General features: G+C 44.1%; 6 protein-coding genes across 18 annotated transcripts in view; 1 reads left to right on the top strand and 5 right to left on the bottom strand.

The window, feature by feature from the left end:
* LOC124037518 (inositol hexakisphosphate and diphosphoinositol-pentakisphosphate kinase 1-like) overlaps positions 1–20,060 on the top strand; it is a 100,233-nt gene extending 80,173 nt beyond the window's left edge. For 4 of the 6 annotated variants that reach the window (XM_046352304.1, XM_046352301.1, XM_046352302.1 and 1 more), the window contains 4 exons: positions 4,040–4,102; positions 12,298–12,435; positions 18,660–18,743; positions 19,807–20,060. In XM_046352304.1, coding sequence (XP_046208260.1) covers positions 4,040–4,102; positions 12,298–12,435; positions 18,660–18,743; positions 19,807–19,889 — 368 coding nt within the window. In that variant the 3' untranslated portion in view covers positions 19,890–20,060. The remainder of the gene's footprint in view (positions 1–4,039; positions 4,103–12,297; positions 12,436–18,659; positions 18,744–19,806) is intronic. The other 2 variants (XM_046352305.1, XM_046352303.1) reach the window with 1 other exon arrangement.
* Positions 20,061–53,389: 33,329 nt separating this feature from the next.
* On the bottom strand, positions 53,390–161,273 carry LOC124037516 (microtubule-associated protein 1B-like). Of its 6 annotated transcripts, none has more exons than XM_046352298.1 (8): positions 161,038–161,273; positions 144,668–144,769; positions 77,996–78,078; positions 77,318–77,455; positions 71,578–77,050; positions 65,383–71,319; positions 60,910–61,142; positions 53,390–55,029 (listed from the first exon to the last, which is right to left on the bottom strand). In XM_046352298.1, the coding sequence occupies exons 1-8, from the start codon at positions 161,243–161,245 to the stop codon at positions 54,874–54,876; spliced, it is 12,330 nt and encodes a 4,109-aa protein (XP_046208254.1). In that variant the 5' UTR covers positions 161,246–161,273; the 3' UTR covers positions 53,390–54,873. The 6 variants fall into 6 exon arrangements, with proteins under 6 accessions (XP_046208254.1, XP_046208251.1, XP_046208253.1 ...); XM_046352295.1 differs by having other exon boundaries at positions 65,383–71,127; positions 71,182–77,050; positions 161,038–161,272; XM_046352297.1 differs by having other exon boundaries at positions 65,383–72,301; positions 72,401–77,050; positions 161,038–161,272.
* A 15,860-nt stretch (positions 161,274–177,133) lies between these two features.
* On the bottom strand, positions 177,134–232,066 carry LOC124037515 (secretory carrier-associated membrane protein 2-like). Its single transcript, XM_046352293.1, has 9 exons — positions 231,924–232,066; positions 228,360–228,437; positions 227,968–228,054; positions 227,430–227,544; positions 222,258–222,380; positions 213,225–213,384; positions 181,407–181,508; positions 179,159–179,276; positions 177,134–177,415 (listed from the first exon to the last, which is right to left on the bottom strand). Exons 1-9 carry the CDS (start codon positions 231,978–231,980, stop codon positions 177,275–177,277), a joined length of 981 nt encoding a protein of 326 aa, XP_046208249.1. The 5' UTR covers positions 231,981–232,066; the 3' UTR covers positions 177,134–177,274.
* LOC124037513 lies at positions 227,996–245,985 on the bottom strand. Of its 3 annotated transcripts, XM_046352290.1 has the most exons (5): positions 245,849–245,985; positions 245,579–245,678; positions 240,456–241,049; positions 228,360–228,437; positions 227,996–228,054 (listed from the first exon to the last, which is right to left on the bottom strand). In XM_046352290.1, the coding sequence occupies exons 2-4, from the start codon at positions 245,661–245,663 to the stop codon at positions 228,391–228,393; spliced, it is 726 nt and encodes a 241-aa protein (XP_046208246.1). In that variant the 5' UTR covers positions 245,664–245,678; positions 245,849–245,985; the 3' UTR covers positions 227,996–228,054; positions 228,360–228,390. The 3 variants fall into 3 exon arrangements, 2 of the variants coding, with proteins under 2 accessions (XP_046208246.1, XP_046208247.1); XR_006839201.1 differs by lacking the exons at positions 227,996–228,054; positions 228,360–228,437; positions 240,456–241,049 and adding an exon at positions 244,162–244,727 and having other exon boundaries at positions 245,849–245,884; XM_046352291.1 differs by lacking the exons at positions 227,996–228,054; positions 228,360–228,437; positions 240,456–241,049; positions 245,579–245,678; positions 245,849–245,985 and adding exons at positions 244,162–244,727; positions 244,891–245,572.
* Positions 245,986–250,374: 4,389 nt separating this feature from the next.
* On the bottom strand, positions 250,375–257,668 carry LOC124037514 (protein PML-like). Its single transcript, XM_046352292.1, has 3 exons — positions 257,106–257,668; positions 256,883–256,943; positions 250,375–251,325 (listed from the first exon to the last, which is right to left on the bottom strand). The coding sequence occupies exons 1-3, from the start codon at positions 257,118–257,120 to the stop codon at positions 250,796–250,798; spliced, it is 606 nt and encodes a 201-aa protein (XP_046208248.1). The 5' UTR covers positions 257,121–257,668; the 3' UTR covers positions 250,375–250,795.
* A 4,139-nt stretch (positions 257,669–261,807) lies between these two features.
* LOC124037512 (unconventional myosin-IXAa-like) overlaps positions 261,808–273,906 on the bottom strand; it is a 342,685-nt gene continuing 330,586 nt past the window's right edge. Inside the window, exons 42-43 of the mRNA XM_046352288.1 lie at positions 265,190–265,332; positions 261,808–263,650 (exon numbers count right to left, since the gene is read on the bottom strand). Of these exons, the coding sequence (XP_046208244.1) occupies positions 263,247–263,650; positions 265,190–265,332 (547 nt within the window). The 3' untranslated portion in view covers positions 261,808–263,246. The remainder of the gene's footprint in view (positions 263,651–265,189; positions 265,333–273,906) is intronic.

Genomic DNA, 273,906 nt, shown 5'->3' with positions numbered 1-273,906 from the left:
TAAGAGCAGCGCTGTCGAACTAATTCGCTCTTCAACCAGTTCCAGGAAGAGCCACACTGAAAATCGGTTGTGACCTCGCCGTCAAAATTTGCCAAAGAAATGTGGGCGAATTTTCTATGCTCCCTGACTGTGCTAGCTTTCATTTCGGGTAATTATTAGCACGTCGGGCACAGTCAAGAAACTGTTTATGAATTTCAGGTCCATTATCAGTTCTACAGTTTTCAATGTGGTTTTAGTCGTTTGACAGGCCTGCTTTAGAGCAATCCTCTGCTTGAGTGATTTTCCCCCCTCTCCCCCAACAGCATGACAGTGACCACATTCGTGATTACATGCTAAGAATTGTTTGTCCATAGCAAATTTGTTAAAAACCCTGGCATAAAGGACAATACAGTATGACCTGCCCCATGCATGTGGAGAGGACAGGTTGTCCCACTGTGGGTTGAACTGAAGTTCCCCACGTTGTCCACTGGGTGGCAGTGTGTACTGTTTCCACTATGCAAGTGATGTCACACTTTTTGAAACGGTTGCTTTAATATTATGCTTTGAGATGTTACTTCACTGTTTGCTTGTATGAGACTACAGAGTGTGGGGTGTTGAAATAACACCAATGTTTTTCTATGATGTATGGGTGGGTGGGGAGGGGGGTTGTCTCGATTGTTTTAAAGTGTGTGTTTTTGCTAACGTCTATTTCTCGTAATGCACTGGTAGGTTACAAAGACGAATAAGCAATAATGATTGTGTTTACAGATACACCTCGCGTAATCCAGATTACAGTATTTTAATATAACAATGTCACTTGCCTTCATCGTACGTTTCATCTCGTTTCATCTCACGTTTCAGAGCATACGTTTCAGATCATTTTGGCATGGAACAGTCGGTCAGTGTTCCAGAAAGATTTAAAACGAGCTAAAGGACATTTTAGGTAACTTCTTCAAAAGCCCAATTCACCAGTGCCTAATGTTGCGCAGGAGGTCTAAGGCACTGCTATCTCGGTGCAAGAGGCGTCACTACAGTCCCTGGTTCGAATCCAGGCTGTATCACATCCGGCCCGTGATTGGGAGTCCCATAGGGCGGTGCACAATTTGGCCCAGCGTCGTCCGGGTTTGGCCCGTGGTAGGCCATCGTTGTAAATAAGAATTTGTTCTTAACTGACTTGCCCTAGTTAAATAAAGGTTAAATAAATCGAAATAATAAATAAATGTCACTCTGTCTGAATTCAGAAGCCGAGTTGTTCATTCACTCATCCACGGAAGACACGTTTCAGTTGTACAACGGACTAGGTATCTCCCTTTTCCCTTCACATTCTCTGTCAAATCCTCTGTTAGCCCTTCCCATACTGCGTATGTCTCACCACTGTCACGAACCGGCTCAAAGCCCGTAACAAAGGGAGACAACGTGGAGATAAGGATTAGCAAAATATATATTTATTAAATAAGTAACTAAGTATAATATACAATGGTGTGTGTAATCAGTAATCAGTAGTGTAAGTGAGTGTTTTGCATGAATGTGATAATGCAGGGTGATGAAAGGTGCCAAAGCAAACAAACGGCCACCAAGAACCACAACACAATCTACAACAGGTGTCTGCATGGAGAGTCTCCTCCATGAATGTGGAAGAGGTCTATTTATCCTGGGAGACACCTGGCCCAGGTGTTTCCCATGTAGCTGACGACCCTCAACTCCGCCCACCGGCATCCTAATAAGGAAACAAGAACAAAGACAGAATACGGCAGACAGAGTGGGAGGGTCGTCACATTCCCCCCCATAAAACCGGGGACCAACAAGGACCCCGGAACAAAATCCCAGCCTCCCGCGTCCCAAATTGACACAGGCCTCCCACAGGCCTCCCAAATTGACACAGGCCTCCCGCGTCCCAAATTGACACAGGCCTCCCAGGCGTCCCAAATTGACACAGGCCTCCCAAATTGACACAGGCCCCAAATTGACACAGGTCCCAAATTGACACAGGCGTCCCAAATTGACACAGGCCTCCCGCGTCCCAAATTGACACAGGCCTCCCAAATTGACACAGGTCCCAAATTGACACAGGCCTCCCGCGTCCCAAATTGGTGATTGACACAGGGTTATGTGTTCACACCTCCACCTGCCCCAACCAACCTCCTCCTCCTCAGACCTCAGCAACCTTTGCGCATAGGAAGCAATATTTAAGAGGAAAGAAGAACACAAGACCAGGAGGGAACAGACAGGAAAGATAGAACATGACAACCCGAAACAATGGTCAGTCATGTAAACATTCAGGAACATGGCACAAAAGACCAACAGCTACAAACTCCAACGAAAAGAACATCAGGGTCCTTCTTAATTTTTACAACTCCCAACGATTCATAGTCACTTCCAACGATTCATAGTCACTTCCAACGATTCATAGTCACTTCCAACGATTCATAGTCACTTCCAACGAAACAGAATTTCACTAATTTCAATCATCTAAGCTTGTAGTGTTCAGCGATCTTCAACAGCTGTTCTTAAGTACATAATTCTAACAGGTCCTCTGATGGAAAGAGAATGAACTTGTATACATGAGACACCATAGTCATAAGTAAGTAATCTTGCTCAACCCCTCTGCTGAGCACATCAGACCACAACCAGAGAAATGACAATCACCCTGAGCACCACAGAAGAGAGATTAGATACAGAGCTTCCCCAAAACCTACAATAACTCAACCCTAGTCTTCGTGCAGATTTGCGGTGGGTATTTACGCACTGTAGCCCGCTGGCAAGGAAAGAGAACTCCCCAGCATGCTGGCAAATTCCACCAAGCCACGGACGTGCCCCGGAGACAACTGCTCAGTCCACAGACACCACACAAAAATAACAAACATTTAACCATGCCCAACATGTCCAAAATTGAAACACGTCGCTAAGCCTATCAGGGGAAAAAGGCTATAGCTCTGGGTAGCAAGTTCCACTACCCTACACAAATCTCCTACCGAGGTACACAGCCGATTTACTCACCTCCTCAGACTGACTTCCCAATAGAAAGTAGAACAAGAGTTCAGGCTAGGCAGGGCCTGGAAACTAACCATTATACTCTCTCCAACGCAGCACACAAACCAAACAACAAAGGCAACCAATACTGGGCCGATCACACTCAAACACCATATTCAAACCAAACACGTACCTCCACGGTCTCCCAAACCAATAGTTCAAAGATCCCGGACGAGCACCCACTTGTCACGAACCGGCTCAAAGCCCGTAACAAAGGGAGACAACGTGGAGATAAGGATTAGCAAAATATATATTTATTAAATAAGTAACTAAGTATAATATACAATGGTGTGTGTAATCAGTAATCAGTAGTGTAAGTGAGTGTTTTGCATGAATGTGATAATGCAGGGTGATGAAAGGTGCCAAAGCAAACAAACGGCCACCAAGAACCACAACACAATCTACAACAGGTGTCTGCATGGAGAGAGTCTCCTCCATGAATGTGGAAGAGGTCTATTTATCCTGGGAGACACCTGGCCCAGGTGTTTCCCATGTAGCTGACGACCCTCAACTCCGCCCACCGGCATCCTAATAAGGAAACAAGAACAAAGACAGAATACGGCAGACAGAGTGGGAGGGTCGTCACACCACCAACAGAGAGACACAGACAAACATGCATAGTGCACACATAATAAGGCTGCAACATTAGAGAGGGGCTCTACTTCGGAGAGTTCGAAGACACACATGGGGTCAGGAAAACACACATGTACGTACACACACACACACACGTACGTACACACACACACACACACACGTACGTATACACACACACACGTACGTACACACACACACACACACACACACACACACACACACACACACACACACACACACACACACACACACACACACACACACACACACACGTACGTATACACACACACACACACACGTACGTATACACACACACACGTACGTATACACACACACACACACACACACGTACGTATGCCCTCAGATACTGGGTACAAGCGTGTTCACAGTTAACCTGCGGGCCCCAGTAACACCATTACCCTTCTTATTTCCTCAGAGCTCTTCTCTATGCCGGCAGTAAAGAGATTTTCTGTGTCGTTTGCCAGGCATCCGACTAATGGTACGTCCGTTTAAATATACCTCGCCACTCAGTTTCCCTTCATCTTGCATGTCTTTTTGGGGAAACAACTCCATTTTGGTTTGATATTGGCTGCATAATGACGTCATTATGCCGGAATCTCAATTTCTCTTGAGTTTTCTACTTCACAAGACTTCCTGTCTTCACCATCTGTTTTGTTTTGGACCCTCACTCTTAACACCCTCCGTGTTCTGCCTTGACACTGATTTCACCTGTTAATACACGTCTCTCTGACCCTACCGTTCTCCCACAGGATGGCTATATGTATGTGGAATAAATCGCCTTGTGTGTGTGGCTGTGTGTACATATCATCACATGCTCCTTCTGTTCATTCAAAACCCCCATTCTCTGGAGAGACGGTTAGCTCCCTCCACCATTCCAGTTTACTTTTTGATGAGGATAACCCATGTGTTGTTTACAGCTATTTTAATAGCCTTTCAAAAAACATCCTTTTATTTCTGAAGTAACTGGCAAAAACCTCTTGTTCAACTCTTGAGCGATGTTTCAATTTGACCCAATGAAATCTGAGTTCATGCTAAACCTACTAATTTAATATGGTGGGTGAGGAATGGAAGGGTTTTAACATGAAACCTGTCCCATCACTCATCACCATGTCAGTGAATCTATTCATTTCATTTGAAGGGATGGTTGGTGTTCAAACGAGAGAGAGGGCATTCACATAGAGAGAGAGGGCATTCACATAGAGAGAGAGGGCATTCACATAGAGAGAGGGGGCATTCACATAGAGAGAGAGGGCACCCACAGAGTGAGGGGGAATCCACAGAGTGAGGGGGCATTCACAGAGTGAGGGGGCATTCACAGAGTGAGGGGGCATTCACAGAGTGAGGGGGCATTCACAGAGTGAGGGGGCATTCACAGAGTGAGGGGGCATTCACAGAGTGAGGGGGCATTCACAGAGTGAGGGGCATTCACAGAGTGAGGGGGCATTCACAGAGTGAGGGGGCATTCACAGAGAGGGGGCATTCACAGAGAGGGGGCATTCACAGAGAGAGAGAGGGGCATTCACAGAGAGAGAGAGGGGCATTCACATAGAGAGAGAGGGGCATTCCGGAGAGAGGGGGCATTCCCGTAGAGAGAGGGGGCATTCCCGTAGAGAGGGGGGCACTCCCGTAGAGAGGGGGCACTCCCGTAGAGAGAGAGGGGGCATTCACGTAGAGAGAGAGGGGCATTCACGTAGAGAGAGAGGGGGCATTCACGTAGAGAGAGAGGGGGCATTCACGTAGAGAGAGGGGGGGCATTCACGTAGAGAGAGAGGGGGCATTCACGTAGAGAGAGAGGGGGCATTCACGTAGAGAGAGAGGGGGCATTCACGTAGAGAGAGAGGGCATGGAGAGAGGGCTGGAGTTGGGTCAGTGTCAATGACAGTGTGTTGGCAGCAGCCACTCAATGTTAGTGGTGGCTGTTTAACAGTCTGATGGCCTTGAGATAGAAGCTGTTTTTCAGTCTCTCGGTCCCAGCTTTGATGCACCTGTACTGACCTCGCCTTCTGGATGATAGCGGGGTGAACAGGCAGTGGCTCGGGTGGTTGATGTCCTTGATGATCTTTATGGCCTTCCTGTAACATCGGGTGGTGTAGGTGTCCTGGAGGGCAGGTAGTTTGCCCCCGGTGATGCGTTGTGCAGACCTCACTACCCTCTGGAGAGCCTTACGGTTGAGGGCGGAGCAGTTGCCGTACCAGGCGGTGATCAACAAAATGGAGTCGTGGTCAGCTTTTCCGAAAGGGGGGCGGGGCAGGGCCTTATACAAACAACGTACAGGACCTGAGCTGCTGTGGTATCTCTCAAACAATGTACAGGACCTGAGCTGCTGTGGTATCTCTCAAACAACGTACAGGACCTGAGCTGCTGTGGTATCTCACAAACAATGTTTTAGGACCTGAGCTGCTGTGGTATCTCTCAAACAATGTTTTAGGACCTGAGCTGCTGTGGTATCTCTCAAACAATGTTTTAGGACCTGAGCTGCTGTGGTATCTCTCAAACAATGTTTTAGGACCTGAGCTGCTGTGGTATCTCTCAAACAATGTTTTAGGACCTGAGCTGCTGTGGTATCTCTCAAACAATGTTTTAGGACCTGAGCTGCTGTGGTATCTCTCAAACAATGTTTTAGGACCTGAGTATCTCTCAAACTGCTGTGGTATCTCTCAAACAATGTACAGGACCTGAGCTGCTGTGGTATCTCAAACAATGTTTTAGGACCTGAGCTGCTGTGGTATCTCACAAACAATGTTTTAGGACCTGAGCTGCTGTGGTATCTCTCAAACAATGTACAGGACCTGAGCTGCTGTGGTATCTCTCAAACAATGTTTTAGGACCTGAGCTGCTGTGGTATCTCTCAAACAATGTACAGGACCTGAGCTGCTGTGGTATCTCTCAAACAACAGGTCCTGAGCTGCTGTGGTATCTCTCAAACAACGTACAGGACCTACAGGACCTGAGCTGCTGCTGTGGTATCTCTCAAACAATGTACAGGACCTGAGCTGCTGTGGTATCTCTCAAACAACGTACAGGACCTGAGCTGCTGTGGTATCTCTCAAACTGTGGTATCTCTCAAACAATGTACAGGACCTGAGCTGCTGTGGTATCTCTCAAACAACGTATTAGGACCTGAGCTGCTTAGGACCTGAGCTGCTGTGGTATCTCTCAAACAATGTATTAGGACCTGAGCTGCTGTGGTATCTCTCAAACAACGTACAGGACCTGAGCTGCTGTGGTATCTCTCAAACAACGTATTAGGACCTGAGCTGCTGTGGTATCTCTCAAACAACGTACAGGACCTGAGCTGCTGTGGTATCTCTCAAACAACGTACAGGACCTGAGCTGCTGTGGTATCTCTCAAACAACGTACAGGACCTGAGCTGCTGTGGTATCTCTCAAACAATGTACAGGACCTGAGCTGCTGTGGTATCTCTCAAACAATGTACAGGACCTGAGCTGCTGTGGTATCTCTCAAACAACGTATCAGGACCTGAGCTGCTGTGGTATCTCTCAAACCGTACAGGAGCTGCTGTGGTATCTCTCAAACAATGTACAGGACCTGAGCTGCTGTGGTATCTCTCAAACAACAGGACCTGAGCTGCTGTGGTATCTCTCAAACAATGTACAGGTCCTGAGCTGCTGTGGTATCTCTCAAACAATGTACAGGACCTGAGCTGCTGTGGTATCTCTCAAACAATGTACAGGTCCTGAGCTGCTGTGGTAAGAAAGTAAATGGTTGAATTGAGAATTTTTGCCCGACACAATGACTTTACTGTACAGATAAAAGTCAATGTTTTGTGAATTGCGCTTGATTGTATTTTCCTGTAGCTTGGAGAATGACGAAGGAGAGGGGACACATTGAAACTGCCGACTCTGGGCCTGGCTCTCACACAGTTAAACTGAGTGAATTTGGCATTGAATTCTAGGTAAATAGCAGTATTAGATGTTATCCAAGTGCCTGGGTCACCTGGCTACTAGGACCGGACGCGTCCCCCCCGTGCTAGGATCGGACGCATCCCCCCCGTGCTAGGACCAGACGCTTCCCCCCCCGTGCTAGGACCGGACACGTCCCCCTGTACTGGGACCGGACCCGGACGTGTCCCGTGCTAGGACCGGAATCCCCCCCAGTCCTAGGGCCGGATGGACCAGACTAATTGCGATATTCGATGCATGGTTTCTGCGTCTGTGTTGACAGAGTTTTGGATGAACTTCTGCTAGCTACTCACTGCAGTGGCTACAGTGATCAGTGGTTTTATATTAGGCCCTAACTTAGGGTCAGTGCTGCCCATGTCGAGAGGTGTGCTGGATTCAGTAACGCCTGGCCCTGCATCAAGTATGAAGTATAAAGAAAGCTGTATAAGTTGGCAGTAGTTACCGAAAAGTGAGGTGGACAAATGGTGTAGTGTCTCCTAACTCCATAGTGTGATACCAGTTCTTGAAACGAGCGTGAACAGGTGTGTGCTCAGATTAGAGGCACGGTAACGCTTCTATCCATACGACTTGTAGTTCTCAACAAGACTTCCTCATCCGTGTAACCAACCTTCTCCGTCTGCTCATGAACAACTGTTGTCTTTGGTTCAGACCTCTATCCAGATGGTTGTTCTGCCATTTTGAAGTTATCCATCCACAGTCAAGGTGTCACAATACTGTGCTGGCATGAAAGATGCATTAGATCAAAGGAAAGCTCTGAGATCGACTAGTCCTTGGCTGAGGCAGATATCTCTGTCTGTGCAGTTGTTTTGTCTTTCTGGGGTGATGTACAGGGCCCTCAGAAAGTATTCAGACCCCTTGGCTTTTTCCACATTTTGTTGTGTTACAGCCTTCTATAAATGGATTAAATATATTTTTTAAATCCTCAATCTACACACAATAACCCTATAATGACATCACAATACCCCATAATGACAAAGAGAAAACAGGTTTTGAGAAATATCTTAATTATTCAGACCCTTTGCTATGACACTTGAAATTGAGCTCCGTTGTATCCTGTTTCCATTGATCCTACAACTTGATTCTAGTCCACCTGTGGTAAATTAAATTGATTTGACATGATTTGGAAAGGCACACACCTGTCTATATAAGGTCCCACAGTTGACAGTGCATGTCAGAGCAAAAACCAAGCCGTGAGGTCGACGGAATTGTCCATAGAGGTCAGAGACATTATTGTGGGGCACAGATCTGGGGAAGGGTACTATTATCTTTCTGCAGCATTGAAGGTCCCCAAGAACACAGTGGCCTCAATCATTCTTCAACGGAAGAAGTTTGGAACCACCTAGACTCTTCCAAGAGCTGGCCGCCCGGCCAAACTGAGAAATCGGGGGAGAAGGGCCTTGGTCAAGGAGGTGACCAAGTACCCTATGGCGACACTGACAGAGCTCCAGAGTTCCTCTGTTGAGGTGGGATACCCTTCCAGAAGGACAACCATCTCTGCTGCACTCCACCAATCAGGTCTTTATGGTAGAGTGGTCGGACGGAAGCCACTCCTCTGTAAAAGGCACATGATAGCCCGCTTGGAATTTGCCAAAAGGTGCCTAAAGTACTCAGATCGTGAGAAACATAATTCTCTGGTATGATGAAACCAAGATTTAACTATTTGGCCTGAATGCCAAGTGTCACATCTGGAGGAAGCCTGGCATCATCCCTACGGTGAAGCATGGTGGTGGCAGCATTATGCTGTGGGGATTTTTTTCAGCAGCAGGGACCGGGAGACTAGTCAGGATTGAGGGAAAAATAAATGGCGCATAGTACAGAGAGATATTAATTTTAGAATAAGGCTGTAGCGTAGCAAAATGTGGATAAAGTCAAGAGGTCAGAATACTTTCTGAATGCACTGTAGATACTACCCATATTACCAATAAGTCTCTCTTTTCCCGTTGTCTGGTATTCTGGTTGACCCTTAATACTTTCCGAATGCACTGTAGATACTACCCATATTACCAATAATTCTCTCTTTTCCCGTTGTCTGGTATTCTGGTTGACCCTTAATACTTTCCGAATGCACTGTAGATACTACCCATAAGCCTCTGTTCCGGTTGTTGACCGTTCTATGAATTCCAGATTTCACCCTGTTTGGATTCTACATGAAAACATTGATGCCTCGTTTTGTAGTTGCAGTTCAGTTTTATGCCTGAAAAGAAAGCATTGTCCTTTCTTTGATGTTGAGAAGCCTTGTTTACTTACTGGTGATCGTGACCAGCAAGGAGGTGTTTTGACTGACATGCCTGTCATCTTTCAAAGTGTATTACCCCACGAACATCAACGATGGAGAGACTGTAGCTCTGGACAGCGGTGAGATGTTTCTCCATCTGTCTTATCGAATGGATGGGAGAGAGCCTGGGACCTGCCGCCTCGTTTCTTTTTGAATGAGAGAGTCACAGCCTCTTTAATATTGTGAACCCGCCTACAGCCTTTCACTACTCTTCCTCAGAGCCCTGAGACTAGCACCATGTAGCCCAGGTGCTGAAGGGGCTCTCCACTGACACGGTCCTCCTGTCTTGTTCCTCTGGACGGGGGCCATGGCCCTCTACCTGCAACAGTGCCCTTACCACCGGCGCCTTCTTCCGGAACCGTCTGATGTTCAGTCAGCCCCCCCCCCTGTAGACCTCCCAGAGTGCCTCTACGGTGCCTCTACTTTTAATCCAAAAGGATGTTTGCCAGCTTTCTCTTCCAGATCTTTACGGTGAAATGAGAAAGAAAAAAAGTCCCTGCCATGTGGAAAAATGTCGATCTGCCCTTGAGAAAAGCACTTAACCCTAATTGGCCCAGGGTCGCCGTCAATATTGGCTGATCCCTGGTCGTGACCCCGCTCTCCGAGGGCCGTGACCCCGCTCTCCGAGGGCCGTGACCCCGCTCTCCGAGGGCCGTGACCCCGCTCTCCGAGGGCCGTGACCCCGCTCTCCGAGGGCCGTGACCCCGCTCTCCGAGGGCCGTGACCCCGCTCTCCGAGGGTGTTGCAGGGGAGTGCGATATGCAACAAAAACACACTTGCATTTCACACCACACACTTTCATATATTTGAAACAGGAAAAATATAAGCACCCCTTATTTGACCTTTTACAGTCCAGTTGGGTATTCTGACTGTCAAGATAGTTGCTCTACATATGGACACTTGATTGGAGTGATGTGGAGACTAGTTGCTCTACATATGGACCCTTGATTGGAGTGATGTGGAGACTGCACTTTTGGAGGCCCTCCTGGCTACCATTGAAAATCCCTTCGCTCTCATGAATGATGTTTTGGTATTTTGACCAAATTTAAGATCTGAGATCTGCGAAGAATATCTAGGTCATCTTGGCTCACCTCATTTTAATTGGCCGAGTAAGCGGTAGTCTGTCCTTAAACCACAGAGTTTTAGGGGAGTATCTGGAGCTTCTGCTTCCCTCTTTTAAGCCTACGCATCCCCACAGGAGAGTACGAGACATCAGCCCCAGAACTCTGTAGCTGGACAGGAAATGACTTGGTAGACTTGGAAGAGGTTGATAGGAATATGACATCTCCATAGGTAATTGACTGGGCACACTTGAATTGTCAAAGCCTGATGGTTTTTTCTTTCTTCTCTCATCTTACTTTATTTTTCCATTTCCCTCCTCTCACTTTTTTTCCCATTACATATCTCAATTCACTACGGCTCTCTCCCTCTCTTGCTCTTCCACTCTGTTTCACGGGTAGTAAATTAATGGCGCAGTGTAGCATCAGTGTCTTCTGCTACATCTGGTGTGTGTGAGCTGAATTAAATATCCTTACGGAGTGGTAGGCTGCAACACGTAGCGAGGGAGGGGTTGAGACAGCGAGGCAAGCAGAGGGAGGAAGGGAATGACAACAGAAAGCTAGCGATCTTATCAGGCCTTCTCCGCAGACGTCTGGGTTGATATTCTTTAGCGACGTTATCAGAGAATTTTAGGCAGGCAAAACGCTCTCATGTTGTACTCTGACCTTGTCTTACCCAGGTGAATAATGATGCTGAAAACTGCTTCTGGTTGAAACTCGGCAAACTCAGACTCCACAAAAGGCTTCACCAATCACAACAACACTCTTTTGGGGGTTGGTGAAAGTCCATCCTGACCAAGTTGACTTGTTATTTGTGACATGAACACGTTGATTCATCTCAGTGAAACTGTCAGTTGGTTGGGGTGGAAACTGCAAAATGCGGGCCTTGGAAGCCATCGAAGTGCTGTTGGGATTTAGGTTACAAAAGTTGGACAGTTCGGGGAGAAGGCTGACAGCATGCATTCTGGGAAATGGATGACTGGATGACTCATTGCTTGACCTCATACATTCCTTGTTTTTGTGTGGTGCTGTCACTTCCATTGTGGTGTTATCTCGGGCTGCACTGTATGTCAAAGGATTGATTGGCTGCACAGGCCTGTTGGTGTGTGAACAGCATGTCGTCACACAACACAAGGCCTCAGGGCAGGACGTGTGTACTGTACGCCATTTCAAGACGCAAAGCCTGTCCTTGGTCGAGCTGCTCTATGGCTTGGTACTTTTGTGTGAATGACTGGCTGGATTTTGGCATGGTCCTTGCAGAATGCCCTGGGGGACGCCCAATGTCTATCTTTCTCCTTTGAGTGATGTCACATTGAAAGGGGGCGGGGCTACGTGCTATATTACTGTATCGCCACGTCTCACAGCTCAGATGGAGGGGTGGTTCCACCGTGTGTTTGTGTGTCTCCTCCCATGCAGGCTTTGAAGGCTGCTCCATGGTGCCCTCTATCTACCCGCTGGAGACATTGCACAACTCGCTGTCCCTCAAGCAGGTGGACAAGTTTCTCAATGCCGTGTGTGAGCATAGCAGCGATGCCCACGCCAAGACCATGAAAGGTAAGCATTCTAGTCAGAGACATGCATTTAGAGAGTTGGGCCATTGAAGTTTCTACATTATGATGCATTTACATGAAACTACAACATTCTATGGCAGCCATGTTGGCTCCCCCATTAACATTACATGGGGAATAGAATATCTAGAATGAGCATTATGATGCATTTACATGAAACTACAACATTCTATGGCAGCCATGTTGGCTCCCCCATTAACATTACATGGGGAATAGAATGTCTAGATTCTAGACTGAGCATTATGATGCATTTACATGAAACTACAACATTAATTCTAGGAACGACATACCTAGCCTCTACAATACAGACCTGATCCAAGATCTGTTTATGCTGTCGTACCAACTCCTATGGCCATTGGCCTGATAATGACCATAAGTGTTGGCAAGATTGGAGAAACAGATCTGGGACCAGGCAAACAAATGAATATATTTGGTGTCAGTCATCACTGTCTCTCTCAGTGGCATATAATACATCCACCTTTTATGATGTTTAGTAGCGAACATGATCGTTTCCCTCCAGCTCTCTCTGCCTTGTTCGACACGTCGTGATCGTTTCCCTCCAGCTCTCTCTGCCTTGTTCGACACGTCGTGATCGTTTCCCTCCAGCTCTCTCTGCCTTGTTCGACACGTCGTGATCGTTTCCCTCCAGATCTCTCTGCCTCGTTCGACACGTCGTGATCGTTTCCCTCCAGATCTCTCTGCCTCGTTCGACACGTCGTGATCGTTTCCCTCCAGCTCTCTCTGCCTCGTTCGACACGTCGTGATCGTTTCCCTCCAGATCTCTCTGCCTCGTTCGACACGTCGTGATCGTTTCCCTCCAGCTCTCTCTGCCTCGTTCGACACGTCGTGATCGTTTCCCTCCAGCTCTCTCTGCCTCGTTCGCCACGTCGTGATCGTTTCCCTCCAGCTCTCTCTGCCTCGTTCGCCACGTCGTGATCGTTTCCCTCCAGCTCTCTCTGCCTCGTTAGACACGTCGTGATCGTTTCCCTCCAGCTCTCTCTGCCTCGTTCGCCACGTCGTGATCGTTTCCCTCCAGCTCTCTCTGCCTCGTTCGCCACGTCGTGATCGTTTCCCTCCAGCTCTCTCTGCCTCGTTAGACACGTCGTGATCGTTTCCCTCCAGCTCTCTCTGCCTTGTTCGCCACGTCGAGTCAGGGGTACAGCCAGACACACATCTACCCCCACCCACCGAAAGCTCTGTCCTCCTCAGAAACTCCTGTCCGGTCCCCCGAATGCCCACTTTGGTGTGAGTATAGGTGTGAGTATAGGTGTGAGTATAGGTGTGAGTATAGGTGTGAGTATAGGTGTGAGTATAGGTGTGAGTATAGGTGTGAGTATAGGTGTGAGTATAGGTGTGAGTATAGGTGTGAGTATAGGTGTGAGTATAGGTGTGAGTATAGGTGTGAGTATAGGTGTGAGTATAGGTGTGAGTATAGGTGTGAGTATAGGTGTGAGTATAGGTGTGAGTATAGCGACGTCCACGTTCTTCAGTCTTCATACATATTTCTTTAAAACATATCTAGCTCTTTTAAATGTGAGAATATTAAACGCTAAACTAAATACTGAGCATTAACATCACCGTACTGTACTTGTACCACAGAGTAATATGCTGTGTTCTTTTGAGTACCAATTAGCTACAGTAGGCCAACCTGGCATCTCTGCTTCTCAAAGTGCTATAGTGAGTTACAGTAGATGCATATGCAAAACTTTACAATCAATGCAGGTTCAGGTGCATGTCAGTCCGACCACAACCCCGTGGGTAGGTTAGTTTGAGATTACACCCACTCAGTCCCTTCAGATGTGAAAACATCAAAGTGATGCTAAGGGCTAGGGAAAAGGGTTCGTTTTAGGACTCAACACTACAGTAGTAATGCACATCTCCATTGGTGTTCAGTGGGGCAACAGAGAATGTTTTAAAACAAAATGAATGTCTTATTAAACAGTCTGTTTGGAGCCTATTGTTGCCTATTGGTTACCAGGCCAACCAGCACCAGAGACGGAGGTTTCCCAGAGCAGGACGTTTAAAAAGCCTAAAACTGTCAGATTAACTAAATAAGAGCGCTGTGTTTTAGTCTTTCTTTGCCAAGAAGAGAGGCGCTATCAATTTAAGACTTCTGTAAAAGTAGGACTCGGGATAATAACCCCCCCCCCCTCCCCTTAGTTTTATCTAGCCATCTCTGCCTCGCCGCTGGGGTCCATTGTTGTCGGTGCCCCCCCCCACCCCCTCCAGCGGGGATTAATTTGGTCCTTCACCAGTCTTTTAGTTTCAACAGCTGCTGTGAGCTTCTTTATCTCTGTCTCTCTCTTTCTGTCTCTCTCCTTTATCTCTGTCTCGCTCTTTCTGTCTCTCTCCTTTGTCTCTGTCTCGCTCTTTCTGTCTCTCTCCTTTGTCTCTGTCTCTCTCTTTCTGTCTCTCTCCTTTGTCTCTGTCTCTCTCCTTTATCTCTGTCTCTCTCTTTCTGTCTCTCCTTTATCTCTGTCTCTCTCTTTCTGTCTCTCTCCTTTATCCCTGTCTCTCTCTTTCTGTCTCTCCTTTATCTCTGTCTCGCCCTTTCTGTCTCTCTCCTTTATCACTGTCTCACCCTTTCTGTCTCTCCTTTATCTCTGTCTCTCTCTCGGTCTCTCTCTTTCTGTCTCTCTCCTTTATCTCTGTCTCTCTCCTTTATCTCTGTCTCGCCCTTTCTGTCTCTCCTTTATCCCTGTCTCTCTCTTTGTCTCTCTCCTTTATCTCTCTCTCTCTTTCTGTCTCTCTCCTTTATCTCTGTCTCGCCCTTTCTGTCTCTCCTTTATCCCTGTCTCTCTCCTTTATCTCTGTCTCTCTCCTTTATCTCTGTCTCTCTCTTTCTGTCTCTCTCCTTTATCTCTGTCTCTCTCCTTTATCTCTGTCTCGCCCTTTCTGTCTCTCCTTTATCTCTGTCTCTCTCTTTCTGTCTCTCTCCTTTCTCTGTCTCGCCCTTTCTGTCTCTCCTTTATCCCTGTCTCTCTCTTTCTGTGTCTCTCCTTTATCCCTGTCTCTCTCTTTCTGTGTCTCTCCTTTATCTCTGTCTCTCTCTTTCTGTCTCTCTCCTTTATCCCTGTCTCTCTCTTTCTGTCTCTCTCCTTTATCTCTGTCTCGCCCTTTCTGTCTCTCTCCTTTATCTCTGTCTTTCTCTTTCTGTCTCTCTCCTTTATCTCTGTCTCTCTCTTTCTGTCTCTCTCCTTTATCTCTGTCTCGCCCTTTCTGTCTCTCCTTTATCCCTGTCTCTCTCTTTCTGTCTCTCTCCTTTATCTCTGTCCCTCTTTCTCTATCCTTTCTTTCTGTCTCTCCTTTCTCTTTCTGTCTCTCATTTCTCTCTCTTTCTGTCTCTCATTTCTCTCTCTTTCTGTCTCTCTTTTCTCTCTCTTTCTGTCTCTCTTTTCTCTCTCTTTCTCTCTCTCCTTTATCTCTCTTTCTCTCTCTCCTTTATCTCTCTCTCTCTTTCTGTCTCCTTTATCTTTCTCTCTTTCTGTCTCTCTTTCTGTCTCCTTTATCTTTCTCTCTTTCTGTCTCTCTTTCTGTCTCTCTTTCTGTCTCTCTTTCTGTCTCTCTCTTTCTGTCTCTCTCTTTCTGTCTCTCTCTTTCTGTCTCTCTCCTTTCTCTCTCGCTCTTTCTGTCTCTCTCCTTTCTCTGTCCCTCTCTTTCTGTCTCTCCTTTCTGTCTCTCTCTCTCTCCTTTCTGTCTCTCTCTCTCTCCTTTCTGTCTCTCTCTCTCTCCTTTCTGTCTCTCTCTCTCTCTTTCTCTCTCTCTCTCTCTCTCTCTTTCTCTCTCCTTTCTCTCTCTCCTTTCTGTCTCTCTTTCTGTCTCTCCTTTCTCTCTCTTTCTGTCTCTCTCCTTTATCTCTCTCTCTTTGTCTCTCCTCTCTGTCTCTCTCTCTCTCCTTTCTGTCTCTCTCTCTCTCCTTTCTGTCTCTTTCTCTCTCCTTTCTCTCTCTCCTTTCTCTCTCTTTCTGTCTCTCTCCTTTATCTCTCTCTCTTTCTGTCTCTCATTTCTCTCTCTTTCTGTCTCTCTCTTTCTGTCTCTCTCCTTTATCTCTGTCTCTCTCTTTCTGTCTCTCCTTTCTCTGTCCCTCTCTTTCTGTCTCTCCTTTCTGTCTCTCTCTCTCTCTTTCTGTCTCTCTCCTTTATCTCTGTCTCGCCCTTTCTGTCTCTCTCTCTCTTTCTGTCTCTCTCCTTTATCTCTGTCTCGCCCTTTCTGTCTCTCTCCTTTCTCTGTCCCTCTCTTTCTGTCTCTCCTTTCTGTCTCTCTCTCTCTCTTTCTGTCTCTCTCCTTTCTCTGTCCCTCTCTTTCTGTCTCTCCTTTCTGTCTCTCTCTCTCTCTTTCTGTCTCTCTCCTTTCTCTGTCTCTCTCCTTTCTGTCTCTCTCTCTTTCTGTCTCTCCTTTCTGTCTCTCTCTCTCTCTTTCTGTCTCTCTCCTTTCTCTGTCCCTATCTTTCTGTCTCTCCTTTCTGTCTCTCTCTCTCTCTTTCTGTCTCTCTCCTTTCTCTGTCTCTCTCCTTTCTGTCTCTCTCTCTCTCTTTCTGTCTCTCTCCTTTATCTCTGTCTCGCTCTTTCTGTCTCTCCTTTCTCTCTCTGTGTCTCCCTTCTGTCTCTCTCCTCTCTTTCTGTCTCTCTTATCTCTTTCTCTCTCCTTAATCTCTGTCTCTTTCTATCTCTCTCTTTCTGTCTCTCTCTTTCTGTCTCTCCTCTCTTTCTGTCTCTCTCTTTCTGTCTCTCTCTTTCTGTCTCTCCTTTCTCTCTCTTTCTGTCTCTCATTTATCTGTCTCTCTCCTTTATTTCTGTCTTTCTCTTTTCTCTGTCTCTCTCCTTTCTCTGTCCCTATCTTTCTGTCTCTCCTTTCTGTCTCTCTCTCTCTCTTTCTGTCTCTCTCCTTTATCTCTGTCTCGCCCTTTCTGTCTCTCTCTCTCTTTCTGTCTCTCTCCTTTATCTCTGTCTCGCCCTTTCTGTCTCTCTCCTTTCTCTGTCCCTCTCTTTCTGTCTCTCCTTTCTGTCTCTCTCTCTCTCTTTCTGTCTCTCTCCTTTCTCTGTCCCTCTCTTTCTGTCTCTCCTTTCTGTCTCTCTCTCTCTCTTTCTGTCTCTCTCCTTTCTCTGTCTCTCTCCTTTCTGTCTCTCTCTCTTTCTGTCTCTCCTTTCTGTCTCTCTCTCTCTCTTTCTGTCTCTCTCCTTTCTCTGTCCCTATCTTTCTGTCTCTCCTTTCTGTCTCTCTCTCTCTCTTTCTGTCTCTCTCCTTTCTCTGTCTCTCTCCTTTCTGTCTCTCTCTCTCTCTTTCTGTCTCTCTCCTTTATCTCTGTCTCGCTCTTTCTGTCTCTCCTTTCTCTCTCTGTGTCTCCCTTCTGTCTCTCTCCTCTCTTTCTGTCTCTCTTATCTCTTTCTCTCTCCTTAATCTCTGTCTCTTTCTATCTCTCTCTTTCTGTCTCTCTCTTTCTGTCTCTCCTCTCTTTCTGTCTCTCTCTTTCTGTCTCTCTCTTTCTGTCTCTCCTTTCTCTCTCTTTCTGTCTCTCATTTATCTGTCTCTCTCCTTTATTTCTGTCTTTCTCTTTTCTCTGTCTCGCTCCTTTCTCTTTCACTCTCGCCCCAAAATTGAACTTGCAGTAACCATAGCTTTATCTGTCTCTCTTCAGTCTTAATAACCCATGTAATGTTTATTAGGGTGTAGAGGAGGAGTAGAAAGCATGCTGGAGGTTAGAAGTGTCCCTCTGATGAATAGCAGCTTTGTTCTCATTTGAGTGTGGCGTGACATTTGTTTATTTTCTCACTAGACTCTGTAGACTGAATTCATTGCAGAAGGTAAACCGTTTTACGGGAAATTAAATATACGTCTGTGATTTGTATATATATGGAAACAAATTAGATTCAACACCAATAGAGTTTCGCCCGGCGGTAGAGTTTCGCCCGGCGGTAGAGTTTCGCCCGGCGGTAGAGTTTCGCCCGGCGGTAGAGTTTCGCCCGGCGGTAGAGTTTCGCCCGGCGGTAGAGTTTCGCCCGGCGGTAGAGTTTCGCCCGGCGGTAGAGTGACTGATATTACACTTCAAATTTGATATGTTGTTTAATAATGTTTGACGCGTTGTAAATAATCATTTGTTTTTAATTGACTTACATGTATAAATGAAGGTACAAAATAATTATCCCATCACAATTACTTGTTTATGTTCATGTTTGTGTGGGTCTCTTTTTCTTTGTGTGTGTGTGTGTGCAGACAGCAGTGGCCCCTCTAGCACAGTGTTCAGTGGAAGGTCCTCTTCCCCCACCTCAGTGAACCCAGACAAAAATTTCAGCTTCAGTGAGTAGACCACAGCCCCCTCACCGGATCCCACAGAGAAACTAGAGGACAACACAACACCTGGGTCCACTCCCTATTAATCCATCCACCCACCCATCTATTAATCCATCCACCCACCCAACTATTCATCTGTCCACCCACCCATCTATTCATCTGTCCACCCATCTGTCCGCCCATCTGTCCACCCACCCATCTATTAATCCATCCACCCACCCATCTATTCATCTGTCCACCCATCTGTCCACCCACCCATCTATTCATCTGTCCACCCATCTGTCCACCCACCCATCTATTCATCCATCCACCCACCCATCTATTCATCTGTCCACCCATCTGTCCTCCCACCCATCTATTCATCTGTCCACCCATCTGTCCTCCCACCCATCTATTCATCTGTCCACCCATCTGTCCACCCACCCATCTATTCATCTGTCCACCATCTGTCCACCCACCCATCTATTCATCTGTCCACCATCTGTCCACCCACCCATCTATTCATCTGTCCACCCACCCATCTATTCATCTGTCCACCCACCCATCTATTCATCTGTCCACCCATCTGTCCACCCACCCATCTATTCATCCATCCACCCACCCATCTATTCATCTGTCCACCCATCTGTCCACCCACCCATCTATTCATCTGTCCACCCATCTGTCCACCCACCCATCTATTTATCTGTCCACCCATCTGTCCACCCACCCATCTATTTATCTGTCCACCCATCTGTCCACCCACCTGTCCACCCATCTGTCCACCCACCCATCTGTTAATCCATCCACCCACCCATCTATTCATCTGTCCACCCATCTGTCCACCCACCCATCTATTCATCTGTCCACCCACCCACCCATCTATTCATCTGTCCACCCACCCACCCATCTATTCATCTGTCCACCCACCCACCCACCCACCCACCCACCCATCCATCCACACTATGACTTCTACCCGCCTGTGAGTGCTTTCAAACTAATCAGTCACATACAGTGCTGGACCCTAAGGACCGCCCAGTCTCATTTTGTGGACAAAAACAAACCAAAACCCACTAGCCCCTCCCCTCAGGCGGATGTGTGTCCAACCAACACTCTGCCCCAGTTGAGCAACAGCGAGGGGAGCCTATCCCCAGGCTCCTTTGCAGTGTATAGACGGACCTGAGGCTGGACGGATCCCTGCCGTCTGTCCCGGATTCAGACTGCTGTCCTGCCGTCTGTCCCACTGCTGTCCTGCCGTCTGTCCCACTGCTGTCCTGCCGTCTGTCCCACTGCTGTCCTGCCGTCTGTCCCACTGCTGTCCTGCCGTCTGTCCCACTGCTGTCCTGCCGTCTGTCCCACTGCTGTCCTGCCGTCTGTCCCACTGCTGTCCTGCCGTCTGTCCCACTGCTGTCCTGCCGTCTGTCCCACTGCTGTCCTGCCGTCTGTCCCACTGCTGTCCTGCCGTCTGTCCCAGATTCAGACTGTGGCTGCTGATTAGAGACGATGGGAGAAACAGGAGCTGATTATTTCCATGCTTCATCCAAATCCTATTCTATATGGAACAGCACACACAAAATGTGCCGGTGCACGAGTACCTCCTCTCTCAGAGGAGGCAGGTTCAGAATGTTCTGCCTTTTCAATCAGGGCTGACCATATTCTTTGGAACACAGAGCTAGTTGAGCCAGTTGATTAAATATGGACTATTTTCTCCAGTTTTGTTGGTGTTGTCCCTTTTATCTTTTTGTATACTGTTTGGGTTTCCGTAGTTTACATGATTTTGGGGGAAAGGGTAGAATACAATGGGGATACTATTTCCTGTCATTGTCTACACAGCATTTTCATACCACTTTGTCGCAAAATAACAACTCCTTCTATACACATACTGGTTATGTTTTAAGTGTAAAAGATATTTCATACACCTCCTTCAACCTACCAAACATATAAACAATACACACGTGCCTCAGCTCCCTTACAACGAGAATCAGTGTTACTGAATCTAATTATTTTACAGTGTTTCAAGGGTAAACCACTCCAGAGGAAGTAGCTGACTGTCTTTTAGACTGTCTTCATAACATATCGTTATGAATACAACTTCATACAAAACATATCGTTATGAATACAACTTCATACAAAACATGTCGTTATGAATACAACTTCATACAAAACATGTCGTTATGAATACAACTTCATACAAAACATATCGTTATGAATACAACTTCATACAAAACATGTCGTTATGAATACAACTTCATACAAAACATACAAAACATCATACAAAATCGTTATGAATACAACTTCATACAAAACATGTCGTTATGAATACAACTTCATACAAAACATGTCGTTATGAATACAACTTCATACAAAACATATCGTTATGAATACAACTTCATACAAAACATATCGTTATGAATACAACTTCATACAATTTAAAATAAAATAAAATTGTGTACAGTGCCATTACATTCTTGACATAATTCTCAGAATTATAAACCTGAAACGTTTCAATAGATTATGAAGAGAACATGCTTGTCATTGTCTTCTTTTTGTATCTAGTCTTGTATGCTTTCTCAAGGATGCTCTCGACTGCACTAATGCAGACCTACCGTAAGCACTGCTGAATCTGTACAACAAACTTTTCTTTTGACTTTACTTCACGTTGTTTTTTATCGTGATATTAAGGATTTATTTAACGATTGGTGTTTTTGTAGGTGAAATTTAGGGCTGTATTTGTGACTTTACTTCATGTGGCATGTAATGTCAGCCAAAGACATGTTGATGCTGTGTAGAATCCTCTCCTTAGACTTTCAAAATAGAATGCCAAGGTTGTTTTATTAAAAGTCATATCGGCTCTCTGAAGGTTGTGTTTCTCCATTAAGCTCAGGCATTACAAATCCATCATTTTAACTAGTCTGATGGGTGCACAAGTTTGTGTGTGTGTGGGTATAGCAAGGTTTACTATCATATTATAAAGCCCTCAAACTCAACTCTGGACCTCGAAGCCAGTTCCATTGCATTATTTCATTGTTCCCCCTCTAATCAGGGACTGACTTAGACCTGGGATACCAGGTGGGTGAAATTAATTATCAGGTAGAACAGAAACCCAGCAGGCTCCAGACCTCGTAGGGTCAGAGTTCAAGACCCCTGTTATAGAGGAAGATATGCTCACAGTGGCTTCACACATCAGATCACAAAATACAGCTGGCTTCCATTAGTACTTTATATGAATAGGAGTGAGTGGAACAGTTCCTGTCTGTTTAGGCAACGGAGAGAAAGACGGAGAGATATTTAACAGCCCTGTTTTTATACTATATTGTTCAACAGCTGATGAAACTAACACTGAAGAAGTGTGAAACAATGTGATCAGTGTTATTTCCTGATAATTGCTGGTTGAAAATACAAAATCGACACAGGACCTTCTGGTCAGCAGGTTTTCATGGGCGGAGTCTCGGTTTTCCATGGTGACATCACCATGCGGTTAATTGGTTAAAGGCCCAGTGCAGTCAAAAAAAAGTGATATACCTGTATTTATTTATATATACTGTATGTATGTGTGTGTGTTTAAATATATATATATATATTGAACAAAAATATAAATGCGACAATTTCAAAGATTTTATTGAGTTACAGTTCATATAATGAAATCATTCATTAGGCCCTAATCTATGGATTTCACATGATTGGTAATACAGATATGCATCTGTTGGTCACAGATACCTTAAAAAAAAGTAGGGAGGGGTGTGGATCAGAAAACCAGTCAATATCTGGTGTGACCACTGTTTGCCTCATGCAGCAAAACACAACTATTTTGCATAGAGTTGATTAGATGAGGCTGTGGGGCTGTGAATTATCATGCTGAAACATGTGATGGCGGCGGATGAACAGCAAGACCATGGGCCTCAGGATCTTGTCACAGTCTCTCTCTGCATTCAAATTGCCATCGATAAAATGCTATTGTTTTCATTGTCCGTAGTGTATGCCTGCCTGTACCTTAAACAGCTCTGGTGGACATTCCTGCAGTCAGCATGCCAATTGCACACTCCCTCAATTTGAGACATCTGTGGCATTGTTGTGTGACCAAACTGGCCTTTTATTGTCCCCAGCAAAAGGTGCACCTGTGTAATGATCATGCTGTTTAATCAGCTTCTTGATATGCCACACCTGTCAAGTGGATGAATTCTTTTGGCAAAGTAGAAATGCTCACTAACAAATCAAATCAAATCAAATTTTATTTGTCACACATACACATGGTTAGCAGATGTTAATGCGAGTGTAGCGAAATGCTTGTGCTTCTAGTTCCGACAATGCAGTGATAACCAACAAGTAATCTAACTAACAATTCCAAAACTACTGTCTTATACACAGTGTAAGGGGATAAGGAACATGTACATAAGGATATATGAATGAGTGATGGTACAGAGCAGCATACAGTAGATGGTATCGAGTACAGTATATACATATGAGATGAGTGTGTAGACAAAGTAAACAAAGTGGCATAGTTAAAGTGGCTAGTGATACATGTGTTACATAAGGATGCAGTCGATGTTGTAGAGTACAGTATATACATATGCATATGAGATGAATAATGTAGGGTAAGTAACATTATATAAGGTAGCATTGTTTAAAGTGGCTAGTGATATATTTACATCATTTCCTATCAATTCCCATTATTAAAATGGCTGGATGTAAACAAATTTGTCCACAACATTTTAGAAAAATAAGCTTTTTGTGCATATGGAACATGTCTGGGATCTGTTATTGAAGCTCACTAAACATGGGTCCAACACTTCACATGTTGCGTTTTTATATTTTTGTTCGGTATTTCCACACTGAGGTTGGAATAATATTGTAAAAACTATAATGCCCTTTTAGTGTAAGAGCTGTTGGGAGAGATAAAAACGTCTGGAATGTCATCCTCTTTTGGTGGGATTGAGTCTTGGCCTGCCTGGTGACATCACAAAGGCAGTACATGTTTTAATAGACCAATTAGAAAGAGTTCCAAACCCCTCTGGCCAATAACAGCTAGTTTTCAGTTTTCCAACTCACATCACCCCCATACAGTCCTAGCAAAATTCTTGCTTTGCTAAAATGCTAATTTGTTTTGCCAATTTTAGTGGAGCTCTATTATAGTAAGGTACTTAACTGTTACCCAGAAATGATTTGGTATTGCTATAAAAACATCTCCATTGATCCTTTACCAAGCCTTTATTGTACGATTCAGGAATGCCCACACAGAGATTTAATGCAACATTTACAGAATCAAGAGAAACACAGAAGCCACTGAAGTTGCTATGTTTATCATGATCACTAACGATCCTGAAGGCTATAAAGACAAACTCCTTCAATCTTTGAATTTATTAGTTCTCCTCGCATAGGGAAGAGTGGGAAGCCACTGAAGTTGCTATGTTTATTGTGATCACCAATGATCTTGAAGCTTATAAGTACCATGTAGGACACATCCCCTCCTCCAGCTCAAGTCACTGCAATGTACGCATATTCATAACCTCCAGCTCTAGAGTCACTGCAATGTACGCATATTCATAACCTCCAGCTCTAGAGTCACTGCAATGTACGCATATTCATAACCTCCAGCTCTAGAGTCACTGCAATGTACGCATATTCATAACCTCCAGCTCTAGAGTCACTGCAATGTACGCATATTCATAACCTCCAGCTCTAGAGTCACTGCAATGTACGCATATTCATAACCTCCAGCTCTAGAGTCACTGCAATGTACGCATATTCATAACCTCCAGCTCTAGTCACTGCAATGTACGCATATTCATAACCTCCAGCTCTAGAGTCACTGCAATGTACGCATATTCATAACCTCCAGCTCTAGAGTCACTGCAATGTACGCATATTCATAACCTCCAGCTCTAGAGTCACTGCAATGTACGCATATTCATAACCTCCAGCTCTAGATTCACTGCAATGAAAACATATTCATAACGTCCAGCTCTAGAGTCACTGCAATGTACGCATATTCATAACCTCCAGCTCGAGTCACTGCATTGGTAAACATATTCATAACCTCTAGTTCCCTCGAGTCACTGCATTGGTAAACATATATCATAACCTCTAGTTCCCTCGAGTCACTGCATTGGTAAACATATATCATAACCTCTAGTTCCCTCGAGTCCCCCCCTCCCTGTAACTGGACTGTAGACGTTGCCGATGTTAGTGGTGACATTTAGTGGAGACCAGATTTAATATTGATATTGTAGGGTCCCATCGCAACTACCTAAAAGTAGCCAAGAATGCTACCTATGGTCTGTTTGCGTTCTCTGCAGTCCATCAGGCTCTCATTGGCTGTTCTTCAGCCCAATAGAGATAGGGGACTCATCTTTATATCGGTGCCATTGGAGCGTCTGTGACATGAGCAGCGCCACTGGGGCTACAACCCATAGGAATTCCTACTATGACTACTTTAAAATGGCGGAATCATGGTGGATGACCTCAATGGTGCTGCTCAAAGCTAAAACAGCCTTTTGGCAACTAGAGGCCTGTCTCATTCTCTATGCTCTTGCCTTCTGTGTTCCTCAGCTTCACTCTCTGTTCCACCACCATGTGTCACAGCGTTCTCATGTCAGGTCGCGTGGTCTATGTTGAGTGATGTCACTCTGTCTGACCTCTCCACTCTCTCTCCCTGAGCCCGTTCTCCCAGGCGGACAGAGCAGCAACACCAGCAGAGATAAACCACCTCTCATTCTGAAGCAGACATGATCCATCCATGAGGCTCAGTCCCCTACTTTTTATATATTGAGTACCACAAGAATGAGTCACAATACCCATAAAACCTAGCGATTAAACAAGGAAATGGTTCCACTTGTTTTTCCACCCTTTTATTGTCCCACTGGGTATTTTAGAAACACTTAAAGTAAGGGCTATGTTTCGTGTAGGCTCACCCTGGGGCCACGGTTTGATAACTGTGTAAATCTCTTGACGACATCCATATTCATTCAGAAGGTGAATGGGCAAGACAAAATATTTGTCTTTGAATGGGGTATGGTAGTAGGTGCCAGGGGCACTGGCTTGTGTCAAGAACTGCAATGCTGCTGGATTTGGTTACACTCAACAGATCCCTGTGTGTATTAAGAACGGTCCACAACCCAAAGGACATCCAACCAACTTGACACAACTGTGGGAAACATTGGAGTCAACGTGGGCCAGCATCCCTGCGGAACGCTTGAGACACCTTGTAGAGTCCATGTCTGGACGAATTGAAGCTGTTCTGAGGGAAAAAAGGGGTGGAACTCCATATTAGGAAGATGTTCTTAATTCTTTTGTACACTGTATCTCTGTATGCATGAGACTGGTCCCATCTGGTTGACCAGTCCAGACAGGGAATGTTGTTCCTGGTCTCGGCTTAAGGTCTACAGGCTGGGTTGTGTTGTTGATCTATAAAGAAAGAGAGGGTGCTGCCTGACAGCTGAGTCACTGCTCTGGGATGGGACACCTTTCTGTGTCTCTCTCCTTCGCTTTCTCTCTCCTCTCACCCACCCTCTGTTCCCCGCTCCCTCCCTATCCGTGAACAGTAATGATGACTCATTCCTCGGCTCCGGCGCCCAATACGTTGCTATGGAAACCGCTTCATTTTAGCTACCCCCCTCACGTAATTGACTTCTCCTGAGAGACGGTGGGTGAATGCAGAGAGCTGTGTCACCCAATAGGGAGAGAGACGGTGAAAGCTGTGTTTCTTCACCGGATGCCAAACACTGATGTCATTCATACCAAACACTGATGTCATTCATACCTACCACTGGCAACCACACATACACACACACACACACATCACTCTCTCTCGCTTTCTCTCTCACACACACACATATCTCTCTCTGTCTTTCTCTCTCTCCATTCAATTCAAGGGGTTTTATTGGCATGGGAAACATATGTTAATGTTGCCAAAGCAAACGAAGTAGACAATATGCGTGAAATGAACAATAAAAATGAACAGTAAACATTACACTCACACAAGTTCCAAAAGAGCAAAGACATTACATTTACATTTACATTTAAGTCATTTAGCAGACGCTCTCATTACAAATGTCATATTATGTCTATATACAGTGTTGTAACGATGTGCAAATAGTTCAAGTACAAAATGGAAAATAAATCAACATAAATATGGGTTGTATTTATAATGGTGTTTGTTATTCACTGGTTGCCCTTTTTTTGAGGCAACAGGTCACAAATCTTGCTGCTGTGATGCACACTGTGGTATTTCACCCAGTAGATATGGGAGTTTATCAAAATTGGGTTTGTTTTCAAATTCTTTGTGGGTCTGTGTAATCTGAGGGAAATATGTCTCTAAAATGGTCATACGTTTGGCAGGAGGTTAGGAAGTGGAGCTCCCTCTCTCTCACACACACACACACACACACACACACACACACACACACACACACACACACACACACACACACACACACACACACACACACACACACACACACACACACACACACACACACACACACACACACACACACACCTCCCTCTCTCTCACACCTCCCTTTCTCTCTCTCACACTTCCCTTTCTCTCTCTCTCTCACACACCATCTATCTCTCACACACACACACCTCCCTCTCTCTCTCACACACACACACACACACACACACACACACACACACACACACACACACACACACACACACACACACACACACACACACACACACACACACCTCCCTCTCTCTCACACCTCCCTTTCTCTCTCTCACACTTCCCTTTCTCTCTCTCACACACCATCTATCTCTCACACACACACACCTCCCTCTCTCTTACACACACACAGCACAATCAGCTCATTGCTATTTCAATGATTTATGAGGAGCTCACAGCCAGAGGGGAATCGAACTGGTGCCATTGGTCTCCGGCTGTTCCCCACAAGGACCATGTAAATCCTTTACTGAACATTCCATTCTGCACTGAGATGTCCTAGCAATGCCTTTTTATCCTTGTAACCAGAACTTGATATACAAACAGCAAATACAGATTTTCTAGGTCCAGATTTTTGTACAGATTTTCTAGGTCGTAGTGTGTGTGTGAGACAGTGTGAGAGAGAATCAGATTTTGACTACGAGTGAAAGTTATATTATGTAAGGTAAGGCTATTCACCCAAATTAGATTTCAAATGGGTTGTGTTCAAATGCCCCCCCCCCCCCCCCCCCAAAAAAATACAAAATACAAATGGGGAGGGAATACCTGGACTTCAATAAGAAATGTCCCTTGCAAAACGATTTCCCGCTGTGTGCTCTAATGAGCACAAACCTAATCAAGGGGCCTCTCTCTCACCATTATGGTCCTCTGACTGGAACATCAGACATGCAGCCATCGGTATCCAATTACACTTTCTAAAGCGAAATGGGTCACCATGGCAACCCCTGTTCCGTTCCTAGGGAGACTACCTGCAAGGGGCTGTTTTGCTTGGCTTGAGGGTGGCAGAGAGGCTGTGTGTGGGTCTGGTCACCCAACTGCAGACCTCAGAGAGACAGAAAGAAGGCAGGGCTGCCAGCTGAACATGGACCAGCCTAGCTCTGCTCACTCTCCCTCCTGCCTTGCATCTGCAACGTGTGTGTGTGTGTTTTACCTCTCCTAGGGTACAGAGAGTCATTAAGAATCATTCACATCTGTAGATGACTGCTGCAAAATGTATTAGCAGAAATCGAGAGAAAGAACGAGTACAGTGTACAAAACATTAAGAACACCTTCCTAATATTGAGTTATTAGAGACAGTCTCAGAACAGCCTCAATTCGTCGGGGCATGGACTCTACAAGGTGTCGAAAGTGTTCCACAGGGATGCTGGCCCATGTTGACTCTACAAGGTGTCGAAAGCGTTCCACAGGGATGCTGGCCCATGTTGACTCCAGTGCTTCCCACAGTTGTGTCAAGTTGGCAGGATGTCCTTTGAGTGGTGGACAAACTGTTGAGAGTGGAAAAACCCAACAGTGTTGCAGTTCTAGACATAAACCAGTGCCCCTGGTACCTACTACCATAACCTGTTCAAAGGCACTTAAATCTTTTGTCTTGCCTATTCACCCTCTGAATGGCCCACACACACAATCCATGTCTCAAGGCTTAACAATCCTTCAGTAACCTGCCGTCTCCCCTTCATCTACAGTGATTGAAGTGGATTTAACAAGTGACATCAATAATGGATCATAGACTGACCAGGGGAATCCAGCTATGGCAAGAGCAGGTGTTCTTAATGTTTTGTGCACTGTGTATAAACATCCATTCATCATTGGTTGCAGTTACACTACCATTCAAAAGGTTGGGGTCACTTAGAAATGCCCTTGTTTTTGAAAGAAAAGCAAAAAACATTGTCCATTAAAATAACATCAAATTGATCAGAAATACAGTGTAGACGTTGTTAATGTTGTAAATGACTATTGTAGCTGGAAACAGATGATTTTTAATGGAATATCTATATAGGTGTACAAAAGCCCATTATCAGCAACCATCACTCCTGTTTTCCAGGGGCACGTTGTGTTAGCTAATCCAAGTTTATCATTTTAAAAGGCTAATTGATCATTAGAAAACCCTTTTGCAATTATGTTAGCACAACTGAAAACTGTTGTTCAGATTAAAGAAGCAATAAAACTGGCCTTCTTTAGACTAGTTGAGTATCTGGAGCATCAGCATTTGTTGGTTCGATCACAGGCTCAAAATGGCCAGAAACAAAGACTTTCTTCTGAAACTCTATTCTTGTTCTGTGAAATGAAGGCTATTCCATGCGAGAAATTGCCAAGAAACTGAAGATCTTGTACAACGATGTCTACTACTCCCTTCACAGAACAGCGCAAACTGTCTCTAGCCAGAATAGAAAGAGGAGTGGGAGGCCCCGGTGCACAACTGAGCAAGAAGACAAGTACATTAGAATGTCTAGTTTGAGAAACAGACGCCTCACAAGTCCTCAACTGGCAGCTTCATTAAATAGTACCCGCAAAACACCGGTCTCGATGTCAACAGTGAAGAGGCGATGTACAGACTAATCTAAGTTTGAGGTGTTCGGATCACAAATAAGAACATTCGTGAGACGCAGAAAAAATGAAAAGATGCTGGAGGTCTGCTTGACGCCATCTGTCAAGCATGGTGGAGGCAATGTGATGGTCTGGGGGTGCTTTGGTGGTGGTCAAGTGGGAGATTTGTACAGGGTAAAAGGGATCTTGAAGAAGGAAGGTTATCACTCCATTTTGCAAATCCAACTTGTGGGAGGAGCTTCAGGAAGCATGGGGTGAAATCTCTTCAGATTACCTCAACAAATTGACAACTAGAAAGTCTGCAAGGTCTGCAAGGCTATAATTGCTGCAAATGGAGGATTATTTACAAAAGCTAAGTTTGAAGGTCACAATTATTATTTAAATTAAAACTCATTATTTATAACCTTGTCAACATCTTGACTATATTTCTTATTCATTTTGCAACTCATTTGATGTATGTTTTCATGGAAAACAAGGACATTTCTAAGTGACCCCAAACTTTTTAACAGTTATGTACATGGTAGCTAATAAGAGTGTGTGTGTGTGTGTGTGTGTGTGTGTGTGTGTGTGTGTGTGTGTGTGTGTGTGTGTGTGTGTGTGTGTGTGTGTGTGTGTGTGTGTGTGTGTGTGTGTGTGTGTGTGTGTGTGTGTGTGTGTGTTAGGATCAATAAATCATCAATCAATAGCATGATCTGGCATGATACCAGTAAGGAGAGAGACGTAATAATATTGTCCAAGACCAGAGCCTTCACTCATTTTGCAGTATAAAGTCAGCCAGGTGAAATATATTGAGATTTCGTTAAAACCAGCTCATTTGCTTCGTCAGGGCTCTGTAAATATCAAAATAAAATGTAAACATACCTTTGATAGGTACAGTGCCTTCAGAAAGTATTCACACCCTTGACTTTTTCTGCATTTTGTTGTGGTACAAGGTGGGATTAAAATTGATTTAATTGTTATATTTTGTCAACGATCTACACAAAATAAAATAAATAGAAAAGTTTTCAACCCCCTGAGTCAATACATTCTAGAATCACCTTGCTGTGAGTCTTTCTGGGTAAGTATTCAACCCCCTGAGTCAATACGCTCTAGAATCACCTTGCTGTGAGTCTTTCTGGGTAAGTATTCAACCCCCTGAGTCAATACTCTCTAGAATCACCTTGCTGTGAGTCTTTCTGGGTAAGTATTCAACCCCCTGAGTCAATACGCTCTAGAATCACCTTGCTGTGAGTCTTTCTGGGTAAGTATTCAACCCCCTGAGTCAATACGCTCTAGAATCACCTTGCTGTGAGTCTTTCTGGGTAAGTATTCAACCCCCTGAGTCAAACACTGTTGTTGCACACGAGTCTATGCAACTTATGTTACTTGTTAAAGAAAATTCCTGAACTTATTTCGGCTTGCCATAACAACGGGGTTGAATACTTACTTATCCACATTTCTGAAGGCACTGTACAGTGTGAGTGTGGTGCAGTCTGCACTGGTAAAGCTTACTCTCATATTTCCCATATGTAACTTTAACTTTTCAAACCTCCTGTAGGCAACAGGGGTAACAGTAATATTTACCTGTCAAATGATATGGTGACCAAGTCTGTAACATGCTCTCTGACATCTCTCCTTACATCTTCTGTTGCCTCCTAACCTGACATACTGTATGCATTCGTAAATCATGCACTGATGTAAAGGGAACATTTGCAGAACGGAAAGTAAGATATCATCCCTGCATTGAAAATCTATGTAATTTTCTCCTACTTTACAGTTTCCTGGTTTGAATTATGCAGTATGTTAAGTCAGGATTCAGCCCTTAGACAATGTAAAAAGATTGACAGACATTGACTTGGCTCTTGCTGATTGATTAAATATTCATTATTAGCATATATTTGACTATGAACCTATATTATAGTCTCCCAAGATTGACAATAGCAATTTATAGACCAAAGCATATCGTGCTACTTTAAACTTAGCCATTAATAATCCTCGCAAAAATGTACTATTTGTCTTAACAGCATTGAATAATAGGCATTAATCAAGGTTTGCAAATACCTGGCTAACAAGAATGTCCAAATAGGGAGGCGCTAGAGAGCGTGCTATGGAGTAGACGTGCTTTGGAAGAGCTCTGCTCTATTTTGAAACAAATTAGTATTTATCTTAACCTCTCACGACCTATAACTTCAAACAAATATGACAAGATCATTTGAATGAGACAGACAACGAACCAATTTCAACGTCGCTGACCCACGAGGAGTTAGCTGAAGAGTCTAGCTTCCAAGAGTTCCCCACAGAGCATACGCAAAGTGACATACTGGCTGCCATAAACTCACCAAGCAAGAAGGTGGACACAAGGTTGGCTGATATCTCAAAGAGTATTGGGACTTTGGACGAAACTGTGAAAGCAACTAAGAGAAGGGTGCATGAGGTTGAGCAGACGACGGTCGATCACGAGGCCAGGCTACAGGACATAGAGAAACAGTGCGCAACGTTAAAAAATGACAACAAACCCTGAAAGCCCGACTGGAAATGCTTGAGTCGCATTCAAGATGCCAGAACATCCGAATATGTGGCATCCAGGAGGACACTGAGAAAGGGAAACCCACTGAATTTGTCTCGGAGCTGAGACCGGCCCTGCTGGGGAGTGAACACTTCAAAACGGCCATCCTGACCGACCGCGCACACAGATCTCAGGCAACGAAGCCGGCCAAGGCCGGGCCACCAAGGGCGGGCCACCAAGGGCGGGCCACCAAGGGCGGGCCACCAAGGCCATTCATTGTACGGCTGCACTATCCCCAGCCCAGGGATCTCATCCTCAAGCTGGCTAGTCAAAAGTTCCCCCTTAACTTCAACGGAGCCAGGGTGTCTTTCTACCCAGATCTTACCTTGGAGGTGAGGAACCAACGGAAAGAGTATGATGAGGTACGCAACAAATGCAGGGCGGCCAACATCTGATATGGATTCCTCTTCCCAGCCCGGTTTAAGGTGACAGTCGAAGGATCAACACGTACGTTTGACAACCCAAAAGAGACCGATCTGTTCTTGACAAGCAAAGCTCCCTGGCTGAGGATACAGAACGGCTGTGTCAGCCGGCTAAATGACCAAACACAGGCCAGGAATGTGTTTGAATTTCTTTTTGATCAGAAGATCAGAAATTGGGACTTATATGACAGGTGAGATGTTGTGGCTAATATAGCATTGTTTAGCATATCATGTATTAGCGCCACTCACCCCCTAACGTGAGAGTTAAGTGTTATTTAATATTAGTTTATATGCGGAGCATCTATAGACGATGAGTTAGTTCTAGCTGTATGTCTAGACACCCTAAGGTTTGTGTGTTAGCCAAGGAGTGCTTAGTTTGGGGAAGTCACTCAGTAAAGGGACGGGAGGGGGGATGGGGTCTGTGTTTTATGTTCACGTTTATTAATACAGGTGGGATGACAAGCTGCCGCACGGCAGGACGTTTTTCATCTGGGTTTTGTATGACAGCAACAATTTGCTCTAAAATAAGAGATGCCACATAGTGACAGAGCACAGAGTAGACAAGGTGGAATAAAGATAGTCAGCTGGAACTGTAATGGCTTAGGGCATGTGGTGAAACGGGCTAAGGTTTTTTCTCATCTAAAATCACTGGGTGCTGACATAGTGCTTCTTCAAGAAACTCATATTAAACGCTCCGTTCAGGCCAAGCTACAAGTCGGCTGGATCGGTCAGATATACCAGTCTAACTTTGATGCAAAAGCGAGAGGGGTAGCAATCCTGATAAGGAAAAACATTCCTTTCGGTTACTCATCCTCGATTTCAGATCCTAATGGTCGGGATATTATTGTGGCTGGTATACTGAATTCGAAACCAGTAACCTTGGTCAATTTATATGGACCCAACTTCGATGATCTATTATTTTTTCAAAGGGTATTTAAGAACATACCAAATATCTGGGATACAAGTGTTATTGTGGGAGGTGACTTTAACTGTACGTTAGATCCTCTTTTAGATAAACAGCTATCAAGGTCACTTCAACAATCAAATGCCAGTGTCTGTCTAAATACATTGATGACAAACCTTAACATTGTCGATATTTGGAGACTGACGCACCCAACAGACAGGGATTATTCTTTCTTTTCATCAGTTCATAAATCATATTTTGTTGGACTCCAAACTCATTTCAGCAGCCGCGTCGGTTACCTATCCCCCTATTCTAATTACGGACCACTCTCCTCTGTCCATGGTGCTGAAACTCGACAACATGTCGACAGGTCGGCGACCGTGGTGCTTAGACGCAAACCTGTTGAAAGATGTATTTGAAGGATCAGATTGCCCTTTTCCTCGGAACTAACGACACGGGGGATGTTGACGACTCCACCCTTTGGGAATCTCTAAAGGCTGTGATTAGAGGTTACATTATTTCTTATACATCAGAGAGGAAGAAACGCGCCAATACTAGGCTGAGAGAAATTGAGAGTTAGGGGAACAGGAGAACGTTTTTAGGACAAATTCCTCCTATACAGTCCTTGAGAAGATCACAAAGTTAAAATATGAATACAATACCATCCTTTCGAAACGGGTGGGCTCTTTATTTGCTAGAACGCAACAAAGTTATTTTGAACTGGGTGACAAACCACATAAACGATTAACAAGACATCTAAGGCATGTACAGGCATCTAGAGCTATTCACAAAATAAAAGACAAGGGTAAAATAGTAACAGATCCGCAGGATACTAATAAATGCTTTGCACAGTTTTATTCAGAGCTACAGTATATCAATCAAAATGTGATGCTACTGATCCACAAACTATGGCACGCTTTCTCGCTGAATGTGAACTTCCTAAACTAGACAGGGGGGCAGCTTCTGCACTCGATGCAGGGATAACTTTAGAGGAAATTAACACAGCGATAGCACAATTCCCAAACAGCAAGGCCCCTGAGCCCGATGGATATGTAATAGAATTATATAACAAGTACTGCGCCAGTCTAGCTCCACTTATGATGTGAATGTTTAAATAATCCAAAGAAAATGCCAAACTCCCTCAAACATGAGGCTACAATAGCACTGATCTTGAAAAAAGATAGAGATGTTGTCTTATCGCCCCGTGTCGTTACTCCCCATAGAAAACAAGGTGTTGACAAAGATATTGACAAACCGATTGAAAAATATATATTTCCGACATCATACACCCTGACCAGACAGGTTTTATCCCGGGCCGACATATATACTACAATTTGAGACGCCTTTTCAACGTAATGTATCGCGATCATAAGGTTGAGGCAGTGGTAATAGCTCTTGATGCAGAGAAGGTTGAGGCAGTGGTAATAGCTCATGATGCAGAGAAGGTTGAGGCAGTGGTAATAGCTCTTGATGCAGAGAAGGTTGAGGCAGTGGTAATAGCTCTTGATGCAGAGAAGGTTGAGGCAGTGGTAATAGCTCTTGATGCAGAGAAGGTTGAGGCAGTGGTAATAGCTCTTGATGCAGAGAAGGTTGAGGCAGTGGTAATAGCTCATGATGCAGAGAAGGTTGAGGCAGTGGTAATAGCTCTTGATGCAGAGAAGGCGTCTGGTCAGATTGAGTGGAAGTATATGATGTCGGTTCTGGAGCACTTCGGGTTTGGATAGGAATGTATTAATTGGATCAGAATTATTTATGCACACCCAATGGCGTCCGTGGTAACCAATCAGGAAATTTCGCAGTCATTCCGCTTGTTCAAGGGGTGCCGACAGGGGTGCCCTATTTCGCCTGATCTCTTCTCTATAGCCACGGAACCCCTTGCTACTCGCATTCGGGCATGTGCCGATATAGCTTCTGTTAAAATAAAGGACACCCAGCACAAAATTTCCCTATTTGCAGACAATGTTCTTTTGTTTTTGTCCAAGCCTAAAACTTCTATTCCACCCTTACTTTTAACTTGATAAACACATTCGGCTCCTTCTCTGGCAACAAGATAAACTGACAAAAAAGTGAGTTGATGCCAATATAATCTACCCCGTTTAGAACAGCCTTGGCATTGTAGTGACAAGAGCTATTGAAAGCGAACTGGGACATGAGAAATATATCAGCTTAAATAAAATATAGATTTTTGGAAAACTCTGACTATTTCCTTGGTTGGTCATATAAACACTATTAAATGGTTGTCCTACCCATTTACATTTACATTTAAGTCATTTAGCAGACGCTCTTCTTTACCTCTTCAAATATCTACCCAATTTAATACCACAAAGCTATTTTAAGAAACTGGATTCAATAGTAACTCCATTTTTATGGGATAACAAGGCAGCCAGAATTTCAAAGAAGCATTTTTGCAAGTACAAGATAGAGGGGGGCTTTGGCCTTCCTCACTTTAAACTGTATTATTGGACTGCTAATCTGAACATTGTGTCTTTCTGGAGGGAAAGTTCACCTGCGATGAGACAGAAGGATATGCCTGCATGGCTTTTGATTGAGCAGGCCTCCTGTCAACGTTCCTCACTCCCTGCACTTGTTAATAGCCCATCATATGTGAAGAAAGAAACTTATGACTCTAATCCAGTCATTTGTCATACGCTTAAGATCTGGAAACAGATTAGGTATTTTCTTAACATACCCACTGTTTACATTGACAGGCCGATTTGCCTGAATCATGCTTTCCACACTTCATTAGATGATGTGGTGTTTTCACAGAGGAGGGAGAAGGGGCTCACAACAATTGGTAATCTATACATAGATGGTCAGTTAGCTTCATTTCAACAATTACAGGGAAAGTTCAACATGCCAACAACACATTTTTTCAGATACCTCCAAATCAGGAATTTCGTAAGGACACATATCCCAGAGTGTGGCATGAAGCCAAATAGTCCTACATTAGATAGCCTGACCCTTGTCAAACCCCATTCAAAAGGGTCGGTCTCTAGACTGTATGATGTGCTATCACCACTGTGTGAGAGGTGCAAGCAGGATGAGGGGACGTTGACCCACTTAATAATAATAATAATAATAATAATAATAATAATAATAATAATAATAATAATAATTCTGGACATGTCCACTTATTCTGGACATGTCCTAAGTTACATGTTTACTGGGCTCTCATTTTTGATGACTTATCTAAAGCCTTTGATAGAGTTCTAGCCCCAGACCCATTGATCTCTCCGTTTGGTACAGTTGATGGGAATATCCAGGAAGGGAAGGCTGTCTCTCTTTCTACTCTATTAGCTAAAAGGCTCATATTACAATTCTGGAAATTGGAGACTGTACCTGCCTTTGAAATGTGGTTACGGGATTTAGGGAATGTAATACATATGGAAAAGATACGATACAATACCTCCAATAGAAGTCCAATGTTTTACAAAATATGGCAGCCGATACTGGATAAATGGTCGAGTCCCGCTTCATAACTGGGTTGATGATCTGCTGCTACTCTGTGCTGTAATGCTGCTACTCTGGGCTGTAATGCTGCTACTCTGGGCTGTAATGTTGCTACTCTGTGCTGTAATGCTGCTACTCTGGGCTGTAATGCTGCTACTCTGTGCTGTAATGCTGCTACTCTGTGCTGTAATGCTGCTACTCTGGGCTGTAATGCTGCTACTCTGGGCTGTAATGCTGCTACTCTGGGCTGTAATGCTGCTACTCTGGGCTGTAATGTTGCTACTCTGTGCTGTAATGCTGCTACTCTGGGCTGTAATGCTGCTACTCTGTGCTGTAATGCTGCTACTCTGTGCTGTAATGCTGCTACTCTGGGCTGTAATGCTGCTACTCTGGGCTGTAATGCTGCTACTCTGGGCTGTAATGCTGCTACTCTGTGCTGTAATGCTGCTACTCTGGGCTGTAATGCTGCTACTCTGGGCTGTAATGCTGCTACTCTGGGCTGTAATGCTGCTACTCTGGGCTGTAATGCTGCTACTCTGGGCTGTAATGCTGCTACTCTGTGCTGTAATGCTGCTACTCTGGGCTGTAATGCTGCTACTCTGGGCTGTAATGCTGCTACTCTGGGCTGTAATGCTGCTACTCTGGGCTGTAATGCTGCTACTCTGGGCTGTAAATTCTGCTACTCTGGGCTGTAAATGCTGCTACTCTGGGCTGTAATGCTGCTACTCTGGGCTGTAATGCTGCTACTCTGGGCTGTAATGCTGCTACTCTGGGCTGTAATGACTATATGCTGTCTTCTTATACATGTACCACCTAATAGGATTTAGTTTTATTCTGTGTATGTGTGAGTTAAGTTTTGTTTTGTCCTCTAAATTGGCCATCCCATTCAACAGTACAATGAATGTCATTGTTAGTATTGCTGTCTTTTTTTCTTTCTTTTTTAATATTGGGAAATAATAAACATGTTATTATTAAAAATTAAATAAAAAGTCCACATAAGGTAATAGAGAACCAATAGCGTAATTTTTGTTTGAGCAGGTACATTTTTTTGTTGTTATGGAAAACAAATTGATTTCAGATTCATTCCTATAAAAAGCATTGAGCTTAGCACATAAACAGGAAGATATCAAAAACAAAGACAGTCACACAATCCACATGTATAAACTCCCAGTCATTTATTGGGTGAAGTCCTGACAGAAGCCTGAAACGTTGTTGGGAGAAAATATCATGTTATACATGTCCTCTTGTATTTCATAGAACAAGCAGGTGTTCTTAATGTTTTGTACACTCAGTGTATAAACATCCATTCATCATTGGTTCCAGAAGTTTGAATTAAGATTTAATTTGTAATCTCAGTCTTTCGTGACTTTAATCAATAAATGTTTATTGTAAGTCCACTTGATGTCATAAGGTGAATGCACCAATTTGTAAGTCGCTCTGGATAAGAGCGTCTGCTAAATGACTTAAATGTAAATGTAAATGTAAGTGAGACTAGAGAGGATGAATGTGGCGTCAACAACCACCTAGTCTGCCCATTTGTTTTGTGTTTCTGTAAACAGCTCAGTGTTGACTTGTGTGTGATCAGTGTTAGCTTTCTGTGTGGTCAGTGTTAGCTTTCTGTGTGGTCAGTGTTAGCTTTCTGTGTGATCAGTGTTAGCTTTCTGTGTGGTCAGTGTTAGCTTTCTGTGTGGTCAGTGTTAGCTTTCTGTGTGGTCAGTGTTAGCTTTCTGTGTGGTCAGTGTTAGCTTTCTGTGTGATCAGTGTTAGCTTTCTGTGTGGTCAGTGTTAGCTTTCTGTGTGGTCAGTGTTAGCTTTCTGTGTGGTCAGTGTTAGCTTTCTGTGTGATCAGTGTTAGCTTTCTGTGTGATCAGTGTTAGCTTTCTGTGTGGTCAGTGTTAGCTTTCTGTGTGGTCAGTGTTAGTTTTCTGTGTGGTCAGTGTTACCTTTCTGTGTGGTCAGTGTTACCTTTCTGTGTGGTCAGTGTTAGCTTTCTGTGTGGTCAGTGTTAGCTTTCTGTGTGATCAGTGTTAGCTTTCTGTGTGATCAGTGTTAGCTTTCTGTGTGGTCAGTGTTAGTTTTCTGTGTGGTCAGTGTTACCTTTCTGTGTGGTCAGTGTTAGCTTTCTGTGTGGTCAGTGTTAGCTTTCTGTGTGATCAGTGTTAGCTTTCTGTGTGGTCAGTGTTAGCTTTCTGTGTGATCAGTGTTAGCTTTCTGTGTGGTCAGTGTTAGCTTTCTGTGTGGTCAGTGTTAGCTTTCTGTGTGATCAGTGTTAGCTTTCTGTGTGGTCAGTGTTAGCTTTCTGTGTGGTCAGTGTTAGCTTTCTGTGTGGTCAGTGTTAGCTTTCTGTGTGATCAGTGTTAGCTTTCTGTGTGATCAGTGTTAGCTTTCTGTGTGGTCAGTGTTAGCTTTCTGTGTGATCAGTGTTAGCTTTCTGTGTGGTCAGTGTTAGCTTTCTGTGTGGTCAGTGTTAGCTTTCTGTGTGGTCAGTGTTAGCTTTCTGTGTGATCAGTGTTAGCTTTCTGTGTGATCAGTGTTAGCTTTCTGTGTGATCAGTGTTAGTTTTCTGTGTGGTCAGTGTTACCTTTCTGTGTGGTCAGTGTTAGCTTTCTGTGTGGTCAGTGTTAGCTTTCTGTGTGGTCAGTGTTAGCTTTCTGTGTGGTCAGTGTTAGCTTTCTGTGTGATCAGTGTTAGCTTTCTGTGTGATCAGTGTTAGCTTTCTGTGTGATCAGTGTTAGCTTTCGGTGTGGTCAGTGTTAGCTTTCTGTGTGGTCAATGTTAGCTTTCTGTGTGGTCAGTGTTAGCTTTCTGTGTGGTCAGTGTTAGCTTTCTGTGTGGTCAGTGTTAGCTTTCTGTGTGGTCAGTGTTTGCTTTCTGTGTGGTCAGTGTTTGCTTTCTGGGTGGTCAGTGTTTGCTTTCTGGGTGGTCAGTGTTTGCTTTCTGGGTGGTCAGTGTTTGCTTTCTGGGTGGTCAGTGTTTGCTTTCTGGGTGGCCAGCACCGATCAGACGTGTGTCCTCTCCGACCAGAGTTGGTGCAGGGAAGGCCTCCTCCTCCGGTACCCCTCGGCGTAGCCCCTCCCAACTCCATTGGGATGTGAGCGGAGGGGCTGGGTGGTGGAACGCACAGAACCCTCTCTGAACGCCCGCGGGCAGCCAGCAGATTATCCAGTCGAATGGACATGTCGATCAGCTGATCCAGTGACAGAGTGGTGTCCCGACACGCTAACTCCCGGCGGACGTCCTCTCGGAGACTACACCTGTAGTGGTCCATAAGGGCCCTGTCGTTCCACCCAGATCCGGCTGCCAAGGTCCGGAACTCCAGCGCGTAATCCTGGGCGCTCCTCCTCTCCTGCCTGAGATGAAATAGTCGTTCTCCCACCGCTCGGCCGTCTAGAGGGCGATCAAACACGGCACGGAAGCGGCAGGAAAACTCTGTGTAGTGCTCCCACGCTGAGTCTGGGCCATTCCAGACTGCGTTCGCCCACTCCAGAGCACGACCCGTGAGGCAGGAGATGAGGACACTCACCCTCTCTGCTCCTGAGGGAGTGGGTCTGATGGTGGCCAGGTATAGCTCCAGCTGAAGCAGAAACCCCTGGCAACCCGCCGCCGCTCCATCATAAGCCCTCGGTAGCGTCAGACGGAGGGTGCTGGAGTCGGGAGATGGGGAGTCCGGAGCCGGGGGTGCCGAAGGTGGAGAGAGGAGACCACTCCTCTCCCATCGGTCCATTCTCTCCATCACTTGATCCATCGCGGATCCGATCCGATGGAGGACGGTGGTGTGGTGGAGAACCCGTTCCTCCATCGATGGGAGAGGGTTGGCTGCTGCTCCTGCTGACTCCATCAGTCTGATAGGTGCAGGATTCTGTAATGCTCCGGGTGTCGTGGGTGTGGAGTCAAATGCAGGAGACAGAGTTCAATGCTGTGCGTCTTTTAATAGCACCAACGCACCACAGGGTGCTCACAAAAGTTACGGTCCCAACCACAGGGAATCAAAAAGTACAATGGAAAAAAAATCACGACTAGGCACTAACACGTACCTCTACAACAGAGCCGAAGGTTACATAGAAATAATCCCGCACAACAACCAGGCGGGCCGGCTGTCTAATAAAGACAAACTAATTAAACATGAACAGGTGCTACCACTAAACATACAAGGAGGGGGAGGAAAAACAATCAGTGGCAGCTAATAGGCCGGTGACGACGACCGCCGAGCTCCACCCGCCCGGGAAGGGGAAACACCCTCGGTCGGACTCGTGACAATATTACCCTACCAATACTCTCTATACTATACTATCCTATACTACCCTACCAATACTCTCTATACTATCCAATACTACCCGGCCAATACTCAATATTACCCTACCAATTCTCTATACTATTCTAATCTAAACTCAGCAAAAAAAGAAATGTTCTCTCACTGTCAACTGCGTTTATTGCCAGTAAGCTTAACATGTGTAAATATTTGTATTAAAAGAAAAACTTGTAGGTTTCTTGGTGGAAGAGTGGGGTAACATCTCACAGCAAGAACTGACAAATCTGGTGCCTTCCATGAGGAGGAGATGCAACTGCAGTACCTAATGCAGCTGGTGGCCACACCATGTACTGATTGTTACTTTTGATTTTAACTTCCCCCCCCGCCCCTTTGTTAAGGGACACATTATTCAATTTCTGTTAGTCACATGTCTGTGGAACTTGTACAGTTTATGTCTCAGTTGTTGAATATTGTTATATTAATTTCACCTTTATTTAACCAGGTAGTCCAGTTGAGAACAAGTTCTCATTTATAACTGTGACCTGGCCAAGATAAGGCAAAGCAGTGCGACACATACAACAACACAGAGTTACACATGGAATAAACACATGTACAGTCAATAACACAATAGAAAAGTATATACAGTGCCTTGCGAAAGTATTCGGCCCCCTTGAACTTTGCGACCTTTTGCCACATTTCAGGCTTCAAACATAAAGATATAAAACTGTATTTTTTTGTGAAGAATCAACAACAAGTGGGACACAATTACGAAGTGGAACAACATTTATTGGATATTTCAAACTTTTTAACAAATCAAAACCAAAAAATTGGGCGTGCAAAATTATTCAGCCCCCTTAAGTTAATACTTTGTAGCGCCACCTTTTGCTGCGATTACAGCTGTAAGTCGCTTGGGGTATGTCTCTATCAGTTTTGCACATCGAGAGACTTAATTTTTTTCCCATTCCTCCTTGCAAAACAGCTCGAGCTCAGTGAGGTTGGATGGAGAGCATTTGTGAACAGCAGTTTTCAGTTCTTTCCACAGATTCTCGATTGGATTCAGGTCTGGACTTTGACTTGGCAATTCTAACACCTGGATATGTTTATTTTTGAACCATTCCATTGTAGATTTTGCTTTATGTTTTGGATCATTGTCTTGTTGGAAGACAAATCTCCGTCCCAGTCTCAGGTCTTTTGCAGACTGCATCAGGTTTTCTTCCAGAATGGTCCTGTATTTGGCTCCATCCATCTGCCCATTATTTTTAACCATCTTCCCTGTCCCTGCTGAAGAAAAGCAGGCCCAAACCATGATGCTGCCACAACCATGTTTGACAGTGGGGGTGGTGTGTTCAGGGTGATGAGCTGTGTTGCTTTTACGCCAAACATAACGTTTTGCATTGTTGCCAAAAATATCAATAATGGTTTCATCTGACCAGAGCACCTTCTTCCACATGTTTGGTGTGTCTCCCAGGTGGCTTGTGGCAAACTTTAAACGACACTTTTTATGGATATCTTTAAGAAATGGCTTTCTTCTTGCCATTCTTCCATAAAGGCCAGATTTGTGCAATATACGACTGATTGTTCTCCTATGGACAGAGCCTCCCACCTCAGCGGTAGATCTCTGCAGTTCATCCAGAGTGATCATGGGCCTCTTGGCTGCATCTCTGATCAGTCTTCTCCTTGTATGAGCTGAAAGTTTAGAGGGACGGCCAGGTCTTGGTAGATTTGCAGTGGTCTGATACTCCTTCCATTTCAATATTATCGCTTGCACAGTGCTCCTTGGGATGTTTAAAGCTTAGGAAATCTTTTTGTATCCAAATCCGGCTTTAAACTTCTTCACAACAGTATCTCGGACCTGCCTGGTGTGTTCCTTGTTCTTCATGATGCTCTCTGCACTTTTAACGGACCTCTGAGACTATCACAGTGCAGGTGCATTTATACGGAGACTTGATTACACACAGGTGGATTGTATTTATCATCATTAGTCATTTAGGTCAACATTGGATCATTCAGAGATCCTCACTGAACTTCTGGAGAGAGTTTGCTGCACTGAAGGTAAAGGGGCTGAATAATTTTGCACGTCCAATTTTTCAGTTTTTGATTTGTTAAAAAAGTTTGAAATATCCAATAAATGTCGTTCCACTTCATGATTGTGTCCCACTTGTTGTTGATTCTTCACAAAAAAATACAGTTTTATATCTTTATGGTTGAAGCCTGAAATGTGGCAAAAGGTCGCAAAGTTCAAGGGGGCCGAATACTTTTGCAAGGCACTGTATACAGTGTGTGCAAATGTGGTAAGATTAGGGAGGTAAGGCAAAAAAATAGGCCTTAGTGGTGAAATAATTACATTTTAGCAATGACACACTGGAGTGATAGATGTGCAGAATATGAAAATGCAAGTAGAGATATTGGGGTGCAAAGGAGCAAATAAATAACAATATGAGGCTGAGGTAGTTGTTTGGGCTATTTACAGATGGGTTATGTACAGGGGCAATGATCTATGGGCTGCTCTGACAGCTGATGCTTAAAGTTAATGCGGGAGATGAGTCTCCAGCTCCAGCGATTTTTGCAATTCGTTTCTGTAATTGGCAGCAGAGAACTGGAAGGAAAGTTTAAATCATTTTAGGCAATAAGATTCTTGCTACGTAGCTTAACTTTCTGAACATTCGAGACGTGTAGTCCACTTGTCATTCCAATCTCCTTTGCATTAGCGTAGCCTCTTCTGTAGCCTGTCAACTATGTGTCTGTCTATCCCTGTTCTCTCCTCTCTACACAGACCATACAAACGCTCCACACCGCGTGGCCGCGGCCACCCTAATCTGGTGGTCCCAGCGCGCACGACCCACGTGGAGTTCCAGGTCTCCGGTAGCCTCTGGAACTGCCGATCTGCGGCCAACAAGGCAGAGTTCATCTCAGCCTATGCCTCCCTCCAGTCCCTCGACTTCTTGGCACTGACGGAAACATGGATCACCACAGATAACACCGCTACTCCCACTGCTCTCTCTTCGTCTGCCCACGTGTTCTCGCACACCCCGAGAGCTTCTGGTCAGCGGGGTGGTGGCACCGGGATCCTCATCTCTCCCAAGTGGTCATTCTCTCTTTCTCCCCTTACCCATCTGTCTATCGCCTCCTTTGAATTCCATGCTGTCACAGTTACCAGCCCTTTCAAGCTTAACATCCTTATCATTTATCGCCCTCCAGGTTCCCTCGGAGAGTTCATCAATGAGCTTGATGCCTTGATAAGCTCCTTTCCTGAGGACGGCTCACCTCTCACAGTTCTGGGCGACTTTAACCTCCCCACGTCTACCTTTGACTCATTCCTCTCTGCCTCCTTCTTTCCACTCCTCTCCTCTCCTCTTTTGACCTCACCCTCTCACCTTCCCCCCCTACTCACAAGGCAGGCAATACGCTCGACCTCATCTTTACTAGATGCTGTTCTTCCACTAACCTCATTGCAACTCCCCTCCAAGTCTCCGACCACTACCTTGTATCCTTTTCCCTCTCGCTCTCATCCAACACTTCCCACACTGCGCCTACTCGGATGGTATCGCGCCGCCCCAACCTTCGCTCTCTCTCCCCCGCTACTCTCTCCTCTTCCATCCTATCATCTCTTCCCTCTGCTCAAACCTTCTCCAACCTATCTCCTGATTCTGCCTCCTCAACCCTCCTCTCCTCCCTTTCTGCATCCTTTGACTCTCTATGCCCCCTATCCTCCAGGCCGGCTCGGTCCTCCCCTCCCGCTCCGTGGCTCGACGACTCATTGCGAGCTCACAGAACAGGGCTCCGGGCAGCCGAGCGGAAATGGAGGAAAACTCGCCTCCCTGCGGACCTGGCATCCTTTCACTCCCTCCTCTCTACATTTTCCTCTTCTGTCTCTGCTGCTAAAGCCACTTTCTACCACTCTAAATTCCAAGCATCTGCCTCTAACCCTAGGAAGCTCTTTGCCACCTTCTCCTCCCTCCTGAATCCTCCTCCTCCCCCCTCCTCCCTCTCTGCAGATGACTTCGTCAACCATTTTGAAAAGAAGGTCGACGACATCCGATCCTCGTTTGCTAAGTCAAACGACACCGCTGGTTCTGCTCACACTGCCCTACCCTGTGCTCTGACCTCTTTCTCCCCTCTCTCTCCAGATGAAATCTCGCGTCTTGTGACGGCCGGCCGCCCAACAACCTGCCCGCTTGACCCTATCCCCTCCTCTCTTCTCCAGACCATTTCCGGAGACCTTCTCCCTTACCTCACCTCGCTCATCAACTCATCCCTGACCGCTGGCTACGTCCCTCCCGTCTTCAAGAGAGCCAGAGTTGCACCCCTTCTGAAAAAACCTACACTCGATCCCTCCGATGTCAACAACTACAGACCAGTATCCCTTCTTTCTTTTCTCTCCAAAACTCTTGAACGTGCCGTCCTTGGCCAGCTCTCCCGCTATCTCTCTCAGAATGACCTTCTTGATCCAAATCAGTCAGGTTTCAAGACTAGTCATTCAACTGAGACTGCTCTTCTCTGTATCACGGAGGCGCTCCGCACTGCTAAAGCTAACTCTCTCTCCTCTGCTCTCATCCTTCTAGACCTATCGGCTGCCTTCGATACTGTGAACCATCAGATCCTCCTCTCCACCCTCTCCGAGTTGGGCATCTCCGGCGCGGCCCACGCTTGGATTGCGTCCTACCTGACAGGTCGCTCCTACTAGGTGGCGTGGCGAGAATCTGTCTCCTCACCACTCGCTCTCACCACTGGTGTCCCCCAGGGCTCTGTTCTAGGCCCTCTCCTATTCTCACTATACACCAAGTCACTTGGCTCTGTCATAACCTCACATGGTCTCTCCTATCATTGCTATGCAGACGACACACAATTAATCTTCTCCTTTCCCCCTTCTGATGACCAGGTGGCGAATCGCATCTCTGCATGTCTGGCAGACATATCAGTGTGGATGACGGATCACCACCTCAAGCTGAACCTCGGCAAGACGGAGCTGCTCTTCCTCCCGGGGAAGGACTACCCGTTCCATGATCTCGCCATCACGGTTGACAACTCCATTGTGTCCTCCTCCCAGAGCGCTAAGAACCTTGGCGTGATCCTGGACAACACCCTGTCGTTCTCAACTAACATCAAGGCGGTGGCCCGTTCCTGTAGGTTCATGCTCTACAACATCCGCAGAGTACGACCCTGCCTCACACAGGAAGCGGCGCAGGTCCTGATCCAGGCACTTGTCATCTCCCGTCTGGATTACTGCAACTCGCTGTTGGTTGGGCTCCCTGCCTGTGCCATTAAACCCCTACAACTCATCCAGAACGCCGCAGCCCGTCTGGTGTTCAACCTTCCCAAGTTCTCTCACGTCACCCCGCTCCTCCGCTCTCTCCACTGGCTTCCAGTTGAAGCTCGCATCCGCTACAAGACCATGGTGCTTGCCTACGGAGCTGTGAGGGGAACGGCACCTCAGTACCTCCAGGCTTTGATCAGGCCCTACACCCAAACAAGGGCACTGCGTTCATCCACCTCTGGCCTGCTCGCCTCCCTACCACTGAGGAAGTACAGTTCCCGCTCAGCCCAGTCAAAACTGTTCGCTGCTCTGGCCCCCCAATGGTGGAACAAACTCCCTCACGACGCCAGGACAGCGGAGTCAATCACCACCTTCCGGAGACACCTGAAACCCCACCTCTTTAAGGAATACCTAGGATAGGATAAAGTAATCCTTCTCACCCCCCCCCCCTTAAAAGATTTAGATGCACTCTTGTAAAGTGGCTGTTCCACTGGATATCATAAGGTGAATGCACCAATTTGTAATTCGCTCTGGATAAGAGCGTCTGCTAAATGACTTAAATGTAAATGTTAAATGAAAGGCGGCCTAAGGAGGAGTTGGCTTTGGTGATGACCAGTGAAATATACCTGCTGGAGCGCGTGCTACGGGTGGGTGCTGCTACGGTGACCAGTAAGCTGAGATAAGGTGGGGCTTTACCTAGCAAAGACTTATAGATGACCTCAATGGGATTGAGATTCGGGCTCTTCGCTGGCCATGGCAGAACGCTGACATTCCTGTCTTGCAGGAAATCACGCACAGAACGAGCAGTATGGCTGGTGGCATTGTCATGCTGGAGGGTCATGTCAGGATGAGTCTGCAGGAAGGGTACCACACGAGAGAGGAGGATGTCTTCCCTGTAACGCACAGCGTTGAGATTGCCTGCAATGACAACAACCTCAGTCCGATGATGCTGTGACTCACCGCCCCAGACCATGATGGAACCTCCACTTCCAAATCAATGCCACTCCAGAGTACAGGCCTCGGTGTAACGCTCATTCCTTCGACGATAAACGCGAATCCAACCATCATCCCTGGTGAGGCAAAACCGCGACTCGTCAGTGAAGAGCACTTTTTTGCCAGTCCTGTCTGGTCCAGCGACAGTGGGTTTGTGCCCATAGGTGACGTTGTTTACGGTGATGTATGGTGAGGACCTGCCTTACAACAGGCCTATAAGCCCTCAGTCCAGGCTGAAGCTGTTAGTGTCTTAACGACCGTTCCACAGGTGCATGTTCTTTAATTGTTGATGATTCATTGAACAAGCATGGGAAACTGTGTTAAAACCCACAATGAAGATGTGTGAAGTTATTCGGATTTTTACGAATTATCTTTGAAAGACAGGGTCCTGAAAAAGGGACGTTTCTTTTTTTTCCTGAGTTTATAATATCTTGTACTATCCTACCAATATTCTCTATACTATCCAAATCTACAATATCCTTTACTATCCTATCAATACTCTATATTAGCTTACCAGTACTCTCTATACTATCGTAATCTATATTATACTAAACTATCCTACCAATACTCTATATTATCCTACCAATACTCTATACTATCCTAATCTATAATATCCTATATTACCCTAACAATTCTCTATATGATCCTACTAATACTCTATATTACCCTACCAATACTCTATACTTGTCACAACTTCTGCCAAAGTCTATCCCTCTCCTTGTTCGGGCGGCGTTCGGAGGTTGACGTCACCGGCCATCCACTTTTCATTTTCCATTTGTTTTGTCTTTGTTTTACACACCTGATTTCAAACCCACAATTACTTGTTCATTATTTAACCCTATGTTGCCCCATAGTTTTTTGTGAGTGATTGTTTATTGTATTTTCAGTCTGTCATGGTGTGCGTGTATTTGTTACTTTGTATATTTGACATTTTGATTAAAAGTACATTGATTTCTCATATCTGCTGTCCTGCGCCTGACTCTCTACACCAGCTACACATAGGACCCATTACAATACTATCCTAATCTATAGTATCCTATACTATCCTACCAATACTCTATAATACCCTATCAATACTCTCTATACTATCCTAATCTATAATATCCTACACTATCATCAATTCTCTCTATACTATCCCTTCCTCAAACATTTCAACCTGAATGGATTTGTGAAGGAATTCATTGTTTGGTGTCCATATAATGTATGGTGTCCATATTAGGACAGCCTCAGAGTACAATGTTTTCATAGTTATTTCATTAATTTCTACATTTGGCTACATTTTTGGGCTAATAAATCTTTCACAATGTGTTCCTTTTAGTCTGCATATGCCCCTCCCCCTTTGTTTACATAGGAGTCACAACACAAAACTGACTCACATGAAAGAGAAAGATCCCAAAACAACAAGAGGCTCGTGGTCTGATTTCAATAAATGCATTTTTATTGGTGATCACCAGGCTGTTTCCCTTTTACAATTAATCTGCGGTAGGCCTAGTTGTAGTTTTGCATTTTAGATTTAAAGAGCGAGCGAGAGAGAGAGAGAGAGAGAGAGAGAGAGAGAGAGAGAGAGAGAATTTTCTACAATTGCACTGAAGATAGTAACAGAACTAAGATTAATACAGTGACAAAGACCGAAGAACTACAACATTTTTTATTATAACAACATCTTAGGGTAAAACAGTCAAGCACAGCACGGTAATAATATATGCCATCCCAGTACCAGTTAAACAATCAGCTGTTTCAAATATACCATTTTAAAAGAGCATTTCCTGTTTTCATTTTCATGTTAATAAACAATTACATTCAGGATTATAACCAAATAGTTCACATGCAGAGAGATAAGATGGGACAATGTTCAAAAGAGTTAAAATCTTTTTATGATGAGAAAGTTGGGAGAATGGAAATGAAACTGAAAGACGTTTATTTTTCATCTGTAGCTACCTAGTTAGCATTGGCTATGTTTCTTTGTTCAAGGCTTGGGAAGTTTTGATCATACACTTGATTAATATCTGCTAAAATAACAAGTAGGATCATTACGTTTCATAACATATCTATTTAGATTGTTTTAAGGTGTATATACATAGTTGTGTACAGTACATACATGTACATGTATCTTTCATTTGACTCATTTGTTATTTTCTTCTGTCTCCAATGTGTTTTCAAGTCATATTCAGGAAAGTTTCAGCTGCAGTTAGTTTCTGTGTTATTGTAAGTATGTTTCTGGTTGTATGGGACACCGAGTCTTTGTGTTGTCATAAATGACAGTTTTCTCCTCTTGGGACAGAACCGCAAATGAAACAACAGCCACTGCAATATGAATAAACTGTACTATCTGTTTTGAGTTACAATCATTGTTCTAGAAATTAAATCTGAATAAAGTAGTCTGTCTCTTCCTTAGGCTTTCCTCCACTGATATATCTCTTAGATATTTGTGTACAATTCTGTTCTGTTTGGGTTTTTTTGTCCAGCAGCATTCAGTACAGTACCAACTGTATCAATAGTATTATTTCAGGTTTAGTGCATTCTGCAAAGTCATATTTTGTATATTATTTTTTATTTAGTATTTCACAGCCATCTGCCAAGGCCCCAGGGTGCTTGATCCTAAGGCTGGGTATTTGGAATCAAACCACCAAGATGCTCCACCACAACTTAAAACAAAACTCAGACTTAAGTCAGACTTGAGGACAATACATCATATCAGCCCATTCAGAAAACCCATGTCATAGACAGTATATGTTAAACAGCCAATCTTGAGCCTGGTTCAGATTTCCCTCTGACCTTCCCTGTACTAGATCTGTACCTGCCATAGTGGCAAAAAGGGGTAGAGAGACTTAGATTGATATGATCCGTTTAGAAACAGTAGTTGTGACGACATTGTAATATATCCAAAGCCATGTATTTATACCATCACTGACAACCTGTCGTAGGCTTAGTGTGGCCCCTCTATCCCGGGAAATGTAGTTGCTCATACACAGCTATTTGATAAACATCCTCCATCTCTATCCTCCGGGGGATAGAGATGCTCTCACTCAGCGTAGCAGCTATTCTGACCTTCCTATTAATCAACATGACAAGCATACTGACTCTAAAGCGAACAAAAGTGAGTATCTCAATAATACTGAAAGAAACCATTCAGCCGGAGCCGCGAGTCCGACTGGCTCTGTCGCGTTGCTAGTCAGAGAGTGGGCCGGGCTAGGAACAGACCTGGGGGAAGCTGTCCTGCAGCCTATTATAGCAGCGTACATTTGAGTAAGTTCAGAAGGAAAAAAACAGGACAAAGATGGCACTGTTCTCAGGCTAGTGCAAGATGGCTACAGACTGTGTCTTTATGGGTTTAGCCGAAGAGGAGACTCCGTTAGGTTCTGGATCCAATAGAGGGAGAGAATGTTCCTCTTGCAGTTTGATGTAAAGGATATCATAGACAGACTCTCCAGCAACCTCTGTCTGCCCCACCCAGTCCACTCTCTCTGGCCTCAAGCCAGGAGCCCCAAACACACAACACAGCAGCTCTAAACAGAAACACCTTACGTTTAAGAATCACTAAGCAAAAAATAATGCTGAAAATCAGACGCTTATAAAATACATTTTTAGCCAGTCTTTTCAAAAATACAATCTAAGAAATGTAAACAAAAGAGACAATCATAATTGTTAGTTCTACATGTAACTGAAATATTGAAAAACAATTTAAATCAATAAAATAAAAAGTTTAATACTGATCATTTATTCATGAATTAAATTTAACTAATAAAACTACAAAATAACTACCAGAAAAGTACAATAAAACGCAAAACAATCAAAAAAGTGACTCTATAATCTCTATGGAATTTAATGCAAATCTGAATCACGTTTTGTAATGAGTTCAGATGAGCAGTGCGACAAAGTAAGTATCTCCACCTCTGGTTACCCACCACAAACACCTTTAAGACACACTATGTTGTCCCCGTCTCTGTGTGTGTGTCACTCAAGCACGTACTACAACACAAAACGTCATCCTACTCGTAAGACCTGTGGTACACGTGCCACATCTCTATCCACTACAATCGACAACATCACATTCATGTTTGTTTCATAAATCTTAGGGTTGAAAAGTATTTTTTTAATTTAATTTTATTAGAAATATCTACCTTGCGTTATTGTTGGAACGTCTTCACATACAGTATGGAGCGTTTGCTCTAGCCACCTATTCTAAAATCAAAGGCTACCATAGTCCACGTTATGGTAAAAGAACGCTGAATGAAAATGTAAATAACATGTGTGCTTCTCTCACTAGAACCACAGCCCCACAGCTCCTAAGCTCCTCTTCTCCCCTTTGACCACGTTATTGTCTGATGCATTTTCTGGGCGGCACTTTAAGATAGGGGACAAATGCTAACCAGCAATAAACCGATAAGAAACTGAATCTAAAATGTGCTGGCTAAATGTGCTGGCTAAGCTGGCTAATGACCTTTTCGCCTACCAACTGTGTGTATACAGGATACAGCATCCATCCACATGGATCAGACTAGATGCACTATTCCTGGACAACAACTATGGATTTGTTTGATATTCTAAAGTGTCCCCCTCTCCACAGTTCCTTGTGTTATCCCTGGATCCAGGTTCCCCTCTCTACAGTTCCTTGTGTTATCCCTGGATCCAGTTCCTTGTGTTATCCCTGGATCCAGGTTCCCCTCTCTACAGTTCCTTGTGTTATCCCTGGATCCAGGTTCCCCTCTCCACAGTTCCTTGTGTTATCCCTGGATCCAGGTTCCTCTCCACAGTTCCTTGTGTTATCCCTGGATCCAGGTTCCCCTCTCCACAGTTCCTTGTGTTATCCCTGGATCCAGGTTCCCCCCCAGTTCCTTGTGTTATCCACAGTCCACAGTTCTTGTGTTATCCCTGGATCCAGGTTTCTCCCAGTTCCTTGTGTTATCCACAGGTTCCACAGTTTCTTGTGTTATCCCTGGATCCAGGTTCCCCTCTCCACAGTTTCTTGTGTTATCCCTGGATCCAGGTTCCCCTCTCCACAGTTTCTTGTGTTATCCCTGGATCCAGGTTCCCCTCTCCACAGTTTATTGTGTTATCCCTGGATCCAGGTTCCCCTCTCCACAATGCCTACTATAAAAGTAACCCTTCTCACTTGATCGATATACCCCAACCAGAAGGCACATGAGAGCGATTGTCTACCACCGCAGTCATGTCCCCCCCCCCCCCCCCCACAAGAACACTCACACAACCTCCACACAATCCTGTCTTAGTGGGACGGAGTAGACTCTAATGGCTACATTCGCCATGGAAAATCGATGCAGTTTCCATCAATTCATTAAATAGTTTCATACAGACAGTATAATTGAACTGAAAACGGGAGAAAACATCAAACGTAATACATTCATCTCGGTTGCCTCTGTCTCAACCAGTCAGCTGCATTCATTTAAACATCCTCCTCTAATGTGTTATAACACAATCTCTCCATGTATCAACATATCAACATACCAACAAAGACCATGATAATGGCTTCAGATCACAGGACGACTGGCTCGAGGTAATGACTGGAGCGGAGTCAGTGGAATGTTATTGAATACATCAAACACATTGTTTCCATGGTTTCCATTGTTTCCAGGTGTTTGATGCCATTCCATTCACTCTGTTCCGACCATTATTATGAGCCGTCCCTCCCCTCAGCAGCCTCCACTGCTTCATATATTGATAAAGAACCATTATATCCAGCACAAATATAGCAAATACAAGAGAACCATCTCTTTGCCCGGTGCCTACAGTGTAATGTTCATATTAGCAAACACACAGCCAAACGGTAAAGTATTGGAACATGTTTTTAGGCTACTCCCTACTTGGAGACTGCAAGGACTAGACACACGGTCAAAAAATAAAAAATAACTCTACTTCCTCGAGGGAGGAGTCTGAGCTAAATGCAAGAATCATGCTTCAGCTACTGAGGAAAAATAATTCATAAAAGCTAGCTAGTTATTTAAACTGAAAGTAGCACTTTCAGGCCCCTCCTAAAGCCTCACGACAAGCAATGTGGTAATAGTCCTCTGTAACACCAGTTGACGTAGTTAAGAGTACTGAGAAAGTCAAATGGTACAGCATCTAGAGCTGCCTCTTACGTAATATCTCCCAACAGGAGTAATGTCTTATATATCGAAAACAAAGCCTCAATTTAGGATACTTACTAAGCTACTACCATTATACAACATTGTATGTAGTCTGATTTAGGAGACTTACGAAGCTACTACCATTATACAACATTGTGTGTAGTCTGCGTACAAGCGAGATCAAGTAACTGTTAATCTCGTAACGGTTTTCAACTTATTTTGCAGAGCGTTAACTGCCCGTGTCCGAATATCCATACTTGCATCCTAAATAGTAGGTCGTTTGAGTATGTGAAATTTCGATAATCGAGTATTCATGAAATGCCTAGATGTCATACTTATTTAGGCTGTTCGTCTGGTAGAATTTACTACACACTATTGAGGAAGTGAATCTGGGTTTTTTTTTCACACCCGTGCTGGTTCGACACCAGCTGATAATCAGATGACCAAATGACGGGGGGACAAGTGCGACAACACGTTTGATGCCTTCGCATTATGTTCATATTTGTTGCTTGCTGCATACATTTTTTTTACTAAGTACATTGTAGTATGTAGTTCAATTAGTACGCAGTATACTGTTTAGGGAAGTAGTAGGCAAGCCAGATTTGGGACACAGCCACTGTCTTACCTCAAGACTGTTTTGGCACTTACTTTGGCCCTTTGGATAAGCAATTTATACATTTTATTTTCATTTTGTATTTCTCTGTTGAGTTTAAGACAATAAGTAAGAGTGTTGAAGTTTCACATGTTGAATGTGACATCACTGTGGACAATCTTAATGGAGCATTAGGCACTAGATGCCCCAAAAACGCCAGACAAAACTGGAAAGTGTTGTCCATTTAGATGTGGATTTGAGGTGCAGTACAGTGATTTGAAAGCTGAAATAAGTTTGGAGAATGATCCTCATCACAGATGATGTGTGTGATCACAATATGTGCACGTTGGAGAGGTTATATGTGAAGGAAAACAAAACAATATTGTTTAAGATCAAATCTAATAAAGAGGCGTTTTTAATCATGCAAGTATGTTGTTTAAATGGAAAGCATAATTGAAAAAAATATACATCACACCTTTGTACAGCTACCATGTACCCTGTACTTTAGCTATGCTTCTGCCTGACATACCGTAGCTGTTATCAGATAACACTGACTAGTTGGAAGCCAGTGCACATGCCGAATACGACAGCAAATGCAATGGAGTCTTACATATGGGAGGATAAAGAGTAGCACGGATGAGGAAGAGGAAGGTAAAATAGCAACGGGTGCAGAACTTAGAACTCAATCTTGCAGGCAGGAAAGGACTCATCCTGCATGACCACTGTGCTGCTACTGGCCAAGACCATGATGTTCAGGTCCTGCTGTTTCTCGTGCGTCTGCTGGTACCAGTCCCGTGTCACCTCTGTGTCATGAGTAGGGATCAGAGTCACCTAGGTTAGAGATGGAGGACATGTATCAAGTCAAATTCACCAATACATTGATCAAGCAATCAGCCGAGCCGGCAAAATCAGGCAGCATAACGTCATAAAACGTCTTTTTTTTCTGGTAAATAATGTGTCATAAGAAGATTTATAACGAACCAGGAAATGTATTTTTAAGACGTCTGGCGTCTGATTAAGATGTGTTTTTTTTGTTGGATGCTAAATTAACGTTTTTCAAAATGTCATGTTACAGTACACCCAGTAAACAGCTGGACTATGATGTCACAAAATGTCATGTTACAGTACACCCAGTAAACAGCTGGACTATGATGTCACAAAATGTCATGTTACAGTACACCCAGTAAACAGCTGGACTATGATGTCACAAAATGTCATGTTACAGTACACCCAGTAAACAGCTGGACTATGATGTCACAAAATGTCATGTTACAGTACACCCAGTAAACAGCTGGACTATGATGTCACAAAATGTCATGTTACAGTACACCCAGTAAACAGCTGGACTATGATGTCACAAAATGTCATGTTACAGTACACCCAGTAAACAGCTGGACTATGATGTCACAAAATGTCATGTTACAGTACACCCAGTAAACAGCTGGACTATGATGTCACAAAATGTCATGTTACAGTACACCCAGTAAACAGCTGGACTATGATGTCACAAAATGTCATGTTACAGTACACCCAGTAAACAGCTGGACTATGATGTCACAAAATGTGTCATACTGATGTTATTTGCAACCAGTTTTTGTTGCAATATTCCCAGTTGGAACATTGAACAACATTGACAATTACACTACTGTTCAAAAGCTTGGGGTCACTTAGAACTATCCTTGTTTTTGAAATATATATATCTATACACACACACAGTGGGGCAAAAAAGTATTTAGTCAGCCACCAATTGTGCAAGTTCTCCCACTTAAAAATATGAGAGAGGCCTGTAATTTTCATCATAGGTTCACTTCAACTATGACAGACAAAACATTGCAAAATTTGTTTATGCATTTATCTGCAAATTATGGTGGAAAATAAGGATTTGGTCACCTACAAACAAGCAAGATTTCTGGCTCTCACAGACCTGCAACTTCTTCTTTAAGAGGCTCCTCTGTCCTCTACTCGTTACCTGTATTAATGGCACCTGTTTGAACTTGTTATCAGTATAAAAGACACCTGTCCACAACCTCAAACAGTCACACTCCAAACTCCACTATGGCCAAGACCAAAGAGCTGTCAAAGGACACCAGAAACAAAATTGTAGACCTGCACCAGGCTGGGGAGACTGAATCTGCAATAGGTAAGCAGCTTGGTTTTAAGAAATCAACTGTGGGAGCAATTATTAGGAAATGGAAGACATACAAGACCACTGATAATCTCCCTCGATCTGGGGCTCCACGCAAGATCTCACCCCGTGGGGTCAAAATGATCATAAGAACGGTGAGCAAAAATCCCAGAACAACACGGGGGGACCTAGTGAATGACCTGCAGAGAGCTGGGACCAAATTAGCAAACGCCTACCATCAGTAACACAGGGACTCAAATCCTGCAGTGCCAGACATGTCCCCCTGCTTAAGCCAGTACATGTCCAGGCCCGTCTGAAGGTTGCTAGAGAGCATTTGGATGATCCAGAAGAAGATTGGGAGAATGTCATATGGTCAGATGAAACCAAAATATAACTTTTTGGTAAAACCTCAACTCGTCGGGTTTGGAGGACAAAGAATGCTGAGTTCCATCCAAAGAACACCATACCTACTGTGAAGCATGGGGGTGGAAACATCATGCTTTGGGGCTGTTTTTCTGCAAAGGACCAGGACGACTGATCCATGTAAAGGAAAGAATGAAGGGGGCCATGTATCGTGAGATTTTGAGTGAAAACCTCCTTCCATCAGCAAGGGCATTGAAGATGAAACGTGGCTGGGTCTTTCAGCATGACAATGATCCCAAACACACCGCCCGGGCAACGAAGGAGTGGCTTCGTAAGAAGCATTTCAAGGTCCTGGAGTGGCCTAGTCAGTCTCCAGATCTCAACCCCATAGAAAATCTTTGGAGGGAGTTGAAAGTCTGTGTTGCCCAGCAACAGCCCCAAAACATCACTGCTCTAGAGGAGATCTGCATGGAGGAATGGGCCAAAATACCAGCAACAGTGTGTGAAAACCTTGTGAAGACTTACAGAAAACGTTTGTCCTCTGTCATTGCCAACAAAGGGTATATAACAAAGTTTTGAGATAAACTTTTGTTATTGACCAAATACTTATTTTCCACCATAATTTGCAAATAAATTCATTAAAAATCCTACAATGTGATTTTCTGGATTTTGTTTTCTCATTTTGTCTGTCATAGTTGAAGTGTACCTATGGTGAAAATTACAGGCCTCTGTCATCTTTTTAAGTGGGAGAACTTGCACAATTGGTGGCTGACTAAATACTTTTTTGCCACACTGTATGTATATATATATATACACTGCTCAAAACAATAAAGGGAACACTTAAACAACACAATGTAACTCCAAGTCAATCACACTTCTGTGAAATCAAACTGTCCACTTAGGAAGCTACACTGATTGACAATACATTTCACATGCTGTTGTGCAAATGGAATAGACAACAGGTGGAAATTATAGGCAATTAGCAAGACACCCCCAATAAAGGAGTGGTTCTGCAGGTGGGGACCACAGACCACTTCTCAGTTCCTATGCTTCCTGGCTGATGTTTTGGTCACTTTTGAATGCTGGCGATGCTTTCACTCTAGTGGTAGCATGAGACGAAGTCTACAACCCACACAAGTGGCTCAGGTAGTGTAGCTCATCCAGGATGGCACATCAATGTGAGCTGTGGCAAGAAGGTTTGCTGTGTCTGTCAGCGTAGTGTCCAGAGCATTAAGGCGCTATCAGGAGACAGGCCAGTACATCAGGAGATGTGGAGGAGGCCGTAGGAGGGCAACAACCCAGCAGCAGGATCGCTACCTCCGCCTTTGTGCAAGGAGGAGCAGGAGGAGCACTGCCAGAGCTCTGCAAAATGACCTCCAGCAGGCCACAAATGTGCATGTGTCTGCTCAAATGGTCAGAAACGGACTCCATGAGGGTGGTATGAGGGCCCGACGTCCACAGGTGGGGGTTGTGCTTACAGCCGAACACCGTGCAGGACGTTTGGCATTTGCCAGAGAACACCAAGATTGGCAAATTCGCCACTGGTGCCCTGTGCTCTTCACAGATGAAAGCAGGTTCACGCTGAGCACGTGACAGATGTGACAGAATCTCTAGACACCGTGGAGAATGTTCTGCTGCCTGCAACATCCTCCAGCATGACCGGTTTGGCGGTGGGTCAGTCATGGTGTGGGGTGGCATTTCTTTGGGGGGCCGCACAGCCCTCCTTGTGCTCGCCAGAGTTAGCCTGACTGCCATTAGGTACCGAGATGAGATACTCAGACCCCTTGTGAGACCATATGCTGGTGCGGTTGGCCCTGGGTTCCTCCTAATGCAAGACAATGCTAGACCTCATGTGGCTGGAGTGTGTCAGCAGTTCCTGCAAGAGGAAGGCATTGATGCTATGGACTGGCCCGCCCGTTCCCAAGACCTGAATCCAAATGAATCCATGTCTCGCTCCATCCACCAACGCCATGTTGCACCACAGACTGTCCAGGAGTTGGCGGATGCTTTAGTCCAGGTCTGGGAGGAGATCCCTCAGGAGACCATCCTCCACCTCATCAGGAGCATGCCCAGGCGTTGTAGGGAGGTCATGCAGGCACGTGGAGGCCACACACACTACTGAGCCTCATTTTGACTTGTTTCAAGGACATTACATCAAAGTTGGATCAGCCTGTAGTGTGGTTTTCCACTTTAATTTTGAGTGTGACTCCAAATCCAGACCTCCATGGGTTGATAAATTTGATTTCCATTGATAATTTTTGTGTGATTTTGTTGTCAGCACATTCAACTTTGTAATGAAAAAAGTATTCAATAAGAATATTTCATTCATTCAGATCTAGGATGTGTTATTTTAGTGTTCCCTTTATTTTTTTGAGCAGTGTATATATATTATATATATATTATATTTTATTTTTATTTTTTTGTGTCCATCAAAATAACATCAAATTGATCAGAAATACTGTGTAGACATTGTTAATGTTGTAAATGACTATTGTAGCTGAAAACAGATGATTTATTATGGAATATCTACATAGGTGTACAGAGGCCCATTACGAGCAACCATCACTCCTGTGTTCCAATGGCACGTTGTGTTAGCTAATCCAAGTTTATCATTTTAAAAGGCTAATTGATCATTAGAAAACCCTTTTGCTATTATGTTGTTCGAGCTTCCTTTAGACTAGTTGAGTATCTGAAGCATCAGCATTTGTGGGTTCGATTACAGGCTCAAAATCGGCAGAAACAAAGACCTTCTTCTGAATCTCATCAGTCTATTCTTGTTTTGTGAAAGAAGGCTATCCATGTGACAAATTGCCAAGAAACTAGAGATCTCGTACAACGTTGTCTACTACTCCCTTCACAGAACAGCACAAACTGGTTCTAACCAGAATAGAAAGAGAAGTGGGAGGCCCCGGTGCACAACTGAGCAAAAGGACAAGTACATTAGTGTCTAGTTTGAGAAATAGACACCTCACAAGTCCTCAACTGGCAGCTTCATTAAATAGTACCCGCAAAACACCAGTCTCAATGTCAATAGTGAAGAGGCGACTCTGGGATGCTGGTCTTCTAGGCAGAGTTGTAAAGAATAAGCCACATCTCAGACTGGCCAATAAAAATAAAAGATTAAGATGGACAAAAGAAACACAGGACATTGGACAGAGGAAGATTGAAAAAAAAGTGTGATGGACAGACAAATCTAAGTTTGAGGTGTTCGGATCACAAATACAAACATTCGTGAGACGCAGAAAAAATTAAAAGATGCTGGAGGTCTGCTTGACGCCATCTGTCAAGCATGGTGGAGGCAATGTGATGGTCTGGGGGTGCTTTGGTGGTGGTCAAGTGGGAGATTTGTACAGGGTAAAAGGGATCTTGAAGAAGGAAGGCTATCACTCCATTTTGCAACGCCATGCCATACCCTGTGGTCAGCACAGTTACCGGATCTCAACCCTATTGAGTTGTTGTGAGAGCAGCTTGACCATATGCTACGTAAGAAGTGCCCATCAAGCCAATCCAACTTGTGGGAGGAGCTTCAGGAAGCATGGGGTGAAATCTCTTCAGTTTACCTCAACAAATTGACAACTAGAATGCCAAAGTTCTGCAAGGCTGTACTTTTTTCAAATGGAGGATTCTTTACAAAAGCAAAGTTTGAAGGACACAATTATTATTTCAATTAAAAATCATTATTTATAACCTTGTCAACATTTTGACTATATTTCTTATTCATTTTGTAATTCATTTCATGTATGTTTTCATGGAAAACAAGGACATTTCTAAGTGACCCCAAACTTTTGAACGGTAGTGTACATTGTAACATTCACAATCTAAATGCTCAAATAATGATGTTCGTCTCAGTGGCTGTAAACAATGGCATACATTGTCTAAAGCATTGTCAAGCATCTGTTTACACTACCAAGTCCATTTTACAAGTGATTCATATCAGTGATTCTGAATATATCCCTCTGGGTCCTGAGATTAGCAGTGGTGCAGAATGTCTTCACAATGAGAAAACACAGGCTAAATGGAAATGTGGAGAAAAGTCAAGACAAATTTAGGAAAATGTAGAAAATGAAATGTGAAAAAAAGTCAAACAGAATGTACTAACAATGTGGAGAAAAGTCCAAACAAAATTAACTAACAATGTGGAGAAAAGTCAAACATTCACTTATCAGCCGAGCCTGCATGTATGCAGACAGAGAGAGACTAAGGGAAAGAAATAGAGCAAGCACCTGTAGATTGGAGCCCCATGTGGCCTTGCCCTCCAAAAGGGCATCCAGGACACCACGACTAGGCTCTCCACCGGCCGGGTCGTTGCCGCTCACCACGTAGTACGCAGCACGCACCCGCTTGAAGAACTCCTGGTCCACATTCTTGGCACTGCAGTGGTTGGGCACGTAGGCCAGGTCCACATAGATTGGAGGCCCAGGGGGGACGGCTGAACTAGATTTCTGGGAGTTGGTACCTGAAGGAGGAGGGACCATATTGTAAAATTGGAGAAGTCTCTACTGACTTTAGAATGACTAATGACTTTAGAATGTCTAATGCCTTTAGAATGTCTAATGACTTTAGAATGTCTAATGACTTTAGAATGTCTAATGACTTTAGAATGTCTAATGCCTTTAGAATGTCTAATGACTTTAGAATGTCTAATGACTTTAGAATGTCTAATGACTTTAGAATGACTAATGCCTTTAGAACGTCTAATGACTTTAGGATGACTAATGACTTTAGAATGTCTAATGACTTTAGACTTTAGAATGACTAATGACTTTAGACTTTAGAATGTCTAATGACTTTAGACTTTAGAATGTCTAATGACTTTAGACTTTAGAATGACTAATGACTTTAGACTTTAGAATGACTAATGACTTTAGACTTCTTTAGAATGTTTAATGACTATTGAACGTCTAATGACTTTAGAATGACTTATGCCTTTTGAATGACTAATGACTTTAGACTTTAGAATGACTAATGACTTTAGACTTCTTTAGAATGTCTAATGACTATTGAACGTCTAATGACTTTAGAATGACTAATGACTTTAGAATGACTAATGACTTTAGAATGGCTAACGACTTTAGACTTTAGAATGTCTAATGACTTTAGAATGTCTAATGACTTTAGAATGACTAATGACTTTAGAATGACTAATGACTTTAGAATGTCTAATGACTTTAGAATGACTAATGACTTTAGAATGTCTAATGCCTTTAGAATGACTAATGACTTTAGAATGACTTTAGACTTTGGAATGACTAATGACTTTAGACTTTAGAATATCTAATGACTTTAGAATGACTAATGACTTTAGACTTTAGAATGTCTAATGACTTTAGAATGTCTAATGACTTTAGAATGTCTAATGACTTTAGAATAACTAATGACTTTAGAATGTCTAATGCCTTTAGAAGGATTAATGACTTTAGAAAGTCTAATGCCTTTAGAATGACTAATGACTTTAGAATTACTTTAGACTTTAGAATGACTAATGACTTTAGACTTTAGAATATCTAATGACTTTACAATGACTAATGACTTTAGACTTTAGAATATCTAATGACTTTAGAATGTCTAATGACTTTAGAATGTCTAATGACTTTAGAATGTCTAATGACTTTAGAATGACTAATGACTTTAGACTTTAGAATAACTAATGACTTTAGACTTTAGAATGACTAATGACTTTAGACTTTAGAATGTCTAATGAATTTAGAATGACTTTAGACTTTAGAATGACTAATGACTTTAGACTTTAGAATGACTAATGACTTTAGACTTCTTTAGAATGTCTAATGACTATTGAACGTCTAATGACTTTAGAATGACTTATGCCTTTAGAATGACTAATGACTTTAGAATGTCTAATGCCTTTAGAAGGATTAATGACTTTAGAATGTCTAATGCCTTTAGAATGACTAATGACTTTAGAATGACTTTAGACTTTAGAATGACTAATGACTTTAGACTTTAGAATATCTAATGACTTTAGAATGACTAATGACTTTAGACTTTAGAATATCTAATGACTTTAGAATGACTAATGACTTTAGACTTTAGAATGACTAATGACTTTAGACTTTAGAATATCTAATGACTTTAGAATGTCTAATGACTTTAGAATGTCTAATGACTTTAGAATGTCTAATGACTTTAGAATGGCTAATGACTTTAGAATGGCTAATGACTTTAGAATGGCTAATGACTTTAGACTTTAGAATGGCTAATGACTTTAGACTTTAGAATGGCTAATGACTTTAGACTTTAGAATGACTTTAGACTTTAGAATGACTTTAGACTTTAGAATATCTAATGACTTTAGAATGTCTAATGACTATTGAACGTCTAATGACTTTAGAACATTTAATGACTTTAGAATGTCTAATGACTTTAGAATGTCGAATGACTTTAGAATGTCGAATGACTTTAGAATGTCGAATGACTTTAGAATGTCGAATGACTTTAGAATGACTAATGACTTCCTTCTGTAGCTCAGTTGGTAGAGCATGGCGCTTGTAACGCCAGGGTAGTGGGTTCGATCCCCGGGACCACCCATACGTAGAATGTATGCACACATGACTGTAAGTCGCTTTGGATAAAAGCGTCTGCTAAATGGCATATATTATTATATTATTATATTATTATTATTATTATATTATATTATATTAGAATGTCTAATGACTATTGAACGTCTAATGACTTTAGAATGTCTAATGACTTTAGAATGTCTAATGACTTTAGAATGACTAAAGACTTTAGAATGGCTAATGACTTTAGAATGGCTAACGACTTTAGACTTTAGAATGTCTAATGACTTTAGAATGTCTAATGACTTTAGAATGACTAATGACTTTAGAATGTCTAATGACTTTAGAATGACTAATGACTTTAGAATGTCTAATGCCTTTAGAAGGATTAATGACTTTAGAATGTCTAATGCCTTTAGAATGACTAATGACTTTAGAATGACTTTAGACTTTGGAATGACTAATGACTTTAGACTTTAGAATATCTAATGACTTTAGAATGACTAATGACTTTAGAATGTCTAATGACTTTAGAATGTCTAATGACTTTAGAATGACTAATGACTTTAGAATGTCTAATGCCTTTAGAAGGATTAATGACTTTAGAAAGTCTAATGCCTTTAGAATGACTAATGACTTTAGAATTACTTTAGACTTTAGAATGACTAATGACTTTAGACTTTAGAATGACTAATGACTTTAGAATTACTTTAGACTTTAGAATGACTAATGACTTTAGACTTTAGAATATCTAATGACTTTAGAATGACTAATGACTTTAGACTTTAGAATATCTAATGACTTTAGAATGTCTAATGACTTTAGAATGTCTAATGACTTTAGAATGACTAAAGACTTTAGAATGGCTAATGACTTTAGATTTTAGAATGACTTATGCCTTTAGAATGTCTAAAGACTTTTGAACGTCTAATGACTTTAGAATGTCTAATGACTTTAGAATGACTAATGACTTTAGACTTTGGAATGACTAATGACTTTAGACTTTAGAATGTCTAATGACTTTAGACTTTAGAATGTCTAATGAATTTAGAATGACTAATGACTTTAGACTTTAGAATGACTAATGACTTTAGACTTTAGAATGACTAATGACTTTAGACTTCTTTAGAATGTCTAATGACTATTGAACGTCTAATGACTTTAGAATGACTTATGCCTTTAGAATGACTAATGACTTTAGAATGTCTAATGCCTTTAGAATGACTAATGACTTTAGACTTTAGAATATCTAATGACTTTAGAATGACTAATGACTTTAGACTTTAGAATATCTAATGACTTTAGAATGTCTAATGACTTTAGAATGTCTAATGACTTTAGAATGTCTAATGACTTTAGAATGACTAATGACTTTAGAATGGCTAATGACTTTAGAATGACTAATGACTTTAGAATGACTAATGACTTTAGACTTTAGAATGGCTAATGACTTTAGACTTTAGAATGACTTTAGACTTTAGAATGACTAATGACTTTAGAATATCTAATGACTATTGAACGTCTAATGACTTTTGAACATTTAATGACTTTAGAATGTCTAATGACTTTAGAATGTCAAATGACTTTAGAATGTCGAATGACTTTAGAATGACTAATGACTTTAGAATGACTAATGACATTTGAACGTCTAATGACTTTAGAATGTCTAATGATTTTAGAATGACTAATGACTTTAGGATGACTAATGACTTTAGAATGTCTAATGACTTTAGAATGACTAATGACTTTAGAATGACTAATGACTTTAGAATGGCTAATGACTTTAGACTTTAGAATGTCTAATGACTTTTGAACGTCTAATGACTTTTGAACGTCTAATGACTTTAGAATGACTAATGACTTTAGAATGTCTAATGACTTTTCCCATGTTTGAATGGGGGGAGGGTGGAGATTCAGACTTCTATGTCTATGTAAATCAAGAGTAAATTAGAATGGGGAAGTGTGTGTCATCAAGCCTTTGGGGGATGATTTTTGAAATTTAAAGCGGAATAGAAACACTAGGATTTAGAACAGCAGCTAGCTGTAACTGATTTACTTCCTAAAGTGTTTCCTTTCCCCTTCAAGGTTATAACCTATTGCATTGTTATCATCTTTGATGTTTATCAAGTTTCCTCTACTACTGAATATGGAGTCATATCAACCTTCTTTATTTTTTACCCAAATTGCTCTTGACGCCGTTCACCAGGCCTTTCCCTGGAGCGTGTAGGTCCCCCTTGGATCCCAGGCCCTCGGACTTCTGCGTCAGCCTGGAGCTCCTTTCCGTGTCCCTCCTTCTCAGAGAGGCCGATCGAGGCGAGGAGTCCTTGGAGGTCTGCTTCACAGGGGTGGTGGACCTCTTCCCCTTCCGGGCTGGGGACGCAGACTTAGGTTTGCCCAGGCCCTTCCGCAGGCTCTTGGTTGTCTTGTGATCCTTCTTGAGAAGTTTCTCCGTGCTGCTCTGGTCGTTAGAGAGGGCCTCTGGGTCCACCATGCACACGTCAGGGTGTGGCGGGTGAGGGAGGGGGTCCTTCATAGGGGCAGGTATGGGGTCGTGGGCCTTCGCAGCTGATCTGGGCGAGGGGGGTTGATGGCCCCCTCCGGTGGCAGATGCAGATAGTTTGTCCACCGGCAGGTGTTCTGCATCTTCGTCTGAGTCCAGGTTTCCCTCTGCTGTAATCGACGGGCACTCCTCGGTCTCTGGAGGTACGTCTGAGTCAGACTGCGAAGCTAATGAGTCGCTCACTGATGTGGGGGGCGTCTCCTCTCCAGCTAGCACCACCCCGAGTCCAGTTGCCATGCCACCAGGAGGCATGGAAACGGGTTGCGACCCCTCCCCTGCTCCAGTAGCTCCACATTGAGTGAGATGTCGCTTCTGCTTGTGAGACCTCCTCTTGACCGAGTGTTGCTCGCGGTCGTCTTCATCCCCCTCAAGAGAGTGGTCGCTCCCTTTGTCCTCTTCGCCATCATCACTGGAGAGGGTGTGTGGACTGGGGTTGATGAAGGATGGGGAGATTTCTCCTTTGCGGTGTTTGTATTCACATGAGGAGTAACTAGGGGGGGACGAGGAGGTAGCCTCCATATGCAGGTCAGTGGGACGACTGGATACTCCATCTGTTTTGGCAGATGCCTTTGTATGGTGGGCATGTTCTGCTGTGGACAGAGGGGTGGGCTGGCCTGGAGCTACGCATTCTTCTTCGCCATATTCTTCCTCTGCTTCTTCTGCTTCTTCCGTTTCGTACACTTCCTCCTCCTCTTCCCTGTCATCTTCATAGCCTGGAGGGGCGCTTGGGCATGCGCCCGGCCCTTGTAGGAGTTCCCAGTCAGATAAGCTACTCCTTCTCCTTTCGGACATCTTCTCTTCCGGTTTCTCTGCTTTTTTATCCTCTACTTTCTCTTTCTCTCCCTCCTTCCTCTCCTTCTCCTTTTCACTCTCCTCATCAGCCTGGTCTTTCTTCTCCTCCTCCTTCCCGTCTTTCTCCTCCAATTGCTTTTCCTCTACCTTTTCCTTCTCTCCAGCCATCTCTTTCTTCTCCTTATCCTTTTGCTCTGGCATTTCCTTGTCCTCCTTTAGGGTCTCTACTTTGCTCTCTTTCTTCTCCTCCACTTTCATTTCCATCTGATCTTTCTCTTTCTTTGTCTCTTCTTCTTCTTCCTCCTTTTTCTGATCAGATTTAAGCAGATCAGATTTAGGTAGATCTGACATTGTGGCACAAGAGGCTTTGCTTGCTTCACTGAAGACTTCTTGGGCACTTGTGCGAACCTCAGTAGGCCCATTGGAAGAGGCTTCAGTTGACTCTTGTGGTTTTGTCACCACATCAGATTGGGTCACTGTTGTGGTTGTACTGGAGACGATGGTGACCATGTGTGTCTCAGTTATGGACAGCATACCTTCTTTTTGCTCTGTCACTGAAGATTTCTGGCATTCAATGCGGCATGGAAGAGTGTAGGACTCTTTGCTGTCCAATGAGCCCTGGGACTCTCTGTCAGGAGAGTCAGCTCTTTGCAATGGGGAAACATCAAAGAGAGCCCTTGAAGTGGATATGGTTTCAGCGGGTTTGGACAGCTGGGAACTTAATGGTTCTGAAGCCCCAGCAGACATGGTTTTGGTTTCAACAATGCCCTCAAGTTTATGAAAGGTATCAGAGGTCTGACCCTTGTCCATTTTATGGCTTGATGATGTGTCTTGTTGAATAGTGTCTATGGCTGGAGTAGGTAAGACTGGAGAGACTTGTGTCAGACTGAATGTAGTTGTAGTTGTTGAGGTAAGCTTTTCAGAGGCTTCTAGGTACTCCTCTTTTAGTATTACCCTTGAGGTTGAGAGGATTGAGTGCTTGACTGAAGAGTCTTCATCTTTGAATGAAGAATACTCAAAGGAAGCAACCTCAGAATCCGTCCTGTAGGGGGCACTAGACACTGTAACGGGACTCTCTACCTCCTCTCGAAACTGGTGGCTTGTTGATAGAGAAGCTGAGGCAGATGGGAGGTAAGACGAAGGAGCTTCCTCTGGTTTTCGACTAGCGGTATCTGGGCTTCTCTGCCTCTCAGCTTCATTGTCTCCCTGATTGTAATGTTTATCTTCACTAGACTTGGTGGGTAGAGATAGGTCAGGACTGTCAAACCTCTCCTCCTTTAACCCCAGCTGGCTGTCCTCAGAAAACTCTGAGGATTCAGAAGGATATCCTCCAGATCCTGTTGGTTCTATTGCAGTGGAACTGCCAGACTGGAGTGGCGAGGCCCCAACTACATTCTTCAAAAGGGAATCTGCAGTATCTACCAGTGGAGGGAAGATTGTGGTCATTGAATGGGTAGGTTCCTCCTTTTTGAGGAGGTTTGGTTCGGGTGAGAGGGCCTTCTTGTCCTCTTCTTCTGTAACAAGAAGTTTCGAAGGTGTGGTATCATCCGATGTCGTTTTACAGATGTCTTTTTCAGACTGCTCTCTTGCACCCTTCTCCACATCTAGATCACTGGCTTCTTCTTCTTCTTCCTCCGCATCTTCACCGTCCTCATCTTCATCATCTTCATCATCGACATCATCATCATCATCATCATCATAATCCTCTCCCACCACCAGTAGCCTCTTATACACACTGTCCGGGGTGTCTTCTCTCTCAGAATAGCCCATTGTAGATTTACTGGTGATAGAGCTGCCAATTTGAGTGTACTCAGATGCAAGAACATTATCGTCTATGAGATGTCCTGAGTACGCGGCCAGGGGGGCATCAGTAGCCTGATTTTCCTTTTCCTTAGGCGAAACTTGACGGGGTAACATGTCTTTCTCCGCTGGTGAGTAGCGACCAGAGGGAGAGTCTCCTCGCTCACTATCAGATGAATCCAACTTGTCTTTCACTGGCTCATCTTTTTCCTTCTCTGTTGTCTGCTTCTCAGGGATGTCTTCAAAAAGCATGGCAGTAGCTGAGGCTTGGGCACCAAGGTTGGATTGGCCCCATGACAGAGAGGCTGTTTCCTTTCTGCATGACTGGACTGGCAGATACTCCTCTATACTAGGAGATGCTCCAGTCTTGTCCGTCTCTCCTGTCGATGTTTGAGGGGCCGACCAGGCGTCGTCCTTCATTTCATCTTTCTCAACTTTTTCAGGTTTATCTTCTTTGAGATTGAAAGGTAATGAGCATGGCTCTGCTGGGGTGGTTTTGTTGTCTTGAGTCTCTGAATATGCAAAGCTGTTTTCCACGTGTGGTGTAGCATGTCCCTCCTTCCTATCACTCTCTTCTTCTTGACCTTTCTCTTTGTCATTGTGTTCAGGGAAGGCACTTGGGCTACAACTGGGGCTTCTCTCGCTCTCTGTGAAATGTGGGGGAGTGTAATCAACGCTACTGAATGACAGCGGTTCCTCTTTTTCCTCGTCCTCTGAGTCGAATTCAGCTGCACCAGCGTCTGCCTGCCTAGTTCTCCTGTTATCATCAACGCCAATATGTGCTGACTGATCAAACTCTCTAGAAACCTCACTGTCTTCTTTATTGTCTGATGCCTCTTCTTTCGAAATGGGCTTTTCATAGGGTTCATACTTAGACATGCCAAAGCCCTGATTTTCTTCTTGCAAGCCCACACCGATCGCCTCCTTCTCTGTTCTCATTTTGTCAAAACCTTCCACATTTTCAGAGGCACTGTCTGCTTTTGTAGCATCAATTTGGCCCACTTCCTCCGGAAACTTTGCAGAATCTTTATCCAAGAGAAAATATGAACAAGGTTTTGTGTGTCCCGGGGAAGCAACTTCCCGCTCGGTTTCCAATTCCCTCTCAGCTTCCTTGCCTGGTTTCTCCTCTCCTTTTTGAGAAACATGCTTCGCCTTTTCATCCGTATTAGATGCTTCTTTGCTTGTTGTAATAGAAGGCAGCAGTGTTTCATGCTGGGGGGATTCCTCCACACCATCCTGGCTATCGGTGCTCGAGAGAGTGGAACTTACAGCCTGGCTGTTGGTGCTCGAGAGAGTGGAACTTACAGCCTGGCTATCGGTGCTCGAGAGAGTGGAACTTACAGCCTGGCTCTCGGTGCTCGAGAGAGTGGAACTTACAGCCTGGCTCTCGGTGCTCGAGAGAGTGGAACTTACAGCCTGGCTCTCGGTGCTCGAGAGAGTGGAACTTACAGCCTGGCTCTCGGTGCTCGAGAGAGTGGAACTTACAGCCTGGCTATCGGTGCTCGAGAGAGTGGAACTTACAGCCTGGCTATCGGTGCTCGAGAGAGTGGAACTTACAGCCTGGCTATCGGTGCTCGAGAGAGTGGAACTTACAGCCTGGCTATCGGTGCTCGAGAGAGTGGAACTTACAGCCTGGCTCTCGGTGCTCGAGAGAGTGGAACTTACAGCCTGGCTATCGGTGCTCGAGAGAGTGGAACTTACAGCCTGGCTATCGGTGCTCGAGAGAGTGGAACTTACAGCCTGGCTATCGGTGCTCGAGAGAGTGGAACTTACAGCCTGGCTATCGGTGCTCGAGAGAGTGGAACTTACAGCCTGGCTATCGGTGCTCGAGAGAGTGGAACTTACAGCCTGGCTATCGGTGCTCGAGAGAGTGGAACTTACAGCCTGGCTATCGGTGCTTGAGAGAGTGGAACTTACAGCCTGGCTCTCGGTGCTTGAGAGAGTGGAACTTACAGCCTGGCTCTCGGTGCTTGAGAGAGTGGAACTTACAGCCTGGCTCTCGGTGCTTGAGAGAGTGGAACTTACAGCTTGGCTGTCAGCGCTTGATAGTGTTGAACTTATAGCCTGGCTATCGGTGCTTGATAGTGTTGAACTTATAGCCTGGCTATCTGTAGTGATGGAGTCTGAGACTGGTTCTTTTTTAGTGGTAGAGATAGCAGAGACTGGATCCTCTTTCATGGTAGGGAAACCAATGGTGGGCTCTTGGCTGAGATGGGGTCCTGATGTGGTCTCAGTTGTCCTGGTGTCCTTTTCTAGTTCAGGGGAGAGTCTATGTTGTCCTTCTTTATGCTGCTCTTTGATGTCTTTATCAGGAGAGGCCTCCCGTTTCGGTAATGAGGACACAAGCCCAGTGGTCTGTTCAGAGTGGCGGTCCTTCGTTTGGTCACTAAGCACATTCTCTGATGGCTGAGTTGAGTGTAGATGTTGAGACATGATGTCGTGCTCTGATTGTCTAGGTTCCACTGATAAAGGTCTTGAGCCTGCACCAGTCATACAAATGGATTCATCTTCCTCTTCCTCCTCCTCATCTCCATCTGAGTACTGAACCTGAAATGTAGACTCAAGCTTTGTCGCAGACGTCACCTCTAGTTTCTCTACCGTTCTTGTCTGTGTGGTGCGCTGTAAGGCCTCTCGTAGATCTTTCTCTTGCATCTCCTCTTCCTCCTCTTTCGCAGGTTCAATCTCATGAGAATCATATTTTTCTGTCTCTTCCTTGCTCTTCTCATCTTTGACTTTGTCAGCTGTTTCATTTTCTTTTGCTCTTTCCTCTCCTTTGATGGGTTCAGCTTCATAACGTTCATCTCTATCTTCCTCTCTTTCCTCTCTGATTGGTTCAGCTTCATAACGTTCATCTCTATCTTCCTCGCTTTCCTCTCTGATTGGTTCAGCTTCATAACGTTCATCTCTATCTTCCTCGCTTTCCTCTCCTTTGATGGGTTCAGCTTCATAACGTTCATCTCTATCTTTCTCGCTTTCCTCTCTGATTGGTTCAGCTTCATAACGTTCATCTCTATCTTCCTCGCTTTCCTCTCTGATTGGTTCAGCTTCATAACGTTCATCTCTATCTTTCTCGCTTTCCTCTCTGATTGGTTCAGCTTCATAACGTTCATCTCTATCTTCCTCACTTTCCTCTCTGATTGGTTCAGCTTCATAACGTTCATCTCTATCTTCCTCGCTTTCCTCTCCTTTGATGGGTTCAGCTTCATAACATTCATCTCTATCTTTCTCATCTTTGACGTCTTCGAAATCACTAGTATCTTCTTTCTCTTGCTCATTTTCCATCTTCGGTTCTTTACTGACACCAGCCACATGAGTATCATCTTTCTCTTTCTCCATGTTCTCTTCCTGACTGACTTCAATCTCAAACAAATTATAATTTTCTTTATTCTCACCCTGGGTGGATTCAGCCATGCATGTATCACCCTTCTGTTTCTCTCTGTGCTCTTCTTTCGTCGGTTCACTGACAAGGGTATCTCGCTCTTTTTCTATTTTATCTTCTCTTATCGGTTCAGTGTCAAAGGTATCCTTTTCTTTTGTCTCATCTTTCATGGCTTCAGCCACAAGGGTATCTTTCTCTTGTACTATTTGTTGTGTTGTGGTGGAGTCTGAGGCTGGCTCCACTTTAGAGGTAGAGATACAAGAGCTTAGCTCATCTTTAGAAGTTAATATAGTCTCTATTTCTTTCTGTTTCTCTTCTTTCAGAGGTTCACACTTCTCCTTGATGAGCTCGGCCCCACAAGTATCTTTATCTTCCTTGATGGGTTCAGCTTCAGTAGCACCAACCTTTTCTGTTACTTTCTTATCTTCCTTGATGGGTTCAGCTTCAGTAGTACCAACCTTTTCTGTTACTTTCTTATCTTCCTTGATGGGTTCAGCTTCAGTCGTACCAACCTTTTCTGTTACTTTCTTATCTTCCTTGATGGGTTCAGCTTCAGTCGTACCAACCTTTTCTGTTACTTTCTTATCTTCCTTGATGGGTTCAGCTTCAGTAGCACCAACCTTTTCTGTTACTTTCTTGATGGGTTCAGCTTCAGTCGTACCAACCTTTTCTGTTACTTTCTTATCTTCCTTGATGGGTTCAGCTTCAGTAGTACCAACCTTTTCTGTTACTTTCTTATCTTCCTTGATGGGTTCAGCTTCAGTAGCACCAACCTTTTCTGTTACTTTCTTATCTTCCTTGATGGGTTCAGCTTCAGTAGCACAAACCTTTTCTGTTACTTTCTTATCTTCCTTGATGGGTTCAGCTTCAGTAGCACCAACCTTTTCTGTTACTTTCTTATCTTCCTTGATGGGTTCAAATTCATGAATATCACATTTTTCCTTCACTTTCAAATCTGTATCTTCCTTGATGGGTTCAGCTTCAGTGGTACCAACCTTTTCCGTCTCTTTCTCCTTCATGTCCTGTTTTATGGGTTTTACATCAGAAGTATCGTCATCATCATCATCATCATCATCCTCACCGTCGTCATCATCTAAGAAGCTACTCTCCTTCTCCTTTGGAAATTTAGCCTTACTGCATGCTTTGGATTCTTTCTCTTGATGGTCATCATCATCTTCCTCATCACTGTGTCCGAGTATAGCCTCACCACTAGAAATGTCTTCCCGTAAAGATTCCTTTCCTAATAAGGAAACTTCATCTTTCCTTGTGACTGACTCAGAGGGAAGAGGAGCTGTCTCCTGTTGGATCTCATCTGTGGAAGCGGAGAGACCATCTTTCCTTGTGACTGACTCAGAGGGAAGAGGAGTTGTCTCCTGTTGGATCTCATCTGTGGAAGCGGAGAGACCATCTTTCCTTGTGACTGACTCAGAGGGAAGAGGAGTTGTCTCCTGTTGGATCTCATCTGTGGAAGCGGAGAGACCATCTTTCCTTGTGACTGACTCAGAGGGAAGAGGAGTTGTCTCCTGTTGGATCTCATCTGTGGAAGCGGAGAGACCATCTTTCCTTGTGACTGACTCAGAGGGAAGAGGAGTTGTCTCCTGTTGGATCTCATCTGTGGAAGCGGAGAGACCATCTTTTTCTTCTACTTTTGTAACCGCCAAGTCTTGTTCAAATGATTTCTCCCCAGATGGTGGTGCATCTGACTCACGTTGACTTTCTTTCTGGATGGCAGCATCTAGGTTTTCCTTATTATATTCTGGATCTTTCTTCGCATCCTCATCGTCTGTTCTGGTGGCTGAATCATGAATGTCCTCCTGTGTTTGATGCTCCAGTCCTGGGAAGCCCTTGGTCTTTTCTTCCACAGGCGACTGATGAAGAGGAGAGTGGGTTGCACTGGGAGGTCCAGACTGTGTGGGAGAGGCCATTTTCACAGTGCTATCGTCTGGACTGAAGCACCGCTCTTCACCTTCTGAAGTAACTGAGTCTGACCTAAATGGCTTTGAGAAAGAGGGTGGAGGTGAAAGGGGTTTTGTAGGCACTGCCGTGGAGATGTCTTCTTTGGACTTAAAGAGCTCTACCTCCTCATCAACTGGTGGTTGATCCAGCTTCAAATCCTGAACAGGTTTGGAGACACGAGACTCAGAGGCAGGGAGCTTTTCCACATCCCTTTCTCTATCCTGGAACATTTGAGGAGAGGCAAAACTCTCCTGTAGTTTTTCAAGTGAAATGTCAATGTTAGGAGTTTGGTCTTCTTCTTCTTCCTCTTCGTCGTGAGCCTTGATGACCTTATCCTCAGTCTTCACATCAGAGACAACAGGAAGGCACTCCTCAGATGGAGGTGACTTTAAGCACTTGTCGTCCTCCAAGGAGGATGTTGGTGAGATGGTCCCAGCAGAGTGGAAGTGTTCTTTCCCATGTGTGGCCTCGGTTGGAATTGCCATGGGAACGATGTTAACAGTATCGTTAACCAGTGAGCTTTTGCCCGTTTCCTCAGTCTGAGGTGTAGTGACGGGAGTAACCAATTGGTCCTCTGCAATAGAGGTAGGAAAGGAGGACAATTTATCATACTCCGTGATGGATGTGGCTGAGGAAACAAGTTCTTCCTCTGCCAAGGGAGCAGACATGATGTTAGTGAATACTGATACTTGCTCCTGTCCACTCATGAAACCTTTGGTTGTTACATCAGCCATAGCTGCTGCTTGCATCTCCTTCATCCTGTGGATGGTGTCCAAGGAGCCTGTCTGATCTGGGACAGAGATGTCATATGTACCCACTTCGTATTGGAGGTGTGGTATCCTGTCTTCCGCCTCCTCGTGAATCTCCTCATCCGAGATGGTCTGTTCAGTTTCGGAGTAACCGGGAATGGTTTCGTCTTGAATGAAGGAGATGGGCTCGGCAGCAGCGGCTCCTTGCAGTGTTGATACTATGTCGGCTGTAGCGCCTCCAACATTTGAGATGTAGCCTTCCTCATCTTCCTCATCCTCCTCTTTGGCTCCAGCAGTCTGTTCGACTGCTTTGCTTTCCCAGTTCTTGGCCGATGTTTCTTTCTCTCCCGCTTCAGGTTTGTCTTTGACCTCTTCATCAGCTATCACGTCTAAGTCTTCTACCTCTTCCAGCTCTGCCTTTTCAACAACATCTTCATCTTCCTCTTCCTCCTCCTGGAATGAAGGCCTTCTGCTTTCCTCTTTAGCCATAGCTGTGGGCTTTTCAGCTTTCTCCATTTCCTCCACCTCATGTTTCCTGTCTAGTCTGTTATCTTCTCCTTCCTCTTCCTCCTCCCCTATCCCCATATCTTCCTCTTCCTCTACCATTTTCCTCTCTGCTATCAGGCCTTCTTTTTCCTCCACCTCATCGTCCTCAATGGCAGCTCCCTCATCCTCATAGATATCCACATCCTGTGCTTGAAATTCTTCTTTATGCTCTTGTGCTAATTTGTCCTCTTTTCTTTGAGATTCAGTCTCAAATCCCATTGCTGTGGCTGCTCCCTTCTCAGGTGACTTTGTGCCCGTTGGAGTTTGAGAGACAGTTTCCTGTTCTTTCTCCTCCTCCTGGGTAGGGGATTCGGTCATGCTTTCTTCTGCTGGTGTCTCCACTGCACTCTCTGGTGGCTTGGTAAGATCCTCTGGAGTGGAGGAAGCAGACATGCCCTCACCAGCCCCATTCTGTAATGGCTCAGGCTGAATGGTATCTGCTGATAGTTCCTCAGATTTGGGTTCAGCAGGCTCTGCCTTGGCCGTTTTGACTTTGCTTTTGTCGGTTTTGGGTTTACTTGACGCTTTTGCCCTGTGCAGGGTCTTTCTGACCTCTGGTGTGAGGGGTTTTAGGTCAGGTTTTGTCATCTTTCTGACCTCTGGTTTGGACGTGTCCTTTTTCTTGTCAACTTTGGGGTCTTTTTTTTTGTCTTCTTTTTTAGCTGCGTCATCTTTCTTGACATGTTTGATCTCTTTCTTTTCCTTGTCTTTTTTCTCATCCATCTTGGATGCCCTTTCCTTTGAGTGTTTTTTCAAGGATTTCTCCTTCAAAAGTTGTTTATTTTCTGGTCCATCAGTCTTGGATTTTAGTATTTTTGTGGGTTTTTCATTCTCTACCAGTTTCCTACCTTCCTTCACAGAGTCACTCTTTGCCTCTGTGGTCACCGAAACCTCATCGTCTGCTTCTTTCTTTGGGGATTTGGTAGTCTTGGGAGATGATTTGAGACTCTCTTTGCTGTCTGTCCTTTGCTTCAGCTTTGTCTGTTTTACAACAGCAGGTGGAGCTCCTGAGGCAATGTCTTTTTGTGTGGCTACTGGGTATCGCAAGAAGTCAAGGTGCTTTAATTTCTCCAGGCCTTCCAGGATTTTGTTTTGTGGTGCGTTTCCAGGGAACAGCACTCTGACAATCTTTTCGGCAGGATTGGCAGGAAGCCAGACGACTAATGCTGTAACTGATGTCAGGTAAGGTACAGATATTTCTCCCTCTTTTCCATTGGGGAGCACAATGCCAGTTTTGGCCTTGCTGTTACCCGCCCACTTTTGCATGAAAAACTGCATCTCTTTACTGTCCTTGACGGGGTTCAGAACATACATGTCTAACTTGCCCACTCCCATCTTATGGAAAAGAGTTAAAGGCTCAACAGGGTTACTGACCAGTCTACAGAGAGGCTCCGGCTTGATTCCCAGTTTGTTGAGGTACTGCAACGTGAGTGAGGCCTCCTCGATGCTACGCTTGACCTTTAGGTTTGATTCTGGCATACGTAGCTTCTCGGGTACATTGAAGAAGATCACACCAAGCTCTGGAGAGATCAGGTTCTTCATCCAGTCGCTGTAGCTAGCAGAGCCTTGTGACTGTTCCTCCTCCTGCTCTGCTATTTTCCTTTGAAGAAGCCCGTTGATGCCTGGCAGATTGTCTGCGCCAATGTGAGTGAGTAAAATCGAGTCGATGCGGTCCAAGTGTCTGACCAACTTCCAGAAGCATGATTTCCTTTCAGAGCCTCCATCCACTAGAATGTTGAAGCCATTGACCGCAAACAGGGCCGAGTCGCCCCTCCCCCCAGGGAAGACATAGCAGCAGGGCCTGGACAGTTTCAGGAAGCCTCCAGATGTGGGCGGCTCCAGGAGGTCAAAGGGCGAAGGCACGTCTACCGTCTCGGAGATGTACTCCGTGAACTCTGTGACTCCCTCCATCTTGGGGAGCACAGGCTCAGGGTTCAGTCTGTACTCAAGGAACTCCCGTAAGTGCTGCTGCTGACCCAGGGAGCTCCAACCCACCTCCGCTCGGCAGGACACAGTGAGTGTGGCCCGCTGCTCGGGGGCCGCTTCGCCCAGCAAATCACTGACCTACAGGAGAATGACAGACAGAGACAAGCCCCAAGGTCAGAGGTCAGTGCTGATGTATAAAAATTGCTCAATGACATTGCTGTTTTGATTTTCATCCACAATTCCAGTTCGTGGGAGTAATATTTAAGAATCATTTTTCATTGGTAATCTAATCTTCATTAAAAATGAAAAATAAACTAAGCCTTTCAGTACTACAGACTAGAGTCAACAATGCCAGAAAAGGCTGTTCTGAATAGGAATTGACTGTTCTGAACAGTAATAGCTTACCCCAGGATCAGCAAAGACTTGTGAGAAGCTCTGATAGGTGAAAACTCCACTTTGGAGAAGCAGGTCACCGTGGTCTGAGTTCTGCCCACTCAGGACCAAGAGCTTATGTCCTGCTGAGTCTGTGACAAGAGACTGGATCTGGGCCAGAGAACAAGACAGAGGATAATTATAGGACACAGCACAGGGTAAAGATAATATGACTTTTATATTTTTATATTGGTTAGGGCCAGTGGTTTCCAACTCTGGTCCTCCAGTATCCCCAACAGCACACATTTTTATTGTAGCCCCAGACAAACATTACCTGATTCAACTAATTGAGGGCTTGATGATTAGTTGACAGTTGAATCCGGTGTGCTTGTCAGGGGCTACAACAGAAAAATGTGTGCTGTTGGGGGTACTGGAGGAGTTGGGAAACACTTGGTTAAGCTCTGAATTTAATCAAATGTTTTTCAACTTTGTTAAGCCGTTATTGGTATGCCACTTAAAATCACAGTGAGAGAAAATAGTTTTCTTTCAGGATGTTATTAAAAAAAAAAAATGTATGAGATTCTAAATCATCAACAATTAAATGTTAAAAAGAAAATACAATTTGTTTTTTGCATGTAATGATTGACAGGTCTAAATATAGCACAAGACTAGATTTTCCTAAATGTTTTTTTTTTTATGTTGAAAACGCACCTCTAAAGCAACTGTATCCTCGGATGGGTTGACTAACACCACAGTCTCTAGGACATCACTTTTGTGGCGGAGAGTCCGTTGTCCTACAAGGGAGAGAACATCGAACAGCATGAGGAGAGAGAGGACGTGTTTTGTCAATATCGTTCATGTACTTGCTTTAAAAAGGTTTCCCTTTCAAATCCTTCTAGACATAAGCAACATTGGCACAGGTCAACAACTTAAGAGGCTACTGAGAATCTTGGCAGTCTGAGCAGTCTGCCCCAAAAACAACTTAAGAGTCTGCCCCAAAGACATCCTGCTGGAGAGCATCCAGTCTTTGCGTCTGGGAGATTTAGTACTGCACGGTGCCTGTACAGTATGTGGGCCAGACGCTTATAGAGACAGTGCGTCAAGGCAAGAACAAAAGTTGGAAAAGGAAATAGGTCACCAAATGTCTACTGGCTGTGGTTTGAAATCAGAGCTTCTTAGAACAGAACAAAGTTGAGAAGAGCTATTGGGATTGTCATGCAAGGGAATTGAGAATTGGACAATACCTAAGCTAGAATTGCATGGCTTTGTAACATATCAACATTGGCTGAATATTTAAGAACGTTTGACAATCACCATCACAAGGGCTGCGAGCATATGGTTTTCAGGTTATTGGTTAATATCAGACACTTAGGTATGAAGTCACTGACATAGAGAGAGAGAGAGAGGATAAATCATACGTGGCTACTCAGTATATATGATGTTGAACGTCCCTGTCATCATTTCTACTCATTAAAATTCAAAAGTGTTTTCTCGTGCTGGTATCTGCACTGTCATCCGTTTGCTGTGAAAGACCTCTGCAGAGAGTCGGCTTCATGTCGCCGGGCCACCTGCAAAGTAGTGATTACTGGATTATCGAATGAGGTGAGTCAGGGTAAAAGATTAAGGCCTGGATTCAGGCCGTACAGCGGAAGATCCAGGCTAAAATGTAAAAGGAATTTTCCGATTGAGCCGAGCTATGCAGCGTTTACCGCGTATGCAGTCTCCGCGACCGCAGGAAAGTTGCCTTTAATTGTCAATTGCGCAATAAATCGGATGTTCAAATCAAATGTTATTTGTCACATGAGCCGAATACAACATTGAAATGTTTACATACAAGCCCTTAACCAACACTACGGATTGAACAGATCCCTAAACTAAGGGATAAAACGGTGGCCTGGGTGATGTGAAGGACAACCTGATACTTTAGATTCAAAATCAGAATGTATACTTTAGATTCAAAATCAGAATGTATACTTTAGATTCAAAATCAGAATGTATACTTTAGATTCAAAATCAGAATATATACTTTAGATTCAAAATCAGAATGTATACTTTAGATTCAAAATCAGAATGTATACTTTAGATTCAAAATCAGAATGTATACTTTAGATTCAAAATCAGAATGTATACTTTAGATTCAAAATCAGAATGTATACTTTAGATTCAAAATCAGAATGTATACTTTAGATTCAAAATCAGAATGTATACTTTAGATTCAAAATCAGAATGTATACTTTAGATTCAAAATCAGAATGTATACTTTAGATTCAAAATCAGAATGTATACTTTAGATTCAAAATCAGAATGTATACTTTAGATTCAAAATCAGAATGTATACTTTAGATTCAAAATCAGAATGTATACTTTAGATTCAAAATCAGAATTTATACTTTAGATTCAAAATCAGGATGGACACTTTGGATCCATTTCCAAACTATAAAGTTTGCATTTGAATAGCTACCCCTGCACGTCACAGGTATTATGTATACTCATGTAAACAAATGAATAAAAAGAGACGTGTAAATTAAGTGATTGTCATGGCAATACTGTGATTGGTTGGAGTCGGTCAGTTGACCCAGGAGGAACATAATCATTGGCTGATACAAAACCAAGTGAAACTTCTTCTGAATGGTGGAGGTGATAATGAGCTTTCGTTGTCAATGATAAAGTAAGCTTTGTTACTCTTAAATGCTGGCTATATCATTACACCACTGATGAACAGACAGTCTTATTAGTAGTAGCAGAGGATACAATTACTACTGAAAGCCAAAAGAACTTGTAAAGTGGAACCGACCAGCACAGGCATAAAAGGGAAAAAAAGGAATAAGAACATTTCTGGATGTCGTGGTAACAAGTCAGAGACATTTCGGAACAAAAGCACTCCGACCACAGGCCACGGCTCACTTGGTTGCCGTTGCCATGGAAATGGACCAAATCTCTCATCATTACCCTGACTTGGCCTCTTGTGTTTTTTTTCTTCTTCAGTGAGACGCAAAGCAGCATTAGTCTGTAAGAGAGGAAAGGAGACTGGACCTGGGGCTTCAGGTGACCTGGCCACTGCTACAGAACTGACTCGAGTGCTGCTATTAGCTGCAGAAAGCAGCAAACAACTGTTAGTCTGGTCCCTGATCTGTTTGTTCTGTCATGACAATTACCCTAAAAAGCTGGTTAGACAACGTAAACAGATCTGGGACCAGGCACACCGAGAGGGACAGCTACTGTAAGTTGTACTGCCATAGGCCAACTATAGATGCTCAGTGAGCTACCAAGAGAGAAGCCTTGTTCATCAGAGCCTGCTGGAAGAGCAGCCTAGCCGTCTTCAGATGATCCCCACATGATTCTACACCACTTTGTTTCGATATCTTCCAGAGCAGTGAGGGAGTACAGAATATGACATAATACAATAGGGACGGTTGGGGGATATTCAAAACATGAGCCTAGTAGTAGAACACGTGAGCAAAAGACATGATATCAGACCTGGGGAGATGACGATCAGCTGCTTGTCCCTGTAGGATGACCCCACCCTCTCTGACACTGCAGACTGGTACAGTGTGATACTCGATGAACAAAGAGTCGGTGTCAGTCAGGGGCTGGTCAGTCTGACAGGGACGAGAGGAGCAACAACAACAGCAGTAGAAGTCATTAGGCTGATCCCAGATCTGTTTTTGTTGTGTATCTCCCAATGATCATTATCTCCTAGGATCATTGTTATGCATCACCATAAACCGCAGGAGCTTTACAGCACAAACAGATCTGGGACCAGCTTAATGACTCCCTGATGTTGTTAAGACTAAAGAGTAAAGTAATGAGCATCCCTACTGGCTGTAAATGGGTATCCCAGTTCAGTGCTGTGGTATCATGTGCACATCCCTTACCTGTCACCAACTCTAAGCGCTCTAGTTAAGGTAATATATGTGTGGCCCTGTGTCTCACCAACTCTAAAATGGGTATGGGGAATTGAAGCATATCAGAACTTGTATCTAATGGCTAAATATTGGTATCTAAAGGGTTAAAGTGGAACTAGAATTTGTGGTAATCTCTGAGAAACTCGCTCATGCTAATGAACCGAGAAGCTCAATTCCACCCCCACATTTTCTGAAGTAAATCCACCCCAAAGACATGCCTGCAAATCCACACTCAGATTTATAATAGGAAAACTCCAGTAATCCGATCCTCACTGAAATGAGTTTGCAGCAAGTAGCTTTAAGAGAAAAGTTAGTAACGACGTTCTAGAATAGTCTACACTGCGCAGTAGGTAGACGGGTGAATAATACCTTAGGTTAGAGACTTAAGGCTAGATTCAATCCTCAGCACTCTGTGTTGCAGCAAAAATAGATCCAGTTATACAGTTGAAGTCGAAAGTGTACATACACTTAGGTTGGAGTCATTAAAACTCGTTTTTCAACCACTCCATAAATTTCCTGTTAAACAAACTATGGATTTGGCAAGTCGGTTAGGACATCTACTTTGTGCATGACACAAGTCATTTTTCCAACAATTGTTTACAGACAGATTATTTCACTTATAACTCACTGTATCACAATTCCAGTGGGCCAGAAGTTTACATACACTTAGTTGGCTGTGCCTTTAATTAAACAGCTGGGAAAATTCCAGAAAATTATGTTGTGGCTTTAGGCTAACTGACACCATTTGAGTCAATTGGAGGTGTACCTGTGGATGTATTTCAAGGCCTACCTTCAAACTCAGTGCCTCTTTGCTTGACATCATGGGAAAATCAGAAGAAATAAACCAAGACCTCAGAAAAACATTGTAGACCTCCACAAGTCTGGCTCATACTTGGGTGCAATTTCCAAATGCCTGAAGGTATGCCTGAAATGACTGAAGGTACTGAAGGTACGTTCACCTGTACAAACAATAGTACACAAGTATAAACACCACGGGACCACGCAGCCGACTTAACGCCCAGGAAGGAGACGCGTTCTGTCTCCTAGAGATGAACATACTTTGGTGCGAAACGTGCAAATCAATCCCAGAACAACAGCAAAGGACCTTGTGAAGATGCTGGAGAAAACAGGTAAAAAAGTATCTATATCCACAGTAAAAACGAGTCCTATCTCGACATAACCTGAAAGGCCTCTCAGCAAGGAAGAAGACACTGCTCCAAACCTGCCATAAAAAAAACAGACTACGGTTTGCAAATGCACATGGGGACAAAGATTGTACTTTTTGGAGAAATGTCCTCTGGTCTGATGAAACAAAAATAGAACTGTTTGGCCATAATGACCATCGTTATGTTTGGAGGAAAAAGGAGGAGGCTTGCAAGCCGAAGAACACCATCCAAATCATGAAGCACGGAGGTGGCAGCATCATGTTGTGGGGGTGCTTTGCTGCAGGAGGGACTGGTGCACTTCACAAAATAGATGGCATCATGAGAGAGGGAAAATTGTGGATATATTAAAGCAGCATCTCAAGACATCAGTCAGGAAGTTAAAGCTTGGTCGCAAATGGGTCTTACAAATAGACAACGACCCCAAGCATACTTCCAAAGTTGTGGCAAAATGGCTTAAGGACAACAAAGTCAAGGTATTGGAGTGGCTATCTCAATCCTCTAGAAAATGTATTTACAAAATATAAAATTGTTATATACCCTTTGTCGGCAAATCCTACAATGTGATTTTCTGGATTTTTTCTCTTTCATTTTGTCTATCATAGTAGAAGTGTACCTGTGATAAAAATTACAGGCCTCTCTCATCTTTTTAAGTGGGAGAACTTGCACAATTTGTGGCTGACTAAATACTTTTTTGCCCCACTGTATGTATGTATGTATGTATGTATGTATGTATGTATGTATGTATGTATGTATGTATGTATGTATGTATGTATGTATGTATGTATGTATGTATGTATGTATGTATGTATGTATGTATGTATGTATGTATGTATGTATGTATGTATGTATGTATGTATGTATGTATGTATGTATGTATGTATGTATGTATGGGGGATTGGAAGTGATGCAGACAATTACATTGATGGAAGCAACAATCAGTCTGCAATATTAAAGCTGATCTACCACCTAAACAACCCCAAGCAAGTAATGGAGAGTAGAAAGTTAGATTACACTCAATTATTGATGTAGGTTTGTCCATCTGAGTCCGCCATGATTAAGTCATATTTAGTCATATAAACACGTAAAACTACATCACGAGTACACGTCAGACAGCTGTGTTTCCCAGCTTTGCCAATTTTGTTTAAACAGTCCTTTTGAAGAGCAGGATGTTCAGCCAAGTTTCCCTCCTCTATTCATCACACTGGCTTTTCCTTTAACTCGCATCCCAGAAACAGTGAAAGTATCCCACTTCAAGGTAACTGACATCCCGCCAAAAGGCATGTTGAAAACTCCAATCTTAAAAAAAGAGGCCAAAGAACAAATGCATTTGGTGGTTGAGTTTCCTGCTCAATATCCTCAGACTGCTCTAATTTCGGCAAAGGATTTTCTATCACCTCTCACGTCTGCGTCATTTCCTGACATGTACAAAAAAACAGTATTCAGCAGTTGTTATCATCTTAAAGCAGCCTCCATCACACATTCAGCAATAGACTTGTTTCCTTCAAGATCAAAGAAGATCACAGAGGAGGGACATTACCATAGCATTAGCTTTGTGTCCTCACTTCTCTGTACAAGGGTGGTACTAACTTCTTGACAATACACATAATAAAATCCCATATGAACTCTCCCACACAATCCCATAAAGACCCGAACCACCCAGACACCCACATTCAGAAGACCTTGAATGAGAAGCCAGCGAAACAAGAGCAGATACTGACAAATCTCAATGTCCTGAGGTAAACGAACTAAAGCAACACTGTTGACGTTGGATCATGTCCGGCTTGGTCAGCGGTTGACTTAAGAACCTCAGTCAGGAGGAACCTAAACGATTAGCTCCAGACTCGACTCGACTCTCCATACAGCACTCCAACACCCAGAGGACAGAAGGTTGTTTTTCCAGACAGAACTCACTGTTACTCTCGTCGGTCCTCCTTTACCTCAGCTGACCTGCTTGATATAAATACCTCCATCTGAACTCTGGAAATGAGAGCACTCTGTTTAAAAAACAGCTCATCCACGGCTCAGATGCTGCACTGCTCCACATAGCCTGCTCCACATAGCCTGCTCCACATAGCCTGCTCCACATTTAGCAATAATCAGGGACTGAGAGAATGTTCAAGGAATTTAAAAAAAGAAGGCATCTAAAATTGTCTTGCTTTTGGTCTTCAGAGGCAGCATCTAACTCTGTCTCACTGTAGCCAGCTATACCAGCTGGAGTTGAGCTAGAACTGAGACGATGTTGAATCAATGTTAGATGCTTGGCATCCGTCGTGCTTCTCTTACTGACAAAACATGTCGCAGAGAGTTATCAGAATGGGAGGTACGGAGTAGGACACAGTTGATTTAGGGTCAGTTTTGCATTTTTTCATAACTACATAATGGTTAGATAGGGTACCTGTAGATCCCCCAGAACTACATAATGGTTAGATAGGGTACCTGTAGATCCCCCAGAACTACATAATGGTTAGATAGGTACCTGCAGATCCCCCAGAACTACATAATGGTTAGAGAGGGTACCTGTAGATCCCCCAGAACTACATAATGGTTAGAGAGGGTACCTGTAGATCCCCCAGAACTACATAATGGTTAGATAGGGTACCTGTAGATCCCCCAGAACTACATAATGGTTAGAGAGGGTACCTGTAGATCCCCCAGAACTACATAATGGTTAGATAGGGTACCTGTAGATCCCCCAGAACTACATAATGGATAGAGAGGGTACCTGTAGATCCCCCAGAACTACATAATGGTTAGAGAGGGTACCTGCTATATTATTATTATAACTCTTATCAAGGGCGTTAGATACAGATACAGTCTCATGTAGTAGCCTGTGTTTTGACTAAGATCCTCTATCCAAACACACAAAATATACAAACCGGCATAAATCTGGTACCTGATAGAGATCTGATGCATTCTCTTCATAAACCTGCAAATAAATAAACTCTCTGGTACCCTTTTCACACTACTGTGCCAATTATAGCTGGGCTTGGGCTTGGTTCGGCTCAGTAGTGTGAGTAAGCTATGGATGAGAGACTGATTGGCTTGCTAAGACACCTTCAACAGTACACAACAAGTATGAGGCCATCATGGCAGCCCTATGCCGTTAAGCGTTTAGATAAAGTTCCGAGGGCTACGTCTGACAACGGTGACCTAACGATGTCATCTCATGTTTACTGCAGTCACTCTAAACTTGTTGAGGTGACAATGTGGGCTTTTTTTTTTTTTACGGAACACCGGCACTCAACAGGTCAACAGAAGGCAATTTTTGACCTGATGCCTGCTGGGTCATCTTATGGAAAGACGCCCAAAAGTCAAGTAAAGAGTAAACAAAAGTCAAGTAAAGAGGCACATCAAAACAAGGTTAGCGCCGCTGATCTAATTTTGCTAATGTGACTTAATTCTCGTCTGAGGACAAAAGGGCCATTATCTTCAATATAACTTATTGGAAAAAGAAGTGAACTGGAAAATTAAAAAAGGAGTCGGCGAGACCAGGCAATAGCAGAAAAGATCATTGCGCAACCTTCACAGAACACAAAGTATTACATTTCAAGTGAAAGTCCACTTTCATGTAGGCTCCTTATCAGATGCTGAACCACTGGCGTGTCATATCTGCACAGAGCTAACAGGGCTCTAGAGGGCGGCCATTTTACTTTGCATATGAGCCTAAACATCTGGAATTTCTATTTAGGAACACCAGTGCACCTAGGAAAATGTAAGGATTCTAGCTTTATTACCTCAAATATTTTTAATTGTGCTCCTAAATTTATTTGTGTGCTCCTACATTTTCTTCAAATTTACCCCCACACAAATTTACCCCCACACAAATTTACCCCCACACAAATTTACCCCCACACAAATTTACCCCCACACAAATTTACCCCCACACAAATTTACCCCCACACAAATTTACCCCCACACAAATTTACCCCCACACGTGCACCTTGTAAAAAAATATCAGTGTAGATCCCTGCCTAAATGACCACCTCAAATGTCTCTATACACCTTTCATGGCCTTATTCAGTGGAAAGACCATATAGACAGAATCTTTATTTAAACGGGGAGTCACACTGAGATTAAACATCTCTTTTACAAAACAACCCTGTATATATTACAATAAAAAACAGCCCTGGATATATTACAATAAACATATTTAATAAAAGCAATCACATTGAACTACATAGAGGTCCACAATCAATATACATATATTACATAAAGCTGACCCATATATTTACTCAACATGATTGAGAAACATGTCAGTTCCACACAACACATCTCTATAGTACATATGTTACTGTAGGTAATGTAGGTATTGTAGGTAATGTTGCACTCTCCTCAACTTTACTTTAGCACCTTTGGCTTTTAACTTTCGGGACATCTTGTCCTAAAAATAAATAAGATATATTTTTGCATTGCTAACGGATTTATTTCCAAACCCTCAGACAGGGTAGTGGTTAGAGTGTGGAGGCGGAAGCGTAGCCTAGTGGTTAGAGTGTAGAGGCGGCAGGTAGCCTAGTGGTTAGAGTGTAGAGGTGGCAGGGTAGCCTAGTGGTTAGAGTGTAGAGGTGGCAGGTAGCCTAGTGGTTAGAGTGTAGAGGCGGCAGGGTAGTGGTTAGAGTGTAGAGGTGGCAGGGTAGTGGTTAGAGTGTAGAGGTGGCAGGGTAGTGGTTAGAGTGTAGAGGTGGCAGGGTAGTGGTTAGAGTGTAGAGGTGGCAGGGTAGTGGTTAGAGTGTAGAGGTGGCAGGGTAGCCTAGTGGTTAGAGTGTAGAGGTGGCAGGTAGCCTAGTGGTTAGAGTGTAGAGGCGGCAGGGTAGCCTAGTGGTTAGAGTGTAGAGGCGGCAGGGTAGCCTAGTGGTTAGAGTGTAGAGGTGGCAGCGTAGCCTGGTGGTTAGAGTGGAGAGGTGGCAGGTAGCCTAGTGGTTAGAGTGTAGAGGCGGCAGCGTAGCCTAGTGGTTAGAGTGTAGAGGTGGCAGGGTAGCCTAGTGGTTAGAGTGTAGAGGCGGCAGCGTAGCCTAGTGGTTAGAGTGTAGAGGTGGCAGGGTAGCCTAGTGGTTAGAGTGTAGAGGTGGCAGGGTAGCCTAGTGGTTAGAGTGTAGAGGTGGCAGCGTAGCCTGGTGGTTAGAGTGTAGAGGTGGCAGGTAGCCTAGTGGTTAGAGTGTAGAGGCGGCAGCGTAGCCTAGTGGTTAGAGTGTAGAGGTGGCAGGGTAGCCTAGTGGTTAGAGTGTAGAGGCGGCAGCGTAGCCTAGTGGTTAGAGTGTAGAGGTGGCAGGGTAGCCTAGTGGTTAGAGTGTAGAGGTGGCAGGGTAGCCTAGTGGTTAGAGTGTAGAGGTGGCAGGGTAGCCTGGTGGTTAGAGTGTAGAGGTGGCAGGTAGCCTGTTGGTTAGAGTGTAGAGGCGGCAGGGTAGCCTAGTGGTTAGAGTGTAGAGGTGGCAGGGTAGCCTAGTGGTTAGAGTGTAGAGGTGGCAGGGTAGCCTAGTGGTTAGAGTGTAGAGGTGGCAGCGTAGCCTAGTGGTTAGAGTGTAGAGGCGGCAGGGTAGCCTAGTGTTTAGAGTGTAGAGGCGGCAGGGTAGCCTAGTGTTTAGAGTGTAGAGGCGGCAGGGTAGAGCCTAGTGTTTAGAGTGTAGAGGCGGCAGGGTAGCCTAGTGTTTAGAGTGTAGAGGCGGCAGGGTAGCCTAGTGTTTAGAGTGTAGAGGCGGCAGGGTAGCCTAGTGTTTAGAGTGTAGAGGCGGCAGGGTAGCCTAGTGTTTAGAGTGTAGAGGCGGCAGGGTAGCCTAGTGTTTAGAGTGTAGAGGCGGCAGGGTAGCCTAGTGTTTAGAGTGTAGAGGCGGCAGGGTAGCCTAGTGTTTAGAGTGTAGAGGCGGCAGGGTAGCCTAGTGGTTAGAGTGTAGAGGCGACAGGGTAGCCTAGTGGTTAGAGTGTAGAGGCGGCAGGGTAGCCTAGTGTTTAGAGTGTAGAGGCGGCAGGCCTAGTGTTTAGAGTGTAGAGGCGGCAGGGTAGCCTAGTGTTTAGAGTGTAGAGGCGGCAGGGTAGCCTAGTGTTTAGAGTGTAGAGGCGGCAGGATAGCCTAGTGTTTAGAGTGTAGAGGCGGCAGGGTAGCCTAGTGGTTAGAGTGTAGAGGCGACAGGGTAGCCTAGTGTTTAGAGTGTTGGACAAGTAACCGGAAGGTTGCAAGTTCAAACCCCCGAGCTGACGAGGTACAAATCTGTCGTTCTGCCCCTGAACAGGCAGTTAACCCACTGTTCCTAGGCCGTCATTGAAAATAAGAATTTGTTCTTAACTGACTTGCCTGGTTAAATAAAGGTAAAATAAAAAATAAAATAAAAAATATGCGGGTCTCTTTTCTCCTATGACCTTGCTAAGTCTATCAGGGACTGAGAGTAAGGCGCAGACAGCCAACCCACTGTTTCTCCGAAACAAGCCCGATCCTAACACCAGCCAACTATTTCTTGGGTGTCGATTGGCTCACCAACTTGCACCTTAAAGCCGAACAGGAAGTGTATGTCCTAGTTCCTGGCCGTAATCCTAGTCCTGTGATTTGGCAGTGCTGGATGTTTGTGCCGCTAAGCCAGTGAAACCCTCTCTACGTTAATCACAGCTGGGCTTTTGAGTTCCAAGCTGTCCCAATCTGTCCCAATCTCAGACCCTCAACTGGATTCTGGGCCTTTTGAGTTCCAAGCTGTCCCAATCTGTCCCAATCTCAGACCCTCAACTGGATTCTGGGCCATTGAATCCAGGAGTGTTCATGAAGGCACACAAATGGACGAAAATGTGTGTTTCTAATCCACGAGTGTTGCAAAATCAATGTACGCATTCAATACCAGTCAAAGTTTTGGGCACACCTACTAATTTCAAGTTTTTTTCATTTATTTGTACTGTTTTCATTCCAGGTGAAGCTGGTTGAGAGAATGCCAAGAGTGTGCAAAGCTGTCATCAAGGCAAAGGGTTGCTACTTTGAAGAATCTCAAACAGAAAATATATTTTGATTTGTTTAACACTTTTTTAAAACGCTTACTACATGATTCCATATTTTATTTAACAAGGCAAGTCAGTTATGAACAGTGGGTTAACTGCCTTGTTCAGGGGCAGAACGAAAGATTTTTACCTTGTCAGCACAGGGTTTCGATCATGCAACCTTTTGTTTACAAGTCCAACGCTCTAACCACTAGGCTACCTGCCACCCCATATGTGTTATTTCATAGTTTTGATGTCTTCACTATTGTTCTACAATGTAGAAAATAGTAAAAAATACAGAAAAGCCCTTGAATGAGTAGGTGTGTCAAAACCTTTGACTGGTACTGTACATGTTATTCAATCATTTCATCCAAACTTCTCACGCGGGTCAACGAGCATCTGCATAGCCAGGCGCTAAAATAGAACTTGGTTATATTTTTAGAGGCATGACACATTGCAAGTCCCACCTCTCCCACCTCCTCATTGGTTTTCACGAGCTTACACCCACATAGATGATTGAAAGATGAACTGAGTTCCACACTCCAGTCCAGTTAGTGATGGTAATGCCCCTTAAAGTTGGTTGCCAACCGCCATATTAAGTCCAAAGAAGAAGAAGCCTGAAGGAGGAGAGATCACTAGAAACTAACTAGGTTTCCCCTTTGATCTGTGGATTCATTGTCGGAGTAGAGGAAACATGAATTCTACAAAAATCCTGAAAAAAAATGACCTTGTGCATTATTTCAGGTAAAATAATAACCCAATGTTTATATCCCGGGACAAATGAAATGTCCATGAATGTTTCATGTGTTTCGACCTGTCCTAAAATTAATATAGTTGGTTCAGAGTTCGTTTTGATATTTCAACCTCCGTGTCCTGATCACGTCTGGTGTGGATGGACAATATCAACACGCTCGCGATGGCGCAAGCCCGGTTTAGTCGGCATGCAAGACTCCATACCTTACTGCTCGGATCAGACAGAATAAACCCCAGGAAGCTAACAGTTGGATATATAGGCTGGGCTGGCATCATACTGCTCTCACATGCCAATCTTCTCTGACCAGTGAGGAAGGATGTGCTATAATAATATACAACAAGAGGAAAGGATCAAACTAAGTATATTTCACCTTCATCAGTATCAAGACAGAGAGACAAGAAGAGATAGAAGACACAGATAGACTATGAAACCGAGAAAGAGTATAAGGATGGAGAGATAGTTAGAGGACACATAGGCAGGCAGTAGAGTGAAGAGATACAGGCAGTAGAGTGAAGAGATACAGGCAGTAGAGTGAAGAGATACATAACCAGGCAGACAGACAGACAGAAAAGGGCAACAGTAGGGGATTGGCGCTGTGGCAATCGTCTCCTAGAGACCTGGGATGCTCACACTGTACCCACACTGTGCCAACCATGACATCACTACCACCATCAAGGACAACAACCACCCGAGCCACTGCCTGTTCACCCCACGATCGTCCAGAAGGCGAGGTCAGTACAGGTGCATCAAAGCTGGGACCGAGAGACTGAAAAACAGCTTCTATCTCAAGGCCATCAGACTGTTAAACAGCCACCACTAACATTGAGTGGCTGCTGCCAACACACTGACTCAAATCTCTAGCCACTTTAATAATAAAAAATTGGATGTAATAAATGTATCACTAATCACTTTAAACAATGCCACTTTATATAATGTTTACATACACTATTATACTCATCTCATATCTCATACTGTACTCTAGACCATCTACTGCATCTTGCCTATGCTGTTCGGCCATCGCTCATCCATATATTTATATGTGCATATCCTTATTCACCCCTTTACATAGTTGTTGTGAAATAAGGTAGCTGTTGTGACATTGTTAGATTACTTGTTAGATATTACTGCACGGTCGGAACATTTCGCTACACTCGCATTAACATCTGCTAACCATATGTTTGTGACCAATAACATTTCATTTGATTTGACACAGGGGGCATATAGAGACCCTGTGTGGGTCAAAGGTCATAGACCTCTCACCTCCAACACTCCTGATCAAACCATCTCTGTCCCTCCCATTTTACTCTATGTCATATAATAAATATCTCACCTCCAACTCTCCTGATCAACTATATTTCATATAAAATAATGTCTAAATTTTCCCCTTATTCCATTCTATCACTATGCAGGCTACTATAAGGAGCTTGATTGACTATTTACGTAAGAAGCTGCGAGGGGAGACAGAACAGTAATAAAAAATAGAAATAAATTATCCATAGATCCTTGTTTTGACTTCTCTTATTAAATCATTCAGATTTAGGGAAGTCAATTGCATGAGGCCGCAGGATGCAAACGATAACAAGTTGGTAATGAATACTAATTGCATCCACAATGTTGTGCTTGTGTAACCACAGCTAATATACAGCCCACACAGTCAGTAACATATTGGAGTACTCTGGATATTGGATTGTTTTCACTGTATGACAACAACAAAAAACAAGCTTGTCGTCACTTGTCAAATATTCTTCTTATGCTGAGCATCGCAAAAGGCCAGAGGTGTCAGGTTTCAGGTCCCCAATGAGTTGATGCACAGTGACATGTCATCCATCTTCATGACAACCCAAGACAGGGTCACGGGGTCAAATGGACAACCAGGAGACAGGTATTATGAAAAATAACTGTCATAGTGGTCTTCAACACACTGACAAGTGATATCATCGCTCGAGTTGAGAAAACCCAGAGAGAGAGAGAGAGAGAGAGAGAGAGAGGGAGAGAAAGAACATTCTCCATTCTTTCCCATCTCACAAATCTTATTTCGGGACACTGAGTCCTTCCAAATCTTTCAGAGTTCAGGAAATCTGACAGAGATAGCAATTCCCCTAAAGAAAAGTTACACAGAAAACTAATTTGGTGTAAAATTGGTGTGGCTATCGAGTAAACCACTGCTTGCTTGCCTGGAGGCCTTTCAGCCACTGTACATGGAGAGGAAGAGGGCCTGGGAATTTACTCTCAGTTTAGGGTGGATTTCAGAACTGCTGGTAGGCAGTTTGGGGTTACAGATTGGTTGCAACCAGTTTATTTTAAAACAGCAACGCCGTAGATATGTCTCTTCAAGTGAATGTTGAGCGCGAAGACATATGTAAAATATGTAGGCAGGATTATTTTTGGACAACGGATTTCCTGTATTGACGTGGCAGTTATGATGGTTATGTACTCAAAACTCTCAGCCCACAATTATGTTTTGTCTCCCACTGGATTTAGGATTTGGATTTTGTCCCTCGTTGGAGTTGGGAATTTATGTTAAAGCTTGAGGCGTGTTTCTTTATTCCTTTGAAAGCTAACACAATACACAAATAAAATCAAGAATAGCTGCAACACATATCATGAAAACGACGCCAAGCCAGCATGGTAACAAACCTAATCATCTAGTTTCCTCAGGGAGAATTTCAGTATGGAACTCTACGTCAAAAAACACAAAAAAAGGGAGAGCTGTAGCCTACGTGAAATGTAGCTTCCCAAAAGGACCGTCTTAACTTGCACGGCTGGTTTGAATCCAAGCGCCTTAGAGCCTAGGTGGCAGGCAAATTGGATGCCTGGTGCACCAGGTGCAGTCAGCAGATCTGGGATCAGGGGGGAAGATGGTGCAGGACGACCAGTGGGAATAGAGCTCCGCAGTAGAGGATTAATGTTTACTGCTATACTGCAATGCTTAAGGGGAACGGTCGCCTCAGCCCAATATGCTTGCTTTCAGCAATAATGCCCTGTCTGTGACGTGACTGCTCTCCCCCTCTCCTTTTCTCTAGACTATCTTTCTATCCTTCTACCAAGAAACAGACCATATAGGGAGAATGATGGTGTGTGTCTGTGTGAAAGATAGAGAAATCTGTCCTGTCCTACCTACCCACTGCATTTCAAAGGGAGTGTTTACTCACTGCAGAGAGAGAGAGGGTGAACGGCCACACAGCCCCTCAGCACCACAGTAGCCTTAGACAGCTGGCTCTCTCTGTACCCCAACACAGCAGGCAAGGAGACTGCTCACTTTAATTAACTGTTTTATTTAACCTTTATTTAACTAGGAAAGTCAGTTAAGAACAAATTCTTATTTACAATGACAGCCTAAAACGGCCAAACCCGGATGACGCTGGGCCAATTGTGCACCACCCTATGGGACAAGGTTGTGATACAGCCTGGAATCGAACCAGAGTCTGTGGTGAAGCCTCTAGCACTGGGATGCAGTGCTTTAGAGCACTGCGCCACTCGGAAGCCCCAGAACTACTGAACTCTCTGAGCCTGTTCTTTCTACTGGAGTTATTTCAGAGCCTGGCAGTTCTAGTATCTTCCTTTCCTTGTCTCCTTTCCTCAAGGATCTGAATGTGACAGAGGTGTTCACAATAAGATGAAGATATATCCGGTGCTTATAAGATGGAGATATATCCGGTACTGGAGGTGTTCCAGCCGTTGTATTGGTACAGGAGGTGTTCCAACCGTTGTCGTGGTACAGGAGGTGTTCCAGCCATTGTAGTGGTGCAGGAGGTGTTCCAGTCGATGTCGTGGTACAGGAGGTGTTCCAGCCATTGTAGTGGTGCAGGAGGTGTTCCAGTCGATGTCGAGGTACAGGAGGTGTTCCAGCCCTTGTATTGGTACAGGAGGTGTTCCAACCGTTGTCGTGGTACAGGAGGTGTTCCAGCCATTGTAGTGGTGCAGGAGGTGTTCCAGTCGATGTCGTGGTACAGGAGGTGTTCCAGCCGTTGTATTGGTACAGGAGGTGTTCCAGCCGTTGTAGAGGTACAGGAGGTGTTCCAGCCATTGTCGTGGTGCAGGAGGTGTTCCAGCCGTTGTAGAGGTACAGGAGGCGTTCCAGCCATTGTCGTGGTACAGGAGGCGTTCCAACCGCTGTCATGGTACAGGAGGCGTTCCAGCCGTTGTCGTAGTACAGGAGGTGTTCCAGCCGTTGTAGAGGTACAGGAGGTGTTCCAGCCGTTGTAGAGGTACAGGAGGTGTTCCAGCCGTTGTAGAGGTACAGGAGGTGTTCCAGCCGTTGTAGAGGTACAGGAGGTGTTCCAGCCGTTGTAGAGGTACAGGAGGTGTTCCAGCCGTTGTCGTGGTACAGGAGGTGTTCCAGCCATTGTATTGGTACATGAGGTGTTCCAACCGTTGTCGTGGTACAGGAGGTGTTCCAGCCGCTGTCGTGGTACAGGAGGTGTTCCATCTGTTGTATTGGCACAGGAGGTGTTCCAGCCGTTGTATTGGTACAGGAGGTGTTCCAGACGTTGTAGAGGTACAGGAGGTGTTCCAGCCGTTGTAGAGGTACAGGAGGTTTTCCAGACGTTGTCGTGGTACAGGAGGTGTTCCAGCCGTTGTATTGGTACAGGAGGTGTTCCAGCCGTTGTATTGGTACAGGAGGTGTTCCAGCCGAGGTCGCGGTACAGGAGGTGTTCCAGCCGTTGTTGCGGTACTGGAGGTGTTCCAGCCGTTGTATTGGCACAGGAGGTGTTCCAGCCGTTGTATTGGCACAGGAGGTGTTCCAGCCGTTGTATTGGTACAGGGGTTGTTCCAGCCGTTGTCGTGGTACAGGAGGTGTTCCAGCCGTTGTATTGGTACAGGTGGTGTTCCAACCGTTGTCGTGGTACAGGAGGTGTTCCAGCCGTTGTATTGGTACAGGAGGTGTTCCAGCCGTTGTATTGGTACAGGAGGTTTTCCAGTCGATGTCGTGGTACAGGAGGTGTTCCAGACGTTGTAGAGGTACAGGAGGTGTTCCAGACGTTGTAGAGGTACAGGAGGTGTTCCAGACGTTGTATTGGTACAGGAGGTTTTCCAGGCGTTGTCGTGGTACAGGAGGTTTTCCAGCCATTGTATTGGTACAGGAGGTGTTCCAACCGTTGTCGTGGTACAGGAGGTGTTCCAGCCGCTGTCATGGTACAGGAGGTGTTCCATCTGTTGTATTGGCAAGGGAGGTGTTCCAGCCGTTGTAGAGGTACAGGAGGTGTTCCAACCGTTGTAGAGGTACAGGAGGTGTTCCAGTCGTTGTTGTGGTGCAGGAGGTATTCCAGCCGTTGTAGAGGTACAGGAGGTGTTCCAACCGTTGTAGAGGTACAGGAGGTGTTCCAGTCGTTGTCGTGGTACAGGAGGTGTTCCAGCTGTTGTCGTGGTACAGGAAGTGTTCCAGCCGGTGTCGTGGTACAGAAGGTTTTCCAGTCGTTGCCTGGTAAATGGTGAGCGCTGGTCTGACAGACTTCACTGATAAGTGGAACCATGTGATCTGGTTTGGAACTATAAGGAGAGCCTGGTCATTTTCCATCCTTCTAGGGCTCAAAAGCAACCAGTGACTCAAATTGTTTAGGGTTCACACAGAGTCTGACTGGGATGGAAGTGAAACGATTCACACAGAGTCTGACTGGGATGGAAGTGAAACGATTCACACAGAGTCTGACTGGGATGGAAGTGAAACGGTTCACATAGAGTCTGACTGGGATGGAAGTGAAACGATTCACACAGAGTCTGACTGGGAACCGGTTCACACAGAGTCTGACTGGGATGGAAGTGAAACGATTCACACAGAGTCTGACTGGGATGGAAGTGAAACGATTCACATAGAGTCTGACTGGGATGGAAGTGAACCGGTTCACACAGAGTCTGACTGGGATGGAAGTGAAACGGTTCACATAGAGTCTGACTGGGATGGAAGTGAAACGATTCACATAGAGTCTGACTGGGATGGAAGTGAAATGATTCACACAGAGTCTGACTGGGATGGAAGTGAAACGATTCACACAGAGTCTGACTGGGATGGAAGTGAAACGATTCACACAGAGTCTGACTGGGAACCGGTTCACACAGAGTCTGACTGGGAAACGGTTCACACAGAGTCTGACTGGGATGGAAGTGAAACGGATGAAGTTGATTTGAGAGCTACTGTTACTGCATTTACATACTAGTCCCTCAATACTAGAAGAGTCTTGTAATCTACTTCAGAATATTGCAGTAGAGTAGTTCTTCAGTGGTCTAATAGCTGTTTAACTTAATCACATACTCTGATGAGGAAACTCAATGCTGAGGCATGCTTGAGGGTAAATCTTAGCCTGGGTAAACCAGACTGAATGCTGAGTGAAACAATGGTGGCAGGGCATTCAGTCTGGTTAAACCAAGCTAGGCTAGCGAGACTAAATCACAGCACATTGGCCCATCTTTGAAACCATGCAGTGTCGTTGTGGCAAATTATACATGTTTAATGACAATGGTAATCGCAATGTCCTTCCTCCTTGTGCCTGTCTGCCAGTGTGTGTGTGTGTGTGTGTGTGTGTGTGTGTGTGTGTGTGTGTGTGTGTGTGTGTGTGTGTGTGTGTGTGTGTGTGTGTGTGTGTGTGTGTGTGTGTGTGTGTGTGTGTGTGTGTGTGTGTGTGTGTGTGTGTGTGTGTGTGTGTGTGTGTGTGTGTGCGTGTGTGTGTGTGTGCGTGTGTGTGAGAGAGAGTCTGTGTGTGTATGATTACCTGTAGTTATTCATAGATTGCACTTCACTTCAACAAATTAGGTTATCTAAATTAGGTCTCAGGCCAGTGATTACATAAGTTCCCGAACATATTTCCCCAGACATGCAACTGTCGGCCAGGTCGTGAACCAACACTCCTAATTTCAGAGTGAGAGTGGCTCATTGTTTGAAACCCAATCCCAAATCCTGACAGATTAGGAAGTAAGCACCCTGTTGACTGGCTAAGACTCCATTGATTTGAAACCATTCCTGAAAGGTGTTGTAGCAAAATGTACACATATAATGACGACGGTAATCGCAAATGTCCTTCAAATAGAAATGGACTTAAAGTGGATAAAGTAGGATCACCTGATTGTGCCTCCTAAATGACTTGGCAGACCACCGCTACTGTTTATCAAGCTTTTGTCTGTTGATGTGGAATGTCCAGATTGTTATGGATATGGTTATTCAATCCCTCAGTTTCCTAGAAACCTGGTGATCACAACTGAATGAATGGGACTGTAATTAAAAGGGCAACACACTCTATAATCTACAGTTGGCACCACACTCCATAGTTAAAAAGGGCAACACACTCTATAATCTACAGTTGGCACCACACTCCATAATTAAAAAGGGCAACACACTCTATAATCTACAGTTGGCACCACACTCCATAATAATTATAAAAGGGCATAATTAAAAACAACACTCTATAATCTACAGTTGGCACCACACTCCATAATTAAAAAGGGCAACACATAATTAAAAAGGGCAACACACTCTATAATCTACAGTTGGTTGGCACCACACTCCTATAATCTACAGTTAATTAAAAAGGGCAACACACTCTATAATCTACAGTTGGCACCACACTCCATAATTAAAAAGGGCAACACACTCTATAATCTACAATTGGCACCACACTCCATAATTAAAAAGGGCAACACACTCTATAATCTACAGTTGGCACCACACTCTATAATTAAAAAGGGCAACACACTCTATAATCTACAGTTGGCACCACACTCCATAATAAAAAAGGGCAACACACTCTATAATCTACAGTTGGCACCACACTCCATAATTAAAAAGGGCAACACACTCTATAATCTACAGTTGGCACCACACTCCATAATTAAAAAGGGCAACACACTCTATAATCTACAGTTGGCACCACACTCCATAATTAAAAAGGGCAACACACTCTATAATCTACAGTTGGCACCACACTCCATGATTAAAAAGGGCAACACACTTCCGTAGTCTCTGTTGCCTGCAGTTATCAAATGTCTGACTTAAGGCATTGTTCATTGAAGAATCCCTATTGTTGACCAATGACCGAAGGTTCGTAGACTTCTGCTTGCTTCAAGGAAAAATTCTGTGTTCACAAAGAGCAGAAAAAAAACCTTGCCGAAGACCCAAAACTAACAAAAACGTCACAAACATCATCAGCGTTATAATATATAGGATGGGAAGCGTGCAGATGCCTTTAGCCTAGTGCAGGTAGCCTAGTGGTTAGAGGGGCGGGACGGCAGGTAGCCTAGTGGTTAGAGGGGCGGGGCGGCAGGTAGCCCAGTGGTTAGAGGGGCGGGGCGGCAGGTAGCCTAGTGGTTAGAGGGGCGGGGCGGCAGGTAGCCTAGTGGTTAGAGGGGCGGGGCGGCAGGTAGCCTAGTGGTTAGAGGGGCGGGGCGGCAGGTAGCCTAGTGGTTAGAGGGGCGGGGCGGCAGGTAGCCTAGTGGTTAGAGGGGCGGGGCGGCAGGTAGCCTAGTGGTTAGAGGGGCGGGGCGGCAGGTAGCCTAGTGGTTAGAGGGGCGGGGCGGCAGGTAGCCTAGTGGTTAGAGGGGCGGGGTGGCAGGTAGCCTAGTGGTTAGAGCGTTGGGCCAGTAACCATAAAGGTTGCTGCATCAAATCCCTGAGCTGACAAGGTAAAAATCTGTCGTTCTGAGTAAGGCAGTTTAACCCACTGTTCCCTGGGTGCTGAAGACGTGGATGTTGATTTATGGCAGTCCCCCCACCTCTCTGATTCAGAGGGTTAAATGTGGAAGACACATTTCAGTTGAAGGCATTCAGTGACTAGGTATCCCACCTTACCCTAAAGCAAGCTAATAGCTCTACGAAGGTCAGAGAAACAAAAGATTACGAGTGATATAGCTTGTAGAGAACAACCAAACAGGTTTATCAAATGACTCGTGTCTCTAGCCCACAGACACATTTAGCTCACTGTCAATCTTTCACTTGATCCTGGTGGGTGAGTGAGAGCTGCAATATGTTCCGATTGTTCAGTGTGTGTACGTTGGGATTCAAAACATCACCCCAGAATGCACGCCTGCGAGCCTGATATATGTATATTTGAAACGTCTCCACTTTACAGTCACACTAATGGATAAATCGTTCATTTACATAAACCTTCATTATAATGCAGTACAAGCATTAATGCGTCATCGTTTCAATTCAGGCTTGAGTAACATCATTTGAATCCCCCGTCTCATCCCTGCTGTCGATCATTATTTCCATTCATCAGCCCCTCAAGTCATACAGACACACACGCACACAAACACACATCATACATGCTGCGTCTGAGTCATAGGGACCATTGCTGAGTCACTGGAGAGGCCTGGGATATTCCCAATGCACCCAGCGCTAGTAGCCATAGGTTACAACATTGCTCTGGAGTCTTAAACGAAAAGGGTGCTGATCGCATTGATTCAAAAGCAGGAATATAATGATCTCCCACCATCTCTTTACAGCATGATATTTGTTTCATTCATAAACATAAATGCAGAAGGTAATGTTGAACAAAGAACCACATTCAGCAGAGTGAACGTGACATGAACAAGTATGACTCATTCATCTAGTTTACGTTTAATGCCCCCGGATATCTTTAGCAAATCCAGACATTCTGAGGAACGTGCACATTCTGAGGAACGTGCACATTCTGAGGAACGTGCACGAGCCTTAACACTTCATTATAGTCCACTTTGCAGGATATAGGGGCGTTTGCGCGTCCTTGTGAGATTCTAAATTGTCCTCGATTGAACCGAGAGGCAAGCTAGGTCATACACGCAACAAGGTCGATCTCCACAGTTCAATAAACCTACATCATCCAAGCAAGCGAAAGGAATCGATCTATAGCTCAAGGCGCCCAGGGGAAACAAAACAGCAATCTACTGCGCCCAATGTATTTAATCGCATTCATATCTCAATCTATTCAAAACTAAATTCTAATGAATACAACGGCTACATTCGTCAACCTGATACAGTTCAATATTTAAAACGCATTATACCACATGCGTGCGTCCAAGCTTTACCTTACAGACCGTTAATCCAGTTGCGTTGGATAAAGGGAAGGAGTGGTTGAAATCCGTCACCTGAACGTACAGTAAGTAGCCCGTACTGCTGTCCCATATGTCAAGGTAGGTTTAAATGAATCTGATTATTTAATGATTTAATACTGTCTTTGGCAAGTTTTCAACAAATTACTGTCACGGTAAATATTATATTGAGATCATATGAATTAACTGTGTAGTCAAACTGTAAATGGAAATAGCATACGGATGGTTAACTCGGAGGTGTCGTTAAAAATGTGTTCATAAAGTTTCTGATGAAATACATTGAAATTAAATGCGGTCATCTGAGGATAGATAACGGGAGAGGAGACAGTCACCACCCTACGAGTCTATCCGTACGTACACTTCGGTAAACAGTCTACCGGTGATCAATTAAATGAAAACAAACGAAATCATAGAACAGACTAAACCTATAGGCTAGGGTAGTCATTCCGTATATTTGTTGTAAACCCGTTTAGCCAAGATAACTTGCTATAGACATATACATACCGTGACCGATGCAGAGCACTGAGGTATGATAAAACGATGCAGAGCCACTTTACCGGAGAGTCGTGTGTCTAGAAACTGGAGAGCATTGTTGGTGGTCTGCGGGCGGGGGGAGGAGGATAAGGAGAAGGGGGAGGGAAGAGAGGGAGGGACTGGAGAGAAGATTGGCAGATTTGGATACGAATGCAGACCTGTGGCAAAGCGGGACGGGATGCGGCAACGGGCAGCCAGCCGCCTATGGTTCAGGCCAGGGAGGGGCGCTATGCGACTCACATTGCACCAGCGGTAACTCACTGCCTGAACTCAAGACTAAACGAAAAAAAAAAACATTCTGGCGAATCTGAAAATGGAAATGTTTTAATAGAAATTTACCAGACAGGTTTCTTGACATAACAGCTCATAATTTGGAAGCAATCTGATACAAATAGAAGTATGATGACGCAGACAACGTTGCCTTTGGGGTGAATAGGTTCATATGGAGAAGACGCATGCAGAAAATAGGCTATCTACACACACACACACACACACACACACACACACACACACACACACACACACACACACACACACACACACACACACACACACACACACACACACACACACACACACACACACACACACACACACACAGAGAAATATCTTGCCCAGCAAGGCATGAAAACAACAATCTAATGACATAGCAAATCCAAACTGGGTAACAAAGTGCGTGTGCCTGCCCCTTGTGTGTGTTTTATTTCAGATAGGAGACGACATCTGGCAGCTGTTTGGTGCAATGGGGCTGCTACTGCATCTATTCACACACACACACAAGCCTCTTTCTCTCTCCCTTTACAAACATCACAGCTATTTTCTGCCTTTCTGGTAATGCTGGCTCTGCTTAGATTCTTTAAATAGCAAATAAGGAGGTTAGTGTTCTCATTCTCTCCACTTCTCTCTCTCTCCCTCTTCTCCCTCCTCTCCCATCCTCTCTCTCCACCTCTTTCTCCCTCCTCTCCCCATTTCTCTCTCCCACCCATATCTCGCTCTCTCCCTCATCTTCCCACCTCTCTCTCTCCCTCCTCTTCCCTCCTCTCTCCTCTCCCCACTTCTCTCTCTCTCCACCTCTTTCTCCCTCCTCTCCCTACTTCTCTCTCCCACCCATATCTCGCTCTCTTCCTCATCTTCCCACCTCTCTCTCTCTCCCTCCTCTTCCCACCTCTCTCCTCTCCCCACTTCTCTCTCTCCCCACCTCTTTCTCTCTCTCTCTCCCTCCTCACCTCTTTCTCTCTCTCCCTCCTCTCCCCACCTCTTTCTCCCCCACCTCTCTCACTCACTCCATCTCTTTCTCTCTCCTCTCCCCACTTCTCTCTCTCCCCACCTCTTTCTCTCCCTCCTCAACTCTTTCTCTCTCTCCCTCCTCTCCCCACCTCTTTCTCCCACTATCCCCACCACTCTCTCTCCTCTCCCCACCTCTCTCTCTCCCCACCTCTCTCCCTCCTCTCCCCACCTCTCTCTCTCTCCCTCCCCACCTCCCTCTCCCCACATCTCTCTCTCCCCACCTCCTCTCCCTCCCTCCTCCCCACCTCTCTCTCTCCCCCTCCTCTCCCCACCTCTCTCTCTCCCTCCTCTCTCTCTCTCCCCACCTCTCTCCCCACCTCTCTCCCTCCTCTCCCCACCTCTCTCCCTCCTCTCCCCACCTCTCTCTCTCCCCCCCCCTCTCTCTCTCCCTCCTCTCCCCACCTCTCTCTCTCCCTCTCCCCACCTCTCTCTCTCCCTCCTCTCCCCACCTCTCTCTCCCCACCTCTCTCCCTCCTCTCCCCACCTCTCTCCCTCCTCTCCCCACCCTCTCTCTCCCTCCTCTCCCACCTCTCTCTCTCCCTCCCTCCCTCTCTCTCCACCTCTCTCCCTCCTCTCCCAACCTCTCTCTCTCCCTCCTCTCCCCACCTCCTCTCCCCACCTCTCTCCCTCCTCTCCCCACCTCTCTCCCTCTCCCCACCTCTCTCTCCCTCCTCTCCCCACCTCTCTCTCTCCCTCCTCTCCCCACCTCTCTCTCTCCCTCCTCTCCCCACCTCTCTCTCTCTCTCCCTCCCCACCTCTCTCTCTCTCTCCCTCCCCACCTCTCTCTCTCCCTCCTCTTCCCATCTCTCTCCATACAATTCAATGGGCTTTATTGACATGGGAAACATATGTTAACGTTGCCAAAGCAGGTGAAATAGATAATAAACAAAAGTGAAATGAATAATAAAAATTAACAGTAAACATTACACTCATAGAAGTTCCAAAAGAATAAAGACATTTCAAATGTCATATTTTTTATATATACAGTGTTGTAACAATGTACAAATGGTTAGAGTACAGCCCATTCAAGTATGGTGTGCGTGTGAAACCACGCCCCTTTATTTCCATCGTCACTCCCACTGTCTGCCAGTATAGCTGATATATCAACTACAGCATCAGACATTGCAGTCGTGCACCAAATCTCCCAACGCCTAGACAAGTGTTTATCATGTCATTAACCGCATCAATATATCGCTATCTGATGCCCGACTGCTATGTAAATTATGTGGCATTCAATCACATTTGTGCAGCAAGACTGATTGAGGAATGCAGACGGTTTGGAGAGTCGGACTGGTGTAATTCTGAGGGTACAGATCTAGGATCAGCTTCCCTTCCCCCATTCCTCATCTTAACCACTAGTGGGTTAGTAAAACTGACCTGGGATCAGTGTCTTGGGGCAACTTCAACAACACCAAGTGTATCACTGCAATAGACCGACATCTCACTAGGTATGTTACACTTCACTGTTCAGCACTGCTCTTTCAAGACCTTGTCTGGTAACACACACAGACAGACAGACAGACAGACAGACAGACAGACAGACAGACAGACAGACAGACAGACAGACAGACAGACAGACAGACAGACAGACAGACAGACAGACAGACAGACAGACAGACAGACAGACAGACAGACAGACAGACAGACAGACAGACAGACAGACAGACAGACAGACAGACAGACAGACAGACAGACAGACAGACAGACAGACAGACAGACAGACAGACAGACAGACAGACAGACAGACAGACAGACAGACAGACAGACAGACAGACAGACAGACAGACAGACAGACAGACAGACAGACAGACAGACAGACAGACAGACAGACAGACAGACAGACAGACAGACAGACAGACAGACAGACAGACAGACAGACAGACAGACAGACAGACAGACAGACAGACAGACACTCATGTTTGGCCACAAACACTGTTTTGATTTGACTGGATCCATTATTCAGTTTGTTATGTTTGCTTTTCTGAAAAGCGGTTTCAAAAGGAAAGTGATACGATAAATGTGTCATTCTAGTAATGTTTGCAGAGTCTCATTTCAATTTCTTGTCAGACGTTCTGCCGGCGCTATCTCTTTGTAATGTAAAGTGTGAATGTTCAAAGTAAAAATTCCTTCCATGGATTCTCTGTGTCCTGTTATCTGTTCAGGCCAGATGCACCCCCTGTAAACCCAGGGTTGGGTTCTGTTTGGCCCCCTGTAAACCCAGGGTTGGGTTCTGTTTGGGCCCCTGTAAACCCAGGGTTGGGTTCTGTTTGGGCCCCTGTAAACCCAGGGTTGGGTTCTGTTTGGCCCCCTGTAAACCCAGGGTTGGGTTCTGTTTGGGCCCCTGTAAACCCAGGGTTGGGTTCTGTTTGGGCCCCTGTAAACCCAGGGTTGGGTTCTGTTTGGCCCCCTGTAAACCCAGGGTTGGGTTCTGTTTGGGCCCCTGTAAACACAGGGTTGGGTTCTGTTTGGGCCCCTGTAAACCCAGGGTTGGGTTCTGTTTGGCCCCCTGTAAACCCAGGGTTGGGTTCTGTTTGGGCCCCTGTAAACACAGGGTTGGGTTCTGTTTGGGCCCCTGCCCCCTGTAAACCCAGGGTTGGGTTCTGTTTGGCCCCCTGTAAACCCAGGGTTGGGTTCTGTTTGGGCCCCTGTAAACCCAGGGTTGGGTTCTGTTTGGGCCCCTGTAAACCCAGGGTTGGGTTCTGTTTGGGCCCCTGTAAACCCAGGGTTGGGTTCTGTTTGGGCCCCTGTAAACCCAGGGTTGGGTTCTGTTTGGCCCCCTGTAAACCCAGGGTTGGGTTCTGTTTGGCCCCCTGTAAACCCAGGGTTAGGTTCTGTTTGGCCCCCCTGTAAACCCAGGGTTTGGGTTCTGTTTGGCCCCCTGTAAACCCAGGGTTGGGTTCTGTTTGGCACCCTGTAAACCCAGGGTTGGGTTCCCCCCCCCCTGTAAACCCAGGGTTGGGTTCTGTTTGGCCCCCTGTAAACCCAGGGTTGGGTTCTGTTTGGGTTCCCCCTGTAAACCCAGGGTTGGGTTCTGTTTGGCACCCTGTAAACCCAGGGTTGGGTTCTGTCCCCCCCTGTAAACCCAGGGTTGGGTTCTGTTTGGCCCCCTGTAAACCCAGGGTTGGGTTCTGTTTGGCCCCCCTGTAAACCCAGGGTTGGGTTCTGTTTGGCCCCCTGTAAACCCAGGGTTGGGTTCTGTTTTGGTAAACCCAGGGTTGGGTTCCCCCTGTAAACCCAGGGTTGGGTTCTGTTAAACCCCCCCCTGTAAACCCAGGGTTGGGTTCTGTTTGGTTCCCCCTGTAAACCCAGGGTTGGGTTCTGTATGGTTCCCCCTGTAAACCCAGGGTTGGGTTCTGTTCCCCCTGTAAACCCAGGGTTGGGTTCTGTTTGGCCCCCTGTAAACCCAGGGTTGGGTTCTGTTTGGCCCCCTGTAAACCCAGGGTTGGGTTCTGTTTGGCCCCCTGTAAACCCAGGGTTGGGTTCTGTGGCCCCCCCCCTCTGTAAACCCAGGGTTGGGTTCTGTTTTGGCCCCCTGTAAACCCAGGGTTGGGTTCTGTAAACCCAGGGTTGGCCCCCTGTAAACCCAGGGTTGGGTTCTGTTTGGCCCCCTTTAAACCCAGAGTTGGATTCTGTTTAGCCTCAGTAAACCTAGGGTTGGGTTATTTTTATCCCTAGTAAACCTTGGGTTGGGTTCTGTTTGGCCCCCGTGTAAACCCAGGGTTGGGTTCTGTTTGGGCCCCTGTAAACCCAGGGTTGGGTTCTGTTTGGGCCCCTGTAAACCCAGGGTTGGGTTCTGTTTGGCCCCCTGTAAACCCAGGGTTAGGTTCTGTTTGGCCCCCTGTAAACCCAGGGTTGGGTTTTGTTTGGCCCCCTGTAAACCCAGGGTTGAGTTCTGTTCCCCCCTGTAAACCCAGGGTTGGGTTCTGTTTGCCCCCCTGTAAACCCAGGGTTGGGTTCTGTTTGCCCCCCCCCTGTAAACCCAGGGTTGGGTTCTGTTTGGTTTGGGCCCTGTAAACCCAGGGTTGGGTTCCCCCTGTAAACCCAGGGTTGGGTTCTGTTCCCCCTGTAAACCCAGGGTTGGGTTCTGTTTGGCCCCCTGTAAACCCAGGGTTGGGTTCTGTTTGGCCCCCTGTAAACCCAGGGTTGGGTTCTGTATGGCCCCCCCTGTAAACCCAGGGTTGGGTTCTGTTTGGCCCCCTTTAAACCCAGAGTTGGATTCTGTTTAGCCTCAGTAAACCTAGGGTTGGGTTATTTTTATCCCTAGTAAACCTTGGGTTGGGTTCTGTTTGGCCCCCGTGTAAACCCAGGGTTGGGTTCTGTTTGGCCCACAAGGATACCATTGCTGTGTGATGAGAGAGTTGTCGTGCGTTTGAACTAAGCTTTTTCTATCTCTCACTCTCTCTCTCTCTCTCTCATTCGTTATTCCCCCTTCTATCTACTCTCTCTAAACCTTTCTCTATGTATCTCTCCATATCTTTCTCGCTCTCTTTCCATCTCTCTCTCTGAGCCAGACTGCAGTGATATCAGGCCCTGAGATCAATATCAGTAGTGCTTTGAATTATTCAACAGCTACTTCAATAATGCATGACGCATGGGTCCACACACACACACACACACACACACACACACACACACACACACACACACACACACACACACACACACACACACACACACACACACACACACACACACACACACACACACACACACACACACACACACACACACACACACCATTTAGGAGAGATTGCGCTCTTACGCCAGATGACTGAAGCCACTTTTTATTCCTGGGTTTTGGATTCTCTGTTGGTATTCATGATTGTTGTTTTTCATTCATAGTAATTCATGAGGTTCTACAGCCGTATGAAGTCAATAGTAATTCATGAGGTTCTACACCTGTATGAAGTCAATAGTAATTCATGAGGTTCTACAGCCGTATGAAGTCAATAGTAATTCATGAGGTTCTACAGCCGTATGAAGTCAATAGTAATTCATGAGGTTCTACAGCCGTATGAAGTCAATAGTAATTAATGATGTTCTACACCTGTATGAAGTCAATATTAATTCATGAGGTTCTACACCTGTATGAAGTCAATAGTAATTCATGAGGTTCTACAGCCGTATGAAGTCAATAGTAATTCATGAGGTTCTACACCTGTATGAAGTCAATAGTAATTCATGAGGTTCTACAGCCGTATGAAGTCAATAGTAATTCATGAGGTTCTACACCTGTATGAAGTCAATGGTAATTCATGAGGTTCTACAGCCGTATGAAGTCAATAGTAATTAATGATGTTCTACACCTGTATGAAGTCAATATTAATTCATGAGGTTCTACACCTGTATGAAGTCAATAGTAATTCATGAGGTTCTACAGCCGTATGAAGTCAATAGTAATTCATGAGGTTCTACACCTGTATGAAGTCAATAGTATTTCATGAGGTTCTACACCTGTATGAAGTCAATGGTAATTCATGAGGTTCTACAGCCATATGAAGTCAATAGTAATTCATGATGTTCTACACCTGTATGAAGTCAATAGTAATTAATGATGTTCTACACCTGTATGAAGTCAATAGTAATTCATGAGGTTCAACAGCCATATGAAGTCAATATTAATTAATGAGGTTCTACACCTGTATGAAGTCACCTGTTTCCCATCCGGCCGTGATTGGGAGTCCCATATGGCCGGCACACAATTGGCCCAGCGTCGTCCGGGTTTGACCGGTGTAGGTTGTCATTGTAAATAAGAATGTGTTCTTAACTGACTTGCCTAATTAAATAAAAAGTTAAATTGGGTTTTACACTGTTGTATTTAGTAGACGTTCATGCTGTATTGAATTAACACCAAGAAGAAAGATTAAAAGCGACTAAATAAATGTAAACAACTGATAAAGCATGCTCCACAATTGCCAATTAGCAAGACATTCACTCCCTCTCAATCTGCTGGCCAAAGACATTAGAAAATCACTTGGATCCATAACCAGCTGCGCCAAAGAGCTGTCGGAGTCTCCAATCTGAAATGTTACATATCTTTGTCACTAAAGCAATTTGCATATACTCCAGAATGTTATGAAGAGTGATCAGATGAATTGCAAAGACCCTCTTTGCCATGCAAATGAACTGAATCGCCAAAAAACATTTCCACTGCATTTCAGCACTGCCACAAAAAGACCAGCTGACATCGTGTCAGTGATTCTCTCGTCAACACAAGTGTGTGTTGACAAGGACAAGGCTGGAGATCACTCTGTCATGCTGATTGAGTTCGAATAACAGACTGGAAGCTTCAAAAGGAGGGTGGTGCTTGGAATCATTGTTCTTCCTCTGTCAACCATGGTTACCTACAAGGTAAAATTAATTATGTGAAATGCTTTTATGTGCAAATATTGATACGGTAATAACCATCATATCGAAGTGAACTTTGAGTCATGCAATGACATGTTGTGATGTCCTCCGACTATGACTCGTCGGGAAACCATGCAGTTTACTAGGCTACAGATTAAATAAATTATGATGAACTTCACAGGGGTGGTGAAAGTGCAAGGTGATGAGCTTGATGCTCCTTTCCAATAAATATTGATGGTCTTATTCTGGTTACATGCTCTCGATGCTTGGCTGCCGTTAACAAATAAAAACAAATCTGACCATAATAATCTCATACCAGATATAACGCTATTTATTTTGTGTGAAAAAAATAAGTAGAGGTGAGAATGCGATGGAAACCCATTTCATTTATATTTTTTAATTCGGTACGTGGGAAATAAACTGCAACATTTATTTTTATTGTGCACAAGTCATAACGCACAGGTTTTAAATAAAATGTTTAAAAATCTGCAACAACTCAATTTGATGGAAACATCTCTGGTGGAAAATTATAACTGGTGAGGGTAACTCAGTAGGATTAAGGGACAGTCAGTCCACCATGATGACACTGCATTTTACTGCTATTGGATTAGCATTGCAGGTGCAGCAGATGGGATGTACAGCAGTTACCGTAGCTAGGGCCCATTGAGTACTTATCTGTATCTCAAATAGCTACCTATTCCCTACACTGTGTAGCATTATGGGGACACTTAGAAAAAAGGGTTCCAAAAGGGTTCCTCAGGCGTCCCCATAGCAGAACCCTTCTTGATTCCAGGTAGAACCCTTCTTGATTCCATGTATAACCCTTCTTGATTCCAGGTAGAACCCTTCTTGATTCCAGGTAGAACCCTTCTTGATTCCAGGTAGAACCCTTCTTGATTCCATGTATAACCCTTCTTGATTCCAGGTAGAACCCTTCTTGATTCCAGGTAGAACCCTTCTTGATTCCATGTATAACCCTTCTTGATTCCAGGTAGAACCCTTCTTGATTCCAGGTAGAACCCTTCTTGATTCCAGGTAGAACCCTTCTTGATTCCAGGTAGAACCCTTCTTGATTCCAGGTATAACCCTTCTTGATTCCAGGTATAACCCTTCTTGATTCCAGGTGTAACCCTTCTTGATTCCAGGTGTAACCCTTCTTGATTCCAGGTATAACCCTTTTGGATTCCAGGTAGAACCCTTTTGGATTCCAGGTAGAACCCTTCTTGATTCCAGGTAGAACCCTTCTTGATTCCAGGTAGAACCCTTCTTGATTCCAGGTAGAACCCTTCTTGATTCCAGGTAGAACCCTTCTTGATTCCAGGTAGAACCCTTCTTGATTCCAGGTATAACCCTTCTTGATTCCAGGTATAACCCTTCTTGATTCCAGGTGTAACCCTTCTTGATTCCAGGTGTAACCCTTCTTGATTCCAGGTATAACCCTTTTGGATTCCAGGTAGAACCCTTTTGGATTCCAGGTAGAACCCTTCTTGATTCCAGGTAGAACCCTTCTTGATTCCAGGTAGAACCCTTCTTGATTCCAGGTAGAACCCTTCTTGATTCCATGTAGAACCCTTCTTGATTCCAGGTATAACCCTTCTTGATTCCAGGTATAACCCTTCTTGATTCCAGGTATAACCCTTCTTGATTCCAGGTATAACCCTTCTTGATTCCAGGTATAACCCTTCTTGATTCCATGTAGAACCCTTCTTGATTCCATGTAGAACCCTTCTTGATTCCATGTAGAACCCTTTTGGATTCCATGTAGAACCCTCAGTGGAAAGGGTTCTACATGGAACAAAAAAAAAGGTTCCTCAAATGGTTCTCCAATGGGGACAGCTGAAACAGCCTTTAATGTTCTAGATAGAACCTGGAGGGAATCAGGTGCCATTTGAAGCTCAACCTATAATTTATCAGCACAAGTCTAATACTCATAGTTTGTCAGTGCATTGTTTGTTTATATACAGTTTACATTCACTTAGGTTGGTGTCATTAAAACTTGTTTTTCAACCACTCCGCAAATTTCTTGTTAACAAACTATAGTTTCGGCAAGTCGGTTAGGACATCTACATTGTGCATGACACAATACATTTTTCCAACAATTGTTTACAGACATGTTATTTCACTGTATCACAATTCCAGTGGGTCAGAAGTGTACATACACTAAATTGACTGTGTCTTTCAACAGGTTGGAAAATTCCAGAAAATGATGTCATGGCTTTAGAAGCTTCTGATAGGCTAATTGACATAATTTGAATTAATTGGATGTGTACCTGTGGATGTATTTCAAGGCCTACCTTCAAACTCAGTGCCTCTTCACTTGACATCATGGGAAAATCAAAAGAAATCAGCCAATACCTCAGAGAAAAAAAAATGTAGACCTCCACAAGTTTGATTCATCCTTAGGAGCAATTTTCAAACGCCTGAAGGTACCATGTTCATCTGTACAAACAATAGTACGCAAGTATAAACACCATGGGACCACGCAGCCGTCATACCGCTCAGGAAGGAGACGTGTTCGGTCTCCTAGAGATTAATGTACTTTGGTGCGAAAAGTGCAAATCAATCACAGAACAACAGCAAAAGGACCTTGTGAAGATGCTGGAGGAAACAGGTACAAAAGTATCTATATCCACAGTAAAACGAGTCCTATATCGACATAACCTGAAAGGCCGCTTAGCAAGGAAGAAGCCAATGCTCCAAAACCGCCAAAAAAAAGCCAGACTACGGTTTGCAACTGCACATGGGGACGAAGACCGTACTTTTTGGAGGAATGACCTCTGGTCTGATGAAACAAAAATAGAACTGTTTGGCCATTATGACCATCGTTATGTTTGGAGGAAAAGGGGGATGTTTGCAAGCCGAAGAACACCATCCCAACCGTGAAGCACAGGGTGGCTGCATCATGTTTTGAGGGTGCTTTGCTGCAGGAGGAACTGGTGCACTTCACAAAATAGATGACATCATGAGGCGGGAAAATTATGTGGATATATTGAAGCAACATCTCAAGACATCATTCAGGAAGTTAAAGCTTGGTCGCAAATGGGTCTTCCAAATGGACAATGACCCCAAGCATACTTCCAAAGTTGTGGCAAAATGGCTTAAGGACAACAAAGTCAAGGTATTGAAGTGGCCATCACAAAGTTCTGACCTCAATCCCATAGAAAATATGTGGGCAGAACTGAAAAAACATGTGCGAGCAAGGAGGCCTACAAACCTGACTCAGTTACACCAGCTCTGTCAGGAGGAATGGGCCAAAATTCACCCAACTTATTGTGGGAAGCTTGTGGAACGCTACCCGAGTTTGACCCAAGTTAAACAATTTAAATGTGATGAAATAAATAAAAGCTGAAATAAATCATTCTCTCTACTATTATTCTGACATTTCACATTCTTAAAATAAAGTGGTGATCCTAACTGATCTAAAACAGGGAATTGTTACTAGGATTAAATGTCAGGAATGAGTTTAAATGTATTTGGCTAAGGTGTATGTAAACTTCCGACTTCAACTGTACAATGTTCACTGGATTCTCCCTACATAGCCCTTTGGATGACCTTTTGACTCCCTTGTCTCTCTGCATTTACCCCTTTAAACTCTCTCTCACGTCCTGCCTTGCTATATACCACCGTAGTAGAGCAGAAACGCTTCCTAGAAAGCACAAGTCAACCCAATGTGCACGGAGGTGGAAAAAAGAGAGAGCCAAGGCCACGGTCTGTTGATTTAGAGACTACTGACATGGAATGCAATCTGGCTGCTCTACACCATCCATTCCAATATGTGTGTATGTGTGTGTACGGAGGACTGGGAGGAGCAGGACGAAGCGGGTACCAGGCGTAAGTCTAAGGGATGTTCACAACCACGTGTAACAAGATTAACCCCAGTTATTAAAAGACCACCATTCCACTAAGGAAGTAATCCGCAGCTCAACCTGGGCTTCTATTCAGGACAATGCCTTGAGGCACGGTAAGACTGAGAGAGCAGGGTCACCCAGTCAGAACACCATTGGCTAGTAAGGTAATGAAGCACAGCCAGTCTCGGGGCCCCCGAATGAGGTCAGAGAACTGGGCTGTGTCGAGTCACAAGACACTAATAGAACCAGGAAGTGCCACTGATAGAGCCAGGAAGTGACTCAGGACATCTTGATTACTCTATCACACAGTTTTAATACTCTGTTTTCCACCACTCTGGCCTGAGATGACCTTGAAACAAAAGGCATATAAAACCAGATGAAGCACAGATGCCCAGTAAGATAGTTGAATGAGTATCTAGTACTGACCAAATTGTGTTATTTCTAATAAAGTACCAGCTGACCAATACATATGATTAAGACTTGATTAGTTGTTTTTAATATGATGTTATTAGTATTGTGTATCATAAACTGTTATTTATGGACTTATTTATGGACAGGCCACATCTTTGAAAGAAACGAGACAAGAGGGAGATGAGAAAGCACTTGAAGAGCTGTAGAGAGGAGAGGAAATTAACAGTCTGCAATATTGCAGTGGTGCCTTGTGATAGAGAAACAATCTCCTTCAACTCCTAACCATAACTTTGACTGCCTGTTGGCAATCGATTCCTTCTCTGCAATCTAGCAGAGTTTCCTCTCCGTCCTACAGAGGATTCGTGAGGATGGGGAATGTCACAAACAGATATGGCTGATGTGACCATGTAATAAAATGGGCAAAAGAGTATGAGATGACAGTGTTGTATTTGTTAAAAATACTGTTTATACGGATTGGGTTGTGGGTGCTACTAGAGCTAGGAACCTCGGACTGTAAATTACTTTAATCTGATTACAACCTCTTAACCTTTCACACTAGTCTTCATTACTGTCAATCTTTAAGTCTAACCAAGCACAACGTAATGAACCCTGTGACAGACACTTTGTTATGATGGGGTGGGGATAGGTTGCCCAGGGTTTTATGATGGGGGTGGGGATAGGTAGCCCAGGGTGTTATGATGGGGTGGGGATAGGTAGCCCAGGGTTTTATGATGGGGTGGGGATAGGTAGCCCAGGGTGTTATGATGGTGGAGGGGATAGGTAGCCCAGGGTGTTATGATGGGGTGGGGGTAGGTAGCCCAGGGTGTTATGATGGGGGTGGGGATAGGTAGCCCAGGGTGTTATGATGGTGGAGGGGATAGGTAGCCCAGGGTGTTATGATGGGGGTGGGGATATGTAGCCCAGGGTGTTATGATGGTGGAGGGGATAGGTAGCCCAGGGTGTTATGATGGGGGTGGGGATATGTAGCCCAGGGCGTTATGATGGGGTGGGGATATGTAGCCCAGGGTGTTATAATGGGGTGGGGATAGGTAGCCCAGGGTGTTATGATGGGGTGGGGGTAGGTAGCCCAGGGTGTTATGATGGGGTGGGGATATGTAGCCCAGGGTGTTATGATGGGGTGGGGATAGGTAGCCCAGGGTGTTATGATGGGGTGGGGATATGTAGCCCAGGGTGTTATGATGGGGTGGGGATAGGTAGCCCAGGGTGTTATGATGGGGTGGGGATAGGTAGCCCAGGGTGTTATGATGGGGTGGGGATAGGTAGCCCAGGGTGTTATGATGGGGGTGGGATAGGTAGCCCAGGGTGTTATGATGGGGGGAAAAGTACACCTATGGACAGGTTAAATAATCAGTTGATAGACGGATAGAGGTTCTAATCGTTTCAATTTCTCTGAATAAAAATCTAAAAGGACCTGCCTGACTCCACTATTTGGAATACACTTTTATTTTAAATTAAGGGCAGCAATTGAGATAACAACAGCATAATGCATAGAGCATTTCCATTATAAGAACATTATACTGTATATTGGGATATTATAAGTCACTTAAAATGTTGTTTGGAAAGCAACAAATAAGGGAAAAGGGAGTATTGATCAACAGTTGCCCCATTGAGACACTAAATCTAGCGAGGACCTAGCGAGCACCACGGAGAGCGCCACGGAGAGCGCCACGGAGAGCGCCACGGAGAGCGCCACGGAGAGCGCCACGGAGAGCACCACGGAGAGCGCCGCTGACAGCCTGCGATATCAAAGTTTCGTTTCAACTCCTCTAGCCTGTTATTTTTCTAAACCTACGGTAACATCCTTGGAGATAATTGTAACGTTACCAAAACAAAATCTAATCTGTTTGTAAGAGTTTAGAATTGGACAGTGTGTTTCCCAGGAAACAGAACCAAGAGAGGTGCTTCAAATCAGAACACTAACTGCGCTCTAATGTAAGATAATGTAAGATAATGTGAGATAATGGCTCCTCCATCCAATGGGCCCCCGAAGACCTGCAAGAAGATGAGGTTTCCTTTCTGCATCCGAATCACTTATTGACAAGGACACAGAAATTGACATATTTAGGAAATGCCATTTCAAAGAGTCAAAGTAATAGTAACAGTGATCTGCAATGTACCAATGTTCCTATTATCATGTCCCTGTCAATCATGTCCCTGTCAACCATGACCCTGTCAACCATGACCCTGTCAACCATGACCCTGTCAACCATGTCCCTGTCATCCATGTCCCTGTCAACCATGTCCCTGTCAACCATGTCCCTGTCAACCATGTCCCTGTCAACCATGTCCCTGTCAACCATGTCCCTGTCAACCATGACCCTGTCAACCATGTCCCTGTCAACCATGTCCCTGTCAACCATGACCCTGTCAACCATGACCCTGTCAACCATGTCCCTGTCAACCATGTCCCTGTCAACCATGACCCTGTCAACCATGTCCCTGTCAACCATGTCCCTGTCAACCATGTCCCTGTCAACCATGTCCCTGTCAACCATGACCCTGTCAACCAGCGGTTGAGATTCAGAACTCCTTTACAAACATGCCCCTGTCAAGGCCAAGCATCACCCCTCATCATCACCCCTCATCTGCAGGTCACAGGTAATAAGGAGTGGTTGGTTGTTCAGTAGCTTTGGTCTTGTATTTAGTGCGGTAATGTAATTTGTGTATTTGAGTGTTTACTTTAGTTGTCCCTGTCACCCATATAGTGTCTGCTGGGACCCCCAGGGGTCAATGTCAGGGTCAATGAGGTGTCATCCTGGTCACCATGGTAACATGGCTGAAGAAGAGGAACACGGATTCAACCAGGCAAATTGGAACCAATTGACCAGGTATCTTATTAATCATCACCCCACCGCTGCCCTCAGGTCAACCTCTGACCTCTGTCATGTCACACACACTGTGTGATTATGATAATGATGTTCTGTGTGTAGGTCTGGATTTCCAGATACGTGTTGGGGCACGTTTCCTGCTTCAAAGGACATCATTCGTTGGCACAAACACAATTGTTTTTGCAGAGATTATTTTGAAGTTCAAAATATCCTTTTGGTATTAAAAAAATGGCATTGTTTTTTTTGTTGATTCATTTTCAATTAATTGAAGTCACACTGTAGAAGTAATATAATGTACAGTATGTACCGGTTTAGTGGGTTTCCTGAGATTGGCCCCTTGTTACTGTCAACCGAAGATAAATAATGGACCAAAGTATGGTATTGTATCCTATCCCATCTTAGAATCCTATCCAATCTTAGCATATCCTATCCTATGGATTCCAACCTTTTCTATTATGTTAAGCTTCCAAATAGGAACATTCTTCACTTCTCCCCTGCAACTCATCCCCTGGTCCTTAGTGTCCAAGAGAAAGTAGTGCACTATGTTGTCAACTCATCCCCTGGTCCTCAGTGTCCAAGAGAAAGTAGTGCACTATGTTGTCAACTCATCCCCTGGTCCTTTGTGTCCAAGAGAAAGTAGTGCACTATGTTGTCAACTCATCCCCTGGTCCTTAGTGTCCAAGAGAAAGTAGTGCACTATGTTGTCAACTCATCCCCTGGTCCTTAGTGTCCAAGAGAAAGTAGTGCACTATGTTGTCAACTCATCCCCTGGTCCTTAGTGTCCAAGAGAAAGTACTATGTTTCTGTCAATATAACCTGGTAAAATAATGGTTAATAAACAACTAAGGGGTGCTATAAAATCTGTGATTTTTTTCGCCCCAAAAAAGCATATTTTTTACATTTTTGTTTTACACTCTCCCCCTAATTATTTTTTATATAGAAACAACCAAATTGAACGTTCTGAGTTGATGTCAATGCTTAAATCACATTTACAACTTTTTTTGTTTTTGGTCTGGAAGAAAATGAACATATTTTGATTTCTGGGCTTAATTCCTCTTTAATTGCTCATCTGGCCCTTTAATTGCACATCTGGCCCTTTAATTGCTCATCTGGCCCTTTAATTGTGCACCTGGCCCTTTAATTGCCCATCTGGCCCTTTAATTGCCCATCTGGCCCTTTACTTGTCCACCTGGCCCTTTAATTGTGCATCTGGCCCTTTAATTGTGCATCTGGCCCTTTAATTGTGCACCTGGCCCTTTAATTGCTCATCTGGCCCTTTAATTGTGCACCTGGCCCTTTAATTGTGCACCTGGCCCTATAATTGCTCATCTGGCCCTTTAATTGTGCACCTGGCCCTATAATTGCTCATCTGGCCCTTTAATTGTGCACCTGGCCCTTTAATTGTGCACCTGGCCCTATAATTGCTCATCTGGCCCTTTAATTGTTCACCTGGCCCTTTAATTTCTCATCTGGCCCTTTAATTGTGCACCTGGCCCTTTAATTGCTCATCTGGCCCTTTAATTGTGCACCTGGCCCTTTAATTGCTCATCTGGCCCTTTAATTGTGCACCTGAATCTTCCGGTCTAGCGATGGTTCTGTACTGCTGATGCTCATTTCATGGCATAGTTAGCAAATAACTAATATTAGATACAAATGATATAATTACTCATGATATACTTCTGCCAGGAAAGCCTACTTTGCAGTTAACATTTAATTGAGAAGGTTTTGGGGAAAGATTTTCTGTCTACCAGTGGTGTAAAATACTTAAGTCAAAATTGTACTTTTTACTTCACTACATTACTAAATAAAAGTATGTACTTTTTACTCCATGTATTTTCCCTGACAACCAAAAGTACTTGTTACATTTTGAATGCTTTGTTTGTAAATTATTTCTGAGTGTTGGGGTGTTCCCCCGTCTGTCCGTAAATGCTGTCTGGTTTGCTTAATATAAGGAACGTGAAATTATTTATACTTTTACTTTTGATACATAAGTATATTTTAGCAAGTACATTTACTTTTGATACTTATTTAAAACCATATACTTCTAGACTTTTACTCAAGTGGTATTTTACTGGGTGATTTTCACTTTTACTTGAGTCATTTTCTATTCAGGTATCTTTACTTTTACTCAAGTATGATAATTGGGTACTTTTCCCACCCCTGCTGTCAACCCACAAGACGGTTATCACATCAACTGGCTTCACACAGAGTGATAGACAAACGCACGCACCACACAGACAGATGGGCAATTTTGCTGGAAATTAATTGGCAGATATTGTGTTATGTTTGACTTTTTAAGCCAATAGCGGCTAACCAGTGGTAGGATTGTGTCAAAGTTGCGTTGATTAGATAGTAGCTAATCTGATACTTGTGAGATTTGTTAATGACAGTTTGCTGTGGAAAATTGCATGTACATTCAGAACTGTTTGGGTTAGGGTTAGGGTCTCATGTGTGGGCTGCGATCAACCTGTTGGATACCCCTGTCCTAACATATCCTACCATATTTTGTTCTGTGTTATCATTATGGAACCATCTCATCTGTTAAAAAAAAATATATATATATCACCTTTATTTAACCAGGTAGGTCAGTTGAGAACAAGTTCTCATTTACAACTGCGACCTGGCCAAGATAAAGCAAAGCAGTGCGACAAAAACAAGAACACAGAGTTGTACATAGGATAAAAAAACATACAGTCAATAACACACTAGAAAATCTGTATACAGTGTGTGCAAATGAAGTAGGGAGGTAAGGCAATAAATAGGCCATAGTGGCGAAGTAATTACAATTTAACATTAACACTGGAGTGATAGATATGAAGATGAGGATGTGAAATACTACTGTAGAAATACTACTGTGCAAAAGAGCAGAAAAACAGATATGGGGATGAGGTAGGTAGTTGGTTGGATGGGCTATTTACAGATGGGCTGTGTACAGCTGCAGCGATCGGTAAGCTGCTCTGACAGCTGATGCTTAAAGTTAGTGAGGGAGATATAAGTCTCCAACTTCAGTGATTTTTGCAATTCATTCCAGTCATTGGCAGCAGAGAACTGGAAAGAAAGGCAGCCAAAAGAGTTGTTGTCTTTGGGGATGACCAGTGAGATATACCTGCTGGAGCACGTGCTCCGTTTGGGTGTTGCTATAGTGACCAGTGAGATATACCTGCTGGAGCACGTGCTCCGTTTGGGTGTTGCTATAGTGACCAGTGAGATATACCTGCTGGAGCACGTGCTCCGTTTGGGTGTTGCTATAGTGACCAGTGAGATATACCTGCTGGAGCACGTGCTCCGTTTGGGTGTTGCTATAGTGACCAGTGAGATATACCTGCTGGAGCACGTGCTCCGTTTGGGTGTTGCTATAGTGACCAGTGAGATATACCTGCTGGAGCACGTGCTCCGTTTGGGTGTTGCTATAGTGACCAGTGAGCTGAGATAAGCAGAGTTTTACCTAGCAAAGACTTCTAGATGACCTGGAGACAGTGGGTTTGGCGACGAATATGTAGCGAGGACCAGCCAACGAGAGCATAGAGGTCGCAGTGGTGGGTAGTATATGGGGCTTTGGTGACAAAATGGATGGCACTGTGTTTTACTTGCATTTAAGAGCAGTTGTAGGCCATGGAAGGAGTGTTGTATGGCATTGAATCTCATCTGGAGGTTAGTTAACACAGTGTCCAAAGAAGGGCCAGAAGTATACAGAATGGTGTCGTCTGTGTAGAGGTGGAGCAGAGAATCACCAGCAGGAAGAGCGACATCATTGATGTATACAGAGAAAAGAGTCGGCCCGAGAATTGAACCCTGTGGCACCCCCATAGAGACTGCCAGAGGTCCGGACAACAGGCTCTCCGATTTGACACACTGAACTCTATCTGAGAAGTAGTTAATGAACCAGGCGAGGCAGTCATTTGAGAAACCAAGGCTGCTGAGTCTGCCAATAAGAATGTTGTGATTGACAGAGTCGAAAGCCTTAGCAAGGTCGATGAAGATGGCTGCACAGTAATGTCTTTTATCGATGGCGGTTATGATATCGTTTAGGACCTTGAGCGTGGCTGAGGTGCACCAATGACCAGCTCAGAAACCGGATTCCATAGCGGAGAAGGTACAGTGGGATTCGAAATGGTCGGTGATCTGTTTGTTCACTTGGCTTTCGAAGATTTTAGAAAGGCAGGGCAGGATGGATATAGGTCTTTAACAGTTTGGGTCTAGAGTGTCTCCCCTTTGAAGATGTGGATGACCGCGGCCGCTTTCCAATCTTTAGGAATCTCAGACGATACGAAAGAGAGGTTGAACAGACTAGTAATAGGGGTTGTAATAATTTTAGGAACAGAGGGTCCAGATTGTCTAGCCCAGCTGATTTGTAGGGATCCAGATTTTGCAGCTCTATCAGAACATCAGCTGTCTGGATTTGGGTGAAGGAGAAGCAGGGGAAAGGGGGGGGCTTGGGCCAGTTGCTGCGGGGGGTGCAGAGCTGTTGGCCGGGGTAGGGGTAGCCAGGTGGAAAGCATGGCCAGCCGTAGAGAAATGTTTATTGAAATTCTTGATTATTGTGGATTTATCGGTGGTGACAGTGTTTCCTAATCTCAGTGTGGTGGGCAGCAGGGAGGAGGTGCTTTTATTCTCCATGGACATTACAGTGTCACAGAACTTTTTGGAATTAGTGCTGCAGGATGCACATTTCTGTTTGAAAAAGCTAGCCTTTGCTTTCCTAACGGACTATGTATATTGGTTCCTGACTTCCCTGAAAAGTTGCAAATCGCAGGGACTATTCGATGTTTGTGCAGCACGCCACAGGATGTTTTTGTGCTGGTCAAGGGCAGTCAAGTCTGGAGTGAACCAAGGTCTATATCTGTTCTTAGTTCTACATTCTTTGAAAGGGGCATACTTATTTAAGATGGTGAGGAAAGCACTTTTAAAGAACAACCAGGCATCCTCTACTGACGGGATTTTTTTATTTTTTATCATTTTAAAATATTTTTATTTCACCTTTATTTAACCAGGTAGGCTAGTTGAGAACACCTTTATTCAACCAGGTAGGCTAGTTGAGAACACCTTGATTTAACCAGGTAGGCTAGTTGAGAACAAGTTCTCATTTGCAACTGCGACCTGGCCAAGATAAAGCATAGCAGTGTGAACAGACAACACAGAGTTACACATGGAGTAAACAATTAACAAGTCAATAACACAGTAGAAAAAAAGGGGGGATGAGGTCAATATCCTTCCAGGATACCCGGGCCAGGTCGATTAGAAAGGCCTGCTCGCAGAAGTGTTTTAGGGAGCGTTTTGACAGTGATGAGGGGTGGTTGTTTGACCACGGACCCATAACGGACCCAGGTAAAGAGGCAGTGATCGCTGAGATCCTGGTTGAAAACAGCAGAGGTGAATTTAGAGGGCAAGTTGGTCAGGATGATATCTATGAGGGTGCCCATGTTTACGGATTTAGGGTTGTACCTGGTAGGTTCCTTGATCATTTGTGTAAGATTGAGGGCATCTAGCTTAGATTATAGGACGGCCGGGGTGATCTACTTAGTGGGGATTGTTATTACAGAGCTTACTGTATCTGACACACACACACATCTCATCTCTCCTCCTCTCCACCAGTGGACATGTACGGCAATTAAAGCTGCTTTCGTTTCCACCTCTCTCTTTCTTTCCCTTTTACTGAAAGAATAAATGTCCTCTCACTTTAAACCACCCCATAGGCCTTTTGGGCATTGAAGCCTGCATCCGCCCTCATTTCCCATAGCCCACTGCTCCCATAGCTGTTTGATAGTTTGGGAGGAAATGGAGCCAATTCTGTTGACGGGCAACGTTTGAGAGCCATCGCCATGTGTGGCTCAGCCTACACACCTCCATGTTTATCGGTGTGGTGTAACTAAGGCCTTAATTAAAAAACTGTAGTGCTGAAAATCCGCTTTATTGTGCGATTGGCAATGTTCCGGCGGTCGTGGAGACTACATTCAAGGTAAACACTGCAAATGTCTGCTCAATCGGAAATTACCTTTAAATGTGAACCATGCTACAAGGCAGATATTATGGGCCCTAAACCTAGAGGGGATTTGATAAGAGTAAAATGCTGACGGTAATCCATGCCTCATACCTTGCTTCACTGTAGGGTGTTGGAGGGGGTTGAGCCCACCAGAAAGGATATTTTAGCAGCAGTCAAATCATTTTTTGATCTGTCAGCAGGTGGGAGAAAGTGTGGTCTTTTCTCCTTTAATCCAGATTAAAACCTCTCACTTTCAGTTTATTTAAAACGGAACCTTTTTCAAAATATCGTCTTTTCTAAAACAAGCCAGAAAAAGCTGGTTGCAATTCCAGTTTTATTCTCTAGAAAAGACAGAACACATTTTTTTTTAATTATGTGGTTTAATTCAAATATACTAATTGATTAAAAAAAATACAATTTTTTAAATAAAAAATTACTAATTAAATGAATTATATTTGTTAATGATATTATGAATAGAGAAGGTGGAGTTATATCACATGTGCAGTTAACAAACATAAATCGAAATGTTTGCTTTATCCAAAATGACAAATAACTGTTTGCAGCATTAACACAAAAATGCAGGAGGCAGGTGGAAGAGGGAGAAGGTAGGAAACTAGTTTTTTTGCCCTTTATTAAAGACCCGCCCTTTATTAAAGACCCCCTTTATTAAAGACCCCCCCCTTTATTAAAGACCCCCCTCTTTATTAAAGACCCCCCTCTTTATTAAAGACCCCCCAAAAAATAACATAAATAAATAAAAAAAACATCCATTTTTATTGAGGACCAAAATGTTCAACGCAGTGCCATAAAGGTGGCAAAATAGTTGGGACAAGATTTTCGATGTGCCTATTCCATGGCACATGGTTTTTGAAATGATATACAAAACAACGCTTGATTCAAAAGTTTTCCAATTTAAATTCTTGCCACAAACAGAATGGTTTTTTTCTGTTGTACCTTTACCACTTTTTCACGAGAGCATTCAGCAAGTTAAGACTCAAACTTTGTGGACGTGGACATAGATTTTCAGTCCAGGACGATGCTTCATCTGTGTCCAAAACACGAGTCTGCCAAGCCGCACTAATGTGTCAAAGGAAACACCAGCCAAGAGTCAGCTTGCAGGCACTCAGCCCGCCATAGGAGTCACGATGGGACAAGGAAACACCAGCCAAGAGTCAGCTTGCAGGCACTCAGCCCGCCATAGGAGTCACGATGGGACAAGGAAACACCAGCCAAGAGTCAGCTTGCAGGCACTCAGCCCACCATAGGAGTCACGATGGGACAAGGAAACACCAGCCAAGAGTCACCTTGCAGGCACTCAACCCGCCATAGGAGTCACGATGGGACAAGGAAACACCAGCCAAGAGTCACCTTGCAGGCACTCAGCCCGCCATAGGAGTCACGATGGGACAAGGAAAATCCCAGCCTGCCAAACCCTCCCCTAACCCAGATGACACTTGGCCTGTTGTGCACCACCTCATTGGTCTCCTGGTCACAGCCAGTTGTGACACAGCATGGGATTGTACCCAGGGCTGTAGTGACTCCTCAAGCACTCGCAATGCAGTGCTTTAGGCCCCTACACCACTCGGGAGGCCCCACAAACAGAATGTTATGTATGGGGCATACAACCATCTCAGCTCTGAAGATTTTGCTACGAAGAGACAATCAATAGATCACTTATTTTGGTCTTGTAGCTTGTTTCTGGTCACGGGTTGAGGAATGGCTGAAAAATCACAACATTTATCTAAAATTCACACTACAAATAGCCCTGTTGGGAGATTTGGAAAACCATAGTCACTCAATCAACAATATAATAATAATTTTAGTAAAAATATGTATCTTTAGTTACAATCTATAGATACTATATGACTAGACAGGTTCAGAATTTATGTGAAACATCACAGTACTGTTGAAAAATATATGGCACATGGAAATCAGAGGGCTGTTTACAGAGATATGTGGGATGGACTGAGAGTAGCTGAGGGGTGGGGTTAAGGTGGTATGTGGGATGGACTGAGAGTAGCTGAGGGGTGGGGTTAAGGTGATATGTGGGATGGACTGAGAGTAGCTGAGGGGTGGGGTTAAGGTGATATGTGGGATGGACTGAGAGTAGCTGAGGGGTGGGGTTAAGGTGATATGTGGGATGGACTGAGAGTAGCTGAGGGGTGGGGTTAAGGTGATATGTGGGATGGACTGAGAGTAGCTGAGGGGTGGGGATAGGGAGATAGGTGGGATGGACTGAGAGTAGCTGAGGGGTGGGGATAGGGAGATAGGTGGGATGGACTGAGAGTAGCTGAGGGGTGGGGATAGGGAGATAGGTGGGATGGACTGAGAGTAGCTGAGGGGTGGGGTTAAGGTGATATGTGGGATGGACTGAGAGTAGCTGAGGGGTGGGGTTAAGGTGGTATGTGGGATGGACTGAGAGTAGCTGAGGGGTGGGGTTAAGGTGGTATGTGGGATGGACTGAGAGTAGCTGAGGGGTGGGGTTAAGGTGGTATGTGGGATGGACTGAGAGTAGCTGAGGGTGGGGTTAAGGTGATATGTGGGATGGACTGAGAGTAGCTGAGGGGTGGGGTTAAGGTGATAGGTGGGATGGACTGAGAGTAGCTGAGGGGTGGGGTTAAGGTGATATGTGGGATGGACTGAGAGTAGCTGAGGGGTGGGGTTAAGGTGATAGGTGGGATGGACTGAGAGTAGCTGAGGGGTGGGGTTAGGGTGATATGTGGGATGGACTGAGAGTAGCTGAGGGGTGGGGATAGGGAGATAGGTGGGATGGACTGAGAGTAGCTGAGGGGTGGGGATAGGGAGATAGGTGGGATGGACTGAGAGTAGCTGAGGGGTGGGGATAGGGAGATAGGTGGGATGGACTGAGAGTAGCTGAGGGGTGGGGATAGGGAGATAGGTGGGATGGACTGAGAGTAGCTGAGGGGTGGGGATAGGGAGATAGGTGGGATGGACTGAGAGTAGCTGAGGGGTGGGGTTAAGGTGGTATGTGGGATGGACTGAGAGTAGCTGAGGGGTTGGGTTAAGGTGGTATGTGGGATGGACTGAGAGTAGCTGAGGGGTGGGGTTAAGGTGGTATGTGGGATGGACTGAGAGTAGCTGAGGGGTGGGGTTAAGGTGGTATGTGGGATGGACTGAGAGTAGCTGAGAGGTGGGGTTAAGGTGATATGTGGGATGGACTCAGAGTAGCTGAGGGGTGGGGTTAAGGTGATAGGTGGGATGGACTGAGAGTAGCTGAGGGGTGGGGTTAAGGTGATATGTGGGATGGACTGAGAGTAGCTGAGGGGTGGGGTTAAGGTGATAGGTGGGATGGACTGAGAGTAGCTGAGGGGTGGGGATAGGGAGATAGGTGGGATAGGTGGGATGGACTGAGAGTAGCTGAGGGGTGGGGATAGGGAGATAGGTGGGATGGACTGAGAGTAGCTGAGGGGTGGGGTTAAGGTGATAGGTGGGATGGACTGAGAGTAGCTGAGGGGTGGGGTTAAGGTGATAGGTGGGATGGACTGAGAGTAGCTGAGGGGTGGGGATAGGGAGATAGGTGGGATGGACTGAGAGTAGCTGAGGGGTGGGGATAGGGAGATAGGTGGGATGGACTGAGAGTAGCTGAGGGGTGGGGTTAAGGTGATATGTGGGATGGACTGAGAGTAGCTGAGGGGTGGGGATAGGGAGATAGGTGGGATGGACTGAGAGTAGCTGAGGGGTGGGGTTAAGGTGATATGTGGGATGGACTGAGAGTAGCTGAGGGGTGGGGATAGAGAGGTAGGTGGGATGGACTGAGAGTAGCTGAGGGGTGGGGATAGGGAGATAGGTGGGATGGACTGAGAGTAGCTGAGGGGTGGGGTTAAGGTGATAGGTGGGATGGACTGAGAGTAGCTTAGGGGTGGGGATAGGGAGATAGGTGGGATGGACTGAGAGTAGCTGAGGGGTGGGGTTAAGGTGATAGGTGGGATGGACTGAGAGTAGCTGAGGGGTGGGGTTAAGGTGATAGGTGGGATGGACTGAGAGTAGCTGACGGGTGGGGATAGGGAGATAGGTGGGATGGACTGAGAGTAGCTGAGGGGTGGGGATAGGAGATAGGTGGGATGGACTGAGAGTAGCTGAGGGGTGGGGTTAAGGTGATAGGTGGGATGGACTGAGAGTAGCTGAGGGGTGGGGATAGGGAGATAGGTGGGATGGACTGAGAGTAGCTGAGGGGTGGGGTTAAGGTTATATGTGGGATGGACTGAGAGTAGCTGAGGGGTGGGGATAGGGAGATAGGTGGGATGGACTGAGAGTAGCTGAGGGATGGGGTTAAGGTGATAGGTGGGATGGACTGAGAGTAGCTGAGGGGTGGGGTTAAGGTGATATGTGGGATGGACTGAGAGTAGCTGAGGGGTGGGGTTAAGGTGATATGTGGGATGGACTGAGAGTAGCTGAGGGGTGGGGTTAAGGTGATATGTGGGATGGACTGAAAGTAGCTTAGGGGTGGGGTTAAGGTGATATTTGGGATGGACTGAGAGTAGCTTAGGGGTGGGGTTAAGGTGATATGTGGGATGGACTGAGAGTAGCTGAGGGGTGGGGTTAAGGTGATATGTGGGATGGACTGAGAGTAGCTGAGGGGTGGGGTTAAGGTGATAGGTGGGATGGACTGAGTAGCTGAGGGGTGGGGTTAAGGTGATAGATGGGATGGACTGAGAGTAGCTGAGGGGTGGGGATAGGGAGATAGGTGGGATGGACTGAGAGTAGCTGAGGGGTGGGGTTAAGGTGATATGTGGGATGGACTGAGAGTAGCTGAGGGGTGGGGTTAAGGTGATATTTGGGATGGACTGAAAGTAGCTTAGGGGTGGGGTTAAGGTGATATGTGGGATGGACTGAAAGTAGCTTAGGGGTGGGGTTAAGGTGATATGTGGGATGGACTGAGTAGCTGAGGGGGGGTTAAGGTGATAGGTGGGATGGACTGAGAGTAGCTGAGGGGTGGGGTTAAGGTGATATGTGGGATGGACTGAGAGTAGCTGAGGGGTGGGGTTAAGGTGATATGTGGGATGGACTGAGAGTAGCTGAGGGGTGGGGTTAAGGTGATAAGTGGGATGGACTGAGAGTAGCTGAGGGGTGGGGTTAAGGTGATATGTGGGATGGACTGAAAGTAGCTTAGGGGTGGGGTTAAGCTGATATGTGGGATGGACTGAGAGTAGCTGAGGGGTGGGGTTAAGGTGATATGTGGGATGGACTGAGAGTAGCTGAGGGGTGGGGTTAAGGTGATATGTGGGATGGACTGAGAGTAGCTGAGGGGTGGGGTTAAGGTGATAGGTGGGATGGACTGAAAGTAGCTTAGGGGTGGGGTTAAGGTGATAGGTGGGATGGACTGAAAGTAGCTGAGGGGTGGGGTTAAGTTGATATGTGGGATGGACTGAAAGTAGCTGAGGGGTGGGGTTAAAAGCTCATGTTCGATAATAGTTATGACTGAACAAGATTTATATCAAAATATCAAATTACTTTATTCTTGCTATATAACTAGTGTAAAATAAAAATATATAAAAAATGCCATGTGTGTAGAATGTAACAAGAAAAGAAAAATATGTAAAAACAACATTTATTTTTGATTGTAGAGGACAGAAACCAAAACGAATAAACAGATTGAACAAAATGATAAATAAACGCAGCAAGGTGCCACATACACTGCAGACATCCGTTCCAGCGGAGGAGACCAATAGGAGAGCTGCTGCACTTCTGACATCCGACACTTGAGGGCGCCAACTCAACAATCCAAGGTCACTAAGTAACGTATGTGGTTAGAAGGAGTCGGGTCCAGGAAGACCGATCTAAAGGACCTGAAACTAAATGTCACAGGTGACGTCCCAAATGGCACCCTAATTTCTAAGAACGTAGCACAAGCATTTCGCTACACTCGCATTAACATCTGATAACCATGTGTATGTGACCAATACAAATTTGATTTGAATTTCTAAGAATGAAGCACAATTCTTGCTTGAAAAATTGCACTTTGATAAAAAGCTTTATTTGTATTTATTTTTGTATCATTTTGAAAACAGTCACAGTAAAGATACTCCATTGTTATCCTGAAATAATGTCCTGTATAATAACAACTGCATTGGATCTTCAAGGCCACCGGGCTGACAATATGAGTCATGTATTGTTCCACAACATAAATGACACCGCAGTTTCCAAATGCATTCCCAGGTCTTTGGTTGTGTCATGCTAGAAGATATGAAGACTGGCCTTCACTTTGTGGATGTGGACATTGATTTTTAGTCCAGGACAATACTTCATCTGTTTCCGGGAATTCAGTCCCTGGGTGTTTTTCATCGACTCTGAGCAACATGATCCCATTAAATATATCTGTAGTGTTGAATTCTCCTCCCCATCCAATGCCATTGATCTGCGCTGTAGCCGAATGCAATCCATAGCCCCAGTCCTTCTCTCTACCTACCCCTCCATCCCCAGCCCTTCTCTCTACCTACCCCTCCATCCCCAGCCCTTCTCTTTACCTACCCCCCCAACCCCAGCCCTTCACTCTACCTAACTCCCCATCCCCAGCCCTTCTCTCTACCTACCCCCATCCCCAGCCCTTCTCTCTACCTACCCCCCATCCCCAGCCCTTCTCTCCCCCATCCCCAGCCCTACTCTCTACCTACACCCCCATCCCCAGCCCTTCTCTCTACCCCATCCCCAGCTCCCCCCCCCCATCCCCAGCTCTTCACTCTACCTAACCCCCATACCCAGCCCTACTCTCTACCTACCGCCCCACCCCCAGCCCTTCTCTCTACCTACCCCCCATCCCCAGCCCTTCTCTCTACCTAACCCCCATCCCCAGCCCTTCTCTCTACCTAACCCCCATCCCCAGCCCTACCTAACCCCCATCTCTACCTAACCCCCATCCCCAGCCCTTCTCTCTACCTAACCCCCATCCCCAGCCCTTCTCTCTACCTACCCCCCATCCCCAGCCCTTCTCTCTACCTAACCCCCATCCCCAGCCCTACTCTCTACCTACACCCCCATCCCCAGCCCTTCTCTCTACCTACCCCCCATCCCCAGCTCTTCACTCTACCTAACCCCCATACCCAGCCCTACTCTCTACCTACCGCCCCACCCCCAGCCCTTCTCTCTACCTACCCCCCATCCCCAGCCCTTCTCTCAACCTACCCCCCATCCCTTCACTCTACCTAACCCCATCCCCAGCCCTACTCTCTACCTACCCCCCATCCCTTCTCTCTACCTACCCCCCCATCCCCAGCCCTTCTCTCTACCAACCCCCTCCATCCCCAGCCCTTCTCCCCCCACCATCCCCAGCCCTACTCTCTACCTACCCCCCATCCCCAGCCCTTCTCTCTACCTACCCCCCCATCCCCAGCCCTTCACTCTACCTAAACCCCATACCCAGCTCTACTCTCTACCCACCTACCCCACCTACCTACCTACCTACCTACCTACCTACCTACCTACCTACCTACCTACCCCCATCCCCAGCCCTTCTCTCTACCTACCTACCCCCCATCCCCAGCCCTACTCTCTAACCCCCATCACCAGCCCTTCTCTCTACCTACCTACCTACCTACCTACCTACCTACCTACCTACCTACCCCACCATCCCCAGCCCTTCTCTCTACCTACCTACCCCCCATCCACAGCCCTTCTCTCTACCTACCTACCTACCCCCCCCCATCCCCAGCCCTTCTCTCTACCTACCTACCTACCCCCTTCCCCAGCCCTTCTCTATACCTACCCCCATCACCAGCCCTTCTCTCTACCTCCCCCATCACCAGCCCTTCTCTCTACCTCCCCCCATCACCAGCCCTTCTCTCTACCTCCCCCCATCACCAGCCCTTCTCTCTACCTCCCCCCATCACCAGCCCTTCTCTCTACCAACCCCCCGATCCCCAGCCCTTCTCCCCCCCACCATCCCCAGCCCTACTCTCTACCTACCCCCCCATCCCCAGCCCTTCACTCTACCTAACCCCCATACCCAGCTCTACCTACCTACCTACCTACCTACCTACCTACCTACCTACCTACCTACCTACCTACCTACCTACCTACCTACCCCACCATCCCCAGCCCTTCTCTTCCCTACCTACCCCCCATCCCCAGCCCTTCTCTCTACCTACCTTCCCCCCCATCCCCAGCCCTACTCTCTAACCCCCAAATACAAAATAGAGAGAGGTGACAGTATGGTCCATTAACTCATCATTACTATTGTATCAAGGCCAGTTTGTCGCTTCTATTGAAGTACATCAGTGATAAATTGCTTGTAAACATATTTTTTTATTTTTTACTTCACCTTTATTTAACCAGGTAGGCTAGTTGAGAACAGGTTCTCATTTGCAACTGCGACCTGGCCAAGATAAAGCATAGCAGTGTGAACAGACAACACAGAGTTACACATGGAGTAAACAATTAACAAGTCAATAACACAGAGAAAAAAAGGGGAGTCTATATACAATGTGTGCAAAAGGCATGAGGAGGTAGGCGAATAATTACAATATTGCAGATTAACACTGAAGTGATGATCAATGAGATACACCTGCTGGAGCGCGTGCTACGGATGGGTGTTGCCATCGTGACCAGTGAGCTGAGATAAGGCGGAGCTTTGCCTAGCATGGCCTTGTAGATGACCTGAAGCCAGTGGGTCTGGCGACGAATATGTAGCGAGGGCCAGCCGACTAGAGCATACAAGTCGCAGTGGTGGGTAATATAAGGTGCTTTAGTGACAAAACGGATGGCACTGTGATAAACTGCATCCAGTTTGCTGAGTAGAGTGTTGGAAGAAATTTTGTAGATGACGTCGCCGAAGTCGAGGATCGGTAGGATAGTCAGTTTTACTAGGGTAAGCTTGGCAGCTTGAGTGAAGGAGGCTTTGTTGCGGAATAGAAAGACGATTCTTGATTTGATTTTCGATTGGAGATGTTTGATATGGGTCTGGAATGAGAGTTTGCAGTCTAGCCAGACACCTAGGTACTTATAGGTGTCCACATATTCAAGGTCGGAGCCATCCAGTGTGGTGATGCTAGTCGGGCATGCGGGTGCAGGCATTTGGTTTTACTAGCGTTTAAGAGCAGTTGGAGGCCACGGAAGGAGTGTTGTATGGCATTGAAGCTCGATTGGAGGTTAGATAGCACAGTGTCCAATGACGGGCCGAAAGTGTATACAATGGTGTCGTCTGCGTAGAGGTGGATCAGGGAATTGCCCGCAGCAAGAGCAACATCATTGATATATACAGAGAAAAGAGTCGGCCCGAGAATTGAACCCTGTGGCACCCCCATAGAGACTGCCAGGGGACCGGACAACATGCCCTCCGATTTGACACACTGAACTCTGTCTGCAAAGTAATTGGTGAACCAGGCAGTATCATAGTTCCCTTGGACTGAAACCATTTTTTAAAATGTTTGTTTATTCACATTCAATCACAGTAAATATCTAAATTTTTATGAGATACATAAAGGACAGCTGAACCCAAAAAAAGACAACTTCTCTGGTTGAAAATGGCCCATTATGGCATCAATAGGCTCCAGAGTGGCGCAGTGGTCTAAGACACTGCATCTCAGTGCAAAAGGTGTCACTGCAGTACCTGGTTCAAATCCAGGCTGCACCACATCTGGCTGTGATTGGGAGTCCCATAGGGTGGTGTGAAAGTGGCCCGGGGCAGGCTGTATATAACATTTATTTTCTAAACTGACTTGCCTAGTTATAACAGTTATTTTTTTAAGGATAGTAGTCAGAAAACATCTGTAGTCCTAAAACTGACAATAAAAAAAAAAAAGTAAGATACATTTAGACATAATGTTAGTATTTTCAAAAACAGAATTTTGTGAGATTAAACGATTTGAAGACGTCGCCGTTTTCATTGGGTTGGATTAAGATTTCAGTCATGCAAAACACGGCAACGTTGCCTGGCAACACCCAAATCAATCAAATCACAGCTGCATCCAATCACAGCAGCAGAATCAACCCATGAGACAATGAACCAGACATGGCTACAATACATCATCCCCAACGTTATGTTAATAAAGAACCAGACATGGCTACAATACATCATCCCCAACGTTATGTTAAAGAACCAGACATGGCTACAATACATCATCCCCAACGTTATGTTAATAAAGGACCAGACATGGCTACAATACATCATCCCCAACGTTATGTTAATAAAGAACCAGACATGGCTACAATACATCATCCCCAACGTTATGTTAAAGAACCAGACATGGCTACAATACATCATCCCCAACGTTATGTTAATAAAGGACCAGACATGGCTACAATACATCATCCCCAACGTTATGTTAATAAAGGACCAGACATGGCTACAATACATCATCCCCAACGTTATGTTAAAGAACCAGACATGGCTACAATACATCATCCCCAACGTTATGTTAAAGAACCAGACATGGCTACAATACATCATCCCCAATGTTATGTTAAAGAACCAGACATGGCTACAATACATCATCCCCAACGTTATGTTAAAGGACCAGACATGGCTACAATACATCATCCCCAACGTTATGTTAAAGAACCAGACATGGCTACAATACATCATCCCCAACGTTATGTTAAAGGACCAGACATGGCTACAATACATCATCCCCAACGTTATGTTAAAGAACCAGACATGGCTACAATACATCATCCCCAACGTTATGTTAAAGGACCAGACATGGCTACAATACATCGTCCCCAACGTTATGTTAATAAAGAACCAGACATGGCTACAATACATCGTCCCCAACGTTATGTTAAAGAACCAGACATGGCTACAATACATCGTCCCCAACGTTATGTTAAAGGACCAGACATGGCTACAATACATCGTCCCCAACGTTATGTTAAAGGACCAGACATGGCTACAATACATCATCCCCAACGTTATGTTAAAGAACCAGACATGGCTACAATACATCATCCCCAACGTTATGTTAAAGGACCAGACATGGCTACAATACATCGTCCCCAACGTTATGTTAAAGGACCAGACATGGCTACAATACATCGTCCCCAACGTTATGTTAAAGGACCAGACATGGCTACAATACATCATCCCCAACGTTATGTTAAAGAACCAGACATGGCTACAATACATCATCCCCAACGTTATGTTAAAGGACCAGACATGGCTACAATACATCATCCCCAACGTTATGTTAATAAAGAACCAGACATGGCTACAATACATCATCCCCAACGTTATGTTAAAGAACCAGACATGGCTACAATACATCGTCCCCAACGTTATGTTAAAGGACCAGACATGGCTACAATACATCATCCCCAACGTTATGTTAAAGGACCAGACATGGCTACAATACATCATCCCCAACGTTATGTTAAAGAACCAGACATGGCTACAATACATCATCCCCAACGTTATGTTAAAGGACCAGACATGGCTACAATACATCATCCCCAACGTTATGTTAAAGAACCAGACATGGCTACAATACATCATCCCCAACGTTATGTTAAAGAACCAGACATGGCTACAATACATCATCCCCAACGTTATGTTAATAAAGAACCAGACATGGCTACAATACATCATCCCCAACGTTATGTTAAAGAACCAGACATGGCTACAATACATCATCCCCAACGTTATGTTAAAGAACCAGACATGGCTACAATACATCATCCCCAACGTTATGTTAAAGAACCAGACATGGCTACAATACATCATCCCCAACGTTATGTTAATAAAGAACCAGACATGGCTACAATACATCATCCCCAACGTTATGTTAAAGAACCAGACATGGCTACAATACATCGTCCCCAACGTTATGTTAATAAAGAACCAGACATGGCTACAATACATCATCCCCAACATTATGTTAATAAAGAACCAGACATGTCTACAATACATCATCCCCAACGTTATGTTAATAAAGAACCAGACATGGCTACAATACATCATCCCCAACGTTATGTTAATAAAGAACCAGACATGGCTACAATACATCATCCCCAACGTTATGTTAATAAAGAACCAGACATGGCTACAATACATCATCCCCAACGTTAATAAAGAACCAGACATGGCTACCAGACATGGCTACAATACATCGTCCCCAACGTTATGTTAAAGGACCAGACATGGCTACAATACATCGTCCCCAACGTTATGTTAAAGGACCAGACATGGCTACAATACATCATCCCCAACGTTATGTTAAAGAACCAGACATGGCTACAATACATCATCCCCAACGTTATGTTAAAGGACCAGACATGGCTACAATACATCATCCCCAACGTTATGTTAATAAAGAACCAGACATGGCTACAATACATCATCCCCAACGTTATGTTAAAGAACCAGACATGGCTACAATACATCATCCCCAACGTTATGTTAATAAAGAACCAGACATGGCTACAATACATCATCCCCAACGTTATGTTAAAGAACCAGACATGGCTACAATACATCATCCCCAACGTTATGTTAAAGAACCAGACATGGCTACAATACATCGTCCCCAACGTTATGTTAAAGAACCAGACATGGCTACAATACATCATCCCCAACGTTATGTTAATAAAGAACCAGACATGGCTACAATACATCATCCCCAACGTTATGTTAATAAAGAACCAGACATGGCTACAATACATCATCCCCAACGTTATGTTAATAAAGAACCAGACATGGCTACAATACATCATCCCCAACGTTATGTTAATAAAGAACCAGACATGTCTACAATACATCATCCCCAACGTTATGTTAATAAAGAACCAGACATGGCTACAATACATCATCCCCAACGTTATGTTAATAAAGAACCAGACATGGCTACAATACATCATCCCCAACGTTATGTTAATAAAGAACCAGACATGGCTACAATACATCATCCCCAACGTTATGTTAAAGAACCAGACATGGCTACAATACATCATCCCCAACGTTATGTTAAAGGACCAGACATGGCTACAATACATCATCCCCAACGTTATGTTAAAGAACCAGACATGGCTACAATACATCATCCCCAACGTTATGTTAAAGGACCAGACATGGCTACAATACATCATCCCCAACGTTATGTTAAAGAACCAGACATGGCTACAATACATCATCCCCAACGTTATGTTAATAAAGAACCAGACATGGCTACAATACATCATCCCCAACGTTATGTTAAAGAACCAGACATGGCTACAATACATCGTCCCCAACGTTATGTTAATAAAGAACCAGACATGGCTACAATACATCATCCCCAACGTTATGTTAATAAAGAACCAGACATGGCTACAATACATCATCCCCAACGTTATGTTAAAGAAACAGACATGGCTACAAACATCATCCCCAACGTTATGTTTAAAGAACCAGACATGGCTACAATACATCGTCCCCAACGTTATGTTAATAAAGAACCAGACATGGCTACAATACATCATCCCCAACGTTATGTTAAAGAACCAGACATGGCTACAATACATCATCCCCAACGTTATGTTAATAAAGAACCAGACATGGCTACAATACATCATCCCCAACGTTATGTTAATAAAGAACCAGACATGGCTACAATACATCCCCAACGTTATGTTAATAAAGAACCAGACATGGCTACAATACATCATCCCCAACGTTATGTTAAAGAACCAGACATGGCTACAATACATCATCCCCAACGTTATGTTAAAGGACCAGACATGGCTACAATACATCATCCCCAACGTTATGTTAAAGAAACAGACATGGCTACAATACATCATCCCCAACGTTATGTTAATAAAGAACCAGACATGGCTACAATACATCATCCCCAACGTTATGTTAATAAAGAACCAGACATGGCTACAATACATCATCCCCAACGTTATGTTAAAGAACCAGACATGGCTACAATACATCATCCCCAACGTTATGTTAAAGAACCAGACATGGCTACAATACATCATCCCCAACGTTATGTTAAAGAACCAGACATGGCTACAATACATCATCCCCAACGTTATGTTAAAGAACCAGACATGGCTACAATACATCATCCCCAACGTTATGTAATAAAGAACCAGACATGGCTACAATACATCATCCCCAACGTTATGTTAATAAAGAACCAGACATGGCTACAATACATCATCCCCAACGTTATGTTAATAAAGAACCAGACATGGCTACAATACATCATCCCCAACATTATGTTAATAAAGAACCAGACATGGCTACAATACATCATCCCCAACGTTATGTTAATAAAGAACCAGACATGGCTACAATACATCATCCCCAACGTTATGTTAATAAAGAACCAGACATGGCTACAATACATCATCCCCAACGTTATGTTAATAAAGAACCAGACATGGCTACAATACATCATCCCCAACGTTATGTTAATAAAGAACCAGACATGGCTACAATACATCATCCCCAACATTATGTTAATAAAGAACCAGACATGGCTACAATACATCATCCCCAACATTATGTTAATAAAGAACCAGACATGGCTACAATACATCATCCCCAACATTATGTTAATAAAGAACCAGACATGGCTACAATACATCATCCCCAACATTATGTTAATAAAGAACCAGACATGGCTACAATACATCATCCCCAACGTTATGTTAATAAAGAACCAGACATGGCTACAATACATCATCCCCAACGTTATGTTAAAGGACCAGACATGGCTACAATACATCGTCCCCAACGTTATGTTAATAAAGAACCAGACATGGCTACAATACATCATCCCCAACGTTATGTTAAAGAACCAGACATGGCTACAATACATCATCCCCAACGTTATGTTAAAGGACCAGACATGGCTACAATACATCATCCCCAACGTTATGTTAAAGAACCAGACATGGCTACAATACATCATCCCCAACGTTATGTTAATAAAGAACCAGACATGGCTACAATACATCATCCCCAACGTTATGTTAATAAAGAACCAGACATGGCTACAATACATCATCCCCAACGTTATGTTAATAAAGAACCAGACATGGCTACAATACATCATCCCCAACGTTATGTTAATAAAGAACCAGACATGGCTACAATACATCATCCCCAACGTTATGTTAAAGGACCAGACATGGCTACAATACATCGTCCCCAACGTTATGTTAAAGGACCAGACATGGCTACAATACATCATCCCCAACGTTATGTTAAAGAACCAGACATGGCTACAATACATCGTCCCCAACGTTATGTTAATAAAGAACCAGACATGGCTACAATACATCGTCCCCAACGTTATGTTAATAAAGAACCAGACATGGCTACAATACATCATCCCCAACGTTATGTTAATAAAGAACCAGACATGGCTACAATACATCATCCCCAACGTTATGTTAAAGAAACAGACATGGCTACAATACATCCCCAACGTTATGTTAATAAAGAAACAGACATGGCTACAATACATCCCCAACGTTATGTTAATAAAGAAACAGACATGGCTACAATACATCCCCAACGTTATGTTAATAAAGAACCAGACATGGCTACAATACATCATCCCCAACGTTATGTTAAAGAAACAGACATGGCTACAATACATCCCCAACGTTATGTTAAAGGACCAGACATGGCTACAATACATCATCCCCAACGTTATGTTAAAGAAACAGACATGGCTACAATACATCATCCCCAACGTTATGTTAATAAAGAACCAGACATGGCTACAATACATCATCCCCAACGTTATGTTAATAAAGAAGCAGACATGGCTACAATACATCATCCCCAACGTTATGTTAAAGAACCAGACATGGCTACAATACATCATCCCCAACGTTATGTTAAAGAACCAGACATGGCTACAATACATCATCCCCAACGTTATGTTAATAAAGAACCAGACATGGCTACAATACATCATCCCCAACGTTATGTTAAAGAACCAGACATGGCTACAATACATCATCCCCAACGTTATGTTAAAGAACCAGACATGGCTACAATACATCATCCCCAACGTTATGTTAAAGAACCAGACATGGCTACAATACATCATCCCCAACGTTATGTTAAAGGACCAGACATGGCTACAATACATCATCCCCAACGTTATGTTAAAGAACCAGACATGGCTACAATACATCATCCCCAACGTTATGTTAATAAAGAACCAGACATGGCTACAATACATCATCCCCAACGTTATGTTAATAAAGAAGCAGACATGGCTACAATACATCATCCCCAACATTATGTTAATAAAGAACCAGACATGGCTACAATACATCATCCCCAACGTTATGTTAATAAAGAAGCAGACATGGCTACAATACATCATCCCCAACGTTATGTTAATAAAGAACCAGGCATGGCTACAATACATCATCCCCAACGTTATGTTAATAAAGAACCAGGCATGGCTACAATACATCATCCCCAACGTTATGTTAAAGAACCAGACATGGCTACAATACATCATCCCCAACATTATGTTAATAAAGAACCAGGCATGGCTACAATACATCATCCCCAACATTATGTTAATAAAGAACCAGGCATGGCTACAATACATCATCCCCAACATTATGTTAATAAAGAACCAGGCATGGCTACAATACATCATCCCCAACATTATGTTAATAAAGAACCAGACATGGCTACAATACATCATCCCCAACATTATGTTAATAAAGAACCAGACATGGCTACAATACATCATCCCCAACGTTATGTTAAAGGACCAGACATGGCTACAATACATCGTCCCCAACGTTATGTTAATAAAGAACCAGACATGGCTACAATACATCGTCCCCAACGTTATGTTAAAGAACCAGACATGGCTACAATACATGTCCCCAACGTTATGTTAAAGGACCAGACATGGCTACAATACATCATCCCCAACGTTATGTTAAAGGACCAGACATGGCTACAATACATAACGTTATGTTAAAGAACCAGACATGGCTACAATACATCATCCCCAACGTTATGTTAAAGGACCAGACATGGCTACAATACATCATCCCCAACGTTATGTTAAAGAACCAGACATGGCTACAATACATCATCCCCAACGTTATGTTAAAGAACCAGACATGGCTACAATACATCATCCCCAACGTTATGTTAATAAAGAACCAGACATGGCTACAATACATCATCCCCAACGTTATGTTAATAAAGAACCAGACATGGCTACAATACATCATCCCCAACGTTATGTTAATAAAGAACCAGACATGGCTACAATACATCATCCCCAATGTTATGTTAATAAAGAACCAGACATGGCTACAATACATCATCCCCAACGTTATGTTAAAGGACCAGACATGGCTACAATACATCGTCCCCAACGTTATGTTAAAGGACCAGACATGGCTACAATACATCATCCCCAACGTTATGTTAAAGAACCAGACATGGCTACAATACATCATCCCCAACGTTATGTTAATAAAGAACCAGACATGGCTACAATACATCGTCCCCAACGTTATGTTAATAAAGAACCAGACATGGCTACAATACATCATCCCCAACGTTATGTTAATAAAGAACCAGACATGGCTACAATACATCATCCCCAACGTTATGTTAAAGGACCAGACATGGCTACAATACATCGTCCCCAACGTTATGTTAAAGGACCAGACATGGCTACAATACATCATCCCCAACCTTATGTTAAAGAACCAGACATGGCTACAATACATCATCCCCAACGTTATGTTAAAGAACCAGACATGGCTACAATACATCATCCCCAACGTTATGTTAATAAAGAACCAGACATGGCTACAATACATCATCCCCAACGTTATGTTAATAAAGAACCAGACATGTCTACAATACATCATCCCCAACGTTATGTTAATAAAGAACCAGACATGGCTACAATACATCATCCCCAACGTTATGTTAATAAAGAACCAGACATGGCTACAATACATCATCCCCAACGTTATGTTAAAGAACCAGACATGGCTACAATACATCATCCCCAACGTTATGTTAATAAAGGACCAGACATGGCTACAATACATCATCCCCAACGTTATGTTAAAGAACCAGACATGGCTACAATACATCATCCCCAACGTTATGTTAAAGAACCAGACATGGCTACAATACATCATCCCCAACGTTATGTTAAAGAACCAGACATGGCTACAATACATCATCCCCAACGTTATGTTAAAGAACCAGACATGGCTACAATACATCGTCCCCAACGTTATGTTAAAGAACCAGACATGGCTACAATACATCATCCCCAACGTTATGTTAATAAAGAACCAGACATGGCTACAATACATCGTCCCCAATGTTATGTTAATAAAGAACCAGACATGGCTACAATACATCGTCCCCAACATTATGTTAATAAAGAACCAGACATGGCTACAATACATCATCCCCAACATTATGTTAATAAAGAACCAGACATGTCTACAATACATCATCCCCAACGTTATGTTAATAAAGAACCAGACATGTCTACAATACATCATCCCCAACGTTATGTTAATAAAGAACCAGACATGGCTACAATACATCATCCCCAACGTTATGTTAATAAAGAACCAGACATGGCTACAATACATCATCCCCAACGTTATGTTAAAGAACCAGACATGGCTACAATACATCATCCCCAACGTTATGTTAAAGGACCAGACATGGCTACAATACATCATCCCCAACGTTATGTTAAAGAACCAGACATGGCTACAATACATCATCGCCAACGTTATGTTAATAAAGAACCAGACATGGCTACAATACATCATCCCCAATGTTATGTTAAAGAACCAGACATGGCTACAATACATCATCCCCAACGTTATGTTAAAGAACCAGACATGGCTACAATACATCATCCCCAACGTTATGTTAAAGAACCAGACATGGCTACAATACATCATCCCCAACGTTATGTTAAAGAACCAGACATGGCTACAATACATCATCCCCAACGTTATGTTAAAGAACCAGACATGGCTACAATACATCATCCCCAACGTTATGTTAATAAAGAACCAGACATGGCTACAATACATCGTCCCCAACGTTATGTTAAAGAACCAGACATGGCTACAATACATCGTCCCCAACGTTATGTTAAAGGACCAGACATGGCTACAATACATCATCCCCAACGTTATGTTAAAGAACCAGACATGGCTACAATACATCATCCCCAACGTTATGTTAATAAAGAACCAGACATGGCTACAATACATCATCCCCAACGTTATGTTAAAGAAACAGACATGGCTACAATACATCCCCAACGTTATGTTAATAAAGAACCAGACATGGCTACAATACATCATCCCCAACGTTATGTTAATAAAGAACCAGACATGGCTACAATACATCATCCCCAACGTTATGTTAAAGAAACAGACATGGCTACAATACATCCCCAACGTTATGTTAATAAAGAACCAGACATGGCTACAATACATCCCCAACGTTATGTTAATAAAGAACCAGACATGGCTACAATACATCATCCCCAACGTTATGTTAAAGAAACAGACATGGCTACAATACATCCCCAACGTTATGTTAATAAAGAAACAGACATGGCTACAATACATCCCCAACGTTATGTTAATAAAGAAACAGACATGGCTACAATACATCCCCAACGTTATGTTAATAAAGAACCAGACATGGCTACAATACATCGTCCCCAACGTTATGTTAAAGAAACAGACATGGCTACAATACATCCCCAACGTTATGTTAAAGGACCAGACATGGCTACAATACATCATCCCCAACGTTATGTTAAAGAAACAGACATGGCTACAATACATCATCCCCAACGTTATGTTAATAAAGAACCAGACATGGCTACAATACATCATCCCCAACGTTATGTTAATAAAGAAGCAGACATGGCTACAATACATCATCCCCAACATTATGTTAAAGAACCAGACATGGCTACAATACATCATCCCCAACGTTATGTTAAAGAACCAGACATGGCTACAATACATCATCCCCAACGTTATGTTAATAAAGAACCAGACATGGCTACAATACATCATCCCCAACGTTATGTTAAAGAACCAGACATGGCTACAATACATCATCCCCAACGTTATGTTAATAAAGAACCAGACATGCTACAATACATCATCCCCAACGTTATGTTAAAGAACCAGACATGGCTAAAGAACCAATACATCATCCCCAACGTTATGTTAAAGAACCAGACATGGCTACAATACATCATCCCCAACGTTATGTTAAAGAACCAGACATGGCTACAATACATCATCCCCAACGTTATGTTAAAGAACCAGACATGGCTACAATACATCATCCCCAACGTTATGTTGACATTAATACAAAGAACCAGACATGGCTACAATACATCATCCCCAACGTTATGTTAATAAAGAACCAGACATGGCTACAATACATCATCCCCAACATTATGTTAATAAAGAACCAGACATGGCTACAATACATCATCCCCAACGTTATGTTAATAAAGAAGCAGACATGGCTACAATACATCATCCCCAACGTTATGTTAATAAAGAACCAGGCATGGCTACAATACATCACACGTTATGTTAATAAAGAACCAGACATGGCTACAATACATCATCCCCAACGTTATGTTAAAGAACCAGACATGGTTACATCATCCCCAACATTATGTTAATAAAGAACCAGACATGGCTACAATACATCATCCCCAACGTTATGTTAATAAAGAACCAGGCATGGCTACAATACATCATCCCCAACATTATGTTAATAAAGAACCAGGCATGGCTACAATACATCATCCCCAACATTATGTTAATAAAGAACCAGACATGGCTACAATACATCATCCCCAACATTATGTTAATAAAGAACCAGACATGGCTACAATACATCATCCCCAACATTATGTTAATAAAGAACCAGGCATGGCTACAATACATCATCCCCAACATTATGTTAATAAAGAACCAGACATGGCTACAATACATCATCCCCAACGTTATGTTAATAAAGAACCAGACATGTTCTTTATAAATGTTGCTAGTTCGAATCCCCTAGCCAGCAAGGTGAAAAATCTGTCGATGTGCCCTTGAGCAAGGCACTTCACCCTAATTTCTCTAGGATCGCCGGTGATAATGACTGACACTGGCTGGGACCCCACTCTCTCTGAGGGTGTTTCATGGAGAATTGGGATAAGCAAAAAACACATTTCCAATTCACACATGAATATTAACACAGACTTGTAGATGTGTGAAATAAGACAAATATAACAATATATAACAATATAACAACCCACCTAAATATTATTATTATTATTCCTTTAGCCAGTCATAGATAGTACAGTGGCTACTCAACTACAGAGAACTCAACTACAGAGATATTCAACTTCAAAGAACTCAACTACAGAGATATTCAACTACAAAGGCTCAACTACAAAAATAACTCAGATACAGAGAACTCAACTACAGAGATAATCTACTACAGAGAACTCAACTACAGAGATAACTACAGAGATAACTACAGAGATAACTACAGAGATAACTACAGAGATAACTACAGAGATAACTACAGAGATAACTACAGAGATAACCAGCTACAGCGATAACTGAACTACAGAGATAATCAACTACAGAGAGAACTCAACTGCGGTGAGTGAAGAGGAACAAATAACCATAACTGCCAAGGAAGGATATAACAAACATCAAACACACCCACGTCAAACCACAACCCCACGACAAATCTTTCTTTTTTTCTTCTTAATGAGGACAAAAACCCTGGCGAAATCAATGAGTTCACCCCTCCCTCCCCTTTTAGCGCAATGGTCCTCGGAAACTGGATCGCTAAGAAAATATCGACTTTAGATCAAAGCTGCCAATACAAGCAGTGCTCAAGGTCTCTGATAGAGGAGAGGGCTTTTATGTAGCACAATGTCAGTGTGTATTTATGACGACACCTTTTAGAGCCACATGGAAAAACCAGGAAGGGACGGTCCAAAATAAATGTTACACCACTAAAAATAATCATTTTTATAAGATGGGACATTCTCTGGATGTGTCTGACTCTTGACAAAATGCTGCGTCATTTCTGCTGGCTTCGATATAGCTCAGCACTTACTGTCAGTGCATTGTTGCAATGTATCCTATAGTTTCATTTGAAAAAATGAAAAGCTGAAATGCCTTGAGTCAATAAGTATTCAAGCCCTTTGTTATGGCCTAAATAAGTTCTGGAGTAAAAAATGTAATAAGTTGCATGGACTCACTCTGTGTGTTCAAAAGCAATTACATTTTTGTCCTGAATATGAAGTGTGATATTTGGGGCAAATCCAACACAACACATTGTTGACTACAACTCTCCATATCTTCAAGCATAGTGGTGGCTGGATCATGTTATGGGTATGCTTGTAATCGTTAAGGACTGGGGAGTTTTTCAGGATACAAAATAAACAGAATGAAGCCAAGCACAGGCAGAATCCTAGAGGAAAACCTGGTTCAGTAAGCTTTCCAACAGACAAGATGAATTCACCTTTCAGCAGGACAATAAACTAAAACACAAGGACAAATATACAGTGGAGTTGTTACCAAGAAGACAGTGAATGTTCCTGAGTGGCCGAATGTTCCTGAGTGGCAGAGTTTTGACTTAAATCTGCTTGAAAATCTATGGAAAGACCTGAAAATCGTTGTCTAGCAATGATCAACAACCAATTTAACAGCGCTTGAAGAATTACAATAATCCATTTTAAATTCAGGCTGTAACACAAACAAAATGTGGATTCATAATACAAAATGTTTATGGACCACGCCGTGTATATCATTAAATAGTTATTTAAAAATAAACCTTACTGTCCTTACAGTCTCAAACCCCAGGTCATCCTAGTATTGTGTTCAACAGCTCATTTTTATCTGATAAAGATACATGAGTACGTTAATAATATTATTATTGTGACTTATCAGTAAAGAAATACATCTTCCCCTCAATCCTGATTGGATTTAGTCACCTGACAAGTCTGGATGGGTGAAAGCATTTGAGTAGTGCTAGAAACATCTCATATGTGTGTGAAGGTGGAAGGACTCTACAGAGTAACTCAACTCACCTTGCACCAGACTACTGTACCTGAAGTAATAAGGGAGACATCATCTTATTTACTCGGACATTAATACTTGTCACTAAGTGTTAAGAGTCTGGGTCTGGTTCTAAACTCCTATGTCATTGTCATTATTTGTTGTGACAAAAAAACATAGGAGTTGGCAAGGTAGAACAAACAGAATCTGGGACCAGGCTAGTTCGAAAAAGGGCCTATTATAGTCCAACGTTGTCCTGTGTGTGTGTGTGTGTGACGTCACAGGACCCAGGTTTGACTGACCTCTAACCTCTGCGGAGAACTGTGCGGAGTGACGCGTCACAAACAGCTGCAGCTGATGGTCCAGGTCACATGACTTGAGGCTGACGTCCCAGGAGCGGATCCCTGGTATAACAAGACAGAAGAGGGTAATGTTACATTAAAGGATAAGTTTAAAAACCTTTACTGTTAAATTGTAATGCATTGTTTACTTTTCTTTAAACCGACACTAATAACTTCAATGGATGTGATGAGGGCAACCGTTCAACAGTGACTCATACTGTACTTAAGTGGCGAGAAACCACTTCAAATGAATTTGTAAAATACTAAACTTCCATTTTAGTATTTCTCATTATCTGCAGATCTTGTACGAGGGCACATGGATAGGAAGTCGGAGAAAGGAAATTGGAAAACAACGTCTTTTAAATCTCTATATCTGTATTATTTTAAATATTTCAGTGTGAATTTTTTTTAAATAAAAGTTGGTCCAGACAGCTATTATGTTTTCTATAATATGGAGAAAAATATATATATATTTTTTTTTTACAAATGTACCGGACCAGAACATTGGTCATTTAGTTAAGGAAGGAGTTTACCTCAAAATAGCTGTCAGAATCATGATGAGATTACAATAATAGGGCATTATAATGGGGGTCACATGCTTATGACAAGGCTTACAATAAAACGGCATCGTAACGCGTTATACATACCTTGATGTCTATTACCGAAACAGACTGATTATTAAGGAGCAACAGGTTTAGTACAAGCTGAACATTTCTTAGCCATGTTCCTGGGGGGGGTCATGCATGCTTATAACAAGTCTTACAATGCATTATAACTGCATCATAACACATTATACCTGGGTTTAAATTAACTTATTACCAGAACAGACACACTGATTTAAAGAGTAAGCAAAACAATTCTCATTCATGTTCCAGTCAATTTCCTCATTTCCAAACCCACAATAGAGAGAGCCTTTGTCAGATTGGATTAGAGTGAAGATTCTCAGAGAGAAACCTGCGTCAGATGTCATTCAACAGGGCCTTTAGCCGCAGGAGAAGCCTGTCTCTGATCCTATTCAACAGGGCCTTTAACCGCAGGAGAAGCCTGTCTCTGATCCTGTTGAACAGGGCATTTAGCAGCAGGAGAAGCCTGTCTCTGATCCTATTCAACAGGGCCTTTAGCCGCAGGAGAAGCCTGTCTCTGATCCTATTCAACAGGGCCTTTAGCAGCAGGAGAAGCCTGTCACTGATCCTATTCAACAGGGCCTTTAGCAGCAGGAGAAGCCTGTATCTGATCCTATTCAACAGGGCATTTAGCCGCAGGAGAAGCCTGTCTCTGATCCTATTCAACAGGGCCTTTAACCGCAGGAGAAGCCTGTCTCTGATCCTATTCAACAGGGCATTTAGCCGCAGGAGAAGCCTGTCTCTGATCCTATTCAACAGGGCCTTTAACCGCAGGAGAAGCCTGTCTCTGATCCTATTCAACAGGGCCTTTAACCGCAGGAGAAGCCTGTCTCTGATCCTATTCAACAGGGCCTTTAGCAGCAGGAGAAGCCTGTCTCTGATCCTATTCAACAGGGCCTTTAACCGCAGGAGAAGCCTGTCTCTGATCCTATTCAACAGGGCCTTTAACCGCAGGAGAAGCCTGTCTCTGATCCTATTCAACAGGGCCTTTAACCGCAGGAGAAGCCTGTCTCTGATCCTATTCAACAGGGCATTTAACCGCAGGAGAAGCCTGTCTCTGATCCTATTGAACAGGGCATTTAGCAGCAGGAGAAGCCTGTCTCTGATCCTATTCAACAGGGCCTTTAGCCGCAGGAGAAGCCTGTCTCTGATCCTATTCAACAGGGCCTTTAGCAGCAGGAGAAGCCTGTCTCTGATCCTATTCAACAGGGCCTTTAGCAGCAGGAGAAGCCTGTCTCTGATCCTATTCAACAGGGCATTTAACCGCAGGAGAAGCCTGTCTCTGATCCTATTCAACAGGGCATTTAACCGCAGGAGAAGCCTGTCTCTGATCCTATTCAACAGGGCATTTAGCAGCAGGAGAAGCCTGTCTCTGATCCTATTCAACAGGGCCTTTAGCAGCAGGAGAAGCCTGTCTCTGATCCTATTCAACAGGGCCTTTAGCAGCAGGAGAAGCCTGTCTCTGATCCTATTCACTGGTGGATACTCTGTCTGTGTCTGGGATAGGAGATGAATATAATTTCCTTTCCTCCACCCCCTTATCCTCCTATCTCCCCATGCCTCAATAAGAAGAGGATGACTGTACTTTGGTTATTTTGTATTTTTTTCCAGCTTCTGTTTTTCTTGAGAGAGAGAGAGAGAGAGAGAGAGAGAGAGAGAGAGAGAGAGAGAGAGAGAGAGAGAGAGAGAGAGAGAGAGAGAGAGAGAGAGAGAGAGAGAGAGAGAGAGAGAGAGAGAGAGAGAGAGAGAGAGAGAGATGTTCCCCGTTGCAGACGAGTACGGTCTATTCTCAGAAATGCTGAGTCACGGATTCTGGTAAAGGCCTCAATGCTCCTTGCTCAAATTGGTATTTTGTGTTTGGACTGACAAAACCCTTCTCAAAGATGTGACAATTGCATCGATCATTATGACAGACATCTTGACATGTTTTGATGTCTAAAATGTAATATCCTGGACGAGAGAGAGAGATCACTCAATAGTCGTAGGAAAACTGTGTTCAGGAGAGCTCTCATACCCCCCCTGCATCCCACTGCTGGCTTGCTTATGAAGCTAAGCAGGTTTGGTTCTGGATGGGAGACCACAAGCTGCTGGAATTGGTGTTGGAGGGCCAGCAGGAGGCACCATTGAAGAGATCCGGAGAAGTGGTTGATTATAAAATCATTACAGTAACTAATTTGCTTATAATTTATGTCATACAAACTTATCAGACACCAATTCACCCAACTAGAAAATTATACTACTAAGTTAGTAATGATCAACTAATTAATACAGAGCAGTCGGGAAGTATTCAGACCCCCTTTTCCACATTTTGTTACATCACAGCCTTGTTCTAAAATGGATTAAATAAAACACGTTCCTCATCAATCTACACACAATACCCAATAATGACAAAGTGAAAACAGGTTATTCGAAAACAGGTTATTCGAACGTGATAGCAACACAACATGGTAACAGCATGATAGCAACACAACATGGCAACAGCATGATAACAACAAAACATGGCAACAGCATGATAGCAACACAACATGGCAACAGCATGATAGCAACACAACATGGCAACAGCATGATAGCAACACAACATGGCAACAGCATGATAGCAACACAACATGGCAACAGCATGATAGCAACACAACATGGCAACAGCATGATAGCAACACAACATGGCAACAGCATGATAGCAACAAAACATGGCAACAGCATGATAGCAACAAAACATGGCAACAGCATGATAGCAACACAACATGGCAACAGCATGATAGCAACACAACATGGCAACAGCATGATAGCAACACAACATGGCAACAGCATGATAGCAACAAAACATGGCAACAGCATGATAGCAACAAAACATGGCAACAGCATGATAGCAACAAAACATGGCAACAGCATGATAGCAACAAAACATGGCAACAGCATGATAGCAACAAAACATGGCAACAGCATGATAGCAACACAACATGGCAACAGCATGATAGCAACACAACATGGCAACAGCATGATAGCAACAAAACATGGCAACAGCATGATAGCAACACAACATGGCAACAGCATGATAGCAACACAACATGGCAACAGCATGATAGCAACACAACATGGCAACAGCATGATAGCAACAAAACATGGCAACAGCATGATAGCAACAAAACATGGCAACAGCATGATAGCAACACAACATGGCAACAGCATGATAGCAACACAACATGGCAACAGCATGATAGCAACACAACATGGCAACAGCATGATAGCAACACAACATGGCAACAGCATGATAGCAACACAACATGGCAACAGCATGATAGCAACACAACATGGCAACAGCATGATAGCAACACAACATGGCAACAGCATGATAGCAACACAACATGGCAACAGCATGATAGCAACACAACATGGCAACAGCATGATAGCAACACAACATGGCAACAGCATGATAGCAACACAACATGGCAACAGCATGATAGCAACACAACATGGCAACAGCATGATAGCAACACAACATGGCAACAGCATGATGGCAACAGCAAGCACAACATGGCAACAGCATGATAGCAACACAACATGGCAACAGCATGATAGCAACACAACATGGCAACAGCATGATAGCAACACAACATGGCAACAGCATGATAGCAACACAACATGGCAACAGCATGATAGCAACACAACATGGCAACAGCATGATAGCAACACAACATGGCAACAGCATGATAGCAACACAACATGGCAACAGCATGATAGCAACACAACATGGCAACAGCATGATAGCAACACAACATGGCAACAGCATGATAGCAACACAACATGGCAACAGCATGATAGCAACACAACATGGCAACAGCATGATAGCAACACAACATGGCAACAGCATGATAGCAACACAACATGGCAACAGCATGATAGCAACACAACATGGCAACAGCATGATAGCAACACAACATGGCAACAGCATGATAGCAACACAACATGGCAACAGCATGATAGCAACAAAACATGGCAACAGCATGATAGCAACACAACATGGCAACAGCATGATAGCAACACAACATGGCAACAGCATGATAGCAACACAACATGGCAACAGCATGATAGCAACACAACATGGCAACAGCATGATAGCAACACAACATGGCAACAGCATGATAGCAACACAACATGGCAACAGCATGATAGCAACACAACATGGCAACAGCATGATAGCAACACAACATGGCAACAGCATGATAGCAACACAACATAGCAACAGCATGATAGCAACAAAACATGGCAACAGCATGATAGCAACACAACATGGAAACAGCATGATAGCAACACAACATGGCAACAGCATGATAGCAACAAAACATGGCAACAGCATGATAGCAACACAACATGGCAACAGCATGATAGCAACACAACATGGCAACAGCATGATAGCAACACAACATGGCAACAGCATGATAGCAACACAACATGGCAACAGCATGATAGCAACACAACATGGCAACAGCATGATAGCAACACAACATGGAAACAGCATGATAGCAACACAACATGGCAACAGCATGATAGCAACACAACATGGCAACAGCATGATAGCAACACAACATGGCAACAGCATGATAGCAACACAACATGGCAACAGCATGATAGCAACAAAACATGGCAACAGCATGATAGCAACAAAACATGGCAACAGCATGATAGCAACACAACATGGCAACAGCATGATAGCAACACAACATGGCAACAGCATGATAGCAACACAACATGGCAACAGCATGATAGCAACACAACATGGCAACAGCATGATAGCAACACAACATGGCAACAGCATGATAGCAACACAACATGGCAACAGCATGATAGCAACACAACATGGCAACAGCATGATAGCAACACAACATGGCAACAGCATGATAGCAACACAAACATGGCAAACAACATGATAGCAACACAACATGGCAACAGCATGATAGCAACACAACATGGCAACAGCATGATAGCAACACAACATGGCAACAGCATGATAGCAACACAACATGGCAACAGCATGATAGCAACACAACATGGCAACAGCATGATAGCAACACAACATGGCAACAGCATGATAGCAACACAACAACATGATAGCAACACAACATGGCAACAGCATGATAGCAACACAACATGGCAACAGCATGATAGCAACACAACATGGCAACAGCATGATAGCAACACAACATGGCAACAGCATGATAGCAACAAACATGGCAACAGCATGATAGCAAGCAACATGGCAACAGCATGATAGCACAACATGGCAACAGCATGATAGCAACACAACATGGCAACAGCATGATAGCAAACATGGCAACATGGCAACAGCATGATAGCAACACAACATGGCAACAGCATGATAGCAACACAACATGGCAACAGCATGATAGCAACACAACATGGCAACAGCATGATAGCAACACAACATGGCAACAGCATGATAGCAACACAACATGGCAACAGCATGATAGCAACACAACATGGCAACAGCATGATAGCAACACAACATGGCAACAGCATGATAGCAACACAACATGGCAACAGCATGATAGCAACACAACATGGCAACAGCATGATAGCAACACAACATGGCAACAGCATGATAGCAACACAACATGGCAACAGCATGATAGCAACACAACATGGAAACAGCATGATAGCAACACAACATGGCAACAGCATGATAGCAACACAACATGGCAACAGCATGATAGCAACACAACATGGCAACAGCATGATAGCAACACAACATGGTAACAGCATGATAGCAACACAAAACATGGCAACAGCATGATAGCAACACAACATGGCAACAGCATGATAGCAACACAACATGGCAACAGCATGATAGCAACACAACATGGCAACAGCACAACTTGCTAGTGGCACAAAACATGGTGTCCATGATTGAGTCTTTAAATGAAGAAATGGAGAAACTGTCCAGTTTGAGTGTTTGTTGCAGCTTGTTCCAGTCGCTAGCTGCAGTGAACTGAAAAGGAAGCGAGCCAGGGATGTGTGTGCTTTGGGGACCTTTAACAGAATGTGACTGGCAGAACAGGTGGTTTATGTGGAGGATGAGGGCTGCAGTAGGTATCTCAGATAGGGGGGAGGCCTAAGTTACCTTCCTTGAGTGACCCAGACAAAGCCCAGACTTGAACCCGTTTCAACATCTCTGGAGAGACCTGAAAATAGCTGTGCAGCGACGTTCACCATCCAACCTGACAGAGCTTAAGAGGATCTGCAGAGAAGAATGGGAGAAACTCCACAAATACAGGTGTGCCAAGCTTGTAGCGTCATACCCAAAAAGACTCAAGGCTGTAATTGCTGCCAAAGGTGCTTCAACAAAGTACTGAGTAAAGGGTCTGAATACTTATGTAAATGTGATATTTCCGTTTTATAATTTGTATAAATTTGCAAAAAATTCAGTTTTTGCTTTGTCATTATGGGGTGTTGTGTGTAGAGTGATGAGCAAAACACATTTGTTAATCCATTAACAAATCAAGGGGTCTGAATAATTTCCGAATGCATTGTACATGCTTAGTAATACCTCAAACATGTTCCGCATCCATCCACGTTCCCCAAGTGTTACCGAATGAATAATGCAGGGCAAGTTCTGCACAGCACCCGTGTAAATCTGTGTGGAGGGAGGACATCACAGTGTCATACAGAAGAGTTCTGCACAGCACCCGTGTAAATCTGTGTGGAGGGAGGACATCACAGTGTCATACAGAAGAGTTCTGCACAGCACCCGTGTAAATCTGTGTGGAGGGACGACATCACAGTGTCATACAGAAGAGTTCTGCACAGCACTCGTGTAAATCTGTGTGGAGGGACGACATCACAGTGTCATACAAAAGAGTTCTGCACAGCACCCGTGTAAATCTGTGTGGAGGGAGGACATCACAGTGTCATACAGAAGAGTTCTGCACAGCACCTGTGTAAATCTGTGTGGAGGGACGACATCACAGTGTCATACAGAAGGTGGTTGAGAAATCCTGTGAGGACGAAGGGCAGAGAATACCAAATGGGGATTCTATGTTCGCATCGTGTCCGAGGGGTGGAGAAAGCTGGGGGAGCCCACATTCTCAATTACACTGACAAGGGGTCATTTTCCCATGATGCTGTCTGCCTCCCGTCTGCCTCTCTGCCTCTAGTTCTGGCTAAGCTACTGTGTGAGCCAGGCTATATATCTTCTCATGACACTTTGTTTTTTGTGGAACATGCCTGTAACCTACATCATAAGCTCAGACAGAACATGTTTCAGACATTTGATAAGTAGGTTATTCCCTATATCACCTTGTGCCTGTTTATTAACATGACATTTGCTGTTCCCTGAACCAGTTTATGTTCAGTGGTGTTAGTGGAGGGTATACGCCGTATCAATGAATAGGGTTGATGGAACAGATCGGAATGTTTCGCCTTAACAGATCGTAATGTTTCGCCTTAACAGATCGTAATGTTTCGCCTTAACAGATCGTAATGTTTCGCCTTAACAGATCGGAATGTTTCGCCTTAACAGATCGGAATGTTTCGCCTTAACAGATCGGAATGTTTCGCCTTAACAGATCGGAATGTTTCGCCTTAACAGATCGGAATGTTTCGCCTTAACAGATCGTAATGTTTCGCCTTAACAGATCGTAATGTTTCGCCTTAACAGATCGTAATGTTTCGCCTTAACAGATCGTAATGTTTCGCCTTAACAGATCGTAATGTTTCGCCTTAACAGATCATAATGTTTCGCCTTAACAGATCGTAATGTTTCGCCTTAACATATCGTAATGTTTCGCCTTAACAGATCGGAATGTTTCGCCTTAATAGATCGGAATGTTTCGCCTTAACAGATCGGAATGTTTCGCCTTAACAGATCGTAATGTTTCGCCTTAACAGATCGTAATGTTTCGCCTTAACAGATCGTAATGTTTCGCCTTAACAGATCGGAATGTTTCGCCTTAACAGATCGGAATGTTTCGCCTTAATAGATCGGAATGTTTCGCCTTAACAGATCGGAATGTTTCGCCTTAACAGATCGGAATGTTTCGCCTTAACAGATCGGAATGTTGATCAACTATTATTTCTTCACATTTTAGGCGCAGAAATGTACACACAATGTTCCAAAGTGCAATGTGCAGGAAAACACTGTTCTAAAATGCACATTTGCACATGCGATCAGTTTCATGGACAGGGGTGGAAATATCTGTTAGAAAGAGGGGGGTGGGGATCGAAAGATGCAACAACTATCATGGGTTGCTAATATGACTGGGATAATGCTGTTAGACAATGAAAGTAAGTTGACAGAAAACCAATAGAACAATAGAACCAATAGAACAGGAGAATGAGGAAGAATGAGGAAGTAATGAGCAATAATGAGGAAGTCTGTATAAAAAAAAAATATTGCCTCCACGTTTCCAAGGTAGGATTTTGGATATGGGCTACTTTGAAGCGATGTAAGACATGCTTCATACCTCATAATATGAAGTAAAACATCCAGGTTTCAAACAATTAAGGAACAGGAAAAATATAGCGATGGTAATGATAGACCTAACTGTTTTCTGGTAGACGGAAATACTAGCCAGCTAGCTAACGTCCACTGATTAGCTGCACTGGAGAAACTATTACACTCAACTGAACGACTTGATTAGTTTAGTGTTAGCTAGCTACATAGCTGTCTTTGCTGTCTTCGTATCATCGTATCCAAGATAATTGTGTTGTTTAGGTTTAGAGTGTGTAGTCTTAGAGTGATTATCTTAATTTACCGAGGTTAGCTAGCCAGCTATTTGTCGTCCTTAACGTAGGTGACTCTGCTAGCTAGCCAACGCTAGCCAACGTCTTCTGTATAGAACTCAACTACCCGGTCGCATTCACAGGTAGTATCACATTTTCACTTCATTTCATTACAGTACAACGGTTTGATTTGTTTGATCGTAGCTAGCTACTTAGCTAGCTACATAGCCGTCTTTGTATCAAAGATAATTGTGTAGTCTAGAGCGATTTTCTAGGTTCGCTAGCCATCTATTGTCGTTCTTTTAACGCAACGTAACGTAAACAACACTGCTAGCTAGCCTGCTAGCCCCGAATAGCAACACTGCAGAAACTATTACACTCAACGGAACGACTTGATTAGTGTAGTGTCAACAACGCACCCACTGCCAGCTGGCCTACTTCAGCAGTACTGTATCATTTTAATCATTTTAGTCAATAAGATTCTTGCTACGTAGCTTAACTTTCTGAACATTCGAGACGTGTAGTCCACTTGTCATTCCAATCTCCTTTGCATTAGCGTAGCCTCTTCTGTAGCCTGTCAACTATGTGTCTGTTTATCCCTGTTCTCTCCTCTCTGCACAGACCATACAAACGCTCCTCACCGCGTGGCCGCGGCCACCCTACTCTGGTGGTCCCAGCGCGCACGACCCACGTGGAGTTCCAGGTCTCCGGTAGCCTCTGGAACTGCCAATCTGCGGTCAACAAGGCAGAGTTCATCTCAGCCTATGCCTCCCTCCAGTCCCTCGACTTCTTGGCACTGACGGAAACATGGATCACCACAGACAACACTGCTACTCCTACTGCTCTCTCTTCGTCCGCCCACGTGTTCTCGCACACCCCGAGAGCGTCTGGTCAGCGGGGTGGTGGCACCGGGATCCTCATCTCTCCCAAGTGGTCATTCTCTCTTTCTCCCCTTACCCATCTGTCTATCGCCTCCTTTGAATTCCATGCTGTCACAGTTACTAGCCCTTTCAAGCTTAACATCCTTATCATTTATCGCCCTCCAGGTTCCCTCGGAGAGTTCATCAATGAGCTTGATGCCTTGATAAGCTCCTTTCCTGAGGACGGCTCACCTCTCACAGTTCTGGGCGACTTTAACCTCCCCACGTCTACCTTTGACTCTTTCCTCTCTGCCTCCTTCTTTCCACTCCTCTCCTCTTTTGACCTCACCCTCTCACCTTCCCCCCTACTCACAAGGCAGGCAATACGCTCGACCTCATCTTTACTAGATGCTGTTCTTCCACTAACCTCATTGCAACTCCCCTCCAAGTCTCCGACCACTGCCTTGTATCCTTTTCCCTCTCGCTCTCATCCAACACCTCCCACACTGCCCCTACTCGGATGGTATCGCGCCGTCCCAACCTTCGCTCTCTCTCCCCCGCTACTCTCTCCTCTTCCATCCTATCATCTCTTCCCTCCGCTCAAACCTTCTCCCACCTATCTCCTGATTCTGCCTCCTCAACCCTCCTCTCCTCCCTCTCTGCATCCCTTGACTCTCTATGTCCCCTATCCTCCAGGCCGGCTCGGTCCTCCCCTCCTGCTCCGTGGCTCGATGACTCATTGCGAGCTCACAGAACAGGGCTCCGGGCAGCCGAGCGGAAATGGAGGAAAACTCGCCTCCCTGCGGACCTGGCATCCTTTCACTCCCTCCTCTCTACATTTTCCTCCTCTGTCTCTGCTGCTAAAGCCACTTTCTACCACGCTAAATTCCAAGCATCTGCCTCTAACCCTAGGAAGCTCTTTGCCACCTTCTCCTCCCTCCTGAATCCTCCGCCCCCTCCCCCCTCCTCCCTCTCTGCAGATGACTTCGTCAACCATTTTGAAAAGAAGGTCGACGACATCCGATCCTCGTTTGCTAAGTCAAACGACACCGCTGGTTCTGCTCACACTGCCCTACCCTGTGCTCTGACCTCTTTCTCCCCTCTCTCTCCAGATGAAATCTCGCGTCTTGTGACGGCCGGCCGCCCAACAACCTGCCCGCTTGACCCTATCCCCTCCTCTCTTCTCCAGACCATTTCCGGAGACCTTCTCCCTTACCTCACCTCGCTCATCAACTCATCCCTGCCCGCTGGCTACGTCCCTTCCGTCTTCAAGAGAGCGAGAGTTGCACCCCTTCTGAAAAAACCTACACTCGATCCCTCCGATGTCAACAATTACAGACCAGTATCCCTTCTTTCTTTTCTCTCCAAAACTCTTGAACGTGCCGTCCTTGGCCAGCTCTCCCGCCATCTCTCTCTGAATGACCTTCTTGATCCAAATCAGTCAGGTTTCAAGACTAGTCATTCAACTGAGACTGCTCTCCTCTGTATCACGGAGGCGCTCCGCACTGCTAAAGCTAACTCTCTCTCCTCTGCTCTCATCCTTCTAGATCTATCGGCTGCCTTCGATACTGTGAACCATCAGATCCTCCTCTCCACCCTCTCCGAGTTGGGCATCTCCGGCGCGGCCCACGCTTGGATTGCGTCCTACCTGACAGGTCGCTCCTACCAGGTGGCGTGGCGAGAATCTGTCTCCTCACCACACGCTCTCACCACTGGTGTCCCCCAGGGCTCTGTTCTTGGCCCTCTCCTATTCTCGCTATACACCAAGTCACTTGGCTCTGTCATAACCTCACATGGTCTCTCTTATCATTGCTATGCAGACGACACACAATTAATCTTCTCCTTTCCCCCTTCTGATGACCAGGTGGCGAATCGCATCTCTGCATGTCTGGCAGACATATCAGTGTGGATGACGGATCACCACCTCAAGCTGAACCTCGGCAAGACGGAGCTGCTCTTCCTCCCGGGGAAGGACTGCCCGTTCCATGATCTCGCCATCACGGTTGACAACTCCATTGTGTCCTCCTCCCAGAGCGCCAAGAACCTTGGCGTGATCCTGGACAACACCCTGTCGTTCTCAACCAACATCAAGGCGGTGGCCCGTTCCTGTAGGTTCATGCTCTACAACATCCGCAGAGTACGACCCTGCCTCACACAGGAAGCGGCGCAGGTCCTAATCCAGGCACTTGTCATCTCCCGTCTGGATTACTGCAACTCGCTGTTGGCTGGGCTCCCTGCCTGTGCCATTAAACCCCTTCAACTCATCCAGAACGCCGCAGCCCGTCTGGTGTTCAACCTTCCCAAGTTCTCTCACGTCACCCCGCTCCTCCGTTCTCTCCACTGGCTTCCAGTTGAAGCTCGCATCCGCTACAAGACCATGGTGCTTGCCTACGGAGCTGTGAGGGGAACGGCACCTCAGTACCTCCAGGCTCTGATCAGGCCCTACACCCAAACAAGGGCACTGCGTTCATCCACCTCTGGCCTGCTCGCCTCCCTACCACTGAGGAAGTACAGCTCCCGCTCAGCCCAGTCAAAACTGTTCGCTGCCCTGGCCCCCCAATGGTGGAACAAACTCCCTCACGACGCCAGGACAGCGGAGTCAATCACCACCTTCCGGAGACACCTGAAACCCCACCTCTTTAAGGAATACCTAGGATAGGATAAGTAATCCCTCTCACCCCACCCCCCCTAAGTTTTAGATGCACTATTGTTAAGTGACTGTCCCACTGGATGTCATAAGGTGAATGCACCAATTTGTAAGTCGCTCTGGATAAGAGCGTCTGCTAAATGACTTAAATGTAAATGTAAAATCCTTCTCTATTAAACGTTAACTAGCTGCAAAGTAGCCTATACCTACCTGCCAGAATGATATCATGTCGTGCCATTAATCCGCTCCCATCACCTCATGTTTCAGCATGATAATGCACGGCATTATGATCTGTACACAATTCCTGGAAGCTGAAAATGTCCCAGTTCTTCCATGGCCTGCATATTCACCAACTCAATATTGTATGTGCTCAATATTTATCCATTGAGCACGTTTAGGATGCTCTGGATTGATGTGTGTTCCAGTTCCCGCCAATATCCAGCAACTTCGAGCAGTCAATGAAGGAGTGAGATAACATTCAACAGACCACAATCAGCTCTATGTGGAGTAGATGTGTCGCGCTGCATGAGGCAAATGGTGGTCACACCAGATACTGACTGGTTTTCTGATCCACACTCCTACCTTTTTTAAAGTTACACTACATGATCAAACATGATCAAACATTGACGCGAGCGAGGGACTTGCTTCCATTCACCCTCAAGAGCATTAGTGAAGTCGGGCGCTGATGTTGAGCGATAAGGCCCGGCTCGTAATCGCCGTTCCAATTCATCCCAAAGGTGTTCGATGGGGTTGAGGTCAGGGCTCTGTGCAGCCCAGTCAAGTTCTTCCATACTGATCTCAACAAACAATTTCTGTATTATGGACCTCGCTTTGTGCACAGGGGCATCTTCATGCTGAAACAGGAAAGGACCTTCCCCAAACTGTTGCCACAAAGTTGGAAGCACAGAATCATCTAGAATGTCATTATATGCTGTAGAGTTAAACATTTCCCTTCACTGGAACTAAGAGGACCTGGGGACTGAACCATGAAAAACAGCCCCAGACCATTATTCCTCCTCCACCAAACTTTACAGTTGGCACTATGCATTGGGACAGGTAGTGTTTTCCTGGCATCGGACTACCAGATGATGAAGCGTGATTCATCACTCCAGAGACAATGTAAACACCTAGCATATTTCACACCATGTAAACAAACACCTAGCACATTTCATTCACACCATGTAAACACCTAACATATTTCACACCATGTAAACCCTAGCATATTTCACACCATGTAAACCCTAGCATATTTCACACCATGTAAACACCTAGCATATTTCACACCATGTAAACACCTAGCATATTTCACACCATGTAAACACCTAGCATATTTCACACCATGTAAACACCTAGCATATTTCACACCATGTAAACACCTAGCATATTTCACACCATGTAAACACCTAGTACATTTCACACCATGTAAACACCTAGCACATTTCATTCACACCATGTAAACACCTAACATATTTCACACCAGGTAAACACCTAGCATATTTCACACCAGGTAAACACCTAGCATATTTCACACCAGGTAAACACCTAGCATATTTCACACCAGGTAAACACCTAGCATATTTCACACCAGGTAAACACCTAGCATATTTCACACCAGGTAAACACCTAGCATATTTCACACCAGGTAAACATCTAGCATATTTCACACCAGGTAAACACCTAGCATATTTCACACCAGGTAAACACCTAGCATATTTCACACCATGTAAACACCTAGCATATTTCACACCAGGTAAACACCTAGCATATTTCACACCAGGTAAACACCTAGCATATTTCACACCAGGTAAACACCTAGCATATTTCACACCAGGTAAACACCTAGCATATTTCACACCAGGTAAACACCTAGCATATTTCACACCAGGTAAACACCTAGCATATTTCACACCAGGTAAACACCTAGCATATTTCACACCATGAATATGTTCCAAATGGCATCCTATTGGACCCTGCTCAAAAGTAGTGCACTATAAAGGGAATATGGTGCCATGTAGGACATAGGTCAGAAAACACTGGACAACACCCTCCATTTGTACCCAACTATCTATCATCCAGCATGCCTTTTTAGCTCATATTGAAGATTTTTCCATACTGTACGTGCAACAATTGGCATAGCCCTGGGCTACCTTGATACAGAAAGAACATGACAGCTATGGTTTTCAACAAGACAACAGCATTACTGTATTTAACTGAACATCATGTTGAATGCTTTAGTGCAACGGATGACTCATTATTAATGAGGGCAATGTCCCAGGAGTTTGGCACAGTGCATTTGTAACAAGCACAAGCAGTTAGTCTACGGATTTTTCCCCTTCGTGGTCAATTTAGGCTTCAATATTGTTGTTGTTTTTGTATCACACCATTGCTGAGAATGTGTGCAACTGTTTTTTTTTCTGTAGCAGGCCCTCTCATGGCAGACTACATGTGACTTATTACAGTCTGGTCTCATAGAGTAGACGTAACATAGTAAATGTATACCCCGGGATTCTCAAATGAGTATGATATGTTACGTTGGTATGGTAACATAAGACAGAAGTTTACTTAAGGCAAAAACAAAAGGAGGGTGGGCGTATAACGCGAACATCTAGCAACCCAAAGGTTGCAGGTTTGAATCTCATCAGGGACAACTTCAGCATTTTAGATAATTAGAAACTTTGCAACTACTTAGCATGGTAGCTAATCTTTCCCCTAACCCTAACCCTTTTAGCTAACCCTTCCCCCTAACCCTCACCTTTAATCCTAACCCTAACCCTAATCCTAACCCCTAGCTAACGTTAGCCAACTAGGAATACGTAACATATCATACGTTCTGCAAATTCGTAACATATTGTACAAATTGCAAATAGTAACATATCATACGAAATGGATGATGGACATCCACAAAATAATACATACCATACGAAATGTAACATGTCTTACTAAATGGAGTGTCTCAGGATTTATGTACAGAATAACACGAAATGCTCTGAGACCAGGTTGGTTAGGATCATGGAAATACATGGGGTAGAAAAAGGCTACATACTATGTTGGAGGTTTTATAAAACAACCATACGTTTTCTGGGAATCCATGAGACTTGCCTGTTTGTGTCCCTAATTGAAAAACTAATATATGTATAGATTTTTTCATCAAAGAATTACAGAATCCCTTGTAATTATCAAACGAATGTGAAACGTGTAGGCAAGGCTCCACAACATTTTCGTTCCACTAAAAAGTGGCGTAGTAGGCTATTCGTTCGTGCAAAACTGCTGATTCAATATGCCTGATGCGTCATTTTTTTTCTCATTAGGAAACCGGCCGAACATTCTTCATATCTTTCAATTGCATCTTATACATTTCAATCCGTTCTATGTCATCATTTTTTATAGGTATATATTGGAGGTTATGCATGCTGGTTTTACAGAATTCGTGTGTAACAGTGAGACTCGTTGAAGTTGCCTACTCACCCCGCTCTAAGTGGTCTCTGGCGCGTTGCAGCTGGTGGTCTGTCGCTATCTCTCCGATCACTATGAGCATGTAGTAGTTCCCTTGGCTGAAAGGGGGTCCTCGGCACCGCTTCTCTCCAAGGTCCTGAATTCGATTCTCGGACCCCAGCCGCGAGATGCTCTCTTCCTCCAGCACTGCCGTGAGCGGACCTCGAGCCGGGATCTCCATGGCAACACCCCAGCGAGCAGACGCCGGGGACGGTTCTATCTCCATGACAACTTCCACAAGCACGGGGTGTGCGGCGGAAAGGTTGGAAGAGGGCTAGCAGGGCTATTAGAACGTTCACTTTTGGAGCCATTTACTTCCATTTGATTGGCCGAAAGGCCCATGTAGCAGGATGATGTCACATATTGAGCTATCGGGCAAGTCCAAAGGGTAGGACCTTGATTTTGGAAACGGTGAGCCCCCACCCAAAACAAATGTATGGTTAGCTTGACATCTCAAAGGTAAATTGTAAATACCAAAATACCAAATGGGCTGACTTCTGCAGCATCTCAAAGTTTATTTTCAGTAGCTTACAGCCTATTCTGAGAACACACACACACACACACACACACACACACACACACACACACACACACACACACACACACACACACACACACACACACACACACACACACACACACACACACACACACACACACACACACACACACACACACACAAAATAACATTTTAGCAGTTTGTCAAAGTGTATTTGTGGTAGCCTGTGCCCAAATTGGCAGATCAAGGTATCAGTATGTTACCAGTCTAATTCCAAAGCCATGGTAAACTTCTGATTCCCCTTCTGAAATTTGCACATTTCTCAGACAGTTTGGTGATGCCAGTCTGAGCCAGTCTGAGTGATGAAAAAAAATGCAACAGAGGGAGGATCTTTGTGGCAGCAAGCTACGCCTATACGCTGTTTTATTTATAATATATATAATGAAACACAGATCGCTGTTATCTCTCTTCCTATCTATCTATCTATCTATCTATCTATCTATATATATATATATATTATCATTAGTATGATATCATATATGTACTGTATATTCACAACGCCAATTAATTGTTTAAAACACACTGTTTTGCAATGAAAACCTACAGTTGCCTCAACAGCACTCTGTAGGATAGCACCATGGTGTAGCCGGAGGACAGATAGCTTCCGTCCTCCTCTGGGTACATTGACTTTGATACAAAACTTAGGAGGATCATGGTTCTCAGCCCCTTCCATAGACTTACACAGTAATTTTGATAACTTCTGGAGGACGTCCTCCAACTTATCAGAGCTCTTGCACCATGAACTGACATGTTGTCCACCCAATCAAAGGATCATAAGCTACAGCTAGCTAGCACTGCAGTGCATAAAATGTGGTGAGTAGTTGACTCCGAGAAAAAGACCATAGTTGAACAAAATAATTTCTTACAGAATCAGGACAAGCAGCAGAGTGAGAGACCTGTCTATTTTTTCACCACTTTCACTTACTTAGCTAGCTAATGCACCTAGCTAATTTAGCCGACTCAAATACCCGGCTCAAACAGAAAGGAATGCTATTTATGTTAGCTAGCTGGTTATGGCTATCCAACACTGGAACTCATCCAAGTCATGGTGAGCTTTTCAATTTTCCACCGGTGCCCGCCATTTTAACTGCTTAACTGCTTGCTGTACACTGTACTTCATGATTGTAGCGGCTTTACTAGCGTTTTAGTCCTAGTAGCTTTTTTTTTTTTTTTTTTGATGATGATGTCGGCTCTGTGTAGTGGTTAGCTCCGAGACAGAATGGTGTCGAGGCACAGATCTGGGGAAGGGTACATTTCTGTCTCCAAGAACACAGTGGCCTCCATCATTATTAAATCAAAGAAGTTTGGAACCACCAAGACTCTTCCTAGAGCTGGCCGCCCAGCTAAAATCTGAGCAATCGGGGGAGAAGGACCTTGGTCAGGGAGGGGACCAAATGTATTTAATCAATTTTAGAATACATTTATAAAATAGAATATTGTGGAAAAAGAAAGTCAAAGAGTCTGTATAATTTCCAAATACACTGTATGTCTTCCTCAACAAGGACTATCCGGAGGCTGTGTGCCAGAAGAGAAAATAACTTATCCCAGCTATGCAATCTGCCACAGCGCGTGGGGACATTGCTTACGGCCGCTATGACAGGCTCATTTTACACCCTCCCTCCCAAAAGCCTCGAAGGGATGAGAGAGCTAAGCCTATGGGTTCATAGCTTCAACCCTGCAGCACACACATACACACACATGCACAACAATTGATTGATGGACTGCTGAATGTATATATGTTTTTATCTTGCTTTGTTTGCTCTTTATATATTATGTCCATCTCTGATAAGCTATCCAGGAAAGGGCTGACAATAGCCCATATGTATATATGTAGCCTTAGAAATAAGGTTCATTAAATCAATAACTTGCTAACATCAGATAACATTCATATATTCGCCATTTCGGAGACTCACTTAGATAATTAATTTGATACAGCAGTAGCATCTATAGAAGAGACATGAATTCTTATGGGGGAGGTGTTGCTGTATATATCCAGAGCCATATCCCTGTAATGCTTAGAGAAGAGCTTATGTCAAGTGTTATTGTTGTGGTTGCAGTGTTGTGGTTGCAGGTTCACTTGGCACATCTAAAGCCTTTTCTTTTGTGGTGTTGCTATAGGCCACCAAGTGCTAGCAGTCTGTATCTAAATAATGTGTGAAATGCTTGATAGTGTATGTGATGTAAACAGAGGGGTCTACTTTCTTGGGGACCTGAATATTAATTGGTTTTCATCAAGCTGTCTGCTCAAGAGGAAGCTTCTCACTGTAACCAGTGCCTGTAATCTGGTTCAGGTTTTTTTTAAACGACCGGGGTGTTCACAAACACGACAGGAACAAGATTGTCCACATATATTGGTCACATTTTTACTAATACTGTAGAACTTTGTTCTAAAGCTGTATACTTACCCATTAGTTGCAGTGACCACAATACAGTGGCCATATCCAGGAAAGCCAAAGTTCCAACAGCTAGGCCTAAAATAGTGTATAAGAGATCATTCAAAAGATTTTGCTGTGACTCATGTGATTGTAACGACGTGCGTTGAGAGTCGGGAAGCAAGTTCAGGGAGTGAGTGTTTTAATAAATAAACGTAACATAGTACAAAACAAGAACGCACAGACATGACACCGAAACAATGACGCCTGGGGAAGGAACCAAAGGGAGTGAAATATATAGGGAAGGTAATCAGGGAAGTGATGGAGTCCAGGTGAGTCTGTCGACACGCAGGTGCGCGTAACGATGGTGACAGGTTTGCGCCAAAATGAGCAGCCTGGTGACCTAGTCGGCAGGAGAGGGAGAACACGTGACAGTACTGCTCCAGCCGCAGGACGCCGATCAAAATGACGATCCCCTGCTGATGCGCGGGATGAGAGCCTGACCAACCGGCGGAGGCAGAAAAAAACACTCCATGATGCTTCCCTAGGTGAGTGTTTTAATAAATAAACATAATACAAAACAAGAAAACATGAACAACACACAAACATGACACAGAGACAATGATGTCTGGGGAAAAGAACCAAAGAGAGTGACATATATAGGGAAGGTAATCAGGGAAGTGATGGAGTCCAGGTGGGTCTGACAACACGCAGGTGCGCGTAATGATGGTGACAGGTGTGCGGCATAATGAGCAGCCCGGTAACCTAGAGGCCAGAGAGGGAGCACATGTGATGTTAAAAATATATAAAGAATGATGGGGGAAAAAACTTGAGTACTTTAAATTAAATAATGGGCAGAAAGACATTCAACTCCATCTTCTGATGACTTATTCATTGCAAAACCATTTAATGATTCCAATTCTTTTAAACGATTATGTAATTTGCGAAGTGGCAAATGTAGGCAGGAAATGCCAACAATGAACAGTGAGCCACCGTACTTATGCATAAAAAAACTAATAATGAAAGAAAGGCATTGCAAGTTTGAATTTTGTAAATTTGAGTGTGGGAGAGGTGGAAAAACGATTGTTAGTAATGACAAGCCTGTTGGCATTGACAACTTAGATGGAAAGCTACTGAGGATGGTAGCTGACTCTATAGCCACTCCTATCTGTAATATCTTTAATATGAGCCTAGAGGAAAGTCTTTGTCCTCAGGCCTGGATGGAAGCCAAAGTCATTCCACTACCCAAAAGTGGTAAAGCGGCCTTTACTGGTTCTAACAGCAGACCTATAAGCTTGCTGCCAGCTCTTAGCAAACTGTTGGAAAAAATAGTGTTTGAACTAATAGAATGTTATTTCTCTGTAAACAAATGAACAACAGACTTCCAGCATTCTTATAGAGAAGGACACTCAACATATACTTCACTGACACAAATGTCTGAAGATTGGTTGATAGAAATGTATAATAGGAAGATTGTGGGTGCTATACTGTTAGATTTCAGTGCAGCCTTTGACATTATTGATCCTAAACCTGTTGTTGAGAAAACGTATGTGTTATGGCTTTTCAAACTCTGCCATGTCGCGGATTCAGAGCTATCAATCTAATAGAACTCATAGGGTTTTCTTTAATGGATGCTTCTCTAATGTCAAAGATCTAAAGTGTGGTGTACCACAGGGAAGCTCTCTAGGCCTTCTACTCTTTTCTATTTGTGAGTCTATGTATGCTGATGATTCAACCATATACGCATCGCAACCACAGCTAATGAAGTCACTGAAACCCTTAAAGAGTTGTAGTCTGTATTGGAATGGGTGGCCAGTAATAAACTGGTCCTGAACATCTCTAAAACTAAGAGCATTGTATTTGGTACAAATCATTCCCAAAGTTCTAGACCTCGGCTGGATCTGATAATGAATGGTGTGACTGTTGAACAAGTTGGGGAGACTCAATTACTTGGTGTTACCTTAGATTGTAAACTGTCATGGTCGAAACATATAGATTCAATGGTTGTAAAGATGGGGAGAGGTCGGGTCGTAATAAAGACACCACACTCTAAGAAGCAACTCCTGCAGGCTCTAGTTTTGTCTTATCTGGATTATTATCCAGTTGTGTGGCCGAGTGCTGCAAGGACAGACCTAGTTAAGCTTCAGCTGGCCCAGAACAGAGCTGCACGTCTTGCATTATAATCAGAGGGCTAATATAAACACTATTCATGCCAGTTTCTCTTGGCTAAGAGTTGAGGAAAGACTGACTCCGTCACTTCTTATTTTTATAAGAAACATTAATGTGTTGAAAATCCCAAATTGTTCGCATTGTCAACTTACACACACTCACGTTTCACAGTCCCCAAATCCAGAACAAATTCAAGAAAGCGTACAGTATTATATAAAGCCATTATTGCATATTATATTGCTCAAATAAACAGCAAACCTGGTTTTAAAAAACAGATAAAGCAACACCACACGGCACAACGCCTCTCCCCTATTTGACATAGATAGTTTGTGTGTATGTATTGTTATGTAGGCTACGTGTGACATTTTTAAATGTCTGTAGTTCTTCTGTCCTTGAGCTGTTCTTGTCTATTAATGTTCTGTATTATGTCATGTTTCAATGTGGACCCCAGGAAGAGTAGCTATGTTTTTGCAACAGCTAATGGGGATCCTAATATAATTCCAAATACTGGGCTGGCGTGGTGACACGTAGTCTGCGGTTGTGAGGCCGGTTGGACGTACTGACAAATTCTCTAAAACAACACTGAAGGCGGCTTATGGTAGAGAAATAAACATTCAATTCTCTGGCAACAACTCTGGCGGACATCCCTGCAGTCAGCATGCCAATTCTACCCTCCCTCAAATCTTGACATATGTGGCCTTTCATTGTCCCCAGGACAAGGTGCACCTGTGTAATGATCATGCTGTTTAATCATCTTCTTGATATTCAACACCTGTCAGGTGGATGGGTTATCTTGGCAAAGGAAGAATGCTCACTAACAAGAATGTAAACAAATTTGTCCACAAAATGCTAGAGAAAAAAGCTTTTCATGCAAATGAACAATTTTATTTAAACTCATAAAACATGGGACCAACATTTTACATGTTGCGTTTATATTTTTGTTCAGTATAAATATGTGGCTGTCCATGGTCCTGATTTCTGACCACAAGTCCAAATCCCCATCTCCATCCATTGTTTAGGAAAGGGACGATTTAGCAAGCTAGCCAGCTACTACAGGACATCAACACAAGCAGACCAGAAACATACACATTTTTCTGAAAATTATGTTTTTGTTTAAGTGTTTTTTAAAGTTTTTTTTTTTACCCTTATATTACCAGGTAAGTTGACTGAGAACACATTTCCGTTTACAGCAACGACCTGGGGAATAGTTACATGGCAGTGGTGAGGGTATGAATGACCCATTTGATTGGTCTGAAGCCAAAACCAAACTGGCCTCCCTTGGGGGGCATTTTGCTGCACCAGGACAACCCACAGTTGAGCTCAGCTGAATGCTGATTAACCAAATGCTTGCTCTCATCAATCAATCAAATGCTGCGTGGCAGCATGTTATACACTTTTTGTCCAGACAGCATCACATACATGGGCTACACATACAGAGACAGAGGGGCGCTGTTTCCCTCCCTCTGATGATTTCTCCGGAGAGATTAAGCCACATGCCAATTGATGGAAAATTATGAAAACACTGAGATAAATTATTTTATCATTGGTATTTTTTTATTGGTCAAATATTTGCTGAAGACTGGCTGCCCTTGGCATCCATGAATACACGCCACTGCAGACAGCAGTTGTGTTGTGCACTGAAGTCCCCAAACGAAAGGAAAAGGTGAGAGGAGGTGCGAGCGTGTAGACGCGAGAAGGAATTATACAATGAGCAAAAGAGATGATGCTGTTTGTATGTGGCTGCTATAAAAGTCAACTTTGTTTTCATTCTGCCGATTCTGTTGAAAACCTTTTCTTAAAACAGAAGCAACCCTAAACTGAGAAAGACCTATCTGAATCTGTCCAATAGAAACTCTCGTTTGGATTGTAAAACGCAACTGTTTGTACTAATGATTACACCCTAGATGCGATAGATGCGGGTACGAGTGTGCATTTAATGTATTACTGTTGGTCACCTTGATTACCTCAAATTATCTTGACCTATGAACCTACTTTCTAAAGTTTCACAGACTAGGTTGTAGCGACAGACTAGGTTTTGTAGCGACAGACTAGGTTTTGTAGCGACAGACTAGGTTTTGTAGCGACAGACTAGGTTTTGTAGCAACAGACTAGGTTTTGTAGCAACAGACTAGGTTGTAGCAACCCCATGATGAGTACAGGGAACATTAGAGTACCATGTAGTAGACCAAACCTATCCATGTTACATTGAACTGGGGAATGGAATATGAATGAAAGTCATCCAATATGCTGTAATAGAAATCGGATTCCCTCATCTTAAACGGCATACTCAGTGTATATTAATGAATTGGTGAGGGCACTAGAACAGTCTGCAGCACCTGGCCTCACCCTACTGGACTTGGAAATCAAATGTCTACTGTTTGCAGGTTATCTGGTGCTCCTGTACCCAATCAAGAAGGGCCTACAGCAGCACAGATTCTGTCAGACTTGGTCCCTGACAGTAAATCTCTGTAAGACAAAAATAATGGTTTTCCAATGAAGGTCCAGTAGCCAGGACAACAAATACAAATTCCATCTAGACACTGTTGCACTAGAGCACACAAAAAAACTATATCTACAGTTGAAGTCAGAAGTTTACATACACCTTAGCCAAATACATTTAAACTCAGTTTTTCACAATTCCTGACATTTAATCCTCGTAAAAAAAATCCCTGTCTTAGGTCAGTTAGGATCACCACTTTATTTTAAGAATGTGAAATGTCAGAATAATATTAGAGAGAATTATTTATTTCAGTGAATCTCAGTAAGAGGAAAAATAATGTTGTTCCAAAAAAGGTCCAGAAGTAGACCGCCGAACACAGATCTCTTGCTGCCTCGGAGATCCTCCCTTCGTTGTATTTCTACTGGGTCTGTCAGACAAGCTTGGATGAATTCTAAACAAAAATGCAGAGGAAGCCTCTCAAGACATCATTATCAATGTTTAGCAATTTAATTCTGTTAAAAGTAAAGACAAGCCTTAGTCATTGCAATAGGACTCCCACAACACTAATTAAATTAATTAGTCAGATAAAAAGTGTGATTTAGTTGCTAGATTTTTATTTAGATGGCTAAAATGTAGTGAAAACTATTTTTTATATTTAATATATAAAGGCACTATTTTAGCGACTTTTGATGTGTCTAAAATGAATTTGTAGCCCATTTCCCATTTGTTCAATGGACTAACCCAGGCAATCTGCTACAGTGGAAGATGATATTAATATGATCAGTGGAAAATGTCAAAGATATCAGTTGCTATTTCCCCATTCAGGCCCGTGCGGTGAGTTCAGTGCAAAGGCCAGTCTTCAAACTCTCTTTATTCTCTGTGACTGCCTAATTCGGCTTTTCTCCTCGTTGACTTTGACTTTTCTCCCAAATGGCACCCTATTCCCTATATAGTGCACTACTTTTGACCAGGCCACATAGGGAGTAGTGCACTTTGTAGAGAATATGATTCTATTTGGGACACTACCCTAGTGCCTGCGGTTCACACATCTAAATATATAGCAGAAGGTGTTCCATCAGAAACTATCACCACAGGACTTGATGATAACCTTTTCTGAAGGTTGATGCAATTGGGTTAAAAGGCTGGAGTTCCAATAGGCTATATTTGAGGTTATTTGGCAGGCAGGCAGGCAGGCAGGCAGGCAGGCAGGCAGGCAGGCAGGCAGGCAGGCAGGCAGGCAGGCAGGCAGGCAGGCAGGCAGGCAGGCAGGCAGGCAGGCAGGCAGGCAGGCAGGCAGGCAGGCAGGCAGGCAGGCAGGCAGGCAGGCAGGCAGGCAGGCAGGCAGGCAGGCAGGCAGGCAGGCAGGCAGGCAGGCAGGCAGGCAGGCAGGCAGGCAGGCAGGCAGGCAGGCAGGCAGGCAGGCAGGCAGGCAGGCAGGCAGGCAGGCAGGCAGGTTAGGCAGGCAGGCAGGCAGGCAGGCAGGCAGGCAGGCAGGCAGGCAGGCAGGCAGGCAGGCAGGCAGGCAGGCAGGCAGGCAGGCAGGCAGGCAGGCAGGCAGGCAGGCAGGCAGGCAGGCAGGCAGGCAGGCAGGCAGGCAGGCAGGCAGGCAGGCAGGCAGGCAGGCAGGCAGGCAGGCAGGCAGGCAGGCAGGCAGGCAGGCAGGCAGGCAGGCAGGCAGGCAGGCAGGCAGGCAGGCAGACAGACAGACAGACAGACAGACAGACAGACAGACAGACAGACAGACAGACAGACAGACAGACAGACAGACAGACAGACAGACAGACAGACAGACAGACAGACAGACAGACAGACAGACAGACAGACAGACATAGATAGTTCAGTTGAATACATACACAAAGTAGTACATGTACAGTATGGGCTGCAGGTTGGGGGAGACTGGGGATGGTTGTAACTTGGGATAGTTGGAATCTTTCAATTCTTCCAACCAGGAGCAAGGTAGAATCATGTAATTCACTTTGCACATGCTCAGTTTAGTCCTCAACCCTCATGTGTAGAAGCAAAACTGTTGACCAAAATATGATTTTGAGGGAACATATTCTTTATTTTTGGGAGGGGGGGGATGATGGTATCACCTGCTTTGTAGTTAGATTCGCCAAACTTATATCAGGTTTCTAACCAATCTGTGTAGAAATATTTGATGTAATATATCGATGTTTAAGTTTTAAAATTGAAGCTAGCTAATGGCTGCAAGGGTCAGGGTTAGTTGTAACAAGTCTAAGAAGGTCTAGGTGCAGTGCTGTGAATACCGATGATGGGCCCACCAAGCCTGTAAACCCAGGTCTACCGTGCCACTGTCACAACTGTGACTCTGATTGAGCGTACATGTAACACACACACACACACACACACACACACACACACACACACACACACACACACACACACACACACACACACACACACACACACACACACACACACACACACACACACACACACACACACACACACACACACACACACACACACACACTGTTTAGTTCAGATGTCATTGAATAGTTGAGAAGGGCCTGTGGATGGTGTTCAACAATAAACAGTGTATAATTTGTAATATAGTTTCTGGCACATGACGACGTGAGTTCTCATGTTCTCAAGTATTTTTAATGTTTAGTTGATGAATCATTTTTTTTTTTTTTTTCAACTGTTACATTTAACCTCAACAAGCAACTGAGCCAGACTATGGGATAAATTGTATTTAAAACAAAACCATGCATTTGCGGTTTGAGTGAGGTATATAATAACTTCACTATTTTGTAGAGGACAGATGTTATTTGTATTAAATTGTGTTACAACCATACCCAGTCTCCTCATATGATCCAAGCACCGAGCGGTGAGTCAGCACTTCATTTCAGCATGTTCCAGAAACTCCAGCGTGCTGCCCCCTACTGGGGAAAAACAACATTGACTCTACTAGTTTAAAAATAAATATTCCCTGTCATTCATATCCCTGCAGTGCTGAAAATATTTGTTTGTTAATAATAAAACAATTAGGATAAGTCAAATCCCAAGTTTTTGTGAGAGCTATCAGCTTTCAGCTATCAGCTTCTTTATGGTAGGTGTTGCCATGCCAATTATGTAAATGTACAAGTTACTAACTCATGAAGAGCTGGAGTGACCTCTGCTGCTTGACCTCTCTCAACACACGTCACTTTTCGAAGCATAATTTGTTTCCTTTTCTAAAATTTCACTTTCTCGTTCTGATACCAGTCAACCAACACCTCCAAAACTCTGTAGATTCAGAATCTATCTATTTAACATGATAGGCCTCGACTAGCCTGGTCCCAGATCTGTTTGTGCTGTCTTCCCAAACCCTATGGTGATTGATGGCCATCCATTACCTTATATGTCGACAAGACATGGGTCCAGGCTGACTGGGTCCAGGCTATGACTCGAACATGCCATAGTTCCTGCAAAGAAAACCACAACAATCTGTTCCATTTGCAGCTACATAGTACAACAGGTACAGCCTCCTCCCCGCCTCCCTCCAGTGTTCAAACTCTGACTGCTCCTCGCCTCGTCGACCTCGATTCCTTTGCTCGACTTATAAATAGCTGCCCTGCCGTGTAATGTACCTGTGAAGCGGGAGGAGACTTCCACTGGGTCGCTGTGTCTTACAGCCTGGGATCTGAATGAGTGGTGTGCAGGGTCAGGTGGTTGGCTGGGATGCCGTCTGGCCCATTTGTTGATAGCAGAGGTATATGAGGAGGAAGAGGAGAGGGAGGAGGATGAAGAGGCGATGGTTGGCTGGGACGCTGTCTGGCCCATTTCATGAAGGTGGAGTAGGAGAGGGGGGGGGGGAAGAGGAGGCGGAGGAGGCTTGGTTGTTATTCTGGCCTGCACCCTGGAGAGAGGAGAGCATCAGCTGCTGTTCTGTTTGTTCTTTATTGTAAAGTCACTGCAGCATCAGACAGTGCAGTGGTGGAGTGGGTCAAGGGTCAAGGTGGAGGAAATAAAAGGCTACAGCGCATTTCAATATTGGTCCCATTCCAATACTTCAGAATTGCATCCTTCCTTCCTAGTTTCCTAAAAGTAGGCTGCATCTCTAGTCAAAAAGGAGAGCACTTTGTAGGGAATAGGGTGCCATTATCTCGGTACTGATATGACCAGATTGGTGAAGGCAATGCAGCAGAAGCCTTGCTCTCACCTGTCAAATTAAAATGTTATATTAGTGATCACTTCAAGGAAGGAAGAAACGGATTAATTTGATTCATTTTGAATCAAACTAAGTCCTTTAGAACGTCACACAGTATGTTATGTTAGTTAACTTAATTTAAAAACAACAATGGTATCAATTAAAGCAAACATTCTTTATTAGAAAAATGCTAAAAGTTTTTAGAATTTGAATGTCAAAAAGGCAATCTAAAATTCTCCACTCCTAATACAATGCAGGTCAACGGTTATATTCACACAGATATGAATTAAGAAAACAAAATCTATTTCAATATCAATAGTATTTTTATGATAAGTAACACTGATTTGAGATACATAAAAAACAAAAACAAATATTAGTAAACCAATAGATCAAATATTACATTCTTCATGATCGATTTGCTTTGTTGATTTCGGACAATTCTTACATTTAAACCGACACTTATACAAATGTATACATACATGCTCCAGTGAATGTGGAGATCAAATGCAAATCAAAATGATAAAATAGATCATTTACATCAATCCATTCACAAATCATTTAAGTACTTGATCTTTTGTCTAATCATTTGTGTTACAGTAAGAAAGAAATCTCAAATAAGAGCATTTATCTTATTGTTTGACCACTCAGCTCTACTTTGTCCAGCTCTAATTTTGAGTGACAAGCGCTTCCCGACCTGAGTTACCAAAAAAACTAATCAAAAGCAGAGCAAAAAGCTATTTGGCATTGTTCACATGTTGAATCTGTTAGTGGCAAATCCATAAAATATAACATAGCAAATCATTTGTAAGTGAGTGTGTCAATCTAAATGATACCATTTTCACACTACTGAGCTGAGCTGAACAGAAGTGTACTGGCCTGGTTATTCATCCAGCATAGTTGCCTGAACCGTGCTGGAAAGGACAATGTGAAAAAAATAGTTCTTTAATAACGGAATTTCTCCCACAATAAAAAGAAGCAAAAGGGTTGGTTACCGTATGAACCAATGGCTACAGCGACAAACTGGAGAGGCACACGTCAAGGTTTTGGTCAAAAGGTATAGTCCATTCCAAAAGTTTACCAGACAGAGGTATGAAAATGACAAACTTTGGTTCCGGGGTGAACTGTCTCTTTAAGTTGATTAGGACAGCCTATACTGACAATGGGGTGAACTGTCCCTTTAAGTTGAATAGGACAGCCTATAATGACAATGGGGTGAACTGTCCCTTTAAGTTGAATAGGACAGCCTATAATGACAATGGGGTGAACTGTCCCTTTAAGTTGAATAGGACAGCCTATAATGACAATGGGGTGAACTGTCCCTTTAAGTTGAATAGGACAGGCTATACTGACAATGGGGTGAACTGTCCCTTTAAGTTGAATGGGACAGCCTATACTGACAATGGGGTGAACTGTCCCTTTAAGTTGAATGGGACAGCCTATACTGACAATGGGGTGAACTGTCCCTTTAAGTTGAATAGGACAGGCTATACTGACAATGGGGTGAACTGTCCCTTTAAGTTGAATAGGACAGGCTATACTGACAATGGGGTGAACTGTCCCTTTAAGTTGAATGGGCCAGCCTATACTGACAAACCAACCTGCTGTTAAATATTCAAGCCATTCTTACACAACACCTGTCTCTCATTGCCAAAGCCAATACTCTACACATACAGCAGGACTATGTACAACATGAAGAGATTGGAAACAAAGTACCTCATTTTGACGTAATCTGAAAAGGCTAATGAAATGGTGTGGATCTGAAGGTGCATTAGTTTGAGGTGAAGTATAATGGAAAATATGCATCTAATAATTACAGTATCCCTGGTAACTAATAACCTAGGTGATTATCATAGTCTTATGAGACAGAGTACACACTTTAAACTTCATTATATTTTTCATTCAGGTTTCACCCTGCTAAAAGCAACACTCGTGGTCTTCATTTGTACATTGAAATGGAAGGATGCTGAAAAGACACCATTGTTGAGAGACTCAACGGGTGGTTCCTTTACAACAGAGTCTCAACGGGTGGTTCCTTTACAACAGAGTCTCAACGGGTGGTTCCTTTACAACAGAGTCTCAACGGGTGGTTCCTTTACAACAGAGTCTCAACAGGTGGTTCCTTTAAAACAGAGTCTCAACTTTACAACAGAGTCTCAACGGGTGGTTCCTTTACAGAGTCTCAACGGGTGGTTCCTTTACAACAGAGACTCAACGGGTGGTTCCTTTACAACAGAGACTCAACGGGTGGTTCCTTTACAGAGTCTCAACGGGTGGTTCCTTTACAACAGAGACTCAACGGGTGGTTCCTTTACAACAGAGTCTCAACGGGTGGTTCCTTTACAACAGAGACTCAACGGGTGGTTCCTTTACAGAGTCTCAACGGGTGGTTTCCAGAGTCTCAACGGGTGGTTTACAACAGAGTCTCAACGGGTGGTTCCTTTACAACAGAGTCTCAACGGGTGGTTCCTTTACAACAGAGTCTCAACGGGTGGTTCCTTTACAACAGAGTCTCAACGGGTGGTTCCTTTACAACAGAGTCTCAACGGGTGGTTCCTTTACAACAGAGTCTCAACGGGTGGTTCCTTTACAACAGAGTCTCAACGGGTGGTTCCTTTACAACAGAGTCTCAACGTGGTGGTTCCTTTACAACAGAGTCTCAACGGGTGGTTCCTTTACAACAGAGTTCCTTTACAACAACGGGTGGTTCCTTTACAACAGAGTCTCAACGGGTGGTTCCTTTACAACAGAGTCTCAACGGGTGGTTCCTTTACAACAGAGTCTCAACGGGTGGTTCCTTTACAACAGAGTCTCAACGGGTGGTTCCTTTACAACAGAGTCTCAACGGGTGGTTCCTTTACAACAGAGTCTCAACGGGTGGTTCCTTTACAACAGAGTCTTTCAGAGTCTCGGGTGGTTCCTTTACAACAGAGTCTCAACGGGTGGTTCCTTTACAACAGAGTCTCAACGGGTGGTTCTTTTACAACAGAGTCTCAACGGGTGGTTCCTTTACAACAGAGACTCAACGGGTGGTTCCTTTACAACAGAGACTCAACGGGTGGTTCCTTTACAGAGTCTCAACGGGTGGTTCCTTTACAACAGAGTCTCAACGGGTGGTTCTTTACAACAGAGTCTCAGGTGGTTCCTTTACAACAGAGTCTCAACGGGTGGTTCCTTTACAACAGAGTCTCAACGGGTGGTTCCTTTACAACAGTCTCAACGGGTGGTTCCTTTACAACAGACGGGTGGTTCCTTTACAACAGAGACTCAACAGGTGGTTCCTTTACAACAGAGTCTCAACGGGTGGTTCCTTTACAACAGAGACTCAACGGGTGGTTCCTTTACAACAGAGTCTCAACGGGTGGTTCCTTTACAACAGAGTCTCAACGGGTGGTTCCTTTACAACAGAGACTCAACGGGTGGTTCCTTTACAACAGAGACTCAACGGGTGGTTCCTTTACAACAGAGACTCAACGGGTGGTTCCTTTACAGAGTCTCAACGGGTGGTTCCTTTACAGAGTCTCAACCTTACAACAGAGTCTCAACGGGTGGTTCCTTTACAACAGAGACTCAACGGGTGGTTCCTTTACAACAGAGTCTCAACGGGTGGTTCCTTTACAACAGAGTCTCAACGGGTGGTTCCTTTACAGAGTCTCAACCTTACAACAGAGACTCAACGGGTGGTTCCTTTACAACAGAGACTCAACGGGTGGTTCCTTTACAACAGAGTCTCAATGGGTGGTTCCTTTACAACAGAGTCTCAACGGGTGGTTCCTTTACAGAGTCTCAACCTTACAACAGAGACTCAACGGGTGGTTCCTTTACAACAGAGACTCAACGGGTGGTTCCTTTACAGAGTCTCAACGGGTGGTTCCTTTACAGAGTCTCAACCTTACAACAGAGTCTCAACGGGTGGTTCCTTTACAACAGAGACTCAACGGGTGGTTCCTTTACAACAGAGTCTCAACGGGTGGTTCCTTTACAACAGAGTCTCAACGGGTGGTTCCTTTACAGAGTCTCAACCTTACAACAGAGACTCAACGGGTGGTTCCTTTACAACAGAGACTCAACGGGTGGTTCCTTTACAGAGTCTCAACGGGTGGTTCCTTTACAGAGTCTCAACCTTACAACAGAGTCTCAACGGGTGGTTCCTTTACAACAGCCAGGCATGTAAGACACCACCCCCCCACACACACACACAGAGAGAAAGAACCGCTAAAAGGGAATATCCACACATACGAGCATCGCAAAAAAATATGTACATGAACACATACTGAAGAACATCACAACATCAGGCTTCCAATTCCCAAAAAACACAGTGGGTACAGTTTCCTACTCAAGCAACCATTTTGTTGCTGTCTGATGACCACAGCTCATATATGAAATGAGCTCCATGGTGGGACCTGCACTGGATGGTGACAGCAGGGGAGGGGATCCATCCCAAACAAGTGTTGTGGTGGTGGACATTGGATGGAGGAGGTGAAGGTGGTATCTGGGGGTTGAGTTAGCCCGGCCTGGGTCTAGTTGTTCCCCTGGAAGGCAGCGGAGGCGGCGGCGGAGGTGGCAGCCGTCTGGAAGGTCTTGTTGGTGAGCACGCCCTGGGAGAACTCCTGCTGGGCCTTCTGGAAGCTGGCCCCGGTACGTCTGTACTGGCTGTGCACCTGGGGGAGGACACCACATCATTAGGGGTTATAGTATAGAATGTATAGCAGGGCTCTCCAACCCTGTCCCTGGAGAGCTACCGTCCTCTAGGTTCTCTCCAACCCTGTCCCTGGAGAGCTACCGTCCTCTAGGTTCTCTCCAACCCTGTCCCTGGAGAGCTACCGTCCTCTAGGTTCTCTCCAACCCTATCCCTGGAGAGCTACCGTCCTCTAGGTTCTCTCCAACCCTGTCCCTGGCGAGCTACTGTCCTCTAGGTTCTCTCCAACCCTGTCCCTGGAGAGCTAGCGTCCTCTAGGTTTTCTCCAACCCTGTCCCTGGAGAGCTAGCGTCCTCTAGGTTCTCTCCAACCCTGTACCTGGAGAGCTAGCATCCTCTAGGTTCTCTCCAACCCTGTCCATGGAGAGCTAGCATCCTCTAGGTTCTCTCCAACCCTGTCCATGGAGAGCTACCGTCCTCTAGGTTCTCTCCAACCCTGTCCCTGGAGAGCTACCATCCTCTAGGTTCTCTCCAACCCTGTCCCTGGAGAGCTACCGTCCTCTAGGTTCTCTCCAACCCTATCCCTGGAGAGATACCGTCCTCTAGGTTCTCTCCAACCCTGTCTCTGGAGAGCTACCGTCCTCTAGGTTCTCTCCAACCCTGTCCCTGGAGAGCTACCGTCCTCTAGGTTCTCTCCAACCCTGTCCCTGGAGAGCTAGCGTCCTCTAGGTTCTCTCCAACCCTGTCCCTGGAGAGCTAGCGTCCTCTAGGTTCTCTCCAACCCTGTCCCTGGAGAGCTAGCGTCCTCTAGGTTCTCTCCAACCCTGTCCCTGGAGAGCTAGCGTCCTCTAGGTTCTCTCCAACCCTGTCCCTGGAGAGCTACCGTCCTCTAGGTTCTCTCCAACCCTGTCCCTGGAGAGCTACCGTCCTCTAGGTTCTCTCCAACCCTGTCCCTGGAGAGCTACCATCCTCTAGGTTCTCTCCAACCCTGTCCCTGGAGAGCTACCGTCCTGTAGGTTCTCTCCAACCCTGTCCCTGGAGAGCTACCGTCCTCTAGGTTCTCTCCAACCCTGTCCCTGGAGAGCTACCGTCCTCTAGGTTCTCTCCAACCCTGTCCCTGGAGAGCTACCGTCCTCTAGGTTCTCTCCAACCCTGTCCCTGGAGAGCTACCGTCCTCTAGGTTCTCTCCAACCCTGTCCCTGGAGAGCTACCGTCCTGTAGGTTCTCTCCAACCCTGTCCCTGGAGAGCTAGCGTCCTCTAGGTTCTCTCCAACCCTGTCCCTGGAGAGCTAGCGTCCTCTAGGTTCTCTCCAACCCTGTCCCTGGAGAGCTATCGTCCTCTAGGTTCTCTCCAACCCTGTCCCTGGAGAGCTACCGTCCTCTAGGTTCTCTCCAACCCTGTCCCTGGAGAGCTACCGTCCTCTAGGTTCTCTCCAACCCTGTCCCTGGAGAGCTACCGTCCTGTAAATTCACTCCAATCCTAATCTAGCACACCTGATTCTAATAATTAGATGGTTGATAAAATAAATCAGGTTAATTATAACTTAGCCGTAAGAAGCATCCTGATCTCACCAGCTTACATTCTGTTTAACTACATGGATACAGTCACTGCACCATGGTTAAATTCCTAAAATCAACTGGATGAGGTCAGAGGTTCCTCCCCTCTGACCTTCTCATCCGATGGATTTTGATGAGGTGGTGAGGATGCGAGGAATCAAGGAAAGGCAATAGAGATTCTCCCAGGGAGTTACGGTAACGCCACGTACCATCCCCAGCAGGATGACTGACAGCACAGCACAGGCAGTGAAGAAGTAGGCCACCACCATCATGATGGCTCCCACCGCCTTGTTGGAGCTGAAGGCTATCAACGAGGTGATCCAACCACTGGAATCAAGAAGGAATCAATATACGGTAAATTGTTTAATTTAGTCGAACGTGGAAATGCATTTGACTTTTAAATTGTTATAAAATATACATGTTAGTCACCATTGAACAATTATATGGTTTAAAGTCAATATTTATAGAATGCACTATATATACAGTGGCAAGATAAAATGTTTGAACCCTTTGGAATTACCTGGAATTCTGCTTAAATTGGTCCTAAAATTTGATCTGATCTTCAACTAAGTCACAGCAATAGACAAACACAGTCTGCTTATACTAATAACACACAAACAATTATACATTTTCATGTCTTTATTGAACACACCGTGTAAACATTCACAGTGCAAGGTGGGAAAAGTATGTGAACACTTGGATTTAATAACAGGTTGACCCTCCTCTGACAGCAATAACCTCAACCAAACGTTTTCTGTAGTTGCGGATCAGACTTGCACAATGGACAGGAGGAATCTTGGACCATTCCTCTTTACAAAACTGTTTCAGTTCAGCAATATTCTTGGGTTGTCTGGTGTGAACTGCTCTCTTGAGGTCATGCCACAGCATCTCAATCAGGTTGAGGTCAGGACTCTGACTGGGCCATTCCAGAAGGTGTATTTTCTTCTGTTGAAGAAGCCATTCTGTTGTTGATTTACTTCTGTGTTTTGGGGTGTTGTCCTGTTGCATCACCCAACTCCTGTTGACTTTCCATTGGTGGACAGATATCCTCTCCTGCAAAATGTCTTGATAAACTTGGGAATTCATTTTTCAGTCGATGATAGCAAACTGTCCAGGCCCTGAGGCAGCAAAGCAGCCCCAAACCACAATGCTCCCTCCACCATACTGTACAGATAGGCTGATGTTTTGATGTTGTTGTGCTGTGCCTTTTTTTCTCCACACATAGTGTTGTGTGTTCCTTCCAAACAACTCAACTGTAGTTTCATCTGTCCACAGAATATGTTGCCAGTAGCGCTGTGGAACATCCAGGTGCACTTTTACAAACTTCAGACGTGCAGCAATGTTTTTTTTGGACAGCAGTGGCTTCTTCCGTGGAGTCCTCCCATGAACACCATTCTTGTTTAGACTCGTCAACAGAAATGTTAACATGTTCCAGAGATTTCTGTAAGTCTTTAGCTGACACACTAAGATTCTTCATAACATTCTGCACTGTGCTCCTGCAGTCAACTTTGCAGGATGGCCACTCCTAGAGAGAGTAGCAATAGTGCTGAACTTTCTCCATCTATAGACAATTTGTGGTACTGTGGACTGATGAACCATAAGGCTTTTAGAGATAATTTTGTAGCCCTTTCCAGCTTTATTCAAGTCAACAATTCTTAATCTTAGGTCTTCTGAGATCTCTTTTGTTTGAAGCATGGTTCACATCAGGCAATGCTTCTTGTGAATAGCAAACTCTCATTCTGTGAGTTTCTTTATTTAATGTTTTTAATAGGGCAAGGCAGCTCTAACCAACATCTCCAATCTCGTCTCATTGATTGGACTCCAGGTTAGCGGACTCCTAACTCCAATTAGCTTTTGGAGAAGTCATTAGCCTCGGAGTTCACATACTTTTCCCAACCTACACTGTGAATGTTTAAATGATGTATTCAATATAGACAAGACAAATAAACTAATAACACACAAATTATGGTAAGCACACTGTCTGTTGTTGTGACTTAGATTAGAATTTATGCAGAAATCCAAGTAATTCCAAAGGGTTCACATACTATTTTTGCAACTGTATTTCATTGATCAAACATGGAGGGTCTGAATGGTTGAAGAGTTTAATGTACATAAAATATTTTCAGATTTACTTATCAACTATTCAAAAGCAAACAGTGGCCCTGTTCCAATTCTTTACAAGTGAATTCTACATCCTCACTCACAGATCTGACCTGGGCCCATATTTACAAAGCATCTCAGAGTGCTGATCTAGGATCAGGTCCCTCATTGCCATTATACTCATATTTATTCTGACCTAAAAAGGGAAAACAGATCCTAGATCAGTACTCATAATCTTGGTCTGGTGTATATGGGCCCTGGTTGGACTGGTGAACACACACAGATTGAAGATAAAAAAACAACATCAATTTGACATCCATAGCATCCCACTCACTCAGACCTGTTCCTCACACCCACCTGTTTCCCAAGTTGTGGAGGCCCATAGACTGGATAATGAACACCACCACTTGGCAGAAGAACACAAAGAAGAAGAAGAAGTAACTGAAGGAGCTGTCCGACCTGCAGAGACCCAGGGTTTAGAGAACACAGAATTAAATAACACCATTTGGCAGTAAATTGGGAAATAAAAGCCTTATTTGTTTTTATATATATATTTATTAAACACTTCACTGTTTCTCTGTGTTTGGACAGGATGCCAACAGTTTGAGCAGTAAAAAGGACCTGTTTTGTCTGATATACCACGACTGTCAGCCAAATCAGCATTCAGGGCTCGAACCACCAAGCTTATAATATAGAAATAATACTTTTACCTTGCTACAGCAATGTTTCAAATCAGTCCCTCCAGTATCTTGCAATTGCATACTTTCTTTTAGCTAAATCAACAGCTTACAAATGTGACCAATCACCATTAACCAATCAGCACTTTTACCGCATAAAATGGTTAAATCATGCCAATCAATCAACTTAAACAAACCTTTCATCCCGTCGGTGCATTTAAATTTTTTTTTTACAATTATTATTATAATTTTACCCCTTTTTCTCCCCAATTTTGTGTTTTCCAATTGTTTTAGTAGCTACTATCTTGTCTCATCGCTATAACTCCCGTACGGGCTCGGGGGAGACGAAGGTTGAAAGTCATGCGTCCTCCGATACACAACCCAACCAAGTCGCACTGCTTCTTAACACAGCGTGCATGGAACCCGGAAGCCAGCCGCACCAATGTGTCGGAGGAAACACCGTGCACCTGGCAACCTTGGTTAGCGTGCACTGCGCCCGGCCCGCCACAGGAGTCGCTGGTGCGCGATGAGACAAGGACATCCCTACCGACCAATCCCTCCCTAACCCGGACGACGCTAGGCCAATTGTGCGTCGCCCCATGGACCTCCCGGTCGCGGCCGGTTACGACAGAGCCTGGGCGCGAACCCAGCGACTCTGATGGCACAGCTGGCGCTGCAGTACAGCGCCCTTAACCACTGCGCCACCCGGGAGGCCCCGTCAGTGCATTTTAGTGACAAATTTGAAAATGAACTATTCTGCATGCAAATATCACACACGAAACACACTAAAATCCTGGGACGGACTTTCAAATGCTCTTTGTGATCCACCAGATAAACAAATCCTTGTTGTCAGCCAAAGCACAGTGGCATGCAAACCAATTGAATGCACAAATGAGCTATATGCAAACATGAAAGATTATAGAAACTCTTATTGATTAAATAACTTATCGTGAAGATCAGTAGGTCCTGGTAGGTTCTGGTAAACTCAGTAGGTCCTGGTAAGTCCTGGTAAACTCAATAGGTCCTGGTAAACTCAGTAGGTCCTGGTAAACTCACTAGGTCCTGGTAAACTCACTAGGTCCTGGTAAACTCACTAGGTCCTGGTAAACTCAATAGGTCCTGGTAAACTCAATAGGTCCTGGTAAACTCAATAGGTCCTGGTAAACTCACTAGGTCCTGGTAAACTCACTAGGTCCTGGTAAACTCTAGGTCCTGGTAAACTCAATAGGTCCTGGTAAACTCACTAGGTCCTGGTAAACTCACTAGGTCCTGGTAAACTCACTAGGTCCTGGTAAACTCACTAGGTCCTGGTAGGTCCTGGTAAACTCAGTAGGTCCTGGTAGGTCCTGGTAAACTCACTAGGTCCTGGTAAACTCACTAGGTCCTGGTAAACTCACTAGGTCCTGGTAAACTCAATAGGTCCTGGTAAACTCAATAGGTCCTGGTAAACTCAATAGGTCCTGGTAAACTCAATAGGTCCTGGTAAACTCAATAGGTCCTGGTAGGTCCTAGTAAAATCAGTAGGTCCTAGTAAACTCAATAAGTCCTGGTAGGTCCTGGTAAACTCGGTAGATCCTGGTAAACTCAATAGGTCCTGGTAAACTCACTAGGTCCTGGTAAACTCACTAGGTCCTGGTAAACTCACTAGGTCCTGGTAAACTCACTAGGTCCTGGTAAACTCACTAGGTCCTGGTAGGTCCTGGTAAACTCAATAGGTCCTGGTAAACTCAATAGGTTCTGGTAAACTCAGTAGGTCCTGGTAAACTCAGTAGGTCCTGGTAAACTCAGTAGGTCCTGGTAAACTCACTAGGTCCTGGTAAACTCACTAGGTCCTGGTAAACTCACTAGGTCCTGGTAAACTCACTAGGTCTTGGGTCTTGGTAGGTCCTGGTAGGTCCTGGTAAACTCACTAGGTCCTGGTAAACTCACTAGGTCCTGGTAAACTCACTAGGTCCTGGTAAACTCACTAGGTCCTGGTAAACTCACTAGGTCCTGGTAGGTCCTGGTAAACTCGCTAGGTCCTGGTAGGTCCTGGTAAACTCAGTAGGTCCTGGTAAACTCAATAGGTCCTGGTAAACTCAATAGGTCCTGGTAAACTCATAGGTCCTGGTAAACTCACTAGGTCCTGGTAAACTCACTAGGTCCTGGTAGGTCCTGGTAAACTCAATAGGTCCTGGTAAACTCACTAGGTCCTGGTAAACTCACTAGGTCCTGGTAAACTCAATAGGTCCTGGTAAACTCAATAGGTCCTGGTAAACTCAATAGGTCCTGGTAGGTCCTAGTAAAATCAGTAGGTCCTAGTAAACTCAATAAGTCCTGGTAGGTCCTGGTAAACTCGGTAGGTCCTGGTAAACTCACTAGGTCCTGGTAAACTCACTAGGTCCTGGTAAACTCACTAGGTCCTGGTAGGTCCTGGTAAACTCAATAGGTCCTGGTAAACTCAATAGGTTCTGGTAAACTCAATAAGTCCTGGTAAACTCACTAGGTCCTGGTAAACTCACTAGGTCCTGGTAAACTCACTAGGTCCTGGTAAACTCACTAGGTCTTGGTAGGTCCTGGTAGGTCCTGGTAAACTCAATAGGTCCTGGTAAACTCACTAGGTCCTGGTAAACTCACTAGGTCCTGGTAAACTCACTAGGTCCTGGTAAACTCGCTAGGTCCTGGTAGGTCCTGGTAAACTCAGTAGGTCCTGGTAGGTCCTGGTAAACTCAGTAGGTCCTGGTAAACTCAATAGGTCCTGGTAAACTCAATAGGTCCTGGTAAACTCACTAGGTCCTGGTAAACTCACTAGGTCCTGGTAAACTCACTAGGTCCTGGTAGGTCCTGGTAAACTCAATAGGTCCTGGTAAACTCACTAGGTCCTGGTAAACTCAATAGGTCCTGGTAAACTCAATAGGTCCTGGTAAACTCAATAGGTCCTGGTAAACTCACTAGGTCCTGGTAGGTCCTGGTAAACTCAATAGGTCCTGGTAAACTCAGTAAACTCAGTAGGTCCTGGTAAACTCAGTAGGTCCTGGTAAACTCACTAGGTCCTGGTAAACTCACTAGGTCCTGGTAAACTCACTAGGTCCTGGTAAACTCACTAGGTCCTGGTAAACTCACTAGGTCCTGGTAAACTCACTAGGTCCTGGTAGGTCCTGGTAGGTCCTGGTAAACTCAATAGGTCCTGGTAAACTCACTAGGTGCTGGTAAACTCACTAGGTCCTGGTAAACTCACTAGGTCCTGGTAGGTCCTGGTAAACTCACTAGGTCCTGGTAAACTCACTAGGTCCTGGTAGGTCCTGGTAGGTCCTGGTAAACTCGGTAGATCCTGGTAAACTCAATAGGTCCTGGTAAACTCACTAGGTCCTGGTAAACTCACTAGGTCCTGGTAAACTCACTAGGTCCTGGTAAACTCACTAGGTCCTGGTAAACTCACTAGGTCCTGGTAGGTCCTGGTAAACTCAATAGGTCCTGGTAAACTCAATAGGTTCTGGTAAACTCAGTAGGTCCTGGTAAACTCAGTAGGTCCTGGTAAACTCAGTAGGTCCTGGTAAACTCACTAGGTCCTGGTAAACTCACTAGGTCCTGGTAAACTCACTAGGTCCTGGTAAACTCACTAGGTCTTGGATCTTGGTAGGTCCTGGTAGGTCCTGGTAAACTCAGTAGGTCCTGGTAAACTCAATAGGTCCTGGTAAACTCAATAGGTCCTGGTAAACTCACTAGGTCCTGGTAAACTCACTAGGTCCTGGTAGGTCCTGGTAAACTCAATAGGTCCTGGTAAACTCACTAGGTCCTGGTAAACTCACTAGGTCCTGGTAAACTCAATAGGTCCTGGTAAACTCAATAGGTCCTGGTAAACTCAATAGGTCCTGGTAGGTCCTAGTAAAATCAGTAGGTCCTAGTAAACTCAATAAGTCCTGGTAGGTCCTGGTAAACTCGGTAGGTCCTGGTAAACTCACTAGGTCCTGGTAAACTCACTAGGTCCTGGTAAACTCACTAGGTCCTGGTAGGTCCTGGTAAACTCAATAGGTCCTGGTAAACTCAATAGGTTCTGGTAAACTCAATAAGTCCTGGTAAACTCACTAGGTCCTGGTAAACTCACTAGGTCCTGGTAAACTCACTAGGTCCTGGTAAACTCACTAGGTCTTGGTAGGTCCTGGTAGGTCCTGGTAAACTCAATAGGTCCTGGTAAACTCACTAGGTCCTGGTAAACTCACTAGGTCCTGGTAAACTCACTAGGTCCTGGTAAACTCGCTAGGTCCTGGTAGGTCCTGGTAAACTCAGTAGGTCCTGGTAGGTCCTGGTAAACTCAGTAGGTCCTGGTAAACTCAATAGGTCCTGGTAAACTCAATAGGTCCTGGTAAACTCACTAGGTCCTGGTAAACTCACTAGGTCCTGGTAAACTCACTAGGTCCTGGTAGGTCCTGGTAAACTCAATAGGTCCTGGTAAACTCACTAGGTCCTGGTAAACTCAATAGGTCCTGGTAAACTCAATAGGTCCTGGTAAACTCAATAGGTCCTGGTAAACTCACTAGGTCCTGGTAGGTCCTGGTAAACTCAATAGGTCTAGGTCCTGGTAAACTCACCAGGTCCTGGTAAACTCAGTAAACTCAGTAGGTCCTGGTAAACTCAGTAGGTCCTGGTAAACTCACTAGGTCCTGGTAAACTCACTAGGTCCTGGTAAACTCACTAGGTCCTGGTAAACTCACTAGGTCCTGGTAAACTCACCTGGTAAACTCAGGTCCTGGTAGGTCCTGGTAAACTCAATAGGTCCTGGTAAACTCACTAGGTGCTGGTAAACTCACTAGGTCCTGGTAAACTCAGTAAACTCAGTAGGTCCTGGTAAACTCAGTAGGTCCTGGTAAACTCACTAGGTCCTGGTAAACTCACTGGTCCTGGTAAACTCACTAGGTCCTGGTAAACTCACTAGGTCCTGGTAAACTCACTAGGTCCTGGTAAACTCACAGGTCCTGGTAGGTCTGGTAGGTCCTGGTAAACTCAATAGGTCCTGGTAAACTCACTAGGTCCTGGTAGGTCCTGGTAAACTCACTAGGTCCCTGGTAAACTCACTAGGTCCTGGTAAACTCAATAGGTCCTGGTAAACTCAATAGGTCCTGGTAAACTCAATAGGTCCTGGTAAACTCAATAGGTCCCTAGTAAAATCAGTAGGTCCTAGTAAACTCAATAAGTCCTGGTAGGTCCTGGTAAACTCGGTAGATCCTGGTAAACTCAATAGGTCCTGGTAAACTCACTAGGTCCTGGTAAACTCACTAGGTCCTGGTAAACTCACTAGGTCCTGGTAAACTCACTAGGTCCTGGTAGGTCCTGGTAAACTCAATAGGTCCTGGTAAACTAAATAGGTTCTGGTAAACTCAGTAGGTCCTGGTAAACTCAGTAGGTCCTGGTAAACTCACTAGGTCCTGGTAAACTCACTAGGTCCTGGTAAACTCACTAGGTCCTGGTAAACTCACTAGGTCTTGGGTCTTGGTAGGTCCTGGTAGGTCCTGGTAAACTCACTAGGTCCTGGTAAACTCACTAGGTCCTGGTAAACTCACTAGGTCCTGGTAAACTCACTAGGTCCTGGTAGGTCCTGGTAAACTCGCTAGGTCCTGGTAGGTCCTGGTAAACTCAGTAGGTCCTGGTAAACTCAATAGGTCCTGGTAAACTCAATAGGTCCTGGTAAACTCACTAGGTCCTGGTAAACTCACTAGGTCCTGGTAAACTCACTAGGTCCTGGTAGGTCCTGGTAAACTCAATAGGTCCTGGTAAACTCACTAGGTCCTGGTAAACTCACTAGGTCCTGGTAAACTCAATAGGTCCTGGTAAACTCAATAGGTCCTGGTAAACTCAATAGGTCCTGGTAAACTCAATAGGTCCTGGTAGGTCCTAGTAAAATCAGTAGGTCCTAGTAAACTCAATAAGTCCTGGTAGGTCCTGGTAAACTCGGTAGGTCCTGGTAAACTCACTAGGTCCTGGTAAACTCACTAGGTCCTGGTAAACTCACTAGGTCCTGGTAGGTCCTGGTAAACTCACTAGGTCCTGGTAAACTCAATAGGTCCTGGTAAACTCAATAGGTTCTGGTAAACTCAATAAGTCCTGGTAAACTCACTAGGTCCTGGTAAACTCACTAGGTCCTGGTAAACTCACTAGGTCCTGGTAAACTCACTAGGTCTTGGTAGGTCCTGGTAGGTCCTGGTAAACTCAATAGGTCCTGGTAAACTCACTAGGTCCTGGTAAACTCACTAGGTCCTGGTAAACTCACTAGGTCCTGGTAAACTCGCTAGGTCCTGGTAGGTCCTGGTAAACTCAGTAGGTCCTGGTAGGTCCTGGTAAACTCAGTAGGTCCTGGTAAACTCAATAGGTCCTGGTAAACTCAATAGGTCCTGGTAAACTCACTAGGTCCTGGTAAACTCACTAGGTCCTGGTAGGTCCTGGTAAACTCAATAGGTCCTGGTAAACTCACTAGGTCCTGGTAAACTCAATAGGTCCTGGTAAACTCAATAGGTCCTGGTAAACTCAATAGGTCCTGGTAAACTCACTAGGTCCTGGTAAACTCACTAGGTCCTGGTAGGTCCTGGTAAACTCAATAGGTCCTGGTAAACTCACTAGGTCCTGGTAAACTCACTAGGTCCTGGTAAACTCACTAGGTCCTGGTAAACTCGCTAGGTCCTGGTAGGTCCTGGTAAACTCAGTAGGTCCTGGTAGGTCCTGGTAAACTCAGTAGGTCCTGGTAAACTCAATAGGTCCTGGTAAACTCAATAGGTCCTGGTAAACTCACTAGGTCCTGGTAAACTCACTAGGTCCTGGTAGGTCCTGGTAAACTCAATAGGTCCTGGTAAACTCACTAGGTCCTGGTAAACTCAATAGGTCCTGGTAAACTCAATAGGTCCTGGTAAACTCAATAGGTCCTGGTAAACTCACTAGGTCCTGGTAAACTCACTAGGTCCTGGTAGGTCCTGGTAAACTCAATAGGTCCTGGTAAACTCAATAGGTTCTGGTAAACTCAATAGGTCCTGGTAAACTCAGTAAACTCAGTAGGTCCTGGTAAACTCAGTAGGTCCTGGTAAACTCAGTAGGTCCTGGTAAACTCACTAGGTCCTGGTAAACTCACTAGGTCCTGGTAAACTCACTAGGTCCTGGTAAACTCACTAGGTCCTGGTAAACTCACTAGGTCCTGGTAAACTCACTAGGTCCTGGTAGGTCCTGGTAGGTCCTGGTAAACTCAATAGGTCCTGGTAAACTCACTAGGTGCTGGTAAACTCACTAGGTCCTGGTAAACTCACTAGGTCCTGGTAGGTCCTGGTAAACTCACTAGGTCCTGGTAAACTCAATAGGTCCTGGTAAACTCAATAGGTCCTGGTAAACTCAATAGGTCCTGGTAAACTCAATAGGTCCTGGTAGGTCCTAGTAAAATCAGTAGGTCCTAGTAAACTCACTAATTCCTGGTAGGTCCTGGTAAACTCGGTAGATCCTGGTAAACTCAATAGGTCCTGGTAAACTCACTAGGTCCTGGTAAACTCACTAGGTCCTGGTAAACTCACTAGGTCCTGGTAAACTCACTAGGTCCTGGTAGGTCCTGGTAAACTCAATAGGTCCTGGTAAACTCAATAGGTTCTGGTAAACTCAATAGGTTCTGGTAAACTCAATAGGTCCTGGTAAACTCAGTAAACTCAGTAGGTCCTGGTAAACTCAGTAGGTCCTGGTAAACTCAGTAGGTCCTGGTAAACTCACTAGGTCCTGGTAAACTCACTAGGTCCTGGTAAACTCACTAGGTCTTGGTAGGTCCTGGTAGGTCCTGGTAAACTCAATAGGTCCTGGTAAACTCACTAGGTCCTGGTAAACTCACTAGGTCCTGGTAAACTCACTAGGTCCTGGTAAACTCACTAGGTCCTGGTAAACTCACTAGGTCCTGGTAGGTCCTGGTAAACTCAGTAGGTCCTGGTAGGTCCTGGTAAACTCAGTAGGTCCTGGTAGGTCCTGGTAAACTCAGTAGGTCCTGGTAAACTAAATAGGTCCTGGTAAACTCAGTAGGTCCTGGTAAACTCAATAGGTCCTGGTAAACTCAATAGGTCCTGGTAAACTCACTAGGTCCTGGTAAACTCACTAGGTCCTGGTAAACTCACTAGGTCCTGGTAGGTCCTGGTAAACTCAATAGGTCCTGGTAAACTCACTAGGTCCTGGTAAACTCAATAGGTCCTGGTAAACTCAATAGGTCCTGGTAAACTCAGTAAACTCAGTAGGTCCTGGTAAAATCAGTAGGTCCTGGTAAACTCAGTAGGTCCTGGTAAACTCACTAGGTCCTGGTAAACTCACTAGGTCCTGGTAAACTCACTAGGTCCTGGTAAACTCACTAGGTCCTGGTAAACTCACTAGGTCCTGGTAAACTCACTAGGTCCTGGTAGGTCCTGGTAGGTCCTGGTAAACTCAATAGGTCCTGGTAAACTCACTAGGTGCTGGTAAACTCACTAGGTCCTGGTAAACTCACTAGGTCCTGGTAGGTCCTGGTAAACTCAGTAGGTCCTGGTAAACTCACTAGGTCCTGGTAAACTCACTAGGTCCTGGTAAACTCAATAGGTCCTGGTAAACTCAATAGGTCCTGGTAAACTCAATAGGTCCTGGTAAACTCAGTAGGTCCTGGTAGGTCCTAGTAAAATCAGTAGGTCCTAGTAAACTCAATAAGTCCTGGTAGGTCCTGGTAAACTCGGTAGATCCTGGTAAACTCGGTAGATCCTGGTAAACTCAATAGGTCCTGGTAAACTCACTAGGTCCTGGTAGGTCCTGGTAAACTCAATAGGTCCTGGTAAACTCACTAGGTCCTGGTAAACTCAATAGGTCCTGGTAAACTCAGTAAACTCAGTAGGTCCTGGTAAACTCAGTAGGTCCTGGTAAACTCAGTAGGTCCTGGTAAACTCACTAGGTCCTGGTAAACTCACTAGGTCCTGGTAAACTCAATAGGTCCTGGTAAACTCACTAGGTCCTGGTAAACTCACTAGGTCCTGGTAAACTCACTAGGTCCTGGTAAACTCGCTAGGTCCTGGTAGGTCCTGGTAAACTCAGTAGGTCCTGGTAGGTCCTGGTAAACTCAGTAGGTCCTGGTAAACTCAATAGGTCCTGGTAAACTCAATAGGTCCTGGTAAACTCAATAGGTCCTGGTAAACTCAATAGGTCCTGGTAAACTCACTAGGTCCTGGTAAACTCACTAGGTCCTGGTAAACTCAATAGGTCCTGGTAAACTCAATAGGTCCTGGTAAACTCACTAGGTCCTGGTAAACTCACTAGGTCCTGGTAAACTCAATAGGTCCTGGTAAACTCAATAGGTCCTGGTGAACTCAATAGGTCCTGGTAAACTCAATAGGTCCTGGTAAACTCAATAGGTCCTGGTAAACTCAATAGGTCCTGGTAAACTCAGTAAACTCAGTAGGTCCTGGTAAACTCAGTAGGTCCTGGTAAACTCAATAGGTCCTGGTAAACTCACTAGGTCCTGGTAAACTCACTAGGTCCTGGTAAACTCAATAGGTCCTGGTGAACTCACTAGGTCCTGGTAAACTCAATAGGTCCTGGTAAACTCAATAGGTCCTGGTAAACTCAATAGGTCCTGGTAAACTCAGTAGGTCCTGGTAAACTCAGTAGGTCCTGGTAAACTCACTAGGTCCTGGTGAACTCACTAGGTCCTGGTAAACTCACTAGGTCCTGGTAAACTCACTAGGTCCCGGTAAACTCATTAGGTCCCGGTAAACTCACTAGGTCCTGGTAGGTCCTGGTAAACTCAATAGGTCCTGGTAAACTCACTAGGTGCTGGTAAACTCACTAGGTCCTGGTAAACTCACTAGGTCCTGGTAGGTCCTGGTAAACTCAGTAGGTCCTGGTAGGTCCTGGTAAACTCAATAGGTCCTGGTAAACTCACTAGGTCCTGGTAAACTCACTAGGTCCTGGTAAACTCACTAGGTCCTGGTAAACTCACTAGGTCCTGGTAAACTCAATAGGTCCTGGTAAACTCAATAGGTCCTGGTAAACTCAATAGGTCCTGGTAAACTCTAGGTCCTGGTAAACTCAGTAGGTCCTGGTAGGTCCTAGTAAAATCAGTAGGTCCTAGTAAACTCAATAAGTCCTGGTAGGTCCTGGTAAACTCGGTAGATCCTGGTAAACTCGGTAGATCCTGGTAAACTCAATAGGTCCTGGTAAACTCACTAGGTCCTGGTAGGTCCTGGTAAACTCAATAGGTCCTGGTAAACTCACTAGGTCCTGGTAAACTCAATAGGTCCTGGTAAACTCAATAGGTCCTGGTAAACTCAATAGGTCCTGGTAAACTCAGTAAACTCAGTAGGTCCTGGTAAACTCAGTAGGTCCTGGTAAACTCAGTAGGTCCTGGTAAACTCACTAGGTCCTGGTAAACTCAATAGGTCCTGGTAAACTCACTAGGTCCTGGTAGGTCCTGGTAAACTCAATAGGTCCTGGTAAACTCACTAGGTCCTGGTGAACTCAATAGGTCCTGGTAAACTCAATAGGTCCTGGTAAACTCAATAGGTCCTGGTAAACTCAATAGGTCCTGGTAAACTCAATAGGTCCTGGTAAACTCAATAGGTCCTGGTAAACTCAATAGGTCCTGGTAAACTCAGTAAACTCAGTAGGTCCTGGTAAACTCAGTAGGTCCTGGTAAACTCAGTAGGTCCTGGTAAACTCACTAGGTCCTGGTAAACTCACTAGGTCCTGGTAAACTCACTAGGTCCTGGTAAACTCACTAGGTCCTGGTAAACTCACTAGGTCCTGGTAAACTCGCTAGGTCCTGGTAGGTCCTGGTAAACTCAGTAGGTCCTGGTAGGTCCTGGTAAACTCAGTAGGTCCTGGTAAACTCAATAGGTCCTGGTAAACTCAATAGGTCCTGGTAAGCTCACTAGGTCCTGGTAAACTCACTAGGTCCTGGTAGGTCCTGGTAAACTCAATAGGTCCTGGTAAACTCACTAGGTCCTGGTAAACTCAATAGGTCCTGGTAAACTCAATAGGTCCTGGTAAACTCAGTAAACTCAGTAGGTCCTGGTAAACTCAGTAGGTCCTGGTAAACTCAGTAGGTCCTGGTGAACTCACTAGGTCCTGGTAAACTCACTAGGTCCTGGTAAACTCACTAGGTCCTGGTAAACTCACTAGGTCCTGGTAAACTCACTAGGTCCTGGTAGGTCCTGGTAGGTCCTGGTAAACTCAATAGGTCCTGGTAAACTCACTAGGTGCTGGTAAACTCACTAGGTCCTGGTAAACTCACTAGGTCCTGGTAAACTCACTAGGTCCTGGTAAACTCAGTAGGTCCTGGTAGGTCCTGGTAAACTCAATAGGTCCTGGTAAACTCAGTAGGTCCTGGTAAACTCAGTAGGTCCTGGTAAACTCAGTAGGTCCTGGTAAACTCAGTAGGTCCTGGTAAACTCACTAGGTCCTGGTAAACTCACTAGGTCCTGGTAAACTCAATAGGTCCTGGTAAACTCACTAGGTCCTGGTAAACTCAATAGGTCCTGGTAAACTCAATAGGTCCTGGTAAACTCAATAGGTCCTGGTAAACTCAATAGGTCCTGGTAAACTCAATAGGTCCTGGTAAACTCAGTAGGTCCTGGTAGGTCCTAGTAAAATCAGTAGGTCCTAGTAAACTCAATAAGTCCTGGTAGGTCCTGGTAAACTCGGTAGATCCTGGTAAACTTGGTAGATCCTGGTAAACTCAATAGGTCCTGGTAAACTCACTAGGTCCTGGTAGGTCCTGGTAAACTCAATAGGTCCTGGTAAACTCACTAGGTCCTGGTAAACTCAATAGGTCCTGGTAAACTCAATAGGTCCTGGTAAACTCAATAGGTCCTGGTAAACTCAGTAAACTCAGTAGGTCCTGGTAAACTCAGTAGGTCCTGGTAAACTCAGTAGGTCCTGGTAAACTCAGTAGGTCCTGGTAAACTCACTAGGTCCTGGTAAACTCACTAGGTCCTGGTAAACTCACTAGGTCCTGGTAAACTCACTAGGTCCTGGTAGGTCCTGGTAAACTCAGTAGGTCCTGGTAGGTCCTGGTAAACTCAATAGGTCCTGGTAAACTCAGTAGGTCCTGGTAAACTCACTAGGTCCTGGTAAACTCACTAGGTCCTGGTAAACTCAATAGGTCCTGGTAAACTCAATAGGTCCTGGTAAACTCAATAGGTCCTGGTAAACTCAATAGGTCCTGGTAAACTCTAGGTCCTGGTAAACTCAGTAGGTCCTGGTAGGTCCTAGTAAAATCAGTAGGTCCTAGTAAACTCAATAAGTCCTGGTAGGTCCTGGTAAACTCGGTAGATCCTGGTAAACTCGGTAGATCCTGGTAAACTCAATAGGTCCTGGTAAACTCACTAGGTCCTGGTAGGTCCTGGTAAACTCAATAGGTCCTGGTAAACTCACTAGGTCCTGGTAAACTCAATAGGTCCTGGTAAACTCAATAGGTCCTGGTAAACTCAGTAAACTCAGTAGGTCCTGGTAAACTCAGTAGGTCCTGGTAAACTCAGTAGGTCCTGGTAAACTCACTAGGTCCTGGTAAACTCAATAGGTCCTGGTAAACTCACTAGGTCCTGGTAAACTCACTAGGTCCTGGTAAACTCAATAGGTCCTGGTAAACTCACTAGGTCCTGGTAAACTCACTAGGTCCTGGTAAACTCACTAGGTCCTGGTAGGTCCTGGTAAACTCAGTAGGTCCTGGTAGGTCCTGGTAAACTCAATAGGTCCTGGTAAACTCAGTAGGTCCTGGTAAACTCACTAGGTCCTGGTAAACTCACTAGGTCCTGGTAAACTCAATAGGTCCTGGTAAACTCAATAGGTCCTGGTAAACTCAATAGGTCCTGGTAAACTCAATAGGTCCTGGTAAACTCAGTAGGTCCTGGTAGGTCCTAGTAAAATCAGTAGGTCCTAGTAAACTCAATAAGTCCTGGTAGGTCCTGGTAAACTCGGTAGATCCTGGTAAACTCGGTAGATCCTGGTAAACTCAATAGGTCCTGGTAAACTCACTAGGTCCTGGTAGGTCCTGGTAAACTCAATAGGTCCTGGTAAACTCAGTAAACTCAGTAGGTCCTGGTAAACTCAGTAGGTCCTGGTAAACTCAGTAGGTCCTGGTAAACTCACTAGGTCCTGGTAAACTCAATAGGTCCTGGTAAACTCACTAGGTCCTGGTAAACTCACTAGGTCCTGGTAAACTCGCTAGGTCCTGGTAAACTCAATAGGTCCTGGTAAACTCAATAGGTCCTGGTAAACTCACTAGGTCCTGGTAAACTCACTAGGTCCTGGTAAACTCAATAGGTCCTGGTAAACTCAATAGGTCCTGGTAAACTCACTAGGTCCTGGTAAACTCACTAGGTCCTGGTAAACTCACTAGGTCCTGGTAGGTCCTGGTAAACTCAGTAGGTCCTGGTAGGTCCTGGTAAACTCAATAGGTCCTGGTAAACTCACTAGGTCCTGGTAAACTCACTAGGTCCTGGTAAACTCACTAGGTCCTGGTAAACTCAATAGGTCCTGGTAAACTCAATAGGTCCTGGTAAACTCAATAGGTCCTGGTAAACTCTAGGTCCTGGTAAACTCAGTAGGTCCTGGTAGGTCCTAGTAAAATCAGTAGGTCCTAGTAAACTCAATAAGTCCTGGTAGGTCCTGGTAAACTCGGTAGATCCTGGTAAACTCTGTAGATCCTGGTAAACTCAATAGGTCCTGGTAAACTCACTAGGTCCTGGTAGGTCCTGGTAAACTCAATAGGTCCTGGTAAACTCAGTAAACTCAGTAGGTCCTGGTAAACTCAGTAGGTCCTGGTAAACTCAGTAGGTCCTGGTAAACTCAGTAGGTCCTGGTAAACTCACTAGGTCCTGGTAAACTCAATAGGTCCTGGTAAACTCACTAGGTCCTGGTAAACTCACTAGGTCCTGGTAAACTCACTAGGTCCTGGTAAACTCACTAGGTCCTGGTAAACTCGCTAGGTCCTGGTAGGTCCTGGTAAACTCAGTAGGTCCTGGTAGGTCCTGGTAAACTCAGTAGGTCCTGGTAAACTCAATAGGTCCTGGTAAACTCAATAGGTCCTGGTAAACTCACTAGGTCCTGGTAAACTCACTAGGTCCTGGTAAACTCACTAGGTCCTGGTAAACTCACTAGGTCCTGGTAGGTCCTGGTAAACTCAATAGGTCCTGGTAAACTCACTAGGTCCTGGTAAACTCACTAGGTCCTGGTAAACTCAATAGGTCCTGGTAAACTCAGTAAACTCAGTAGGTCCTGGTAAACTCAGTAGGTCCTGGTAAACTCAGTAGGTCCTGGTGAACTCACTAGGTCCTGGTAAACTCACTAGGTCCTGGTAAACTCACTAGGTCCTGGTAAACTCACTAGGTCCTGGTAAACTCACTAGGTCCTGGTAGGTCCTGGTAGGTCCTGGTAAACTCAATAGGTCCTGGTAAACTCACTAGGTGCTGGTAAACTCACTAGGTCCTGGTAAACTCACTAGGTCCTGGTAGGTCCTGGTAAACTCAGTAGGTCCTGGTAGGTCCTGGTAAACTCAATAGGTCCTGGTAAACTCAGTAGGTCCTGGTAAACTCAGTAGGTCCTGGTAAACTCAGTAGGTCCTGGTAAACTCAGTAGGTCCTGGTAAACTCACTAGGTCCTGGTAAACTCACTAGGTCCTGGTAAACTCAATAGGTCCTGGTAAACTCACTAGGTCCTGGTAAACTCAATAGGTCCTGGTAAACTCAATAGGTCCTGGTAAACTCAATAGGTCCTGGTAAACTCAATAGGTCCTGGTAAACTCAATAGGTCCTGGTAAACTCAATAGGTCCTGGTAAACTCAGTAGGTCCTGGTAGGTCCTAGTAAAATCAGTAGGTCCTAGTAAACTCAATAAGTCCTGGTAAACTCACTAGGTCCTGGTAGGTCCTGGTAAACTCAATAGGTCCTGGTAAACTCAATAGGTCCTGGTAAACTCAATAGGTCCTGGTAAACTCAATAGGTCCTGGTAAACTCACTAGGTCCTGGTAAACTCGGTAGATCCTGGTAAACTCAATAGGTCCTGGTAAACTCACTAGGTCCTGGTAGGTCCTGGTAAACTCAATAGGTCCTGGTAAACTCAATAGGTCCTGGTAAACTCAATAGGTCCTGGTAAACTCAATAGGTCCTGGTAAACTCAATAGGTCCTGGTAAACTCAATAGGTCCTGGTAAACTCAGTAAACTCAGTAGGTCCTGGTAAACTCAGTAGGTCCTGGTAAACTCAGTAGGTCCTGGTAAACTCACTAGGTCCTGGTAAACTCACTAGGTCCTGGTAAACTCAATAGGTCCTGGTAAACTCAATAGGTCCTGGTAAACTCAATAGGTCCTGGTAAACTCACTAGGTCCTGGTAAACTCACTAGGTCCTGGTAAACTCACTAGGTCCTGGTAAACTCACTAGGTCCTGGTAGGTCCTGGTAAACTCAATAGGTCCTGGTAAACTCAATAGGTCCTGGTAAACTCACTAGGTCCTGGTAAACTCACTAGGTCCTGGTAAACTCACTAGGTCCTGGTAAACTCACTAGGTCCTGGTAGGTCCTGGTAGGTCCTGGTAAACTCAATAGGTCCTGGTAAACTCACTAGGTCCTGGTAAACTCACTAGGTCCTGGTAAACTCAGTAGGTCCTGGTAAACTCACTAGGTCCTGGTAAACTCAATAGGTCCTGGTAAACTCACTAGGTCCTGGTAAACTCACTAGGTCCTGGTAAACTCAATAGGTCCTGGTAAACTCAGTAGGTCCTGGTAAACTCAGTAGGTCCTGGTAAACTCAGTAGGTCCTGGTGAACTCACTAGGTCCTGGTAAACTCACTAGGTCCTGGTAAACTCACTAGGTCCTGGTAAACTCACTAGGTCCTGGTAAACTCACTAGGTCCTGGTAAACTCACTAGGTCCTGGTAGGTCCTGGTAGGTCCTGGTAAACTCAATAGGTCCTGGTAAACTCACTAGGTGCTGGTAAACTCACTAGGTCCTGGTAAACTCACTAGGTCCTGGTAGGTCCTGGTAAACTCAGTAGGTCCTGGTAGGTCCTGGTAAACTCAATAGGTCCTGGTAAACTCAGTAGGTCCTGGTAAACTCAGTAGGTCCTGGTAAACTCAGTAGGTCCTGGTAAACTCAGTAGGTCCTGGTAAACTCACTAGGTCCTGGTAAACTCACTAGGTCCTGGTAAACTCACTAGGTCCTGGTAAACTCAATAGGTCCTGGTAAACTCAATAGGTCCTGGTAAACTCAATAGGTCCTGGTAAACTCAATAGGTCCTGGTAAACTCAATAGGTCCTGGTAAACTCAATAGGTCCTGGTAAACTCAGTAGGTCCTGGTAGGTCCTAGTAAAATCAGTAGGTCCTAGTAAACTCAATAAGTCCTGGTAGGTCCTGGTAAACTCGGTAGATCCTGGTAAACTCGGTAGATCCTGGTAAACTCAATAGGTCCTGGTAAACTCACTAGGTCCTGGTAAACTCAATAGGTCCTGGTAAACTCACTAGGTCCTGGTAAACTCAATAGGTCCTGGTAAACTCAATAGGTCCTGGTAAACTCAATAGGTCCTGGTAAACTCAGTAAACTCAGTAGGTCCTGGTAAACTCAGTAGGTCCTGGTAAACTCAGTAGGTCCTGGTAAACTCAGTAGGTCCTGGTAAACTCACTAGGTCCTGGTAAACTCACTAGGTCCTGGTAAACTCACTAGGTCCTGGTAAACTCACTAGGTCCTGGTAAACTCAATAGGTCCTGGTAAACTCACTAGGTCCTGGTAAACTCACTAGGTCCTGGTAAACTCACTAGGTCCTGGTAAACTCACTAGGTCCTGGTAGGTCCTGGTAAACTCAATAGGTCCTGGTAAACTCAATAGGTCCTGGTCCTGGTCCTGGTAAACTCACTAGGTCCTGGTAAACTCACTAGGTCCTGGTAAACTCACTAGGTCCTGGTAAACTCACTAGGTCCTGGTAGGTCCTGGTAGGTCCTGGTAAACTCAATAGGTCCTGGTAAACTCACTAGGTCCTGGTAAACTCACTAGGTCCTGGTAAACTCAGTAGGTCCTGGTAAACTCAGTAGGTCCTGGTAAACTCACTAGGTCCTGGTAGGTCCTGGTAAAGTCAGTAGGTCCTGGTAGGTCCTGGTAAAGTCAGTAGGTCCTGGTAGGTCCTGGTAAACTCACTAGGTCCTGGTAAACTCACTAGGTCCTGGTAAACTCAGTAGGTCCTGGTAGGTCCTGGTAAACTCAGTAGGTCCTGGTAGGTCCTGGTAAACTCAGTAGGTCCTGGTAGGTCCTGGTAAACTCACTAGGTCCTGGTAAACTCACTAGGTCCTGGTGAACTCACTAGGTCCTGGTAGGTCCTGGTAAACTCACTAGGTCCTGGTAGGTCCTGGTAAACTCAGTAGGTCCTGGTAGGTCCTGGTAAACTCAATAGGTCCTGGTAAACTCAGTAGGTCCTGGTAAACTCAGTAGGTCCTGGTAGGTCCTGGTAAACTCAGTAGGTCCTGGTAGGTCCTGGTAAACTCAGTAGGTCCTGGTAGGTCCTGGTAAACTCAGTAGGTCCTGGTAAACTCACTAGGTCCTGGTAAACTCACTAGGTCCTGGTAAACTCACTAGGTCCTGGTAAACTCACTAGGTCCTGGTAGGTCCTGGTAAACTCACTAGGTCCTGGTAAACTCACTAGGTCCTGGTAAACTCACTAGGTCCTGGTAAACTCAGTAGGTCCTGGTAAACTCACTAGGTCCTGGTAGGTCCTGGTAAACTCAGTAGGTCCTGGTAGGTCCTGGTAAAGTCAGTAGGTCCTGGTAGGTCCTGGTAAACTCACTAGGTCCTGGTAAACTCACTAGGTCCTGGTAAACTCAGTAGGTCCTGGTAGGTCCTGGTAAACTCAGTAGGTCCTGGTAGGTCCTGGTAAACTCAGTAGGTCCTGGTAGGTCCTGGTAAACTCACTAGGTCCTGGTAAACTCACTAGGTCCTGGTAAACTCACTAGGTCCTGGTAGGTCCTGGTAAACTCAGTAGGTCCTGGTAGGTCCTGGTAAACTCAATAGGTCCTGGTAAACTCAGTAGGTCCTGGTAAACTCAGTAGGTCCTGGTAGGTCCTGGTAAACTCAGTAGGTCCTGGTAGGTCCTGGTAAACTCAGTAGGTCCTGGTAGGTCCTGGTAAACTCAGTAGGTCCTGGTAAACTCACTAGGTCCTGGTAAACTCACTAGGTCCTGGTAAACTCAATAGGTCCTGGTAAACTCAATAGGTCCTGGTAAACTCACTAGGTCCTGGTAAACTCACTAGGTCCTGGTAAACTCACTAGGTCCTGGTAAACTCACTAGGTCCTGGTAAACTCACTAGGTCCTGGTAGGTCCTGGTAAACTCAATAGGTCCTGGTAAACTCAATAGGTCCTGGTAAACTCAGTAGGTCCTGGTAGGTCCTAGTAAAATCAGTAGGTCCTAGTAAACTCAATAAGTCCTGGTAGGTCCTGGTAAACTCGGTAGATCCTGGTAAACTCACTAGGTCCTGGTAAACTCACTAGGTCCTGGTAAACTCACTAGGTCCTGGTAAACTCACTAGGTCCTGGTAGGTCCTGGTAGGTCCTGGTAAACTCAATAGGTCCTGGTAAACTCAATAGGTTCTGGTAAACTCAATAGGTCCTGGTAAACTCAATAGGTCCTGGTAAACTCACTAGGTCCTGGTAAACTCACTAGGTCCTGGTAAACTCACTAGGTCCTGGTAGGTCCTGGTAGGTCCTGGTAAACTCACTAGGTGCTGGTAAACTCACTAGGTCCTGGTAAACTCACTAGGTCCTGGTAGGTCCTGGTAAACTCAGTAGGTCCTGGTAGGTCCTGGTAAACTCAATAGGTCCTGGTAAACTCAGTAGGTCCTGGTAAACTCAGTAGGTCCTGGTAAATTCAGTAGGTCCTGGTAAACTCAGTAGGTCCTGGTAAACTCAGTAGGTCCTGGTAAACTCACTAGGTCCTGGTAAACTCACTAGGTCCTGGTAAACTCAATAGGTCCTGGTAAACTCACTAGGTCCTGGTAAACTCAATAGGTCCTGGTAAACTCAATAGGTCCTGGTAAACTCAATAGGTCCTGGTAAACTCAATAGGTCCTGGTAAACTCAATAGGTCCTGGTAAACTCAATAGGTCCTGGTAAACTCAGTAGGTCCTGGTAGGTCCTAGTAAAATCAGTAGGTCCTAGTAAACTCAATAAGTCCTGGTAGGTCCTGGTAAACTAGGTAGATCCTGGTAAACTCGGTAGATCCTGGTAAACTCAATAGGTCCTGGTAAACTCACTAGGTCCTGGTAGGTCCTGGTAAACTCAATAGGTCCTGGTAAACTCACTAGGTCCTAGTAAACTCAATAGGTCCTGGTAAACTCAATAGGTCCTGGTAAACTCAGTAAACTCAGTAGGTCCTGGTAAACTCAGTAGGTCCTGGTAAACTCACTAGGTCCTGGTAAACTCACTAGGTCCTGGTAAACTCACTAGGTCCTGGTAAACTCACTAGGTCCTGGTAAACTCACTAGGTCCTGGTAAACTCACTAGGTCCTGGTAAACTCACTAGGTCCTGGTAAACTCACTAGGTCCTGGTAAACTCACTAGGTCCTGGTAGGTCCTGGTAAACTCAGTAGGTCCTGGTAGGTCCTGGTAAACTCAGTAGGTCCTGGTAGGTCCTGGTAAACTCAATAGGTCCTGGTAAACTCACTAGGTCCTGGTAAACTCACTAGGTCCTGGTAAACTCAATAGGTCCTGGTAAACTCAATAGGTCCTGGTAAACTCAATAGGTCCTGGTAAACTCAATAGGTCCTGGTAAACTCAATAGGTCCTGGTAAACTCAGTAGGTCCTGGTAGGTCCTAGTAAAATCAGTAGGTCCTAGTAAACTCAATAGGTCCTGGTAAACTCAATAGGTCCTGGTAAACTCAGTAAACTCAGTAGGTCCTGGTAAACTCACTAGGTCCTGGTAAACTCACTAGGTCCTGGTAAACTCACTAGGTCCTGGTAAACTCACTAGGTCCTGGTAAACTCACTAGGTCCTGGTAAACTCACTAGGTCCTGGTAAACTCACTAGGTCCTGGTAAACTCACTAGGTCCTGGTAGGTCCTGGTAAACTCAGTAGGTCCTGGTAGGTCCTGGTAAACTCAGTAGGTCCTGGTAGGTCCTGGTAAACTCACTAGGTCCTGGTAAACTCACTAGGTCCTGGTAAACTCACTAGGTCCTGGTAGGTCCTGGTAAACTCACTAGGTCCTGGTAGGTCCTGGTAAACTCAGTAGGTCCTGGTAGGTCCTGGTAAACTCAATAGGTCCTGGTAAACTCAGTAGGTCCTGGTAAACTCAGTAGGTCCTGGTAAACTCAGTAGGTCCTGGTAGGTCCTGGTAAACTCAGTAGGTCCTGGTAGGTCCTGGTAAACTCAGTAGGTCCTGGTAAACTCACTAGGTCCTGGTAAACTCAGTAGGTCCTGGTAAACTCACTAGGTCCTGGTAAACTCACTAGGTCCTGGTAAACTCAATAGGTCCTGGTAAACTCAGTAGGTCCTGGTAAACTCAATAGGTCCTGGTAAACTCAATAGGTCCTGGTAAACTCACTAGGTCCTGGTAAACTCACTAGGTCCTGGTAAACTCACTAGGTCCTGGTAAACTCACTAGGTCCTGGTAGGTCCTGGTAAACTCAATAGGTCCTGGTAAACTCAATAGGTCCTGGTAAACTCAGTAGGTCCTGGTAGGTCCTAGTAAAATCAGTAGGTCCTAGTAAACTCAATAAGTCCTGGTAGGTCCTGGTAAACTCGGTAGATCCTGGTAAACTCAATAGGTCCTGGTAAACTCACTAGGTCCTGGTAAACTCACTAGGTCCTGGTAAACTCACTAGGTCCTGGTAGGTCCTGGTAGGTCCTGGTAAACTCAATAGGTCCTGGTAAACTCAATAGGTTCTGGTAAACTCAATAGGTCCTGGTAAACTCAATAGGTCCTGGTAAACTCACTAGGTCCTGGTAAACTCACTAGGTCCTGGTAGGTCCTGGTAAACTCAATAGGTCCTGGTAAACTCAATAGGTTCTGGTAAACTCAATAGGTCCTGGTAAACTCAATAGGTCCTGGTAAACTCAGTAGGTCCTGTAAACTCAGTAAACTCAGTAGGTCCTGGTAAACTCAGTAGGTCCTGGTAAACTCACTAGGTCCTGGTAAACTCACTAGGTCCTGGTAGGTACTGGTAAACTCAATAGGTCCTGGTAAACTCAATAGGTTCTGGTAAACTCAATAGGTTCTGGTAAACTCAATAGGTCCTGGTAAACTCAATAGGTCCTGGTAAACTCAATAGGTCCTGGTAAACTCAGTAAACTCAGTAGGTCCTGGTAAACTCAGTAGGTCCTGGTAAACTCAGTAGGTCCTGGTAAACTCAATAGGTCCTGGTAAACTCAATAGGTCCTGGTAAACTCAATAGGTCCTGGTAAACTCAGTAAACTCAGTAGGTCCTGGTAAACTCAGTAGGTCCTGGTAAACTCAATAGGTCCTGGTAAACTCACTAGGTCCTGGTAACTCACTAGGTCCTGGTAAACTCACTAGGTCCTGGTAAACTCGCTAGGTCCTGGTAGGTCCTGGTAAACTCAGTAGGTCCTGGTAGGTCCTGGTAAACTCAGTAGGTCCTGGTAAACTCAATAGGTCCTGGTAAACTCACTAGGTCCTGGTAAACTCACTAGGTCCTGGTAGGTCCTGGTAAACTCACTAGGTCCTGGTAAACTCAATAGGTCCTGGTAAACTCAGTAAACTCAGTAGGTCCTGGTAAACTCAGTAGGTCCTGGTAAACTCAGTAGGTCCTGGTAAACTCACTAGGTCCTGGTAAACTCACTAGGTCCTGGTAAACTCACTAGGTCCTGGTAAACTCACTAGGTCCTGGTAAACTCACTAGGTCCTGGTAAACTCACTAGGTCCTGGTAAACTCACTAGGTCCTGGTAAACTCACTAGGTCCTGGTAAACTCACTAGGTCCTGGTAAACTCACTAGGTCCTGGTAGGTCCTGGTAGGTCCTGGTAAACTCAATAGGTCCTGGTAAACTCACTAGGTCCTGGTAAACTCACTAGGTCCTGGTAAACTCACTAGGTCCTGGTAAACTCACTAGGTCCTGGTAAACTCACTAGGTCCTGGTAAACTCAGTAAACTCAGGTCCTGGTAAACTCAATAGGTCCTGGTAAACTCAATAGGTCCTGGTAAACTCACTAGGTCCTGGTAAACTCACTAGGTCCTGGTAGGTCCTAGGTCCTGGTAAACTCACTAGGTCCTGGTAGGTAAACTCACTAGGTCCTGGTAAACTCACTAGGTCCTGGTAAACTCACTAGGTCCTGGTAAACTCACTAGGTCCTGGTAAACTCACTAGGTCCTGGTAGGTCCTGGTAAACTCAATAGGTCCTGGTAAACTCAATAGGTCCTGGTAAACTCAGTAGGTGCTGGTAGGTCCTGGTAAACTCGGTAGATCCTGGTAAACTCAATAGTCCTGGTAGGTCCTGGTAAACTCAGTAGGTCCTGGTAAACTCAATAGGTCCTGGTAAACTCACTAGGTCCTGGTAAACTCACTAGGTCCTGGTAAACTCACTAGGTCCTGGTAGGTCCTGGTAGGTCCTGGTAAACTCAATAGGTCCTGGTAAACTCAATAGGTTCTGGTAAACTCAATAGGTCCTGGTAAACTCAGTAGGTCCTGGTAAACTCAGTAGGTCCTGGTAAACTCACTAGGTCCTGGTAGGTCCTGGTAAACTCAATAGGTCCTGGTAAACTCAATAGGTTCTGGTAAACTCAATAGGTCCTGGTAAACTCAATAGGTCCTGGTAAACTCAATAGGTCCTGGTAAACTCAGTAAACTCAGTAGGTCCTGGTAAACTCAGTAGGTCCTGGTAAACTCACTAGGTCCTGGTAAACTCACTAGGTCCTGGTAGGTCCTGGTAAACTCAATAGGTCCTGGTAAACTCAATAGGTCCTGGTAAACTCAGTAGGTCCTGGTAAACTCACTAGGTCCTGGTAAACTCAACTAGGTCCTGGTAAACTCAATAGGTCCTGGTCCTCAGTAAACTCAGTAGGTCCTGGTAAACTCAGTAGGTCCTGGTAAACTCAGTAGGTCCTGGTAAACTCAGGTCCTGGTAGGTCCTGGTAAACTCACTAGGTCCTGGTAAACTCAATAGGTCCTGGTAAACTCACTAGGTCCTGGTAAACTAAACTCAGTAGGTCCTGGTAAACTCAGTAGGTCCTGGTAAACTCAATAGGTCCTGGTAAACTCACTAGGTCCTGGTAAACTCACTAGGTCCTGGTAAGGTCCTGGTAGGTCCTGGTAAACTCACTAGGTCCTGGTAAACTCAGTAGGTCCTAGTAAACTAGGTCCTGGTAAACTCAGTAGGTCCTGGTAAACTCACTAGGTCCTGGTAAACTCACTAGGTCCTGGTAAACTCACTAGGTCCTGGTAGGTCCTGGTAAACTCACTAGGTCCTGGTAAACTCAATAGGTCCTGGTAAACTCAGTAAACTCAGTAGGTCCTGGTAAACTCAGTAGGTCCTGGTAGGTCCTAGGTAAACTCACTAGGTCCTGGTAAACTCACTAGGTCCTGGTAAACTCACTAGGTCCTGGTAAACTCACTAGGTCCTGGTAAACTCACTAGGTCCTGGTAAACTCACTAGGTCCTGGTAAACTCACTAGGTCCTGGTAAACTCACTAGGTCCTGGTAAACTCACTAGGTCCTGGTAAACTCACTAGGTCCTGGTAAACTCACTAGGTCCTGGTAGGTCCTGGTAGGTCCTGGTAAACTCACTAGGTCCTGGTAAACTCACTAGGTCCTGGTAAACTCACTAGGTCCTGGTAAACTCACTAGGTCCTGGTAAACTCACTAGGTCCTGGTAAACTCATCCTGGTAGGTCCTGGTAAACTCAATAGGTCCTGGTAAACTCAATAGGTCCTGGTAAACTCAATAGGTCCTGGTAAACTCACTAGGTCCTGGTAGGTCCTAGTAAACTCAGTAGGTCCTAGTAAACTCAATAGGTCCTGGTAGGTCCTGGTAAACTCAATAGGTCCTGGTAAACTCAATAGGTCCTGGTAAACTCAGTAGGTCCTGGTAAACTCACTAGGTCCTGGTAAACTCACTAGGTCCTGGTAAACTCACTAGGTCCTGGTAAACTCACTAGGTCCTGGTAGGTCCTGGTAGGTCCTGGTAAACTCAATAGGTCCTGGTAAACTCAATAGGTCTCTGGTAAACTCTGGTAAACTCATAGGTCCTGGTAAACTCAATAGGTCCTGGTAAACTCACTAGGTCCTGGTAAACTCACTAGGTCCTGGTAGGTCCTGGTAAACTCATAGGTCCTAGGTCCTGGTAAACTCAATAGGTCCTGGTAAACTCAATAGGTCCTGGTAAACTCAATAGGTCCTGGTAAACTCAGTAGGTCCTGGTAAACTCAGTAGGTCCTGGTAAACTCACTAGGTCCTGGTAAACTCACTAGGTCCTGGTAAACTCACTAGGTCCTGGTAAACTCAATAGGTCCTGGTAAACTCAATAGGTCCTGGTAAACTCAATAGGTCCTGGTAAACTCAATAGGTCCTGGTAAACTCAATAGGTCCTGGTAAACTCAATAGGTCCTGGTAAACTCAGTAAACTCAGTAGGTCCTGGTAAACTCAGTAGGTCCTGGTAAACTCAGTAGGTCCTGGTAAACTCAGTAGGTCCTGGTAAACTCAGTAGGTCCTGGTAAACTCAGTAGGTCCTGGTAAACTCAGTAGGTCCTGGTAAACTCAGTAGGTCCTGGTAAACTCAGTAGGTCCTGGTAAACTCACTAGGTCCTGGTAAACTCACTAGGTCCTGGTAAACTCACTAGGTCCTGGTAAACTCACTGGTAGGTCCTGGTAAACTCAGTAGGTCCTGGTAGGTCCTGGTAAACTCAGTAGGTCCTGGTAAACTCAATAGGTCCTGGTAAACTCACTAGGTCCTGGTAAACTCACTAGGTCCTGGTAAACTCACTAGGTCCTGGTAGGTCCTGGTAAACTCACTAGGTCCTGGTAAACTCAATAGGTCCTGGTAAACTCAGTAAACTCAGTAGGTCCTGGTAAACTCAGTAGGTCCTGGTAAACTCACTAGGTCCTGGTAAACTCACTAGGTCCTGGTAAACTCACTAGGTCCTGGTAAACTCACTAGGTCCTGGTAAACTCACTAGGTCCTGGTAAACTCACTAGGTCCTGGTAAACTCACTAGGTCCTGGTAAACTCACTAGGTCCTGGTAAACTCACTAGGTCCTGGTAGGTCCTGGTAAACTCAGTAGGTCCTGGTAAACTCACTAGGTCCTGGTAAACTCACTAGGTCCTGGTAAACTCACTAGGTCCTGGTACTCCTAGGTAAACTCACTAGGTCCTGGTAAACTCACTAGGTCCTGGTAAACTCTGGTAGGTAAACTCAGTAAACTCAGTAGGTCCTGGTAAACTCAGTAGGTCCTGGTAAACTCACTAGGTCCTGGTAAACTCACTAGGTCCTGGTAAACTCACTAGGTCCTGGTAAACTCACTAGGTCCTGGTAAACTCACTAGGTCCTGGTAAACTCACTAGGTCCAGGTAAACTCACTAGGTCCAGGTAAACTCACTAGGTCCTGGTAGGTCCTGGTAGGTCCTGGTAAACTCACTAGGTCCTGGTAAACTCACTAGGTCCTGGTAAACTCACTAGGTCCTGGTAAACTCACTAGGTCCTGGTAGGTCCTGGTAAACTCAGTAGGTCCTGGTAGGTCCTGGTAAACTCAATAGGTCCTGGTAAACTCAGTAGGTCCTGGTAGGTCCTAGTAAAATTAGTAGGTCCTAGTAAACTCAATAAGTCCTGGTAGGTCCTGGTAAACTCGGTAGATCCTGGTAAACTCGGTAGATCCTGGTAAACTCAATAGGTCCTGGTAAACTCACTAGGTCCTGGTAGGTCCTGGTAAACTCAATAGGTCCTGGTAAACTCACTAGGTCCTGGTAAACTCAATAGGTCCTGGTAAACTCAATAGGTCCTGGTAAACTCAATAGGTCCTGGTAAACTCAATAGGTCCTGGTAAACTCAATAGGTCCTGGTAAACTCAGTAGGTCCTTTTAAACTCAGTAGGTCCTGGTAAACTCAGTAGGTCCTGGTAAACTCACTAGGTCCTGGTAAACTCACTAGGTCCTGGTAAACTCACTAGGTCTTGGTAGGTCCTGGTAGGTCCTGGTAAACTCAATAGGTCCTGGTAAACTCACTAGGTCCTGGTAAACTCACTAGGTACTGGTAAACTCACTAGGTCCTGGTAAACTCACTAGGTCCTGGTAAACTCGCTAGGTCCTGGTAGGTCCTGGTAAACTCAGTAGGTCGTGGTAGGTCCTGGTAAACTCAGTAGGTCCTGGTAAACTCAATAGGTCCTGGTAAACTCAATAGGTCCTGGTAAACGCAGTAGGTCCTGGTAAACTCAATAGGTCCTGGTAAACTCACTAGGTCCTGGTAAACTCACTAGGTCCTGGTAAACTCACTAGATCCTGGTAAACTCAATAGGTCCTGGTAGGTCCTGGTAAACTCAGTAGGTCCTGGTAGGTCCTGGTAAACTCAATAGGTCCTGGTAAACTCACTAGGTCCTGGTAAACTCACTAGGTCCTGGTAAACTCACTAGGTCCTGGTAAACTCAATAGGTCCTGGTAAACTCAATAGGTCCTGGTAAACTCAATAGGTCCTGGTAAACTCAATAGGTCCTGGTAAACTCAATAGGTCCTGGTAGGTCCTCAGTAGGTCCTGGTAGGTCCTAGTAAAATCAGTAGGTCCTAGTAAACTCAATAAGTCCTGGTAGGTCCTGGTAAACTCGGTAGATCCTGGTAAACTCACTAGGTCCTGGTAGGTCCTGGTAAACTCAATAGGTCCTGGTAAACTCAATAGGTTCTGGTAAACTCAATAGGTCCTGGTAAACTCAATAGGTCCTGGTAAACTCAGTAAACTCAGTAGGTCCTGGTAAACTCAGTAGGTCCTGGTAAACTCAGTAGGTCCTGGTAAACTCACTAGGTCCTGGTAAACTCACTAGGTCCTGGTAAACTCACTAGGTCCTGGTAGGTCCTGGTAAACTCAATAGGTCCTGGTAAACTCATAGGTCCTGGTAAACTCACTAGGTCCTGGTAAACTCAATAGGTCCTGGTAAACCTGGTAGGTCCTGGTAAACTCAATAGGTCTGGTAAACTGGTAGGTCCTGGTAAACTCAGTAGGTCCTGGTAAACTCAGGTCCTGGTAAACTCAGGTCCTGGTAGGTCCTGGTAAACTCAGTAGGTCCTGGTAAACTCAGTAGGTCCTGGTCCTGGTAAACTCAATAGGTCCTGGTAAACTCAATAGGTCCTGGTAAACTCACTAGGTCCTGGTAAACTCAGTAGGTCCTGGTAAACTCAGTAGGTCCTGGTAAACTCACTAGGTCCTGGTAAACTCACTAGGTCCTGGTAAACTCAATAGGTCCTGGTAAACTCAGTAAGGTCCTGGTAGGTCCTGGTAAACTCAGTAGGTCCTGGTAGGTCCTGGTAAACTCAGTAGGTCCTGGTAAACTCAATAGGTCCTGGTAAACTCACTAGGTCCTGGTAAACTCACTAGGTCCTGGTAAACTCACTAGGTCCTGGTAAACTCACTAGGTCCTGGTAGGTCCTGGTAAACTCACTAGGTCCTGGTAAACTCAATAGGTCCTGGTAAACTCAGTAAACTCAGTAGGTCCTGGTAAACTCAGTAGGTCCTGGTAAACTCACTAGGTCCTGGTAAACTCACTAGGTCCTGGTAAACTCACTAGGTCCTGGTAAACTCACTAGGTCCTGGTAAACAATAGGTCTGGTAAACTCTAGGTCCTGGTAAAACAGTAGGTCCTGGTAAACTCACTAGGTCCTGGTAAACTCACTAGGTCCTGGTAGGTCCTGGTAGGTCCTGGTAAACTCACTAGGTCCTGGTAAACTCACTAGGTCCTGGTAAACTCACTAGGTCCTGGTAAACTCACTAGGTCCTGGTAGGTCCTGGTAAACTCAGTAGGTCCTAGTAGGTCCTGGTAAACTCAATAGGTCCTGGTAAACTCAGTAGGTCCTGGTAGGTCCTAGTAAAATTAGTAGGTCCTAGTAAACTCAATAAGTCCTGGTAGGTCCTGGTAAACTCGGTAGATCCTGGTAAACTCAATAGGTCCTGGTAAACTCAATAGGTCCTGGTAAACTCACTAGGTCCTGGTAGGTCCTGGTAAACTCACTAGGTCCTGGTAAACTCAATAGGTCCTGGTAAAGGTCAATAGGTCCAGTAAACTCAGTAGGTCCTGGTAAACTCAGTAGGTCCTGGTAAACTCACTAGGTCCTGGTAAACTCACTAGGTCCTGGTAAACTCAGTAGGTCCTGGTAAACTCAGTAGGTCCTGGTAAACTCACTAGGTCCTGGTAAACTGGTAGGTCCTGGTAAACTCACTAGGTGCTGGTAGGTCCTGGTAGGTCCTGGTAAACTCAATAGGTCCTGGTAAACTCAGGTCCTAGGTCCTGGTAAACTCACTAGGTCCTGGTAAACTCACTAGGTCCTGGTAAACTCACTAGGTCCTGGTAAACTCACTAGGTCCTGGTAGGTCCTGGTAAACTCAGTACTGGTAGGTCCTGGTAAACTCAGTAGGTCCTGGTAAACTCAGTAGGTCCTGGTAAACTCAGTAGGTCCTGGTAAACTCAAGTAGGTCCTGGTAAACTCACTAGGTCCTGGTAGGTCCTGGTAAACTCACTAGGTCCTGGTAAACTCACTAGGTCCTGGTAAACTGGTAGGTCCTGGTAAACTCAATAGGTCCTGGTAGGTCCTGGTAAACTCAGTAGGTCCTGGTAGGTCCTGGTAAACTCAATAGGTCCTGGTAAACTCAATAGGTCCTGGTAAACTCACTAGGTCCTGGTAAACTCAATAGGTCCTGGTAAACTCCTGGTAAAACTAGGTCCTGGTAGGTCCTGGTAAACTCAAGGTCCTAGGTCCTGGTAAACTCAATAGGTCCTGGTAAACTCAATAGGTCCTAGGTCCTGGTAAACTCACTAGGTCCTGGTAAACTCAGTAGGTCCTGGTAAACTCAATAGGTCCTGGTAGGTCCTGGTAAACTCAGTAGGTCCTGGTCCTGGTAAACTCACTAGGTCCTGGTAAACTCACTAGGTCCTGGTAAACTCAATAGGTCCTGGTAACTCAATAGGTCCTGGTAAACTCAATAGGTCCTGGTAAACTCACTAGGTCCTGGTAAACTCACTAGGTCCTGGTAAACTCAATAGGTCCTGGTAAACTCAATAGGTCCTGGTAAACTCAATAGGTCCCTGGTAAACTCAGTAGGTCCTGGTAAACTCAGTAGGTCCTGGGTAGGTCCTGGTAAACTCAGTAGGTCCTGGTAAACTCACTAGGTCCTGGTAGGTCCTGGTAAACTCAGTAGGTCCTGGTAAACTCACTAGGTCCTGGTAAACTCACTAGGTCCTGGTAAACTCAATAGGTCCTGGTAAACTCAATAGGTCCTGGTAAACTCAGTAGGTCTGGTAGGTCCTAAACTCAGTAGGTCCTGGTAAACTCAATAGGTCCTGGTAAACTCAATAGGTCCTGGTAAACTCAATAGGTCCTGGTAAACTCACTAGGTCCTGGTAAACTCACTAGGTCCTGGTAAACTCACTAGGTCCTGGTAGGTCCTGGTAAACTCAGTAGGTCCTAGGTCCTGGTAAACTCAATAGGTCCTGGTAAACTCAGTAGGTCCTGGGTAAAAGGTCCTGGTAAACTCCAGTAGGTCCTGGTAAACTCAGTAGGTCCTGGTAAACTCAGTAGGTCCTGGTAAACTCACTAGGTCCTGGTAAACTCACTAGGTCCTGGTAAACTCACTAGGTCCTGGTAAACTCACTAGGTCCTGGTAGGTCCTGGTAGGTCCTGGTAAACTCACTAGGTGCTGGTAAACTCACTAGGTCCTGGTAAACTCACTAGGTGCTGGTAAACTCACTAGGTCCTGGTAAACTCACTAGGTCCTGGTAAACTCACTAGGTCCTGGTAGGTCCTGGTAAACTCAGTAGGTCCTGGTAGGTCCTGGTAAACTCAATAGGTCCTGGTAAACTCAGTAGGTCCTGGTAAACTCAGTAGGTCCTGGTAAACTCACTAGGTCCTGGTAAACTCAATAGGTCCTGGTAAACTCAATAGGTCCTGGTAAACTCAATAGGTCCTGGTAAACTCAATAGGTCCTGGTAAACTCAATAGGTCCTGGTAAACTCAATAGGTCCTGGTAAACTCAGTAGGTCCTGGTAGGTCCTAGTAAAATCAGTAGGTCCTAGTAAACTCAATAAGTCCTGGTAGGTCCTGGTAAACTCGGTAGATCCTGGTAAACTCGGTAGATCCTGGTAAACTCAATAGGTCCTGGTAAACTCACTAGGTCCTGGTAGGTCCTGGTAAACTCAATAGGTCCTGGTAAACTCAATAGGTCCTGGTAAACTCAATAGGTCCTGGTAAACTCAGTAGGTCCTGGTAAACTCAGTAGGTCCTGGTAAACTCAGTAGGTCCTGGTAAACTCAGTAGGTCCTGGTAAACTCACTAGGTCCTGGTAAACTCACTAGGTCCTGGTAAACTCACTAGGTCCTGGTAAACTCACTAGGTCCTGGTAAACTCACTAGGTCCTGGTAAACTCACTAGGTCCTGGTAAACTCACTAGGTCCTGGTAGGTCCTGGTAAACTCAGTAGGTCCTGGTAGGTCCTGGTAAACTCAGTAGGTCCTGGTAGGTCCTGGTAAACTCAATAGGTCCTGGTAAACTCAATAGGTCCTGGTAAACTCAATAGGTCCTGGTAAACTCAGTAGGTCCTGGTAATCTCACTAGGTCCTGGTAGGTCCTGGTAAACTCAGTAGGTCCTGGTAGGTCCTGGTAAACTCAATAGGTCCTGGTAAACTCAGTAGGTCCTGGTAAACTCAGTAGGTCCTGGTAGGTCCTGGTAAACTCAGTAGGTCCTGGTAAACTCAGTAGATCCTGGTAAACTCACTAGGTCCTGGTAAACTCACTAGGTCCTGGTAAACTCACTAGGTCCTGGTAAACTCACTAGGTCCTGGTAGGTCCTGGTAGGTCCTGGTAAACTCAATAGGTCCTGGTAAACTCAGTAGGTCCTGGTAAACTCACTAGGTCCTGGTAAACTCACTAGGTCCTGGTAAACTCACTAGGTCCTGGTAAACTCACTAGGTCCTGGTAAACTCACTAGGTCCTGGTAAACTCACTAGGTCCTGGTAAACTCACTAGGTCCTGGTAAACTCAATAGGTCCTGGTAAACTCAATAGGTCCTGGTAGGTCCTGGTAAACTCAGTAGGTGCTGGTAAACTCAGTAGGTCCTGGTAAACTCAGTAGGTCCTGGTAGGTCCTGGTAAACTCAGTAGGTCCTGGTAAACTCAATAGGTCCTGGTAGGTCCTGGTAAACTCAGTAGGTCCTGGTAAACTCAATAGGTCCTGGTAGGTCCTTTTAAACTAGGTAGATCCTGGTAAACTCAATAGGTCCTGGTAAACTCACTAGGTCCTGGTAAACTCACTAGGTCCTGGTAAACTCACTAGGTCCTGGTAAACTCACTAGGTCCTGGTAAATTCACTAGGTCCTGGTAAACTCACTTGAAGGCCTTGTAGACAGGTCTGTACCAACAGAGGAAGGAGCACGGGGCAAACAGGATGAGCCAAAGAATGGACAGGCCAAAGTTCTTGCCAAAGGACGTGTCCACGGTGAAGTAGAGCAGACAGGCCAGCAGGTTGAGGAACAGAGTCACACAGTGGACTGGAGGGAGGGAGAAAAGGGGGGGGGGTGTTGTGTTCATTAGGTACCAATTGGAAGAAAACTGACTGGAACAGGGTTAAGGCAACCTGGACTCATTTTTGTTTCATGTTACAAAATGCTTTCAATGTAAACACGCCCTTAATGAATGCACCCCCAATGATACAATGGTTATGGGGTTATAGTGACAGACTGTAAGCTTTCATTTAAGGGTATTTTCATCCATATCGGGTGAACCATTTTTAAATCGCAGCACTTTTTGTACATATTCCCATTTTAGGGGACCAAAAGTATTGGGGCAAATTCACTTATGAGTATTAAAGTTGTCAAAAGTTTAGTCTTTGGTGCCATATTCCCAGCACAGAATGACTACATCAAGCTTGTGACTCTACAAACTTGTTGGATGCATTTGCTGTTTGTTTTGGTTGTGTTTCATATTATTATGTGCCCAATAGAAATGAATGGTAAAAAATGTAGTGTAATTCTGGAGTCACTTTTGTTGTAAATAAGAATAGAATATGATTCTAAACACGTCTACATTAATGAGGACGCTACCATGATTAGACAGTCCTGAATGAATCGTGAATAATGATGAGTGAGAAAGTTACAGACTCACAAATATCATACACCCAAGACAGTTTGCACTGTTCTGTGAAGGGAGTAGGACACAGCGTTGTACGAGATCTTCAGTTTCTTGGCAATTTCTCATATGGAAAAGCCTTCATTTCTCAGAACAAGAATAAACTGACGAGTTTCAGAAGAAAGACTGTTTCTGGCCATTTTGTAATCGAACCCACAAATGCTGATGCTCCAGGTACTCCACTAATCTAAAGAAGGCCAGTTTTATTGCTTTTTTAATCAGAACAACAGTTTTCAGTTGTGCTAACATAACTGTAAAAGGGTTTTCTAATGATCAATTAGCCTTTTAAAATTATAAACTTGGATTAGCTAACACAACGTGCCATTGGAACACAGGAGTGATGGTTGCTGATAATGGGCCTCTGTATGCCTATGTAGATATTCCAATAAAAATAATTTGTTTCCAGCTACAATAGTCATTTACAACATTAACAAATGTCTACACTGTATTTCTGATCAATTTGATGTTATTTTAAAGGACAAAAAAATAGCTTTCCTTTCAAAAACCTGGACATTTCTAAGTGACCCGAAACTTTTGAACGGTAGTGTATATAGAGAGGCATAGATATAGATGGGTATAGATATAGATGGGTATAGATATAGATGGGTATAGATATAGATGGGTATAGATATAGATGGGTATAGATATAGATGGGTATAGATATAGATGGGTATAGATATAGATGGGTATAGATATAGATGGGTATAGATATAGATATAGATGGGTATAGATATAGATGGGTATAGGTATAGATATAGATGGGTATAGATATAGATGGGTATAGATACAGATATAGATAGGTATAGATATAGATGGGTATAGATATAGATGGGTATAGATATAGATGGGTATAGATATAGATGGGTATAGATATAGATGGGTATAGATATAGATATAGATGGGTATAGATATAGATATAGATGGGTATAGATATAGATGGGTATAGATATAGATGGGTATAGATATAGATGGGTATAGATATAGATGGGTATAGATATAGATGGGTATAGATATAGATGGGTATAGATATAGATATAGATGGGCATAGATATAGATATAGATGGGTATAGATATAGATGGGTATAGATATAGATGGGTATAGATATAGATGGGTATAGATATAGATGGGTATAGATATAGATGGGTATAGATATAGATGGGTATAGATATAGATGGGTATAGATATAGATGGGTATAGATATAGATGGGTATAGATATAGATATAGATAGGTATAGATATAGATGGGTATAGATACAGATATAGATAGGTATAGATATAGATGGGTATAGATATAGATGGGTATAGATATAGATGGGTATAGATATAGATGGGTATAGATATAGATGGGTATAGATATAGATGGGTATAGATATAGATGGGTATAGATATAGATGGGTATAGATATAGATGGGTATAGATATAGATGGGTATAGATATAGATGGGTATAGATATAGATGGGTATAGATATAGATAGGTATAGATATAGATGGGTATAGATATAGATGGGTATAGATATAGATGGGTATAGATATAGATGGGTATAGATATAGATATAGATGGGTATAGATATAGATGGGTATAGATATAGATGGGTATAGATATAGATGGGTATAGATATAGATATAGATGGGTATAGATATAGATATAGATGGGTATAGATATAGATGGGTATAGATATAGATGGGTATAGATATAGATGGGTATAGATAGATGGGTATAGATATAGATGGGTATATATATAGATGGGTATAGATATAGATGGGTATAGATATAGATGGGTATAGATATAGATGGGTATAGATATAGATGGGTATAGATATAGATATAGATGGGCATAGATATAGATATAGATGGGTATAGATATAGATGGGTATAGATATAGATATAGATGGGTATAGATATAGATATAGATGGGTATAGATATAGATGGGTATAGATATAGATGGGTATAGATATAGATGGGTATAGATATAGATGGGTATAGATGGGTATAGATATAGATGGGTATAGATATAGATGGGTATAGATATAGATATAGATGGGTATAGATATAGATGGGTATAGATATAGATGGGTATAGATATAGATGGGTATAGATATAGATGGGTATAGATATAGATATAGATGGGTATAGATATAGATGGGTATAGATATAGATATAGATGGGTATAGATATAGATGGGTATAGATATAGATGGGTATAGATATAGATATAGATGGGTATAGATATAGATGGGTATAGATATAGATGGGTATAGATATAGATGGGTATAGATATAGATATAGATGGGTATAGATATAGATGGGTATAGATATAGATGGGTATAGATATAGATGGGTATAGATATAGATGGGTATAGATATAGGTATAGATATAGATGGGTATAGATATAGATGGGTATAGATATAGATGGGTATAGATATAGATGGGTATAGATATAGATGGGTATAGATATAGATGGGTATAGATATAGATGGGTATAGATATAGATGGGTATAGATATAGATGGGTATAAATATAGATGGGTATAGATATAGATATAGATGGGTATAGATATAGATGGGTATAGATATAGATGGGTATAGATATAGGTATAGATATAGCTGGGTATAGATATAGGTATAGATATAGCTGGGTATAGATATAGCTGGGTATAGATATAGATGGGTATAGATATAGATGGGTATAGATATAGATGGGTATAGATATAGATAGATGGTATAGATATAGATGGGTATAGATATAGATATAGATATAGATGGGTATAGATATAGATGGGTATAGATATAGATGGGTATAGATATAGATGGGTATAGATATAGATATAGATGGGTATAGATATAGATGGGTATAGATATAGATGGGTATAGATATAGATGGGTATAGATATAGATGGGTATAGATATAGGTATAGATATAGATGGGTATAGATATAGATGGGTATAGATATAGATGGGTATAGATATAGATGGGTATAGATATAGATGGGTATAGATATAGATGGGTATAGATATAGATGGGTATAAATATAGATGGGTATAGATATAGATATAGATGGGTATAGATATAGATGGGTATAGATATAGATGGGTATAGATATAGATGGGTATAGATATAGATGGGTATAGATATAGATGGGTATAGATATAGATGGGTATAGATATAGATGGGTATAGATATAGATATAGATGGGCATAGATATAGATATAGATGGGTATAGATATAGATGGGTATAGATATAGATGGGTATAGATATAGATGGGTATAGATATAGATGGGTATAGATATAGATGGGTATAGATATAGATGGGTATAGATATAGATGGGTATAGATATAGATATAGATAGATATAGATATAGATAGGTATAGATATAGATGGGTATAGATATAGATGGGTATAGATATAGATGGGTATAGATATAGATATAGATAGGCATAGATATAGATGGGTATAGATATAGATGGGTATAGATATAGATGGGTATAGATATAGATATAGATGGGTATAGATATAGATGGGTATAGATATAGATGGGTATAGATATAGATGGGTATAGATATAGATATAGATGGGTATAGATATAGATGGGTATAGATATAGATGGGTATAGATATAGATGGGTATAGATATAGATGGGTATAGATATAGATGGGTATAGATATAGATGGGTATAGATATAGATGGGTATATAGATGGGTATAGATATAGATGGGTATAGATATAGATGGGTATAGATATAGATGGGTATAGATATAGATGGGTATAGATATAGATATAGATGGGTATAGATATAGATATAGATGGGTATAGATATAGATGGGTATAGATATAGATGGGTATAGATATAGATGGGTATAGATATAGATGGGTATAGATATAGATATAGATGGGTATAGATATAGATGGGTATAGATATAGATGGGTATAGATATAGATGGGTATAGATATAGATATAGATGGGTATAGATATAGATATAGATGGGTATAGATATAGATGGGTATAGATATAGATGGGTATATATATAGATGGGTATAGATAGATGGGTATAGATATAGATGGGTATATATATAGATGGGTATAGATATAGATGGGTATAGATATAGATGGGTATAGATATAGATGGGTATAGATATAGATGGGTATAGATATAGATGGGTATAGATATAGATGGGTATAGATATAGATGGGTATAGATATAGATGGGTATAGATATAGATGGGTATAGATATAGATGGGTATAGATATAGATAGATGGGTACAGGTACAGATATAGATGGGTATAGATATAGATGGGTATAGATATAGATGGGTATAGATATAGATAGATGGGTACAGGTATAGATATAGATGGGTATAGATATAGATGGTATAGATATAGATAGATGGGTACAGGTATAGATATAGATAGATGGGTACAGGTATAGATATAGATAGATGGGTACAGATATAGAGAGATGGGTACAGGTATAGATATAGATAGATGGGTACAGATATAGATAGATGGGTACAGGTATAGATAGATGGGTACAGGTATAGATAGATGGGTACAGATATAGATAGATGGGTACAGGTATAGATATAGATGGGTATAGATAGATAGATGGGTACAGGTCTAGATATAGATGGGTATAGATATAGATAGATGGGTACAGGTATAGATATAGATGGGTATAGATATAGATAGATGGGTACAGGTACAGATATAGATAGATGGGTACAGGTACAGATATAGATAGATGGGTACAGGTATAGATATAGATAGATGGGTACAGGTATAGATATAGATAGATGGGTACAGGTATAGATATAGATAGATAGGTATAGATATAGATAGATAGGTATAGATATAGATAGATGGGTACAGGTATAGATAGATGGGTACAGGTATAGATAGATGGGTACAGGTAGATATAGATAGATGGGTACAGGTAGATATAGATAGATGGGTACAGGTATAGATATAGATAGGTATAGATATAGATAGATGGGTACAGGTACAGATATAGATAGGTATAGATAGATGGGTACAGGTATAGGTATAAATAGATGGGTACAGGTATAGTTATAGATAGATGGGTACAGGTATAGATATAGATAGATGGGTACAGGTATAGATATAGATAGATGGGTACAGGTATAGATATAGATAGATGGGTACAGGTATAGATATAGATAGATGGGTACAGGTATAGATATAGATAGATGGGTACAGGTATAGATATAGATAGATGGGTACAGGTACATATATAGATAGATGGGTACAGGTACAGATATAGATAGATGGGTACAGGTACAGATATAGATAGATGGGTACAGGTACAGATATAGATAGATGGGTACAGGTACAGATATAGATAGGTATAGATAGATGGGTACAGGTATAGATAGGTATAGATATAGATAGATGGGTACAGATATAGATAGATGGGTACAGGTATAGATATAGATAGGTATAGATATAGATGGGTATAGATATATATATAGATGGTATAGATATAGATATAGATAGGTATAGATATAGATAGATGGGTACAGGTACAGGTATAGATAGATGGGTACAAGTATAGATAGGTATAGATATAGATAGATGGGTACAGGTATAGATATAGATAGATGGGTACAGGTATAGATATAGATAGATAGGTATAGATATAGATAGATGGGTACAGGTATAGATAGATGGGTACAGGTATAGATATAGATAGATGGGTACAGGTATAGATATAGATAGGTATAGATATAGATAGATGGGTACAGGTATAGATATAGATAGGTATAGGTACAGATATAGATAGGTATAGATAGATGGGTACAGGTATAGGTATAGATAGATGGGTACAGGTATAGGTATAGATAGATGGGTACAGGTATAGGTATAGATAGATGGGTACAGGTATAGATATAGATAGATGGGTACAGGTACATATATAGATAGATGGGTACAGGTACATATATAGATAGATGGGTACAGGTACAGATATAGATAGATGGGTAAAGGTACAGATATAGATAGATGGGTACAGGTACAGATATAGATAGGTATAGATAAGATGGGTACAGGTATAGATAGGTATAGATATAGATAGATGGGTACAGATATAGATAGATGGGTACAGGTACAGATATAGATAGGTATAGATAGATGGGTACAGGTACAGATATAGATATAGATGGGTATAGATATAGATGGGTATAGATATAGATAGATGGGTACAGGTATAGATATAGATAGATGGGTACAGGTATAGATAGGTATAGATATAGATAGATGGGTACAGGTACAGATATAGATAGGTATAGATAGATGGGTACAGGTACAGATATAGATAGATGGGTACAGGTACAGATATAGATAGGTATAGATAGATGGGTACAGGTACAGATATAGATAGGTATAGATAGATGGGTACAGGTACAGATATAGATAGGTATAGATAGATGGATACAGGTACAGATATAGATGGGTACAGGTATAGATATAGATGGGTATAGATGGGTACAGGTATAGATGGTACAAGTACAGATATGGGTATAGATGGGTACAGGTATAGATATAGATGGGTATAGATGGGTACAGGTATAGATATAGATAGATGGGTACAGGTACAGATATAGATGGGTACAGGTATAGATGGGTACAGGTATAGATATAGATGGGTATAGATGGGTACAGGTATAGATATAGATAGATGGGTACAGGTACAGATATAGATGGGTACAGGTATAGATATAGATAGATGGGTACAGATACAGATATAGATGGGTACAGATACAGATATAGTTGGGACAGATACAGATATAGATGGGGACAGGTACAGATATAGATGGGTATAGATGGGGACAGGTACAGATATAGATGGGTATAGATGGGTACAGGTATAGATGGTACAAGTACAGATATAGATGGGTACATATATAGATGGGTACAGATACAGATATAGATGGGGACAGATACAGATATAGATGGGTACAGATACAGATATAGATGGGTACAGATATAGATATAGATGGGTAAAGATACAGATATAGACAGGTACAGATACAGATATAGATGGGGACAGATACAGATATAGATGGGTACAGATACAGATATAGATGGGTACAGATATAGATATAGTTGGGACAGATACAGATACAGGTATAGTTGGGACAGATACAGATATAGATGGGTACAGATACAGATATAGATGGGTACAGATATAGATATAGTTGGGACAGATACAGATATAGATGGGTACAGATACAGATATAGATGGGTACACATATAGATATAGATGGGGACAGATATAGATATAGATGGGGACAGATACAGATATAGATGGGTACAGATACAGATATAGATGGGTACAGATATAGATGGGGACAGATACAGATATAGTTGGGACAGATACAGATATAGATGGGTACAGATACAGATATAATAATAATAATAATAATAATAAGCCATTTAGCAGACGCTTTTATCCAAAGCGACTTACAGTCATGTGTGCATACATTCTATGTAGTTGGGACAGATACAGATATAGATGGGTACAGATATAGATATAGATGGGGACAGATACAGATATAGATGGGGACAGATACAGATATAGATGGGTACAGATATAGATGGGGACAGATATAGATATAGATGGGGACAGATACAGATATAGATGGGGACAGATACAGATATAGATGGGTACAGATACAGATATAGTTGGGACAGATACAGATATAGATGGGTACAGATATAGATATAGATGGGTACAGATATAGATATAGATGGGGACAGATATAGATGGGGACAGATACAGATATAGATGGGTACAGATATAGATATAGATGGGTACAGATACAGATATAGATGGGGACAGATACAGATATAGATGGGTACAGATACAGATATAGATGGGTACAGATATAGATGGGGACAGATACAGATATAGTTGGGACAGATACAGATATAGATGGGTACAGATACAGATATAGTTGGGACAGATACAGATATAGATGGGTACAGATATAGATATAGATGGGGACAGATACAGATGGGGACAGATACAGATATAGATGGGTACAGATATATTTGGGTACAGATACAGATATAGATGGGTACAGATATATTTGGGTACAGATACAGACAGAGCAGTGCCTGACATTACAATATACCGTGAGGTAACATCTTTGCTGTATTTAACAAAAGCAACTAACCAGTCTAATCAGTAGTGCCACACACATACAGTGTACTTACGCATCCACAGATAGTACATCATCTGGCAGACCCTCCGGTGCTCCATGGGAATCTCCACCGAGAAGTCCTGGTAGAAGCAAGGATTTATGGGAAAAGCCTTGGGAAGAGGTGGCCAGTTGTTGCCTAATTAAAATGGATTGATTAATATGTCATCATTCACTTTTTTCCCCAAACAGCTCTATTGTAAGAATCATCTTTTTCCCCTTATCCGTGCTAGATTACGGAGACATAATCTATAGATCGACAGGTAAGGGTGCTCTCAAGCGGCTAGATGTTCTTTACCATTCGGAAATCAGATTTGCCACCAATACTCCTTAAAGGACACATCAGTTCACTCCTCTGTAAACTGGTCATCTCTGTATATCCGTCGCAAGACCCACTGGTTGATGCTCATTTATAAACCCTCTTAGGCCTCACTCCCCCCTATCTGAGATATCTACTCTAGCCCTCATCCTCCACTTACAACAACTGTTCTGCCAGTCACATTCTGTTAAAGGTCCAAAAAGCACACACATCCTTGGGTCGTTTGTCTTTTCAGTTCACTGCAGCTAGCGACTGGAACGAGCTGCAACAAAAGGATATGTTCAGAGGTATATGGTGTGGGGAGAGGAGAGGAAGGATAGAGGTATATGGTGTGGGGAGAGGAGAGGAAGGATAGAGGTATATGGTGTGGGGAGAGGAAGGATAGAGGTATATAGTGTGAGGAGAGGAGAGGAAGGATAGAGGTATATGGTGTGAGGAGAGGAAGGATAGAGGTATATAGTGTGAGGAGAGGAGAGGAAGGATAGAGGTATATGGTGTGGGGAGAGGAAGGATAGAGGTATATGGTGTGGGGAGAGGAGAGGAAGGATAGAGGTATATGGTGTGGGGAGAGGAAGGATAGAGGTATATGGTGTGAGGAGAGGAGAGGAAGGATAGAGGTATATGGTGTGGGGAGAGGAAGGATAGAGGTATATGGTGTGAGGAGAGGAAGGATAGAGGTATGTGGTGTGGGGAGAGGAAGGATAGAGGTATATGGTGTGGGGAGAGGAGAGGAAGGATAGAGGTATATGGTGTGGGGAGAGGAGAGGAAGGATAGAGGTATATGGTGTGGGGAGAGGAGAGGAAGGATAGAGGTATATGGTGTGGGGAGAGGAGAGGAAGGATAGAGGTATATGGTGTGAGGAGAAGGAAGGATATGGTGAGGTATATGGTGTGGGGAGAGGAAGGATAGAGGTATATGGTGAGAGGAGAGGAAGGATAGAGGTATATGGTGTGAGGAGAGGAAGGATAGAGGTATATGGTGTGAGGAGAGGAAGGATAGAGGTATATGGTGTGAGGAGAGGAAGGATAGAGGTATATGGTGAGAGGAGAGGAAGGATAGAGGTATATGGTGTGAGGAGAGGAAGGATAGAGGTATATGGTGTGAGGAGAGGAAGGATAGAGGTATATGGTGTGGGGAGAGGAAGGATAGAGGTATGTGGTGTGGGGAGAGGGTAGGATAGAGGTATATGGTGTGGGGAGAGGAGAGGAAGGATAGAGGTATATGGTGAGAGGAGAGGAGAGGAAGGATACAGGTATATGGTGTGAGGAGAGGAAGGATAGAGGTATATGGTGTGGGGAGAGGAAGGATAGAGGTATATGGTGTGAGGAGAGGAAGGATAGAGGTATATGGTGTGAGGAGAGGAAGGATAGAGGTATATGGTGAGAGGAGAGGAAGGATAGAGGTATATGGTGTGGGGAGAGGAAGGATAGAGGTATATGGTGAGAGGAGAGGAAGGATAGAGGTATATGGTGTGAGGAGAGGAAGGATAGAGGTATATGGTGAGAGGAGAGGAAGGATAGAGGTATGTGGTGTGAGGAGAGGGTAGGATAGAGGTATATGGTGTGGGGAGAGGGTAGGATATGTTCAGAGGTATATGGTGTGGGGAGAGGAAGGATAGAGGTATATGGTGTGGGGAGAGGAGAGGAAGGATAGAGGTATATGGTGAGAGGAGAGCAAGGATAGAGGTATATGGTGTGGGGAGAGGGTAGGATAGAGGTATGTGGTGTGGGGAGAGGGTAGGATAGAGGTATATGGTGTGAGGAGAGGAAGGATAGAGGTATATGGTGTGGGGAGAGGAAGGATAGAGGTATATGGTGTGGGGAGAGGAAGGATAGAGGTATATGGTGTGGGGAGAGGAGAGGAAGGATAGAGGTATATGGTGTGAGGAGAGGAGAGGAAGGATAGAGGTATATGGTGTGGGGAGAGGAAGGATAGAGGTATATGGTGTGGGGAGAGGAGAGGAAGGATAGAGGTATATGGTGTGAGGAGAGGAGAGGAAGGATAGAGGTATATGGTGTGGGGAGAGGAGAGGAAGGATAGAGGTATATGGTGTGAGGAGAGGAAGGATAGAGGTATATGGTGTGGGGAGAGGAGAGGAAGGATAGAGGTATATGGTGTGAGGAGAGGAAGGATAGAGGTATATGGTGTGAGGAGAGGAGAGGAGAGGAAGGATAGAGGTATATGGTGTGAGGAGAGGAAGGATAGAGGTATATGGTGTGGGGAGAGGAAGGATAGAGGTATATGGTGTGGGGAGAGGAAGGATAGAGGTATATGGTGTGGGGAGAGGAAGGATAGAGGTATATGGTGTGAGGAGAGGAAGGATAGAGGTATATGGTGTGGGGAGAGGAGAGGAAGGATAGAGGTATATGGTGTGGGGAGAGGAGAGGAAGGATAGAGGTATATGGTGTGAGGAGAGGAAGGATAGAGGTATATGGTGTGGGGAGAGGAAGGATAGAGGTATATGGTGTGAGGAGAGGAAGGATAGAGGTATATGGTGTGAGGAGAGGAAGGATAGAGGTATATGGTGTGGGGAGAGGAAGGATAGAGGTATATGGTGTGGGGAGAGGAAGGATAGAGGTATATGGTGTGAGGAGAGGAGAGGAAGGATAGAGGTATATGGTGTGGGGAGAGGAAGGATAGAGGTATATGGTGTGGGGAGAGGAGAGGAAGGATAGAGGTATATGGTGTGGGGAGAGGAGAGGAAGGATAGAGGTATATGGTGTGGGGAGAGGAAGGATAGAGGTATATGGTGTGAGGAGAGGAGAGGAAGGATAGAGGTATATGGTGTGGGGAGAGGAAGGATAGAGGTATATGGTGTGGGGAGAGGAAGGATAGAGGTATATGGTGAGAGGAGAGGAAGGATAGAGGTATATGGTGTGGGGAGAGGAAGGATAGAGGTATATGGTGAGAGGAGAGGAAGGATAGAGTTATATGGTGTGGGGAGAGGGTAGGATAGAGGTATGTGGTGTGGGGAGAGGGTAGGATAGAGGTATGTGGTGTGGGGAGAGGGTAGGATAGAGGTATATGGTGTGGGGAGAGGGTAGGATAGAGGTATATGGTGTGGGGAGAGGGTAGGATATGTTCAGAGGTATATGGTGTGGGGAGAGGGTAGGATAGAGGTATATGGTGTGGGGAGAGGAGAGGAAGGATAGAGGTATATGGTGTGGGGAGAGGGTAGGATATGTTCAGAGGTATATGGTGTGGGGAGAGGAAGGATAGAGGTATATGGTGTGAGGAGAGGAAGGATAGAGGTATATGGTGTGAGGAGAGGAAGGATAGAGGTATATGGTGTGAGGAGAGGAAGGATAGAGGTATATGGTGTGGGGAGAGGAAGGATAGAGGTATATGGTGTGGGGAGAGGAGAGGAAGGATAGAGGTATATGGTGTGGGGAGAGGAAGGATAGAGGTATATGGTGTGGGGAGAGGAGAGGAAGGATAGAGGTATATGGTGTGGGGAGAGGAGAGGAAGGATAGAGGTATATGGTGTGGGGAGAGGAGAGGAAGGATAGAGGTATATGGTGTGGGGAGAGGAGAGGAAGGATAGAGGTATATGGTGTGAGGAGAGGAGAGGAAGGATAGAGGTATATGGTGTGAGGAGAGGAGAGGAAGGATAGAGGTATATGGTGTGGGGAGAGGAGAGGAAGGATAGAGGTATATGGTGTGGGGAGAGGAAGGATAGAGGTATATGGTGTGAGGAGAGGAGAGGAAGGATAGAGGTATATGGTGTGAGGAGAGGAGAGGAAGGATAGAGGTATATGGTGTGAGGAGAGGAGAGGAAGGATAGAGGTATATGGTGTGAGGAGAGGAAGGATAGAGGTATATGGTGTGGGGAGAGGAAGGATAGAGGTATATGGTGTGGGGAGAGGAAGGATAGAGGTATATGGTGTGGGGAGAGGAAGGATAGAGGTATATGGTGTGAGGAGAGGAAGGATAGAGGTATATGGTGTGAGGAGAGGAGAGGAAGGATAGAGGTATATGGTGTGGGGAGAGGAAGGATAGAGGTATATGGTGAGAGGAGAGGAAGGATAGAGGTATATGGTGTGGGGAGAGGGTAGGATAGAGGTATGTGGTGTGGGGAGAGGGTAGGATAGAGGTATGTGGTGTGGGGAGAGGGTAGGATAGAGGTATGTGGTGTGGGGAGAGGGTAGGATAGAGGTATATGGTGTGGGGAGAGGGTAGGATAGAGGTATATGGTGTGGGGAGAGGGTAGGATATGTTCAGAGGTATATGGTGTGGGGAGAGGGTAGGATAGAGGTATATGGTGTGGGGAGAGGAGAGGAAGGATAGAGGTATATGGTGTGGGGAGAGGGTAGGATATGTTCAGAGGTATATGGTGTGGGGAGAGGAAGGATAGAGGTATATGGTGTGGGGAGAGGAGAGGAAGGATAGAGGTATATGGTGTGGGGAGAGGGTAGGATAGAGGTATGTGGTGTGGGGAGAGGGTAGGATAGAGGTATGTGGTGTGGGGAGAGGGTAGGATAGAGGTATATGGTGTGGGGAGAGGGTAGGATATGTTCAGAGGTATATGGTGTGGGGAGAGGGTAGGATAGAGGTATATGGTGTGGGGAGAGGAGAGGAAGGATAGAGGTATATGGTGTGGGGAGAGGGTAGGATATGTTCAGAGGTATATGGTGTGGGGAGAGGAGAGGAAGGATAGAGGTATATGGTGTGGGGAGAGGGTAGGATATGTTCAGAGGTATATGGTGTGGGGAGAGGAGAGGAAGGATAGAGGTATATGGTGTGGGGAGAGGGTAGGATATGTTCAGAGGTATATGGTGTGGGGAGAGGAGAGGAAGGATAGAGGTATATGGTGTGGGGAGAGGGTAGGATATGTTCAGAGGTATATGGTGTGGGGAGAAGGGAGTGACCTGTTGCGGATCCCCTGCTCTGCAACTCCTTCTCTCTGTCCTCCAGATCTGCAGCCTTCCGCTCCAGCTCCTCCTGCTGCCTCAGCAGGCTAGCCTGGCCCGCAGCCTCCGTGACCTGGAGGGACAGGAGGAGAGAGAGGACAGGTGTCATTTTGGCTTGAATGTTGGCTGTATTGTTCACATACATACGTGATATAACATTAGGCTATTCCATTTCTCATCACATGTAACCACATAAATAGTTTGAGGTAAACAATATATACTTTTGCTCATGGGTGTGGAGAGGTGGGTCCCTTTCTGGCCAATCAGCTCGTTTATGGACCATATATTGGTCCATTTAAAAGGGAGCTTGTTTTGGCGATCCCTAACCCCCAGAAGCAAAATCTTCCATATATCTTCTTTAAAATCAGTATGGGACAAGTAGACAGTCAAATATGGAAAAGGAAAAAGTCCATATTTTCATTCTTATGTGAAGACATTGATGGCTTATGGCTCCATTCTAAACTAGTGACCAGCATCATCCAGCGTTATCACTGACCTGTGGCCCGGGCTCTGTTGACGGCTGCAGCACGGCAGGCTGGGAAGGGATCCTGGAGGCCGGAATGGTGAGCCCTGATAGGCTAACCTGAAACAGGAAATACACATGGCAGACTGAGAAAAAGCGGGGCAAAAAACACACACAATACAGTAATCTGTGATTAAAGGGGCATCAGTCTATTCAATGTCAGTTACTCTAGTTTTGATAAGTGCGTGTGTGTGTGTGTGTGTGTGTGTGTGTGTGTGTGTGTGTGTGTGTGTGTGTGTGTGTGTGTGTGTGTGTGTGTGTGTGTGTGTGTGTGTGTGTGTGTGTGTGTGTGTGTGTGTGTGTGTGTGTGTGTGTGTGTGTGTGTGTGTGTGTGTGCATGCAGGGGTAACAGCAAGTGATCTTACCGTCTGATGGTCTGGGAAAGGGTTAAATTGATCAATGTGGTCTACGTCCGAGTTGGTCACTTGTGTAACCGAGGGATCCTGAAACAAAACGTCACATTTCCTCTTCAGTATAGGCAACAATCAGCTCATTCTCATTAGCATTACGTTCAACGTAATTATAGTCTCATTTAATAGGCCTATCAATCCATTGCAGAAAGAGGGTGTGATGCAACAATGGCGGCCTTCACATGTGACGTTCGTAGCCGTCAATAACAGAACTCATATAAAAGAGATTGCTTATGAATTATTGTGATATTTCAGGGGGCCGAATAGCTCAAGAAGAAGCTTATTTTCCTGAAGTAAAAAAAAAGTGTATGGAACGTCAGTCGCGGACCACCGCACTCAACCCAGAGACCAGTTTGACTTGATATGTCAACCCAGAGACCAGTTTGACTTGATATGTCAACCCAGAGACCAGTTTGACTTGATATGTCAACCCAGAGACCAGTTTGTCTTGATATGTCAACCCAGAGTCCAGTTTGTCTTGATATGTCAACCCAGAGACCAGTTTGTCTTGATATGTCAACCCAGAGACCAGTTTGTCTTGATATGTCAACCCAGAGTCCAGTTTGACTTGATATGTCAACCCAGAGTCCAGTTTGACTTGATATGTCAACCCAGAGTCCAGTTTGTCTTGATGTGTCAACCCAGAGTCCAGTTTGTCTTGATATGTCAACCCAGAGTCCAGTTTGACTTGATATGTCAACCCAGAGTCCAGTTTGTCTTGATATGTCAACCCAGAGACCAGTTTGTCTTGATATGTCAACCCAGAGTCCAGTTTGTCTTGATATGTCAACCCAGAGACCAGTTTGTCTTGATATGTCAACCCAGAGACCAGTTTGTCTTGATATGTCAACCCAGAGTCCAGTTTGACTTGATATGTCAACCCAGAGTCCAGTTTGACTTGATATGTCAACCCAGAGTCCAGTTTGTCTTGATGTGTCAACCCAGAGTCCAGTTTGTCTTGATATGTCAACCCAGAGTCCAGTTTGACTTGATATAATAATAAATAATAATAATATGCCATTTAGCAGACGCTTTTATCCAAAGCGACTTACAGTCATGTGTGCATACATTCAGTGGTTGAACCCACTACCCTGGCGTTACAAGCGCCATGCTCTACCAACTGAGCTACAGAAGGACCACAGAGTCCAGTTTGATTTGATATGTCAACCCAGAGTCCAGTTTGACTTGATATGTCAACCCAGAGTCCAGTTTGACTTGATATGTCAACCCAGAGTCCAGTTTGTCTTGATATGTCAACCCAGAGTCCAGTTTGACTTGATATGTCCACCCAGAGTCCAGTTTGACTTGATATGTCAACCCAGTCCGCATGTTTTAGTTGCGGGCCGTGTCAGTGGCACTGTACTGAGGACTGTACTGAGGACTGTACTGAGGACGGTACTGAGGACGGTACTGAGGACGGTACTGAGGACTGTACTGAGGACTGTACTGAGGAGTGGCCTCCGTCTGGCCACTATCATAAAGGCCTGATTGGTGGAGTGCTGCAGAGAAGCTTGTCCTTCTGGAAGGTTCTCCAATCTCCAGAGGAATTCTGGAGCTCTGTCATAGTAGCCATTGGCTTCTTGGTCACCTCCCTGACCAAGGCCCTTCTCTCCCGATTGCTCAGTTTGGCCGGGCGGCCAGCTCAAGGAAGACCGAGACTCTTCCTTCCAAACTTCTTCCATTGAAGAATGATGGAGGCGACTGTGTTCTTGGGGACCTTCGATGCTGCAGATTTTTTTTGGTATCCTTCACCAGATCTGTGCCTCGACACAATCCTGTCTCGGAGCTCTACAGACAATTTGGTCGACCTCATGGCTTGGTTTTTGCTCTGATATGCACTTTCAAGTGTGGGACCTAATATAGACAGGTGTGTGCCTTTCCAAATCATGTCCAATCAATTGAATTTACCACAGGTGGACTCTAATCAAGTTGTAGAAACATCTCAAGAATGACCAATGGAAATAGGATGCATCCGAGCTCAATTTTGAGGATCTGAATATTTATGTAAAGAAGGTATTTCTGTTTTTTTATTTTGAATAAATTAGCAAAAATGTCTACACCTGTTTTTGCTTTGCTATTATGGGGTATTGTGTGTAGATTGATGAGGGGTGTGTAGATTGATGAGGGGGGAAATGTTTAAAAAATGTTTAACCCATTTTAGAATAAGGCTGTAACATAACAAAATGTGGAAAATGTCAAGGGGTCTGAATACTTTCCAAAGGCCCTGTATCTCATACAGGCCAGGCCTATAGATAGGCCTATCCAGATGTGTTACAGCAGTAACAATACCTTTTCACTGTACAAGTAGCAAACAGTCCTGTAAGTTTTCATTGAAACATTTGTTTAGCCTAGATGTTGAATTAGGTACTGAAAAGTACTGAAAATTGGTAAAGTATTGTTTCATACTAGGATGCTGAAATAGGACCATTTCACAGCGTATTTAATAGAGCTGTGTCGCTAGTCAATACGTCCGTATGCGCTAAACTATTCACACGAAACATTTCCCAGTTTGAAACTGCCAAGAAGCCATACATTCTGAGTGAGAGTCAGGCGTTTAACTTTAGTCCGTTCTACAAGCGCGCTCGAACCAGGGACTCTGCACACATCATCATCAACAACTGACACCCAGGAAGCATCGTTACCCATCGCGCCACAGAAGCCGCAGCCCTTACAGCGCAAGGGTGGCTATCTACGTCACCGATCGCACCGCTATTAGCGTGCACCACCGCTAACTAGCTAGCCATTTCACATCGGTTACATGAGCATAACACTGATAATTGATATTCATGTCTCGCCCGTGTATACCATCTTCACTGATGTGCAATAGAGTTTGTCCAGACTCTCTCTCTCTCACACTTCCTAGATGGCCAGTGTGGCCCCAGGCTTTACCCCTATCTCTGCTTGACAGTTTCATTCCTCGGATAAATCAGACACGTGGTTAGAGGCTACGATTTTCTTCCGTTACATTCTGTGTTTGGAGTGAAGTGACTTCGTAGCCTAATTGGTGTTTTGAGATTCCATTTTGCTGAGCTCTATTGGGAGATATTGTAAAAGGTGCAACTGAACGGTAAAAGCCTACAGCCTAGACATCCTGGAGGCTGTGACGTTTGTTCACATCTAAAGCTAAACCGCATTGTGTCGGTTCATGGGGGGAAAAAAGATGCATTCACTGACAGTGCGCTCATAACGTAGCCTATAGGGCCTACTTTGTAACTATTTAGCATTCTTTTGCTGAGAAAGCGCTGTAGACTAACGGTCTTATTTATCAGCTTGTACGCTATTTCCTTTATCAAATGTACACCGTTACTTTTGCAACTTCTTGTATCTGAGGGAGATGGGGAAAACCCAACCTGAACTGGAGACAAATGAGTGGCTAAACTCTTGTCAATCACGCTACACACCCAGATACACCCAAAAAGTTTCATGTGTGTTACTTTGTAGCAAGACTTGGTGAAAAGTTAGTGCCAACTTTGTATCAACACGTGTGTAAAAAAAAATATTATAATAAAAGCGTATTACCTGAAAAGGGTTGATGTCGTACGATTCTGCAAATGGGTTATCTTCAAAATCCGACATTTTAATAGCGTTTTATAATATCTTCTCAAAGTAGAAACAATTATAGTCCTCCTATCGCTTGATCAGCTCCTCTTTCTTTCATTGGTTACTTCCTGAAATTGAGTTTAAGTGTGCAGAGGTAGGCTACATAAGAGAATGACAGTTACGTTATTTGGATAGTCAAGTACAGTGCGTCATCTGTATATTTAAAAACAAACATCTATTGAACCTTTATTTAACTAAAAATATATGTTTTGGGACGCAGACGTCTCAGATTTATTTAATACAAATTGACATGTTTTTAATACCAAATTGAGGACACAATTCAATGTGTATTAATGGCACTAGCTAGGCCAATAATTAAAATCACAATCATTTGGAAACATTCCCTAAGCTAATGTAGACTAGGTCAAAGTTTGATAAGAAAAAACTATTTTCATTTGAACAAAACTATAGCAGAGAAAATATAGACGTAAAGGCGGTTTGAAAGTGACAAGGATGAGCCCATCGCATATCATAACGTCAGAACTACTGTGAACGCTGACGTTCCAGCGATGGAGGAAGTAAGAGGTGAGACATATTTATCCCATTTTGTCTCTCCCCTGATCATTGTTGCGGTTTCTTATTTTTCTCTTTTCTTGATGTTGGGCAGGTAGCCTAGCAGTTAGAGTGTTTTGCTGGTAACCAAAAGGTTGCTTGTTCGAATCCCCGAGACGACAAGGTGTAAAATATGCCTGTGATGTGACCCCACTCTGAAGGTGGAGTTAGGATATGCAATAAGTAGTGGTTTTCTCCAGACAGTGTATTATTCCTGTCCTGCAGATTGGTTTTCACGGATTGGTCCCCTTCAGGACTTTGGCCGCGTAGCGGTCTAAGGCATCGCAGTGCTAGAGGCGTCACTACATACAACCGGCCTTGATCGGTAGTCCCATAGGGCGGCGCACATTTGGCCCAGTGTCGTCCGGGTTAGGGGAGAGTTTGGCCGGAGTGGGCCGTCATTGTAAATAAGAATTTGTTCTTAACTGACTTGCCTAGTTACTTAACTAAAGGTTAAATAAACAAATAAAGCTCCTTCAATGCATGTCCTTTTCACAAGTCATTATTTATTTAGCTACAGCGTCATAAAGGTCAATAGTTTGGGAGTGGTGACATTTTACCAGTGTGAAACACAATGTCCAACGCAGTGGTGAATGGGCAGATTTTATATTCACATTTTATTTCCTTTCCCCATTGGTCCACACATCAGGAGTTGGCTGGATGGCTCCATGCCCAGTTTCCAGAACATTACACTGACAACAACCACAAGTCTGAGATGGCCATCGCACTTACTCAATTTGAAGGCCGCTGTGGCTTCAGACCTGTGGAAGAGATCATTGGCTTTCTCAAATGTGAGTGACATGCATGAAAATGAACATTCGTCAAATGCGGGTAGCTTTAGGTATTGGCGGGTAAGAATGTCTATTTCACCAGACTCGTTGGCGGGTGGGCAATTTGCAATGATCTACAGTGCGGAGCATCACATTCACAAATAGTCACAAGTAAAGTATGAGTACATGTCAACTTGCGATTTATAGAAGAGAAATGCAGCAGTAGCTGTTTTGTTTTGTTTTTAACCACTAATCGCACAAAGAAATAGGAATCCTATATCTCACCTCGGGAAAACACACTGCCTGGTGGGGGAGCTGAATGAGTGAAGTGCTGATAGTTTCATTGTTGGTCTTATTTACTCTAAAGACGACAAAGTGAGACTTTGTCAGCGTGTTTTTTTGGGGCTATTTACATTTGGTTTTGTTCACAAGCTCTGTTGTTTTTCCAACGTTAGTTTGAGTCTGCTGCTGCAACTGATAGCGAAGAGACGCCCTGGCAGTCAGATCCCAAATCTCACAGACACACCCGACACAACTGGAGTGGCCCCGTTGCCACGGTAACCTCCCACAGCTGAACATTTTGACATCTCAACTGATATTTTGGTTTAAAGACTCCGGTCACAAAAAATGAAATGAAATTGAGCAATATACACATTACTTCTTACTAATACATTTCTTGTTTTGGAAACATTACAAAGCATGGTCATTTGCTATTTTTTAATGTAATTATGGCGTAAAAAATATTTTGGCTGATAAGAAATCTAGCATATATTTCAGATTGTCCATTATCATTGTTTTATATTCCATGTTTTAAAATGTATTCAACCTCTCAGTTCAGTGATTTCCTTCACTTCAAGATAAATAAAGTAGAGATCAATGATACTCATGTATCCTTTAAAGGCCATTAACGTGTGTTAATATTGTCTGTCTGTCTGTCTGTCTGTCCATCCCAGCTATCCCAGAGTTTCACGCCCTTGTCGGAAAGGAGGCGGCGGAGGAACGGCAGAGCCGTATCGGGGTGGCGCTCCGCATCTCGCTGGCCCTCAAGAAGTGCTTAATCCGCATGATGAACTGTGAGAAGAAAGGTGTTTGTGGACCAACTCAACATGCTGGTGAAAAGAGTCACTGAGGATGGTGAGAGCATTATACAACAAGTATTTTATTTTTGTGACACCTTCACACTTCCTCATATAGCTAGAACCCAACTAGCCTGGTCCCAGATGTGTTTGTGCTGTATAGCAGCCAAATATGTCATGTTTGGCATGACACGACCATAGCAGAAAAGCACAAAAAGATCTAGGATCAAGCTAGGCCTGTCCATTGAAGTTCACAAAGGATACTGTATGGCTCAAACAGTCATGCAACAATTTCAACGGTTTTACTGAGTTACAGTTCACATAAGGAAATCAGTCAATTGAAATAAATTCATTAGGCCCTAATCTATGGATGTCACATGACTGGGAATACAGATATGCATCTGTTGGTCACAGATACCTCCTTAAGGATCGGACCCTTTTTAAAAATCTTGCCTAAAATGACATACCCAAATCTAACTGACTGTAGCTCTGGACCGGAAGCAAGGATATGCATATTCTTGTTACCATTTGAAACCAAACACTTTGAAGTTTGTGGAAATGTAAAAGTAATGTATCGTAATGTAACACATTCAGTATTGTTTTATCTTCTTAGAAATGCAGGAGAAAGGCCACAATGTATTATTACAGTTTAGGAGCAATTTAGATTTTGGCCACTAGATGGAAGCAGTGTATTTGCAATGTTTTATACTGATCCAATGAACCATTGCATTACTGTTCCAAATGTTGTATCAAGTCTGCCCAAATGTTCCTAATTGGTTTTAGTTACATTTTCAAGTACATAACTGTGCACTGTCAAACAATAGCATGGTATTATTTCAATGTAATAGCTACTGTAAATTGGACAGTGCCATTAGATTAACAAGAATTGACACTTTCTGCCCATATAAGACATCTCTATGTCCGGGGGATTCTTCTTGTTCCTTATGTAACGGATGTGAAACGGCTAGCTTAGTTAGCGGTGCGCGCTAAATAGCGTTTCAATTGGTGACGTCACTTGCTCTGAGACCTTGAAGTAGTAGTTCCCCTTGCTCTGCAAGGGCCACGGCTTTTGTGGAGCGATGGGTGACGATGCTTCTAGGGTGACTGTTGTTGATGTGTGCAGAGGGTCCCTGGTACGCGCCCGGGTATGAGCGAGGGGACGGTCTAAAGTTGTACTGTTACACTTACAATGTCATGCTAATCAAATTAGCGCACGTTAGCTCAAAAGTCCCACAGGAGGGACACCAATCCTGTAGAGGTAAATAAAAAGGTAGAGGCGTGGATCAGAAAATCAGTCAGTATCTGGTGTGATCACCATTTGCTTCATACAGCGCAATCCTTTGCATAGAGTTGATCAGGCTGTTGATTGTGGTCTGTGGAATGTTCTCCCACTCCCCTTCAATGGCTGTGCGAAGTTGCTCGATGTTGGTGGGAACGCGCACACGCTGTAGTACACACTGATCCAGAGCATCCAATGGGTGATATGTCTTGTGAGTATGTAGGCCATGGAAGTACTGGGACATTTTCAGCTTCCATGAATTGTGTATAGTTTATTATAGTTGTCCATAGCATATGCCTGTACATGCCATAACCCAACCATGTTTAAAACTTTGACATCAGCAAACCGCTCGCCCACACAACGCCATTCACACTATCCTGCCATATGCCTGGTACAGTTGAAACCCGGGATTCATCCGTGAAGAGCACACTTATTGGTTACTGGTTACGACGTTGAACTGCAGTCAGGTCAATACCCTGGTGAGGACAACCAGCACGTAGATGATCTTCCCTGAGACATTTCTGACAGTTTGTGTGGAAATTATTTGGTTGTGGAAATTATTTGGTTGTGCAAACCCACAGTTTAATCAGCTGTCCGGGTGGCAGGTCTCAGACAATCCTGCAGGTGAAGAAGCCGGATGTGAAGGTCCTGGGCTGGGTGGTTACACGTGGTCTGCAGTTGTGAGGCCGGTTGGGAGTACTACCAAATTCTCTAAAACAATGTTGGGGTCGGCTTATGGTAGAGAAATTAACATTCAATTATCTGGCAACAGCTCTGATGGACATTTCTGCAGTCATCATGCCAATTACATGCTCCCTCAAAATATGAGACATCTGTGACATTGTGTTGCATGACAAAACTGCACATTTTAGAGTGGCCTTTTATTGTCCCCAGCACAAAGTGCACCTGTGTAATGATCACGCTGTTTAATCAGCTTCTTGATATGTCACACCTGTCAGGTGGACGGATTATCTTGGAAAAAGGAGAAATGTTCACTAACAGGGATGTAAATAAAATTGTGCACCAAATTTTGAGAGAAATAAGCTTTTTGTGAGTATGGAAAATTACTGGATCTTTTATTTTAGCTCATGAAACATGCGACCAACACTTTACATGTTGCGTTTCTTGCGTTTCTATTTTTGTTCAGTATAGATCCGCTACACATACTGAGACAGATGGCTGTTTCGCTCGCTCGGATCCTATCTCCAGTGAGATAAATTCAGCCTCTTCCCGAATTGAAGGAAGAATCTGAATCACAGAGAGACGAAATATAAATGAATATATTTTATTTTCTTGGTAAATGTTTTGGGCGAAACCTGGCTTCACTTAGCATCAATGAATACATGCCACTGATGAAACTGACTGTTAAAACTGCCAAATCCCACCGGATAGATGATGAATTGAAAAAACGGTATGGCTGAGAGGGATGAGGCAAAGGGAATGGCAAATAAGCCTGGCAACACAGCAGATTGGCAAAGTAAATTGAGAAATTCACATAACTAAAGAAAAATAAACAAACACTATACTATGTAACAAAGATAAATCACTTAAAGAATACTAGTAAAAAGCTTGAGTAACTTAAATGAATTTCTAGGCAGAAAGGCTAGCTAAGCGCCATTTTGTATTGAGGCTGATAGCTCATTCATGATAAAAAAATCTAATAAAACAAAAGCCTTTGATTTTGCCAAACACAAATAACTTTTTTGTTGACAAGATTAGAACATTTAGGCATGACATGCAAACAACAAATGCTGAGCTTTTAAATTCACGCATAACGAACCAAATAATGAAAGCCAATCACTGTAGCTTTGAAGTCCGCAAAGTTTGTGTGGAAGAGGTGAAGAAAATACTGCTCTCTCTAAATAAGGACAAGCCACCTGGTACCGACAACCTGGATGGTATATTACTGTGGTTGGTAGCGGAATACATTGCAACTCCTATTTGTCACATCTTCAATCAAAGCCTTGAAGACGGAGTGTGCCCTCAGGCCTGGAGGGAAGCAACACTCAATGGTTCAAACATTGGTCATAGCAAACGTAGGTGTTATGGATTAACATCCTCTGACTTATCAAGGATTGAGAGTTACCTATCTAATAGAACACAGAGGGTTTTCTTGAAAGGAACACTCTCTGATGCAAATTCGGTTGAGTGTGGTGTACCACAGGGCAACTGGCTAGGTCCATTATTGTTTTTGTTTTTTACTAATAAACTTCCAATGACCTTGAATAAAGTCTGTGTGTCTACGCATGCTGATTACTCAACAGTATACACGTCGGCTACAACAGTAAAATAAATAACTGACACCCTTAACATAGAGTCAGTTGTATTTTTTATTTAACAAGGCAAGTCAGTTAAAAACAAATTCTTATTTTCAATGACGGCCTAGGAACAGTGGGTTTAACTGCCTGTTCAGGGGCAGAACGACAGATTTGTACCTTGTCAGCTCGGGGGTTTACTAGTCCAACGCTCTAACCACTAGGCTACCCTGCTGCAATAGACTGGTGCTAAATACCTAAAAAACTAAAAGCATTTAAAAAATAAAATAATGTGGCTATTGAGCAAGTTGAGGAGATTAAACCGCTGGGTGTAACCCTAGATAGCATGCTGTCATGGTCAAAACATAGACTCAGTGGTTGTATCCCCCTTTCCCTTTCTTAAATTGGGAAGAGGTCTGTCCATGATAAGACGTTGCCTTGATTTCTTGACTTCTCAGTCAACCAGACACGTCCTACAGGCCCTAGTTTTGTCAGGTGCGGCAAAGAAAGACATGGGCAAATTGCAGTTGGTCCAGAACAGAGCAGCACATATGGCACTTAGATGTACACAGAGGGTGAATGTCAGTGACGTGCATGTCAGTCTCTCCTGGTTCAATGTTAAGGAGAGATTGACTGCGTCACTATTGGTCTTTGTGCAAAGTGTTGATGTGACCGAACTGTCTGTTCAAGCAGTTGGCACACAGTTCAGACACTCATCTGTACAACACAAGACATGCAACCTGAGGTTTCTTTACAGTACCCAGGTCCAGAACAGCGGCTGGGAAACGCACAGTATTAAATATAGCCATGACTACATGACTCTGTCACCCAGGTAACTCAAGTTAGCAATAAAACCAGATAAAACTGGATAAAAGAACACCATACGGCATTACAGGGACTGTGAAGAGACACACAGACATTTTTATGTATTTTGCATTGGATTATGTATGTGATACAAGGTTCGGATACGACTGTGATATGTGGTTGTCTCGCATGGCCATCTTAAGATGAATGCACTAGCTGCAAGTCTCTCTGGATGGGAGCATCTGCTAAATGATTAAATTGTAATGTAAATGTAGTGCTTTGTATATATTGATGTATTTTGTGTTTCCTGTTTGGACCCCAGGAAGAGTAGCCACTATTGATATATCTTTATGTACATATTCTTTATCCCCTTACACTTGTGTCTATAAGGTAGTAGTTTTGGAATTGTTAGCTAGATTACTTGTTGGTTATTACTGCATTGTCGGAACTAGAAGCACAAGCATTTCGCTACACTCGCATTAACATCTGCTAACCATGTGTATGTGACAAATAAAATTTGATTTGATTTTGTCTCAGCAGCAGCTTATTGAGGATCCTAATAAATAGTAGATCAAATGAATTTTTTCTCCTGTATGAGTGAGCTGGTGACTCTTAAAATTATGCTGGACGCTGAAATTCTTCCCACACTGGGAGCAGTGATATGGCTTCTCTCCTGTGTGAGTATGTTAGTGTCTCTTTAAGGCACAAGAGGACTTCCCACAATGGGAGCAGTGATATGGCTTCTCTCCTGTGTGAGTATGTTAGTGTCTCTTTAAGGCACCAGAGGACGTGTAATTATTCCCACACTGGGAGCAGTGATATGGCTTCTCTCCTGTGTGAGTATGTTAGTGTCTCTTTAAATAAGTAAAATAACAAGGGTGGTGCACTTCCCCCCCACTGCCACAGTGAACGCAGTGGGATTAGGTTCCAGAAGTTCACAGGTTCTAATCTTGCCAATCCCCTTTTCTCAAAAAAGATACATTTCTAGCCTACTACACACCTTTTGAATGTACTTTTATTCCTCAACAAATGTAACAAGCCCATAACTGTATTGATAAAGTAGAATTTGGAAAGGAGAGCATCTCAGAGTAGTGGTGCTGATCTAGGATCAGGTCCCATCTCCATGTAATATTATTCATAGGGATTTAAGAAGGAAAACCTGATCATAAAAATCAGCACTCCCTATTCTAAGACGTTTGATAGATATCTCTTTGTAAATGCTATGGCTAACACTTACCCTGGAAGGGTAGCAGGTAACTGTACTAACCCATCTCTGGTTGAAGTGTTTAAAAAAAAAAAAAAAAGCTTTATTTTCTGAAAACATATTGAATTTAAAAACAATTACACAAACGCATTACAATCCATCACAAAGTCAGAACCTTAAATTATTTAACTGAGCGTCTGTAATTTATAATCTCCACAACAATGTGAAAATGACCATTTAGTTTCACTTACAACCATTATCCATTATAAGAGTTGCATGGTCCTTCTGTAGCTCAGTTGGTAGAGCATGGCGCTTGTAACGCCAGGGTAGTGGGTTCGATCCCCGGGACCACCCATACGTAGAATGTATGCACACATGACTGTAAGTCGCTTTGGATAAAAGCGTCTGCTAAATGGCATATATTATTATTATATTATCACCCTGGCCTGTGGTGCCCCCTTTGGGTCCCTCTGTTACCTTCACTTCCTGTTCTTCCACAGGGGCCACTGACCTGTTGCCCTACAGGACCCCTTGGCCTTGGCTGCAGGGGGCTGCTTGGGTGCTGGCTCTGCCATGGTGTCCAGGGTGAAGCTCTGCCTGAGGACCTGCTCTGGCGTGGGCCTGAGGGCACCATAGAGCCTCTGCAGTGCCCGCACATCCTCCAAGGCATCATGCGCCTCGTAGGAGATGCCAACCACTATCCGAACAAGGTTTTCCTGACGAAAACTCTGGAGTCCACGTCCCTTCAGAATCTCTCGCGCCAACGGGAGCGTGTCCAAGCAACCAGAAACTGCGAACTGGAACTCTGCTTTAAGGTCAAACTCATCAAGCCCTCTAGCTAGCACAGGGCAGTCGAAGCGACGGATATTGTGACCAACGACAATTGGGCGGTCAAGCATGCGCAAGAAGGCTATGAAGGAGACTAGGACTTCTTTGAGGGAGTTGGTCAGGACAGGACAGCGATGGTGGTAGAGCCTGTGCCTCCAGACTCTGAAGCCTGTGACCTTGGCGGCTCCACGCTGCATCCGACATCGAGGGACAGTGTAGAGGTTCAGGGAGTGACCCCCACTTACTGCAGCCAGCTGAACGATTTCACAGCTCTGACCTGTTGGAATGACAAGCAATACAAACACTCAATCAGTTTAAGACCACGACAAAAATGATTGAGACGTTCACATAACATTAGTTTAGAGATTTTCGGTCCCGGTCCTGGAGACCCACAGGGGTTGAAGGGTTTTCTTCCACTACAGATCTACAAACCTGATTCAAGGTGAATTCAAATCAGTGATATTCTTTGATTCTATCTGTGTTAGTTCTGGGCTGCCTGAGACAAAAGCCTGTTGCCGACCTGCCAACATTGTCCAACTTTTTAGAGTACCTGATGCGCGGCAAATTGGAGATTCAACTCGCAGGCATAGCACGTGCCGAAATAGGTGTCGTCGTCGTCCCCCCCCCTCCGCGCACACACGCTGTTTGTGAGTCTGATTGCAATTATAGAATTGTACCAAATCAAGTCTATACAAGGTTGGAATACCTTGACAGCATTCTATTTACACATACGGTAAAATGTCACTAACATGATGTAATTGGAAAGAACACACAAAGGGCCTTTATTCTTGGAGTTTTTTTCATTTTATTAAAACAAATAATAACAAGTTATTTGTTTAGGTACAAAATGTCTAAGCCACAATATTTATTTTTAAACTCTGATATGATAACAAATGTTTGAGCAGAGCATCAGTATCAAATCAGCATGCTATCAATAATAAAAAGGAAAAGGCTACAACAGGAAACAGTGGGTGAGAACAAATCTTCCATTTCCTAGACAGATTTGCCTGGTAGCTAGCAGATTTAGCCTTACGCAGCAGAGCATCAGGGTAGACTTCTCTATGACAAACAGTTCCTCTGGCAATCATTGAAACCTTCTTCACAGTCTGCATTGCTGTGGAATATGACCAATATCCCCAGCATCACAGCCGAAAGGTGGGAGTAGACCAGGCTGGCCCCCTCTTCTCATTGTGCCGATTTCTCTCCAGCACTGATCCGTGCTCAAAGGTTGTTGGAGTCTAAACTCATCCTCCACCAGATCAACAGAGGCTCCCTCAGGAACAACGCAGGGAAAACGTGCCATGAAAAGGTTGAGGGATGAGAACGTGGCAGTCTTCCTCTTGGCAATGTCAGCGACCACTGGAGGAGCACATCTACAAAATGGACATTTCATCAACATGTAGTCTACTGCAGAAGAAAATACGTTTCTGATATCTGCCTAGAAGGCTTCCTATGTAGGTTCTGGCCAATGGACAGCTCGTCAGGAAGCTGGTTTTGTCTCTCCAGGTAGTGTGTAGGCTTGACACCACTACTCGTTTCTGCCATCATAAGGGTAGTGCCAGTGTCTGGCTTGTAGAAGGACAACATTAGTTTCTGCAGTTGCATCTCTAAAATTGACAGTAAAATTTGAACACACGGCTCCTCTCGTTGCAGAATCAGATTTCCGACATAAAATAATTGATATGGCTCTGTAAAAAAGTATGCATAGATTTTTAGATACCGGATCTGTGAGAGATTTTAGGACTTGTAAGATCTTTTGGTCCTTTTTCATTCTTCTCTGCCTTTTGGTTTGCCACTTTGTCCCCAATATCCCTTTGCTTGAACAGATACTGAGAGTCAGGTTGAAGGTTTTGTCAGTAGGTCCACATTTGATGGAGGATGGCATGACTTTGCTTCCAGGGGAGCCCGGTGGGGGCTCGGGGGAGCCCGGTGGGGGCTCGGGGGAGCCCGGTGGGGGCTCGGGGGAGCCCGGTGGGGGCTCGGGGGAGCCCGGTGGGGGCTCGGTGGGGGTGGGGGCCCGGTGGGGGCCTCGGGGGAGCCCGGTGGGGGCCTCGGGGGAGCCCGGTGGGGGCCTCGGGGAGCCCGGTGGGGCCTCGGGGGAGCGGGGAGCCAGGTGGGGGCCTCGGGGAGCCAGGTGGGGGCCTCGGGGGAGCCAGGTGGGGGCCTCGGGGGAGGGGGCTCGGGGGAGCCAGGGGGGGGGAGGGGGGCTCGGGGGAGCCAGGTGGAGGCTCGGGGGAGCCAGGTGGGGGGCTCGGGGGAGCCAGGTGGCCAGTGGGGGCTCGGGGGAGCCAGGTGGAGTAGAGTCAGCTGGGGGCTTCGTAGAGTCAGCTGGGGGCTTCGTAGAGTCAGCTGGGGGCTTCGTAGAGTCAGCTGGGGGCTTCGTAGAGTCAGCTGGGGTCTTGAGCCGTGGCATTGGCAATGTGGTGGTGGAGGAGGAGGAAAAACTCTTGGGCTGCCTAGCAGAGGGCTCAAGTGAGGATGTGGCTGTTGTGGTGAAGCTCAGGGTCACAGTGGTCTTTCTCCAATACCTCATCAGCAAAGAACACAGAGGATCCCATTGCTGCAGAAGGCAGTTGATACACTGGCCAAGGGACAACCATCTTGTAGATACCAGCTTCAAAATCTTCCTGACATCAGTGTCAAACAGAGAAGCCTTCCTCTTGCTACTCTTGTCGAGATAGTAAAAGATGGTTAAGAGAAAGTCTTCAGTATTAACACTGAGCTGCCTCGACGCCCTCTCTGCAGCTATGTGTAGCAAATGGCAGGGACAACCAACCAAGTACACATTCTCATTTCAGGTCTTCACAAATTCTGCCACCCCTTTTCCCAGACCTTGTACGACAGCAGCATTATCCACAAAAAAACCCTCACAATTGCACCACGGAATGCTCCTCTTCTTCATTTCAGTGTCAATTACAGCTCTTCCTGTAGACTCTCTCTCGATTCACATAACACTACTTCCTTGCCCATACTTGCACTGAAGAGCCGTAATACAATCGGTTACATTTTGACATGCTCCATGTCGGTACTGCCATTGGTAGCCAGGCTGAAAGGACACCTCTTCATTGCCTCTGTGAATCCTTGCTCATTATCAAGGGCCAGTGTTTTGATGTTTGCAGTCTTCGTCCTGGCACAGCCATTCTGCTTTGTGATGTCACTGTTGGGAAACATCTTCTGAAAACGTGGCCCTGCATGGTCTGCCACACAACAGCAGGTTGTGTGCAACAATATATGCCGTAAAGAGAGTTTCAGCCCAGATTTGTATTTTATTTAACTAGGCAGAACGACAGACTTTTACCTTGTCAGCTTGATGATTCGATGGGGTGGGTAGCCTAGTGGTTAGAGCGTTGGGGCAGTAACCGAAAGGTTGCTAGATCGAATCCCTTTGCTGACAAGGTAAAAATCTGTTGTTCTGCCCCTGAACAAGGCAGTTAACCCACTGTTCATAGACCATCATTGTAAATAAGAATTTGTTCTTAACTGGCTTGCCTAGTTAAATAAAGGTTAAATAAAATCACTGGCTTGGTGGGAAAAGGTTGCTATAGCTGGGGTTGATGCTGTAGCTGCCAGTAGCTTCTGATGCCTTTTCCCATCCACATGATGTTGATGCTGTAGCTGCCAGTAGCTTCTGATGCCTTTTCCCATCCACATGATGTTGATGCTGTAGCTGCCAGTAGCTTCTGATGCCTTTTCCCATCCACATGATGTTGATGCTGTAGCTGCCAGTAGCTTCTGATGCCTTTTCCCATCCACATGATGTTGATGCTGTAGCTTCTGATGCCTTTTCCCATCCACATGATGTTGATGCTGTAGCTTCTGATGCCTTTTCCCATCCACATGATGTTGATGCTGTAGCTACCAGTAGATTCTGATGCCTTTTCCCATCCACATGATGTTGATGCTGTAGCTACCAGTAGATTCTGATGCCTTTTCCCATCCACATGATGTCTACAATCTAAAAGTGAAAGAGGAACCACATTGTACAATACATTGAGTGGGAAAATAACATGGCCATGGCTGTATTCATTTTATATGATCCATTTATTCAATTCACTAAGTAATATGGGCAATATTACTTACGATCAAATCATTTAGCATCCTTATTTGTAAGCACTTACCTGAGCTTCCTTGATGACTGATGTCATCATACTTGCACAAAGTATAAAATGCATGATATGATAGCTTAGATTGCGTCAAGCATGACCACTTCTGGTATCGAGGAAGGAACTTCTGAGGAGCGTGTATTCTGCTTTTTTGGGGGTTCGGAGTTACTGCCCTGCCGGTTTCCTCACTCTCGTCGTCTGACATAGCTTTACGCAGACACCGGGGAGCTACGTCGAATAATTATGTATTAATCTCCATGTCCGTTGACTAAACTACGCACATGTCTGTGTGTTGCAGCTCGAGAATCGGGATGTTAGATTTACTCCGTGTATTTATTAATTAAACTATTTTTAAAAATATATAGAAAATACTCGGGTCTCGTACATGCGTACATGGACAGAGAACTGCGTAGTTGGTACGCAAAATGCGTCCATGTTGGCAGGTCTGTTGTTGGTCCCCAGAACCAAGACAGACTGATCACACTACTATGGGAAATTAATATCACCTGCCCTACATGATTAGATTGAATGATTATGAAAAAACGCAAACGTTGTCTTTGATTGAAAGTGTATAAACATCGCGCCAACGTTGGTTCTTCATACACTGTTGCAAGAGCAAAAGTAGGGACCCCAACCAAACTGCTACAATGTATCAACAACACGACAGGCTGCAGTAATGTAGCAAGAATATCGAGTGACTGACCAAGTCCTGTTGTCTCCAAGTCAAAGAAAACCAAACTTCGGCCAGGGCTGGTGGCCACAACGAGGCGATTGTTCTCATTTTCCATTAGTTCTCATCACGTCTATAAATCAAAAGAGAAAAATGTTGTGAAAATGCAGAGCTCAAGCTGACGATCTACCATAAATGCGCCGTGAATTAAGTTACGAGAGCAAACAATTCGCTAGAGACAAGACAATGAAACCACAAATATCACTAGACCAAATCAATTCTCTAATTTGCTTGGATTCTTACTTTTCTATTTGGGGCTATTCAGCTATTTTCGGAAATCCCAAACCTTGGGCAACAACACAAACACTAGAACAATGAGGGAGGAAACTCTAGAAAGACGACAATGTCAAAGATGTGTATAACAAACCATTGTTCTTATTGTGACGACGTCTTCTTCCGCTTCTTCTTCTTGTGCGTTTCATGGCGAACTACATCCCCAAAAAAGGTGTATTGCCGCCACCAACTGGAAGGGGTTGAAAAAACAAGGTAAAAATAAAAATACAATTTTATTCGTCACATGTTTTGTAGACAAAAGGTGTGGACTAACAGTGAAATGCTTCCTTACGGCCCTTCCCAAGGATGCAGGGAGAAAGAAATTAGAGAAATAACCGAAAGGTAAAACAAGTAATAATGAAAGTATTAATAGATACACAATGAGTAACGATAAATTGGCTAAATACAAGTGGTACTAGGTAATTGAGGTAAATATGTACATATAACTAGGGGAAAAACGACTGATAGTAACGACTGATAGTAAACAGTAGCAGCAGTGTATGTGATGAGTCAATGCAGACAATCTGGGTTGCCAGTTGGTGAACTATTTAACTAACTATTTATCAGTCTTATGGCTTGGGGGTAGAATCTGTTCAGAATCGGTCATGTTGGTTCTAGACTTGGTGCACCTTTACCACTTGCCGTGCTGTAGCAAAGAGAACAGTCTATGGCTCGGGTGGCTGGAGACGGACAATTTATAGGGCCTTTCTCTGACACCGCCTGGTATAGAGGTCCTGGATGGCAGGGAGCCCTAGTCAGACATGCCAAAAAACGTTGCTTCATGGTTCCAACCACAATTGCAACACTTCACATTCTTTTCACTTTTACAACACATGAGATAATCTCTTCCACAACACAATTAATAAAATCGCCACCGGACAATTTACACCCCCCCCCACCCTTTGTACACTGCTGCTACTCGCTGTTTATTATCTATGCATAGTCACTTCACCCCCCACATGTACAAATGACCTCAACTAACCTGTACCCCCGCACACTGACACGGTACCGGTGCCCCCTGTATATATCCTCGTTATTCTTATTGTGTTACTTTTTATTATAACTTTTTTTATTTTAGTCTATTTGGTCATTATTTTCTTAACTCTTCTTGAACTGCACTGTTAAGGGTTTGTAAGTAAACATTTCACGGTAAAGTCTACACTTGTATTCGGCACATGTGACAAATAAAGTTTGATTTGATTTGACATGGACATCTAGTCTTTTCCCTTCTGCAGACACCTTTCAATTCAAGGGGCTTTATTGGCGAAACGTGTGTTTACATTGGCGAAGCAAGTGAAATAGATCAACAAAAGTGAAATAAACAATAAAAAGTTAACAGTACAAATTACACTCACAGAAGTTCCAAAATAATAAAGACTTTTCAAATGTCATCTTGTGTATATATACAGTGTTGTAATGATGTGCAAATAGTTCAAGTAAAAAAGGGAAAATAAATAAACATAGATATGAATTATTTGTGGATCTGTGTAATCTAAGGGAAATATGTGTCTCTAATATGGTCATACATTTGGCAGGAGGTTGGGAAGTGCAGCTCAGTTTCCACCTCATTTTGTGGGCAGTGAGCACATAGCCTGTCTTCTCTTGAGAGCCAGGTCTGCCTATGGCAACTTTTCTAAATAGCAAGGCTATGCCCACTGAGTCTGTACATAGTCAAAGCTTTCCTTAAGTTTGGGTCAGTCACAGTGACCAGGTATTTTGTGGTCCTTCTGTAGCTCAGTTGGTAGAGCATGGCGCTTGTAACGCCAGGGTAGTGGGTTCGATCCCCGGGACCACCCATACGTAGAATGTATGCACACATGACTGTAAGTTGCTTTGGATAAAAGCGTCTGCTAAATGGCATATATATATATTTATTTCTGCCACTGTGTACTCTCTGTTTAGGGCCAAATAACATTCTAGTTTGCTCTGTTTTTTTTGCAAATTATTTCCAATGTGTCAAGTAAATTATATTTTTGTTTTCTCAGGATTTGGTTGGGTCTAATTGTGCTTCTGCCCTGTGAGTCTGTGGGGTGTGTTTGTGAACAGAGCCCCAGGACCAGCTTGCTTAGGGGACTCTTCTCTGGGATGATGGAAGGTTTCTACTTTCTCAAGTGACCACTCTAACAATGGAAATACATGCCCTCAAAGATGGAAGGCATGCGGGAGGAAGCGAGAATCAGGTGGGACCATTCTAGCCAATGAGAGGGAAGATATAAGTGTGTGAACAACAGACCATAGAGATAGAGGACTCCCGTTTGTATCTGTGCCATTATATTGAAGCGAGAATCAGGTGGGACCATTCTAGCCAATGAGAGGGAAGATATAAGTGTGTGAACAACAGACCATAGAGATAGAGGACTCCCGTTTGTATCTGTGCCATTATATTGTCTGTGACAGCATGGGAAGTGCCATTGAGGCTATCTCCATTCTAAAGTTGTACATTTTCTTCTTCATTGGCTTATTGCTCCCAACTCATAGGAATCTCCACCAGTTGACTACTTTAACATGGTGTCGTCCCTCAATGGTAATGTCCATGCTAAAACAGGTTATATCCAGGCACAACTCCGGTATATATATTTTCAATAATTTTTATTTAACCTTTATTTAACAATATAAGTTGGTGTTTTTACCAAAGTTGCCGAAATGCCACTTACACCCACTTATATCAGTGCATTCATAACAACCTAACCATTATGAAATTACTTTTTAAATAAAAAAATATATAAAAAATAATTCCCCCAAACCAGTTACACATACGAACAACAATTTACTGACAGACTTACAAATAATGACTCGATCTCATCTGCCACACCTCCATCCACAGTGCCTGGCCACACCCCCATCCACAGTGCCTGGCCACACCCCCATCCACAGTGCCTGGCCACACCCCCATCCACAGTGCCTGCATTATTGTTTGCCACATGGCCTTATTGTTTTTCTTGGTCACACATGCTATTACAATATTTCAATAATAAATAATTTTATTTTTCCATTGTGTTAATGGTGTGATTTACTCCCACGTTTTTAGTATACGTTTTTTTTCAAGATGAGTGATGAGAAGAGAATCGTCCAGTCCATTGGGTATCTCACTACAACCCCATATGCCATGTCTTGAAATATGCAGACAGACGGATTAAAAGTAGGTTTACATTGTAATACTTCTGACAGCCAACTTTCTTTTTTTCTTTAAAAAAAAAACCAGCCTCAGATTTAGGAACATGTTAAACTTTCCTTTTTATTCTATGAGGTTTTTTTGCCCATATAAAGTCTTATGACAAGGTATACTTTTTTAAAGAAAGTCTTTGTTTGGGTAATTGATATTACCGAAAATAAATACAATTACGAAACTTCTAGGCATCACATACAGTAGCAAATTAGCAATTGCATTTTTTGTTGATCAAAATTCAACACTCTCTCATTGACCTCCATACAAAAAATCCTTATTTTAGTGGACCTAGTAAAACCCAACTCTTCCTCTGCTACTACAGCATGTATCCGAAGTTTGACGTCATCTCTCAGAGCATCTATGCTTCCATTTACTGATAGGTCGTCTTTCAGCGCATCTCTCAGGAAACGCAGGGGTGTTGAACGGAGTCAGCGTTTCGAAAGGAACCATAAAAAGGACAAGTGGGGGTTTCTAAAGGAACCATAAAAGGAGACGTGGGGGTTTCTAAAGGAACCATAGAAGGAGACGTGGGGGTTTCTAAAGGAACCATATAAGGAGACGTGGGGGTTTCTAAAGGAACCATATAAGGAGACGTGGGGGTTTCTAAAGGAACCATATAAAGGAGACGTGGGGGTTTCGAAAGGAACCATAAAAAGGACAAGTGGGGGTTTCTAAAGGAACCATAAAAGGAGACGTGGGGGTTTCTAAAGGAACCATAGAAGGAGACGTGGGGGTTTCTAAAGGAACCATATAAGGAGACGTGGGGGTTTCTAAAGGAACCATATAAGGAGACGTGGGGGTTTCTAAAGGAACCATATAAAGGAGACGTGGGGGTTTCTAAAGGAACCATATAAGGAGACGTGGGGGTTTCTAAAGGAACCATATAAGGAGACGTGGGGGTTTCTAAAGGAACCATATAAGGAGACGTGGGGGTTTCTAAAGGAACCATATAAGGAGACGTGGGGGTTTCTAAAGGAACCATATAAGGAGAAGTGGGGGTTTCTAAAGGAACGATCACTCCTTTCGAAACACACATTTTTCCTGACAGATGCATTGAGATGATAGTGCAGCTGGACCCTGAAAAGCACAGTCCACTAATGAGTTGACCCCTCTCGACCTGAAATTAGTTGTCCAACCAAAACGTTTCCCTGAGTTTCTCATATAGCATTATTAATGTTATTGAGAAGCACAGAATCCATTAGGTTTGAGAGATTTGTTTAGATTTTATCCCCAGTTCCTGTCCAACTTAATAGTCAGTAGTTTCTCCAAGGTAGGCCCATTTCTTCATATATGTTTACATTGCAACCAAGAAGACAACAGAAATCCTAAACCTGTTTCAGACTTTAATTAATAACAATTTTCAAATAACAATTTTATAAAGCATGTTTAAAAACTTTTTTATATTTTTTACACACGCTACCACATGATTATTGTTTGCTAAAATTGTGCATGACAATACTTAGTTACATTTTCTTATTTTCATACTGTGGACAAGATCATCCACAAAAGTTCTATATGCACAGGAAAGACCAGAGCACACAAATAACCTGAGTGTGTAATAAAACATTATTATATGTTTTTTTTTTACAGATGCTTCCCTCGATCAGAAACAAGTAACTGTGGAAATACAGTGTGAAAACACTGAAAAAACCTGCATGTGTAATAATATATTATTTTATATATATATATATATTTTTTACAGATGCTTCCCTCGACCAGAAAACCCGTCTAGTGTATGGGTTAGAGTCATGTTACAGGGGGAAGGTGTGACGGCGCACCAGTTCCTGGCTGGGACTCCATTTTTGATAGAGCTCCTGCAGGGCCTTGACATCCTCCAAGGCGTTGTGAGCATCGTACGTCTTATTGAGGAACTCCTTCACCATGTACTCCTGAGAGTACTTGCCCAGTTTGAATGGAAACATCACCTTACTAATCCTGAAAGTATCTAGGAAACCAGACACTACTTCCTGGAACTCGTCCGTCAGGGAGCATTCCCTCAGAGCCCTGGCCAGCACGGGGCAGTCGAAGCGCCGGGCATTGTGGGCTGCCAGCAGGGGCTTGTGGAAGGAGCGGAGGAAGGAGATGAAGGAGGTGAGGACCTCCCTGAGGGGGATGGTGTCCACCCGTCGACCGTGTAGGAGCAGGGTCCGGTGGTCCCTGACGGTGAACCCTGTGATCCTGGAGGCCTCGTCCGTCATGTTGCAACGAGGAACAGCGTACACGTTGAATGCCCTCTCCCCGCTGATGGCCGACAGCTGGATGATGTCACATATGGATGTGTCTATGGAGGTAGATGGAGATTCCGTCGTATTTAAAAGGACAGTACTGTTTACCCGTATGCCCTGTTAAACTCTATTCACAGTTGGGTTAAGGTTAGGAGGGGTTAGGGTTATTGGTAAGTAGGTTTAATACTTGCTAGTATTGTGGCAAGGCTGGATTCACATGTAAAATATGAACAAAGGTGCTAACTAAAACAATGAAGTGTGCCTTTGCTGTCCCTGTAGGAGACGTTTTGGTTCTGTGTAAAAAACATTTCTGAGTAATGCAGCACCTGTTTACTAATAGGGGGAGGTTGACCTGAGTTAAATCGCAGGTACATGGAACATCATTCCTTTTTATGCACTTTTTTCCCCTACACTTATTTCTGACCTTGAACTTTAAGCATGAGATAATGCTATTCACCCGCTATTCGTTTGGCGTGCAGATAAAATAAATGAAGGTCGTGGAGGAGGAGTGTCCACAGATACACCGTAATCTGACCTTGCACTGTAATTGACTAATTGATAAGAGCTATTGATAAGAGCTAGGTGAATGATTAAGCCGTTTGGATAAGGGGATTGGAAATATAGCCGTATGATCGCTGGAAACAAATGTGGAGACAAATGTGAAACCAGTCATATGGCAGCAAACAGAAGCATATCAACATATCAACATATCAACATAAGCATATCAACACATCAACATATCAACACATCAACATATCAACATTAAAACATATCAGCATATCAACATATCAGCATATCAACACATCAACATTAAAACATATCAACATTAAAACATATCAACACATCAACACTAAAACATATCAGCATATCAACATTAAAACATATCAACATATCAACATTAAAACATATCAACACATCAACATTAAAACATATCAGCATATCAGCATATCAGCATTAAAACATATCAACATATCAAAATATAAACATATCAACATATCAACATTAAAACATATCAACATGTCAACATAAGCATATCAACACATCAACATATCAACACATCAACATTAAAACATATCAGCATATCAGCATATCAGCATATCAACATATCAGCATATCAACATTAAAACATATCAACATATCAAAATATAAACATATCAACATTAAAATATATCAACATGTCAACATTAAAACATATCAACATGTCAACATTAAAACATATCAACATGTCAACATTAAAACATATCAACATGTCAACATTAAAACATATCAACATATCAACATTAAAACATATCAACACATCAACATTAAAACATATCAACACATCAACATTAAAACATATCAACACATCAACATTAAAACATATCAACACATCAACATTAAAACATATCAACACATCAACATTAAAACATATCAACACATCAACATTAAAACATATCAACACATCAACATTAAAACATATCAACACATCAACATTAAAACATATCAACACATCAACATGAAAACATATCAACACATCAACATGAAAACATATCAACACATCAACATTAAAACATATCAACACATCAACATGAAAACATATCAGCATATCAACATAAAAAAACATATCAACACATCAACATTAAAACATATCAACACATCAACATTAAAACATATCAACACATCAACATGAAAACATATCAACACATCAACATTAAAACATATCAGCATATCAACATGAAAACATATCAACACATCAACATTAAAACATATCAACACATCAACATTAAAACATATCAACACATCAACATGAAAACATATCAGCATATCAACATGAAAACATATCAACACATCAACATTAAAACATATCAACACATCAACATGAAAACATATCAACATATCAACATTAAAACATATCAACACATCAACATTAAAACATATCAACACATCAACATTAAAACATATCAACACATCAACATGAAAACATATCAGCATATCAACATGAAAACATATCAACATATCAACATATCAGCAAATCAACATATCAGCATATCAACATATCAGCATATCAACATTAAAACATATCAACATATCAACATATCAGCATATCAGCATATCAGCATATCAGCATATCAGCATATCAACATTAAAACATATCAACATTAAAACATATCAACATTAAAACATATCAACATATCAGCAAATCAGCATATCAGCATATCAGCATATCAGCATATCAACATTAAAACATATCAACATTAAAACATATCAACATTAAAACATATCAACATATCAGCATATCAACATATCAGCATATCAGCATATCAGCATATCAGCATATCAACATTAAAACATATCAACATTAAAACATATCAACATTAAAACATATCAACATATCAGCATATCACCATATCAGCATATCAACATTAAAACATATCAACACATCAACATTAAAACATTAAAACATTAAAACATCAACATTAAAACATATCAACATATCAGCATATCAACATTAAAACATATCAGCATATCAACATATCAGCATATCAACATATCACCATATCAACACATCAACATTAAAACATTAAAACATCAACATTAAAACATATCAGCATATCAGCATATCAACATATCAACATTAAAACATATCAACACATCAACATTAAAACATATCAGCATATCAGCATATCAACATATCAACATATCAGCATATCAACATTAAAACATATCAACATTAAAACATATCAACATATCAACATATCAACATATCAACATATCAGCATATCAACATATCAACATATCAGCATATCAGCATATCAACATTAAAACATATCAACATTAAAACATATCAACATATCAACATTAAAACATATCCCTACCACTGAGGAAGTACAGTTCCCGATCAGCCCAGTCAAAACTGTTCGCTGCTCTGGCCCCCCCAATGGTGGAACAAACTCCCCTCACACGCCAGGACAGCATCAATCACCACCTTCGGAGACACCTGAAACCCCACCTCTTTAAGGAATACCTAGGATAGGATAAGTAATCCTTCTCACCCCCCTTTAAGATTTAGATGCACTATTGTAAAGTGACTGTTCCACTGGATGTCATAAGGTGAATGCACCAATTTGTAAGTCGCTCTGGATAAGAGCGTCTGCTAAATGACTTAAATGTAAATGTAAATATCAACATATCAACACATCAACATTAAAACATATCAACATATCAACATTAAAACATATCAACACATCAACATTAAAACATATCAACACATCAACATATCAGCATATCAACATATCAGCATTAAAACATATCAGCATATCAACATTAAAACATATCAGCATATCAACATTAAAACATATCAACACATCAACATTAAAACATATCAACATTACAACATTAAAACATATCAGCATATCAGCATATCAACATATCAGCATATCAGCATATCAACATATCAGCATATCAGCATATCAACATATCAACATATCAGCATATCAACATATCAGCATATCAACATATCAGCATATCAGCATATCAACATATCAGCATATCAACATATCAGCATATCAACATATCAGCATATCAGCATATCAACATATCAGCATATCAGCATATCAGCATATCAGCATATCAACATATCAGCATATCAACATATCAACATATCAACATATCACCATATCACCATATCAACATATCAGCATATCAACAGCATATCAGCATATCAACATATCAGCATATCAACAGCATATCAGCATATCAACATATCAGCATATCAGCATATCGCCTTTTCCACAGTGACGTTTATGAAATTCTGGCCTCATAACTTGCAGGGAGGAAATGTGGAGATCCACGCTATCGGTTTCTGTAGCCATGACAGTACAGCGCCAAACCTACAGAGTTGTTTTATGATTTCTAGAATGTTTTACACGGAAACAAAAATATATCGGTCCATTGAAATACATTCCTTAGGCCCTAATCTATGAATTTCACATGACTGGGAATACAGATATGCATCTGTTGGTCACAGATACCGAACAAAATAGTAGGGGTGTGGATCAGAAAACCAGGCAGTATCTGGTGTGACCATTTGCCTCATGCAGCGCGACACAAATAATAATTTTTAAAAAATGGATCCCTAATATTCGGAACCATTCCATATATTATAGTATATGAGTCTGTCGATATAATTTCTAATTAAAGGTACACCAAATTCAAAGGGATGGCTTTAGATAAATAAACCCTACTAAATAAAAACTCCACATGAAAATCTGATGGCCAGCAAGTGGGAGGGTTGTCAGCGGTTGAATTACATTTATTCAGCGCACGCATTGGAACCACGCCTGAAACCCCATTACGCACCTACATAAGTTAAGTCTGAATACCAGCTACTGAGAAGTGCATAAGAGAGGCGTACATTTTCTAAGTCTGAATCGGGCCCATAGTGTGCAGTTCATAATAATACCTTATCATAATAGCAGCACAGGCTCATGTGTCTTGTTGCTCTATTTCCAATGGCTTGTTAAGGCTACGTTGATTTTTTATATTGTGAATGGCTCATAAATAATATGGTTTATTGATGCTAAATATGAGAACATAGCTATCCTGGACCATCAAGTGAGCCAGTAGATATTGCACAACATCAGGAACTTGTTTTCACACATCACTTTCGTTAATAGAGAAAGCAGGGATCAAATTGTCTCTCTATAAACTCCCACGCACATCTTTGTCACAAATATACTGGAAATACATATTGCTTTAAAAGTAGTCCAAAGACAGTCCCTGAATGGTATACAGGGTTTCTTAGCTCTAACATTTACAATACCTTGTGTGTAATAGTCTACTACTAAAAGGGGAAATGGAACAACAACAAAGCAGTTATTACCAGTGGTATAAAGTACTTAAATAAAAATACTTTAAAGTACTACTTAAGTTGTCTTTTGGGGTATCTGCACTTTACTTTGCTATGTATATATATATATATATATATATATATTTTACAACTTTTACTCTACTAACTTCCTAAAGAAAACAATGTACTTTTAACTCCATACAATTTCTCTGACACCCCAAATTACTCATCGGGACTAAAAACAATGGTCCAATTAACACACTTATCTAGAGAACATCCCTGGTCATCGCTACTGCCTCTGATCTGACCAACTCACTAAACACAAATGCTTTATTTGTAAATTATGTCTTGAGTGTTGGAGGGTGTCCCTGGCTATCCGTAAAACATATATATATTTTTTTAAATCACGGGAATTGTGCCGTCTGGTTTGCTGAAGGATTTTTAAAATGATTTATACTTCTACTTTTGATACTTAGCTATACATTCAGCAATTACATTTACTTTTGATACTTAAGTATACTGTATTTAAAACCCAAATACTTTCAAGATTTTTACTCAAGTGTTATTTTACTGTACGACTTTAATTTTAGTCGTGGATAGTATAGTATCTTTACTTTTACTCAAGTATGACGACAATTGGGTACTTTTCCAACCAATGGCTATTACCCTCAGTCTACTGTAAGTCTACTACATCAATGATTTATTATAGAGGATTTTAGCATAAAACAGTAGAGCACTCTATCAACCTAACAATATTTAAAAACAATATATATTTAGTACAATACCTAATCCGGTAGTCTCCAAATCAAAGAATACTACGGTATCACCAGACACCGCTCCCATACCCTGGATAAGCAAAGTACAGTCAGTCAAATCAGTACCATGAATCAATGTATGACATCTTCATTATGAATGAATGACTTGATAATACTCTCCGAACCCGTTTTTTAAACAATCCTTTGTCAATTATATAAAAATCAACAACTGATCAATGGAATATGATCTTACCAAAGAGGACTGCATAACGACGTCGAAGCTGTCAAAATCCTAAATAGTTTCTCAAATCATCCTGTCTGCCTTCGAAAGAAGTACCCTTTTATATTATAGTGACTCGTAAATAATAGTTTATTCAGGTGGTCATAAGGGATGGGCCACAACGGATGGGCAGGTGGTAAGAGCGAATCGATACTTATATAAACTTACTTTCGTTTCAGACATTGCGTACTCAACATTAAACCATTTAAAAGAAATGCGTTTCGTTAATGAATCATCGTGACATTGGTATAGAAAATGGCTAGAGGGAAGTGAAGAATAACAACCGCGTGACTACCGATGACTATTTTCAGAAGGATTTCGTCAACACAACGAACAAATGTAGAATATTCCACACACCACGCCTGGTTTCATTCTTTCGGCTGGAATGACTCGTGATCAGACCCGTAATTCTGGGACGTTTTAGTTGTTTTGGGGGAGGGATTGCCTGTTTTGCTTGTTATTTTGGCATTAAATATTTGTCACATATCAGTTTGCAAACAATGTAAAATATATAATTGAGTTAATAAAGCCGCATACACACATGGCCTCTTTTTTGTCTTCTTGGGTAAGGCAGCTCCAAAATGCAGGTGTTTCAGCCTAGATCAGTGCTTTCTGTTGGGCGAGCCAGATAAAAAAATAGGAGCATTGCGCTGTGATTGGCTCAGTGTTGTGTCACTCATGGGGACACCATGTCATCCCGAATGGTACGTCCTTAGTAAGGGCAGACGTCGAGAATTTCAGCCCTTGGGTCCTGCTATAGAGTGCAGTCTTACCCTCGCTTTATGCCATTGAGGAAATCCCCGTCGCCATCTTGGTGGGTGGTCCAAATAATTAGCAAAAAGCAAGGGAAGTTTGTAGCCTCTCAGACCCCGTTTTTAGTCGGCTTTGCGAGTGTACAATTATGTTGACTCTGGGGCCTGAAACGCAACATAACTCAATTCGCGACGATTGTACATCCGCTAGGAAAAGTCAACGAAAACTTAAAAACAACATCAATGGAGTGGGAGAAAAATGAATGCAAATAAGTTAGACATTTTGCTACTACGTAAAAAGTAAATATATTTTTGTTTGGTTATCTTTTGGAAATTGTAGAAATAAAACATGTTCCTTCTTCAGAAGTCCCAGCTAGGCAGGCTAACGCTAGTTAGTTAATTTGCTAGCTGTCATACAGTATATGTATATTAATAATTATATATTTAATATAAGTAGACATGCACTCATAGTTGACTGTAAGCTCATATAAAGCACCCACGAGCTACCGGTGGCTGAAAACACAATCATCGTGGGATAAGCAAGTGACGAATTTCCGTCTAAACACCTCCCTCTGCAACTGGATCCTGGGCATCAACCACGCTGATCGTCAACATGGGGTTTTTATAGGGGTCCATTTAAAAATCATACCTTCCTTCCTCGCCCCTTTTTAATTGATTTTTAGATTTTTCTTAAAAATATATATTCCCTCCCTCGCAACTGGATCCTGGACACAACCAGATGGTAAGGGTAGGAAACACACACACACACACACACACACACACACACACAATGTAGAAAATAGTAATAATAAAATAAACACACAAACACACACACACACACACACACACACACACACACACACACACACACACACACACACACACACACACACAAAAAGAGACAATTTCTCAAGTCTTTTTTTTCCGTTGCCTGTAGAAACAACTGAACATGATTAACATTATATAAGGAGTCATACACAGGATAATATATCATTTTTATAACAGGCATTTACACAATGTACACTCATAAGCATGATCATAAATACAACATACATACGGTGTATAAAAAGAACACAAGACAACAACAACAACAGCAGAGAACTGCCTTCCAGTGATAGGTACATTCACTTTAGCAGGACACCATTGGCCAATGTTAACCTTATAGGGTATACAAATACCGTCTTAGTTTAGCTTGTTGTTGACCAGTAGGAATAGTTATTTTTCTCCCACACTGCTCAAGACCCCACAGTACACCGGTCTCAAACTGAACTTCCGAGTGCCGTTTATGACAACCAGGGCGGTATTCATTAGGGCACACCACAACGTAGAAACGAAAACAAGCAGTTGGTAGTTAATTCAGGTGGTCCCTGTCTGTTTCAGGATGTTTTCTTCAGTTTGATGCCTAATGCATATGACTCCTGTTTGGTTGTGACTGGTTGAGACTGGTTGTGACTGGTTGAGGTTCCCGCTCCCTAAAATACCACTATGATTTGGAATTTCCGTCGCTCCACCCTAATAGTAGACCACATGCAGCAAGTCCCGTTTACCTGTTTCGGACAGAGTGGGAAATCCGGATGGTACCGTTTAAGAAAAGACAAGCTTGTGACAAACACAAAGGCAACCACACATTCCCTAGTCATTATGATGACTATTCTGCAATCAAGTCCTACCCCTTGCCCATAACAAGACCGTGATTGTGTTGTTTCAAATACGTGCTTGTTGTAAAGCATGGGATGGCAAGTACAGTACAGTAATGGTATTAGAAGACTAATTTAACCCCAGGTTAATCACTGGTGAGAAGAGACGGACAGACAGACAGACTCTCTATAAGACACACAGGATATTGCACGGTATAGAGAGTGACAGAGAGACTATAGAAGTATTTGTCAGAGTAGCAGAGATATTCGTCTGTCTGTTTAATCCCACTGGACGGTTGAAACTGATGGCCTTTTCTGTGTGAGGTGTTTAAATGCACATTGAGCTCAGAGTAAATGGATGGAAAGGTTCACTCATATTTGAACCAATGTAAACACCTAGGAAGGACGAGTCAGAGGTGAAGGACTTGGCTGGCACCAAGGATGTATGGGACACATACAGAGCATTCGGAAAGTATTCAGACCCCTTGACTTTTCCCACATGTTGTTACGTTACAGCCTTATTCTAAAATGGATTCAATTGTCCCCCCCCCTCATTAATCTAAATACAATACCTCATAATGACAAAGCAAAAACATGTTTTAAGAATATTTTGCAAATGTATACAAAATAAACATAATATTTAAATATTCAGACCCTTTACTCAGTACTTTGTTGAAGCACCTTTGGCAGTGATTACAGCCTCAAGTCTTTTTGGGTATAACACAACACGCTTGGCACACCTGTATTTGGGGAGTTTCTCCCATTCTACTCTGCAGATCCTCTTAAGCTCTGTCAGGTTGGATGGGGAGTGTTGCTGCACAGGTATTTTCAGGTCTCTCCAAAGATGTTCGATTAGGTTCAAGTCCAGGCTCTAGCTGGGCCACTAAAGGACATTCAGAGACCTGTCCTGAAGCTACTCCTACATTGTCTTGGCTGTGTGCTTAGGGTCGTTGTCCGATTGGACGGTGAACCTTCAGTCCTGAGTGCTCTGGAGCATCAAGGATCTCTCTGTACTCTGCTCCGTTCATCTTTCCCTCGATCCTGACTAGTTTCCCAGTCCTTGCCGCTAAAAAACATCCCCAAAGGATGATGCTGTCACCAGCATGCTTCACCGTAGGAATGGTTCAGGTTTCCTCCAGATGTGACACTTGGTATTCAGGCCAAAGAGTTCAATCTTGGTTTCATAAGATATGAAAATATTGTTTCTCGTGGTCTGAGAGTCCCTAAGGTACCTTTTGACAAACTCCTAGTGGGCTGTCATGTGCCTTTTACTGAGGAGTGGCTTCCATCTGGCCATTCTACCATAAAGGTCTGATTGGTAGAGTTCTGCAGAGATGGTTGTCCTTCTGGATTGTTCTCCCATCTCCACAGAGGATCTCTGTCAGAGTGACCATCGGGTTGTTGGTCACCTCCCTGACCAAGGCCCTTCTACCCCAATTGCTCAGTTTGTCCGGGCGGCAAGCTTTAAGAAGAGTCTTGGTGGATCCAAACTTCTTCCATTTAAGAATGATGGAGACCACTGTGTTCTTGGGGACCTTCAATGCCGCAGACATTTTTTAGTACCCTTCCCCAGATCTGTGCCTCGACACAATCTTGTATTGGGGCCCTGGGGACAGTTCCTTCGACCTCATGGCTTGGTTTCTGCTCTGACATGCACTGTCAACTGTGGGACCTTATACAGACAGGTGTGTGCCTTTCCAAATCATGCCCAATCAATTGAATTTACCACAAGTAGACAAGACTCCAATCAAGTGTTAGAAACATCTCAAGGATTATCAATGGAAACGGGATGCACCTGGTCTTAATTTCGAGTCTCATAGCAAAAGGGTCTGAATACTTACGTAAATAAGCTATTTCTATATTATTATAATTTTTTATTAGCAAACATGTCTAAAAACCTGTTTCTGTTGTTTGTTATTGTGTGTAGATGGATGTCAGAGGACTGTGTGTGTGTGGTTGGTTCTCAGTCCTCTGACAGGTACAGTTCATTTGGAAAGTATTCAGACCCATTTACTATTTCCACAATTTTGTTACGTTACAGCCTTATTCTAAAATGGATTAAATAAAACATTTCCCCTCATCAATCTACACACAATAACCCCATAATTACGAAAGCCGGTTTTTAGACATGATCTCTGTGCCATTTTTAGAGACACATTTGCATCCTGTAAGCCCACGCACGCACGCACGCACCCCCCCCCCCCTCTTGGTACAGATAGGATTTCTTCTAAGGTGACAATAGTTTCAACGGTAACTATAACAACAGCAAGAAATTTACCCCCCCCCCCCCCAAAAAAAACAACAAAAAAAACAGATCGAGCCTTGATTTGGTTACTCTTAACACAGATGTTTCAGAACAAATGTAGGATCAATGTAACATCAACGTAGGATTGTGGGGGAACACAGACCAATGGTGGAAAAGGCATGACAATGCATTATATCTGATAAACATTAAAATCCACTGTCACCGTATCAACCACAATGGCAACAGTGGCGTGATGGTTGTAATTTATGTGTCAGAATAGACTGCCATCAGCCTCTTGCTGTTGAATTGTATTTGTTCCACAAGAGAAGAAGTGGCACTAACTGAACACTGGGTCGAGATCATTAGGGTATGCGACAGAAAATGCTGTAAAACAATTTTTTTTGCAGTGTTAAAAATCAACAAAACACAAACAAACAAATAACAAACAAGACCATAACCTGAATCTCACACACTTCCCTTTGCAAAAGATACCGGATAAGAGACGGTTATTATAAACATTGAACGACCCCAGCATTGGAGTTCCTTCCATTTATATATTTTTAATAACATAACAATTAAGTCACATAATACATATTTATAACACATCATCGCCATAGTCTCTTTAACTGGCATAGGAAACAAGTGTCATGAAGGAGCATGCGACCTCATGGACAGGTTGTATTGTGTAAACATGAAAGCGGACGCGAAAGTAGCTGAGTAGCTTGTATCAAAATGGCCCGGAGAGTAGCTGAGTAGCTTGTATCAAAATGGCCCGGAGAGTAGCTGAGTAGCTTGTATCAAAATGGCCGGAGAGTAGCTGAGTAGCTTGTATCAAAAAGACTCGGAGAGTAGCTGAGTAGCTTGTATCAAAATGGCCGGAGAGTAGCTGAGTGGCTCGTATCAAAATGGCCGATTGTCCTCTCAGTCAGTGACTCTGGTTCAAGCCACCGTAGACCTGCGTTCAAAAGAAGGCGCTGTCTACTTGCTTCTCTCTTTTCTTATCTCCAGCCCCCCATTGGCCCCCCGAGGCTCCAGCAGGGGTCGAGGGGCTTGGAAGTCAAAGGTCAGGTGAGTCAAGGCGGCTACCCTCATCCTTTCCTCACTCACTTGCTTTCTGCTGTTTAGTCACTGTTTTATTCCTTTACAGCCTCCCTGCCAGTCCTCCATCTCAGTTCTGAGGCTTCCTCCTTCTTTCATCCATTCATCATTCCATCTCTCTTTTTGTTTCTCCATCACCTTTCACTTCTCCCGCCGAGAGGACGGCACCCAACTGCATCATGGGAAGGGTGGCGTTCCTCCGGGCACTGAGAAGGAGGATAGAGATGGGCAGAGCTAGAGAAGGACAGCAGTGCGAGATGGATGCCCACATGACCCATTCCAGCCCTGTTTCAATTCCTCCCTCCCTCTTTCCCCCCTTACACACTATTGGTATGGAGGATGGAATGCGGTTCGGATGTCTTGTCTCCACTGCAACTCTCCCTCATACCATAAATTCGTTACTGCCATACAGAACCAGCTGTTGGGGCAGTGAGCTGAAGTCTGACTCCCTCCTGTGGCCCTCAGGTGCCTCACGTGGCGAGCTTCTACTCAACCTGAGCCGGTGGCGACTCTTCACCCCCACAGTGCCACTCGGGTCCCCCTCGGACTCCACTAAGGGGGCTCCTAGGCCCAAGGAGCAGGAGGAGAGTAGGGGGCCGGAGGAGGAGGAGAGTAGGGGGCCGGAGCAGGAGGAGATTAGGGGGCCGGAGGAGGAGGAGCGGAAGCGGTAGTTGGGGGATTGAGGTATAATGGAGGAAGAGGAGGAGGAGGTGGAGTCGACCGAGTCGGGTTGTCTCCGGAGGCAGCGGCGGCTCTTGGCTTCAGACTTCCGGGAGTGATAGGTGCCTGTTGAAAGGGTTAGGGTTTTAAAAATATATCCACCCCGCCACGACCCCCTCCCAAGGACAAAATCGCTTTTTTTGTTACATATATACATGTTACATACTACATACACTTCATGACTAAAAGTATGTGGACACCTGCTCGTCGAACATCTCATTCAAAAATCATGAGCATTAATATGGAGTTGGCCCACCCTATTCTGCTATAACAGCCTCCACTCTGCTGGGAAGGCTTTCCACAAGATGTTGGAACATTCCTGCGGGGACTTGCTTCCATTTAGCAAGAAGAGCATTAGTGAGCATTAGATGTTGGGCGATTAGGTCTGACTCGTTCCAATTCATCCCAAAGTTGTGCGATGAAGTTGAGGTCAGGGCTCTGTGCAGACCAGTCAAGTTTTTCCACACCAATCTCAACAAACCATTTCTGTATGGACCTCTCTTTGTGCCTGGGGGTATTGTCATGCTGAAACAGAAAAGGACTTTAACCAAACTGTTGCTACAAAGTTAGAAGCATTGAATCGTTTAGAATGCCATTGTATGTTGTAGTGTTACGATTTCCCTTCACTGGAACTAAAGGGCCTTGCCCGAACCATGAAAAAAATGAACTGACCATTATTCTTCCTCCACCAAACTTTACAGTTGGGGCAGGTAGCGTTCTCCTGACATCTGCCAAACCCAGATTTGTCTGTTTGAGTGCCAGAAGGTGAAGCGTGACTCACTCCAGAGAACGTGTTTCCAATGCTCCAGAGTCCAATGGCGGCGAGCTTTACACCTCTCCAGCCGACGCTTGGCATTGCGCATGATGATCTTAGGCTTGTGTGCGGCTGCTCGGCCATGGAAATCCATTTCATGAAGCTCCCAACGAACAGTTTTTCTGCTGACGTTGCTTCCAGAGTCAGTTTGGAACACGGTAGGGAGTGTTGCAACCGAGGACAGAATTGTTACGCTTCAGCATTCGGCGGTCCCATTCTGTGAGCTTGAGTGGCCTACCACTTCGCGGCTAAGCCGTTGTTCCTCCTAGACGTTTCCACTTCAGAATAACAGCACTTACAGTTGACTGGGGCAGCACTAGCAGGGCAGAAATGTGATGAACTGACTTGTTGGATGACTATGACTTGTACTGAGAAAGTCACTGAGCTCTTCAGTACGGGCCAATCTACTGCCAATGTTTGTCTATGTAGATTGCATGGCGGTGTGCTAGATTTTATACACCTGTCAGCAACAGGTGTGGCTGAAATAGCCTAATTCACTAATTTGAAGAGGTGTTCACATACTTTTGTATAAAGTGTACATGGGGGGTGGCAGATAGCCTGGTGGGTAGGAGCGTTGGGTCAGTAACCGAACGGTTGCTGGTTCGAATCCCGAACCGACAAGGTAAAGAATCTGTCACTCTGCAGGGCACTTAACTGCCCCCCGCACCTCTCTGGTGTGGAAGACACATTTCAGTTGAATGCAGTCAGTTGTAGAATTGACTAGATATCCACTTTTACTTCCCTACATGGTAGAGAAAAGTGTTTACTACACACACACACACCAGTCTCACCAGAGGGGTTGAAGGCGGCTCCTTCAGGGTCCATGTTGAGTTTCTCAGAGCTGTCTGCTGTTCCTATCGAGGCTTCCGACTCCAGAGTCTCGTCATCAGACGCCCGCGGCTCCAAGATCAACATCTCATACGTTAACTCCTCCCTACACACACACACACACACACACACACACACACACACACACACACACACACACACACACACACACACACACACACACACACACACACACACACACACACACACACACACACACACACACACACACACACACACACACACACACACACACACTTATCAAAACTAGAGTAACTGACATTGAATAGACTGATGCCCCTTTAATCACAGATTACTGTATTGTGTGTGTTTTTTGCCCCGCTTTTTCTCAGTCTGCCATGTGTATTTCCTGTTTCAGGTTAGCCTATCATGTATGGACACATGAATGTAAGACGCGTTGGATAAAACCATCTGCTGAATGACATACAGTGACTTGTGAAAGTATTCACCCCCCTTGGCATTTTTCCTATTTTGTTGCCTTACAACCTGGAATTAAAATAGATATTTGGGGGGTTTGTATCATTTGATTTACACAACATGCATACCACTTTGAAGATGCAAAATCATTTTTCTTGTGAAACAAACAAGAATTAAGACAAAAAACTGAAAAACTTGAGCGTGCATAACTATTCACCCCCCCCCCCCAAAGTCAATACTTTGTAGATCCACTTTATGCAACAATTACAGCTGCAAGTCTCTCGGGGTATGTCTCTATACGCTTGGCACATCTAGCCACTGAGATTTTTGCACATTCTTCAAGGCAAAACTGCTCAAGCTGTTGGATGGGTTCTGCTGGTGTGTAGCAACCTTTAAGTCATACCACGGATTCTCAATTGGATTGAGGTCTGAGCTTTGACTAGGCCATTCCAAGACATTTAAATGTTTCCCCTTAAACCACTCAAGTGTTGCTTTAGCAGTACACTTAGGGTCATTGTCCTGCTGGAAGGTGAACCTCCATCCCAGCTTAAATCTCTGGAAGACTGAAACAGGTTTCCCTCAAGAATATCCCTGTATTTAGCACCATCCATCATTCCTTCAATTCTGACCAGTTTCCCAGTCCCTGCCGATGAAAAACATCTCCACAGCATGATGCTGCCACCACCATGCTTCACTGTGTAATGCAGTTGAAACATTTGAGGCATTTATAAGTTATATTCTTCAAGAATCAATGGTTATATAGTAAATGGGTCTTTCTATAACTGCCAGTGAATATTTCCTGTGGGGGTCAAATTGTTATTGGTGTTCTTGGGATGATATGGTGTTCTTGGATAGTGTTCTTGGGGTGATGAGAGGTGCTGGGTTTTCGCCAGACATAGCATTTTCCTTGATGGCCAAAAAGCTCAATTATAGTCTGACCAGAGGACCTTCCATATGTTTGGGGAGTCTCCCACATGCCTCTTGGCGAACATCAAACGTGTTTGTAATGGCGTTCTTCGTTTGTCGAAAGAGAGTCGGACCGAAATGCAGCGTGGTGGTTACTCATGTCTTTAATGAAACAATCGCGATACAAGAAATAACTGAATAAATACAAAAACAACAAACGGATCGTGAAACCTAATACAGCCTATCTGGTGAACACTACACAGAGACAGGAACAATCACCCACCAAATACACAGTGAAACCCCGGCTACCTAAATACGGTTCCCAATCAGAGACAACGAGAATCACCTGACTCTGATTGAGAACCGCCTCAGGCAGCCAACCTATGCTACACCCCTACTCAGCCGCAATCCCAATGCCTACAAAACCCCAATACAAAACACAACATATAAACCCATGTCACACCCTGGCTTACCCAAACATATACCAAAAACACAAAATATAATGACCAAGGCGTGACAGAACCCCCCCCCCTAAGGTGCGGACTCCGGGACGCACCTCAAGAGCATAGGGAGGGTCCGGGTGGGCATCTGTCCATGGTGGCGGTTCTGGCTCGGGACGTGGACCCCACTCCATTAATGTCATAGTTCCTCCCCTTCGCGTCCTGGGATAATTCACCCTCGCCGCCGACCATGGCCGAATAGTCCTCACCCAGAACCCCACTGGACTGAGGGGCAGCTCGTGACTGAGGGGCAGCTCGGGACTGAGGGGCGGCTCGGGACTGAGGCAGCTCGGGACTGAGGGGCAGCTCGGGACTGAGGGGCAGCTCGGGACTGAGGGGCAGCTCAGAACTGAGGGGCAGCCCGGAACTGAGGGGCAGCCCAGTACTGAGAGAAAGCCCAGCACTGAGAGAAAGCCCAGCACTGAGAGGAAGCCCAGTACTGAGAGGAAGCCCAGTACTGAGATGAAGCTCAGGCAGGTAGTAGGCTCCGGTAGATCCTGGCTGGCTGGCGGATCTGGAAGATTCTGGTTGACTAGCAGATCTGGAAGAGACTGGTTGACTAGCAGATCTGGAAGAGACTGGTTGACTAGCAGATCTGGAAGAGACTGGTTGACTGGCAGATCTGGAAGAGACTGGTTGACTGGCAGATCTGGAAGAATCTGGTTGACTGGCAGATCTAGAAGATCATGGCAGACTGACAGCTCTGGCTGCTCCTTGCAGACTGGCAGCTCCTTGCAGACTGGCAGCTCCTTCCAGACTGACAGCTCTAGCTGCTCCATGCAGGCTGACAGCTCCCTGCAGACTGACAGCTCCTTCCAGACTGACAGCTCCTTGCAGACTGGCAGCTCCTTGCAGACTGACAGCTCCTTGCAGACTGGCAGCTCTTTGCAGACTGACAGCTCCTTGCAGACTGACAGCTCTGGCTGCTCCATGCAGGCTGACAGCTCCTTGCAGACTGACAGCTCCTTGCAGACTGGCAGCTCTTTGCAGACTGGCAGCTCTTTGCAGACTGACAGCTCTGGCTGCTTCATACAGACTGACAGCTCTGGCTGCTTCATACAGACTGACATCTCTGGCTGCTTCATGCAGACTGATAGCTCTGGCTGCTTCATACAGACTGACAGCTCTGGCTGCTTCATGCAGACTGATAGCTCTGGCTGCTTCATACAGACTGACAGCTCTGGCTGCTTCATGCAGGCTGGAGGCTCTAGAAGCGCTGAGCAGGCGGGAGACTCCGGTAGCGCAGAAGAGGAGAAAGGCTCTGATAGCGCTGAACAGACAGGAGACTCCAGCAGCGCTGTATTGGAGGAAGGCTCTGATAGCGCTGAACAGGCGGGAGGCTCCGGCAGCGCAGGAGAGGCGAGGTGCACTGTAGGCCTGATGCGTGGTGCTGGCACTGGTGGTACTGGGCCGAGGACACGCACAGGAAGCCTGGTGCGGGGAGCTGCCACCGGAGGGCTGGTGTGTGGAGGTGGCACAGGGTGGGCTAGACCGTGAAGGCGTACTGGAGATCTTGAGAGCAGTGTTGGCACAGGACGTGCAAGACTAGAGATGTGCACAGGAGGCCTGGTGCGTGAGGCTGGCACATTTTTCACCAGCCGACTAACACGCACCTCAGGACGAATATGGAGCGCTAACCCAGGTGCCATCAAATCCCGACACGCTCCGTCGGACGAATATCGTACCTATAGCACCATACTAGCAACTCCCTCATTACTCTCTCCTCCACTTTTCCCATTAGCTCCTTCACAGTCTTTGCTTCGCTCACCTCTAACACCGGCTCTGGTTCTGGTCTCCTCTTTGGCTCCTCACGATAAACAAGGAGAGTTGGCTCAGGTCTATCTCCTGACTCAGCCACTCTCCCTCTGAGCCCCCCCCCCCCGAATACATTTTTGGGGCTGCTTTTCGGGCTTCCTTGCCAACCGTGTTCCCTCGTATCGTCGGCTCCTATCTCCTGCTGCCTCTGCTCTCCTAAGTGCCTCCACCTGTTCCCATGGGATGCGATCTCTTCCGGCCAGTATCTCCTCCCAAGTGTAACAACCTTTACCATCCAACACGTCTTCCCATGTCCATTCTCCGAATAATTCATCCTCCTTTTGCTGCTCCTGCTGTCGCTGCCTGTTACCATGCCACTCGGTCCGTGTGTGATGGGTGATTCTGTAACGGCGTTCTTCGTTTGTCGAAAGAGAGTTGCCCCTTGCTTAGTGGTGTTGCAGACTCTGGGGCCTTTCAGAACAGGTGTATATATACTGAGATCAGGTGACAGATCATGTGACACTTAGATTGCACACAGATTATTTAAATAATGATGTGACTTCTGAAGGTAATTGGTTGCTCCAGATCTGATTTAGGGGTTTTATAGCAAAGGGGGTGAATACATACGCACACACTACTTTTCCATATTTATACATTTTTTACATTTTTTTGAAACAAGTCATTATTTAAAACTTCATGTCATGCCTTGGTCATTATATTTTGTGTTTTTGGTATATGTTTGGGTAAGCCAGGGTGTGACATGGGTTTATATGTTGTGTTTCGTATTGGGGTTTGTAGTAATTGGGATTGTGTATGATTAGGGGTGTGTCTAGTTAGGCTTGGCTGCCTGGGGCGATTCTCAATCAGAGTCAGGTGCTTGTCGTTGTCTCCGATTGAGAACCGTATTTAGACAGCCTGACTTTCGCGTTGTATTTTGTGGGTGTTTGTTCCTGTCTTAGTGTTGTAGTCACCAGATAGGCTGTAATAGGTTTCACGTTTCGTTTGTTGTTTTCATATACAGTTATTTCATGTACCGCGATATTCCTTCATTAAAGTCATGAGTAACCTACACGCTGCATTTCGGTCTGACTCTCTTCATTCAACAGACGAACGACGTTACACTTCACTTCACCAATTCGGACTATTTTGTGTCTGTCCATTACATGAAGTCAAAATAAAAATACATTTAAATTACAGGTTATAAGGCAACAAAATAGGAAAAATGCCAAGGGGAATGAATACTTTTACAAGGCACTGTATTACCATCTGCTAAATGACGCATATATTACCATCTGCTAAATGACGCATATATTACCATCTGCTAAATGACATATATATTAACATCTGCTAAATGACATATATATTACCATCTTCTAAATGACATATATTACCATCTGCTAAATGACATATATATTACCATCTGATAAATGACAGATATATATTACCATCTGCTAAGTGACATATAAATTACCATCTGCTAAATTACATATATTACCATCTGCTAAATAACATATATATTACCATCTGCTAAATGATGTATATATTACCATCTGCTAAATTACATGTATTACCATCTGCTAAATAACATATATTACCATCTGCTAAATGACATATTACCATCTGCTAAATAACATATATATTACCATCTGCTAAATGACGCATATATTACCATCTGCTAAATGACATATATTACCATCTGCTAAATAACATATATATTACCATCTGCTAAATGACGCATATATTACCATCTGCTAAATGACATATATTACCATCTGCTAAATAACATATATATTACCATCTGCTAAATGACATATATATTACCATCTGCTAAATAACATATATATTACCATCTGCTAAATAACATATATATTACAATCTGCTAAATGACATATATATTACCATCTGCTAAATGACATATATTACCATCTGCTAAATAACATATATATTACCATCTGCTAAATAACATATATATTACCATCTGCTAAATGACGCATATATTACCATCTGCTAAATGACATATATATCACCATCTGCTAAATGACATGTATTACCATCTGCTAAATAACATATATTACCATCTGCTAAATGACATGTATTACCATCTGCTAAATGACATATAATACCGTCTGCTAAATGACATATATATCACCATCTGCTAAATGACATATATTACCATCTGCTAAATGACATATATATCACCATCTGCTAAATGACGCATATATTACCGTCTGCTAAATGACATATATATCACCATCTGCTAAATGACGCATATATTATTGTTATTATATATTACCCTGTCTACAGAATTACTCATTGAGCAGAACTAGGCTCTTTCTCTTGTTATCAACAAAGTTGTTCCCAAGACAATATACATTACTGAAGTGGTCACCAACCGGTCATTCGCCAAGGAATTCCTAGTCGATCGCCAAACATTTCTGTAAAAAACCCAACAATAAAGCCTTGTGTTCCATGACTAGAGAGAGACTGTCAACGAATACAGCAGAGAGTTGCCGTTTTCATGAGTGAGTTCATATTTAAGTTTTCCCTCAGCACTGTCAACACTTTTATAAGTCATAAAATGAGCTTCTCCACTCGCTCTGTAACCAGCTGTAATGAATGAGTAGAAAAGTGTATCTATAGCCTTAGGTTGTTATTATTATTAGCGGCTTGGGTCTTTTTTAATATAGAGGAATATTTCACTTCCTCAGTTCATAGGAGTAACAACATGAATTTGTGCACGAGGCAGAAGTAATGCGGTGCGACTCGAGTTTCCCTATCAGCTGGAAGACGGTCCTTTTTGGTCAGTGTCAGTGGAGGAAAGAGAGAGTGGATGGATGTAGAGAGATGGACCCTCAGTCTGCTGAGACTGACCCTCAGTCTGTTGCTCTCTCCCTCCGCTGAGACTGACCCTCAGTCTGCTGCTCTCTCCCTCCACTGAGACTGACCCTCAGTCTGCTGCTCTCTCCCTCCGCTGAGACTGACCCTCAGTCTGCTGCTCTCTCTCTCTGCTGAGACTGACCCTCAGTCTGCTGAGACTGACCCTCAGTCTGTTGCTCTCTCCCTCTGCTGAGACTGACCCTCAGTCTGCTGCTCTCTCCCTCCGCTTAGACTGACCCTCAGTCTGCTGCTCTCTCCCTCTGCTGAGACTGACCCTCAGTCTGCTGCTCTCTCCCTCTGCTGAGACTGACCCTCAGTCTGCTGCTCTCTCCCTCTGCTGAGACTGACCCTCAGTCTGCTGCTCTCTCCCTCCGCTGAGACTGACCCTCAGTCTGCTGCTCTCTCCCTCCGCTGAGATTGACCCTCAGTCTGCTGCTCTCTCCCTTCGCTGAGACTGACCCTCAGTCTGCTGTTCTCTCCCTCCGCTGAGACTGACCCTCAGTCTGACCCTCAGTCTGCTCCTCAGTGTGCTGCTCTCTCCCTCCGCTGAGACTGACCCTCAGTCTGCTGCTCTCTCCCTCCGCTGAGACTGACCCTCAGTCTGCTCTCTCCCTGCTAGACTGACCCTCCTCTCTCCCTCCGCTGAGACTGACCCTCAGTCTGCTGCTCTCTCCCTCCGCTGAGACTGACCCTCAGTCTGCTGCTCTCTCCCTCCGCTTAGACTGACCCTCAGTCTGCTGCTCTCTCCCTCCGCTGAGACTGACCCTCAGTCTGCTGCTCTCTCCCTCCGCTGAGACTGACCCTCAGTCTGCTGTTCTCTCCCTCCGCCGAGACTGACCCTGAGACTGACCCTCAGTCTGACCCTCAGTCTGCTCCTCGGTGTGCTGCTCTCTCCCTCCGCTGAGACTGACCCTCAGTCTGCTGCTCTCTCCCTCCGCTTAGACTGACCCTCAGTCTGCTGCTCTCTCCCTCCGCTGAGACTGACCCTCAGTCTGCTGCTCTCTCCCTCCGCTGAGACTGACCCTCAGTCTGCTGCTCTCTCCCTCCGCTGAGACTGACCCTCAGTCTGCTGCTCTCTCCCTCCGCTGAGACTGACCCTCAGTCTGCTGCTCTCTCCCTCCGCTGAGACTGACCCTCAGTCTGCTGCTCCGCTGAGACTGACCCTCCGCTGAGACTGACCCTCAGTCTGCTGCTCTCTCCCTCCGCTGAGACTGACCCTCAGTCTGCTGCTCTCTGAGACCCTCCGCTGAGACTGACCCTCAGTCTGCTGCTCTCTCCCTCCGCTGAGACTGACCCTCAGTCTGCTGCTCTCTCCCTCTGCTGAGACTGACCCTCATTCTGCTGCTCTCTCCCTCCTCTGAGACGGACCCTCAGTCTGTTGCTCTCTCCCTCCGCTGAGACTGACCCTCAGTCTGCTGCTCTCTCCCTCCACTGAGACTGACCCTCAGTCTGCTGCTCTCTCCCTGCTGAGACTGTCTGCTCTCCCTCCGCTGAGACTGTCAGTCTGCTGCTCTCTCCCTCCGCTGAGACTGACCCTCAGTCTGCTGCTCTCTCCCTCTGCTGAGACTGACCCTCAGTCTGCTGCTCTCTCCCTCCGCTGAGACTGAGTCCCTCAGTCTGCTGCTCTCTCCCTCCGCTGAGACTGACCCTCAGTCTGACTGCTGAGACTGACCCTCAGTCTGCTGCTCTCTCCCTCCGCTGAGACTGACCCTCAGTCTGCTGCTCTCTCCCTCCGCTGAGACTGACCCTCAGTCTGCCTCTCCCTCCGCTGAGACTGACCCTCAGTCTGCTGCTCTCTCCCTCCGCTGAGACTGACCCTCAGTCTGCTGCTCTCTCCTCCGCCTGACCTCAGTCAGTCTGCTGCTCTGAGACTGACCCTCCGCTGAGACTGACCCTCAGTCTGCTGCTCTCTCCCTCCGCTGAGACTGACCCTCAGTCTGCTGCTCTCTCCCTCCGCTGAGACTGACCCTCAGTCTGCTGCTCTCTCCCTCCGCTGAGACTGACCCTCAGTCTGCTGACCCTCAGTCTGCTGCTCTGAGACTGACCCTCTCCTGCTCTCTCCCTCCGCTGAGACTGACCCTCTGCTGTCTGTCTGCTGCTCTCTCCCTCCGCTGAGACTGACCCTCAGTCTGCTGCTCTCTCCCTCCGCTGAGACTGACCCTCAGTCTGCTGCTCTCTCCCTCTGCTGAGACTGACCCTCATTC

Source organism: Oncorhynchus gorbuscha, linkage group LG06, assembly GCF_021184085.1.
Source record: "Oncorhynchus gorbuscha isolate QuinsamMale2020 ecotype Even-year linkage group LG06, OgorEven_v1.0, whole genome shotgun sequence".
Classification (NCBI taxonomy): domain Eukaryota; kingdom Metazoa; phylum Chordata; class Actinopteri; order Salmoniformes; family Salmonidae; genus Oncorhynchus; species Oncorhynchus gorbuscha.
This window is presented reverse-complemented; position numbering and strand designations above follow the sequence as displayed.

What these genes read in the sequence shown, in the direction of transcription:
- LOC124037516 (XM_046352294.1), bottom strand. Translation starts at nt 161,245, where the DNA reads ATGGAGATCCCGGCTCGAGGTCCGCTCACGGCAGTGCTGGAGGAAGAG. An exon ending in CAGAGACCACTTAGAGCGGG is followed by an intron (nt 144,770 to 161,037) that starts GTGAGTAGGCAA and finishes TTGTTATACCAG; the next exon opens with GGATCCGCTCCTGGGACGTC. An exon ending in AAGTCTTTGCTGATCCTGGG is followed by an intron (nt 77,051 to 77,317) that starts GTAAGCTATTAC and finishes ATTCTCCTGTAG; the next exon opens with GTCAGTGATTTGCTGGGCGA.
- LOC124037515 (XM_046352293.1), bottom strand. Translation starts at nt 231,980, where the DNA reads ATGTCGGATTTTGAAGATAACCCATTTGCAGAATCGTACGACATCAAC. An exon ending in CTTTCCCAGACCATCAGACG is followed by an intron (nt 228,055 to 228,359) that starts GTAAGATCACTT and finishes TTCCTGTTTCAG; the next exon opens with GTTAGCCTATCAGGGCTCAC. An exon ending in CAACAGAGCCCGGGCCACAG is followed by an intron (nt 227,545 to 227,967) that starts GTCAGTGATAAC and finishes CTGTCCCTCCAG; the next exon opens with GTCACGGAGGCTGCGGGCCA.
- LOC124037513 (XM_046352290.1), bottom strand. Translation starts at nt 245,663, where the DNA reads ATGGAAAATGAGAACAATCGCCTCGTTGTGGCCACCAGCCCTGGCCGA. An exon ending in CTTGGAGACAACAGGACTTG is followed by an intron (nt 241,050 to 245,578) that starts GTCAGTCACTCG and finishes TCATTCCAACAG; the next exon opens with GTCAGAGCTGTGAAATCGTT. An exon ending in GGGGTCCTGTAGGGCAACAG is followed by an intron (nt 228,438 to 240,455) that starts GTCAGTGGCCCC and finishes GTTTTGTTTCAG; the next exon opens with GATCCCTCGGTTACACAAGT.
- LOC124037514 (XM_046352292.1), bottom strand. An exon ending in TTTGGAGACTACCGGATTAG is followed by an intron (nt 251,326 to 256,882) that starts GTATTGTACTAA and finishes CTACCTCCATAG; the next exon opens with ACACATCCATATGTGACATC.